General features: G+C 42.2%; 4 protein-coding genes across 7 annotated transcripts in view; 3 read left to right on the plus strand and 1 right to left on the minus strand.

Annotated features, from left to right (window-relative positions):
- CSNK1D (casein kinase 1 delta) overlaps positions 1–4641 on the plus strand; it is an 18894-nt gene extending 14253 nt beyond the window's left edge. Inside the window, exons 9-10 of one of the 2 annotated variants that reach the window (XM_063456186.1) lie at positions 1–44; positions 2876–4641. The exon at positions 1–44 is cut by the window's left edge and continues 29 nt beyond it. In XM_063456186.1, coding sequence (XP_063312256.1) covers positions 1–9 — 9 coding nt within the window. In that variant the 3' untranslated portion in view covers positions 10–44; positions 2876–4641. The remainder of the gene's footprint in view (positions 45–2875) is intronic. The other variant, XM_063456185.1, reaches the window with a different exon arrangement.
- An 8812-nt stretch (positions 4642–13453) lies between these two features.
- On the minus strand, positions 13454–38494 carry SLC16A3 (solute carrier family 16 member 3). Of its 3 annotated transcripts, none has more exons than XM_063456193.1 (5): positions 38396–38494; positions 24050–24291; positions 18361–18504; positions 15088–15855; positions 13454–14236 (listed from the first exon to the last, which is right to left on the minus strand). In XM_063456193.1, the coding sequence occupies exons 2-5, from the start codon at positions 24270–24272 to the stop codon at positions 13953–13955; spliced, it is 1419 nt and encodes a 472-aa protein (XP_063312263.1). In that variant the 5' UTR covers positions 24273–24291; positions 38396–38494; the 3' UTR covers positions 13454–13952. The 3 variants fall into 3 exon arrangements, with proteins under 3 accessions (XP_063312263.1, XP_063312262.1, XP_063312264.1); XM_063456192.1 differs by having other exon boundaries at positions 38387–38494; XM_063456194.1 differs by lacking the exon at positions 38396–38494 and adding an exon at positions 38368–38389.
- Positions 38495–107357: 68863 nt separating this feature from the next.
- CCDC57 (coiled-coil domain containing 57) lies at positions 107358–170098 on the plus strand. Its single transcript, XM_063456195.1, has 20 exons — positions 107358–107521; positions 109644–110056; positions 111667–111775; positions 116512–116613; positions 117261–117418; positions 130200–130274; positions 130380–130580; positions 131632–131790; positions 134001–134163; positions 135007–135141; positions 137498–137699; positions 139685–139867; positions 140214–140314; positions 140519–140719; positions 144454–144510; positions 145762–145972; positions 146424–146545; positions 161716–161832; positions 162312–162480; positions 168404–170098. Exons 2-20 carry the CDS (start codon positions 109656–109658, stop codon positions 168586–168588), a joined length of 3051 nt encoding a protein of 1016 aa, XP_063312265.1. The 5' UTR covers positions 107358–107521; positions 109644–109655; the 3' UTR covers positions 168589–170098.
- A 15179-nt stretch (positions 170099–185277) lies between these two features.
- FASN (fatty acid synthase) lies at positions 185278–242988 on the plus strand. Its single transcript, XM_063456196.1, has 43 exons — positions 185278–185774; positions 197194–197329; positions 197854–198006; positions 205400–205573; positions 206141–206341; positions 207346–207468; positions 208623–208738; positions 208886–209020; positions 209630–210086; positions 210566–210753; positions 211598–211787; positions 212420–212514; positions 216008–216142; positions 216688–216891; positions 219125–219240; positions 219787–219962; positions 220113–220304; positions 220531–220611; positions 220702–220890; positions 221058–221237; positions 221646–221849; positions 222506–222828; positions 223064–223453; positions 223886–224050; positions 224137–224255; positions 224535–224683; positions 226657–226860; positions 228109–228259; positions 229318–229496; positions 229889–230008; positions 230096–230218; positions 230347–230570; positions 231214–231409; positions 231742–231893; positions 232607–232698; positions 233268–233419; positions 234522–234767; positions 235220–235408; positions 236640–236864; positions 237511–237731; positions 239534–239632; positions 239714–239965; positions 240879–242988. The coding sequence occupies exons 2-43, from the start codon at positions 197203–197205 to the stop codon at positions 241014–241016; spliced, it is 7545 nt and encodes a 2514-aa protein (XP_063312266.1). The 5' UTR covers positions 185278–185774; positions 197194–197202; the 3' UTR covers positions 241017–242988.
- The last annotated feature ends 805 nt before the right edge of the window (positions 242989–243793 follow it).

Raw genomic sequence — 243793 nt, forward strand, 5'->3', positions numbered from 1 at the left:
GGCAAGTAGCTGCTCTCCTCGTGCTCGGTTGAAGGCAGTGCCGGGTGAGTGTTGTTTAGTAATCCTCCCTATCTTTATTTCAGCCGTTCCTTTAAGCTTCTTAAGGCTAGCCAGTTCTGTTAGCATAACGTCTAGTTGTGCATGCAGAGACCTGGTTTACTGCTTGTTAATTCTGTAACCCTGCCTGGGCTAAAGGGATCATCTTGCACTGTGTGTGTGTGCGCTTGTGTGTGTTTCCTAAATTAATGATTGCAAAGACATATGGCACAATGTTCGTGTCCCTTTTCTGTTATCCGTAAAGAAAAGCGTGAGCTGAAATAACTGATCTCTTACATCCCAAGAATCCTTATCTCCGCTCCTATTTTGGACCCAAACTGTCTCTTTTCTTGGACCTCCATATTTTTGTACAACTGAGCATCACAGCAATGAAACTCGCTGCAGTGTGAATTTAAATCCTAACAGATGTGTTCAGAAAAATGTCGTCTTTAAGCTTACTAATTCCTATTTAACTAAACTGTAATCTGTAAATCACGAATTTGTATAAAATATTCAACCCTTCCAATCCCACTCTCTTTAACGAAAATTACCTGCTTTGGCTTGTTTGAAATGTGTGGCGTCATTAATTCATTATGCAGATACGTGTTTTTAATCCTTAGTAACGTTTCCTGATTCTTGGACCAGTCAGAGGTTTTAACTCCTTAAATTGTAGCACCACTGTAGATCAACCTAACCTACCATCACCTTCACTGTTATCAAATTAATATGATTGCAGGCAATAATTTCAGGTGTTTCCTGTGACATCATGTATGTAAATGCGAACTGCGTTAACAATTTTCATGTTTACAACCATGGCACATGAAACCTTAGTCTTTCTACCTTTACCTTGTTTGGTGACCATTATACAGAGAATCAGAACCTGTACAAGATGCCCGCCTCTGCATGTGGGATATCTCCTGTACTTGTATACCTTTTTAAAGGACAGTTGTGTCTTGGTGTCTTCACAATCTGTTGTTTGGACCTTGACATGTCCTGATCACTAGGCATCAGCTGCTCTATACAGCGGTCAAGGCATTAAACGGGAGAACATTCTATTTTGGAATAGACCAGATTGTAACTGCATCATTTGCAATTTCTCTTCAGGGGTTAATGGTGTAAACTGGTAGATACCAGGCTGAGAAATTGGTTCAAAGCACAAAAAACAGGATACATTGACACAAATGCATTGTTAAAAACAACTCTCTCTATTTCAAGAGGATTAAAAAAAAAGGGCTTTTGGCTGCTTGTGGGATATAAATATTTACTTTGGTGATCATTCTACAAGATTGAAGGTGATTGGGCTTAAAGTGTAATTTATTTTGCAGATCCGGTTGAGTGTTTAGGTATCCTTTACACCTTCCTCATCTCTGCTTTCCACCCTGGTCTAAATGTGAAATTAATTTTAAAGTGCGAGGTGTCAGAATTTAAAAGTAAATTGTCAAATGTTACCAGTTCTGGACCCCCACTTTTTTTTTTTTTTGGCAAGGACCAGCTTATAGACACAAGGACAACTACATTAAGCTGTAGTTGTTCTGGTGAGCAATAGTGTCCCTTTAAGTGTAATTTGGCCAAACATAAATTGGCTAAGTCTCTATCTAGATGTTTTATGACCGTGCTACGTTGTGCAGAACTTCGATCCAGTTAATTTATGGCAGTACCTAGAATTTCTGCTGAATATGGATGTGTTTTCTCCTGTCGTTTAGCTGCTTCCTGTAGAGATAACCGTGCTACAGGAACCAGCCAGCCTGTTCAACTCCATATTTCAAGCAAATTTTTTTTTTATTCAAAGAGCGTGGTTAGGATACGGAAGAATTGACGTATACGTAGCATTTCATGTGTTCTTTACAGAAATACAGTAGATCTGCACACCTGCTAGTTTATTTTAGAAAATATTCCAAAATTAAACTGCATCTGATATTCAGAGTTGGATGAAAAACGAATTACGATTCTTAGTATTAAGTAAGAATTGTAAAAAAATGAAGTGAGAAGTATGCTTAGAGTAAATAAGTACTATCTGCCTTCCCCCTGGTTACCTGTCAGTTTGGCATTTGGTAAACCTGTAGATTGTTTGAGCTCAGAATGTGTTACTGTGCGACACGGTGTGTTGAACCAGCTGTCACACCAATAAATCATTTTCTCTGTGGAATGCTATTTTCCTCCCTAATTTTTGCTCTCTCACTGATCCCCTGATGAATGGTTTAGCTGTCCTGACAATGAATAGAATGGGTGGTTGTTTCATGTTCCAGGCCTCTCCCACTGTAACTGTATACAGATGCTTATTAAGTTGCATTATGCCTTAAGTAAGCTAGACTGGTTTCTGGTAGAATCATGGGAAATGAAGTTCTTTCTTTTACCCTGTCCAGGAATGGAGTTTGTGTTCAAACCTACCTTATTTATTTATTAGAAAAGTGGAAAATTTATTTTTAATTTGCCCCCGCTCCCTCCCCCATGCCCCTTTATTTTTACAGCTTTTATTTCATATTCGTACAAACTTCATGACCAGAATATCCAGGTAAAATCGGCAAAGCATCCATGGGTCACAATATGAGGTTAGGCCTGTCTGTTCAATCCCTGCTCGCACCAGGGACAAACAAGAATTAATCGATACCTGAGGCTTTTCTCTGTGAGCTGAGACCATAGTTAGTGGTACCAGACTTGACCCGTGATCTGTATGCCGCCAGTGTTCTTAGTTTGACACTGAGTGTGTAAGTATGTGTGCGTGCATAGATCTTTATGTGTACATGCAATAGGGTACAACATGGCTATTTTATTTTTTCCCAATTCGCTCTCTCAATCGGTTGTGTTATCTAATGGTGACGCTTTCTCTCTCGTTCCACAGATTCCCAGTCGGGTGGCCTCCAGTGGTCTTCCATCAACAGTACACCGATGAACACATTCCCGTGGAGAAGAGAGCGCATGGCTGGGCTTTGGATGGTTTCCAAAGCAAAAACAAAAAAAATGTAAAAAAAAATAAATCTTTCTAAAAGCAACCAAATCCAAACAAAGCTTTAGATGCTTTTACCAGGCCGATCTCGTGACAGGGTTACATTACTAGCTGCTGAAATGGGACTCCGTGGAGGCAGGGTCAGCAGGTGTAGTGTGGAGCCCTCTAGTGACACTTTCAGCAGAAATGGCAGAGTTGACTATTTTTCTTTTTTTCTTTCTTGTAACTTTTTTTTTATTTTTAATTTTTTTATAACGTCAATTTAAGGATTGCCATTTTATTTTATCTTTCAAGGGCCCTTTTTATTCTACTGTATCTATATGTTTTTTATATCTGTTTGCTAAAACCACTTCTATTTGTGCCAGGTTTGTCCGTCTCTCTTTCGTGAAAACGATCTGGAATTGAGGTTCTGTTGCGGCAACAACTGTGGGCATAAAAGATATAGGAGCATGAGTGGGCTTTAAAATTACTTTGTTTTGTTTTCTTAAATTGTATCTAGCTTGTGTTCTTTAAACTAATTTAATGTTTTGTACATTTTTGTTCTCTTTATTTTTCTTTTCTCTTGGAGTGCAACAAGGGATGATCGTTTCTTGAGATTAAATACAAGCTGAAGATTGCGATGGGTGGTTTTTAGGAGAATTTCTGACTTGTGCGTCTTTTGTGCGAAAGGTTTTAACTGTACAGTTACAGAGTTCTGGAGCAAAGCTGTGCATTTATCACCAACCAACCCTTAATGGAATACATTTATAAGGAAAACACTTTGTGTAAAGTATTTTGTTTTCTATGTATGCTAGCCGAGGCTGTTAGAAAGTACACACAGTGACATTTTTCCTCCGTTTAAAAAAAAACCTCATTCAAAAATGATGGCCACGTTTTGTTGTTGTTTTTTGTCCTCCCTCCCTCCCTCCTATTGTAAAAATAACAATGATATCTTCTTGAAAATGTTTTTGTTTCCTTAATCAGCAGTTCTCGCCCCCTCCTCTCGAGGGATGCAAACTCACCTAGCCTTTTCGAGAGCCAAATGTGGGGTAGCACTTGCACCCTCTAGCACTAAAAGCTAAACAACTGCTCACTGTGCAATATTGTCTACGGTGTGGGGAGGTATCCAGCTGTTTGTTTTTCGGATGTCATTTTAAAAAGCGAAATTGATGCTCTTTATTCCGCAGGCAGCATACAATTCTTTTTGACCTTTTTATGGTACAGGGCGGCGTCCTGTTTGCTAGATGGATATATACACATTAGGTGGGCGTTTGTGTTCTTGTTGTAAGAGCGTTAGTTCCAAGTATTTCTACATATTTGAGGATTGTAACGGAAAGACTTGTAAGTGTATGCTAGTCAACATGTAATATTTTTCTGCATGTCACCACGTTATTTGTACAATTCTTCACGCGTGTGTTTTATGTAAATATCTGTGAATGTCATGTTTCTGAAACTTTTTTCTAACCACTGTACACAAATTCTTTGCGTATTTGAAAACATTAAATTTCAGTGGGGGGGAGAAAGGGGGAACGCTTCAACCCTCACTTGCCATAATTACAGAATGTTTTCATGGGATCTGATAAAATCCTGTCTATCGATACTTATTGTTCACAAACCAATTTGTATCACTACTGTATTTGTGTACTTTACAAAGTGTGTAAATAATAAATCCGTAACTTCTACTTTCTATGTGATTTTTTTTTTTTTTTTTTTCTTCTTAATCCCCATCAGTTTCATCTTTTTGTTTGCCCATATCATATTGCATGCTATATGGTGTTTGTTTTTTACTTGGCTATGGAAGTTCCTGTATCTGTTGCCAATTACTAGTTCTTGAAAGTTCCAGAATTGAGATCTGACCAAATTAGGAAGGAGTGCACAGCCAATCCTAGCTTTTCTATTATCCGTCACTGTTAATCATATTTCATAGGTAGCTCCGCATTTAACTTCTGAGTGAAACTAATGCTTAAAGGGACGGGACACTGTAAGCACAGTGATTGCTTCATTTAATATTATTTATAAAGCGCCAACAAATTCCGTAACATTGTACAATAGGTGGACGAATAGAAAAGTATTTGCAATAAGACAAGTTGGACACACAGGAACCGAGGGTGTTGAGAACCCTGCTCAAATAAGCTTACATTCTAGTGCTTCATCTCATTGAAGTGATTATAGTGCCTGGAGTCCCTAGACACTATCCTTTCATTTAGAATGCAAAACAAGTATTGCCAGCCATTACCTCCATGCTTGGATTCATGAGGAAGCATTAGCCTTGGCAGCAATGATAGGCTGTGATAGGTTGGTTGAGAATGTCAGCTGACTGCATGCAGCTTATCACAGCTGACTGCAGGTATGAATCAGTATGGCTAGAAGCAAATAGACTTGGGCGCCTCCAATGAACAGGAAAACAGCCCCACTTGCGGCGCCCAATGACACACTATTAAAATAAACGAGGGACCTAGAGTCCCCATCCAGTGGGGGCTATTAAAATGAATGGGCCGTTATAGTGTCCCACCAGCCCCCACCCATTGTCGGTGGGGGACCCTAAATAATAAGGGGGGGTGGACCTATTGTCCTTCGCATAAAAATGATTCCACTCCATAAGGCCCCTAGTCGTGCCCCCCATCCCCACAATAAAAAAACCAAATACCCTACCCCCCTAATAATAATAAGAGGTGAAATCAATTAAATACCTGTAAAATAGAAAAATAATACCGTTAGATGTCTAATTTCTTCTGCCAGCACCAGCTTCCTTGTTCTTCAGACGAAAGAAGGGCAAATTAAAACCCATAAAGTCCCATCTCAACTATTAAAATATAAAAAGGACCCGCTCGAAAACAAACAAAAATCTCGAAGAACCAATGGCTGGAAAAAGACGACGCTAGACCTAACCGGCGCCACACTGTAAGATCCACAACACTGTAGCAGTACATAGTACACGGCTGCTTTCTGGTCACTGGTCCCTTTTTGGATCTAAATATTTGGGCATCTGCTGCTTCGGTGACTGAGGGGAAAAAAATGCTGATGGTTAAATGATGGGAGCTCTATGTTTGAGGTCAATCTAACGAAGGATAGATTAGTAAATAAACCTTGGTGTTTATCGGAGTTAAACAGTAAATTAAAAACTGAATGTGAGCCAAAATAGCCAATTTCTTAGATTTCAGTTAGTGACTACTTTTGGTTTCCAGCAACCTCAATATTTCCCTGTAATCTATTAGCCGGCATGCAAGTGATATCAAAGATGGAATTTACTCACCAACCGTGAATATCTTACCTTCAAAACAAGTTTTTGGAATATACAGTTGTGCGCAAAGGTTTGCATACCGTGGTAGAAATGGTGAAATTTTGGCATTGATTTTGAAAATGTGAAGGATCACGCAAAATAATGTCTTTTATTGAAGGATAGTGATCATATGAAGCCATTTATTATCACAGTTGTTTTGGCTCTTTTTGAAATCATAACAATAGAAGTCACCGAAATGGCCCTGATCAAACGTTTACATACCCTTGAATGTTTGGCCTTGTTACAGACACACAAGGTGACACACAGGTTAAAATGACAAAGGTTAAGTTCCCACACCTGTGGCTTTTTAAATTGCAATTACACAATTCCCACCTATCCATCAAAACAATTTCAAATGGCACACTGACCGCAGTCCACTCTTTAAAATACTTGGGTATGATGTTAGACCCCAATCTATCTTTTGGCCTGCACATAGAAAAGCTTGCATCTAAACTTTATCCAAAACTAGGTGCCCTGTACAGAAACAAATCCTGCCTAAGCCCTTCAGTAAAGGAAAAGATTGTACAGCAAATGCTGATGCCAATCATTGATTATGGGGATGTAGTATATGCATGTGTATCGCAATCCCACATTAATAAACTCAACACATTGTATAACTCGTTCTGCCGATTTGTGCTACAATGTAATTAAAGGACCCACCATTGTGACATGCTAAAAGAACTAAACTGGCTGTCGCTGGAATCCAGACGCACCCTTCATTTTTCCAGCCTTGTGTTTAAGAGCTTTTCTGGGAAACTTCCACCCTACCTGAACGCAATGCTTTCCCCGGCTGTTCCCACTTCCTATAACCTCCGATCCAGTACCAACACTTTACTTAGTCTACCTCAATACAAAAAGAAAGCAGCCTGATCCTCCTTCTCCTACAGAGCGCCGGATTTGTGGAACGACCTCCCGTACAATTTAAAATCTTCCCTAAGCTTAAAGTCCTTTAAGAGATCCCTCTCTACATACCTCAAAACAGAATGCACCTGTCATGGTTGATCATATATTTCCTACCTGTTCTATGTTAAATTTTGTATATATTGTATATTAATATTGTTTTTGTATTTTATTGTACACTAACTGGAACAATGCAATGATTTGTGGACCCAGGACATACTTGAAAACGAGAGAAATCTCAATGTATCTTTCCTGGTAAAATATTTTATAAATCAATAAATTGGTGTCTGCGTATAGATAGTCAATGAGTTTGTTAGCTCTCATGTGGATGCACTGAGCAGGCTAGATACATGGGAAGCAGAAAAGAACTGTCAAAAAACCTGCGTAACAAGGTTATGGAACTTTATAAAGATGGAAAAGGATATAAAAAGCTATCAAAAGTCTTTAAAATGTACAGTACTGTTCAATCACTTAAGAAGTGGAAAATTCTGGTATCTCTTGATGCCAAGCCAAGGTCAGGTAGACCAAGAAAGATTTCAGTCACAACTGCCAGAAGAATTGTTCGAGATAAAAGAAAAACACACAGGTAACCTCAGGAGAAATACAGACTCCTCTGGAAAGAGATGGTGTGGAGCACAATACTTTATCAGAAATGAGCTGCATGGTCGAGTTGCCAGAAAGAACCCTTTACTGTGCCAATGCCACAAAAAAGCCCGGTTACAATATGCCCAACACCACCTTGACACGCCTCACAGCTTCTGGCACTCTGTAATTTGAAGTGACGAGACTAAAATAGAGCTTTATTGTCACAACCATAAGCGCTATGTTTGGAGAGAGGTCAAGGCCTATAGTGAAAAGAATACCATCTTCACGGTGAAGCAGGGTGGTGGCTTACTGATATTTTTTTTGGGGGGGGGGAGCTCTAAAGGCACGAGGAATCTTGTGAAAATAAATGGCAAAATTAATGCAGCATGTTATCAGAAAATGCTGGCAGACAATTTGCATTCTTCTGCACGAAGGCTGCACATGAGAGCCTCTTGGACTTTCCGGCATGACAATGACCCTGAGCACAAGGCCTAGTTGACTCTCCAGTGGTTACAGCAGAAAAAGGTGAAGGTTCTGGAGTGGCCATCACAGTCTCCTGACCTTAATATCATCGAACCACTCTGGGGAGATCACAAACGTGAGGTTCACGCAAGACGATTTAACGTCTTTGCATGACCTGGAGGCTTTTGCCAAGACAAATTTCCCTACCTCATTTTTGACGGCGAGTTGGTGCACCCAGGAAGTGAACCTACAGCGCCTGATTCACAGAGCATTATTCTGGTCCCGGACTCTATAGACTTCCGCAAGTAGCTCCAGTGGCTCTGCAGAACAGGCATTGGCTGAGCACAAGCTGTACTGAGGGCTCCTACGGTCTGCCACATGTTGGGGATGGTTCCGGTTTTTCCTCACCATGGCTATTGAGCTAATCACTTAGTCTTTTTATGCTACTGGTAGTTTCATTTAAGCTGAGCACATAGGTTATGCTTGTCGTGGTTTATGACAAACCTCACGTTTTCTTAAGTTTACAGTGGCCTAGTCTGTATCCTCATGTAATTATCTCCCTTCGTGTCACTATCTCATCGTGCTTAGATATGGTTTTCTAGTGTCTATAATTTTACTTTATTCGACATCTCGTGTATTTGCCATGTATTAACGTATATTCTTAATGAAATGTTTATACGAAACATGTCATTTTTGCTTTCCACTGAAAAATAAAGAATGTGAAAAAACCCACTAAGGGTATGCAGACGTTTGAACAGGGGTCATTTAATTTTTTTCTTTGTTGCCATGTTTTGTTTTATGATTGTGCCATTCTGTTATAACCTACGGTTGAATATGAATCCCATAAGAAATAAAAGAAATGTGTTTTGCCCGCTCACTCATGTTTTCTTTAAAAATGGTCCATATATTACCAATTCTCCAAGGGTATGCATACTTTTCAGCACATCCATTGTACCCATCCATTGCAGCTGCAGTCACAACTTGGCTATCATTGCCTGACTTTTACAAATCGGGACATACTAACGGTGGTGAATTAAAGGTTTGCATTTTGATGTTCAGAAAAAGCCCATATATTGTAGAGGCTATGGTTGCAAGATGTAGATTTGTTTTCAAGTACAATCATAAGCATTCGTTAATGCAGGGACTACACTATATAATGTGGGCTAATTATAGGAGACGGGTCACAGTTGGATGCTTTGGCTCAAGGCAAACTTGGGGCAGATGCCATCTTCAAGGGTTTAAAATAAGAGCAGGTTTCCATGAAAACGTAGATGGCTCGTTAAAATACATAGGCGTGCGCACAGGGTGTGCCGGGTGTGCCTGGGCACACCCTAATCCCCGCGGCACGCCTATGGATTGAGTCCTGCAGGAACTTTTTTTGTGCAGGAACGCCGTTCCTGCAGGCACTCAGCACCCCCCTTCCTCCCCCCATGTCCCCCCTGTCATGGATGGGAGGGGGGGGCAAGAGGTTATGGACTCCCCCCCTCCCCCCGGTCGGCGCTCTCAATATCAGCCGCGGCGAGGGAGCTGTGATCTTTCTGCTCCCTCTCGCTGTTTGCTGATGCTGTGAGCCGGACTATGACGTCATATTCCGGCTCCCAGCTACAGCAGACAGCCCACGCGGCGAGAGGGAGCAGAAAGCTCACAGCTCCCTCGCCGCGGCTGATATTGAGAGAGCCACTGGACCCCAGGGACAAGTCCACGCCAGCACTCCAGGTAGGGAGGCTGGGTGGACATTTTTTTAATTAAAAAAATAATCATTTGTGTGTGTGTGTGTGTCTGTTTGTGTGTGTGTGTGTGTTTGTCTTTGACTGTGTATGTGTGTGTGTCTGTGTGTGTATGTGAATGTGTGTGTGTGTGTGTGAATATGTGTGTGTCTGTGAATGTGTATGTGTGTCAGTGTATGTGAATATGTGTGTCTGTGAATGTGTGTGTCTGTGAATGTGTGTGTCTATGAATGTATGAGTGTGTGTGTGTCTGTGAGTGTATGTGTGTGTGTTTGAGTATGCGTGTCAGTGTGTGTGTGTATATATATATATATATATATATATATATATATACACACACACACACACATATACATACACACACTGGAGTGTATATAATTTTTTTGGGGGGGTGGGAATCTTGGTTCCCACATTTTATTCCCCAGGACTTTATTCTCCCCTGTCGGCTCACGCAGAACCGGCGCTGAGTGTCGGCTCTGCTCTAAGCCTCCATGGGCCGGCGGGGAGATCAAAGATCTACCTCACCGGCCCACAGCAGCATGAAGGGAGGCAGGAGAGGACCCGGGGAGCTCTAGACAGCAGCTCCGCCAGGTTCCTCTGGCGAGATCTGAGCGTTGCTGCGGCAACGCTCAGATCTCACGAGAGTTAACTCTAGCCCCGCAGGCTAGAGTTCACTCTCCACTGGACCACCAGGGATGGCACATGGCAGCAAGGATCCCCCCTCCCTACATAAGGTAAGAAGGGAGGGGGGATATTTACTAATCTGCCCCCACCTCCACAATCTGTCCAAACATACAGCACACACACACAAAAAGCACCTACAGACATACAGCACTCTCACACAAACAGCACACACACAGCACCCTCACACACACAGCACCCAAACAGCACCCACACACATACAGTACACATACAGCACCCTCACACACACAGTACACTAACCGCACCCTCACAAACACACACAGCACCTTTACAAACACACAACACCCTCACACACAGCACACTAACAACACCCTCGCAAACACAAACACACAAACAGCACCCTCAGAAATACACGACACCCACACACATCACACAAACAGCACCCTCACACACACAGCACCATCACACACACATCACACAAACAGCACCCTCACACACACAGCACCCTCACACAGCACCCTAACAGGACCCTAACACACACACACACAAACACCCTCACACACAAACAGCACCCTCACACACACACACACACACATACAAACACCCTCACCCACATAGCACACTACCAGCACCCTCACACATACACACACACAGCAGCACCCTTACACACACCACCCTCACACAGCACACTAACAGCGCACACACACACACACACACACACAGCAGCACCCTTACACACACCACCCTCACACAGCACACTATATATATACATATACATGCTGCGTGTGTTTGTGCTTTAGGGTGCACACCCTAATGCAATAGGCTGCGCACGCCTATGTTAAAATACATGATCTGCGGGGAGGGTGGGTAGACTAGGGACTGATCTTTGATCTACTGACTGTATGTAATAATATGATATACCAGGCTGAAGCATAATGCCACATTGTGAATCACTTCGAATGGTTCAGACTAATGTTTGATGCATTGTACGTTGATAAATGACAATGTTTCCATAATACCCTTCCCTTCTTCTCTTCTGTATCCCTATTGCTGTTTAACGGAAAATAAAGATTGAATTGTCAAATTAAAAAAAAATATATATATGATCTGTTCATACATGATACAAGGACAACCCAGCATGTTAACCTTTACAGCACACGAATGATGCATTTCATCTTCATGACCTCAAGTGTAGGTGGATTTTATGGAAAATAGCTGGGGCATTATTCCGATCCTTAGGCTAAGGCTCCACCTTAGGTGGCTTCTTTATTTCCCTAATCCTAGCCCATCAATGTAATGTGCATATTCTCTACCTTAAAGGAACACTATAGTCACCTAAATTACTTTAGCTAAATAAAGCAGTTTTAGTGTATAGCTCATTCCCCTGCAATTTCACTGCTCAATTCACTGTCATTTAGGAGTTAAATCACTTTGTTTCTGTTTATGCAGCCCTAGCCACACCTCCCCTGGCTATGATTGACAGAGCCTGCATGAAAAAAAAACTGGTTTCCCTTTCAAACAGATGTAATTTACCTTAAATAATTGTATCTCAATCTCTAAATTGAAATTTAATCACATACAGGAGGCTCTTGCAGGGTCTAGCAAGCTATTAACATAGCAGGGGATAAGAAAATCTTAATTAAAAAGAACTTGCAATAAAGAAAGCCTAAATAGGGCTCTCTTTACAGGAAGTGTTTATGGAAGGCTGTGCAAGTCACATGCAGGGAGGTGTGACTAGGGTTCATAAACAAAGGGATTTAACTCCTAAATGGCAGAGGATTGAGCAGTGAGGCTGCAGGGGCATGTTCTATACACCAAAACTGCTTCATTAAGCTAAAGTTGTTCAGGTGACTATAGTGTCCCTTTAATCTTCCCAGCCTGATATTTCTCCTTGATCCCACCCACCCCAGGGGTAACTACCTAATCATCTCGGTTCTCAATCCCTTTAATTAGGGAACAATTTACCCAGCCTGTGTGTGATCCATTCCTCCACACACTGAATAGGCTAATCCCCAAATTTCTTGCAAAAACACCCACCATTCCAATCCTAACATAATCCCCTTCTAAATAATTAAAGGGTTACTCTAACCCTTTTAAAAACCAGATATTTTTTCATTTACAAAGCACTATAGAACATTACTAACTGGTCCCCAGCCCTCCAAACCCTGTTAAAAGCTTTAAAACTTACGTGATGTCTGATCACTGATTGGACCGTTTTGCTGGCTCAGAGGGCATGTGCGCAATCTGAGCAAGAGGAAAAAACTATTCATGTAGTGGCAGGAGGGTGACGCTATCTTTCATCATGCAATCACTTTCCCTGCAATGAACATGTTTATGTCTGTTGTAGTGCACTGACAGCAGAGGTAATATATGCACAGAACTGACACGAGGTAGTCTGCAACAGAGTTCTTGGCTGCCTACGTCATGTGTGCTGGGGGTGCAACTAGCCCCCGGCAGACAATTAAAAATAACTCTGAATGTGCTGCGTTTCAAACAGAAACCGTGCCCCTCTTACCAGACTCCTACCACCATGACCACTTCAAATCACTTTAGTGGTCAGAGTAACCCTTTAACGATCTCCAGACAGTTAATTACCTCTCCAGGTAACTAGATGCAGTCTTTGATAAGCAGCTGCCATTAGGGAAAATAAAAATAAGTGTTTAACAACATGACACTTTCATAACTCTCTCCTGTAGTGTCCAACCCAAGTGGTCATGATCTCGTTCCTTGAGTGGCATCCTTCAGACATAGACCAATATTGTTTGCGAATTTTGGCTCGACTTTCAGATAAGTATGGAAGTTGGAGTTTCCCCATCACAAAAAGCAGTTGAGAGACAATATGTTTGACGGTAACTACATAACCATAGATAAAAGTCTGGACAAACACACGTACCCAAATTTTAAAAAAATTATAGGACTATGTATTTATATTTTTACTCACTTTTCAGTACAATACCAAATAAAACTCTGAAAGATATCACAAAAAAAGTGTATAAAGTACTGTCAAATAAATATCACATAATCACACGTCATCTTTAGGACTGAAACATTAAAAGTTAAAATACTAAAAAGAAAAATGAACAAGAAAGAAATATATATAAAAAATACACACAGTCACACAATAAAAATAAAAATAAAAAGTCATTTTTTGGGGGCCTTGACCAAACCACCCCAAGAAAGTAATGATGGGCAATTTAGGTTTAAAATAAATATTTGACCACAGTAGCTTTCACGCTGTTTGCAGAAAAAAATACCTTAAATTAAAAAAAATTCAAATTAAAAAAAGTGACGCATAAGATTGTGGTTTTTGGTTTACACATTCAGTTTCTGAATACATTGCAGACAATTGGCACGGCCCTAATACTCTCTAAAATCTATTAGAACATCCTAGAAATGTTCAGACACACGTCTCTGGGTTTGTAACTACTTCGCCATTTTTCGCTTTTTCATCTTTAAGAAACTCTTCCACTTCTGCGGGTTCCACTGCGCCACTTTCCACGGCTTGATCTTCCACTTTATGCAGCTCATTAATTTCCGTAACATCCTCTTTATGCTCCAGTTCCTTGGTTTTTCTGATGCAGAAGAAGTTTCCAAATGTGAGCACCAGGGCTGACAAGACAACTTCAACGCCAGCGATGATAAACACATACATGTATTTTCCTGTTGCATCCAGAATTTTCCCTGCACATTGAACAGAAAAATAAAGTTATATGTACTGCAACAAGATCATAAAATCAAATTGTAGAAAAAATCTCCCCCAATCCCAATCAAACTGGACACCATTCATCAAGAGCAAGTATTGACCATAAAGTTCCAGGTTGTCCAACTTCACTTGGGATGGATGGCGTTTTTGATGAGCACGGTAGGAACTCATGAACACTTTTTAGTTACTAAAAAACAAATTGTAGTGGCCTGAAACCTTATCTGCAACATTCCTGAAAAGGTAGTCGATCAGTGACTATACTGATTTGAAAAAATCTCTAACATTTTTGCAAAGTTCAATTAACCTCTTTAGTCTTCACCAACAAGAAATATCAATGATTCTTCAACTGGTCGAAAGCTCAAATGGGCCATATCTAATAAATGTCCCCATTAATTTCTTGCAATTCAGACGTTACCCTGGGCTGAAATGTGTAGTGAGGGAGAAAATAAATAAATATATAAATTAGAATATATACCCTAACCTACCGTAGTGGTTTTGGTGCCAGGAGACCCTGCATTGTCTCAATATTAAAATGACAACCGTTGAATGGTTTTCTCTAACTTGCATCCCTTGGGTGCCTGTGGTCTGCCCCCAACATCAGGCTGCTTAAATTGCACCTTTATATGTACTGCAAGGATTAAATGCATCGCGATTCGCTAGCATGAAAGCCATAACATTGTGGAGACTGGACTAAGCCCTGCTCAGCCAGAGTCAGTAATGGTTATTTTAAGCAAAGTCTGAGCTGGACATCATTTTAAATATGTACAGTGCATGTACTCATGACAACATGCAAAACTCATACACAATTTGTCATTCAAAATCAGTTTACCTGCTGACGGAGGGCCAATGAGAACAGCACAAGCTTCCGCCAAGAGCACGAGTCCAATGGCACTGGAAAATTTCTGTGTACCAACAATAGCCATCAGTACTTCGAACTGCAGTGCACCCACCATCCCATATGAAATCCCAAAGAAAAGGACAAAGACAACCAGTCCACCATAAGTATCTGCCATGGAGCCACCCAGATCGGTAATTCCATTGAAAATCATGGCAAAGCCAAAAAGGTAGATGCACCGTGGCCGAACCCACTTCAGTCCTGCAATAACCCCACACGTGGGTCGTGCAAATATATCTATAAATCCAAGAATTGTAAGCAGTGCTGCTGCCTTGGTGTCTTGCGTGCCCAGATCTTTGGCATAGCTTACAACAAAGACAGGTGGCACAAAGAGTCCCAGCACCATAATCGAAGCAGCCACAGTGTAAATCAAAAACCCACGGTCCTTAAACACAGAGAAATCAAGAAGCTTTTTTGGTTTCTTGTCTTTGATTTCTTTAACTTCTTCATTTGCCTTCTTCGCTGGTTCCAGTGGCCTCATCAGAGCCCCACACACGCAGCAGTTAAGAAGAAGTCCACCCAATATCAGGAACCCGCCTCTCCAGCCAAACATATCCTGCAGGATCTGTCCCAATGGAGACAAAGCGCAGAGGAATACTGGGCTTCCGGCGGCAGCCAGTCCATTCGCCAGTGGCCGGCGTTTATCAAAGTAACGATTTAACATGATAAGGGAGGGCTGAAAGTTCAGTGCTAGGCCCAAACCTGTAACAAGACAAAACAAATTAACTTTGTTAGCACAGGAAATAGGAACTGTTAAATGTGAGAACATGACATCAAAAAACATTTCCAGAATGCTGGAATTGGGGGGTGATTTAGGTTTTAATGCATATGCATCAGAAAATATGAGTTATAAATTCCAGGTACATTAATGCCTTTGTGCCCAATGGGAGCCTTGAAGTAGGTATGGTGGACGTGAAGCATGTAAATACAGCCTAAGCACAAGGACTTGTTCGAAATGCAGTGGGGTCAGTGGGGAATCCTGCATTGGTTTCAGTAACAGGTATCTAGGAAGGTATGCTCTGCTGTGCTACAAAAAGCATACCCACCACTCTGTTCGGCGACTCAGACAAGTAAAATAGTCACGACTATTTAAAGATGAGAACAGATGAGATGCTACTGTGGTTTAAGAAATTATGGATTTTTAAAATGTAATAACTTGGAAAAAGGACGGACAGAGCCTAACAGCTGAGCTGACAGGTGTTCTATCAGATAAGAATACTTATCAGATTTCTATACGGACGTTACTTCCGGTGCACCCGCGTCACTGGAAGTGACGTGAGATCAGCTGCGCGCATGCTGATATCGGGGTATAGAATTCTGACGGAGGTGGCGCGCATCTCCAATGACGCAGGATCAGCTGCTCCTCTAATCTGAAGGTGTACAGCGTATGCGTGTGGCACACCCTCCAGATAACCCCCATTCCCGAGTATATAACCCCCATTAACCTCCCCATCACTAGTGTATCTCATATATTAACCCCCCCCCATCCCTGTGTTTTACAACATTATCCCCCCCATCCCCAGTATATAACCCCCACTAACCATTCTATATCTGAAGGATGGGCCGTGTGCATGCGCAGTACACCCTTCAGGTTAGTGGCCCAGCTGATTGCACAGCGCCCCAGTCCGAATTCTATCAGAATTCTATACCCCACACACAGGGATGGGGGGTTAATGATCCCCTATCCCCAGTAAGTAACACCCTATCCCCTGTGTGTCACACCATTTACCCCCCACCCCCAGTGTATAACCCTCGCCAACCCCTATGTGTCACAAAATTACCCCCCCCATTCCCAGTAGATAACCCCCAATAACCTCCCCATCCCTAATGTGTCACCTCCATAATCCTGCATCTCAGCTATTTCCACTGTGTTAGTGCACAGTGAAAGCTGTAGTATAGAAATCTGTTTTATGTAACGCGCGCATACGCAAATTAGAAGAGCAGCTGATCCCGGATCATTGGTGGGGGCGCGCATGCATGCAGTGACCCCCAGGATAAGCTAGTGCGCATGCGGTGACATGGGTGCACGGGAAGTGACGTATAGAAATCTGATAAGTATACTTATCTGATATAACACCGGCATTAATAACTCGCGCTGTAGTGCCCGGAGGCATATTTTATCGATTAAGCCATGGGACGGGTGCCTTGTTTAATATGACAGATACCAACTTCCTCCTAGACAACACAGACCAGCAGTCTCACGTTCTGACCAGGCTTGACCAGCTATTTGCAGATTTCTGGGCTAAGCTTCATCATCGACAACATACCCTCGTACCATGATAGCAGATACATACCCCTCCTGTGACACCAGTGCTTTCTGAGAACATTACAAGGGTATCCATGCAAGGGCGGGAAAGCCTGCTTCTACGCGATCCTGTTAGCAGCAAAAGGTGTAGGTCCTGCTGAAGCCGAGAGCTAAACCATAACTCCACGACTACCTGGGCCTACCATGGGCAAGCAGAACCTTGTGGTTCCAGCAGCTGCCACAACGACAAGTCCCTTTGTGACTGGACAGTCAACTACATATGGGCTTATGATTATTTGGCTTCTCACTATTGAGTGGGACTGTGCTCCACCATTGATGGGCATAGGTTAGCAGGAGATCCGTGCCCAGGTCTGAATCACAGACACCCCACCGCTGGAATCCATCTCCACTAGGCCATACATCTTTAGCCTAGTCCTCCAGATTTGCTAACTATAACTCTTGTTGAATGTTGTGCAAATGCCTCTAGACTGTAAACATGTTTGAGCAGGGTCCTCGTCTACCTATTGTTCCTGTGTCATATTGTCTCATTCACTGTTAAACTTCCCCCCTTTCATAAAATTGTAAAGGGTTGCGGAATAAGTTGGCGCTATATAAATGCCAATAATAATACTAATAATAACATGCTATTCTCTATTTTCTTTAGGTATAGTCTCTACGCATTGTGTTATTCTGTTTTATAACTGTGCGGTCTATCGTACATTTATTAGGTATGTATATAAGCATAATGTATATTATGCTGTATATCTCTCTATTTAGCATTTATTCTCTTGCAAGTTTGCAATACCCATGCTGTCTCTATGCACGTCAAAAATAGAAAATTATTATAAAAAAAAAAAAATTGAAAAAAGAAGCTGACACATCAATGTGATACAAAATATTTTTGCATCTGTTTACTAACACAAGGATGCAGATCATTTAATGGACACATGGAGGTAACCTACCTGTGATGACTCCGGCAGTGAGGTATATTGTAAGAATACTTGTGCAAAAAGATGCGGAAACCATCCCGAGAGAAGCAAACAGACCCCCAACCATCATTACTGGCCGGCATCCAAAACGATTTACACAGATACTGCATAGGGGACCTTCCAACAGAAAAACAAAATTAGGGTTAAACAGGGAGTGACGTGGAATCCTAGCCAGAAGCAATCTGTGTCCAGTCTGATTACAAGCTGACAAGGGTTACATCTTATGGCTGGCCACGTAGAATGAGAGTTCCATGGCACAGGATCCAGGAGCTATACAAGTGATATGCATTGAACATGCTGATTCAGCAGTAGGAACTAACAGCATTGGTGATGTGATGTCAATGCTGACATTGGTTAAGTATTTTAGGTACCACTAAATATTTGGCAATCCCAGGTTATCTGTCTCTGGTGTAGCGAGTTGGATTTAATGGCTATATTGAACTGCATTACCTGATTGACGCAGTAGGGGTCAGTGCAGAACTGCAACTGTGCAACTGAACTACATTAGCTTCCATATGAGATGTCCCAAATATTTATTGATTTGACCAGTTTTGGTGCATCAGGATGACTGTATACATCAGGTTACTATAGGTAAACAATGCATTATATCATAAATGATTTATAAGCCTGAATGCAATAAATTGCCTCCGACGATCTTAACACAAAACCCCACACCACCTTCCTATAAAAGGGATCTTTTTTTTCGTTACCAAACTGCTAGAAAACACTTTTTTAAACCTAAAAAAATCACCCCCCCCCCACCCCAAAATAATGTAACTGGTGAGTTGTGCGATGACATCTCTAAAAACAAGATGACTGTGGTGTTACACAAACACAGGATATTTATATCTTATTATCTGATGTGCGGCTAATCTCTTAATCCCCAGACACAGCACACACTTTTACCTCTAGCAATTCTATAAGTGCTTAGAAGAAACACGGGGCTTATTGTGTAAATTCAATGAATATATGCAATGCAGAGGAACCATGATTTACAAAATATATTGATCTTTAATATCATGAGCTGAACGTTACGGCTACACGACCTACAGAAAAATCGAGTTCTGCTTTCCGTTTTACAACAACATGGGCTACTAATCTCTTCTATTGGCTAAAACAAACAAACAAACCACGAAGCATTGTTTCTTATCTCCCTCTCTGCTTACCGCTAAGGCGCAAATGGCAAAGCTTATACCGGTCACATTGGTGACAGTTTATAAAATATTTATCAGCACTTTTATAATTGCGGTCAGAAACAGGAAGGTTATCCACTGCTTCCATTAGCACCATAGAGCTTACTGAATTGGCAGGATCGCTGTGCTAGCACGGATTTGCCTTCCCCCTTCTCAATGAGCTGTACTGAGAAGCATTGGATTGAGAAGCACTATGTTGGGAAGCATAGAAAAGCCTCGATCATACAGCGCTCGTGGCTTAACCACAGACTTCTAAATGAGAAGCCTCTGATTGGAAATATTTCCCGGCACATAATCAAAGTGGTTGTCAGGGAAAGAAGTGAACAATTGCAAAGACTGCAGACAAGATAGCTGCAGCTTTTGCAGGCTGTTTTACATATACCCCCAATGGATTCATTTTCTAATTGTGGTATATCTACTAAATAATGTATTTAAAAATAAATTTGGGGGCAATGGCAATGTTCCTTTAAGCAGACGTTTTCATCCGACCGGATTCTTTCTCAGTTCCCCTTTAGAAGTACAATATGTATATAATGTACACCGCATTAACACATGAAGGACAAATAAGGATTTTATTTACGTCAATCTGTTTTCTTTTGATGAAATTGAAGCTTACATCAAAATGGTTAATTTATTTTTGAGCAATTTCCTTGAAGCATCAAAGAACATGTTGAAATGCTGAATTTTATATCGTAACTCCTGCTTTTACAAAAACAGAAGTGACTCAATATCGGGTTTCTGTGCGAAGACCAGCACAAGGAATGATGTTGCCTTTGTTTAGTAATAACCGGTTAGGCTTAGAAAAGGATGTGTTCAAAAAGCAGCAATCGGGTGTTAGAGCCCTCTTTTGGTTTGGTTACAGAAATGAAAGATGATGTGAATTCATTTTTTAAAACAAAAGCTGTCAAATTTACTGAAACTCGTTTGAAATATCTTCTTTGCAGTTTAGCAGTGTTTTGTAGCCCATGGATCAGCGCAGCTAGGGGAGTGGGCCTTGACAGAGCCAGGAGGTAGGCATAACAGCCAAGGGAAGTTGAGTGACAGCTAGATAGCTGGGTGGGCCGTAGCTACGATGGGAGTATTTATACCGGTAAAGTGGCCATCTTAACCTAAACGTACCTGTCAGTTGTCCCTCCCACCCTCCCTGACTTTGGTTAGGTTATAAAAATGTTCCAGTTTTTCACAGCGGCAGGGTAGGCCAGGTTAAACCGGGGGATAGATGGAGGAGGGAGTGGGCTACCGGAGGTTTAGTGTGGCTCCGAGCCGGTCGGTGGCTCCGAACATGGGGGTGTAGCGGTGTCTTGTACACCCCTACAATTTAATCTGGTGGAAATGTGGCCATATAGGACGACGAGTTTCTGTGTAAATATGTTAATTAGATTGTTATTTATTGTTATTATTGTGGGGTCATTGCCAGGGGTATGTTATGTATATGGGGGGATGTTGGCTTTAATAATATTTGTTGGCAATGACCCTATTTGTTATTCCTTAATTAATTAATTAATTAATAATTAATAAAGCTGTGGACTAATATTTCCAATAGTATAACCTGTGTCCATGTCTTAATGGGGTTCGGGGTACGGTTAGTGCATATGCCGGTAAATCCGACTGTGCGCCTGTCAAGAACTTTATTACTTTCCTAAACACGGCAGAGTCGTGCTGTGGCTTCCCTTCTGCTGGGGATATAATCAGTTTATCATACAGCATGAAACTGATATATATATTTATTAATGATTTTTTTTTTAAAGTCAAGGTTTTATTTTTATTTTTTTTTATTTTTATAGTGTACATGATAATATACACGCCTGCAATACCACGGCAGTAATAGCAGGTGAGGGGAAACAGTTAGAATAAACAGTGTCATGATATCAGATACATTTGCATAATTTTGTAAACACTCTAACACGATAATAAAGATGATTGTTGGCAAGAAAGGGTTAATATATGAAAACATGCTAGTGTCAGAAGCCTAGGACAGTGAGCGAGACCACACACTTTAAACTTCAAGATACACTAGATTATGTGGATGTGTCTACTAAAAGTAGAGAATGCTTGGGCAAACGTGTTGAATACAGGTCTAGAACGTTATTTAGGCAGTTAGGTTGGGCGAGATATTTCTATATGTGTGCCTGAGAGTGTGTCTATCGTGTGTGGTTATGCAGAACATGTCGGGCTATGCTAAACATTGCTTTCCACTGTAGTCTGGAACTCTAGGAAAAGGTCACATTAAGCTTTAAGTGTAGTTGCCAGGAGTACGTGAGTCCACATGTCTGTGAGGTGCACATGAATACGGTGAAGAGAGGACTGGAGACGTGGGGTAATATGCGTGTGACTGTCTCTGTCATCCGACTCCCTATGCTGGAAAACCGCTGGAGCCCAGTGGTGGGCTTTGGAGGGCCGCTGCTGCACGGGTGCGGGTGTCCCTCCAGCCCCAGGCTGGTGTAGAGGTCTGCATCTCATCTCCACAAACTCGGTGACTTCCAGAGTCCAAGTTTCCTCCACCTATGGGAGTATCGTAGGGCCTGGTTGTCTGCTGCCGCTTACAGCGCAGGTGCCTCCGCAGGTGTGGGTGATGCTTCCGGGTCCTAGGTCTTGTGGCCTCCAGCCCACCCGGTGGTGGGCCATGAAGAGTAAGGGTGGTTCGGTAAACGGGTGCTGCGCCCGAGGGTGACCCCTTCGCTCCCCGCTGCATGCGACCTCGCTCACCCCTGTCTGGCTTGACTTGTGGCTTGTTCCTTGCAGCCTGTTCGCGCTTCCGGAGTCTCTCCTAGAAGCTGATAAATATTGCCTCTAAGCACTGCAGGGAGTCTGTAGCAGCACCCTGTTGGGGCCTTTGGCTTGGAAGCAGGCTGTGAGCATAAGGTGAATGAGCAGCCGTCATCTTGGGTGTGCCGCGAGAGGGCTTCGCCATGTGTGCAGTGTTCGAGGTTTAATACTCGATCCAAGCAGATTGCTCCAGACACCCAGTGCAGATCGGGATATCCCCCACCGATCCAATGGGGGCGTAGGAGACAGGAGAGCAGAGGGAAACCTGTGCAAGTTCGCGAGCGAGGAAAGCGGCTGCCTCACCCCAGCTCGAACCTCGGTAGGCCTCAGTAGATTATTCCAAGTGATAGAGACGAGTCAGGTAGCAATGAGTTCCCCTTCTTGCTGGCATAGTTTTACCAGGAGCTCAGTCTTGGCATGTCTGCTCAGCCTGGACGCTAGGCTCCGCCCCCATGAGGTTTTATTTTAAGGAGAACATACGTTACCAAAAGTTCCACATTCAATTAAGCCATAACAGTCTCAAAATTGTATCGCCTTTTTTTTTTGAACAGCTAAAACTCTTCAGTATTTTGTGCAAAAATGGATCCACTTGTGTTGAATTTAAGGATCCAAAGGATTGGTTGAATAAGAATGGGATTAAACAGCCGCTTTGTTTAGTGACCCAACAGGCAGACGTGACAATTCACACAGTCGATGCCACGACTATAACCGGAATTAGCGGTTAATTATAGCAGTTACAGTTACTATTAAAGGAAACGTTTATACAGGACAAAACACATTGACAATTACAGTATCACAGTGCTTTAACTGCAGAGAGGAAGTGAGGCTGAATTATCTTTCCTCCAGCCCTCTCAGTTACCCACCAGACCAGGCTGAGTCACATTAAGCTATAGTCATACTGGGACAGACTATATCTTGTTTAAAATGTCATCAAGTCAGTTCCTGAAAGAGAGACAAATAATGGAAGGCTCAGGAGTGTCTTAATGTATCTTAGAGTAACTTTCACAACAGGATCGCCCTAATTATACACGAAAGCAGGAACTGGAGGGAAGTTTTATTTTTGTAGCGCTACTGGTAATTAGTTTACTGGGTGGACAATTGATTATCAGCTAATTTGTAAACCCCAAAGCCTCTAGGATAAAGCCAGGATGATCCCGAGTGCGGTTATGGGAGGCTGTTTAGGTGACTTACTAATAATTTAGGTCAATGTGTCTTATTTACACAGATTGATTTCTAAACACCAGCAGCAAAGCTGGGGGAGCATGTGCACTGGGAGCCGGATGAAGGGGGGTGACTCTCTCCCGTTCTGCAGGCAAACAGCCGCGTAATGAGGAGAAGCAGGTTAGTTGGGGTTAGAGGGAGGGATGGAGTCATCTATAAAAACAATGGCAGTTGGCAACTTACAGCAAAGGAATAAACTAAAAAATGTAAGTGGGGCATTGATTGTTTCCGAGCAGTTTGGTGAGCCAAAAAGACGGACAACACAGCAAGCGCATAAAAGGAACAAATAAAGGATATAAAACAAAAACAAAAAAAGTTCGAACCTTAAAGCTCGTGTAATTGAAGAAAATGAAAAGGAAGAACAGAGAGAAATTAAAGAGAAGAGGAAAAATCCAAACCAGGGGGAGTGAATCCTACTGTGATACCAAAAGATGGTACAAACAGTTATTAAGAAGGCACAATGAGTTTCCCCTTTGACCTACCTGTTCCGTACAGCATTGCTAAGAGGATTGAAGAGATCCATGCCGTATCACTGTATCCAATTCCAAACTCCCGGATCAGCTCCTTAAAGAACACGCTGACCGCTTTGGGGAAAGCATAGGAGAATCCGGTGATAACAAAACAGCCAAACAGGACAGCCCATCCCCATCCTCCGTCAGGGGCCTTAACGCTGGACGGATTATCATCTACCACGACTGCCCCCATGGTGCATGAATCTAACCTCCTGGAAACAAATCACAAACATTAGGTCATTGCAGGGGTCAAACAAAATCAATTTCAGAGCTCAATACAAGGAGCCGTGCTGGGGGGGTATACTGCCGGTCTCCTGAGAGTAAAAGGGGTTTGATTACAAAGACGTTAAAACGGAACTGGTGCAAAGAGAACGATGTACAACAAGATATCCAAGATGTACCAGAGACAGCTCTATTTCATTAACCAAGCTTTCTGCCCCGATGAGGATATGAACTGATTGTTTTTTATAAATGGGCCAGTTTTCTCTGTTGCCTCTTTTTTAACCAACATATAAACCTCCATTTGAGGAAGTTACGGTTCCTAGATTTTATTAATTATTTGCCCTCCTCTGCTTATTTCTACTTGGCATAAAGTGACTTGCAGTAACCTTTGGATCCTAAAACAATGGTTTAGTGCTCATCACATCTGCGGAGGTTTTACACAAAGAGGACATTGAGGGGAACATTGGTTGCCCAGTGCTTTATAAACTACATTACGCTCTGCCAGTCTATGGTTAGCGATTAACGACTAATTCGTGTTTCCTAATAATATTTCTGTGTATGTCGCTAAGTAACTGCTCATTCAGCGAAGAATCAGTAGACAGGCTGCTACAGATAAATAATAAGACGGATGGCCATGCCGTGGATAAGATACCCAGGAGACGGTCGAGCATCATGGGATTAGTAGTTTGCAGAAGGTGGAGTGCTGCCAGTTCTCAGGGATAAAATTTCTACGTGGACCCTTTAAATGCCATTTGGCATCCGAGACCCCTGATCTTTCCTATTTTTAGACAGGGCACAGCCCCTCCTTTAGTGTTTTGACCTTGACATTATCAGTAGAATCTGTCAACGGTTTCTAAACACCCCAATTAGGGAAGGGCCCCCATACCTCTGAAATACTGACAGGGGAACCCAGCCACCCCTATCAGACCGTGTCTGCCCTCTTCCTGTCTGTGGGCTTAGCATAAAAGTCAGTGCACACATCCACTAAATAGGAATGGATTTCAGCCGCTGCTAGTTTAATAACCTGACAAATTCAGGCTTGTCCTTGTATCAGGACACACCTCAGTACATATTTGGCTTTTGCAAAATTGCCTCACTCTATTGTCTTCAAGAGAAAATTGATTTTAACCAACTGTGACAACCCCAGTCACCATCGTTCTATGTTTGTACAAGATAAATATATAAAGGGAAAAAAATGAATTGAAATCTAAAAACAGAGTGAAAATATCAATAAAGTGTTATTTCTCCATCTATTAGAGTCTGTCCCGTCCCTAACAACAACATGGACGACCATAGCTGGTAAGATATCAATAGTATATTCTCTCTGGTAATGCGATATTTATAGCGCTGAGAGAATTAGTAAGAATGAGGTCGCTGGGAACTGGGCTAGATCTGTATACTGTCTGCAGACATATATAACGTGCACAATGAGAATTTAAAAACCTTAATTGAAGGTACAATTTTCAAGAAGAACTGACTCTTCTATAGGCTGAGCAAAAAAAAAAAAAGGTAAACACAACATGTCATCAATTTTCTTTAATATTAAAGATTTAGCAAATTCAGTTTAAACAAGGCAAAGCCAGAGGTCCCACATTAGTAAATCTCCCCATTTTTCATTAGCAAAGTGTTTTAAATGCAAAGGACAGAACTTATCAAAATGATTGACAGCGAGCCAAGATGGCGCATCCTTTTGCAGGAGCTGTGGCTTTCTCCATTCGGTTATTTTTCTCTCCTAACAAATACATAACTGTGAATAATATGGGGATAAGTAAATAGTAAAAATCCTGGCAAGTAACAATTCTCCTTTAACCTCTTAAGGACACATGACCTGTGTGACATGTCATGATTCCCTTTTATTCGTCCAGTCGCAGACTATAACAAACGGCGTCACCACAAGATGGAGCGCGGTATAAAATGGCAACGCAATTTAGATTCTACTTTCTCCTAAATATCTCACAATAATATTGTGCACTATTTAGTAGGTTTATTTTAGCTGATTTTTGTGTCTTTAAACACATTTTCTGTTGATTATCCTCCTATATCTTTGCGCTCGTTGTTTTTACAGGAGAAGGTTTTTCTATGAACACTTCCATCTTGTGAGGGGTTTGAGAGATTGTATTTTATTAATAATGCATGCTGTTTTGTCCTTTGTGGTTCCAGAACTCCCCAGGCTCAATCACGTGTTATGTCATTCAATGAATGTTCCATATTCCAGAGTCGCCATGGATGTTCTAGCTGAAAAATTTGATTGTTTATCCGGACACCACATTTATAGAGTCCAGATCTGTACCGAGGAGCCTTTTTTTTTTCTCACTGCAGAATAGCACAAACATTTGAGAAATATGTTTTTTTTTAAACCACATCATTAACGCCTTACTGTCTCAAGCAATGGTCTAATGAGCTTCTACGTGGGAAATTTTATAGGAAGGAAACAAATAAAATAAATAGAATGTGGCTGAACCCACTACTTCAAAAAAGTAGCCCCATTTTGGAAGGTGCTCTGACAATTTTCTTCCCTTTGGTGGACATTTATATATTTTTAGTAGTTATCAGTAGCTTTATTAAGAAAAATAACAAATTGGGATATTGTGAATGAAGCTTCTCGGCCAGCTGTAATCCGAGGCAACGCATGTTAGCAATTGGTATAGAAAACAATGGGAACCTGCACTAATTGCTGCCTAATAACACCTCTAGTGGCAGTCACTCAGTCGGCAACTAGAGGTGCTTTCTGTAAACTGTGCAGCACTGACGATCAACGTCTCCACCCTCTGCATGGAGGTGCTGAACGTTCCTTACAGAGTTGCACTGATTCAATGCATCTTTATAAAGAGATGCTAATTGGTGCAGCTAATTTTTTTGCTGCGCATGCACAATAGCTTTGCAATCCTTTCCTATGGGAAACCATTGGCTGAGATGATCAGGTTTGATGAAGTGGTCTGGGTGCCAGGTCCCCCAGGTTTCAACCCTTCAGATGTAAACATAGCAGTTTCAGAGAATGCTGTGTTTACATTGAGGGTTAATCCAACCTCTAGTGACTGTCTTCCTGACAGCCGCTAGAGGTGCTTCTGCGACGCTGGATGCGAAAATCGCATCCAGCTTGCAGAACGTCCATAGGAAAACATTGAGAAATGCTTTCCTATGGACTGCTTGAATGTGCGTGCGGCTCTTGCCGCGCATGCGCATTCCGCTCCACTCGGGAACTGACGTCAGCGGGGAAGGAGAGTTCACCAGCGCCGAGGGAGCCCGGCGCTGGATTACGGTAAGTAACTGAATGGGGTTTTAACCTCTTCAGCGCCAAGGGAGGGGGACCCTGAGGGTGGGGGCTCCTAGGGATGATATAGTGTCAGGAAAATGAGTTTGTCGTTTTAGTATATAGATCTTGCCCTGAAGTCTAACAGCTCAATCGTCTGCCAGTTAGAAGTTAAATCACTTTTATTTCTGTTTATGCAGCCCTTGTCACACCTCCACTAGCTGCATAAAAAAAGTTTCATTTTAAATCAGATGTTAACTTGCTTAATAAGTTATCTCCTGCTCTGTAAATTGAACATTAATCACACACAGGAGGATCATGCACAGTCTAACAAGCTATTAACAAAGGAGATATACAAAATTCTAAATGAAACAGAATGTGCAATAAAGGACGTTTAATCATTAGAGCTCTCTGTACAGGAAGATGCACAAGATACATACAGGGAGGTGTGACTAGGGCTGTATAAACAAATTGATTTAACTCCTAAATGACAGATAATTGAGCGGTGAGACTGCAGAAGCATCATCTATACACCAAAACCTACAGTGCCTATAGCAGGGGTGCTCAAAAGGTAGATCCCCATATGTTGGAGAACTACAACTCCCATAATGCATTGCATGCCTTTAGAATGACAAAGCATCATGGAAGCTGTAGTTTTAAAACATCTGGGGATCTACCTTTTGGGCACCCCTGGCCTATAGCATTCATTTAAAGGAGCACTATAGTGTCAGGAAAACAAACCCATTTTCCTGGCACTATAGGGTTATTGGGTCCCCCCCTCCCTCATTGCCCCCTCCCGCTGGGCTGAAGGGGTTAAAACCCCTTCAGCCACTTACCTTAATCCAGCACTGGGCTCCCTCGGCGCTGGTGACTTCTCCTCCCCCTGTCAACTTCAGCTCCCGAGTGGAGCCGAATGCGCATGCGCGGTCAGAGCCGTGCGCACTTTCAAACCGCCCATAGGAAAGCATTACTCAATGATTTCCTATGGGGATCTGAACTCACAATGCGTGAGTTCAATGCGATTTTCACACTGAGAATCGCAGAAACGCATCAAGTGGCTGTCAGGGAGATAGCCACTAGGGCTGGATTAACCCTCCATGTAAACATAGCAGTTTCTCTAAAACTGCTATGTTTACAGCTGCAGGGTTAAAACTAGGGGGACCTGGCACCCAGACCACTTCATTGAGCTGAAGTGGTCTGGGTGCCTATAGTGGTCCCTTAATCTACAGGGAGTGCAGAATTATTAGGCAAGTTGTATTTTTGAGGATTAATTTTATTACTGAACAACAACCATGTTCTCAATGAACCCAAAAAACTCATTAATATCAAAGCTGAATATTTTTGGAAGTAGTTTTTAGTTTGTTTTTAGTTTTAGCTATTTTAGGGGGATATCTGTGTGTGCAGGTGACTATTACTGTGCATAATTATTAGGCAACTTAACAAAAAACAAATATATACCCATTTCAATTATTTATTTTTACCAGTGAAACCAATATAACATCTCAACATTCACAAATATACATTTCTGACATTCAAAAACAAAACAAAAACAAATCAGTGACCAATATAGCCACCTTTCTTTGCAAGTACAGTCTAATCCATGGATTCTGTCAGTGTTTTGATCTGTTCACCATCAACATTGCGTGCAGAAGTAACCACAGCCTCCCAGACACTGTTCAGAGAGGTGTACTGTTTTCCCTCCTTGTAAATCTCACATTTGATGATGGACCACAGGTTCTCAATGGGGTTCAGATCAGGTGAACAAGGAGGCCATGTCATTAGATTTTCTTCTTTTATACCCTTTCTTGCCAGCCACGCTGTGGAGTACTTGGACGCGTGTGATGGAGCATTGTCCTGCATGAAAATCATGTTTTTCTTGAAGGATGCAGACTTCTTCCTGTACCACTGCTTGAAGAAGGTGTCTTCCAGAAACTGGCAGTAGGACTGGGAGTTGAGATTGACTCCATCCTCAAGCCGAAAAGGCCCCACAAGCTCATCTTTGATGATACCAGCCCAAACCAGTACTCCACCTCCACCTTGCTGGCGTCTGAGTCGGACTGGAGCTCTCTGCCCTTTACCAATCCAGCCACGGGCCCATCCATCTGGCCCATCAAGACTCACTCTCATTTCATCAGTCCATAAAACCTTAGAAAAATCAGTCTTGAGATATTTCTTGGCCCAGTCTTGACGTTTCAGCTTGTGTGTCTTGTTCAGTGGTGGTCGTCTTTCAGCCTTTCTTACCTTGGCCATGTCTATTGCACACCTTGTGCTTTTGGGCACTCCAGTGATGTTGCAGCTCTGAAATATGGCCAAACTGGTGGCAAGTGGCATCTTGGCAGCTGCACGCTTGACTTTTCTCAGTTCATGGGCAGTTATTTTGCGCCTTGGTTTTTCCACACGCTTCTTGCGACCCTGTTGACTATTTTGAATGAAATGCTTGATTGTTCGATGATCACGCTTCAGAAGCTTTGCAATTTTAAGAGTGCTGCATCCCTCTGCAAGATATCTCACTATTTTTGACTTTTCTGAGCCTGTCAAGTCCTTCTTTTGACATTTTGCCAAAGGAAAGGAAGTTGCCTAATAATTATGCACACCTGATATAGGGTGTTGATGTCATTAGACCACACCCCTTCTCATTACAGAGATGCACATCACCTAATATGCTTAATTGGTAGTAGGCTTTCGAGCCTATACAGCTTGGAGTAAGACAACATGCATAAAGAGGATGATGTGGTCAAAATACTCATTTGCCTAATAATTCTGCACTCCCTGTAGATCTAAAAATGTGGACACATCTGTATGTTTTCAGAAAATGGGGAAAAAAAAACACGGACAGGTAGTCTAAGATGCAGATTGCTTCTGTTCTTTTACATGTTACATCACCTATAACCACAGCATGGTGAATCTGAGGTCAAACCGCTCCCTTCCATTGCCTAAAGCAAGGGGAACAGCTAAATAGAACAGGGTGTGAACGCAAGGCGATTCTGGCGTAACATTCAGCTTCTTTTCTTAGAAACCCCATGTCGACACCACAAATAAAAATAATTAATACATTAAAAAAAATAACCACAAATGATCCTTCATGTCTGCTAGAATGAAAATATAAAATATATAACTTTTGCAGTTTCTACAGCGAGGCCTTTTAAAAGAGGGAGATGCAATATTTACAGGTGACGGTGCTTGGAGTGTCCCTTTAAGTATATACTGCCCTGGAATCTCCTTGTTAACGGATTATAAATTGTATAAAAATGGCGTAATCACAAGGTTTATTTTAGTGTGCTGCACTGTATGTGTTGCCAGCAGTCTACTCAGTGTGCCCCAGGACTGTCAGCACAATCCCTACACTTCAGATCCAGATACACGCATTGATTCAGAGACAGGCAGATAAATGCCTCTGGCTGGAGGGGAAGGCACGTGATGTATGACAATAAATCATAAACAGAGCTCATTGCCAGGCCTACATGCCAGGAGAACGCTATACAGCTGCCAAGGAGACACCGGCACAGTGCAGTCCAGGAATGGCTAGCAGGCTGTTGCTATGAGACAATACAAGAATAGTGCGTACCTTTCTCACACAGTATTGTGAATGGGAAGCTAGTGTTTGGCTGAGAGTACCATCTGATGCTCTAAATCCATCATCAGCGCCCAGTCCGATGATTCATAACTGAAACCGAGGACTCGGCCAGAAGACGAGGTGCTAAGTAGACGGACAACGTCTACACAACTTTAAGGTTAAAAAATGTTAAATTCGGTTTCAATTCTTAAGGAAAGACAGCTCCCAGGACGGTCAGACACCATAACAACATCATTGAATATGTTTCTCAAAGAAGCATTGGATTCAATGCTTCTCTGAGAAACACATTCTACCAGCGGACCGCTGTAGTTGCCGCGAATGCTAAGCATGTCCCATTGTGTGCTATGGGAAGCATTGTATTGGAACTGAGACCAGCATTGGGCAACTTTTTAATTTATTTTTTTAAACAAAAAATCTAAATTAGAAAGCGCAACAGGTAATATAGCTACAATATACCATAATAAAATTAGCAATAAGAAAATAAGAAGCTATACATATTATGAACTGACACAATGTATAAAAAAATGTAAGCGCTTAGAAGATGAACCACCAATACTTTGGAGTAATATTATTTTGATAATACGGATTATTTAAGTCCTTGTACCTTTGTCCACTTTCTCGAAGATGGGTTTAAGTAGAATCAGGTATTTAGTATCCACTTCCTGATCGTATACAGTGTAAAATGCATACTCAATACCCGATTCTACTTGAACCCATCTTTGAGAAAGGGGACTAAGGAATAAGGATCACTAACATGTATCCCTGACCTTATAGTGTTAACACCACCATTTAACCCCCCTGGGCCCCTAATGCCTCCATAAATATAGCAAAATCTTACTGTATTCAAGCCTGAAGCTGTAACTCTGCATGCTGTTAGACTCAGAAAAACAAGCAGTCTGCTGACATCATCAGAAGTGGTAGTCTGATCCAATCACAGTGCTTCCCCATAGGATTGGCTGAGACTGACTAGGGGCAGATCAGGGGCAGAGCCAGCATGATTCAAACACAGCCCTGGCCAATCAGCATCTCCTCATAGAGATGAATTGAATCAATGTATCTATGAGGAAAGTTCAGTGTCTGCATGCAGAGGGAGGAGATACTGAATGTTTGGATGCATTTTAGGCAGCCATGAACCAGGAAGGATCTTTAACAGCTATCTGAGGAGTGGCCAGTGAAGTTATCACTAGGCTGTAATGTAAACACTGCATTTTCTCTGAAAAGACAGTGTTTACAGCAAAAAGTCTGAAGGAAATGATTCTACTCACCAGAACAAATTCAATAAGCTGTAGTTGTTCTGGTGACTATAGTGTCCCTTTAAATAATACGTATTATCAAAATAATATTACCCAATGGTATTTGAGGATCATCTTCTAAGCGCTTACATTTTGTTTTTTTAAATTGGCGTTTGAATGAGGGCCTTAGTGATATAAACCATATAGGAACACTCCAACCTTAGTAACAAAACACATTGCAGAGAATTAACCCACGCAGGAAACCCACCCACAACCCAAACACCCCTAGCAAACACAGAGCCCCCCCAAACCATACACCCATAGCAAACACAGAGCCCCACAAACCACACACCCCTAGCAAACAGAGAACCCCCCCAAACGACACACCCCTAGCAAACACAGAGCCCCCCCAAACCACACACCCCTAGCAAACACAGAGCCCCACAAACCACACACCCCTTGCAAACAGAGAACCCCACAAACGAGACACCCCTTGCAAACACAGAGCCCCCCAAAACATCTTCTCATCACACACTGAGCCCCCCAAAACACCTTCCCATCACACACATAGAGCCCTCCAACCCACACCCCCAGCACACACAGAGCCTCCCAACCCACACCCCCCCCCCCCCCGCACCAGGGCCGGATTAACATAGGGGCTGATGGAGCTGCAGCTCCAGGCCCAGACCCATGGAAGAGGCCCATTGATTTAAAAAAAATATATATCTTTTTTTTTTTTTTTTTTTTAAACACACACACTACTCTTAGGGTTGCCAGATATTTCTCATGTATTTCTTATGGGTGCCTGGTATTTCTCAGGTATTTGAGGCTGCCTATCGGGTGCCGGTGTTGCAGTAATACCGACAATACAAATGTCTGTCTCAGTATAAACAGAGATTATTCTGCAATACCAGCACCGGCCAGTAGGGGTCGCTGTTTGTGTGGAGAGAGGCAGGGATAAGAAGCTACAGAATCTCCCTCCCTGCCTCTCTCTACACACTGATCCGCGGAGGAGCAGCTCTGCACAGAGAGTCCAGACAGCAGCTTTGAGCCTGCTAGACATGGGGACGGTGAGAGACATGGGGACGCTGAGACATTGGGACACTGGGAGACATAGGGACACTGAGGAACATGGGGACCCTGAGACACTAGGGACACAGTGGCCCCATGTCTCCCAGTGGCCCCTATTCTCTCAGTGTCCCCATGTCTCTCAGTGTCCCTGGTGTCTGTGTCCCTAGTCTCCCAGAGTCTCCTAGTCTCCCAGAGTCCCCGAGTCTCTCCCAGTGTCTCAATGTCTCTAAGTGTCCCCTAGTGTCCTAGTGACATCAGAACACTTTGAGACATGGGGACACAGACTCTAAGGGACACTGGGAGACATGGGGAAACAAACACTAGGGGACACTGGGCGACATGGGGACACTGAGACACTAGGGGACACAGAAACATGGGGACACTGAGAGACACAGGGAGACATGGGGCGCTCCCAGTGTCCCCATGTCTCCCAGCCAGTGTCCCTAGTATCTCAGTATCCCAATGTCTCCCAGTGTCCCTGGTGTCTCTCAATGTCCATTGTGTGCCAGTGTCCCTAGTGTCTCAGTGTTTTCTTGTCTCCCGAAGTCCCCTAGTCTCCCAGTGTCTTCGTGTCCCCTAGTATAAAATAAAAAAATCTCAGGCACTCACTGTGATAAATTTAAGCAAGTTTATTGGACACCGCAATGTTTTGACCTGTACCCAGGTCTTTATCAAGTCTCCAATGTGCCCTATGTATCACAGTATCCCCTGTGTATCAGAGTGTCTCAGTGCTCCATGTATCCCAGTGTCCCTGGTGTCTCTCAGTGTCTCAGTGTCCCCTAGTCTCTCAGAATACCTTAGTCTCTCAGTGTCCCCATGTCTCACAGTGCCCCCAAGTGTCTCAGTGTCCCCTAGTATAAAATAAATAAATCTCAGGCACTCACTGTGATAGATTTAAGCAGGTTTATTGGACACCGCAAAATTCTGACCTGTACCCAGGTCTTTATCAAGTCTACAGCGTCCCCTATGTATCACAGTGTCTCAGTGCCCCATGTCTTCCATTGTCCCCTCATGTCTCAAAGTCAACCCAGTGTCCCCATGTCTCCCAGTATCCCCAGGTCTCCCAGTGTTCCCTAGTATCTCAGTGTCCCCATGCCTCCCAATGTCCCAATGTCTCGCAATGTCCCCTAGTGTCCTAGTGACATGGGGACACTGGGATACACGGGGACACAGATATGCCCCCATTTTTGTGTATGTTCGCCCTTTTCAGCAGTTCTGGTTATGTGATTTGTGTCAGTGGCCCACCCTTTTACCCCACCCATAGACTTCCTGATTTACTGGACACTGCTGTTAGGGGGTACGGGTTTACTTGAAAGATGGAAGCGTGAGATTAGCATAGGGTATGTGTGTTCTCATAGCTGCATCATATGAGTTTCCCTCCAGCACCATCTCCATCAGATACATGATGCTTAGGAGGTAGGACTGTTTTAGTGTTTTTGGTCAATACGATTTTGTAATTAGGCCCATCCTGGTCAGCACCAGGCCCACTGGGCTCTTAATCTGGCCCAGCCCAGCACACATAGAGCCCTCTAACCCACACAACCCCTGCACACACAGAGTCCCCCAACCCACACCCCTAGCACACACAGAACCCCCCAACCCACACCCCTAGCACACACAGAACCCCCCAACCCACACACCCCTAGCACACACAGAACCCCACAAAACACACATACAAAGCCTGCCAAAACATACAGAGCCCCCCAACCCACACACTCCCAGCACACACAGAGCCCCCCCAAACAGGACACACAGGACACTCCAACCTTAGTAAGAAAACACAGTTTTAATGCTGCTGTGACAAAATCTGGGTGACAGGACTTTAATGCCAATATGGGAACACTTAATGGAGCATATCAATATAACTTGTCAGATAACTTTATATCAATCAACTTTATTTATCTGATTTATTAGCTGCACATCAATATTATCTATAATAACTATATGTTTGCAGCCAGTACATCATTGAAAAGTTAGGGTATTTATTTTTTTCCCCTTTAATTCCGTGTCCCTGCTGATGACCTGACTGACCCCGGTGACCGACCACAAACTAAAACTGTTCTATTATTATCCCTCCCCGAAGCCCTCTCGTCCCATGTCAGGAAAGCTTCTTGTTCAGGGACAGGGAACGCGTTCTCTCGCTGACATTTACACCTCTAGGTCGAAATCATTTCTAAAAGCAAGGACCATAAATAACCTGAGCCGAATAATGCCAAGAGCTACCCTATTTTTGGACAGTTGCCCTTTAGAGTAAAAGCTTGCCTGAGTTTTCTTACAAATCCCATTTTGTATGTATGCGCCATCGTTATATTGAATGATTTATACAGAAAACAATTATCTCAACAGCAGGATCCATCCCACCTGTACTGGAGGGTTAGTCCATGCACCCACCACCCTTTCTGCAGGGCAATAATTATCCTGTCGTACATATACTACTATACAAGTATATATACTACTATACAAGTAGAGTTTTAGGGGCAACACATAGGTAGCAAGAAACCCTATTAAAAGGATGAAGATGTTTAGAATTCAATTCTCTCCCCGCCCCCCCTACTTCCCCCCCCCCATTCCTTCTATTTATAAAAATCCCTAAAATATATCATTGCCAATAGGCTGAAGAGCAAGAAACCCTATTAAAAGGATGAAGATATTTAGAATTCAATTCCCCCCCCCCCCCCTCCCCATTCCTTCTATTTATAAAAATCCCTAAAATCTATCATTGCCAATAGGCTGAAAAAAAGCTACATTCTCGTACTCTGCCATCTGACATAACACATGCCAACTACCTTGTATATTCTTAACACTTCCCAGTTTATTGGACTACTTTTGTTAAATCTCCCTAAATATTACTAGACAGCCAGTCTTCTCTGGGCCGCAAGTCTTTCAGGCTTTCAAATTTGACCAATCTTAATCTGTCAAAATTACCTGCTTCTTAATAAATCATAACCACCTGGACTAGGAGTCTATAGACCTTGTGACGGCATCGAACATACTGCACATTTACAGTCAGCAGCTCTAAAGAGCTTGGGCTGTGCCAAATGAGGCAGACATTCCGTGACTCCGGAATTCTAAGAACTATTTTATAGAATGTTATGATCTACAGCATAGAACACACTGTCATAATGACATGTTCGTTGTCTATGGCCAACATATTTTTACGTTATTCCTTAAAAGTGCATATTACGCTTCTGTAGTAATCTCAATTAAACCCGTTAAGTCTGATCAGTAAATGGTGGAGTTAATGAAAATAAAATAAAATTAAAATAAAATAAAACACAAACGATAATACAAAGGTAAGACAAACAATCCAGCCAGGATAACAGATGTCTGTACTACGCTAGCCAGCATTAGAAGGCCAGATATTAACCCTGCTACCACCTGTTTTGTGGGGGAGGGTTTGGGCAGGGCAGGAAGGCACAACAGGAGCAATAAGATGGCAATTTAGAGATTGATTTCCCCTTAAAATTCTATTCAGAATGTTATGCCTGGTGACCCTGTTGAATGATCTAATAATTGGCACTGGTGGTACCAGTAGGTTTCCCATTTCCAAGCATGTCCAGGGGATATTATTACATTTTTATAATTGATTTCAAAGAGGACAGAATCTACAACCAGAAAGAAATGGACTAGCATATAAATGGGTGCCTTAACCAACAGTTTCCAGGGGAAATAGGATTTATTTTGATGAGCAAAAGAGATAGACCACAGAAAATATCATGCTCTATAAAAAATTACTGAAAGATATAAACCAGAAAAAAGTATGTTGCTATCATAAATTGATATCACTGAACATTCGGGAATAAAGATACAAAGTTTTAAAATAGAACGTACAAACCCCCAGCCATAGATAAAGCATCACAGCTATCAATATACACTGTACAGCTTACTATGAATGAGAGACATTGCAGATAATTAACCCAAGCAGGAAACCCATAACCCACACAACCCAAGCAAACACAGAGCCCCCCCTCAAACCACACACCCCTGGCAAACACAGAGCCCCCCAAACCAGACACCCCTAGCAAACATAGAGCCCCCCAAACCAGACACCTCTAGCAAACACAGAGCCCCCCCAAAACATCTTCTCATCACACACACAGAGCCCCCCAACCCACGCACCCCTAGCACACACAGAGCCCCCCAACCCACACACCCCCAGCCCACACACCCCTAGCAAACACATAGCCCCCAAACCAGAAACCCCTAGCAAACACAGAGCCCCCCAAACCAGACACCTCTATCAAACACAGAGCCCCCCCTCAAACCACACACCCCTAGCAAACACAGAGCTCCCCAAACCAGACACCCCTAGCAAACACAGAGCCCCCCAAACCAGACACCTCTAGCAAACACAGAGCCCCCCCCAAAACATCTTCTCATCACACACACAGAGCCCCCCAACCCACACACCCCTAGCACACACAGAGCCCCCCAACCCACACACCCCCAGCACACACAGAGCCCCCCAACCCACACACCCCCAACACACACAGAGCCCCCCAACCCACACACCACCAGCACACACAGAGCCCCCCCAAAAACACACACACAGAACAGAACATGTACATGGGAAAGAGCAGTGTCAGATACCCTCCAACCCCAGTACCCCAATAACATGGTCCGGTATCCCCAATAACTGAGCCAGGTACCCTAATTAACATAGCACGGTACCCCCAATAACTGAGCCAGGAACCCCTATTACCATAGCCCGGTACCCCAATAACTGAGCCCGGTACCCCAATAACTGAGCCCGGTACCCTAATTAACATAACACGGTACCCCAATAACTGAGCCCGGTACCCCAATAACTGAGCCAGGTACCCCTATTAACATAGCCCGGTACCCCAATAACTGAGCCCGGTACCCCTATTAACATAGCCCGGTACCCAATAACTGAGCCCGGTACCCCAATAACTGAGCCCGGTACCCGCTGCTGTACCTCTCCCAGAGCCCGGTACCTGCTGCACCTATAGCCGCTCTCAGCCTCCTCTCTCTCTCTCTCTCTCTCTCTCTGTCTCTCTGTCACTGTGTAAAGGCTGCGGCTCGGGATCTCTGCACGTCCTCCAGTGACGCAGCAATCAGAGGGGAAACTGAAGGTCATGGAGTGACAGCATCTTCACACACACACACACACACACACACACACACACACACACACACACACACACACACACACACACACACACACACACACACACACACACACACACACACACACACACACACACACACACACACACACACACACACACACACACACACACACCATGTACACACAACACACACACACCCACCATACACACACACACACACAGTATGTACACACAACATATATACACACACACACAGCATGTACACACAACATATATATATACACACACACACACACACAGCATGTACACACAACATATACACACACACACACAGCATGTACACACAACATATATATACACACACACAGCATGTACACACAACATATATATATATACACACACACACACACACACACACACACACACAGTAGGTACACCCAATATATATATATATACACACACACACACACACACAGCATGTACACACAACATATACACACACACACAGTATGTACACCCAATATATATACACACACACAGCATGTACACACAACATATATACACACACACACACAGCATGTACACACAACATACACACACAGCATGTACACACAACATATATACATACACAGTATATACACACAACATATATACACACACAGCATGTGCACACCACATATATACACACACACACAGCATGTACACACAAAATACACACACAGCATGTACACACAACATATATACACACACACAGCATGTACACACAACGTATATACACACACACAGCATGTACACACAACATATATACACACACTATGTACACACAACATATATACACACACAGTATGTACACACAACATTTACACACACACACAGTATGTACACACAACATATATACACACACACACAGCATGTACTGTACTGTGTACGTGATGTACACACAACATATATACACACACACACAGTATGTACACACAACATACACACACACACACACAGCATGTATACACAACATATATACACACAGTATGTACACACAACATATACACACACACAGCATGTACACACAACATATATATATACACACACACACAGCATGTACACACAACATATATACACACACACAGCATGTACACACAACATATATACACACACACACACAGCATGTGCACACAACATATTTATATATATATATATACACACACACAGCATGTACATACAACATATACACACACACAGTATGTACACACAACATATATATATATACACACACACACAGCATGTACACACAACATATATACACACACACACACACAGCATGTACATACAACATATTTATATATATATATATATACACACACAGCATCTTCACACGCACAAAGTATCTACACATAACATCTATACACACACAGCATCTTCACACACACACACACACACACACAGTATCTATACACAACATATACACACACACAGCATCTACACACACACACACACAGAAACATACACACAGTACCTACACACAACATCTATACACACACAGCATCTTCACACACACACACATGGTATCTACACATATCATCTATACACACACAGCATCTTCACACATACAGTATCTATACATAACATCTTTACACGGACACACAGTATGTACACACAACATATATACACACACAGCATCTTCACACACACACACACACACACACACACACACACACACACACACACACACAGCATCTACACACAAACACACACAGTATCTATACACAACATATATACACACACACAGCATCTATACGCAACATATACACACACACACACACATCATCTATACACACACACACACACACACACAGCATCTTCACACACACACACACACACACACACACACACACACACACAGCATCTACACACAAACACACACAGTATCTATACACAACATATATACACACACACAGCATCTATACGCAACATATACACACACACACACACACACACATCATCTATACACACACACACACACACACACACACACAGCATCTTCACACAACATATATATGCACACACAGCATCTTCACAGGCACACACACACACAGCATCTTCACACAACATACATACACACACAGCATCTTCACAGGCACGCACACACACAGCATCTTCACACAACATATATACACATCATCTACACACAGCATCTTCACACAAACACACACACATACACATAATCTACACACAACATCTATACAGACAGCATCTTTACACACATATAGTATCTATACACAACATCTATACACAAACAGCATCTTTACACACACACAGTATCTTTACCCAGCATCTACACACACACAAACGCACGCACACACAAACACAAACACAAACAGACAGAATATCTATAAACAGCATCTACACACAGTATCGTCACACACACAAGCACAGCATATTCACACACACATCTATTCACAGCGTCTATACACATCATTACATACACCATCTTCACATACAACCAACATCTACACACATCTTTACTTACACATATGACATGCGCATAGTCGACCTTATGGGCATATGTTCCAAAACTTTACCTTACACCCCCCCAATAAGACACGGACACAGATTTAAAGTGGAGAAAACTTTGCCACGGCTTTATTAAATATAATAAATATATAAATAATAATTTGGGTCATTGCCAAACATTCCCAAGATCACATAATCTGTACTTTACCCCAATTATTAACAGTACTAGACCCACCGGCAATGACCCCTAACATATAATACAATAACACATAACCATACATAATTGACATAACCAACATGGCCACAAAATGCCTCATACCAATTGATTTTCGTAGTAGGGGCATACCGAGACACCCCTACCCCACCAGGTTGAGAACCACCTCCGCGTTCCAACCTCCAAATTTAGATAGTAGGGGCATACCGCTGACACCCCTACCCCACCAGGCTGAGAACCACCTACGGGTTCCAACCTACCAATTTTGCTTGCAGGGGCATACCGAGACACCCCCTACCCCACCAGGCTGAGAACCACCTACGGGCTCCAACCTACCAAATACCAAATTCAACCATGTAAACATTGTTAACCAACCAAGCTTCCAGATAGCAAAACTACCTAGCCTCCAATATCTTCCGCCACAGCTCAGGGCTTGACCCCTCAAGCCATCTGAGCACCCCCCCCCCCCCCCCCCCCCCGGCAGAAACAAAGCACGCTGCAGGCCTTCTTGAACCAAAGTTAAGAAACTCATTACCAACATTGGAAAGGTGCACCCCATCATACCTATAATAACCATAGAGTCTAGCTTCCAGCTCTATATGTCGCACAACCACTCCCCCTAAACGTCTCACGAAAATGGACAACCGCTTATTAACTTGTCCCCTGCTCCCAGACACTGCCATCAGATCCCTAGCGTGACGCCCAAGGAACCGGGGCACCCATTCCGACCAAATCGAGATTACACCTGGCACCCGAGCCCTCAATCCGTCTAAATCCTGTTACCTACGGTGCACTAGCTCCGTCTGGGGTACCCTGTGGGGATATTTATGTGATAATAATAGTAAACAGTTGAAAATTGCCCACTATTTCAATTCTCAGATCCCAAAGATCGTTATTGTGTAAGTGAAATGTATTTCATATAAATAAAATCACAATTTGTTATAAAAATAGATACAATTTGGGGGGGCGGGGCCTAACTGTCATGGAGGACAGACGTGTTCCACAGGAGCTCCTCCATCATCCTGGCAACAAAAGCGATAAACAGCCCCATTAAGCCTGATTTCAGGACCACCTGGAGCCCACTCCGACGCCTGACATTACTGGGCTTGGTTGTAGGGGTCGGTGACCCGTTGAAAGCCAAGCAACCACACGTATGACCACATGCGGCCTTGTGTGCACTGGGCGGGGGAGGCGGCCGCTCTCCCGCTCAGGGGCCACCCAGCGACTGCTCTGGTGGGGCAGGCACCCCGTTACTCCCCCCCTGGGACCGTTGGGGGTTATCACGGTCCAACCCGGGAGAGCTACACTCCACAGGGGAGAGGGAGACGTGAGGGCCTGCAGACAAACGACTAACTCAACTGCCGACCCACTCCTAATGGCGGACACGTCTTGCCTCCCTCGCAACCAAGATCTCAGCACTGAGACCACGCTACAGACCAAGCTAGAGGCTGTCCTTGCAGCATTTTGGTTAAAGCTGGAAAGGCGGGCACTGCAATCTGCCACACCGCAGCCAAGTAACCACTTACCTAAACGGCACCCCCCACGCACACAGAAAGTACCCGCGGCTCCCGCAGGGAAGAGGTACACATGGAGAAAGAGGATCACATGGAGAAAGAGCAAAGCCTGACACACTTGAGACCTACTTCTGCACATCGCCGCAGACCCCCGGTACTCCCAGCAACAACTACCCTTGGGACTGACCGGCCCCACATGCCAAGACTGGAGTCCGCAGGGTTGAAATACCTCACCGACCTGCACAACCGCGGGATATGCCGACACATGCCGGATGCCTGGCACTTAGCCAAACACAAGCTCCTGACACGCCAGACGACAAGAGCTCTCGAAGTCCGTGCTTGGCACCCACAAGGGATCGGATGAGCGCAGGCTGTACATCGGAGTCTGTCAGGCACATCTCGTTATAGCTGGACTTCCCCACCATGCCTCCTTACACATGAACTGCTCCCTGCATACCTACTAAACTTAGTGAACCAACCTTTAAGCTGCCACCATTTCATCCCTTGAAGAGTTACTACCGTTGTTGCTTACATCAAACGCTCATGCATCATTTTACTAGCTAACCCTATCTAAAGTGGCATCCTAGGCTTGTTTAACACTTGCGGTAAAATGGTTGACTTAATCCTACACTTAAAAACGCACAACCAGTGCCTTAAGCATAAAAGCTCCCCTCCTCAACAATGCACCGCAACACACCTATAATCTTAAGCGCAAATAGCATTGTTATATGTATACCTAGCCTAGCATGTTATACTATAAAATACTGATGTCTACTAGCCAGTTATCTTCATGTTATCTTTTATATATAGGTGGCTAGTTTAGCGACATTCAAACTTGAGAGCAGCCATGTAGACAGCTACACTTATAACGCACATATAGTTGTTAACTGTTAAGTTAAATAGAGTACTAATCATTATTTTATGCAGGTCACGTCTATTCCCTCTTTTCTTTGTGAAACGTTAAATGCTAAAACTTATCGAGACCTGCAGCAAACGTGTTATATCAGATTGTTTATCTTTATATTTTAAAAAAATGTGCAGAGACCAAACTGTCATACCAATGATGCTTGCATGTGCCGTTGTGGCAGTGTAAGATGTATTGTTATTGCTTGCACAACAAAAATAAAGAATTTAAAAAAAAAAAATAAAAAAAAAAAAAAAATAGATACAATTTATTTTTATATTCAAATAATAATAATAATAAGTAACATGCGTGACAATAATCAATGGAAATTCAGTATAACATGAGTATGCAATACAATATGGTAATATAAAAACAGATCCCAATGGCTAAGACAAGATTTATGACTGTCTTTCACAGAGACAAAGAAAGTTTCCCACATAGAACAGAATTCCTCAGAGTGCAGCTTAAGGTCGTAAAAGTTTTGCTGACAGTTAAAATAACCCTATCAATGCCGGCTAGAAATCCCAAGTAATTAAGACCTATTCTCATGTAATTTTAAATAAAATAACATTTAAACCAGCTCATTAGTCATTTCCTGGAACCATCCAATAAAAGAAATCTACCATGTTTTATAAGCAGAATTTTAACTTGCCTAAACAGATATTTTATCTTATTTTATAGCAAATCAATACATGATTTAGTTAACTAAATATCGAAATCTGATCGTGATTTATCCAGTCATATATCATGCTATTAGAACATTTTAATTAAATTAGATTAATTAAATGAAACCAGTATATTTACCAGTTAAAGAGATGTTCTCACCAGATGTTCTCAGGTAGCTAAGTGTCAAGGAATGTTTCTTTCTTGCCTACTTTGTCTTGCTTTGCATCCTTCTGCCTCCTTTTGCTTTCTCTGCATTTCCCTGCATTCATCTGCATACCTCCCTTGCTTTGCATCCTCTCTCTTCCCTTTGTCTTAACTTTTAAAGGGAAAATTTCTCTGTTCGTCACTAGGTAATAGACCAATAGAAAATTGGGGTGTGTGGTTGCCTTCCAGATAATAATTTATGTATTTGGTCTGTAGAGGGCAGTCTCGTCCCACTAAGCATACCTATCCAGGAAAGAGTTAACTTTTCCTGGTGGCTATTTTGACGTCATTTAGTTTGTTTATACTATGCATTCCTTTAGCTCTGGCAAAGTGGTTAGTTTTACAGAAAGGATAGAAATTTCGTGTCTCTTTGTTAACTTTGAAAATAACAAAATGGAGTCTACTCTGTTCAGAGTGACTGACAATGTACATTTTAATTTCTATCACAGCACAAAATGTCTGCCGATATAAATACCCTGACAACCCCCCCAAAATTATTACCACCTGCATAAAGCAGCAGAAAATCTTGTAACTGCCCTGCACCTAAACGCCTCCAAAGTTCTGAGCAGACTTCCGTCCAACAAAAAATCCCTATAGCCAAACCACAATAACTTGACCACGCGCTGTGGAAAGCCCAGCTGTCCTCCTTGGGGTCGAACTGCAGCTCTCTTGTGCGCCCAATGGATGAATGAGTTGCCCACCAACCAGGCGACCCAACCTACGGAGGAAAAGAAACAGGTTAACCACATGTAACCACAACCCGTAAGCGTAACTGTACCATTTAAATGCAACATTGTTTTTTCATTTCATTTTTTTTTTTTTTTTTAATACGGTCTAACCTTACATATGACCGGAACCTGACGGACTCCCACCATCCAATCCGCTTAACCAACTCGTCACCAAGGCCCAACCTGGCTGCTTCTGCAGCAGCCCCAATTCTGAGTGAATGTGTACCAAACTGCCGAGGACCCAACCCCTACCGAAAACCCTGAAAACTGGTACTCCGATAATGACGACCCATCCTCATGAGTTAGAAGGGAGCCCGTCCCCCTTGGGCGGGCCCGCACATATGCAGTTGCACAGGCAACCGGACACACTAACGACCCCGGAAACTCATAAAGTGTGACCAAGCACCCCAAATAAAACATGTTTTTTTTTTGTTTTTTTTTGAGCGCCTCAAACTCGCGACAAATGCGATCCTGCCGCACGTCAACATCCTCCACCTGGATTCTTCCGCTACCTGCTTGACAACCACTCACTAAATCACTTACCCGCAACGCCCCAAAGAAGAAGAACGCTAAAGCAAACGCAAGCGAGATTAAAAGTACTTCATGGCGAGAGTAACAGGGACCCTGGAGCACCCCTACCAACTGCCTCAGAATCCCCATCGACACCGGCCTCCTGGGATCAGGCGTCCTCCGACAGCTTGGCGGATAAGGAAACTCTTATTAATATCCTGCCTGCCACTCAACTTAAACAGAAACGCCAAGGCAGCCATGTGCCTATCCACCATGAGATGAGAGGCCCCAGCAGCAAACAACCTGTGCAAATACAACAATAGTGTATCCGCCCGTACCTCAGCAGAATGGTGGCCACCCGCGCATCCGCACACCTCCTCCCACTCCCTCGTGACCTTAACATACGCCTTCCAAGTACTCAGGGCTAACGATTCCTTGATTAGGCGTCCAAACAGGAGGTCCCTAGCTGCCACATGTCGTCTGGACAGACCAGACCCTCCAACTGAGCCCCCGGCGCGTCAGCGACAACATTCAAGAAACCGGGCCCATGATGTGCCCTAAAAACTCTGTTAAAAGTGCATGCAAAAACAACCCAAAATGCCGCAACAAGCGAATAACCGGAGTAGACGAGGCCAACAAATGAGTAACCGCGGACACGACCGCCATGTCGTCTGAAAGAAAGCTCACTTTAGTATCCCGTAACCTAGGACCCCATAGTGCCAACGCAACTACCAAGGGAGACGATTCCAAAATTCCAGATTACGAATTATAGCGTCCGCCTTCCACTCCTCCAGCCACGGTTCCGCACCCAATTGTCCCGCAAAATACGCTCCAAACCCCACACACCCCGAGGCATCTGTAAAAAGTTCCAATTCCTTAGCTTGACCCGTGGGCTCCCGGAAGAGACTCTGCCAATAAAGTCCCTAAGGAACACATCCCGCACTGCCAAATCCTCCCACATCGGGATTGTAACTCAAATAAATGACGAGAGGAACTAACCCCACATGTCGCCTTTGCTAACAACCTATTGAAAAACCCGCCCCACTGGCACAATGCTACAAGCAAAGTTCTAACACCCGAGCGATGATTGCAACGATATCGACGTCACCTTACTTGCTGCCCCAGCCTCCCGGACAGCCTGACATAATGCCACCAATTTGTCTACCGGCAATTGACATTCCCCTGCAATCCAATCTATTTCCAAACCCAAGAAACAGAGACATGAGGTCGGTCCCACTGTTTTGTCAGCCGCCAAAGGGACCCAAACACTTGGGCGACCCATTCCAGAGTTCGCAACCATAAACGGCAATCCTCCGAACCGGCGGGACCGACACGGAGGAAGTCATCCAGATAATGAACTATAAACTTGCTACCCGACTCCACCTTAACTATCCTTACCAAGAAAGTACTAAACTTCTCAAAATACACACATGAGATGGAACGTCCCATGGGCAAACAAAGGTCAATGCAGAGCTCCCCGTCAACCCAACAACCCAAAAGGTAACAGACAGACAGCCAATTCCCCATCAGTTTTTGCCACTACCGCCCCCTGCCCTGCATGCCACAGCCGTGTCGAATAATGTAGAAGACACCGAGCATAAACCCTCGTCAATGTCGTCGTTGACTGACGACCCTTTTGGGTACGAAGGTGATGTATGAGCCGGAACTTCCCCGGCTCCTTCTTCGGCACTACCCCCAAAGGGGGGGAACCCGAAGACCCACCAAGGGAGGGACAGTGAAGGGGAGTCCCGCCATCCTACCCATTTGGACCTCCTTAGCAAGTTTTACTCGCACTACCTCTGGAAATTCCGCCACCGATTTCTATTTATGCAACTGACATTCCGGACGGCGATCCAGAAAAAGAAGGGAACAAAACCGTGTGGGAAACCCTCCCGCAGCTGCTCGTCGTAGCGCCCCCAGGCTAGACCCCCATACTTGCTATGAGCCTCCCAATTGCCGTCTAAATAACAAAGGAGCTGTGAGCACTTCTCCGGACACTTCTTGCCAATTACGCCGGCCCAAATGCAGAACGCTCGCAACCAATTGCCAAAGGACTTCAGGATCATCCTATACCTTTCCCTCCCCCTCCTTCTTAGCGTCCTTGTCCTTCAAATCAAATGCACTTCCCCTGAGGAGAGCTAGAGCTATCTGGTTAGATTCCGTATTAGGACTCCTTTGAGACAATTACATTGCCTGAAACATATAAAACCCTCGATGGGAGACAAATAATTCAGATGTATTGCAAAAGGGTTTCAGGAGTGTTTTGTAACGTATTCTGCATGATATTGTAATACCAATGTTGGCTTCTGCACAAACATAACGTTATTCTGTATACTTTGTTGCTCCTGTCAAGTCGAAAAATAAAGAATTAAAAAAAAAAACCAAATGCACTTCCCCAATGGGAGAAGCACAACATTTCAAGGAACTCACCCTTCCAAATCCTTCCCTTCAAGTCCAATGTTTTAATTGGCAACCAAGTGGCCCCGCGAAGGATATGTGCACATCCTGCCGTGCAGCATCAGGGTTGCTACCCGCCAGTTCGGCACGTTAATTTCCGCCCTCCGTACACATCGATGTTGATGCCCCAGCCGTGACTACCAACTTTCCTGCTTCTGACTGCGCTAACTTAAACCCCTAAACCCCCGGGCTTGGTTCCCAGACAAGCCCCCCCCAAAAAAACCTTGGCTGATCCTGCCCAGAGCCCCAACTATCTAAAAATGACCACAAACCCTGTAAAATTGCCAGACCTATCTGTATTAGCAGATCACCAGTCGCTCCTTTGGTCGAGAGCATGGGGGGATCCGTTGAGATTCCGCCGTCCAAGGACCCAGGAGTTCTTGCCAACCATCCGGTCCCTGTGTCCTGGGCCCGCTCACGGCCCGTGGAAGGATGCTCCAGTGATCTGTAAGGAGGAGAAGAAGAGCTGGGTAGGGCGTCTCGTGTGTCACCATAACCCTCCGGTCCAGTCGCTGTCCTTCTAGCCCCCCGCCTACCAACTGCCCCCCCGCCGTCACCAGCCTGACCCAGTACCGGGACCAACCACCGGGGCTACCCTTGGCATGGCAACTGGAGGGGCAATGGTGTCAGAGGTCGACTCACCCGGGTGATGAACTCCCGCTGTCCTAACTCCGCCACTGCCAACAGCACTTCCAGCGTTTCCAGGTCCTGCTGCCAAGCCTGCCGTACCGATCCTCCCTTCCTTGTAGATCCCCTTATGTACTGGCCGTTTGCCCGAACTCCTGTCTCCATCCGCCACCTCTCCTGCTGTACCTGCAACAGAGGAAGCAAAAAACCGAACGTTCGGCAGATTTTCCTGATTCCCCGTTCGGCAGCCGAATGTTCGGCAGTATGGCTACCTCCGCGTTCAACTACCGAACGGTTGGCAGTTTTCTTACCTCCCCGTTCGGCAAACAAACGGTCGGCAGTATGGCTACCTCCACGTTCAACTACCGAACGTTCGGCAGTTTTCTTACCTCCCCGTTCGGCAAACGAACGGTCGGCAGTATGGCTACCTCCACGTTCAACTACCGAACATTCGGCAGTTTTCTTACCTCCCCATTCGGCAAACGAATGGTCGGCGGTATGGCTACCTCCATGTTCACCTTCCGAACGTTCGGCAGTTTCAGCCCCTTCGCTACTTCCCCAACCTCCACATTCACTTCCCGAATGTTCGCCAGTTTCAGATCTGTTCCCGAACCAGCAGCCTGCAACTCCTACCTCACTCGACGCCGTGTTCGTACGGCCGCCCTGCGACACCTCCCGCCGCCTCCAGAAGGGTTCTGAAAGCATCTTCAAATACACACACACAGCTTTTTCACATACACAGCATCTATACATACACACATACAGCGTCTTCACATACACGCACATTATCTATACACAGCATACAGGGAGTGCAGAATTATTAGGCAAATGAGTATTTTGACCACATCATCCTCTTTCTGCATGTTGTCTTACTCCAAGCTGTATAGGCTCGAAAGCCTACTACCAATTAAGCATATTAGATGATGTGCATCTCTGTAATGAGAAGGTGTGTGGTCTAATGACATCAACACCCTATATCAGGTGTGCATAATTATTAGGCAACTTCCTTTCCTTTGGCAAAATGGGTCAAAAGAAGGACTTGACAGGCTCAGAAAAGTCAAAAATAGTGAGATATCTTGCAGAGGGATGCAGCACTCTTAAAATTGCAAAGCTTCTGAAGCGTGATCATCGAACAATCAAGCGTTTCATTCAAAATAGTCAACAGGGTCGCAAGAAGCGTGTGGAGAAACCAAGGCGCAAAATAACTGCCCATGAACTGAGAAAAGTCAAGCGTGCAGCTGCCAAGATGCCACTTGCCACCAGTTTGGCCATATTTCAGAGCTGCAACATCACTGGAGTGCCCAAAAGCACAAGGTGTGCAATACTCAGAGACATGGCCAAGGTAAGAAAGGCTGAAAGACGACCACCACTGAACAAGACACACAAGCTGAAACGTCAAGACTGGGCCAAGAAATATCTCAAGACTGATTTTTCTAAGGTTTTATGGACTGATGAAATGAGAGTGAGTCTTGATGGGCCAGATGGATGGGCCGTGGCTGGGTAAAGGGCAGAGAGCTCCAGTCCGACTCAGACGCCAGCAAGGTGGAGGTGGAGTACTGGTTTGGGCTGGTATCATCAAAGATGAGCTTGTGGGGCCTTTTCGGGTTGAGGATGGAGTCAAGCTCAACTCCCAGTCCTACTGCCAGTTTCTGGAAGACACCTTCTTCAAGCAGTGGTACAGGAAGAAGTCTGCATCCTTCAAGAAAAACATGATTTTCATGCAGGACAATGCTCCATCACACGCGTCCAAGTACTCCACAGCGTGGCTGGCAAGAAAGGGTATAAAAGAAGAAAATCTAATGACATGGCCTCCTTGTTCACCTGATCTGAACCCCATTGAGAACCTGTGGTCCATCATCAAATGTGGGATTTACAAGGAGGGAAAACAGTACACCTCTCTGAACAGTGTCTGGGAGGCTGTGGTTGCTTCTGCACGCAATGTTGATGGTGAACAGATCAAAACACTGACAGAATCCATGGATGGCAGGCTTTTGAGTGTCCTTGCAAAGAAAGGTGGCTATATTGGTCACTGATTTGTTTTTGTTTTGTTTTTGAATGTCAGAAATGTATATTTGTGAATGTTGAGATGTTATATTGGTTTCACTGGTAAAAATAAATAATTGAAATGGGTATACATTTGTTTTTTGTTAAGTTGCCTAATAATTATGCACAGTAATAGTCACCTGCAAACACAGATATCCCCCTAAAATAGCTAAAACTAAAAACAAACTAAAAACTACTTCCAAAAATATTCAGCTTTGATATTAATGAGTTTTTTGGGTTCATTGAGAACATGGTTGTTGTTCAATAATAAAATTAATCCTCAAAAATACAACTTGCCTAATAATTCTGCACTCCCTGTATAATACCCATACTGCCTTCTCAGAGCTGGAGAGGGGGTATGTAAGAGATGATATATACATATAATACCCACACTGCATTCTCAGGACTTGGGGGGTGGGGCGTTGTAAGAGATAATATATACATATAATACCCACTCTGCATTCTCAGGACTTGGGGGGGGGGGGGGGATTGTAAGAGATAATATATACATATAATACCCACACTGCATTCTCAGGACTTGGGGGGGGGGGGGTTGTAAGAGATAATATATACATATAATACCCACACTGCATTCTCAGAGCTGGGTGGTATGTACGAGATGGGGTAGGACACGCACAGTGTGCTCTTAGCTGGCAGGAATATGGCAGAAGCAGTAACGATTGCTTTTTGGAATGGCTGCATTGGCAGGTTTGGTAGAATTGTACCAACTCTCTAGTGAGAAGAGAGGGACATACACACAGTGCCTAGTCTTCTATATAATAACCTATTGTCAGGGGTCAAAGCATCACAATAGACGGGGCTATTTAACAGCTGTAGAGCTACCTGCTGGCCATATCCTATAAAACAGATATGGTCCTTTTAAATATTAATTCTATTGCAGTCCCGTCATTAACATTTTCCAGGAACAGCCCTCAAAAGGGACATGTTGTGACACTATAATATATGGCATGACCTGGGCTCACTGGGTACAGGATCCCCAAATAGAATGTCACTCCGTAGCTGGGAATAGTCACATAATGTACTCCGAGGATTGGACTTGGACCATTCCACTGTGGACTGGACTCTTATTGGAGATGAAATGTCTTATTAATTGAATCTTTTCTCTTGCAGACAGCACTATCATGGTCCTTTCACGCTTCTCTCAATTATAAAATCTGTAAACTTCCATAGTACCTCTGCCCTTCAACAACAGACAGTGGAGAGGCACTTATCACGACAGTTGATCTTTGATAGGTGTGTAGTAGTGTTTGTGTGCAAACTGAACACCCATATTGTGATCTCCACATTGCCTGAGGGCAATGCTTAAACATGTTTTGGCCAAATAAATGACTCCCTCCACATACACACCAGGGTGCTCATCTTTGTTCAGACTGTATGAGCATGATAGGAATTAGAGTTTGGTGTGAAGGTATTGAAGGAAGACAAATGCTCAACAGCAGAAAAGGATAAGCTGATGCAGGTTTATTCTCAACACAATTTAATCAGAAGATAATGGAAGTAGTTTGCCAGAAAGGGGTAGATGCCAATATACCTGTTAGTTACAGTTTATCATTGTTCAGGTGATCGGGCCTCGGCGGGCATCTGAAACTGGGGGATTGTTCCAGTTGGTATCTTCTACTCTGGAAGTGGGCATCACCAGAGGGTACACTAAAACAGGAACTAAGTAAATGAGGTTGTATTCTGCCCGTGCTCCATTACATGTCCATGACGGCTATTTAATAATTCAGGTACTAGCATAAAGGCACTGCGTTGGGCCCACTGGTTTCATGGGAGATACCGGATGCCGGGAGATACTGTTGTAGGTGCAATGCCAATTTAGCCACAGTAATTTGGACACATTCATCTGCTGTATTTAGGTCCCCCAAGCAGGGTTAGTGGGTGGTCTCCAATACCTTACATGGGATGGTTATCAATGTGACAGGTGAACTGAAAGTAATCCTATAGGTTCAGTTTGTAAGGAGTTGAATGTCTAACGACCCCCTCAGATCATTCAGAAAAAGGAGACTTAACCAAGAGGCCAGGATTCTGTGTATATTAAAGGTTTCAGCAGGTGTGTTTCAAATAACCTAGCGACATGAAAGGCAGGGCTCAGTTTAAGTCTAAGGTGTATCTTGTGGTTTTGGATAACTATCAGGATTTCGTTGGACAAGCCAGACCAACAATAGAACAAACGTTGAATACCATGACAGGACTGAATGTGGGACCCCAGCTTTCACTCGTTAAATTACACGCAAGCTTTAGCATGTAATTTGATCACCTGTAGGATACTGCTATTCCCTCACTAAATCACTTGCAGAGCTGCTGACAGCTTGTTCCAAGGCCTGCCAGGAGCCCCAGCATCCAAAGATCCCATAATCTAGTTAAATAAGAGAACATTTGCAAGTAATAACCGAAACACCCCTATGCCAAGTTCTTATATTTATTTATTTATTACTGGGATTTATGAAGCACCAACATATTCCGCAGAACTGTACAATCGGAAAATACAACACAATAAGAACGGACAGATACAACAGGTAGAGGGTTCTGCCAATGAACTTGCAATCTAAAGGTCATCATCAGTCTATTCCAAATAGCCTAGTGTTAGACCTAGCTTCTAAATAACTAAAACCCACATGATTCTATGCCAGCCCAGATTTACATGGCACTATACACAATGACCACTACAGCTCATTGCTGTAGTTATGGTGCAAATAGTATCCAAGGTCAAGCCTTTCGAAAATACTTTTTTTTAGAAATGCCAGATATGGCTTCCGGGGGGAGAGCCGACAGGTGCAGAAGCAGAGTCGGGGAGTTTGGCATTGAGCCATTCGGAAAACAGCTCTTGGCCAGCTACCCAAGCCCCTCACCACTACTGGGGCAAGCTTGGAATGATGGCCGTATACGGCCACCACCGCATTCGTCGCGCAAGAGGGGAAGAAGAACCCCGGAGGTCCCAGGCTGGTGTAGGAAAGGAAAGAGAAGATAGGTGGAAGTAAAGAAGAAAAAATGAAGAGAAAGAAAAGAAAGGAGGAAAATGAGAAAAAGGAAAAGGGAAATTAACAAACCTGGCTGACTTCGCCCCATAATACTCCAATTTTAAATATGTTAGGACTGAATTTATTGTCTATCTTGTTTTATTATGAATGATGGGTGAAAGAGGGCATGTTTTATTTAGTTTCTTTCTTATTTTTTTGTACTTTTCTTGTCATATTCATCTAAACAAAAAATGACATTTATGCTGATAAGGTATCATCTTCTTTTTGGCTAACGTAATATGTATTGTATTGTATTGTTTATGACTCATATTTGCCGAATCTCATTGAGTCACGATAATAAAAAAGTATGAACCTTGAAATGCCAATTATCTCACACGCTTATAACATACATTGGCAAAAATTAGTGCAAACAGGTCATCGCTGAAATGCAAGGTTCACTTAGACGAACCACGAAGCAGAGGGACTAGGCTTTAGATGCTGGAGGCCCTGATGCCAAACCTCTTTAAAATGGCTTAGTGATGAGTGTCTTTAAACTGGCAGAGCATCACGGGGAGTCATTTAAACCTTCCCGGGAAAGATTTTAATTCTGATAACCGAAGACCACCACTTCTAAAAATAAATGACTCAGTTATTGTTTGTGGAAGATACACACACCTTAACCTTCCTGCGCAACTAGCCGAGCCTTAAAACTAACTCCTCATTTGCAAGCCTGGGGGGCCAATGACATTTTGACCTCTGTTATGTGTGCACACACATACAGTTAGTTAAACATAATGATACCGGAGAAACTGACGGAAGCCAAGCACAGAGAGTTGGACACAGGTTTCTTCAGGAAGGAAGAGATTCTTTATTGGATCACCGATCGGGACTCAGAGGGACTAGCGTCACCAAAATACAGCAAAGTCTGAGTACTGAATACATAGAGTACATTCCTTATATAGCACTGTAGCTCCTCCCACAATTAACTACACCCACACATACCCTTAACCTATTTAATAAATAGAGTCTAAACTCATCCATCCGGTCTAACCACGTGGCTCATCTGATACAAAGGAGAGGGACGCGTAATTCCAGTTCTTACATTTCTGCACCTGGTCAGTACAGTGATAACAGTATCTTAGCTACGTGTAATTAACTAACTGATACTACAAACACATATACATACATATGCCTTGTGGCAATCTTAGCCTGCTAAACTTGTATTTTACTGGAATTACATCACATTCCCCCCTTTGATGCCTCTGATATTTCACAATTACTTGAGGCATCACTTAACCTTGGTTTGCATATACCTCAGGTTACCATGAACCAGACCAGACTTATCTTATGATGTGAATCTTTTAACACTCATCTTCCTGCATTGGTTCTCCTTGATCTAGAGCCTTATACTTATATATCGCCATTATCTGTGCAGCAGCCTTCCTCTCTGCTATACTTCCTATCAGGCTTTGCACAGACCTAACTACTAAGGGTATAAGACACGGTAGGAGTAGACACAACAGTAAAATCAGTAGGACTCCACCTACCACTGCCTTAAGCCCTCCAAACCACTCATACCAGCTACCAAACCAACTACTTGGATTGTACCCTTTCCATACCTGAGTAGGCACATGCACTAGTTTAACCATATGGCTAGTAAGCTCAGCTATTGCTTGCCCTTCGTCATCTATTTGAAGACAGCAATTGCTCAGGTTAAACTTCCCACATACACCTCCCTCTACTGCCAAAAGGTAATCCAAGGCTAATCTATTTTGGTACACTGCTGTCCTCATCCTGGTATTATGCTTCGCTAGAAGATTGAGTGCTTGTGAGGTCTCATTAGTAATAATCTCAACCACCGCCTGTAATCTTATAATACGGTTGAGCATATAAATTGGGGTTCTATAACCAAAGGTACCATCTTCTGCCCACGTGGCTGGCCCATAATAATCTATGATACGCTGGGGAGGCCATTCATTATCTTCCCAGGTGCCTATCTCTAAGGGTCCCCTTTTCTTCCTATGATTCACATCATACACTTTAACACCTAAAGTCTCACCTGTTTCAATCGGTAACAAGAAGAAGGATGGTTTGAGCATACCCAACACACATGCCCCTTCCCAGTCCTGTGGCAACTCCGAATAGGCTTTCTTACCACAGATCCAGTACAAATTTGCTGGGGCTCTCCAGGTAGATGTGATGGATAAATCAAACCACACATCCTTTAAACTGGCATATCTAGCAAACGGGTTAGATGGTTCTGAGACATTTGAAGCCGACCACCAAGTTGTATTTTTAGTATCATCATCATAAGCTTTTTGCCCTAGACAAGTTAATTCTCCTACAGAAGTATTATACATTATTCCTTTCCTTGCTATGCAAACATAACCTATGATGGAGGTCTTTAATCTCCACTCAGATTTACCTCTAACACTCAAATGATAATCGGCTTGTGTAGATATTAGTTGGTCAACTGCCTCAGAACCGGACATTACCTCCTTTGCTTCCCAAGGCCATTGGTCTCCCATGTTAGTACCTCCACACACATAGCAGTTGGTAACATTAAGACTACCGGCAATACTTTCAGCTAGGTCAATGAACAGGTTTTTAGCGTTATGGGGGATCTTATTATCTATACTCATCTCTTCATAAAAGGAATGGTATACTTGATGAGTCTGGGAGGATACCGTATCAGTCTCTATTCCTATAAACAATAATGTCCCAGGATCTAAACCCGTCCCGTATATCTGAAACCCAAATAAATTTCCATACTTATCTAGGAACTTGTCGGGGTTATTAATAAGTATATGGACTGGGTTGCATTCCATAGACTTACAATAAGGGCTAGTCGGCAACTTAGTCACTATCATGTCTTTATCTACTGTCTGTCCCCAAGTCGCCCACCCCACACAAGACCAATATGGACAAAAGTTATAGTCTTTATTTGGGCATCTAGGACTCACATATTTATTTTTACTACTGGGACAAATATATTTATCATTAGACCCATACGTCCTCTCCCATCTAAGATCCCCACATACATTCCACGGTTTTCTACCACTTGATATCGCCTTACATGCATCAAATAGCAGAACACCCGAAGAATGTACGGATTCTAACACCGTCTTATTAATTAGGGTCCCCTGAGGATCTCCATTCCTGAGAGTCAACCAAATTGTACGAGGTTGATACTCTGGACTGAAGCACTTAGGTTCTCCTACTCCTAAATGGCACACACTATAGTCTATATTTAGGTATCTACATCTTGATACCTCTCCTTTACATTCGTATTGTGAATGCCAAATTAGGGTTTGGGAAATATGGTTACCTGTTCTCGTAGTCTTAATGCATACCTCACAGCTAGGAGTGTCGGTACCTCTACCTTCCTGAATATAAAAACACATATAAATAAACACAATCAAAAGCACATCTTTCGCCGTCATCCTCAGTCTTCGTCCGTGCGATGGAACCTCAGCTTCCAGGATGTGAGGGCTGCAGGGAATGGAGTTCTGCTCGTCTTCACAGGTGTCCCTTCGAGACTTTCCTGGCTTATACACTATGTGTTGGTAAGCGGACAGGCTTTATTATGGCCTTCTCACTCACACCTATAACAATAAAATTTGTAATCCACAATAATTCCTCGTTACTCCGACTGAGTAGTGCGTTTCAACCGGATCTTGCAGGGATTCTCTGGATCTGCTGTAATTTGCCAAGAATCGACTGCTGCTGGTTTAACCCTGGAGTGATGTATCCACGGAGTTACTTCGGCTACTTTTATCGCTGTAGGGGTAGACAAAAGAACAACATAAGGACCTCTCCACTTGGGCCCTAACGGTACATTATTCCACTCTTTAATCCACACTTGGTCTCCTGGATGATAACTATGAACAGGGGGATAAATATTCACAGGTAATCTATCTTGTACCCATTTCTGTACCTCCTCCATAGTCTTACCCAACTCTACAACCTGCTGCCGGGTAATTCCTTCTCCCAACTGACTCAAGTCCCCCCTTAAGTTACCAAGTATGGGAGGTGGTCGCCCATACATGATTTCAAAAGGAAAGAGGCCCATCCTTCTGGTAGGGGTACTGCGGATTCGCAATAAAGCTATGGGTAAGAGAACGTTCCACTTAAGTTGGGTTTCCTGACACATTTTAGCCAACTGGTTCTTTATAGTTCTATTCATTCTCTCTACCTTACCAGAACTCTGGGGTCTATATGCAGTATGAAGCCTCCACTTTATACCAAGCATATGAGTCAGTTGTTGTAGGCACTGATGAACAAAAGCTGGACCATTGTCCGATCCTATAGAACAGGGTAGTCCATATCGGGGTATTATTTCTCGTAGCAGGAATCTTACAACTTCTCCTGCTTTCTCTGTACGAGTAGGACATGCTTCTACCCAGCCTGAATAGGTGCACACAATTACCAACAGGTAACGATGTCCACCCGATTTAGGCATTACTGTAAAGTCTATTTGTAGATCGGACATGGGGAGTCCCCCCATAAACTGGACTCCTGGTGGCTTTACTGGTCCTTGTCTTGCATTATTCTTAGCACACGTTACACATCTGCGTACAATGGCCTGAGTCAAGTTGGACAATCTTGGTATGTAGAAATGTTTCCTGAGAGATTCTTCAGTACTGTCTCTCCCAGAATGTGTCCCGTTGTGATAATTTTGGACAATTTCTACCGCTAGTGATGCTGGTATGACTATTCTTCCATCTTCTAGCTGATACCACTTGTTCTCCAAATACTTTCCCGGTTCAGTCTTTAACCACTCCTCTTCTTGAGCTGTATAAACTGGAGTCCATTGGGACAGTGGAGTTGGTATAAGAGCAGCTATATGCCCCACATACTCCTGTCTTCCTGATTCAGCAGCACGCTTAGCTGCACTATCTGCCATCCGATTTCCCTTGGTTACATCACCATCTCCTCTCAGATGCGCTCGACAATGTATGATACCGACTTCTTTCGGCTCCCACACTGCTTCCAATAGTTGTAGGATTTCAGCTGCGTACTTGATTTCTTTGCCTTCTGAATTCAGTAGTCCTCTTTCTTTATACAAAGCTCCGTGGGCATGAGTGGTTAAAAACGCATACTTAGAGTCCGTATAGATATTTACTCTTAAACCTTCAGCCAATTGTAACGCTCGTGTTAGTGCTATTAATTCTGCCTTTTGTGCTGATGTTCCTTTCGCCAGTGGCCGAGCTTCTATCACCTTGTCTATTGTTGTCACTGCATATCCTGCATAGCGGATCCCTTCTTTCACATAACTACTGCCGTCGGTGTAATATTGAACATCGGGGTTCTGGATGGGAAAATCACGAAGATCTGGTCTACTTGAAAATACTTCATCCATTACTTCCAAACAATCATGTTGACTTTCAGTAGGTTGCGGCAAAAGGGTAGCTGGATTTAAGGTGTTTACAGTCTCTAAATGCACTCTTGGGTTTTCACACAACATTGCTTGATACTTGGTCATACGGCTGTTACTAAACCAATGATTTCCTTTGTAATCCAACAACGTCTGTACTGCATGTGGGATTCGTACATAAAGTTCTTGACCCAGAGTGAGTTTATCGGCTTCAGCTACTAGCAGGGCGGCTGCAGCTACGGCTCTTAGACAAGGTGGAAGTCCGCTGGCCACTGCATCCAGTTGCTTAGACATGTAGGCAACAGGTCTTTGCCATGATCCCAAGTACTGTGTCAATACTCCCACAGCCATTCTTCTTTGCTCGTGTACATATAAGTAGAATGGTCGTGTGTGATCAGGTAGACCTAATGCTGGGGCACTCATCAAAGCCTTCTTCACATCTTCAAATGCCGTTTGCTGTTCTTGGGTCCATAAGAAGGGGTCGTGCTCTGTACCTTTGATGGCTGCGTACAGAGGTTTTGCCAGTATCGCATAGCTGGGAATCCATATCCTACAGAAGCCTGCTGCCCCCAAGAATTCTCGCACTTGTCTTCTATTCTTGGGTATTGGTATTTGGCAGACAGCTTCTTTTCTCTCTGGCCCCATAATCCTTTGACCTTCAGAGATATGGAATCCCAGATACTTGACAGTTGGCAAACACAACTGAGCCTTCTTCCTGGACACCTTGTATCCTGCCTTCCAGAGAATATGTAGTAGATCGTGCGTTGCTTGCTGACATTTTTCTTTTGTAACTGCTGCTATCAACAAGTCATCTACATATTGTAACAATACACATTCTCCTGGGATAGACTCGAAATCCAGTAGATCTTGACTTAGAGCTGAACCAAATAGGGTAGGTGAATTTTTAAACCCTTGGGGCAGTCTTGTCCAAGTCATTTGGCGTTTTGAGCCCGTTACAGCGTTCTCCCATTGGAAAGCGAAAATACATTGGCTTTCTGCGGCAATTCGGAGGCAAAAGAAGGCATCTTTGAGATCTAAGACTGTGAAGTAAGTAGCCCCGCCCGGAATTAAAGCAAGCAGGTTATATGGATTGGGCACAACTGGATGTATGCTAACAACCGCATCATTGACTGCTCTTAAGTCCTGTACAGGTCGATACTCATCTGTACCGGGCTTTTGAACAGGCAGCAATGGGGTGTTCCAGGGGGAAGTACAGAATTTTAGGATACCATACCGTATGAACTTATCCAGATAGGATTGGATGTTCTTCTTAGCCTTCTGCGGAATGTGATATTGTCTTAGGCTCACTGGATAAACCCCATGTTTCAGTTCAATTTTTATTGGTGGAATATTGCGGGCCAGTCCTGGTGGGTTGTTCTCTGCCCAAACTCCTGGTATGTTAAACAATGTCTCATCACTCCTAGGGTTTTGGCTAGTCAACACTGTATAAAGTCGCCACTCTTCTTCCTTTGGTACGGATAAAGTCATAATACCTGAAGGTCCATTAAACTTTAAGGATGTTGTTCCATTTGGTAGGAACGTAATCTGCGCTTGTAATTTTGATAGCATATCACGTCCCAGCAATTGGACTGGACATTCAGGCATATAAAGGAATTGGTGTTTTACTACGTGGCCTCCCAATGTACAGAGTCGACTTTTAAGAACCGGTTTTTCAGCACTTCTTCCAGTTGCTCCTATCACAGTAATAGTCCTTCCAGATGGAGGAGCAACTAGATTAGTCACCACTGAATGTTCAGCACCAGTGTCGATCATGAACGCACTCCTTTTCCCCCCTATTGATACATCGACCATAGGCTCCGCTCGACCAAGGGGGATGGAGCCCGGTCGGTATCAATAGTCCTCCATGACAGTGTCAGCCAATCCTACAAAGTCCCTACCTTCTCTATCGCGGGACCTTTGCGCTGCTGGAATATACCTGTCTTCCCTAACACTTCCTCTGTTCCCATTACTCCCTCTATAACCATTACTCCCTCCGGGGCCTCCTCTACCTCTCGCTCTACCTCTAAAGTTTCCGTAGCCTGCCCTGGGTTGGTCTCTCTCGTACTGCTCTCTTTGCGGACATTCGTTCCTCCAATGCCCTTCTTCCTTGCAATACGCGCATTGATCCCTACTCAAAGGCTCCCTACTCCATCTATTATTGCCTCTATCTGGGCCCCGTTTATCTACGCCTGCGATCGCTACCGCTAGCATATCAGCCTTTTTACGCATCTTGCGCTCTTCCTCTTTCTTACTTTCTGTATCCCTGTTCATATAGACCTTATTTGCTACCTCCATTAGTTGGGTGATGGACATACCTGCAAACCCTTCTAACTTTTGTAGCTTGCGCTTAATATCTCCGTATGCTTGGCTGACAAAGGCGGAGTTAACCATTCGGGAATTGTCTGCGTCTTCCGGATTAAAGGGGGTATACAAGCGGTATGCCTCCAATAATCGGTCATAAAAGACACTGGGCGCTTCATCGCTTTTCTGGATCACCTCAACTGTCTTCGACATGTTAATGGCTTTCTTTCCTCCGGCTTTCATGCCAGCAATTATAGCGTCTCTATAGGCTCTGAGTTGAACCATATCAGCACCATTTACGTTCCAATCGGGATCGGTGTTGGGATAGTGTGTCGCGGCCCATGCTGCTGGATTGGCTTGGTTCAAAGCACGGGCTCTATCCTCTAATGCTTTAATGGCTGCTTGATTTATTCTTGTCCTTTCCTCATTGTTAAATAAAGTCATTAGTAACTGCTGGCAATCAGCCCATGTCGGATTATGCGTCTGTACTATTGAGGTGAACAGATCAGTCATAGCTTGTGGTTTCTCAGTATACGAGGAATTATGGGTCTTCCAGTTTAAAAGATCGGTTGTGGTAAATGGGACATATACGAAGACTGGGTCAGCGTGTGCCATTTGACCTGCGGCATCGATATAAGCTGACCCGGGATTCAGACGAAGAGGCATCTGATAGTGCTTTAATTGTTGGGCACCAGTCAACTGTCGGGTTTGGATGGGGCTACGTAGAGAGGCGTCAGTCATGGGTTCCGGTCGGGGAGAGATAGGGTATGGGGATGTGGGAGGTCGGTTTTGGGAAAAGGTCGTAAATAAAACACTTCGAGCCGAGCTAGATGAAGCTTGACCGGAAGTCTGAAGTGGCGCCAAATCAGGATATTCGTTTCTAATGGGGGTGGATTCTGGTTCCGGAAGGGGAGATTTAGTACGAGGGGGGGTGGATCCTGTACTGGAGGAGGAAGCGGAAGTGGATGAGGGTAATGAGGGGAGGGGTGCAGGACTTCCTGCGTTTGCGTCACTTCTTCTTAACGGAAAGTAAGGGGGCGGCAAAGGGATCTCGGACTCAGGGGGCGTGTCCAAAATGGGCCTAACACCAGTCCTAGTGGACGAGCAAGTCCTAGCTACCATGAGGCGACACTGCTCCTCGTGGCATGTCTGGAGCCATTTTGGCGAGTCATTTACGGCCTGTCTCCAACAGTCAATATAAGGAAACTGGCCGTAAAGTTCAGGCCTACCCGATACAGCCACGTGTAAGCGCTGTACCAGAGTTGGATCCAAACTGCCACGTGGCGGCCATGCCGCAACCAAAGTAGGCCACTCCCTAGTACACAAAGTGACCAAACGTACAGGAGACATCTTTACCCCAAAATCACAAACTTTGAATCCCTTTTTAAAATTCTTAACCATACATCCTAAGGGATCCGGAATCGTTGACTGCGACGCACCCATACTTAACAATGGAACGTCGTCGACAACGAATACTATACACGCGTACTATTCAACAGTCACACCCGTTTCCTCTGGCAACAGCACCACGTGGTACGGTTACCAAGTGAAACGTACACAATAACAATAAACACTCAGGGAATTCCCGTACACACACAGCTGTTACACCAGTCACTATATAATCAATATTATGCCCTTTGGCGTAACTATACAGTCACCCACGCTATAATTCTCTATATACGAATTACCCGTCTATAACACACCCCAGTAACATCGTCTTTTACAAATAGCGGTTACAGTACGGTTAGCATAGGTCAAAGCACAAGTTAAGGTCACAATACAATTATTAGTGGTTATGGTGTTAAACATGCAATGGACGACAATGATTAGTACTTATTATATAATGTCAGTAAATATACAGGGTTATGGTACCGTGCACTATAATACAGCAACACACTATTAACACTCTCGCTAGACGGCTGAGCTCGCGCTATCTAACAAGATATACACTTTACTAAAACAATCGTTAACACATTTACAATTCCCAACTAAACTATTGGCCAGTACCTTGAATGGACTACCTAAAACTATATACACCCGTTTTGGTTAGCCACACTGCCCAATCACCACATATATAGCGAGCTAGAGAACCGAATTTACACAGGCGCCTCTTAGTCGCACTATCAAAAGTCTAGTGGGTTCCAAATTTACACGCCTTCCCACTTAGCCCAGATAGGATGAGAACTAGCGAACCGAATTTACACAGGCGCCGCTTAGTCTCCCGGTCCCTCCGACCTAGCGAACGTAATATACACCCTAGAACGCTAGTCTAGACAAGACACCGGTGTCCGGCTAGGGCTATTTACACCAGGACCCCGCCTGACTAACCAAATCAAACGGTCTGACTAAAGAGCGTTCGATCGAGCGGTGCGCCTTCGCTCCTTCCCTCCGACAGAGGGGGCAGATACACAGATTCAAAACCCCTTTGGGCCTACCGCACAATCGGTATACCCCTAGTGGGTCCTGCCGTCTAAAACAGCAGTTGTCTTACCTCCTCGTTCCTGAACCTGAGTTCACACTCATCGACGGGGACACCCCAGCACTTCTCACGTAGAGGCCGATGATCTCCTGGACAACAGACCAGTGGCGCCGAGACGAAGGGAGGTCCACGCAGAAGTTCAGGGGTGCAGCCGTAGAGAACGTGGGCAAAGATAGACCGTCTCACGCCTCTGCCTCTCAGCTACCGTTGAACGATGAGCTTCCCGGCCAATGCACCAAATGATACCGGAGAAACTGACGGAAGCCAAGCACAGAGAGTTGGACACAGGTTTCTTCAGGAAGGAAGAGATTCTTTATTGGATCACCGATCGGGACTCAGAGGGACTAGCGTCACCAAAATACAGCAAAGTCTGAGTACTGAATACATAGAGTACATTCCTTATATAGCACTGTAGCTCCTCCCACAATTAACTACACCCACACATACCCTTAACCTATTTAATAAATAGAGTCTAAACTCATCCATCCGGTCTAACCACGTGGCTCATCTGATACAAAGGAGAGGGACGCGTAATTCCAGTTCTTACATTTCTGCACCTGGTCAGTACAGTGATAACAGTATCTTAGCTACGTGTAATTAACTAACTGATACTACAAACACATATACATACATATGCCTTGTGGCAATCTTAGCCTGCTAAACTTGTATTTTACTGGAATTACATCACAATAACATTCCCATAACAACTAATTAGTGAGGTTTAATAGCAATCAGATTGTTGTGGCACTATACACAATGACCACTACAGCTCATTGCAGTAAACATCACTTTAGATGTTTACTGATATGATTCTTCAATGATAAAGAATGGGAGGAAGCTGGAGGCAGTCATTTTGTCCCCGTCTCTTTCCACCCACAAAAGGTTAACGGCCTGTAGATACTTACCTGCTGATTAAATTACATTTAGAGGGATGGTATCCGCTGTGTACTCATGTCTGACAATACTACATCTCCAGCCTTTAAACAGATCCCTACTCATGTTCGGATGAACAGATGTCAGCATTAATGGTGGGGGATTATTCAATAAGCACACTGTGCCTTCTATATCCCTTATAAGCATCGCTATTTACTGGGGCTGTCTGGAGCTATATGAATCATTAACCATTTATTCTCCGGGCGAGCAGTGCTTAAAGGGAAAATGCCACCTAAATCCGATCTAATCACCAATGTCTTCTTCCACTCTTTATTGATTACCCCACCCATGTTCTGGCTTACAGCAGCCATTTTTCTAAGACTGTAATGGTTAATCTTGGCACTCCATACATTGTGAACCACATTTATCAAGACGCACAACCAGTCTTTTGGTTAGAAGAGCATTATGGGAAACCCAGTTGCATTATCTGGGGTTCCAAGGTTTTCCAATACGGTTCTTATAGAACTGTGCAACTTCATGGCTCAAAGACATGAATATTCACTGTATCTGTTTATAATATTTCTCTATGGCTGCAGACATTTTCTACATATAGAACCATTTCCTCCAGCTGTGGAAGTACATCTCCCTAAGTTCCAGCCAACTTTCCATAATGCCACCAAGGCCCAGTCAGATAGTCCGATCTTACCTCCCAGTCATATCCACTCACCCGTCACATTCATACACTTAGCCACATAAAATGTCACCTACCCCCACCCAACTTGCACTTATTGACATCCAACCACCCAACTACCTAGTCATATTCACCATACAGTCATTCCCCAAACTAGCCACATTCATCCATCCAATACATACCCTAAACTAGTCCCACTCATCCATCCAACCACATACTCCAAACTAGTCATATTCACCATACAGTCATTCCCCAAACTAGTCACATTCATCTATCCAATCACATATATAATCAAAATTATTAAATTCATTTTTGATAATTTTTACGAAAATATTTATTTTTTTCATTTTTATCACCCCATAAATATCCTCACACTAGTTACATTCATCCATCCAATCACATACGCCAAACTAGTCATATCCATCCAATCACATACCCCCAATGAGTCACATTCATCTACCCAATCACATACACCAAACTAGTCATATCCATCCAATCACATACCCCCAACGAGTCACATTTATCCATCCAATCACATACCCTGAAATATTCACATTCATCCATCCAATCACATACCCCAAATTAGTCACATTCATCCATCCAATCATAGACATAGAATACATAGACGTCACACGTCTATGGCATTGTGTGCTGAGCGGCGAGAAATGCGGGCGCCATCTTGGACCGGGCGCCGCTCTACTCAAGCTATTGAAGAACACTTGGAAAGTCCATCTCACAAAAGGTAAGTGAAGGACTTGGGGCACTTATAGTCCTTAATACCCCTACCCCTGCACACACTGTTAATACCCCTATCCCTGCACACATAGTGTTAATACCCCTACCCCTGCACACTATGTTTGCAGGGGTAGGGGTATTAAGGACTATAAGTGCCCCAAGTCCTTCACTTACCTTTTGTGAGATGGACTTTTTAAGTGTTCTTCAATAACTAGAGTAGAGCGGCGACCGGTCCAAGATGGCACCCGCATTTCTCGCTGCTCAGCACGCAATGCGGCGTCTACATATTCTATGTCTATGCATCCAATCACATACCCCAAACTAGTCACATTCATCCATCCAATCGCATACCCCAAACTAGTCACATTCATCCATCCAATCACATACCCCAAACTACTCACATTCATCCATCCAATCACATACCCCAAACTAGTCACATTCATCCATCCAATCACATACCCCAAATTACTCACATTCATCCATCCATCCAATCACATACCCCAAACTACTCACATTCATCCATCTAATCACATACCCGAAACTAGTCACATTCATCCATCCAATGACATACCCCAAACGAGTCACATTCATCCACCCAATTACATACCCTGAATAAGTCAAATGTATCCATCAAATAACACACATACCAGGCTTTGTATCTATATACATGACAGGCTGGGGTAAGGAAACGGGCCTTGGGGCACTATAGAGGGTAAATCCAGCACTGGCTCCAACCATCACCTCATTGGCTAGGGCTCATAGGAGTAGTAGAACCATGACAGCTGGGAGGCAGATTTTATCCTTGGAATGATTTTTAATCCCATGTCTGGCAGGAGAGATTCACACACTGCAGTGACACTGCACCTCGGAAAGACATTCTGTCTAAAGAAATAGATACGTTCTAATGATATTATTTCTTTAGACAGAATACCGTAGCCCCTTGTTAAATCCATGGAGTCCGTCAGCATGTAGCTGAATGTCTAAACAGTCGGGTTTCCCTCGTTATTTTTGGTGTTTAGAACAGGAAACACGCATTGTATCCATAACGACTAAGCCTTCTGGACAGGATTGTCTTAAGGAAGCAATTACGTAAAATAATTATTTGGAAACTAGACCTTTACTTCCAGTCTTTGGGATTTCTTCCAAATTAGACCCACAGCCTTTTGTTAATTATTTTACAATTAGTAAACAAGTTGCATTAGTTGTATAGGTGCCTAATGATCTCCTGCGTATAATAACATACAATTAGATCTTAATTCCCTAGAGACTTTTCCATATAATGTTCTCCATATTTCCCTGTGAATTTAAAATGTGTGAATTTAAAAACATTGTACAAAGGACAATCAAAGCATCACAACCAATGCTTCTTGCAGCTTACTGTGAAGATGCTCACTTTAAAAAAAACTAAAAAACGCATAAAATAACCCAACTGAAAAACACAGGTGACTTGCCAAATTTTCCAATTTTGCTAGTTTGACCTAAAATACAAATACATTTTTTATTCAGTTTGAATTCCAAACAAGTCACAATTTAGACAGCCCTGACTTCTATTAAAGGGTCAAATGCTAGACTACATGTCCCATAAATCCCTGTTGATCAATGTTTTAAGGGATATGCTCAGCACAACCTATGTCAGTTTGTCATAGACCTGCAGTGGAGTTCGAAATTAATTAGCCTCCTGCGGGGCCTCTGGTTGGTGGCCAGTTCCTTTGGTAGCAAGACCTACGCGGCAGTGCTCCATATCCCTGTTCACACTCCACACTGCGCATGGCGAGACATTTCTGTGTGTGTGGGAAAGGGCAGGGATACGACTTAAAGCAACATTGTTTTGTTTAGAATACAAACCAGTTTTCCGACGCTATAGTACCCTGTCCCTAGTTCTGCACAGGTCCACCTTTCAGTTTTACGCCATCATGGCCAAATCCTAAATTCTCCCATTCGGCAGCTTTTCAGCTTCACAAGCTTAGCCAAAAAGAGTCAGTTTCATTCATTTTCCTAAGCAATTTCCATTCTGGCGAATAATTTAATCTAGAACAACGGCTCATCACGTTATATGCATGTAATCTGATGCTGCTATATTAGGCACAATGCCAGCGAAGGGCGAGACACAGCATCAAGTGGAAGATTTCAAAGCTTGCATTTATTAAAATGTGTTTCATGAGTAGAGATGTCGCAAACATAAAATTTTCCTTCTGCAAATGTTTGCGAACGGGCGAACCGGACGAACCGCCATAGACTTCAATAGGCAGGCAAATTTTAAAACCCACAGGGACTCTTTCTGGCCACAATAGTGATGAAAAAGTTGTTAGCCCGCAGTGCAGATATGAGTTGCACTGGTGTGACACTGTGCCCTGGCAGGCCCTGAAACGCACACGTGTGAAGGAAACTGACTGCTATTATTTCACAGTCAAAACAGTGTTGTTTTTTTTAAATGTACACTACTGTTACACCAGATATGAGTTGCACTGGTGTGACACTTTGCCCTGGCAGGTCCTGAAACGCACACGCGTGAAGGAAACTGACTGCTATTATTTCACAGTCAAAAAAGTTTTTTGTTTTTTTTAAATGTACACTACTGTTACACCAGATATGAGTTGCACTGGTGTGCCACTGTGCCCTGAAATGCACACGTGTGAAGGAAACTGACTGCTATTATATTACAGTCAAAAAAGTTGTTTTTTTTTTAAAATGCAAGCTATTGTGACACCAGATATGAGTGGTGGCACTGGGCAAGTGGGCCCAGTATACGCTGTGAGCCTGACACACACGCTGGCAGGCAGGCAACTGCAATTAGATTATACAGGGAAAAAAAGGGCTTTTTGGGGTGCTGTCCTTACAGCAGAGATCAGATGAGTCCTTCAGGACTGTAGTGGACACTGAATACACTAGCCTAGCTATCGATTTCCCTATTAAATCAGCAGCAGCACACTGTCCCTCCTCTCACTAAGAATGCAGCTTCCGAATGAATCTAAAATGGATGCTGTCCAGGAGGTGGCAGGGTCTGGGAGGGAGGGTCTGCTGCTGATTGGCTGGAATGTGTCTGCTAACTGTGAGGTACAGGGTCAAAGTTTACTCAATGATGACGAATAGGGGGCGGACCGAACATTGTATATGTATATGTGGCGAACGCGAACAAGCTATGTTCGCCAGGAACTATTCGCCAGCGAACTATTCGGAACATCTCTATTCATGAGGTCTACCGTTAGTATTTGCAAGTCTTCAGCTGACAGATGGTGAGGGGGAGTTGTAGTCCCATTGACAAAGGGATACATCCATGAAGAAAAAAAATAGTAGTATTAACCTCCTAATCATAAGGGATAAAGCTAAACCCATTATATGAAACTTGATATGTCACAACAGGGTTAATAAACACTGAATAACTTTAGTATTCTTGCAATACACAGGGGTAAGACTTCAAAGGCACTCAAACACCCCTGCAGACCACAAACTCTCCCCCATTTAAAAGGTGGCCAAGACAAAGAATGATACCACAGGGTACCTACTTAGCTTCTATTTTAGGTGTAATAACTTATCCCATCAACCAAACCAAAACAAAATCCAGAAAATACCACACTCTGTTCTGTAAATAAGGGGAGCAGTAACACAAAAAAAATGCAAATGATACAATTTAGATGATTTTTTTTCTACACACTGTCTTTGTGGAGAGAAAAACAGTTCAGAATTTACAAAAGAAAGCAGAAACCCCTACGTCAGTTATCCTAATTGCAGTAAACAAACCGTGAAGATGTATGAAAGCGTCATATTGGCACAGGTGGTGCAATTAATCTCTGAGAACCACCTCGAATTAAATCAAATGTAAACATGCTTAGGAAAGACACTGATAGCGGCCCAGCACATCATTAAACACTGAACTGTACACGGTTATTCACTTAACCCCTTAAGGACACATGACATGTGTGACATGGCATGATTCCCTTTTATTCCAGAAGTTTGGTCCTTAAAGGGTTAAACTCTGATTTTGTTTGTGTTTTTAGTGAATTAATATTTTATTTATTTCTCAAGATAAAGTGCATTACACATGACATTCATGTGTTCAATGATTCTCTATGGCAAAATCTTCGGCGTGTTATGGTACTTTTTGAAAGTAAACCAAAATGTTCAAAGTCTATCTGTTCCTGTCCAAATCAATAAAATTAAATTGCGTATATACGCTGAAGTAATTAAGTCTGACACACGAGGTTCAGGTTAAAATAACTTCGAGAAAGTTTATTGGCAAGTGAAGTAAAAGCGGGCGCGCAGGCCCTTTTAAGAGGCATTTTGCGTCATCATTGATTATTAGAATATCAGCAAATAAACATCATCAATTGGATTAATTGTTAAGTGACGGAGTTAGTGTCTTACCTATTGGTTAGTAAAATTAAGAGGTTAGTCCCGTGCCCACCCATCAGAGGTGGGATTATTCTGGACACGGGTGGGGGACAAGGGGGTCCTAAGCGTCATTTTACACGGTCAATGATATCAGGCTTTATGTCCAGGTGCAAGGTCTCTTATGAATAGAACATTTCATTACTACTGTGTTCTGTGGCCTTCAAACTGTACTATCTTACAAGCTCTTAAGGAGTAGCCAGCAAGTCTTAAGGAGTAGCCAGCACCTCCTGGTACTTGTCCTTGAAGGAAACACGGTCTTTGTCTACTGTATTAATTGGGTTGAGAAGTTCAGTCACGTAATGTAGTTTTAAAATGAACAAGTTAAGTCATGAGGACAAAATGGAGGATTGAAGAAGTCAGGTTAGGAGGACAAAATGGAGGACGAAGTCACAGTATAAAGTTAAAATGGAGTTAGTACAATAATTCAATACAAGTACAATAAAGATTTTTAATAATTCCACATCAGTCCCCCCTATGAAATGTTAGATTCTAAGAGATAAAACTTTATTATGTTAGTATCAGAAGACGTGTTAACCCAAAGGCACAGAAACCCCGTGGCTGCTAGCTAGATGTTAATGCAAAGTGCAAGGCTGTCCCTAGATCTGACCCTAATAGGCTAACCATCCGTCAGTATGGCTCTCGAACGCTTCACACCCAAGGGTATCCCATGGCAGCTAACCCACCACTTCTCCACATGGGGCCTTTACCATTCACTGACAGATGCTGTCCCTGAGCTAGTCCCTTCCTAGAATTCCTGCACTTTATCAACAAAAGGGAATGTTTGCAGCGGCAGACAGGGTGAGTTGATGTCTTGGAATTCTTGGTCATCAACTTCGAGATGGGTCAAAGTGGGTGCTGCTTGGTCAACAGTCTTCATGAGGGATTTTCTCAGACATGGGAGGACACAACAAAAGAGAAGAGCAAAAATAAAAAGAAAAATTAGTATAGCCATACCAATCTGCATTAAAGCCTTTTGCCATCCTGTCATCCAACCAAACCATCTTTCCCAGGGATCCTTTATCCCAGAATTCCTTTTTAACTCTTCAGACAAGTCATTTAATTTTTCTATAGCTAGTGTGACTTTACCATTAGGGCCTGTGTTTTCTGGGATGTAGGTACAACATGTCATAGTGTCGGGCAAAATCTTACAAACCCCTCCTTTTTCGGCTAAGATCATATCTAGGGCCATCCTATTCTGAAAAGTCATTTGGGATGTGGCCTGTAACTGTTCGGCCAATCCCTGGAGGGCGTCTCTGGTGTAATTGACAAAACGCTGTTGATTATAATAAATGTAATTTATCCAATTTAGATTCTTGTTTGCGGTAACTATGGTAAAAATTGATTCAAATCCTGCAGCAACTTCATCCCTAGCTTTAAACTCGTTGGGCACCCCCCTGGGCACTCCAATGGCATCAATATATACATGAGGATCAAAACTTCCTTTCACTGGGGCGTCACGTTTAACCTTAGTGTGGCTGAACTCATGGGTGTTGAGGTGTGTGTCAGAAATAATATGTATAGGCATAATGGCCTTAGTCAAAGTACACTCTCCCCACCATTCTGTGTCCATTCTGGATCTTAGCTGTAAATCCCCACACAACCAATAAATGTCCCCTAGTGACCTAGTGTGATGTTGCAGCAAACGTACAGGGACAGTTCTGTATGTAGCACAATAGCCTTTGGAAAAGTTACCTACAAATTTACCAATACCATCGTACATGGCATAGCAAGTGTAATTACCTTTATATACGGTAATACCATCAGGGGGTTTGACGTCTTTGGCTAGAAGAGGATACTCCTTTGTCCATGCAATACATATGGACCTGTTAAAATTATAGTGATAGGCAAAAAGGCTTAAAACACATTCTTCTATATCTACGGGTAGGATTAAAGGTACGGTACCCAGGTGAGGCCGGGCACCTCCACACACATAACATGCGGTTCTATTATGTTTATTAGCATTATATTTCATCCATTCTAACCATAAATTTACATCATTAAAACCTGTTTCAGCGGCCATGGTATCTTCAAAAGTGGGGTTAGCAATGGCCATCATGTCCTGAAAGGTCTGGATATGGGGTTTTAATGGGTTAGGGACCATATGGGTGGCCCCTTGCCACTCAGAAGAGTTGCACATATCTTTGAGGTAGAAATGCCCTAATTTCTGGTAGGAACCCCTTTTCCAGTACATTCCCATCACATACTGGTCTGCATCTGTTGGGCTTGGGTGCTCAATGTTAAGAATTAATTTCATTGGTGTGCTCCCCCCAGGCTTTCTCAAAGTCATTCTCTGGAGAAGCGATCTACCACGATCATCTACTTTAGCTATGGCACTTTTTGGTTTGTAACCCCAGGCAGGCCCGGCATTCCATCCCGCCGCCCCCCAATGGTCACAATTGTGCCCCCATTGTTTGTCAACTACACAAACATATGGGTCTTTCGAATGAGGGATATCTCTATAGATGCTCTGGATTTGTGGTGTGGGAAATGGGCATTCTACAATATCACAATAGTCAAAGGTATAAGTAGCCACCTGGGTGCATGATGAATTATACCAGAAGGTGTACCCACTAATGTCTTTGGTAATGGCTACTTGCTGGGCCTTCATAAGGCTAATTAAGGAGAAGATGTACCAGAGATACATGTTTGTGCGATATTCGCTTCCTCTGGGGCAGGAGATTTCTTGCAGTGGGAAGCGTGGACCCAATTTGGCCTACCGGCCAATTTGACGGAGGTTGCGGTAATCAGGAGGACTTGGAATGGACCGTCAAATCTTGGTTCTAGGGTATTTTTCCGCACAAACTTCTTAACCAGGACCCAATCTCCGGGGAGTAGGTTATGGGAACCTGTATCCAATTCGGGATCTGGAATTGAAGAGAAAACTTGGGCATGTATTTTGTTTAGGACATTTGCAAGTTCAGTTACATAGTCTACTAAAACATCTGATTGGAGCTGTAACTGCTGTGGATAATAACAACCTAGTCTGGGTGCTGTCCCAAATAGAACCTCATATGGGGACAGTGAATGCTTCCCTCTAGGTGTGTGCCTAACACTGAATAGAGCTATTGGTAGGCTTTCTGGCCAGGGCATCTTTGTTTCTTGTGACATTTTTAACATTCTGGTTTTTAGAGTGCCATTCATGCGCTCCACTTTACCACTACTTTGTGGGTGGTAAGGGGTATGGAAGGCCAGAGTCACCCCTAGAGCAGTCCAAATTTCTTTAGTCACAGTTGCTGTAAAGGCTGGGCCTTGATCACTCTCAATGACTTCTGGGAGTCCGAATCTGCATACAATATCTGTAATTAGGCGCTTTGCGGTTGTTTTTGCAGTGATATTGGCCACTGGGTAGGCTTCTGGCCAGCCTGAGAACATGTCCACTATTACTAGCGCATATTCATGGGGCCCACTCTTGGGCATTTGGATGTGGTCAATTTGAATTCGTTGGAAGGGGTACATGGGCTTTGCCAGGTTCTTTGCAGGCACCTTGACTGGTCTTCCTGGATTGCATTTTGCACAAATGACACAGGCCTTACAGAAGCTGCTGATCAATGTTGTGATTCCGGGTGCTTCATAATACTTCTGTATGAGGGCGGCCATCAGTTCTTTTGACAGGTGTGCAGGCCCATGTGCCCATTGGACCACTGCTGGGTATAAATTTCTGGGAAGACAAAATTTGAAGTTGTTGTAATATATTCCGTCCTTTTGGACAGCTCCTTTCTTTTTCCATTTCTGGATTTCCTCAGGAGTGACTGCAGCTTGTTGTTCTTGTAAAATTCGCAAATCAGTAGGAAGAGTTTGCAAAGCAAAAATAGGGACTTCTTCTTCTTCTTCTTCTTCTTGTCCGGACACTTCTTCATCCACTTCCTGCAGATCCCTGGCCGCTAACTTAGCAGCTTGATCAGCCAAATGGTTGCCCTTTGCTTCATCTGTATCCAATTTCCCATGGGCCTTAACTTTCAAAACGGCCACTTCTTTGGGGAGTAGGAGGGCATCCATTAGCTCCTTGATTGCAGTGCTGTGTTTGACTGGTGTACCGGCGGTGGTAAGAAATCCTCTAGTCTTCCAAATTAGGCCGAAGTCATGTGCCACACCCAGGGCATATCTTGAATCTGTATAGATGTTGGCACGTTTTCCTTCGGAAATTTTGCATGCTGAAGTCAGAGCCTGTAATTCAGCTTCTTGCGCAGACATTGCTGGCGGTAAGGATGATGATTTAATGACTTCATCTGTTGTGGTTACGGCATATCCTGTGTGATATGTTCCACCTTCATCGGCATATCTCGATCCGTCCACAAACAGGGTAAAATCCGGATCTGGTAGTGGGTTCTCATGCACAGTTGGTAAGTGCACTGTTTCCATTTTCATCTGTTCAAAACAGTCATGAGGTGTTTCTGGGTCATAATCATTCTTTATGACCAGATCTTGGAATTCCTTTTCCAGGAAATGGCGTGGCCATGCTTCTAGAAGGTCAGTTGTTGGGTATTTGACAATACCATTTTCCTGTAGCTGTTCTTCGTTCATGGTGGCCCATAGTTTTGCCATGGGCCCAAGGTCATTCCATGACTTTGTCTTCAACTTGGTAACAGGAATATGTGGGATAGCGGTATCCCAATGGCGGTAGAGGTAGTTAAGTTGTTGAGGTAGTTGGACCAAGACCATGCTATTACCTTCAGAGTCGCAATAAAAGTCTTGTGCAGTGAGCTTTACATCGGTCCAGTGGTAAAGCTCATCTTCATAGCAAGGTTCGGGAGTAATATTTGGCTTGTACCACATGGTACAGAAGGCGTAATCCGGGCCTTCACAAAGAGGTGTCTCATCTTCATGAAATGACAAATGTGGATGCATGACTTTCTTGATACATCCACAGAGCAGGTAGATGTAGGTTTCATCTGTGATAAATCCATAATAGATACCCCCCTCAGGGAGTGGAAGAAGAGTGGACGGATTAAGCACTTGACATCTTTGGATGGAAATGTTGTCAGGCAAAAGAAGATGACACTGTAGGCGCAGGTGTCTGGCTGGAGACACGTGCTTGAGCTGGACTTGGTTGACGATGGCAGAGATGTCATGAGGGGCCAAAACAACCAGAGGGTGGCCAAGGACCAGGTCTGAGGTCCTCTCTATGAGTTCTCTTGCAGCAAAAACAGCCCTGAGACAGGAAGGAGTCCCTCTGGCCACAATGTCCAGTTGACATGAGAAATATCCAATAGGCCTCTGGCGGCCTCTTAGGTCATTAGTTTGGGTGAGTACTCCTGTTGCGTGGCCTTGTCTTTCAGAGACAAACAATTTAAAGGGTTTGGAGTAGTCAGGTAGGCCCTGTGGAGTATGGATCATTATTTAATGTGCAGTTTGCAATATATATGTATATATATTTAATACTAATGTACAATAGGTGTATGAAATATTGCAGGCCCTTTTGCTTAGATTTGAAAAACGTTACACTTTCAATGACATTTCCACAAGGTTAAAGTTAAATTAGAACAAACACATGTGCTGTCAGTTAAATGTATACAAAAACACTTCGTAAGCTAATTACAGGCAAGAGCCATTTAGGGAATATCCCAAACTTAGATATGCAATACATTACATCATGTAACAAGTTAGAAAACCTTTTTGGGAAAATCACACAGGTGGGGGCTGCTTTTATAGAGGACAAAATGCCTATTTAACTGAAGGAGAAAGGATAGGACGTTGTCATTCCTTAACATTCATTCACTCAGGCATACATTCAAATTCTCACTTGCACACGGACATCATACATGCTGTAAGCCACTAAACTTTGGTAAGATTAATTATTTACTGACTATTTTTGCATTCTGTTACATTCATCCAATACACTTTTATCTTATATTTATTTGAGTCATTGTTTCATTTATTACAATATTATTACAGTGCCTTCTGGGTCTGCAGACACTGAACTATTTTTAGTGATAAATCAAAAATATCATCTAGAATGGTTAAAGAAAACAGTATTTATAAGTAATTTGGAAACGGAAAGGTCTACTCCGTATATAGCTATAGATTGCATAAAGACACGCTAAGCTTAGAATGACCCGGAGTGACCTTTTGTCGGTAAAGGTCCACATCATACCTGAAGCGAGCCATAACTATCAAAATTGAAGTATCACCGAAACCGACATTCTGGGGGCCTCGTCCTTGGGAGGTTTAGTCGTGTCTTTTGCAGTGGAGAACACGGTGTACTCAGTTGCCGGGAGGATTCTCGTTTTGTAAGTATGTCTTTCTTTAAGTTTCCAAATAGGATAGGTAATCTTGAAACTAGTTCAAGTGACCCTATTGATTTAAATGCTGAACACAGATCCGTTGATTCCCCTGTTTTGTTTTCTTTCCCTTCTGTGTTTCAAGAATTTATAAAATGTTGGATTAAAAAATATGGAGGTCCATTTAAGTTGGGCGAAAATATAAGTGATGCACTGTTTCTAGAGGACATTTTTCAAGTATTACCCTCATTAATGCAGCTTAAAGATGACAAAGTAAAAAAGGGTAGAAGTTTGCAAGCTTTACTAGATATGCTATTAATGTCCCTTCAAATGATTGAACAGTTGCAAGTTAGTTTTAATCTGCAAGCTTCTCTTATTAATACGCTGCATGTACAAATAGAAGATTACCGCACCCAGGCACAAAATGCAGCTCACACTGCTGGATTCTTACAAGATAAAGTTCATAAGTTAGAATCCAAAAATATAATTCTTGATCAAGCTGTAGACACCTTACAATGCCTGCGTACTAAGCACTCTCCTTCTTTAAAACTAGGAGGTAAAGCACGGGGAAGTGCTATATTTAAAAAATCCCCTGTTGCTCATGAAAACAAATGGTATCAGATTGCCACCTTGTCAGTCGATCTTCCTTCTGCTTTAATTAATGAAGACGACAATGCAATATGGATGGAGCATAAAAATGAAAATATTGAGTTTCCTTCACAAGTAACTTCTGTCCCCACTGCTCCTCCCACGTATACACATTTGTATCCAGAATTGCCAATTGAACATTCTAAAACTGATCTTGTTCCTTGTAATCCTATAACACGTGGTCCTCAATTAGAGGCTAACGAAGTGTTATCAGATGACAAATTGAAGGAAATTTCTGCACATCATGCTAGAATAGAAAAAGAATATAATGATATGGAAATGACTTTACATAATGTAAAACAATCGTTTTCGCAAGAAAACCAGCAGAGACGAAACTTAGAAGCAGAGTTGTCTGAGGCTGCACGACTATTAACTGAGACTAAAACTAACCTTGAACGTTTTAGGCTTGACAATGACGAGTTACAACGTGTAAATGACAAACTTAAGTTTACTACTAGAAAACAGGAAAAAACTGCTAGCATATTGCATGATACTACGCAAGACCTTAAGTCTACTAACAAACAGCTGCAAAGTGACCTTAACGAGGCTAAATCTAAACGACATGTTGTGATTTCTGATCCCGTTAACGTACACATGTCCCCTACTACATCTATTAAAGCTACGGAAGCCAGAGCTGTTTTATCTGAGATCGGTCAGGCTCCAGTGAATAAGGGTACTGTTGAGGATTTCAATAGATTTACACATTGGATCGGAAAACTCCTTCGCTGGGGTTCTTCGGATTCACAATTAATAGAGATTTTTCTAAAAGGTCTGGGATCCTGTTCAGCTGTTATAGAAGGTTTTGCACAAACTTTTCCTCAGCTGTTAGAACGGTGTTGCCATAAGCTATTTCATTTGTCTAGTCCGTTCCAGATTAACAAAGCTTTTATCTCACTTCCTAATGAGTCAATCACAGAAACTGCTAACAGAGTAATTGTTTTCCTGGCTGCTCTTACTAATGGGGCTACTTCTTCAGAAAAACGTTCTGAAATACAAGCTGACCTTAAATTGGATCCAGCAGTGCGGGAGTTAATTTTCACTCTTGTACCAAGTAACATTTCTCATGTTATGACCATCTGTTACGGTGACATGAGGAATGTGGACTTTAATTCATGGCTTGACCGTTTGCAAATTGAAATGGATAGATATTTTAAACCCTCTCCGATTTCTGAAATAACATATCAGGCTCAAAGATCTTGGAGAGATGGACAGCAATTAAATAATGCCTCTAATACTTGGCAGACTGAAGGTCCACAGTACCGTGGACGGGGTGGTTTTAGAGGTAGATTTAATACTACAAGACGTGGCATAGGAAAAGATGGTGAGTGGATTCCCTTGAGGGATATTATTGCCTCTCAGAAAGCGTTACAACATTCTGTTGAGCTACTTAGAAAACAAGTAGAGCAAGCTAATTTAACGCCTGTTGCAGCTCTAACACCTTCCCTTCCCCCCCTGTCCTCCTGCTAGGGATGTGTTTTCTCCTCTCCTCTTTGTCTCGACTGGCCTCTGAATCTAGATAAATGGGGACGACCAATGTGTACTATGTTGGTAGATGGGGAGAAAATTAACACTCTAATCGATACAGGGGCAGCTGCTACACTAATATCTGGTACACCTAAAACTGACAAATTTACTACTGCTTGCATTGTGGGGGTTACTGGAATGCCAAAAACAGTGTATGTTGAACCTAGGACATTGACGATTGGCTCTAAGACTATACGTTCTGATGTGTTTTTGGAAAAAGATGCGTTATCTCTGTTGGGAGCTCCGGATATTGTAAAGTTTGGGTTTATCATTGATTTAATAAATCACATGCTTTGGAATATTGTGGAGAGTCCTAGCCCTTCTGAGCATGCTCTGATCGGTTTAGACTCCGATTTGCCTCCTGTGCATGTTGTCTATCCACATGAGGATGTTGGGGCCGTAAAGGGTATTAAAATCAAACACCCTCCTGCTCCTCCTGTGGATACAGAATCTTGGTGGCATGAATATGCCGATGTATGGGCTAAAGATAGTCTGGATTGTGGTAAATCACAATTAATGGTTTCTTTGGATGGTTCACACCACCCATATGTTAAACAGTATCCAATTCCACGTGAGGCAGAAAAAGATTTAGAGGTTATCATTGACCAATTGCTACTGAGAGGGTTAATTCGACCATGCCAAACTGCAGGATCGAGTCCTGTGTGGCCTATTCGTAAAAAAGACAACACTTGGCGTTTAACCATTGACTACAGACGACTAAATGAGACAGTTTTTAGAACAGCACCTGTTGTGGCCTCTTACCCTGAACTGATTGCTAAATTAACTCCTGAAATGCAGTATTATACCGTGTTGGATCTTGCAAATGGGTTTTATAGTGTACAAGTCACTCCTGAAACTCAGTATCGTACTGCATTTTCTTTTCAATCTAAACAGTATTGCTGGACAGTTCTTCCTCAAGGTTACTGTGATAGCCCTGCAATTTTTCACAGCATGTTAGCACAAGCTCTAAAGTCTCATAATTTGCATAACAAAGTTGTTCAGTATGTTGATGACTTGTTAATCGCAAATGATACCCGAGAAAGCAACATTCATCTGTTAAAAAAGGTTTTGGACTGCCTTAGAAAGCATGGCTTGAAACTTAACCCTGACAAGTGTCAGCTGGTCCAACAGAAGGTTAATTACCTTGGATTGGAACTTAGTCCAACAGGCAGAAGTATTCTTGAGGATAGGGTTAAACATATTCTCTCCCTACCAAGACCAGTAGATGTGAAATCTTTACAGCAGTTTCTTGGGCTTACCGGATTCTGCAGAGAATTTGTTGCTAATTATGCTTTGCTTGCAGAACCATTATATGACCTACTGAAACAAAACAAATTTGAATGGAATGATTCTCACACACAGACATTTTCGTCTCTCAAATCTGCATTAGCTAGTGCACCCGTTTTGGGCACTCCAGCATCAGACAAACCATTTTATTTATACTCTAGTGTGTCTGATACAACACTTGGTGCAGTAGTGGCCCAATACCATGGTGATATACTAGCCCCTATTGCATACTTGAGTCGCAAAATGACACCACCTGAATTGAAATTTGGTCCTTGTGAGAAAATTGCCCTAGCTACATACTGGACCATACAAAGACTGAGATATCTCCTCAGCGGTCAGCACATTGTGATTCGTTCACATCATAATCCCCTGCTTTTGCTGAAAAAACATAATTTGGCTTTAAGTGACATTCGGAATGAACGTGTGGTGAGATGGATGACTACGCTGCTCACTGAACACATTACAGTGGAACCATTAAAGGAACCTTCTGTACATGTGTTGGGTGTGCTTATTCAAGGTCAGGATCATGTATGTCATCCTATGCTTGCTCCTAAAGCACATTCTGTTTTTAAAGAAGGCAGCCCTGCTGATGTGGGAAATAACCCTGTTTGGTACATTGATGCTAGTTCATCAGTCATCGATGGTAAGCGCATGACAGGTTTTGCAGGTGTACTTCTTGAAGGTAGAACAATTCTTGATATGTTTCAGTATGCTTGTAAAAGGGCAGGAGCACAGTTTGCTGAATTAGCTGCACTACTGACTTTGATCAGAGACAAAATTGGGAAAGGTGGTACACACTTTGTAGTCACTGACTCTATGTATGTTTTCAGAGGTGCTTTGATTCTTCTTACATTTTGGGTCAACAATAAATGGCAGTCCACTGATGGCAGTATAGTACAGCACAAAGGCTTATGGGAACGCATACAGGATTTGTCTAAAGATCATATAGGCTTTATCAAACTCATCAAGGTAAAGGCACATAGATCTAAGGGCCCATTGGCATACGGGAATAGTCTTGCAGATAAATTTGCAAAAGAGGCTGCATGTCTTCCTGATATTCCACTATGGGAAGAGGAAGATGCATTGTATCATACACCACTTGCACCAGTACAGTTGTATGCCCCTGACGATGATAGCACACAATGGTCTGTACTTCGAGAACATCAAGAGTACGATTTGGTACTCGCTCCTCTTTTTGATGACCCTGCACCTAAGTTAGGTAAAGAAAAATTGTACATTCTGCATGACATTTTAGTCAAAGACACTGAACATGGTCCTGTCTGGGTTATTCCCTCTCATTTGGTAAAATGTTTGCTAGCATGGGTACATGGTTCCATTGCAGGGGGACATCCCAAATTACAAGAATGTATGGATAGGATGTCTAAACTGGGATGGTGGCCTACTATGAGAAGAGATATTCAAGATCACATTGACAGATGTATTGTTTGTGCACACCAAGACCCAGCAAGACAACTAACACGTGGAGCACTAATGCGACATGCTCCTACTGGACCTTGGGACAGACTGCAGGTTGACTATGTAGGTACACTGCCATTGACAGCCCGTAAAAATCGTTACATATTGGTTGTCATTGACTCGTTTAGTCGATGGATTGAAGCTTTTGCTACCCCTAACAAAACAGCTGGCACAACTGCCAAAATCCTAGTGCAAAATGTTTTCTGTCACTTTGGGATTCCAAAACAAATGGATTCAGATAATGGCGGTGAATTTGTCAATACTATCCTGAAAGAGATCACAAGTTGGTTAGATCTCCCTTGGGATTTCCATATTGCTTATCACCCTCAAAGCGGAGGCATGGTTGAAAGAATGAATGGCCAGATAAAAAAGGAACTTAGCAAAATCTGTAATGCCAATGGTAAAAATTGGGATATTTTACTGCCTTTTGTCCTTGCTCGAATGAGATCTAGAGTTAACAGGCATATTCAGATGTCTCCTTATGAAGTTCTTTTTGGACGCAGTATGCCTTCCTGGGAACGCCTTTTGCTTCCTATGGATTTATCTACCTCGGTAGCACTATGCAATGAAGAATGGGCCAAAGAACATTCTCTATGGCTCACCACTGTACAAGGACAGGCGCTGCACACAGATGCGGTGTCTGCCTTAAAAAGTAAAAGTGATTTTGATAAAAAATCTGACCTCACTGAATACCAAGTGGGAGATTCTGTGTGCATGCTTAAACAAGGACAGAAAAACCCTAGGAAATTTCCTAAAGATTGCTGGGAAGGTCCATATCTTATTGTGGACAAAGTGGGACCCTCAGTTTATCTTATTCAAAAATCAGATGGTTTAAATGTCTACAAGCATGCAATGCAGCTTAAATTGTTTAAGGGCTCTTAAAGCCCTGTGTTTGTTATTCTATATTTACTTTGTTTTTCAGAAAGTGTACAAAGGGACTGAGACTCTAGAACGGCTGTTCCAGACTCTACTGTTCATTATGAATGATCGGCGCCTTTACATCTAATCTTCATATGGACAAAGAAAAATAAAAACAGTCCTACCGGATGTACAAAACTAGCTTTGGCTAGACTACTTTCTGCATGTGTTGCATGTTTTCCTAGCATAGTGTGATACTTTTATGTATTTACTAATAATAAATAGTAACGTTGTGTAATAATCTCCTTATCCACATTTTTCATGTTATATTTGAAGTTTGGTGTCCGTAACTTACAGTTTGATCATAACTAATTATTTTATTGGTTTTCATAACCTACAAATTAGACTATGGCATCTTGGACATGTTGCTTGATGGGATGCGTTACAGTGATATGTTTGCTCTATACCTTTACTAACATTTGGCATCCAGATAATCATAATCTGCAGAAGCGTCTTGTCACTTCTTCTGAAGTACTTGCTCCTTTTAAACCTATATATTTAGTCTCACACCCTACTACCAGCATTGACCTTATCTTTTCCTTATTGTCTAACTTTCAGCGTAATAGTGTTAAATCTAACCGTCCCATATATCATATTTCTCATAGTTCTGCATCCCCACAATTTGTTGCACTTTTTATTGCAAGTGTTCCAAAATTTGACTATGCTCAGCTATGGTTTATTAATAAAACACATCTTCTGATTCCAGAATATGGTGCACTTCCGCATCTTGATAAAAATATTTGTTTGATATGCAGTATTGATTTGCAATCCACTACTTCTGGCATTTTTCATAATTCTAACCGCCGCCCTATGGCTAACATGGATAATATTAATACCTGTGGAAGTCCAGAAGTCCAGTACTCTACTTCGGTTGCAATGCCTGTGACTATTTTGGTTGATACTTCCAACCCCTCTGATTCTGTAGGTGAATGGCAATGTACAGACAATGGTATTCCACAGTTTATAGTTAGAATTGATGAAATAGCTCAACCTTCTACTCCTATAGCTTCTGTATCTCCCTCTACTCCTATACCAGAATCTACCACACCTCCATTTAAGGAAGGTGACCCTATTCAAGTTCGTTTAGACTCTGCTACACAAGTAGCATATGATGTTTCATATCGTTTGGTTACCTGGCACTTACAATTAAATAAATGGTTGGTTTCCACACAATATTCCAATTGTACGCCATTCGTATCAGTACAGGAAAGAGCTTTTCAGTGGTGGTTTCATGAAAGCATGTTATATAATGTATCACTTCGATCACACCATCGCCCTAGACGAGATATTTTAGCTACTGGGTTAGGTACATATGGTAGTGTCATGGGATCAGCTGCACAAATTAATTCAGAAATTCTAAGATATAAACTTGCTTCTTTAGCCTCTCATACTTCTACAGGTCTGGATACCCAATATGGTATTAATACTAATATTGTTAAGCTTCAACGGCATCAAACTCATGTTATGGTAGATACAACTGAGATTATTTCTGATAAGTTTCACACTCTGGTCGACTCAGTTTACAATGTTACGCATGATACTGCATGGGCAATGCTATGTTCACAGGTTCAGGCTGATCTGTCTGCCGATCTTAAACTTCAGTTGCAAAGTTTATGGTCAGGTAGATGGCCTGCTTCGTTGAGTCTTGCTGCTTCAAAATCTGTGACTGATTTTGCGATGACTCATCTTTTGTGGTGGGAAGTTCTTCTATCTGACTGCTCACTTGAAAGATGTGCCATTCAAACATTAATACCATGGGCAGGCAAAGATGCTATTATTTATCGTTTAGCTACAATTGGCCTACCATCTAATGGTTTATTATTGTTGCCTGAACTTTCACATCAATGGGTAGCCCAGGGTACGGATAGTTCCAACTGGACCCTTGTAGACATTTCTTTGTGTCACTCGAATGCTAATTCTTATATATGTTCTCCATCCCAATATACAACTACTACTGAAACATGTTGGGTTAATCAGGATGAATGTAGTTTTCATGGTCAATTTAATGTTACAAATCCTGTCTACTACTTGGGGTTAGATCGTGTTTGTTTTCACTTATTTCAGCCTGATCAAATTATTTTTAAAACAATGGACGAATCCCTTCTCAGCACTCACTTATTGCCTGGCACGTGGTGTAATTCCATTCCTGTGTCTTACATTGCTTCTTCAGTATGGAACTTCACTATGCCTCAACTTACTAACATAAGTTTGGATTTATCATGGGAACGTATTGTTGATTTTTCCATGTCAGATTTGCCCTTGGGTATGGGTTCTGAGATGAAAAAATGGTTAACTGACTCAACATCAATTACGACATTGCTTAATTCATTAAAGAGTGTTTCGCACCAAGCTCAAATTACTGTCACACATAAACAAGGGATTCTTCAACAGGTCTCTGCTGCTGTTAAACAAGATGGTCAGACCTCATGGTGGGAATCTGTTTTGGGATACAGTAATACTGCTACACATTTTTTTAATATAATGTTGCATCCTGTTGTAGTTATTTCTCTCTTACAACTGATTTTATTTTTATTCATCTGTATCAGTGGTTGCTATTTCAAACGTTTACATCGTAATCTGTGTAAAAAGGTGGCTGTATTGGAGGACTTAGAGTCTAAGCATAAACGTCTTCTCCCATTATATACACTAAATGGTTATTCTGTATCTTTGGATCCCTCTCAGCTTCCCACTCCTCGTTAATTTTGGATTGTATTCTGTGTCCATGATCTTACATTATTTTTGTTTTCTTTTAGATCTCCATTTTGCTTTTCTTCTATGTCATGACTGGTTCCTTACTTTATTTTTAAACAGCACTTGGGCGTTTCTGTATCTTTAAGTTAAATACTAAGTGGTACATTCTGATGACAGGTTTACCAGCTACACTCTATTATCAGTAACTTTCTCTGTCAACGTACATCCAGCTGCTTTTATTACACTTATCTGTGAAGAATTTCTATTTCTAAGAAGAATTCCTACTGACTGCTCTACTGTCTATGGGTACGATCGGTACTAGGATGAAGACTTTGCATACTACCTCTGACGAAGATTTCCTAAACTTTGCATATACCTAAGGAGTTGAGGAGCTATCATGGTTATCCTACTTCTCAAACTTCCTGTTTGGTTGCTGTGAATGTCTATTGTTGCTATTTTATGGGTGAATCTCATGCTGCAAATTGCTATTTCATTCTGCGACCTGGACTCTAATTCTGAACTCTCCATGAACTATATTTCTTGCTATGTTACTGATATTCCTTCTTTTGGACTTCCAAATTTGATACTGGTATTTGACTTCTTCAATCAAAATCTCTAAAGAACTTTAATGTAGCTTTAACACAGTTTACTACGTCACTCTGTGTTATATTTCTTATTCCTGTGTTTCTGCTGGTACCACTTGTATGCAATTTATTTTTCTCTCTTTCTCTCTTTTTCTTCTCTTTGGCACAAGTGTTGTTTTGTTTTAGATTTTTCACAGTTTTTCTCTTGTTTTTTCTTTTTGGTTTTGTCATAGAAGAAAAACAAGTGGGGGAGTGTGGAGTATGGATCATTATTTAATGTGCAGTTTGCAATATATATGTATATATATTTAATACTAATGTACAATAGGTGTATGAAATATTGCAGGCCCTTTTGCTTAGATTTGAAAAACGTTACACTTTCAATGACATTTCCACAAGGTTAAAGTTAAATTAGAACAAACACATGTGCTGTCAGTTAAATGTATACAAAAACACTTCGTAAGCTAATTACAGGCAAGAGCCATTTAGGGAATATCCCAAACTTAGATATGCAATACATTACATCATGTAACAAGTTAGAAAACCTTTTTGGGAAAATCACACAGGTGGGGGCTGCTTTTATAGAGGACAAAATGCCTATTTAACTGAAGGAGAAAGGATAGGACGTTGTCATTCCTTAACATTCATTCACTCAGGCATACATTCAAATTCTCACTTGCACACGGACATCATACATGCTGTAAGCCACTAAACTTTGGTAAGATTAATTATTTACTGACTATTTTTGCATTCTGTTACATTCATCCAATACACTTTTATCTTATATTTATTTGAGTCATTGTTTCATTTATTACAATATTATTACAGTGCCTTCTGGGTCTGCAGACACTGAACTATTTTTAGTGATAAATCAAAAATATCATCTAGAATGGTTAAAGAAAACAGTATTTATAAGTAATTTGGAAACGGAAAGGTCTACTCCGTATATAGCTATAGATTGCATAAAGACACGCTAAGCTTAGAATGACCCGGAGTGACCTTTTGTCGGTAAAGGTCCACATCATACCTGAAGCGAGCCATAACTATCAAAATTGAAGTATCACCGAAACCGACAGGCCCAAGGCAGGAGCAGAAGCAATGGCCCGTTTTAAAGCATCGAAATTGGCCAGGGCTTCATTGGTCAGACAGAACGGGTCAGACTTAAGAGCATCATAGAGAGGTTGCATAAGCAGAGAGGCTTCTGGGATCCATGCTCTGCAGTAGGAAATGAGGCCTAGGAAGGCATGAAGAGACTTTGAAGTCCTTGGAGGTGGAATGTCTAAAACAGCTCTTACCCGGTCCCGAGTAAGATGTCTGGTACCTTGAGATAGGCAATGTCCAAGGAAGATCACTGAAGATTGACAGAATTGTAGCTTGATGAGTGAAGCTTTGCATCCTTGTTCTGCCAAATAGCACAGGAGACTAAGTGAACACCTTTCAGTAGTGGGTACATCATCTCCACATAGCAATAGATCATCCACATACTGAAGCAGGACAACTTCTGGGTGCTCCGCTTGCCATGGGTCAAGGATGGTGCCCATGGCCTTAGCAAATTGACTTGGAGAATTTTGTGCCCCTTGGGGCATGACAGTCCAGGTATACTGTTGCATTTCATGAGTGAAAGCAAACAGGTATTGACAGGATGGGTCCAGTGGGACACTGAAAAAGGCATTGGCCAGGTCAATAACTGTAAAGAATTTTGCAGATGGTGGGACTCCAGAGAGCAGAGTATGAGGATTTGGTACAAGAGGGGTGTCCAGGACGGTAGCTTCATTAACAGCACGGAGGTCCTGGACCATCCTGTACTTCTCTGGTTCAACCTTTGGAGTTTTCTTTTTCACAGGAAATAACGGGGTATTGCATTCAGATTTACATTTTACCAGGGCACCCTTCTCCAAGAGTGCCTTGATGTGGACAGAAATTGCAGCGGACTGTGCTGGTTTTAATGGATATTGTGGTTTTCTTGGTAACTTAGCTCCTGGAATAAGCTTTACCACCACAGGGGGAACATTTAGGTGACCTATGTCCTCTGGGCCTGAGGACCATAACTTAGCGGGCACCTGTGTTTTTAATTCCTCTGGGAAATTGGACCTTAATTCTGCTGCCCCCTCACGGGGCTTTTCTAAATGCAGCATCAGAGGCAAAGAGCATAGGGCTGAAGTGTCTGATACAGACAGAGGCGTAAACATTTCTACCTGCCCATCCGGGGTAAAAGTGATGGATGCTTGCAGGCGTGAGAGGACATCAGCACCTAACAGGTTAATGGGGCATGTGGAGGATACTACAAAGCGAGCGAGCAGGCTAGAACCAACTCGCAGCGGAGTTGTTAAAGGGCTACGTCTTGGCTGGCCATCCACTCCAACACAAGAGACATCAATACTGGACAGGAAGGATGGGTCTGGCAGGTCTTGTTCTCGCAGAACACTACGGGCTGCACCTGTGTCAACTAGAAATGTGGTGGGGTGGCCTTCAATGGGTAAAGTCACTGTGGCAAGTGGCCCCCCTTTGTCCCCTGTAGACACTGCCATGACAGGGGTCACAGACACAGGCTTGCCAATTTCCTAATCATCTGGTTCTTCAATAATTGGAATCTTTTTCTCGGTCTTGGGGCCTGGGGCAGATTTAGAGAATTTTCTGGGTGCCCCAGGTTCCTTTTTAGGTTCCGGACAATCACTTCTGTAGTGTCCCTGAGCCCCACAATTAAAACAAGTTACATCCTCTAGCTTGGCACCCTTGGTGCCAGAGGTGATGGGGGTAGCGCGGGCCACCATGAGTGGAGCTGGATTGGGTCTTCTTGGGGTCTGAACAGATTCCAGACCTCTAGCAACTAAATGCAGGGTATCCAAAGGGACAACCTTGTATTCAGGACGTGCAGCAATGATTCCCTTGCGTATAGAGTCTTTAACACCTTGGACAAACGCACCTGACAGCATTTGTGAATGAATCTTATCTGTAAGATCAAACCCCAAATCTGTGAACATTTGATACAGTCTTGCATGAAACCTTTCCACTGATTCTCCTTTATCTTGAATAACATCAGTAAGGCCAGCAGCCTGATCCGCAAGTTTGTCCTTAGCCCATTCTCTTAATTGGGTGCAAAAAGTTACTCCAGAGGGGTAATCAACATCACTGCTGAGCAGATTTGTACTGAGGTGTCGGGCCATGCTTGGCCAATATGCATCCCCTGCTTTTATAGCACAAATGCTCAGTAGATCACGCCATGCTGCGGAATAAGTCTTTTGAATTTGAACTATCCCTCGGTAGAAGGGCATAGGCTGTTTTTCTGGGTCAGGGAGTGATTTCATTAGAGCACTAGCTTGAGTGGGATTGAAAGCAACATATTTAGGAGGGGCCTGTTCTCCCCGACCCTTGTGGCCAAAGGGGTCATCGATAGAACGATGAGTTGGGGCTCCCGCGGCAAGCTCCGATGAGACATGGGACACCCTGTCCATCTCGTCATCATCGAATTCTATGATATTGGCTCTTTTGCGTGGTGCAGGGCCTGAATGAGGTGAAAGGATCGGTGGTTGGGAACGAGCCCCAGATGCAGGGGTGGCTAGCGAGTCATAACCTGGGGATAGGTAGTCACCGGGAATTACCGGCATCAGGGCCGAACTGGGGGCCGCCATATTGGTGGCCGGAGAAGGTACTACATTAGGGTTAAGGGAAGAAGTGGCGGCCATGTTGGAAGAGGGCACATCCGGGGCAGACTGTGCCGGACTGGGCATGACCGGAACCTGGGGCGTGGCTTGGGGAGTGGAGAGTGGATATCCGGGATAGGGCAGGGCCATGGGATATGGGAAGGGGTAGGGCCAGGCTGGGGAGGGGAAGGAGGTGGGGTATTGAGCTGGGGTGGAGATGGGAGGGAACGGAGAGGGATTGGTAGGGGTGGGTGTAGAGGGAGGAGCCGGGGCAAGGGCGGAGGAGGTGGTTAGTTGGGTGGAAGAAGAGAGGAGGGGGTCATGAACAGAGAGAGAGTGTAGGGCAGGAATGGCAGATGAAATGTTAGGGGAAGGTATAGCAGGTAGCGTAGGGATGGATGAGGATGATGGGAATGTTAAAGATGGGGCAGGGGAAAAGAAAGATCCATCAGAATTCAAGACCGGGCAGACAGGGGAGGTGATGGGATGGGTATTGGGAGTGGGGAACATAGTCAGCTGGCTATCACTAATTGCTGACTGAACCTTGGGGATAGACATTCCCTGGGCGCCGGTTTTGGGCGCTGGCTGAGGATAGACCCCAGCAACACAATTATTATGATACACAAACAATTTCACACCTTTGTGATTTATCTCTTCCTCAACCCAACCTTCTAGCTGAATAGCCTTCGCTACTCTATACCATGCTTCAGCAGTCTTTAATAAACCATTATCTGTAAGTTTGCCTTTCTTTTCTGTCAGTAACCTACGCCAACTTTCTGGTTGCAATCTTCCACATGTCGGTACAGCAATTCTACATACTTTTGCAATCTTTTCAACACCTTTAACCATTTCCTCACCCTCTCTGTCTTCGACTAAATCACATGCTAACCAGCCCTTACTGGGCTTGCTTAAATCCTGTCCCATAATCCCTTTACCCCTATACCAGCGTCCTAGATATAGGGAGAGAGAAGGAAAACTGAACAAGAACGTCTACAATGCTCGACTGCCACCCGAGAATCGTGGGACTTTCTCAGGTGCGTCTTCCCAAAACGTAGACTAGTCACTGAATCCGCCTACCCGGGGTGGTAGACACGGATTGGAGCGAGGTGAGAAGTGTGTGACCAATCACTTCTCTTTCAAGAGAAATGGGAGTGGATAGTATAATAATATAGGAAGTTTAGAAAAGATGAAAGGCAAGGAAAAATCCTTAGAGACAGACACAGGAGTTCATGAGACTCCTAATAAAACAGACAAGACAACAATACAATTGAAATACAGTGCATGCATTACAGTTCAAATAAAATCAACAATAATCCCTTTCCTTCTACATGTGCTTACTCCAAAGTCACCTTTCTCAACCTCGTAGTGTCCCCGCTCGGAGAACGACTTTCATAAGTCTCACTACCAGCGGCCAAGGATAACAGCTAACACCGGTCCGAAATCCTTTCCAGCCTCCCTCTACTCTGCAGTCCACAAGAATGTGGCCACGTCTATCCTCACTCCCGTAGTGCCCCTATAAAACCCACTTATAAGTCTCACTACCACGTGATGCGAAAAACAAGCAATACCTGCCTGAATTCCCCCAGGAAACAAAGTCCCCTGCCACAAGGCTAAGTCTCCTACCACGATTAAATAATCAGTGGACCTTCAGCTCAACTAGAGCCGACAGGTCCGGGTCAGGACGTCCCCAACTCAACTAGAGCTGGATGGTCCGGGTCAGGACGTCCCCAACTCAACTAGAGCTGGATAGTCCGAACGCGCACAGTGAAGCTAGCTAGGCTATCAAAGTGTCACAAACTTGGATCACAGGAAACTATGATTCTACACAGATCCCACAGTTCCACAAACTTCTTTTTCCTTACAGCCACAGCCACGAGGCTCCTAAAAGAAGTAAACAGGCAAAGAAGACCCCCCAGGAACACATCCACGGGTCAACCCCTCTTTTTCCTTACAACCACAGCACCGTGGTTCCTAAAAGAGGTAAAACAGGCAACAGAAGACCCCCCAGGAACACATCCACGGGTCAACCCCCCTTTATCCCAAAAGGGGTAAAATACAAACAGATAGACAGACACACAGAAGACCCAGGCAAGTCCCCTCAGGTCCACCCCCCTTTATCCCAAAAAGGGGAAAACAAGCAAGACAGAACCCCAGGCAAATCCCCTGCAGGTCCACCCCCCCTTTATCTCAAAATGGGGAAACAGGCAAACAATTCAAACACACCCAGGCAACAGATAGACTAAAATGCAGGTAAACAAGTGAGTAACGAGGCACCGGGCAAGATATTACCTGTCTTTGATGTCCTCCCGGGAAGCAGTCACAGACACGTGGACGGGTCAATCAAAGGGGCCGGAACGTACCGGTGGCTCTGCAGAAGTCTCTACCGTGTATCTGGAGGTGATCAGTCTCCCTTCCTTCCCCCTGGATTCCTCCGTCCACCCTTGTCTTCCTTAGGACGGCTCACCGGCCAGACATAGCCCGATGCCCCACGTTGGGCGCCAAGTTGTTATGGTACTTTTTGAAAGTAAACCAAAATGTTCAAAGTCTATCTGTTCCTGTCCAAATCAATAAAATTAAATTGCGTATATACGCTGAAGTAATTAAGTCTGACACACGAGGTTCAGGTTAAAATAACTTCGAGAAAGTTTATTGGCAAGTGAAGTAAAAGCGGGCGCGCAGGCCCTTTTAAGAGGCATTTTGCGTCATCATTGATTATTAGAATATCAGCAAATAAACATCATCAATTGGATTAATTGTTAAGTGACGGAGTTAGTGTCTTACCTATTGGTTAGTAAAATTAAGAGGTTAGTCCCGTGCCCACCCATCAGAGGTGGGATTATTCTGGACACGGGTGGGGGACAAGGGGGTCCTAAGCGTCATTTTACACGGTCAATGATATCAGGCTTTATGTCCAGGTGCAAGGTCTCTTATGAATAGAACATTTCATTACTACTGTGTTCTGTGGCCTTCAAACTGTACTATCTTACAAGCTCTTAAGGAGTAGCCAGCAAGTCTTAAGGAGTAGCCAGCACCTCCTGGTACTTGTCCTTGAAGGAAACACGGTCTTTGTCTACTGTATTAATTGGGTTGAGAAGTTCAGTCACGTAATGTAGTTTTAAAATGAACAAGTTAAGTCATGAGGACAAAATGGAGGATTGAAGAAGTCAGGTTAGGAGGACAAAATGGAGGACGAAGTCACAGTATAAAGTTAAAATGGAGTTAGTACAATAATTCAATACAAGTACAATAAAGATTTTTAATAATTCCACATCAGGCGCATCACGGCGAGCACTGCGCATGTACCTAAGATCCCCAATACTCTTCTATGAAGAGCTTTGGATTGGCCCCCGTCATCCTGGAGGATGCCACAACCTGAGAGGAGGTTGTGGCCGCGCCGAGGGAGACTCGCCACTGGAGAAAAGGTGAGTAATTTGTTTTATTTTAATTTATTTTTTATTTTACTTAATTGATTATGGACATCAGGACTGTAGTGTTAGGAATACAGATATGTATTCCTAATGCTAAACTGTTCCTTTAATTTGAAACATTACTTACATAGCTCGGCTAGCTTAGCCTCAGTTTTAAAATTCAGTTTTAATGAGCTGAAAATCAGACTTTAGTAAATAACCCTAGCAGTCCATTAGTCTACTTAATCTGAACAGCACAATTTACACTAAATTAAGCTGGAGTTGGGGGTTTATTTCCATATTGACTAATTTGTCCTAAATTTAGCAATTTGCTTTTCAATTAACTACAGTGAATACAACTTTAGAGTGTGTACATTATTATTTAATTAATGCAATTTTATTAACTAAAATACTTTATTACACTACTTTGGATAAAATTAAGGCGGCAGACTGCTACTTAACCAAAACTTGCACGTATATTCCCTAAATCACTCAATTGTAAATTCGCCAGGAAATCCAAAACTTTAGACCAAAACAATTCAACTGGAAAATTGTTAATGAATAACCCAGCTTGTTAGGGCTGCCAGGTCCATCGTGTGTTTCCCCGGACCTGTCACTTATAGTTATTGATGGGCAGCACGTGAAAAGTGTGGAACTGTGGTGTGTAGAATTCACATGCTGCAATAGTTAATTCCAGACGTTAATCCATGGAGAATCTTTCGGCATCTGAATTCTGCATAATACAGGGTAGCACTTTTCATGTATAACCCATTAACATGAAGAAGTGATATGTGACCTGGAAAATGACATTTTGGCAGCCGTACCGGTGCCCATTTGTTAACATTGTAATGCAGAATGAAGAATGGATAATGTACAATAGAATAATACATCTCCTTGTCTGAATTTGACTGTCAAATCTCAGTTGCCATGGGTTGTGTTTGGTTTTAAGAGGAATTTACAATTGCTCTGGAAAAAGGAACTGACTTTTAGCAGAATGCAATAACTGCAAGGGCCTGTTAAAGGGACACTATAGTCACCTGAACAACTTTAGCTTAATGAAGCAGTTTTGGTGTATAGAACATGCCCCTGCAGCCTCACTGCTCAATCCTCTGCCATTTAGGAGTTAAATTCCTTTGTTTATGAACCCTAGTCACACCTCCCTGCATGTGACTTGCACGGCCTTCCATAAACACTTCCTGTAAAGAGAGCCCTATTTAGGCTTTCTTTATTGCAAGTTCTATTTAATTAAGATTTTCTTATCCCCTGCTATGTTAATAGCTTGCTAGACCCTGCAAGAGCCTCCTGTATGTGATTAAAGTTCAATTTAGAGATTGAGATACAATTATTTAAGGTAAATTACATCTGTTTGAAAGTGAAACCAGTTGGTTTTTTTTTCATGCAGGCTCTGTCAATCATAGCCAGGGGAGGTGTGGCTAGGGCTGCATAAACAGAAACAAAGTGATTTAACTCCTAAATGGCAGTGAATTGAGCAGTGAAATTGCAGGGGAATGATCTATACGCTAAAACTGCTTTATTTAGCTAAAGTAATTTAGCTGACTATAGTGTTCCTTTAAAATAGCTACTCAGTCCCCAATCTATTTTCAAATACGACCTCAAATAGAAGCAAGGGCAGACTAGAAAATCTGTACTTAGATTACATCATCTCTTATAAATCATTCTGAGCATATATGACTTTGTAGACAATAAGTGACATTTCCCTAAGGACGAGCAGTCTAATATCTAATGTCTTTATTTATAAAATGTTTTACCACGAAAGGTTTACTGTAAAGTCATGGTCTAAGAATCCATGATGTGTGTATATGACTGGAGGGATCTGTGAAGAGTGGGGTTGTTAGATCTGGCATGCGTTCATGGGCACACATAATTTCTTCAAGTTGATGGGCAGCACAAGAAAATTGTTGCCCGCAGTACGTAGGAATCATATGCTGCATGATTCCTAATTGCTTTCTTACCAGCCACCTTTAAATGTAATATTTGTCCAGGAAAACCCCACCAGCAACTGATGGAATTTTTGGGTGTGCCATCTGCCATTATTTTTTTATTTTTTTTTGTAAACATGGTTTTTACTAGTATTATCAGTGGATATCAACAACATTGGGACTCGCAGGTCCCCTTCAGCATATCATATACTATGGTATATGCACAACAGGTGCAGGAATAAGGTTTAGCAATGGTGAGTAAGCTGTTGGGCTTATTGGCCCTTATATTTGTCAAGAATTTAGGATTCTTTTTGCCTTTAAAAGTACTCTATGTATAGGTAGGTAGCGTGTCCCTTATTATTTTAAGTAATCAACCTTGTGACTCATTTGTCACTTGAACCATAATATCTCACTCATCACTTATACCACCTGTGCGGTACTAAATTTCAACAAGTGTGAGCAATTATTTGGGCTCGCATGCCTGTATAGTTGTCGGACTCGCAGGTCCCTCGTGATATTTATTTACTGTTATGATAGTATATTTCTCTGATGTCGTGTGTGTGTCAGTATCCGTCTGTAGTGTTAGCAGTCCGACCCATCTCAGGTATTCTTCAGGGCGTCGGAGATCTTGTGTATTGTTTCCCCGACTCGTCTTGTAGCGACCCTATAGTCTGTATAATAGTGTTTTCTTTTTCAGTAGTATTATCGTTAATCAGAGCGAATTTTGTTAGTACCTCATACTGTCTGTGGGTTGTTAAGCGAGGTTGTTGTCCGCTGCGTCTATGTTTTACCTTAGGGCTGGTCTTTCGTATGTGTCCGTGGGGGGGGGGAAACCTATCTCGTCCGATGTGTAGTGTGCAGTTCGAGATTGTGTGATGCCGGTTAGCGTGTTCGGGTTGTTGTCGTCTTATCGCTTGTGGGTCATTGTGATGTGTCTCGTGTCTATTTTGTCCCTTGTCTCCCTTCTTGCATGTCATGTGGTTCTAGGTGTGTCGTCTGCGCGTTCGTTCTGTGTCGAGTCATGTGTATTTGTGGGTGGGCGTGTGTTGTCGCTGACAGGCGAGGTGGGTCTCTTTTGAGTTTTTAGTCAGTCCTACCTTTCTCAACCTTCATTTCGTGGATTGCATATCTTTGCGTGTGTGCGTCTTGCCCCTTCCGTGAGAGTGTTGTTAGTGTCTGTGCTGCTTGCCTGTCTGCGGGCATCTGTCCGATATCTCTCCTACTCTGCACCCCCCTTTGGCAGTGTCTTGGTATGTAGGCTTCCGTGTTTGTTCCTCTAACGGTGCTTCCGCAGTGTTTGGGTGTTGTGTTCATGTCACAGTTACATGACACTATTCACTGATCACGGATCCTCACGATTTCAACCATCACGGACACTTGTTTTAGTACTAAGTGTGGAGACCCCCGAGAATGTTACCATATTAGAGAGGGTATTGGAGGGTGGAGGGGGGGGGGGGGAATGTCGGGATTGGGGGGATGAAATGCGTATCAGGGTGCGCCTGGGCCCCTGTGGGTTACAAGGATTCGCATTGTCTATCGCATTGACTATCTACGTTCCGTTTTGTGAGATATAAACGTACCATGGTCTCCATAGTTCTGCATGTTTTGTGCTTCTCCCCAACAGTTCCGCGTATCTCGCCTCTGCCGTGTGTATCTCTTCTACTCTTTGAAGCCAGTCTGCTTTGGTGGGTGGTTGTGTTTGTTGAAATCTGGTTGGTATTAGTGCCTTTGCTGCATTAAGTAGGTGTCCTAGTATCGATTTTTTATACTGGGATATCGAGCCTTCAGTGTAGTGTAGGAGCGTTGCCTCTATGGTAAGGTCGGGTATGTCGTCCATGATCGTCGTTATTTCCGTTTTTATTTCCTCCCAGAACGTCTGGATCAGCGAGCAATCCCACCAAATATGACGCAGTGTGCCTGTTTGTGTCTCACATCTCCAGCAGATATCTGGGGTCCTCTGGAATATTCTGTGTAGCATAGCAGGGGTTCTGTACCAGTGGGACAACAGCTTAAAGTTGACCTCCTGGTATCTGGTGCTTATGCAGCTCTTGTGTTGGAGGAAAAGTATCTGTTCCCATTGGGCATCAGTGTAGGTTCTGTCGGTGAGTTCCTCCCATTGTCTTTTAAAGGCGATTTTCCTAGTGTGATCCCCCGTGATCAGTCGCTGTTAAATGTTTGAGACTCTGCCGTCTGCATTGGATTCCGTCATGCACAGGTGTTCAAACCAGGTTGTTTCTCTGTGCACTGCCTCCTTGTTGGGCATGTTGTGGTAATAGTGCGTTAGTTGTGCGTAATGGAACCTGTGCATCAATGTCTGTTGTTCTTGGGTCGACCACTCCCGTAAGCTTTGTAGACCTGCGTTGTTCAAGACCGCTTTCAGGGGTATGTAATCTCCGTCCCCTTCCATAGGCCATGCGGATTGGGGTGGTCCCCCTCCAATCGCTTCGTTGTATGTTAGTGGGATCAAGGGGCTCGGTGTAGGTGATATATGTTGATTCCTCCTCGGGATAGTCCAAGTTTTTAGTGTCTGTACTATGGGTGATTCAGTATTCAGAAGTTGAGTGGCGCCAGTCGCACCCTGCCAGATGTACGTGTGGTGGGCTTGATCCGTGACTTCCCTGTCTAAGATCACCCAGAGTTTAGTTGCTGGTGCTGTTTGCCATTCCCGGATCCTCTGCAGTACCGTCACTTGGTAGTATTTACGGAGGTCCGCTTTGGGGAGGCATAACTTGTCGTGACTGAGGCGTGCTCTCTCCCCTCTCCAAACGTATTTAATCACTGTTGTTTTGAATGTTGTGAAGAATTCTGGGGGTATGTGCCCTGAAGCAATAGAGTAGTCGCGGCAGGATGTTCATCTTGACCACTGCGATGCGTCCTTGCCATGATATGTGGTTATAGTTCCAGGTCTTCAGGTCTGCTTGGATCGTGCGTAGAAGAGGAATGTAGTTTCTGGTGTATATCTCTTTCGGGTTGATTGGGATCCATATTCCCAGGTAGCGCATTTGATCTTTGCACCAATGGAAGGGGTATTCGTTATTGATGTGTTCACTCACGTGCCGCGGGGATGCTACGTTCAATATTTCGCATTTCATGAGGTTCAATTTCAGTCCCGAAATTTGTCCGTATGTTCCGAATTCCTCCATCAGTGCTGGCAGGGGGCGTAAAGGGCTGTCTACAAAAAAGAGCATGTCGTCCGCGTACGCGGCCACCTTATGTTCCTGAGTTTTATGTCTGTACCCCTTGATTGCTGGTGTTTGCCGTATTCTGTCTAGAAATGGTTCTAGTGTCAGGGCGAACAGGAGTGGCGACAATGGGCAGCCTTGCCTGGTGCCATTGTGTATGGGGAAGCTGTCGGTAAGTGCTCCGTTGATCCTTATTCTGGCACTTGGTTTAGTGTATAGCGCTTTGATCCATGCGAGCATGCCTCTCCCCAGGCCCACCTTGTGCAGAGTTGCCTGCATGAAGTTCCATGTCACCCTATCGAACGCTTTTTCCACGTCCGTGGAAAGTAGTAGTGTGTCTGATTTCTCTCTGAGGGCCATACTCTGGATGTTGAACACCCGAAGGGTGCTGTCTCTGGCCTCCCAGCCTGGGATGAATCCTGTTTGATCTGGGTGTATCAGTCGTGGGATGTATATTGTTGCAGTCTTGTCGCTAAGATTTTTGAGAAGATCTTCACATCCGTGTTGAGGAGAGATATGGGCCTATAGTTACTGCAAATTTCGGGATTTTTCCCTGGTTTGGGTATCACCGTGATTGTGGCTGTTAGGGTTTCTTGGTGGAACGCATCCCCTTCCTGGATTCGGTTTAAGGCTACAGTTAAGTGAGGGGTTAATATCTCCCTAAATTCCTTATAGTACCCTGCCGGCAGACCATCTAGGCCTGGTGCTTTCCCCCTTTTTGCTGTTTTAATCGCTGCCTGGATTTCCTCCGTTGTTATTGGGGCTTCAAGCATATTTGACTCCTCTGGTGTCAGAATATCAGGTCTGAAGCCTGCAGGTATCTTGTTGTGGCCTCCGTCGCTTCGTCCCGTTGCGTGTCAGAGTCCAGTGGGGCAATGTTGTATAGTTTTTGGTAGTACGTGCGGAATTCGTTAGCTATGTCCTCTTGAAGTTGCGTTAGGGTGCCCTTGGTCGTTCTCAGTTCCTGTACTTGTGCTCTGGTCTGTTGGCTTCGGATCATGCGTGCCAAAAGTCTCCCCCCTTTGTTAGCGTTTATGTAGAAGAAGGCTTTGGATCTCTGGGTGTCCCTGTGATGCTTTTTGGCTACTAGTTCCATTAATTGTCTCCTGGTTTCTAATAGGGTGCAGTATTGTGTCTCAAGTTGTGTTCGTTTGTGGAGTGTTTCTAGCGTCGCTATTTTATCCGTGAGTTCCTTCATGTGTTGCTGTGCCTCTCTCTTTTTGCGAGATGCTATTCGTATGAAGTGTCCCCGGAGCACACTTTTATGTGCTTCCCATAGTGTCACTTTCGATATGTCTTCCGTGTTGTTCTCGGGGAAGTAGTTGTTCAGATGATCTGTCAGTTGCGTTCGCACTTTGGGATCCGACAGTAGTGATTCGTTCAGTCTCCAAACTGCCCGTGTGGGTCGGAACAAGGGAGAGTACAAGAGTATGGATACTGCACTGTGATCCGACCACGGTGTTGGGAGTATCTCCGCTTTCCGTAGTCTTTGTAGACCTTCTTGTTGGATTAGTAGGTAGTCTATGCGCGAGTATCTCCTGTGAATGGTCGAATAGTGCGTGTAGTCCCATTCGCTGGGATGCAAGGTTCTCCAGGTATCAACCAGTCTCAGGTCCCGTAGAGTCTTCCTTATTGTTCTTATTGCGGTGTGAGGGATACTGCTATGTCCCGTTGATGAGTCTAATAGAGGGTCTAGAGGGGCGTTAAAGTCTCCTCCTATGACGAGGTTACCTTCTGTGAAGCTGGCAAGTTTTGAGATCGACTTGCATAGGAATGTTGCTTGTTTCGTGTTTGGTGCGTAAATTGAGGCAAACGTACATGTCTTCTGTGATACCGTGCCTTTAATTATTATTATTATTATTATTATTGCCATTTATATAGCGCCAACAGATTCCGTAGCACTTTACAATATTTTGAGAGGGGGGATGTAACAATAAATAAGACAATTACAAGAAAACTTACAGGAATAATAGGTTGAAGAGGACCCTGCTCAAATGAGCTTACAGTCTATAGGAGGTGGTGTATTAGAAACATTAGGATAGGAAATATCAAGTAGGAGTGAAGCAGAGCTGGAGGAGAGAGCAAAGCACTATCCCATAGGAGAGCAAGAGACAGGTATGTAAGGGAGAGATTACTCTGGGAGGCCATACGCTTTCCTGAAGAGATGGGATTTAAGGCCCTTCTTAAATGATTGATGACTAGGGGAGAGTCTGATGGCAGTAGGCAAGTTATTCCATAGGAGAGGAGCCGCCCGTGAGAGGTCCTGCAAGCGTGAGTTGGCCGTACGGGTGCGAGCAGCGGTCAGGAGGTGGTCGCGGGCAGAGCGGAGGGTACGAGGAGGGGCATACCTCTGGATCAGTGAAGAGATATAAGAGGGGCTGGAATTGTTCAGTGCTTTAAATGTATGGGTTAGCACTTTGAATTGACTCCTATAGGATACAGGGAGCCAATGTAAGGACTGGCAGAGGGGCGAGGTGTGAGAGGACTGACTGGATAGGAAAATCAGTCTAGCTGCAGCATTCATTACAGACTGTAGCGGGGCAGTACGGCTTTTGGGGAGACCAATCAGGAGAGGGTTACAGTAATCCATGCGGGAAATTACTAGAGCATTGACAAGCTCCTTGGTAGCATCTTGCGTAAGAAAGGGGCGGATGCGGGCTATGTTTTTGAGTTGGAACCTACAGGACTTGGCAACAAACTGGATGTGAGACTCAAAGGTGAGACCAGAGTCAAGTATGACGCCAAGACAGCGCGCTTGTAGGGATGGACTTATGTGGATATCACTGACTTGAAGGGAGAGTGTGAGAGGAGGATCAGTATTAGGAGGAGGAAAGACAAGGAGTTCAGTTTTAGAGAGGTTAAGTTTGAGAAAGCGTGACGACATCCAGTCAGAGATGGAAGAGAGGCAAGCAGTGACACGTTGCAGGACGGCCGGGGAGAGGTCCGGTGAGGAGAGGTATATCTGAGTGTCATCAGCGTACAGGTGGTAGTTGAATCCAAAAGAGGCAATAAGTTTTCCAAGAGAGGCAGTATAAAGAGAAAATAGAAGGGGACCAAGGACAGAGCCTTGGGGAACTCCAACCGAGACAGGGCGAGGGGAGGAGGTATCCTTGGAAAAGGAGACACTAAATGAGCATTGGGAGAGATAGGAGGAAAACCAAGAGAGGACAGAGTCACAGAGACCGAGTGATTGAAGAGTTTGAAGGAGGAGAGAATGATCAACTGTGTCAAAGGCAGCAGAGAGGTCAAGGAGAATTAATATGGAGTAGTGACCTTTGGATTTAGCGGAGATTAGGTCATTAGTCACTTTGATAAGAGCGGTCTCAGTAGAGTGGAGAGGGCGGAAGCCAGACTGAAGAGGGTCAAGGAGAGAGTTGGAATTAAGGAAGTGCGACACACGGGTAAAGACAAGTCTTTCCAAAAGCTTTGATGAGTAAGGGAGCAGGGATATGGGACGATAGTTAGAGGGGGAGGACGGGTCAAGAGATGTTTTTTTCAGGATAGGTATTACAGTGGCATGTTTAAGGTCAGCAGGAACAGTGCCAGAAGAGAGAGAGCAGTTAAAGATGTGTGTTAGGATAGGCACAAGACAAGGGGAGAGAGATCTGATGAGGTGAGATGGGACAGGATCAAGTGGGCAAGTGGTGGGGCGAGAGGAATGGAGAAGTGCAGCCACCTCTTGTTCAGAAGCTGGGGAGAAAGTCTGAAGGGTAGGGAAAGCATGATTTATGTGTGGTTGAGAAAGAGAACGGCAAGGAGGGGAGAATTGTTTCCTTAGCTGTTCAATCTTGTCAGTAAAGTAATATGCAAAGCTATCAGCTGTAAGGTTAGTTTGGGGGGTGGCCACAGCAGGGCGGAGAAGGGAATTAAAAGTGATGAAGAGATACCTGCCATTCGGGTCAGCGAGTTGTTCTGTTAGCGTGAATTGGAGATTGTCTGCCAGGAGAATCGCTACCCCTACCTTGCGTGCAGTGGGATGGGTGCTGTGATAATTGATTGGAAAGCTTCTGTTCTTCAGCCTGTGTGTTTCTGTTGTCTTGAGATGTGTTTCTTGTAGCATTGCTACAGAGACCCTTCTACGTTTGAGTTCCCGTAAGAGTTGTGAGCGTTTTTCGGGCGCGTCAGGCCTCTGCAGTTCTGCGTTGTGACACAGAGTGGCGTAGCTGTGTATGCCATGTTGGGGAGAAGCGAGTGTTCTCCTAGTTTCCCAAGGGTTGTCCGGCTCTCACGTGTCTTCCCCTTCTGTGCCCAGGCGCACCCCGAATTCGGGTGGGAGGTGGAGGAGGGGGGGTGAAAGTTGAGGGATGTGTGTGTGGGGCTCCGGGCTTGCGGGTTTGTGTTTAGAGCTGTGTCTGGAGCCGGTCTGGCTCGGGGGGATCACCGGTGATCTGGATTCCCTGATGTGTCCCCTGTTGTGTGAAGTCCCTCAATATGAGGGATTCCTGTGTAACTGGGGGGAGTTCAGGTCCGTACCGCTTCCTAGTATTGACTAGTGCAGCCACGGAATTGACACCCCCAGTGGATTGGGTATACACAGGTCTGGTCTGGGGGGAAGTACAATTTGTGTACAATTCGGGTGCCTATTAGAGCGCTGATGTATAGATTCTAGTGTTGGTGTTATTGTGTGTGGCAGTCTCAGTGAGATTCCCATATCCCACTTGTATCTGAGCTAGTCTCTGATGATTGGTAATGTTGAGGTGCTTATCTGTAAGGTCACGGTGTGATCGGGGATGGTTTTGGTCCGTGTGTCTCTCTCAATGAGACAGGTCAATACTAGTCCCTTTACCTGTGCTTCAGTTGTCATTTCAGTTGTGGTGTCTTCGTCAGTTGGGTTATTGCCGTGTATGGCCTTAGCGTCGCGGTAGCTAGTTCGTGAGAGGGGGGGGGGGTGTCGGGGTGGCGCATTGTGCTGTGAGAGGTGCCGGTCAATCGTCTTCTCTCGGGCATGACCGTCTTGGGCGTCACCAACCCTGTCTGCGGTATCATCTCAAGCTGGAGGGTTCTATGTCACGTCGGTTACCGTTGTGTGTGCGTTTCTTTAGTTTGTGTTAAGTCCAGGTTACATGTGTCTGAGTGGCATAAAACAAAGCAAATACACATCACATTTGTAGTGGAGGTCCCTCCCCGTCCTCTGCCCCTGTTCTTGTCAGCTTGGGGCCTCGACTGCTTTCTCATTTTCGTTCCCCTTCTCTGGCCCAAAATTGGTCGTATCCCATCATTATACATGTTCCTCCCCCATGTCTCCCTCCCCCTCCCCCAGGCTTGCGTTCCTCCCAATGATTCTAGTTCGCCTCAACCCGCTCAATTACTTTGGATTTGCCCTGTGTAACAATGCTATGATACTTCGATATCTGGCTCCAGTTTCCCTTCTCTCCCCGACCACTACCCCTCTTTTGATTGCGAGAAAATACCCTGTGTGGTATATCTTGTATGCCCTAAGAGCATCCTCCCCTAGTGTCTTAGACCCCAGAAGTCCAGAGTAATTCCTGTGCATCCATTTAGTGCTGATGTATAGCGGTGTGCTGCTAATAGGTTTTTAGCGTCCTCGTGTGGAGTACTGCTCGTGTATATTGGGGTTAGTCCTCTGGGTTTCTTTAGGCTTGTTCATTGGTGCCCTTTGCCCCCCACGTGGCCCCCCTCCCAAATTAAGTAAGGCCCTATGAGCCTTATTGCTGTGTCACGTGGTGGCCCTTTGGTCATGTGTGGGCACCCAAGTCAGTGTCCCCTCTTGTGAGTGTGCTCAGTACAATACTTATCTGATTATTTCCGCAATCCTGGAAAACCGGGTCTCCCCTCAGGATCGGTGTCTGCAGGTCTCAACAGGGTAGCATTGTCAGGCAGGGGGAAGTGCTGGTGTCTCCTGTCTCCTGTCCGGGATGTTGGGCGTCGTGGCGTGTCTTCTGTGCGCCTCCTGTATTGACCTGGTGTCTGTGGTCCTTGTCTGGGGTCAGTCGGGCCCAAAATCCAGTTGGTGACCTCCGTTGGTGGTAGGCTGAGGCGCTGTAGGAATCTGGTCACCTCGTCCGGCCAGCGTAAGGATGTCCATTCGTTGTGTTGTCTGGCCAAGAGCATAAAGGGAAAGCCCCACTTGTATGGGATTCCTCTTTCCCTGAGGAGCGATGTGATGGGTCGCAGAGCCCTACGTGCTTCCAGTGTTAGGGGGGATAAATCTTGGTAAAGTGCTACTTCCATGTCATGATAATGCCATGTCGGTCTCGAGCGTGCTTTATTCATAATTCTTTCTTTCGATTTGTAATTGGGCAAGCAGCAAATAATGTCCCTAGGGGTGTTATCTATCGCCCGTGCTCTATTGGCTCTGTGTGCCCTGTCAAAATCTATGGAGGTCGTTGCCTCTGTCCACAGTATTTCCCGGAATAGGGTCTGCAACGTGGCCTCCACATTCTCCTCCCCCTCTGGCTCAGGTAGGCCCCGCACTCGTATGTTGGACCTGCTCCCCCTGTTGTCCAGGTCTTCAGTTTGGCGCCTTAGTGCTAATAGCATATTACCTTGCCTGGTTATGGCGAGGTTAGCAGCATCCACTTGCGTTGTCACATTTTGTGCAGCTGTTTCAACCGCCTGGATCCTGGTGGCCTGTAGCGTGATGTCAGCCTTAAGCACTGTCACTTCTGTGCGGATTGCGGCGTGCAGGTTTTCGGAGAGGGCCCTTAGGTCCTCCTTAGTCACCATATTGCTGGCTAGAGCGCGGATGTCGGCGCTGATGTCGGCCAGTGAGGGTCCTCCGACCTCTGAGGAGAGTGAGTGAGTCAGTGAGTGAGTGAGGCGGCCATGTTGGTGCCCGTGGCCTCGAGGTGCGGTCCCGCCGACGAGGTGAGGAAACCGTCCATGGGTCCGGATTGAGCGCTGCAGGAGTTGCCCCTGGGAGTCTGGGAGCCTTTAGGGCGTTTTGTGCACCCCATTTTCGTGCATTGCTGTGAGTATGTCTGCTAATATAGCTTCGTGGGTCGGAGCTCCTCTCCTAAGCTGCCATCTTCGTCCGTGTCTAGGCCACGCCCCCTATTTTCATTATTATTATTATTATTGTGATACCTTAACGGAGGGGTCAGCCACTTACAGTCTTCAGTGTCCTGAAAAATGAATGGCCAGCGCGAGCCTGTTTAAGCCACCTTAGGGTGAAAAAACTGCCCCATGCTTGAGGGTTTACTTGTTAGAGAAGGCACCTGCCTACCTGCATGGCAGATTCCTACTCAGCCCAAATATACTAGGATGGGGGTACAGGTGTTGAGTAAGCTGTGCCCCTACTGGTCTCTTCCTGCACAGCCAAGTCATAGTCCCACGAAAGCAGATTCATTTTTATTTTATATGTTCCTTGCATCCTTTTAACCTAAAGTTCCCTCCTTTTACATTTTAAAATTTCAGTATAATAACCCATTTTTCACTGCGATTCCAGAAAAGAGACACAGATCTTCCAGCAATATGATCCATCTTCTTTTTCGTCATCATGGTTGCTAATTTCTTGTCCAATCAAATGCTTCTCGTAAAGGAGAACCTGATGAAGAACCATTGATGAAAAGCGCAGTTATAGAGAAGCACTTAATCCAGCGCTTCTCTATGACAGCCACTGGAAGTGTGATTAGCTTCCCCCAATGTAAACTTTGGTTTAACTCCAAAACAGCAATGTATAATGAGACCATAGCCATGATGCTCTTGGGGCTTAGCGTGACCCTTACTAATATAGATCCCTAATTTGGTATCCTTAAATATGGCAATCACACCAAGGGATACCAAATTATGGAGTTATCCACTACACTGCTAAATTATAAAAATTAAGAAAATGGCTTTTCTTAATTTTACCCTTTTAGCTTTTTAGTAGATAGCTCCCTAATTTGGTATCCTTAATTATGCCAATCCCACACATGGATACCAAATTTCTTAGCTATAGAGATGAAGGCGGCACTCCATCCATTAATGGACATGGAATCCGGCCTTCCTGCGGAAAAAGGTTATGTCTACAAATAGATATAACCTCTGGTGACATTTGTTATCCTTTCCTCACCGCATCTCTTTTTACGTTCTGTACTATGGTATTCTTTGTGGACCCAGTAGCTCAAAAGGTTAAGCCTTTCCTCCCTTACAGTAACTTCATATTCCCAATATTTACAGAAAACAACTCCTCTAAACACCTAATGCCATTTAAACACACACATTTAGTCGGAACCAATAAATAATTACTTTATGAATTAGCTTTGCTGGCCTAGTCTAGCAACCATGACCCTCTCCCTAAACGTTTCCACTGTAATCGTTTACAAACTATCAGAGCGATTCGCAAAAGAGAGAATTCAAGGTAAATACAAAGTGAATTTCAAATTTAAGGTCAAAAGAGCTGGATTGACAAAAATCATCTAAGTCAGCTATGGTTTCAGTTCGGCTACTCTGGCATTAAATGTGAAATTCTCTTGACTTCACTTTGAATTCTGACTTAAGTGAATAACTCGGTATGTACTAACATGTCATGTGAAAGTCCTGTAGGCAAACCAGACCTAGTAGCGTGACAGCTTTAGGGCCATTATGTAACTTGGACAAAGTGACTATGTAAAGCCACAAGCCTGGCCATCGTGGGATGTGACAAGAGCCTCGGCAGGAGAAATACTGTCAAGATTTAACTACTTATAATTATCACTGAGTGACCTTTTTAAAGTGAGAACATTCACTATGGTTTAAAAGGAAATCCAACAATTGTCAGGTTAATCAACTATGACTGTTTCCAGACTGAGGCCATGACAGTCTGCCCAGTCACCTTGGGATTACAGTTGCCCTTTATTTTATTTTTATAAACTATTACAATTACAGCCATTTTGACAAACTGGCTACTTTTCCATCACAAATGACTTCCTTATTATGTTGGACAGCTCCTCACGGTACTGACTAGCAATGTCCTATGGCTGGCATAAACTCTGGTAACCAATGAATTACTACATTATTGTTACATTATAAAATTATATGACATGTTATTGGAGCTAGCTTTATATATATATTGTCTTCCTCCATAAACGAATTTAGAGGTTTACAATTAGGAGTAGGGAAAGAAAAATCCCCGGAACGGATGTGGCGTGCGTGTGATCCTGGGGGATGCTGTTTCACACACACACACCCAGAGAACGGCTCGCTGCTGTTACTATGGCTATGAGGCCAGCGTGTGACAGGGCAGGTTGGCCGTAGGTGCCGTTGCCATGGTTACGAGGCCTGCATGTCCCCCCGGAAGCCTGGGAACTAGAGTAGAACCGTACCGGCGGGAAGTCAGAGAGCTGGCAAAGTGAAATTACAGGTGAGAGGTAGCAGCCGTGACTCTAACATGGGGAGATATGTTGGAAATACCCTATTTCACAATGTTTCAGTAAAGTTTAAACATGTATTGTCCTCGTGATCGGTTTTATTATATATATATATATATATATATATATATATATATATTTATTATTTTTAATTTGTGTATAATTTTACTATAGTTTTACTTCCTTCAGTGTATTATGTGTGTGACAGGGACAGACTCTGTACACCCCCCCCCCGCCCCCCCCCAAAAAATCACATTGTTTGAATAAATTATATTCAATAATATAATATAATATAGCTATATATTTTCTAATACTATATTTTGATATTGGACATTTATAAGACTATTGTTCCTGCATCAGTTATCTACTTTAAGGTAACATTTCACAGCCACCCCTAGATTGGCTCCTAATTTTTGATGGTACCTACTTCACATTTTAGGGTATTGAATAGATAACTCCTTATGGATGCATTCATTTCTATCTCCTACATTTAAATGCCTTTGTATCTAGGTAAGATACATTTTGCCATGTCTCTGTCACACACTGTTAGTTAGTAGCCATGAACTTGGACGACACTATCAAATCGTGTGATTGGATCAGTGTGGCTTGAATGTGGGTTGTCAGATCCACACGGTTCGTGGACACATCTTCATGGTGTTGGGCAATGCATAAAAAGTGTGCCCTCTAGTCTTGGCATTTTTTTATTTTGAGAAAAAGCTGTAAATTGTATTTGGCTTTAGAACTTCTTTTTTAAGCAGAAAGCATAGCTAAAGAAATTACCTGATAGAACAGAATGTGAATAGAATGTACCTTACACCCATTTACTACTCCTTCCATATCCAATTATTTGATGCCTGGTCAGTCATTGAAACATGGCTAATTCTGTATAGCAAGTAAACAGACATCAGATGTATCAGTTTTTGGGCTTTTAATTTGATGATACTGATCAAAACCAGACATGTATTATACATTAATAAACTCTATATTACTAAAATACGTTGAATAAGTAGAGGTATCAGGATATGTAGTAATAATTAACATGGTTCCCCTTATGTTGGTTACAAGAATGGTCTGTTGTGTTGATTGGAAGCCACAATCCCATAGGAAATGACCTTTGAGAAGTTTCCCAATGGACTGTTATTCTTTTCAGTGGAGTCTAAATGTAGCTGGGTGCTCAGAGATAAGCTTACCATAAGGATCACAAGAAGCTGCACCTACAAGAGATATATTTCTCTAAGTTCCGATCTTTGTTTGCTTGCTATAACAAATACATGTTGTCAGGATCAGTCAATGCGCATTATGATTATTTCATCTCTTTGAATTTATTATTGGGCCTAGAGTCCCCTGGCACTGTCCCTCTATTCAGTGGTAAACCATTTTAGAGCAGTTTAACACTAAATACGCAACCTGGCCACTCACAGTCCGGTCCCTTCTGGAGGTGTGGCACACTTCCTTTAAGCCATACCAATTCATACCATCAGTTGGAGCTCTGATAAGCTATAAGCAGTCAGCTGACACTCCCAGGCAATCACAGTTGCTCGTTGTTGCTCCGGTTAATGTTTCCTCATTAGCAAAAGCAGCACAGAGGGGATGGGCTGCTGGGGTCTCTCATTTAGCATTAAAACATAACAACATTAAAACTATTTAATGCTGAATGAAATGATGGCACCAGGGGATTCCACTCACTACAACCAGTTTAATGAGAAGAAGCAGATACTGTGCCTACAGAGTCCCTTAACTTTTGATTATCTGTGCAGTTTGTGGCTGTGTAAGCTGTGCTAGAGGACTTAATGATAGCCACCATCATAAACCCAGGAGATGCAATGCATAGACTATAATAAATGTCATAATTTGTTTAGAATAAAAAGTAATTGCTGTATTCCTTCTTTTACTTTAAGAGTTTGATATCAATTATGTGTTGTGATAATCTAATTATATATCATAGGTCTTTTTTTCCAAAATGGGAGTCATGAAATGTTAAACCAGACAACATCTTCTTGGTTCTGGTAATGTTAGATGTCAAACAATCCATTATTTTTGTGTATCTTTAATTGTTCGTTAATTTTATTCATGTAATTATTTTATTACTGATATTTTGTTTAATCCATCTGACAGACGGAAGCCATCATGTTACCAGAGGAAGCAGAGTTTGCAGAACTGCTCACTAGGAAGGAACAAGAATGGAAAGAATTACAGCAAAGACAGGTCCTTTACCTGGAGAACTCCCTGAGCGAGTCAAAGAAACTTGTACAGGAACAAAACGAAAAATTCAACTGTTTAAAAAGAGATTTTACCCACAACCTCAGAGTACTGGGGGAAAGAGACAGGGAATTGGAACACTATGAAGTCATGTTCAGTCGGTTAAAAGTTGCTGAAAATGCAAAACAGTCCGAAATCAGTGATCTGAAGGTGCAGATAGAGAAGTTGCAACAAGAGCTCCAGCGAGAGAAGAGGCATTATGATGAATTACAGGGACACTATCAGCGAAAACTGAAAGAGCACCAGATTGAGATGGACAGAGTGCACAGGTACCTATCTATAAAGAAATGGCTTATAGTTAAACACTGTACAAATAGTTTATATATAAAGTATGGCACAATGACTTGCTCTGTGTAAGAACAAAAACATACATATATTGCAAAGAGTATTCACAGTTTGTCAGACCCGTACTATCATATCTTGTGGATGGCACTCACATATCCCAGAGCCCCTTCTGCCCAGCTCTCGAATGAACAGATTGGAATTAAGAGGGGACAGTCTCCGCAGAACACTGAATACTGCAGCAACCAAATGGAGAAAAGGAGGCCCCAATAACCTATACTTTCAATATATTATTCATACAAAGCGCAATAAAAGCTCATACTTAAACTCCATGTAAGTTCACTTTGAATGAAATCCAATAAAACCCTTATTTAGAACCTCCAGACTCCCTCTGTTTACTCCTCTGTGTTCCCTACTTTTCCCGGACTTGTGAGAGTACTGGGCCTGCCTGCAATCCCATACCTGGTGACACGTTTCACACCGATCATGTGGGCTTCATCAGACATCTTTCTCCTTCCATCTCTCTTGTTTTATAGTTTTGCTATTCCCCAGGACTCCTCCATAGTTTTTTCCATTGGTGAATATCTCTGCTAAAGCATCACAAACAGCCCTCAGTCCTCCACTTAATTTTGTTCGATCTTTTACCAGAACGCAAAGTGCCACATATATTCTTTACATCTTTACTTTACTTTTTTAATCCACAATCCATTATGGCTCCACTACATACATAAATATATTCCCAAATTCATTGTAATAAAAAATGTTTACAGAATACACCTACAACAAGAGATGAGATGCTTGTTTAAATTAAAACCACTTCTTCTGATGGGCTAAATGTTGAATTTAAGGTTTTAATTTCTTAGGAATTGTATTAAAATAGTTTCAATCTTGTTTTCCTTTTCTAAACTGACATTTTGGGTTGAAAAATAAAATGCTACATATGAGCAAAATCTATAATACAATGATATGCCTTTGGAAGTAGTTGTTTAAGTAATTTTTTTAACCCTTTTTAATAGAAACAAGGTTGTTTGAAATTAATAAGGGAAATGGAATAAGAAGTATATGAAGTGCTTATTTCTATTTAAAGGGGTATTAAAATAATTTTGATTAGAATATTTACTGCAATAGTAAAATACTGAAGTATGATATCCCTTTAAGAAATTGTTTATGATGGACTTATTGAATATATATTTTGGATAATGGCTTTATGGCGTATAATGTAAAGGGTTAGTCTAATCACTGGTCTAACCACTGGATCTGGTTTTAGAAGTGGTCATGGTGGTAGGAGCCTGTATGTGATGCTTAGTTTCTGCTTAAAACACAGTACATACAGAGTAATCTGCACTTTTGTGCTGGGTGCTATTACTACCCCCAGCACACATGACGTAGGCAGCCAGGAACTTCTGTTCCAGGGTGTCTAATATCAATTCTGTGCAAAATTAAGTTTGTTGACAGCATGCACTTTGCAGATGTAATGAGCTTCTCCCATGTAGGTATCGCTCCCTTCTCTCCCTGCCTATGTCTGTTTTCAACATTGATAATGTTAAATAAATTTCCAATGATAATTCAGTTCTTCACTAATGTCTTCAAAAAACAGCTCCAAAAACGGTGAACTTGATCGGCATCGGGAAGAATATGAGAAAGTTAAACGTCAGCTAGAGAGAAAAATTGAGGAGGTACAGGGAGACCTGAAGTTACAAAAGCAGGTAAGCAGGATGTAAATGTGCATATGCATCATCTTAAAACATACATCAAATGCAATAAAGCACTAATACTTGTTCTGTATTTTGTTTTTCTGTCTGCCTTTTTAATGTTATTTCAATTTTTATTAAAAACAAGTGTGTCCAGGTGCAATCTGGCTTTCATTCCAAATGAGTGAAGGCCTATGATTTAATGCATGTTCCAGGATTAATAAGACAAAGATGTCTAGGCCTCATTGCATCATGGGTTGTTTGTGTTCCCTCACATCTGAAAATGCAGCAAGAGTAAGTGTGCTTGTACTTATCTCAACTGGACATTGTTTCTCAGTAATAGCTTAAAGGGACACTATAGTCACCAGAACAACTACAGCTTATTGTATTCGTTCTGGTGAATGTAATCATTCCCTGCAGGCCTTTTCTTGTAAACACGGTCTTTTCAGAGAACAGCTTAGGGATAACTCCACTGGCCACTCCTCAGATGGCTTCTAGAGGTGATTCCTGGGGCAGTACTGCAGAGTAAGCAGCCACTCAGTGTCTCCACCCTCTGCATGCAGACACTGAACTTTCCTCATAGAAATGCATTGATTCAATTCATTTCTACGAGGAGATGCTGATTGGCCAGGGCTGTGTTTGACTTGTGCTGGCTCTACCCCCAATCTATCTCATTGACAGTCTCAACCAATCCTATGGGGGAAGCATTGTGATTGGCTCAGACCACAACTTCTGATGATGTCAGCAGGCTGCAGCAGCTGCATACATGAATACAAGTAAGATTTTACTATATTTAGGGAAGCAAGGGGGGAGCGAGGAGGCTAGATTAGAGGGCACTATAGGGTCAGGAAAACATGCTTGGTTTCCTGATCCTATAGTGTTCCTTTAATGCTCTGTTGTTTAAGAATTATACCAGAAAGAGAACATTGTTGTTTTCACTAAACTTTATAGTGCAAAACAGTTGCAACTGGGGTAACAAACAATTCTATTAAAGATATCAGCTGTACTCCCCCCCTCCCCCTTTAAAGGCATATTAGTGTCCCACCATTGGAATGTTCCTGCTGATTGAACCACATAACCTCTGAAGTGCTCTTTATAGATTATTCCTACATTTATTTAAAGGGACAGAATATTTACCAGAACAACTACAGCTTAATGTAAAGTTGTTCTGGTGAGTATAGTCAGTCCCTGCAATCTTTTTAATGTAAACACTGCCTCTTCTCTGTTTACATTACAGCCTAGGTAACCTCTAGTGGCCGCTCCTCAAACGGCAACTAGAGGTGCTTCCTGGGGCAGTTTTGAACAGAGTGCAGCACTGACGTCCAGTGTCTAATTTCTCTTGATTCAATGCATCTCTATGAGGAAATGATGATTGGCCAGGGCGGCCCTTTCCTATGGGAAAACATTGTGATTGGCTGATATAATCAATTCTGATGATCTGAGCCATGGAGACGGATAGGGGGCGGTGCCAGATGCAAAGAGCACTGTGCTGCTCTGGAAAAAGACAAGCTTTAACTATTTTACTTTCATGACAGGGGGGCTGAGGGCCTAAATAGTCATATTATTGCCCCTTTAATATCTCTGTAGAGTTTGGAGAGTACTGGTGTCCCACCAGTCCCTAAGAGTACACACATAGACTGTATGTTTTTTAGCACAATTGTTAATTTCTTGCAATGTGTTTTTATTTTTGCATATATCTGTATCTTTTTTTCTATTGGTTCAGCATAATGCCACCATCTCGGCTTCATTTTAATTAACAACCGCAGCTACAGCTTTTCAGTAACTGGATTCTCATTAGGTTTTTTTTCTTCTTAACAGCTGTGTGTTATTAATTTATCCCTGCAAAATATTGATCTCAGTACCCCCCTCCTCCTCCACCTCCTCCTTTTTCTAGCTGCTGGTGTAGAAGCTCAATCGATCACAAATTCTCTGAAAGAGAGTGCGGTGCAGCTGCCTGTGATTATCTTGCCAATCTGGTAACCTGTCTGCAGGGACATGGTTGCAGTTGTGTGTACGGCAAGTGCAAATGTGTAAAAATGTAGACGAAATGGGACAGGTCCAAGAATAATGAACCTTTTCTTAACCCAGAGGTTTGTTTGAAAGGTCAGCTGTGTCAGTGTTAAATTTGGCACCGAGAGCTAGGTGACCTTTTTTCTCTCTCTCTACGTCTGTTGGTGTTTGTGGCCTCTAAAATTGTACCGAGACAACTAAGAGTTCAACTGAAACAAGAGATGACCGAGAATCTAGTTTAAAAGGGTTACAGGTCAAGGTAACAAGGCTGCAATATAGCGGATTATTCCCTAAAAAGAGAACTATCCCATCCCAGGTTTTTTAACATTATGTTTTATTAATCCCTGTGTTCAACATATATGTATTTGTGAGGTGTGAAAAATAAAATTACATGTAGAAATTCAGACCTCTCTCTCCTGCAGCTGGGCGCCTCCATCTTAGCTCTCTGTCAATCATTATTATTAGCTCTGTCTTTGTATGAGAGAAGAGGAGACATGAAACAATGTTCTATCCTCGACATTTGCAATACGTGCATTGACTGTGATATCGTTTACTATTTTTTTTTCCTTTCATTTAATACATTTTATTCACAAGTTTCAGAGATTACATAGGTTCAATGAAACAAAGCATTATTTATAATATAATATTCGTACTGTAGTAAATGCAGGTTAACAGTAATAAATAACCAATTATAGGGTTTGGGGAATAGAAAAGGAGAGGGTACATGAAATTAGGTTACCCCACATGTTTTGCAATGGGATGAGGGGCTATTTTATGAGTTATCAGAGCATAACCCAGAATTTGCCAGCCTCTCCTGTTTCCTGATTTAACACCCTTAATCCTTCTGAGGAAGGTAAAACTAGTACCATTAAATTGGGTAATAGTAACATCCCCTGGATGTTGGGCAAAAGTAACCAGAGTAATCTGAACGTACCTTTCCTGGTTAAATACTGTGTTATTATTATTATTATTATTATTATATACGACTCCTACAAAACCTTATATAACCACACAGTAATATCATATTACCGATCTCTGTTATATTAGAAAGACATTCAACAATTGAGCCAATTGCTATATATTCCTTGACCTGTTGTGATATTTGTATTATTGTTGTTTATTCCTTTTATTTTTATGTTACTTTCATCATGTGCATGATTGTTCTTGCACTTATTATTATTACTGGTGTTTATATAGCGCCAACAGATTCCGTAGAGCTTTACAATATTATTAGAGGTGGGGGGATTTAACTATAAATAGGACAATTCCAAAAATAACTTACAGGAACGATAGGTTGAAGAGGACCCTGCTCAAATGAGCTTACAGTCTAGAGCAGGCATAGGCAACCTTCGGCACTCCAGATGTTTTTGACTACAGCTCCCATGATGCTTTGTCAGCATTATGGGTGTAAGAGCATTATGGGGGATGTAGTCCACAACATCTGGAGTGCCGAAGGTTGCCTATCCCTGGTCTAGAGGATACACCTATGTCCAATGATATGGAATGTTATAATATCCATAAATAAAGAATTTAAAAGTAACATATTAACACAAGTATCTGAGGTAACTGAATCTGTCTCTCTGTTATTTTGTCTTTAACTATTCTAGTTTATATATGCCTCCCTCTCTGCCTCCATTGTTGTACTAGTGGCTTATTTTATTAGCCCCCTCCCAAAAAGACTACTTTGAAGCTTTATATATAGAATGTGATGGCAGTTTGCTTTTTTCATTTATTTTAGTGACGCCCTGTAGTGTGTATTTATTATAAGAGTCGCTGGTTAAAGAGGGAACGAATACGTCTGATCTATACTGCACCTTGTAAATCACGTCACACTAATCTCCCTGGCCACACAAAGGACAAACAATTAAATCAGTTAATTTCATTAATTGATCCACAATCAGGGCATGAATGAAAAAGTGAAAAACGCCCAAAGCTGGCTAGAAAAACGAGCTCATGAATTGAGATATCAACTTTTTTGTTTTATAGTTTTGTTTTTTTGAGCAATCTAATTAATTTTCTTGTTTTGTTTACTATATATGTGATGCCTCTACTTGGGTCTTAAATCTGGACATATTTTTTTTGTAAATAACATGCAGATCAAGCTTTGTACATTTATAGTAAGAGGATACACATTAGTAAAATGATTTATTAATTCTTTCTCTTTCTTAATTATATTTTTTAACCTTTAATATATATAGTTGCTGTTTGTTTAGTCAACATTACCGATGTGATCTGCAAAATACTCCAATTCTAGTTCTCTCAATTTATTTCTACTTGTTTCATGTCTGTTTGTCTATTCTATTTATTCATATATAAAAGATAACACTTTTTTTTACATAAATCACTGTGTGTTTTTAGCCTTTCTTTGCATTTTTTTGCAATGCATTCTTTTCACTGTATGTCCTGTCTAATTCTCCCTTCGCGAGAGCTGCCATCTTTAAACTTTGAGTCCTCGACTTTGAAGCAAACCCTGTGCCGATAATAGTGAGCTAGTGTGTGATCCCAAATCCTGCCATTATGTGTAATGCCAGGCGTCTGAAACCACACTTCAGTGGGATACACAGTGCTCCCAGCAATGGTACCCTGTGTAAGCAAGCCAGAATATGAACTGAAAACAAAAAGAAATATATATTTTTTTTGTATCCATTAAAAAAATAATACAACAGTAGGCTCTGATAGCATTCTCTTTTGACTCATTACTTTTAACTTTGGTTAAATAACTAATTTATATGTTAATACAGGAACTGTTGCTGGACTTTGATTCCGAAATGAAGAAACGGGAACATGAGTTCCGCCTGCAGTTAGATGAAATGAGCACACTGGTTTTATCTCATGAACTTAAGGTACACTGTATCTACACAGACTTGTGATTTGTTGACTTGTGTTTACTTGTGTATGTTGGCCAAAATCAATTAAACACAGACGACTGCACTATTGCTGTAGACATTTATTTCATAGTTAGAACGCCTCACTTACTTTTGATATTAGAACTATGTCTTCATCAAGTGATGACCGCAGCCAAGATAAGACCTCAAATTTCCACAGCCTTTGCCAGTTCCAGGGCCTCCTGCATTGATAACCAAGCCACATTTATCAGCCATAAGCTGTCATCAGTGACACTTGCGAGTTACCCTGTGCTTAGTTCTGTTTTTATCCTTTGTTAAAATGAATTGTCATTCATTCCCTAGAGAACTGCACAATTTAGGCCCAAATAGGTCTGTTTAATTTATTTCCAAGCCAGCTATGTTCTCCCTATTATATTTTGGAATGCAATGGACACTGCAGGAGTCATAGTGAAACAAATCCAGATCTAATCCATGATATGTGTATGTTACACTGAAAACATTCCAGAGTAGAGTTTTTATTTTTGAAAGTTTTTGATGATTTCAATGGTACAGAGTATATAGAGTTACATGTTATTTAAAAAAAAAAAAAATGAGAATAACATTTGTGTACATTTTCTATTTTATTTAAAAAAAATCTTTTAAAGGTAAAGCTTCTGACAAAAGAGTTAGCCGTCCTTAGGGAAATGGAGCTGAAAGCCAACGAAATGCTCCAAGGAGTGGAGTCAAGCAATCAGGCTTTGCAGGAGACTCTCAAGCAAAAAGACTTTGAAATCAAAGATATATCTTCTGTAAAGGATGCAAGGTTTGTGTAACACCGTGCCGGGACCTGCTATTTATTATTAGTGTTCCCCTATGTATAATTAAAAAGAGCCATAAAATGGACCCTCTGGATCATCTCTGTGATAATCTTGAATCTGGTACAGGGAGCATAGTACACCTTTAGAAAGTCTAGGTGCAGGTTCAGTAAGCATTCTGGATAAAGAGCCATTCCAGGGCAAACCAGTGAACTGGTGTCAGGGCACGGAGCTTAATCTTCATTGATGTACGTGGGGAGTGAAGGCAAGCCCATCTGATCCGATCACACAGAAGAGCTACTTTAACTCAAACTGCTGAAAAACTTTGTGGCCCTGATAGAAAGATGACAGAACACTAAGTAACCTGTACTTCCGATGCTTCTATATAACAGATGTGAAATGAAAAAAGAAATTCTAATAGTGAGCACTGATTAGACCAGTGGTAGTCAACCTTTTTCTACCTACCGCCCACTAATGCATCTTTTTGGTTGAAAAAATGTCCTTACGGCCCACCAGTTTTCGCGCAAATGCAGAATATTTTTAAGAAAGGGGGGTGTTTTTAAAAAAAATAAATGTACGTACATTTATCTTTTTATTTCTACTTAATGCAGGTTTATAAGGTTTTTAACTTTATAACGTTTAATGAGAAAACAATAAAGTAAATTGAAATTACCTTTACTAGTGATTAATGAGATCCTTGAGGTTGATGCTGCGAGACTAAATATTTGATATCTGGTTCGATTTTCGTAAGGAACAAACAAAGGTCTCTTTCAGTGATATTCAGACGACTTCTCTGTTTGCGCATAATATGATTTCTCATTTGTGCGTCAGCTCATCTCCTCTCCCTCCTCAATTCCCCTCCCCACCTTTTATTCCCCTTTTTTTCTATTTTTTAACCGTCCTTATAGCAATGCCCAGTAGGAAGGCTGAGCTAGGTAGCCCACTTACTATAGTCCACTATAACATACAGACACACACACAGGACACACACACAAAGACACAGACAGGCACACATACAAAGACACAGACAGGCACACATACACACACACACGTATGTGTGCCTGTCTATGTCTTTGTATGTGTGTCCTGTGTGTGTGTGTCCTGTGTGTGTGTGTCCTGTGTGTGTGTGTCTTGTGTGTGTGTGTCTTGTGTGTGTGTGTCCTGTGTGTGTGTGTGTCCTGTGTGTGTGTGTCCTGTGTGTGTGTGTCTGTATGTGTGTGTCTGTATGTTATAGTGGACTATAGTAAGTGGGCTACCTAGCTCAGCCTTCCTACTGGGCATTGCTATAAGGATGGTTAAAAAATAGAAAAAAGGGGAAAAAAAGGTGGGGAGGGGAATTGAGGAGGGAGAGGAGATGAGCTGACGCACAAATGAGAAATCATATTATGCGCAAACAGAGAAGTCGTCTGAATATCACTGAAAGAGACCTTCGTTTGTTCCTTACGAAAATCGAACCAGATATCAAATATTTAGTCTCGCAGCATATACATACAAACTAACAGACACACATACAAACAGACATGCACACACACATAAGACATACATAGACACACACACATGCAGACACACAAACAATGACACATACATACAAAGACAAGACACACATACATACAGACAGACACATACACACACACAAGACACATACAGACACACATACGACACACACAAGACATACATACAGACACAGACAGGCACATATACAGACACACAAGACACACATACATACACACACAAAGACACAGACAGGCACACATACACACAAGACACATACATACAAACAGACACACAGACATGCACACACACATGCAGACACAAGACACACATACAATGACACATACATACAAAGACAAGACACACATACATACAGACACACACACAAATATATACACAGACAGACACAGACACACACACAAGACATACATACAAAGACACATACAGACACACACACACATATATATACACAGACAGACACACACACAAGACATACATACATACAAAGACAAGACACACATACATACAGAGACACACACACACACATATATACACAGACAGACACATACATACATACAAAGACACATACAGACACACACACACACACATATACACAGACAGACACATACACACACAAGACATACATACAAAGACACATACATACAGACAGACAGACACACACAAGACATACCTACAAAGACACACACACACATTATATTTAAGTCACCCTCCTGTTTCCTACCTTTAAGGTGCAGGAGGGTGACTTTCCCTGGGGTCTAGTGGTGGCTCAGGTGGATGGGAGTCAGAGTTCCCACTCTGACTCCCTGGTGTTCCTCCCGCGCGGCTCTCAGTTTTAGCTGGGAGGAGTGACCGGGGAATCACTTCCTCCCAGCTCTGTGATGTCATCACAGGGGGCCCGGTCGCGCTGTTAAAGCGCCCAGCGCTGACCGGGCCCCCTTACAATCCGCATCCATCGGGTGGCCCTGACAGCATGGGCCACCCGATGGACACTTTGGAAGGCGGCCCCGGCGGTTTACCGGGCGGGCCGGAGCCGCAAATGGTCACGGCGGTACCCAGTCGCACGGGTACCGCCGGCTCACACCCGCCCGCCCGATCAACCTGGAAATCCCTACCGCCCACCTGGAATCCTGAAACGCCCACTAGTGGGCGGTAGGGACCAGGTTGACGAACCATGGATTAGACCTTTAAAGTATACCTTTTACTTTTTAAAAATATAATATTGTAACATTTAAACAATGACTCCGTTTAATGTGTAGTGATTGCATGTTACACTTAATTGTAGCCAGCGGTGATAATTTCTTTGAAGTTATCAGAGTTTTAAAAGACCACTTCTAGCAAACCTGAACAGTGCTCAGATCACCTACAGCTGGAAGGAAAAGGCCTTATGCATGTCTGAGTTTCTGCAAGGTAGACTATGGAGGAAACTATCTACCCTTAATACTGGACACTATAATTGTATAGAATTTTAACCACTTGCATATGTTTAAACTAATGTATCTCTAACCACCATTTCTTTATCATTGTATCTTAACTGGGTGTGCTTGTTCTTTAATATATGTATGTATGTATGTATGTATGTGTGTGTGTGTGTGTGTGTGTGTGTGTGTGTGTGTGTGTGTATGTGTATATATATGTTGCACTCACCTGAACATGCTTAAATGGGGTGCTGCTGGGGGCATATTATACAATAAACAATACACAAGATCCAGCGCACTCTCCTATCCACTAAACAGCAACTTCAATGTTGACAGATTTTATTAGTTTTTAAAAGTTTTTTTTAAAAACACCTAATCTAGCAAAAAAAATAATGGGGATTTAGTTACATTATATGATCATACATTGCATAAGCCTGCCACAACGTCGATGTACCCCATCTTTGGCAGACTGTGAGAGTAGGACCTGCCAAAGATGGGGTACTTTGACGTTGTGGCAGGCTTATGCAATGTATGATCATGTAACTAAATCAAAAATGACCTACCAAGCACTCAATAAACCCTTCTCTAACAAACTATTTAATTCCCCTACTTTAACCCTTTGTGTCACTATACCCCACTCCCTCTAGCATGTAAGCTCATCGAGCAGGGCCCTCAACCCCCTTTGTTCCTGTATGTCCAGTGGTCTGATCTCAATTATGTGTCTGTTAGTCCACCCATTGTACAGCGCTACGGAATTTTTTTATTTTTTTTGTAAATCTGTTTATTGTAATATAACGAGTACGATAAGTCGGCTCGCAGGCCAGAAACAAAGGAGTACATTGTTTTATAGGTTAACAGGATAAACATTAAAGTATGCGTTTCATCAAAGTACAAGTATGCATATCATGACTAGTCGCATTCCAAAGCTCTGAGTGCATGGTTGGATACAGAACCTATGGCACCAAACCTCAGGGAAGAGGTGCGACATGTTTCTCTCGTCCATGATTGGTATATTCGCATAAACGGTCCCAACCGTGACTGTGGGCCCAATAGGCTGCAATATACTTATGGTCGCTTTGGGTGATAACGTTACACCTAATGTGGGTGTACAAGAGAAAGGATAATTTAACAAACTGCGGATAGGTTCAACAATTGTATGTAGGCATAGGTGCACCCAGCGCACTGACATTGTTATGTCGGAAACTATTTGTGTTCGTGTTTGTTGTAGGTTAGGTTAATACAATTTAGTTATAGTCATCTTCAACTAAGCAAAGTCATTCATACCCTGTCATGTTGGAGGGAAGGGGGGGGTCGGGTGGCCCGTCAAGAGGGGTATGCCATTTCAGGTCAGGAGTGACAGGGCAGAATCGAACCTAGAAGGGGCAAGGGTCGGGGACCAACTGAGTCATATCGGGCACATGCGGTAGGGCATCAAAGTTATTGCCTCTTCTGCGTCTTGGTCATGTATCAATTATGCTTTTATGTGGTTAATGGCGCCTATGTATCTTTTTCTGCTGGGTTGATCATCCCGTTCCCCGTCCCTCCCCAGCCCCAAACACCCAGTCTACATCCTATATTTGAGAGTATCATCCCCTAGGGCACGTGACTAAGGGGGGGACTCATCCGATCCCCACGACCGCCACCTGTAGCAGAGCTCGAGACTCAGTTGTTGGGCTATGTCGGCCCCAGTCCATTGTATCCATGTCAGGGTCAAGTCTTATGCGAGTCATGGCCGGATTTACCAAGTCCGTCACTCATGTATTGGTAGGCACTGTTTAGTCAAGGCATCGAGGTTTAGAGTTCGTCTCGGTCAGTGCGGTACTTATCCCTGGTGATGGGGTGAGTAACCCGCGTCTGCAACCCTTTCTCAGATTATAGTCCAAGAGTCACTATCCATAGATGTCATTGTCTGTCACGAGTCGTATATTGAAACTTCCGTCCTGTGTATGACCTTACCAGTCCCGGCCCGTGTACACCTGGCCATTATGGGTCCAGAGCATAGTGGAGAGAGAGGGGAGTCAGAGGGGGGTGGGCATTGCACTGTCAGCACCGCTACCACGAGCAACCTCCTCCTGTCGATATCCGGCAATATATAAGAACCACGGGGTCCACATTTCGACGTGTTTGGTCCCCCGGCCAGTGATGGTGGCCCGAGCCTCCTCTGCCCCTTGAATCTCCTCCACCCTGCGTATCCATTCTTGCTTGGTCGGCACCACATCCGTCTTCCAGTGGGCTGGGATGTTTGCTTTGGCGGCGTTGAGTAAGTGTCGTAGGATTGACTTCTTGTATACTGAGATGGACTGAGTGGAGATGTGTAATAGGGCCAGTTCTGCTGTCCAATCAGGTATATCCCCCAAGATGAGTTCCAGCGAGGTTTTTATCAAGTCCCAGTAGGGGGTTATTATTCTGCACTCCCACCAGATATGGGATACCGTCCCTCGTTCGTCTTGGCATCTCCAGCACACCGAGGGGTGAGACGGATTAATGCGGTGCAAAAATACTGGTGTCCTGTACCATAGGGATATGAGTTTGTAATTCATCTCTTGGTAGTAAGAGCTCGTAGTACTCTTATGTTGCCAAAGTAACGCTAATTCCCACTGTTGAGTAGTGAATGCTCTTCCCAGCTGACCCTCCCATTGTCGTTTGAATGCCATCTGGGTGGAAGCGCCACCTGCTAGCAGATGTTGATATAACTGCGAGATAGCATGCTCAAGGGGGGCTCCCTGGTCACATAGTTCTTCGAACCACGTGAGGTCTCTACTTAAACGTTCATTGTGCGGTATTGAGGCATGGAAGTGTTTCAGCTGTAGGTACCGAAGACGTAGGAGAGGTGTCCGTGGTCTGTCCGCTAGCAGTGATGGGAAATCTCATACCTTTCCAGCAGAGAGGACCGTGTAAATGGGTATATAGTCACGCGTGCTCTCACTGGTCCACACTCCCGCTGGGAGGCCTCCGCCCAGGTCCTCGTTATGCGTGATCGGTAGCATAGGGCTGGGTAGTGGAGATATGTGTTCCTGTCCCCTCAGTGTTTGCCAGCTCCGCAGGGTCTGTAGGGTCAATCCCTCCTCGGTCGCTGGGGCGGGCCGTCCCGCAGGCTTCCCCCAGACTTTTGCCTCCATCGCCCGGCCCATAAGGCCCCTATCCAAGGTCACCCATTGTTTGGTCGTAGGTGTTATATGCCAATCCAGTATGCGTTGGAGTACTGCTGCCTGATAATACCTCCGGAAGTCCGGCAGTGCGAGCCCACCTTGTGTCCTAGGGCGACATAGAATGTCATGACGTAGCCGGGATCGGCTCCCGTTCCAGACGTATTTGATCACACCTGTTTTTAGGGCAGAGAAGAAAGTTGCTGGCATGGCAAGGGGTATGGTCTGCATGAGGTATAAAACCCTCGGGAGGATATTCATCTTAATCACAGCCACCCTGCCATGCCACGAGATGTGTGGGTGGGACCATCTAGCCAGGTCCGTTAAGATCTTCTTCAGAAGGGGTGTAAAGTTATGATCGTACATATCCGTAGGTTCAGTGGTCACCCACACACCTAGGTACTTCATCTTGCCATAGCACCAATGGAACGCGAATTGTGACTCCAGGGAATGGTAATCCTCCGCAGGGAGCGAGATGTTCAGCGTCTCACATTTGGAAATGTTAAGTTTGAAGCCGGATATCCGTCCGAATCTGTTGAGTTCTGTGAGGAGGCAAGGTAGAGTGACTCGTGGGTTGTGTACGAAGAAGAGGAGATCGTCCGCATAGGCAGCTACCTTGTGTTGTATACCCTGCCACTCGTAGCCCATGACGTCTGGGTTTCGCCTGATCGCTTGGAGAAGGGGTTCCAGGTGAAGCGCGAACAGCAGAGGCGAGAGTGGGCAGCCTTGTCTAGTGCCGTTGCGGATCGGAAACTCGGCAGTTGTGGCGCCATTAATCCGTACCGTTGCTCTGGGGTCTGTGTATAGAGCCGAGATCCACGTTAAGAGCCTCTCTCCAAAGCCCAGCCACTTCAACGTTTCCAACAGGTATATCCAGTTGACCCGATCGAATGCCTTCTCCGCATCCGTCGACAGTAGCATTAGTCGGGTCCCCCGTTTTCGAGCATGGTGTTGGATAGCGAATAGTCTCAGCGTGCTGTCTCTGGCTTCCCTACCTGGAATAAATCCAGTTTGGTCCGCGTGTACTAGGTCAGGCAGGAGGTGTTTCATGCGGGATGCCAGCACCTTTGTGAACAATTTGGAATCTACATTTAGGAGCGAGATCGGGCGGTAGCTACCGCACTGTAGGGGGTCTTTCCCCGGTTTGAGGAGAACAGTGATGGTAGCCGCCACCGACTCCCTGCCCAGGGTCCCCCCTTCTCCCGCTTTGTTCAATGCATCGGTAAGTCGTGACAAGAGCAGACCTGAGAAGCCTTTGTAATATCCCAGGGAGAAGCCATCTGGACCCGGTGCTTTGCCAGTCTTGGATGATTTGAGAGCAGTTGCCAATTCCTCTACGCTGATCGGCGCGTCCATCATCGCCGCTGAATCCCTATCCAACGTGCTCGAGACCGTTTCAGAGAGATAGTCATGTATCGTCGAACGTTTCCGTGCAGTCTCGGCACTAGCGGCAGTTGGGTGTAGATTGTAAAGTTTCTCGTAGAAGATCCTGAATTCCTCTGCGATCTTTTCAGGAAAAGGGGAAGTTTCCCCAGTTGACAAGCGTATCTGACGGATTTGTCTATGGGGGGCGGGACCTCTCAACAATCTAGCTAAATATTTGCCGCCTTTATTAGCGTGGGCGTAATAAAAGCCCTTGGTACGCTGCACCGTCCGGAGATGTCTTTTCAAGAGGAGCGCTTTGAGTTTCCTCCTGTGTTCCATCAGTTCGCCATACACCGCGGTCAATTGTGATCGCTTGTGGCGGCATTCCAGTGCTGCGATTGTTTGATGTAATTCGGTGAGTTCGGTCATAAACGATTTCCGTTTCTGCGAAGCAAGGCGTATAAGCGTACCCCGGATCACACTCTTGTGTGCTTCCCAAAGAGATATCGGGGAGATATCCGGGGTATCGTTTTCCTGGAAGTATCGTTCTAACTCCTGTTGAATCTGTTCCTTGATGTTTGGGTCCAGTAGCAGGGCTTCGTTCAATCTCCAGTTCCATCCCGCCGGTTTATATAGGGGGGCAGCGAGTTTCATCTCGACCGAACCGTGATCCGACCAGGTTGCCGGGGTGATGTCAGCTCCCTGTAAGTGTGTCAGGCCCTCACGTGTGATGAAGAGATAATCTATGCGAGAGTAGCGGTTGTGGAATGCCGAATAATAGGTATAATCCTTCACCGAGGGATGAAGCACTCTCCAGCAATCTACTAGCCTTAGGTCTTCCATCGTTTGTCTGATGAATTTGATAGTACGCTGCGGTATGCAGCTATGTCCCGTCGAGGAGTCTAAGATCGGGTCCAGCGGGACGTTGAAGTCACCTCCCGCAATCAAGATTCCATCCGAGAAGTCTTCCAATTGCTGTAAAGTGTTGCGGAGGAAGGGGGGCCTGCCTCTTGTTTGGTGTATAGATGGAGGCTATTGTGTAGATCTTACCGGCTATAACTCCCTTAAGGAAGAGATATCTCCCTAGTGAATCCTGCTGTCGGTCCAGTTCCTCAAAACCGAGTTCAGCCGCCAGGAGAATGGCCACTCCCGTTTTGTGCGACATAGGGTGGTTACTGAAGTAGTTATTGGGGTAATGTCGGTTCCGCAACCTGGGCTGTGAGCCCTCTTTAAAGTGAGTCTCCTGTAGTAAGGCAATCGACACATGGTTTTTCCTCAGTTCCCTCAGTAGGTGAGTCCTACGCTCCGGTATATTAAGGCCCCTACAGTTCTGTGTGACAATCTTCAGCGGGGTGTTGCAATAGGCCATGGTTACTGGGCCAGTCGACTATGAAGGTACCGTATTGCCCCAGGGAAGGTGCTCAGCCGATAGTGCGACTAGTGCAGTGCCCGAGCGGAGGAAGGAAGGGGGGGGGGGGTAGTAATGGGGGGGGAGGTAGAAAGGGTCAGAGAGAGAGCGGGTACGTTAAGCAGGAGAATAAGTCAGGAGCCGGTGGTCCAGGCGCGGGACTGGTGATCCTGTTGTTAGTTAAAAGGAGGTATGTATCCCTATCGTCGATACCCTCTCAGATTTTGGACTAGGTCCAAATCTATGCCCCCCTTCCTGAGTGGGGGGGGGTTGTCTCGTGCAGCGACCGACACTAGCGGGACCTCGGACCGGAACCAGCCCAGGTAACCGAAGCACTCCCTGTGTGGCCGCGCTACGGTCAGCACGAGCGTGTGGGTGTGAGGGTGTGTCTCGAGCTCCGACCAGATGAGGTTCACTGAAGAACGGTATGCTCCCGCCCCCGTTCGCCCCCACAGTGCTGAATTAGCAAAGTAAAGCGATCCCCGTAATAGGGCGTCAGCAGTAAGAAGATACATAAGCGTCAGGAGCTAGGTTTTCGGTGATTATTCTAAGAGTTACTTATGATCTGGCTGTTTTCCAGAGGAACCCAACTTTCCCCAGGTATATCCCTCCCACATGGAGCTCCCGTGGGATAGTTTTTCTGCTTAATCTCGGTGTATCCCAGCAACCTATGGGTGAGAAGTGGCCGTAACGGCAGTTTGGTGACATACGTCTGGTTCCCCAAACTAACGGTATGTACAAGGGTCCGTCGCTAGGGGGCCTCAGTCCCCTCCAGAGCGGCCCTCTGTATCAACTACCCCCTATCCACCCGCCGCAGTTTTGTGTTACGTCCGCCTTGAGTGTCGCAATGTCCCTGGCGAGGGGGGGCAGGTGGAGGGGTGAAGGGGAGGAGGGCCGGGTGAGAGAGAGGGGGGTCACGTTTGTGTATCAGTTGTTAGGTGGCCGCGGTAGGCGGGCCTGACGTGAGGTGTACACGCGAAGGCGGGTGTCTGGGGCGTGAGTAGTAAACATTATGTGGACGTGAGGAGTGGTAGGCTTGGGGGTATACATAAGTGTGAACAGTCGTAGTAAACATATTCATTCAACGGTTTGCACATAGCAGTAAAAAGGCAACACAGTAATACATGTTTCGACATAGAACATAACCTGATCTCCCTCCATGATCCTCCCCCTAAGGCGTAAAGGTGAGTTGTCATGTGAGTGTATCCTATGGGACGCTTAGGTAAATCTGGAAGATCAAACAGTCGCAAGATACACAAGAATGTAACAGTTTGTGCATATCGGGAAAAGGTAACATATCAATACATGCATTAGAAATAAAACACAACACTGCTAGGTCTTCTTCCACGAGTCCCCTCACCCACCAACATACCACCCAACTTCTTCCATACCCATCTCTCCCCCCAGATCCCCCCACCCAAGAATCCGCCAACCCGCTCCACTTAAGGCGTTGTCACTGGTCTAGAAGCTGTGAGTCTCGCTGAGAGAGTGGAGTGGAGTGCGGGAGGTATAGGCGTATGTTCAGGTGTGAATGTAAGTATGCCAGGACCAGATATGCGCCCCCCCTCCCCAGTGCCCCCCACCCCAAACCTTGAATACAGTGTCCCAGGGTACCTGAAAGCACACTACTCGTGAATCTCGGACTCTGTGGATCGGTGGAGGTAAATGCGAGACCCTGTTCCCGGTCAAGAGGAGGAGCTCAAGTCGTGGTATCAGCATTGTCCTGAGACAGGAACCCTCTAGTGGAGAGTATCCTGCGGTTACCCTAAGTGGGTGGGTGGAGCTGCAACTATTCTTCCGGTGATGTCGGACTCCCATATCGCCCGGGATGGGGGGCAGCCTGGGCGCCCGCGGTCCGTTGTCTCGGCTCCCTCCGCGGCCTCGGGGGGGGGGGGCCCAATGAGCTGAGGATCCAGTTGGGGACTGTCTGAGAGGGGAGGCCTAGTTCCTCCAGGAATCTCGGTACCTCCTCAGGCCATCTCAGGGTAATCCAGCGGTTTTGGTGTCTTGCCATTAAAGCAAAGGGGAAGCCCCATTTGTAGGTTACGTTATGCTCCCTCAGGGCCGCTGTTACAGGGCGAAGAGCTCGCCTGGCATCGAGAGTGATAGGCGATAAGTCATTATACAGCGAGACCTGGGTTCCCCGAAAGGGCCAAGTGGGCCTTTCCCGGGCTTTTGTCATGATGTTACTTTTCACCGGGAAGGAGCTTAGGCAACAGACAAGGTCCCTCGGGCCATCTTCTGCATTCCTGGGTCGCAGGGCCCTATGAGCTCTGTCGAAATCAATTTGTGGCAGGGGGGTAGGCAGCATAATGAGTTGAAAGAGTTCCCTAAGGGTGGTTGTCGCATCCTCCACCCCTTCTACTTCGGGTACACCCCGCACGCGGATGTTGCATCGCCTACCTCTATTGTCCACATCTTCAAGGTGGCGACGCATGTTCAGCAGCATCTCCCCCTGTCTGGCCACCGCTGTGTCTGTGGACCCTGCACGTGCCGCCAGGGCTGTATCCGCCTCTTCCAGCGCGGTAATACGGCCCGCATGTGTGGTTAGTTCTGCGCGGAGCCCTGCGACCTCCGCCCTCATGGACTCCTGAAGTGTGGCTGTGGCGGTCTGTAAGTCAGCCTTCGTGGCCATAGCTGTTGTTAGGTCTCGGAGGGTGCCCTCAATCCGCTCCAGTGCGGCATCTGTTGCGGTGTGGTTAGGCCCAGCTGCCATCTTGGGGCTCGTGGGATCACCGCTCGCTCCGGGCTGCGGGTGAAAGAATCCGTCTAAGGGGCCCTGTTGGGAGTTCCCTGGGGTCTGGGGGTGCTCTGGGCGTTTTGTGCGCCCCATGGGTGCTTACTTGCGGCTTAAAAGAACTTCAACGGGGGTTCGGCGGAGCGGAGCTCACTCCTCACGCGGCCATCTTGGTCGGCGCCGAAACCACGCCCGCTACGGAATTTGTTGGCGCTATATAAATAATAAAATAATAATAATTTAAAATATGGTATCATTTTGGAGAATACTGATATCTTGGCGCCATCTGCTGGCATGACACAGTCTGTAATCTATCTGCTAGTAATTTCTGCTATGACACCAAGGCTCTGTTAAGGGAGAGTGTTAAAATGTCCATATCAGCATATCCAAGAGTTCTGGACAACTTGATCTTTGAAATAGCCTCAAAGGAATCCCCGCACTGCCAGAAGTAACCCACACGTAGAGCATAAGTGGGACATAATCTTGTGCTAGTAACTAGATATTTAAAAGATTCAATGTCTTGTTTAAAGGGCTCTACATTTAAATAGCAAAAAAGTAAAATAAGAAACTATCTATACTAGAAATATCTCCCCAACCGAAATCATTGAATATACACACATCATAGCCACCTTACCTATCCACATTGAAGAACTCCTGCAGAATTGGCCTTTACTGGCAGCATTAATGTCTGCACCTGCAGAGCTTGGAGGATGTGGTCTGGTTAGGGAGGTAGACATATCTTCCCAACTGCACTGCGTTGTAAATCTCTAGTACAGCAGGCCCCATACCCGACTGCATAGACGTTCTCCCGATGAGCAGGCACCTTACTGGACCATATTAAAGACCTCCCACAGAGGTTGCTGCTTACTGAACTACGTTGCAAGCTCCCCTTGTACTCTGCTCTAGTACTTCTAGAGCTCACAAAGTTGTAATGGTATATAGACTGCCTATCTGGCCGTTATCTCTTTTGATTATGTATGTGTATGAATTTGTCTGTGTACATGTATCTGAGAGTAAATGTCTTGGGGTGATGGTTTGGACAGTAGATTTGTAAGGGGCCCTGGAAGTTCTGATTTCAGACCTGTAAGTGGTGCCAAATTCAATGCTAAATTGTTTAAACTCATCAATGCAGGCATCCCAATGTGATTCTAACTAAGTAACACAGTGTAATACCTTCATTCAGTTTGGATGTGTTTTCTGTTTCAGAATAAAGGAACTAGAGGATAAAGTGCAATCATTAGAGCGGAAATTAAAAAGAGAAGAGGAGACCTTTCAAAGAAAGTCAGTAACAGTTTTTATTAACCAAAAAAGTTCTAATTTTTTAATAAACATTCCTTATTTTTACAGTATGACTGGAGTCTATTCTCTGTTTCCATACATTTTTAGACATGAACAGCTAGATCGCTGCTCCCGTGAGAAGGAAAGTGCTCTGATGTCGATGAAGGACGCACACTCTGAGCAGGTACAGAGATTGGAGGCACAGATCAAGGAGTTGCAGATGTGCATTGAAACCCAGGAGATGGAGCAGCGCAGTTTGCATGGCCGCCAGCAGGGTTTACTAGCAGAAAAAGATGCCACGATTGAAAAGTGAGAAAAGTTATCTATGGTCTCACTCCGTAAACTATAATATAAGATAAAACCATTAAACCCACATGTACTGAGTGTCAGAGACATGACAGCCAATCCAGATACCGTGACATACCTACATACTGTTTGTATGTGTGACGTGAGCCTTTAATGGAGGCCGGAATTGATGCTTGGGATTGTCACAGACAGCATCTTGTGCCATCAGCTCTCTTTTCTTAAATATCTAGTGCGATGTTCTAGATGAGTGTGTACACCAACTAAATCTCAGAGAATACCTTGATGTCACAGTGATAAAAAACTGAACCTTATATGTTATTTATTATTTTTTATAAATGGACTGATGGATGGATGTGTAGATGGATACAGATAGGAGATGGATTTTTTGGAAGAAGGAGATCTATGGACGGATAGATAAAAAGGAAGGTATAAAAATACATTCATATGTAGAGCATACAAAGGAGCAGATACATAGAGGGGGCAGATTAATAAGCCGGCACACAGAGGAGCAAATAAATATAGGTGGCAGATATACAGACAGTAATAGATAAGCAGGAAGTTAGAGGAACAGATATGTGTCTAAATGGACCGGTAGGTAAATGGTTGGATGTGTGTATATCTGACAGACATCCAAAAAGCAACTTTTTGAGGGCTGTCTGATTAAAGCTTGCTGTTTAAGTCACCTTATTAAAGCTTCACTTAACACACGTAGACCGTCATAGGGTTTGTTAACCAAACCAGAACTGTGGAGAATTGTCATCAGAAAAGTTCAACTCTAATATTCCTTTCTAAAACGTCTGTCTCCCTGTAATCCCACAATTACTAGTTTATATGTTGTGGAGTAGCACGACAAACGGACTCCTGTATCTACGTTATGTTCATCTAAATGATTTTATTAAATTCCCTGCATTGCATACATGGCTTGTAAATGCACCTTTTTCAGAACCTTCTAATTATTTAAGGATAAAGTGGTTTTGGAATGTTTGCACCTGTGTCTTAGTGCGTCACTGCTATTTCTCATTTCTAAACATATTTACTTTATTACCTAATAAAGGTTAAAAGGAGACATTGAAACACTCAAGACTGGTTGGGATAAGTACATCTCTCAAACATCGAAAGAGTCCGTTAGCAAAGATCTCCATGTGCAGTCAATGCAAGAAGAGGAAGAAAAGCTAAAAGCACAGGTTGCCAAGTACCAGAAGGACATTGAGAGGTGAGCGTAAGCTTACTGTCTGTTAAATAAACACCGTGTTCTGTGATTACCAATTGAATTTGCTATTGATGCACTGTGCGTGATCCGTCTCCTGCGAAAGGTGACACAGATTCCGAGACTGAACTAGGGCATTCTGGGATTGTCCCAGAGGCATTGTGGGTTGTGTGCTAATCTATTTATTTTTAGTCAGTATAAAGACTGTAAATAATATATTATATTGTGTCTACAATAATACATATATTGTGTCTAGCTCACTGTATAGATGAAATTACAAAGCCCCAGGACTTTTCATATAATGTTTACTGGTCCCTATCGATGTTTTATGGGAAGTCTGAAAGATGAAATGTAAAAGCAGAAAGCCTTATCCTTACCACTGCAATTACCTCTGTCCTGTAACTGAGTGCCTCCATCTTGGCTCAATGTCTTTCTTAGAAGCTCTACCCCTTTTTTGATATTGAGCATTGTATTTGTAGTATGAGAAACAGAATAGTTTCTCCCTAAATTAGAGTCAGCGTACAACAAGAAGGGTTCACTGCCCCTAATCTTAAGGAAGGAGAAATTTATGGTAAGTAAAAATGTGGTCTTTCGGTTTCTCCTCTTCCATCGCAGTTTGTGCCATGACTGTGCCAGGACTGAACTGGATTATGATGTCATTTGTTAATGCTTTTATACAAATGTAAAAAAAATGGTGCATCACATATAGAATAGGTTAACACTAGGTATAAGTGATATTATTGTATTCAGTGGTGTAATATGCAGAGACATGGCTGTTTCCCTTAAGTGGAAACCTATACCAAAGTGCGTGTAGGATTATGCAAATCTTTTATACCATGCCTGTAAACTACCTGCAGCAAGAGGCTTAAAGCCGCACCTGTCATATCCTTTGTTTGGTAGTTTAGTACTAAGGCACTATTTATTTTTCTTTTTATTTCTCCTGTTAATTATTACTAAATCCAAGTGTGCAACCCTGTATTGTGCAGCATTCTTCTTCCTTTCATTGGAAAATGTTCTAAATCACTTTCATTATGGTTTAAAATTAAAAAGGTCCTGTATGCGCGTATTGTCCATTCTGCCAGTAATGTCAGGCCGTTTGTTCTTGCCTTATTTATTTTTTTGAACACTAATACATTTTTAGTTTTAAAATAAGTGAAAAGTCACGTTGCAGATATTGGTGCCTAAGCCAGGCTCACTAAAGGCAACGGTTTATGTTGGTTAAAACATGACATCTGCTCCAAATTCAATACCTGGTTCTCTGAGTAATTTGCCACAACCTGTATAAATACAACAGAGTGGACCAGGCCTCATACTAGAATGGCAGCTTGCTTGAGCAGGGCCCTCAACACCCTCTGTTCCTGTGCGTCCAACTTGTCTTGTTGCAAATACATGTCTGTCAGTCCTCCTATTGTACAACGCTGCGGAATTTGTTGGCGCTTTATAAATATGAATAATACCAGGCTACTGTATAGCTAGTGTTCTGTATGACCACTAGGTGTCAGTGTTGCCGTTTCCTTCCTATTTCTCATCGTAAAAGGCGTTTCAGTTCCCTAAATAATTTATTGTGACAGCTGATTCAGTTATTGAGCTGATTTGTATTCCGCATACGCAATATGCCCCTCACCCAACTCTTTATGCATGTATAAATAGAAGCAGCGTATCAATCAAAGGGAATATGGAACCTGTAGAAGAACCAGTCAGAATATAGCCGTCAATGTCAATGGGATGTATTGCAGGCCTTGCCAACAGCACTAGAAATATCATAAAAGGCCTATCTGAAACATACCATACATGTGGGGCATTCTGGAAGATAAAACATCAAATATTCTAATGACTCTGTACAATTTTAATGAACTTTTTTTTTTAATCTCCTCTGTTTTGTATTGTTCTCTTTGTATCTCACTACAATAACACGTGTCCCTGATGAACATTCTGTGCTTGTTATATTGTTATCGGTTTAAAACTAATTGGAAAGAATAGTTACATAAAAGAGTTAATTCACTAAGATGGAATTTGTAGAGAATGGTCTAGAATCCGTAATGCACACGGTCAGATCTGCAGATTAAGGCCTCCATGTATTAAACACTGTTAGTAAAACGAATAAATTATTTATATACAGTTATTCCCAGATACTTTAATAGTGTCTAAATCATTTGTAAGGTTTTTCCAACAGTATTGAATCTTTTGGAGTTAGATAATGGGTTTTATATCAATAGGTATCAGCAGCAGCTCGCCCTATCAGTTGAACGGGAACGGCTTTTGGAGCAGGCCAAGCTGCAGACTGAGCTGGATTGGCAGAAGCGCTGTGAGGGTGTGGAGAAAGCTCAGTATCAGAATTCAGAGAAGCTGATAGAAAGTCTCACTGAAGCCAAGCAACAGGTGAGTGAAGAAGGATTAGCTATACCAGCTGTGAGAGAGAGACTGTAAACTGGGAGTGAGTAATACTCATTGTTATTCATTCAACCTGTAACAGGCTATTGGGATACACCATGGCTTATCTGGGTCATTTCATAATAATATTGTATATCCTTCAGATATGGTAAAATGGAACATGCTATATTTAGTCTATAGAGGCCCGTAATCCCTATACCTGTACGTACATATTATTAATCCAGACCTGGAGGGCAGCTCTACTAACCAAGTTGCAGATCTGGGGATGCCTTCAGAGACTATGGGAGAATATACACTGCGCTACCTGACTGGCGAAATGTGCGTCGGGGTTTGACTCTTTTCTTGACCAGTCACAATAAGATTTGCCTATATTTTATTTGGCCAATCGTTTTAGGTTATTTTTGTATCATGATTTCTCTACCTTGAATTCTTGCTGGGCAAAGAAATAGAGCCTTATGATGTATATACCATAAATTTTACCGGCAGTTAGTCAGTCTTTAACCCGCAGCTTCGGTGCCCTCAAAGGCACAGCTTACATTGCATTATTTGTTGCCAATGAGACCAGGCCATTATTAAATTAAATCGTGGATGATGGACAACTGAAAAATATTTGCACATTTTAGGTCAAAGCTGTTTAGCTGAAAAATGTGTTCACTTTGAAAACTGTTCAATTCCCTTATTAACTCTCCCAAATGCCATGTTTACTGATTAAACCCATAATCCGCATTGTGTCATTGTAGATAAGAAAATTGCCTTCAATATATTTGTTTTATTTTACATTTTGTTCTTTTAAATGTGTGTCTTGTGTAATATGAACTCACATGTCCATAGGCGGAAGCGGAACTGAAGGAGAACGTGCGGCAGCTGAATGAGTTGAAACTTTTGGTATCTGCTCTAACGTTTGAGAGAGATAAAGCCATAGACATGCTCAAAAGGAACAGCGCAAAATGGGAGCGAGGAGAACAGGTTTGAGAATAAAAAAGAACAATTTTTAAAGTATATAGTTTTGTGTGGGATTTTTTGTATTAATTAACAACACAACTCATGCATACAGTGCTTGATAATGCATCATTATTCTGATCAAATGCTCAGTAATAATAACATATTGTCATTCTTGTAAATAGAATTCTTGATTAGTGCGTAACTATGTCTAGACCTACAATGTTTCATTATGTACAATCAGGAAAGCATGCATATCTATTGACAATAAGGTATCATCATGCTCATAAATGTTTGATAATAATGTCTTTAACATAACAATATTGGCATCTTGAGCTTCACATTTCAAGATTACTTCTGAATTAATGGCTAAGGCCCAGTTTCAAGACTATAACATTTTCTAACTTTGCTAGCATTACCAGGAGAAAAACAGTTTGTGAAATATGGATTGCGATTGCTTTGGTAACTGCCGAGTAGTACTGGCCCAAAGTCAACAGGCATCTTTTACCGATGCAAGGTTGTTATGTCATCCACAATTCCATAGTCAATAATCAAGCTGACATTCATTGATAATGGCCCCTCTTCAGCCTTACCACCAATGCTTGTGGCCTAAAATTAATGCAGCATCAGACATTCCTATAATAATTCATAATAAACACCAGTGTTCTGCACTTAAAGGGACACTATAGTCACCAAAACAACTTTTAGCTTAAAGGGACACTCCAGGCACACAGACCACTTCTGCCAACTCCCACTACCCTTAACCCTGCAAGTGTTATTATTGCAGTTTTCATAAACTGCAATATTTACCTTGCAGGGTTAACTCCTCTTCTAGTGGCTGTCTACTAGACAGCCACTAGAGGGCACTTCTGTGTTTATAGCACATGAAAAGTGTGCTATAACGTTGCTGGATGTCCTCACGCTATGTGGGGGGTGGGAGGGAGAGGGGACCCGCAGTGCCAGGAAAACGGTTTGTTTTCCTGGCACTGTAGAGTCCCTTTAATGAAGCTGTTTTGGTGTATAGATTATGCCCCTGAAGTCTCACTACTCAATTATCTGCCATTTAGGAGTTAAATCACTTTTGTTTCTGTTTATGCAGCCACCTGTGACTCGCACAGCCTTCATGAAAACAAAAATGGATTCATTTTTAATCAGATGTTAATTATTATTTTTTTTTTTTTTTATCTCCTGCTCTGTAAATTGAACTTTAATTACATATAGGAAGCTTCTGCAGGGTCTACCTAGCTATTAACAGAGCAGAAGATACAAAATTCTACATTAAACATAATTTGCAATAAAGGAAGTGTAAACATTAGATGACTCTTTACAAGAAGTGTTTAGGAAGGCTGTGCAAGTCACATGCAAGAAGGTGTGACTAAGGCTGAACAAACAAAGTGATTTAACTCCTAAATGACAGAGAATTTAGCAGTGCGACTGCAGGGGAATTATCTATATATCAAAACCGCTTCATTAAACTAAAGTTGTTTGGTGCCCATAGTGTCCCTTTAATGCTCAAGAACAATGACAGGGTTATTCACTGAAATGGGAATTCAAAATGATTTTCAAATTTCTGTTACTTTGGTCTAACATTTGAAATTCACTTTAGTAAATAAGTGGAATACAGTGGGAGAAATACAAACGTGGTATCAAAAGACACAAATATACAATAATTTGTGTACAAGAAATAAATAATCAAACTTAACTTAGTGACAGCTTCCCTTGGCAGCCTTCCCACTTGGGTGCCCGAACAAGACAAATGTATGCCAAAAAATATGGGAAACCGCTGTCATAACCTATAAAGAAATAAACAATACATAGTGTGAAACCATATAAAGCATATATGTAGACACGTTTTTGGAAGCACTCACAGTGTGAGTTACAGCGTTTTTTTGTACTGCTTATTTGATTCTGTAAATTGTATTTTAATTGTGAGGTCCCTGAGGAAGTTCTGTTTGACCAGAACGAAACGCGTAGGACCCCAGAGGCTTTTAAAAAATAAATAATCTTTTTCACCTTGATTCCTGCTTTCGTCTGTTTCCTGAACTAGGAAGGAGCTAAAGGTGGATTGGGATACTAACCCCCCTTTGTAGGGGTGGCACCATCAAAGTGCTTTGATTTACTTCACACTGTGAGTGCTTCCAAAAACGTGTCTACATATATGCTTTATATGGTTTCACACTATGTATTGTTTATTTCTTTATAGGTTATGACAGCGGTTTCCCATATTTTTTTGTATATTTTAGTAAATAAACCTGTGAATAAACTGTTTTTTATAGGTTTCGCTAGCCCTTTGATAAGCGTATACTGTTCTCTTGTTCTTTGTACATTTACATTCTGCTGTTCTGGATCACTTTCAATATATCTTACGATATTATATCCACAGACATTTGCAGCTGTTTCCATGCTGGAGCTGCATGCTAATTTTGCATCTAGTGAAATCCAAAAACTACAGGAACAAAATTCTGAGTTGCGCCATGTAATCGGGCAGATGAGGAAGGAGATGGAGTCCCTCTGTGAACAGATTCCAAATTCTGAACAGACAGGCGGAGTGAATGTGCAACCTCAGGGGAATGTGCAGTCTCCGGGTACATTTTTTTCCTATTTATTATAGCTTGACTATACATTTGCTCAAGTCTCATCTTAAACTGAAGGTTTTTTTGTTGTTTAACTCCCTCTAGTATTATTGGTTAAGTGCAGAGTCTGGAATACCTGTGATGCCCACATTTGATGCGGTTCATTTTTACACTGTTTAGAAGCATGCCTGCATGGCTTTGCGGACCCTTCCAGCCTTCCACTATTAATTCTTGAACAAAGAACTAACTAACACTACATAATGAAACCTTCAAGGATTGCTTTTTTTTGGGTTGTTTGTTACAATTCTTACTCCTGGTTACGTTTTACACTGGCTACTGCTGAATTTAGCCCACATATTTTATCATGTATTTTTTAAACCACGTGTGTGTTGGATTAAAAAAAGGACAAGATAGAAGACCCCCCACTAGCAAAGCCAGTACTGCCTGAGAATTCTATCCTGTGAATTCTTTTTTTAATGGTTGAACACAAGCGTTGGCAATCACTCGGTCATCTCCCCTAATATTATACTATGATTTATTCTCTCTCTCTGTTACGGCTAACTTAACAGAAATATCGAATTTTAGGTGAAAATAAAAAAGTATCTTTCAGAGGTGTGGAATTTTACACAAAAATCTACTTGTCCAAGGGACACAAATAGTAGCCCACTCTACTTGTCTATCAGGACAATCTACTTGTCCTAATACAAAATAATATCAAAGATTAGCGGCCCTTGCCTAGGGCTATGAACATTGACAGGGCTATTTGATAAACTCTAAACTTGTTCCCTTTACTTTTCTTTCCTCCATGCACAGTGTTGGCCGCCGGGATATGACGACATGCTGTATCCCTGGCGGCCATTAGCTCTGTACATCGTGAGGAGCGGTTGACAGTCTGACAATGTACTGCAGCCGCAGCCAGCGGAGATGGACAGTCATTCCACCTCACCAATACTTTCTACTTTGCAGAATAGAAAAACTGCATGCCAGGTGCCCGTAAAAGGGTCAGGTGATATAAATGACTCATTCACGATCTTTATGAATTATACTAAACTAGCTAAAAGATTATTACTACTGACTGTATTTTTTATAATATTTTTATGTAGACATCTACCTCTTTGCTTAAAAACCTGATTGCTCTTAAATTTGCTTTTTCCAATTTTTATTAGTTTTCCAAACAACAAAGCTAAACAACATTATTGAAAAGTACGCAATGGTAATGTGATTTGTATAGCTAGATAAATCAAATCCACCCTGCCTGCAAGTTATTTGAGCAGTATCTGATTAACACTTCTCCTTTTTAAGTGTTCCTGCACATCTACACAGAGGAGCTTAAAGGGATACTATAGGCACCAAAACAACTTTAGCTTAATGAAGCAGTTTTGGTGTATAGATCTCACTGCTCAATTCATTTAGGAGTTAAATTACTTTGATTAAGCAGTCTTAGTCACACCTCACAACATGTGATTTACACAGCCTTCCTAAACACTTCCTGAATAGAGTGATCCGATGTTTAAACTTTCTTCATTGCATGGTCTGTTTAATCTAGAATTTCCTTGCAAGAGTCTCCTGTGTGTGATTTAAGTTCAATTTACAGAGCAGAAGATTAAAAAAAAACTTCTAAAGCAAGTTAACATATGATTGAAAATGAACGTCTTTGTCATGCAGGTTGAGTGAGTCACAGCCGTGGGAGGTGTGAATAGGGCTGCATAAACAGAAACAAAAGTGATTTAACTTCTAAATGGCAGAAAATTGAGCAGTGAGACTGCAGGGGCATAGTCTATACACCAAAACCATTTACTATTACATTATATACTGATCTAACTCCTGCTGTACACCTTGCTGATCATATTTCACATTACGCTGGAGAGGGAATTTGGGTGTTGGGTATTATTTATTGCTTTTAGAAATGAAAAACTTTTTCTTGTGATTAGTCATTTTTGCTGACTACATTCATTTATTTTTGTTTTGTTTTTTGTTATTTTGTTGTTGTGGTTTAGATTATGTTAAATCTCTTGAAGATGAAATCCAAACCTTGAAACAAAATAACAGAGGCATGGAAGAACAGCTTCAAGCAGCGATGGACAAAAAGGACAAGATAGAAGACTCCCCACTAGCAAAGCCAGTACTGCCTGAGAATGCCTACATCCAAAACTATATCAGAGGCTTGAATGAAACAATTAGTAAGTAGACAGATATGTCACATGGCAATATGTAAACAAAGGGTTCAAAGTATAGTGATAGTGGATTTTGCCTCGATAAACAGCTGGTATTGTTTGGCGTTTTTTGTATTTGATATAGAACGTGTGTTGATCTGGATTGGATTAATACGTAACTACAACCACCTTCCACTATAAATCGTGAAGTTATTTTTTCTTTAAATGTTTCTCTAGGCATCCACTTACCCTGCCTTATCCATGACTATTCCGCATGAGATCAGACAGCAATGATAAAGGGATTGTAGCTGATGATTTTTGTGCCGATGGTGGTATGAGGATGTTCCTTATATCCGTATTATCTCTGTTTCAGGTGCTCTAAGAGCTGATAAAGTCACTTCTGCTGCAAATGTCAGGAGACTGGAAGGAAGAGCAGCTCATCTCGACTCTATGGTTACAGAGCTGACGCTGAAGGTATCTCCTTTAATGCCTGTCCATAAAAAGAGGCACAGGGAATTATTTTAATTAATGGCGGAATCCAAATTCTGGCTGGATAGTTAATACATTGTTGGAAATCCTCTTATCTCTGATTGTCTGACAAATGTACTTTTACATGACACAGTTATAATAGTGCTTGCTGCTCTCAGTGTATTATTGTTTTTTTTTCTCATTTATTAGGGCCAGCAGAAGCAAGCAGAAGTTGACCATCTCCAGTTTCAACTGAATAAGGAGACTCGTCACAGCCAAGAGGCCATCTCCAGCCTGCAGCAGAGACAAGCTGCGTTGGAGATGCAGCTGACGGAGGCAAGGAAAGAGGCTGAAGAATATTTCAAAGGAAATCTCCAGCAAAGCGTAGCAGCGGTCGGTCTGGGAAATGAGGTTAGTGTCTGACATTTTGAGGCAGTTACTTAAAGGGTTGCTCCAAATAAAGCTTTTCATAAAACATTGGTTTTGGGTAGAGTAACCATTCCTGACCTAGTCCACCTCCCTGCAAACTTTAGAAAAATGAAAAGAAAAAAAAATGGTAAATATTAACCCTGTTCCATCGCCGAGTTCATGTTATCCTCTCAGCCTAATACTGTGGGGTCAGAGACGACTGACAGCAGTGGGAGGAGGGAGCATTTTTCTGTTGGCTTTCTGGCACCGCATGCTGTGTGTGCTGGTATCAGATGTTAATTTTGCACAGATGCAGGGCTGACTAATGGCGCTGTTGGAAGTGGCAGCTAAGGTTTTAATTTCTGAATGTGCAGCGTCTCAAAGCAAAATGCTGGACATATAGACTTCAGGCACCATGACCACTTTAAATCAATGAAGTGGTTGTGATGCTTGGAGTAACTCTTTAAGTGTGAATGGCAAAATCTCCTTCAGGCAAGCGATGACATTTGGGGGTTCATTCACTAATCACCAAATTGTAATGAAATAAAAACAGATTTGTAATTTCAAAAGGTGCTCAGTTGCATAATTTTACATGTGTAATGAGATTATTTCTTAAAGGTGTGATCCTGTTCCTCTTGCTAATTAATGAGTGCAGATGATTATCATGGGATGCTGATGTTTGTTTAATCAATGTAAAAAAATATATATCTTGGGATTACCACGCAAAAACATATAAATGTGTATTGATCAATGCGTCTTCAACACTGGAGTGGTCTTTGCACCAGAAATCATCTGGTTATATCGAGTTTGCCACTTCCACTAGCGTTTCCTGTCCATAATATCACTTCCTCCTGCTGTCCATTAAAATGGGAACCCTGCAGCATGGGTAATTTTAATTTGCTACTGGAGAGAGTTGATTGATTAATCAATATAGGATAGCAGGGATATATGCTATAAATAAATATATTTCCTTTCTGCAGCTGTAGAAGTGATGTGGACATCACTGTGGATTTGACAACCCTAGTTCACATTCATTGAAGCTTTATTGATATACTAGTTATACAAAACACAGACAGCGAGCCTATAATGAAATGTTTTTGTTGTGTTTTTTTTTTCTTAATACTAGATAATTTATAATATTACAACACAAATTGCGGTGGAGCTACAGTTCTAACAAGTATATAGCATACATACATAACATATGTGTGAAATTCACTGAAACGTTGTTATATATTGAAATAAGTGTTATACACTATGATTGATGTCTGCCTGAAAAATAAAACAGAGGGAAAGCCAACAGTAAAGATAAATAGCGGCAATGTAAATAAAACGGTGATAATACAAAGCAATCACAAAGGTGGATCCAAAAGGATCCACTTGGCTCTGGTGTTTAGCACTTGTGGATCATTCAGGGAGATCCAGCACCCTCTTCTTGTAGATGGATATCAAGAACTCCATCTATGGTCAATTATAATAGTAAAAACTGGAAATAAAACGAAAAAAGCATCATACACATCACCAACTGAAGAAGCCAGGATTGGTGAAACGCGTCTTGGGTCGCAAGTCTCTGTTTCCAATTGGGTTTCTGCTCTTTTTTGTTTTATTTCCAGTTTTAATATTTGACCAAATAAATAATTTATACTTTCCATGTGGAGTTTTTGATATCCACCTACAAGAAGAGGGCGCTGTTGGCTTTCCCTCTATTTAATTTTTTCTGGCAGACATCAGTCATAGTGTATAACACTTGTTTCAATATATAACAACGTTTCAGTGAATTTCACACATACCTATGTATGTTATATACTTGTTAGAATTGTAGCTCCACCCCAATTTGTGTTGTTTGTGTTGCTTTGAAGGTGTGGGTTAAGGGGATCCCCCACGGTAGTGTTAGAGCACATACTACCATTACCACTGTGGACCTTCTGAATTTTCAATTTCTAACACTTATTTTGCTAGCAAACGTGTACATTTTTATATATTAAATGTTAATGACAGAGATTACTAAAACCATTTTCAATGAAAAACAAATTACCGCCATCAGTCTTGTATATTATAATATTGGTAAGTCAGCTATAAAAGAGGGCCTAGCAGATGAATGTATGAATAATGAGCCAGTCAAACAATCTTCGGGTCAGGTTAACTTATTTCTTTAGGAGATAACAAAAATCCATAGACTTTTGGACCCTGAACATTTCGGTGATAACAGAACTGGTAGAATTTGTCCAGTCATGCGTGTTAAAGAAAATGTTGTACATGTTAAATCATGTTGTGGCTTAGTGCCATCTGCAGGGTTGGCAGATCCAGCCTATTTGCCTGGGCACACAGCATTTCTTCATGAAAAGTGCTGCCCTGCAGTATGCAGAATCTAAATGCCGCAGGATTCCTCAATGATTAATGACTTGATGCCCTACTTGCAGCATTTGAATTCTATATACCTCACACAACATGCAACCTCCTCCAGCTTCTGATGGCACCTTAAAAATAACTTTTACTTCTATCGGAGGAGTTTAAGCAGTTGTTAAAAATGTGTGGCTCTTTAATAGAAAAACTGTCCTTCATTTTATTATTGAAAATAAGAGTACATTTAATAAAGCCTAATGGGCATTATTTTTTTGTAATGCATTTATGAAATATCACTTTTGAGTGCCTTTCCTGGTTTACCGTTGCTGCGTGGAGGCAGACATTTTTAAGTCTTCTTTACTCAGAGACTATAATACTTAGAATCTATTATTTGAATTAATTATAAACAACAGTAACAGTTTTCCTTTAGACATCAATATTCTAGTTGAAGCAGTTGTGAACGTTTTGCTTAATCTTGTATAATTGTTGACATGGTTTTGCGTCAGGAAGATTTCAATAACTGAAGAAAAATGAGAGTCTCAATAACAAGAGAGAGATTCTAAGCTGGTTTTAAATACAATTAATAGAACAATAATATATGTAATGACTACACCAAAAAGCACTGAACCATTTAGGACCATACAATAAGTCCACTGATATATAGCATGATATAGGGTATGAATTCAAAATCCACAAAGTGTCTCAATACAAATGAAAGTAACTTTATTAGTAAATTGAAAAAGAGAGAGAACACTTTAAATGGAATATAATTAATAGGACTCAATACAATATATCAATATTCTATAGATACTATATACCACTAGGCAATGAAGGGGTAAACTGCAGCCTTGGAGAGAACCGTAGTGGGTAAATCCCCAGAGATACAAACAGCTCCACTTGCTTACTCCTAAATGGAGAGCCTAAGAAAATAACTCTATGACTCCTATATTGAACACCTTCAAGGGTGTACTAAGCTGTCCTAAATGCTGTATAGTAAGAGAGAGAATCCCCCAATAAAGCAAGACAGCCTGTAGAAAAGGAGAATAAATAAAGAGAGCTTATATCCCTGTAACTCCTAAGAGAAACACCTTCGAGGGTGTTCTATGTAACCTATACCTATGTACCTATATTATTGTTCTATTAATTGTATTTAAAACCAGCTTAGAATCTCTCTCTTGTTATTGAGACTCTCATTTTTCTTCAATACTTCAAACCGGGTACAAGCCCTTAACTGGTGGATCTGGAACCACCACCCTGACCTCTGTGTGTTTCAAATTTCTCACATTAGTGTGAGCAGTTGACACACTTCTATTGTTTCTCTTTAGATTTCAATAACTACCTGAAATGACTCTTTATTTTAATAAATGTAATAATTTAATAATTTATTGTAATTCCAGGTGTCTGCCCTTAAGTTGGAACTTGCCAGTCAAAGGATTCCTGTAGTGTTGAGCGAGGTATGGATCGAGAACATGACTTTATCTTGTATCTATTGTGTTTAACCAACTATCAAGTGAGAAGTGACCAATAGACGAAAAAGGAGGAGAATATAAAAACGTCCATGTTTAATATATTTAATAAATGTATGATATATTAATATAGATTTCTTTTTTCTCAATTTGCCTCCTTTTTTCCTCTCTATTGGTCACGTCTTTTCACTTGATTTGCGAACCATTCCAAAACGCGGAAAAACACTGCGCCTGTTAGTGTAGTGTAAAATAGTGTATCCAGAGACGACATGGGCGAAATTTGGACCATACGAACTAAAACCATTTAAAAAAAAAAATAATAATTGTTTTTTGCATAAATAAATCCAGCCATGGACAAGGCTAATTTTTATGATATCCAGTTCCAGGAGTCACAGAGCTTGTTCTCCCCTCTAGGTGGCAGACTTTTATCACAGGTCTTGAGATGTTCCTTTTTTTTTGCCAGAGCGGCAAGCATTGCAAATCCAGGGACTAACTCTTTAATACAGTGACACAAGTTTTAGAATCCAATAAAAAGTGAATTTAGTTAAATTGAAAACAGAATTGCAAAATGTAGTCCAAAAGAATATCATTGGAAAAATAAATTTCATTTGTTTTTCTAATGACCGTTCTTTGTACATTTTGCAATTGTGTTTTCAGTTTGGCACAATCCACCGTTTAGTGAATAAACCCTTAAGGCTTACATCCTGGAAACCAACTCCCTGAGCTATGTTGTGGAACACAATCAGATGATTCATTTATATGTTCAATTAGAGCTTAAATAACTGCAGGCCTGGGACTTGTACCATTAACATGTGTTTAATCACAATGTGTATTTTGAATTATGCATTTTATAGTTTCATGTTTGGCATCACATTGAGCGATGTATTTGAAGACAGAATCTGGCTAGCTTACAGGTTTTTAGCTGATCACTAACATACTTGGAAATATCTTTTATATACGAAGAACTAATGAAACCTGAAATATTAACCCTTTAACAGCCTGGGATGGAATTTCTTTGTAGTGACTCAATAGTTTAGAACGAGGACATGGTTTATATGTTGACTCTTAAAGGAAATTTGTCAGGAATTGTACATTAAGGGACTTAATCTTTAACTGCCTCATTTGTACTCTTGCATTTCAGATTCCACTTGCTTATTGGTTTCCATGTTTGGCTTCTGTTTCCCATTTAAACTGCTTAATCGTTATCAGTCCTTTAATTAAGAAATTTCTCTTCTTTAGAATGAGACGGTGAGCCAGCTCCGAGAAGAGATCCTGGCACTCCGGCAGCAGTTAGATTGGGGTAAAACTGCAGGTGGCGGTTCTTCTGACTTGCTACGCAGCAAACTGAAAGAAGCCGCAAAAAAGATTTCCCAACTCAGCCTAGAAAAACAGCAACTGATTGATATGGGGAACCGGCTGCGGGCTGAACGAGCGCTGGCAGAACGACCAGGTCAGTCACTGAGTTCACACAGGAAGCATCAAAAGGTACATTTACAGTGAGCTGACTCTTCAGCATATTATGTGTAATATCTCATTACAAACGTTCTGTGAAGTGACTGGCTAATCCAGGTAACCAGTGGTTCTAATACTGGATCCCACAAAAGCCACATCATGTCAAAACATTGTCCAGGCATTAAGCAGGGTTTCCAAATTGTCACGTCCTATTAACAATGAATGGTCGGGTTCTATGATCACTCAATCTGGATAGATTATATGGTGAGTGTGGCCCTGAAGCTCAAATTACAGTACCATGAACACTAGTACGTGAACTACATACGTCCAAGCGCCACATGAGACCTAATGCCTTAGACATAGGGCCACCGAAGATTAATATCTTAGAAATTGGACCGCCTGGATAATAAAATATTTGACAAACTGATTTCTTTTATTCCCGTTTGTAGCCCAGGACCCTCGGACTCCAGTTCAATCATGCTTTTCAACACCTCCATCCAAGCTACCAACACAGGACCCATCAAACCGCCTTTCTGCTTTAGAGAATCTGCAATACCAACTGACATGTCAGGTATCTGAGGATATATTCCAGTTAACCCTTTAACTGCAAGTGCTCTCTGGTACATTTTACCCTTTCCTTTCATTTCAACCATTGGAAGCATATCTATGGCAAAACTGTAGGGATAATGCCAGTTTCTAGATAGATTGCCTTCCAGCGGTAGCTGTAAATTTTAGCACAATGCAGATAAAGGCAGGGTTATTCCTGCAACAACAAACTGTGCGAAGTAAAATCAAAGTTGCAAAATGGACGCTAGATAGCTCACCTTTGACTATAACAAATTGGAGACTTTTTCCAAATCAGTTATTTTGGCCTTGATTTTTCTACTTAGGTTACAGCTCACTTCAATTTGGAATTTAGTGATAAGCCTGTCAAACTGTATGCAGGCATGACACCCCTGTACAACACATACAGGTAACTAGCTAAAACCAGACATCTGTATCTTCTAGACCCAGGGGAAGGCAACCTATGGCACATGTGCCATGTCTGGCACTCTAGGTGTCTTTGCACGGCACCCAAGGCTGCTAGAGCCAAACAGGCTCTAGCCTATCAGGAGTCCTAGTGAAACTTCAGATATCTGCTAATACGAAGAGGTGGTGAAGGACAATCCTCAATTTATGCATTGCAGCACGTAGAGGAACATCTCAGATCACTTCCTCCCAGCACTTGTAAATGGGAATCCACACTGTAGTAGAGCAGCCTGCAGCTGCTGTTGCATCTCCTGTCCTTGGCCTGTACCTGGCCAGCCTGGTACCCAGGGGAGCCACCCACACTGCTAGATATGCACAGAAATTCAGAATAACCCTCCCATCATACAAATAATACAAACAGCCCACACACAAACATACACACAATACCCACAAACGCAACACCACTAACAATCCACATACATGCACACAACACCACATGCATCCTCTAACATGCAATAACCAAACACACAATGTGACATATCCATTCACACACAATTCCACAAGCAGCCCCCATACACAGCCCAGATTCATATGTATCATACACGATACCATAAACTACTAATGAACATATACAATATAATAGCTCATATACGCACAAATACAACGATACAAAGCAATTACAGTAAAAATAACACAAGCAGAATACGGCAGCATACACACCTCAATTTAAAAAAAATAGGATCGGACATCACAATCCTATATCGGCACAGTACTGCTAAAAGGTTGCCTACCTGACTCTAGAAGATTTTACAAATGAAGCAACTTACAAATGTTTACAGTTTACAGAAGCAACTTTCAAATGGCTAGTAGGAAGTAAAAAACTGTAGGACACTATTTTTAACCCCGTCTAACGGAAAGAGAGAGGATTATACTCTAGAATCTAGGATATAATTCTCTCTCTTTCCGTTAGACGGGGTTAAAAATAGTGTCCTACAGTTTTTTACTTCCTACTAGCCATTTGTAAGTTGCTTCTGGGACAAACACAGGTCTTTGCCCTACATAACATTTCTTCCACGCCGTGACTCAATCCTTTCTATGCAATTCCTTTTGGTGAATGCCAGGTTGGGTTGGACTGGCTGGAGTACATTGAGCTTTATAGCCTAGCCTGTCTGAGACAAACATTCTTTTATGCTATACTGAATTACTGAAAATGTGTGCCTGGATTGCAAGATGCCAGCCAGGTCTTAATGCCAACACTAATCCTTTTTTCATAGAAATTCTTTGTCTTGTATCCCCCTAGCCCGCTAACACCAGACTCAGTAAAATGCCTGCGGAAATCATGGTTTAGTTTACAATGCCTTCAGTATAATGGATAAACGAAACCCGCTAGTGAGCTTTATTCAGGAGACCTGCTAAATAAAACGTTTACTTTCATTTGTTTTCCTTTACACTCAAAATATAAGAAACTGTAAATTGCATGAAATTCTCTGTATAACTTCACATTACACAGCTTTTTTTTTTTTAATTCTTTATTTTTGCACACGATAGGCAGAGCAAGAGCAATACAACTGTGAGGCTTGCGCAGAAGCCAAAATTCAAAAGAACAATCTCGTAAACACAATATTTGACATCAGCCCATATGACAAGCCTCTTTACAAATTCTGTACCACTTGCCTCCCATCGAGGATTTTGTGTTTTACAATCAGGCTATGCATCCTAAAAAGGAGCCCCAACTCTATCCATGTCAGATTTTACTTTAGGCTCCCTCAATTCTCCGTCAGTATGATCATGCCTGAGTGAGGAAAAAAAACAAAAAAACTGAGACATTTAAAATAGAAAAAGGTAAAGAAGAACAATACCCTTGGAAACCAAGGGTTTAGCAACAAGGTGTGAAATGTGAGGAAGCAAGATAGGAAAAGTAGAGGAAAGATTAAGAGAGGAGGAAGGAAAAAAGAAAAAGAAGATGTAAGTAGAGAGGGTAGGAAGGAGGTGTGAGGGGGGCGAACGAGGCTAACGGAGTCCACACCGACACTGGACCTCGCAGTGCCAGTTCCCAACCTATACCATATACCCATCCCATCAGTCACTACTGGAGCCCATTACGCATGGTTCCCAAATCCTCTGGAAAGTTACGGTTGTTCCTCTTAATCTTGTGGTCAGGTCGTCCATGATTCTGCCTTCCCTTATCCTAGAAATCACCCCCCCGGAACTCTGGGCCTCCAGGTGAGAGCCACGCTGTTGCTACCGCTCTGCGTGCGCTTAAAGTTATCGCCCGTACCAGTTTCTGCTCTCTTCTCGTCCATCCCTCAATAGATCTGTTTAACAGGTAGATCCATGGGTCTAAAACTAGGGATTTGCCAAACGTCTGTCTCAAGAGGTCTTCAACGGATTTCCAAAATCCGTGGCTTTTCGGGCATTCCCACCACATATGGAGATGCGTGCCTCGTAATCCGCAGCCCCTCCAGCAATCGTCCGTATCTATCTTGCGCATTTTGTGCAAAGTTACCGGAGTAGTATACCACCTGAGCATGGTTTTCCATGCCTGCTCCTGTTGCGTGACGCATATGGAAAGCGCTCTTGGTTGCTTCCCAAATCTCCTGTCACTCAATTCCTTCCAGTTCCTCCCCCAGGTCTGATTCCCATCTATCAGTGTACTTCAATCTACCCCATTCCTTAGTTTCAGTGCTGAGATGGGCATATAGAAGCGTAATCATTCCTTTGGGGGCAGAACCCTCCCTACATAATCTCTCATAGAAAGTAAACTGTCCCTGGGCTGCTTTAATACAGGGTCTTCTAGCGAAGTCCCTTATCTGGACATATCTGAAAAAATCTGCAGGAGTCAAGTGATTATTTTGTTGGGAGATCTTCAAATGGTATGATTTCCCCGTTTCTATACAGTTGGTAAATACGTTGCAACCCAGTCTGTTCTATGTTTCGGAAGTTCCTAGTGGCCATACCAGGTGGGAACTCTCTGTTTCTAAGTATCGGAGCAATTTGACGCAGTTCGCATCCCATAATCGAAGAGAGTTGAGGATGGCCGGGCATGTCGCCCTTATCATGGGCCTATGTTCTTTTGGTACCCATAACGTGAATTGAGGGACGTCGAGACCCACCATCAAGGATTCAATTTCCACCCACCTCCGTTCCCCAACAGGGGAATGCCACATGGCCACCTGAGACAGTTGGGCCGCTAAGTAGTAATAATACAGGTTTGAAATAATAGAAATAATATGCGCGGGAGGATATTCATTTTCACAGAGTGAATACGTCCTAGCCAAGAGATAGGTTTGTCCGACCATTTTTCCAAGTCACCTATCAGGGTCCGTAGCATGGGGTCGTAGTTGCTAGAGTATAATCGACCTGGATCTGCCGTCAGGTGGACGCCTAAGTATTTTAAGGAGTTCGGTTCCATCCGTATTTGGTACGTTTCCTTTATCAGAGCTTCATCGGCCGCCGTTAAGCCTATAGGCATCGCGCTGGATTTCTGGATATTTGCCTTGTATCCGGACAGACCCCCGTATTCTTGTATGACTCCCTGCAATGCCGATATCGACTCAATCGGGTTCGTTATGGTAAGGAGGACATCGTCCGCATAGGCAGAGACAGTGAATTCTTCCACCCCAACCCTAACCCCACTAATGTTTGGATGCCTGCGTATCGCCTGTAGTAAGGGTTCCATAGCCATTACGAAAAGGAAGGGGGAGAGAGGGCACCCCTATCTGATTCCGTTGTGCAGTCTGAAAGGATTCAGTGGGGCCCCTGTTATCTGTATCTGTGCCCTCACATCGTGAGACATTGCTCTCGTGACTTGCATGAAGTCTTCCGGAAATCCGAGGTGTTTCAATACCGAGAACAAGAATTGCCACCTAACCCTATCGAAGGCCTTCTCCGCGTCGATGGATATCACTAAAGAAGGTGTTCCGGTTGCCACTTGTTTCCAGATGAGGTCGACATTCCGTCTGGTGTTTTCGAATAATTGCCGTCCTTGTATGAACCCGACTTGATCAGCGTGGATAAGTGAAGGCAGAAGCGGGTTCAGTCTAAACGCCTGTATCTTAGCCAAGATCTTTAAGTCATGATTAATCAACTATATGGGCCTGTAGTTTTCAGGGTGGAGCAGGTCCTTCTCTGGTTTGGACAACAGTACGATCGTGGCCAATGCCATCTCTGGGCCCCCCTTGCCTAGGCGTCCCCCTTGCCTTAAGTAGATGAAGAGTGCCACCAGTTGGGGCGTGAGCTCATCTCTAAAGGTCTTGTAGTACGTCCCATCGAATCCGTCCGGGCCCGGTGTTTTGTTACCCTTCAGATTCGATATTGCTCTGTCGACCTCTTCCTCACTGATTTCCGCGGCTAGGCTTTCCGCTGCCTCCCCTGTTAGTTTGTTCATACCCAAACCGTCAAGGTACTTCAAGATGTCGTCTTCCCCTTGCCCCTCCCGGGCTTGCCCGTCCGGTGTGTGATTGTACAGTTGTTTGTAGAAATCCTCAAAGATCTTTGCGATATCTGTCGGCTTCGTTTTCGTTGTGCCATCAGGGTGTCTGATGGCCGTGATGTGGGGCCTGTTTTGCATCGGCCGCAACGTCCTGGCCAGGAGCGTATCCATTTTGTTGGCCTTATCGAAATACGTACGTTTGGACCACGTCATGGCCCGAGCTGTGTCATCCAACAGAAGGGTACGGATGTCCCGTCTAACTGCCTCCAGGCGACCGAGTAGCTCATCGTCCGCGGCAGATTGGTGTTTCTGCTCAAGGTTCCGTAGTTGTTTCAGTAAGGTTTCCAGCTGGTGGTGCTTCAGTTTCTTCTTCCTCGTGGCCAATTTGATCAGGTTCCCCCTTATCACTGCCTTATGCGCAGCCCATACTGTGCTAATGCTCACGTCCGGGGTGATGTTTTCGACAAAGTAATCTGTTATAGCCGTTCGCATGTTTTCCATTAGCTTCGTATCCATTAACAATGACGTATTTAGTCTCCAGGACCAAGGACTCGCCACACATAAGTTACCCAGAACGATAGAGACATCCGCATGGTCAGACCAGGAGATATTTCCAACCTCCGATCCCACAATCCTGGACAAGCCCGTTGCGTTAACTAGGAAGAAGTCTATCCTGGAGTAGGTTCCATGAGGGGCCGAGTAAAACGTATAATCTCGGTCTACCGGATGTTGTGCCCTCCAAACCTCAACCAATCCCGTACCTGCCATAAAGACCATAAGCAGACGGTCTTGCCCCCCCCCTCCCCTGCGATCTCGGGGGCCCCCATCCCTCGAGCTCCTATCCACCGCCGGGCACGGGGCGGCGTTAAAATCTCCTCCCATGAGGATCATGCCACGCGGCAATGCAGCAACCTTTCCTCGTAACATAGTCCAAAATCCAGCATCCGGTTGATTCAGGGCGTATATATTTATCAAATGGATGGTGTGCGAATGCAGGGTTCCCGATACTATAATGTATCGTCACTCCGGGTCAGCATCCTGGGCCGACATCTGGAAGGGGCAAGTACGTTTAATAACGATGGCCACTCCATTCCGTTTACAATGCGATCTAGCTTCAAATAAGCCCGTATATGTATGGTCTTGCAGTCGAAAAGTAGCCTGTTTGGGAAGGTGGGTCTCTTGTAAGTAAGCTATTTCCGAGTTCATCCTTTTTAAGGCCCTAAACATAAGACGTCTCTTCTTAGGAGCGTTAAGGCCCTTAACATTTAGAGTGGTAAGCTTAATCTCCATCATGAAGCATGTTGAACTCTGCTAAAACTGCTTTGCCACCCCATGGAATTAACCACTTGTTCGCCACCTCCTCAGCCCTCGAAAGGAAGGATACAGAAGGAGAAGGTAGAGAGAAAAATAGAGAAAAGAAAGAAAAGAAGAGCAAAAATGGCATCTGGACTCTGCCAGAAAGTAGTGGGTAGCGTGCGCCCACTTCCCCATCACGATCAACGTGCGGAGGGAACTGAGGATCCCTAAAGCCCCGCCTCCCACACACCCTACATACCCTAAGGTGACCCTAGATTTCGCTGCTAATTATCCCCCTTATGCGTCCCGGTGCCTTGCTACGGTGTAAACTACTGCGGTGTCCTTCGTAAGGTGTCCTTCGTAAAGTGTCCTGGGTACTGATACTTGGAGTCCCGTCCCTTCACCCTCCCCCGTCTATCGGCAAGGAGACAAAACCTGTCCCCCGGCCAGACCCTATCCACCCCGCAGGGGTCACCGGAGGATACCCCTGGCTAAATCAAAATCTATGGGGACCGCTGCTAGCACACGGCACCAGACGCCATTTTTCATCTCTCCCGAACCTACAACTTAATCCAGGCAAAATCCGTGAAACGGGCACCCATCCAGCCCCACAACCCACATAATCGGAACCAGCAAGGCAAGAGGCACCGGCAGATGCCTTTTTTGCAGCCCCACAAGCTCCCCAAGCGGAAACGCAAAACCGGGGCCTACACCTCGCCGGTGATCCGGGACCTGGAGGAATTTCTGTTCCGGCCGCGAGCAGAGAGGGTAGGACCTCCACCACCCCCCTCACCCACTGATACACCAGCGCTCATACCTGCAATGGGACGCAGATCCCAAAAACCAGCACCTGATGGAGGGGATATCGGTGCGCTGCTGCAACGCCCGGCGCCACCGCGCCCCCGCTCCCATGCCTGCGGGTGGAGAACAGGAGCCAGCTCACGCTCACCACCAGGAGCGGAGGGGACAGGAGACCCCCCAGGCCACACGGCCAGCGCAGGTACAGCAGCCTGAATCCCCTGAAGATGCAACACCAGCCATTAAGGGGGACCTTAAACTCCTGCTTGCTGACATCCACAAGCTTTTAGCAGCTGACACTGCCCTCCTCAAGACAGAGGTACAACTGGTTACAGATAGGGTAACTACCACAGAGCAACAAGTAGGGGAGGTTAAAACACACCTGACAACACTAGATGAACAAGTCCTCACTATACAGCATCACCAAAAACTTATGGCACTTAAAATGGCGACCATAGAAGACAGGCAAAGGAGAATGCACATCAAAATCAGGGGAATTCCAAACGCAATCACTGCAGAAGAACTGCCTCATTACGTAAGGCGTCTTCTAGCCAGCATACTCCCCCACGCAGCTGCAAAGAAAATCGCCATAGACGGCATCTACCGGCTCCCGACATACACTCACCTGAAAACACCGGCAGCACGAGACGTCATCTTAAGGTGCGTCACGGTTCAGGACAAGCTCCATATTATGGCAGCGCTTAAAGACCGAACGCCACTGCCCTTTGAAGGCACAGAGCTAACCTTCTATCAGGACTTATCTAGGGCCACACTACTGTGGCGCAAATCATACGGCCCAACAGCAACACAGCTACGTGCCGCAGGCATAGCCTACAAGTGGGGAGCAGGAGGGTCTATGGAAGTCACCCGCGCAGGGACAACACACGTCCTCTCATCGCCTGAGGAAGCCTCCAAATTTTTGAAAACCCTCGGCTTGCAGCACCAGACCCCGAAACACCAAGGAGAACGCACGGAACGCATGACCGCCTCTCCTGATACCCCGGGAACAAGTGAACTGGGGGCACTGGGCACATGAACACTAACCGGTTGATAAAACACAAGATTTAATTACGATGGACTTTATGTTTTATTATGTTTATTATGCCTTTTATTTTAAGTTACTATATCGTTACCTGTAGGACGGATTACTCAGCTGACGCTACTTGAGTTATACTACCACTAAGACTGGCTGCCTTAAAAGCACCCAACTGGACACATAGTCCAACAAACACAACCCCTTCCCCCCCCCCATGGTCAGGGGTGTCTTGTCCCCATGCCGAGGCAGAGCGCACCACCACGACACCATCCAAGCCCTAACACGCTAGAACCTATCTCATTTCTTACACTGCTGACAGAAGCTACTGTAGGGCCTGTAACCCACACAGACTGCCCAGCATGCAAGCCGTACCACAAACAGCTAGTCCCATAGTAGACTACAACGTATCACACAGACTACTTAACCGACTACCACACACAGCTAGACCAACCCCACTGTGACTAATTTTCACTGTTACCCATTCCTGTTACGCCTTATCTGAAAATGTGCTTTTAACCTTATGCCATGTTTTATTTCGTTTACCATTATTTGTATACATATGTATAAGCTTGTTACCACTGAAATGGCAGCAAAGTGCTTGTTTGAAACCTAAGCACAACAAAATAAAGAATTTAAAAAAAAAATAAAAATCTATGGGGACCTAACAACAGACGCCCACATTCTGCTCGATCTTCGCCCATAGGGGCGGTGAGTCCACTATGTGTCAACGGTACATATCCCGACCATATTTCCAAAGGGGCAGTGGGCTCAGGGGAAATACGCGAGGGGAGTCTGTCTAAGTTGCACGGTGAAAGGAGGACGTCTGGGGAAGAGGAGGTGTGCAAGAAACCCTATCCCATCCCCCCAACCAGGCCACCAACCGGGCACCACTACCATAACCTTAGGAAATCTCCACACTCCCCCTGCAGGGGCGGGCAGAAGCTACTGAGGCATAGTTAGGTTACGTTCTCGTACATATCCATATGGCGTATACCATTGACCCCCTGCGCTTCGTAAGCTCTGACATATCAATACACCTAGGTAGAAATGTAGAAAAGAATATTAAAAACCAAATCAAACAATCTATATCAACAGAAAAAACTGAAATGGGTAACACACTACACGTAGCCAATATACAATAAAGAAAAATTGTTCATGGCGGGCGTGGGGTATCTTGCCCCACCCGCGAGAATACATCACACATGCGCGTCGCCGGCACCACAGGACCCCATGGAACCCGCCACAATGAGTGCATCAGCATTGTAAATGCTGTAAGTGGGTTCCAATTGGGCCCATAAGCGCATCGGCAACAAAACATAAATGTGGCAGTAAGTGTCCTCGAATACAGGGGCTTCCCTGACCAATTAACCCGCCCAGCTAAGGATAGCTCATAACTCCCGTAGGGTTCAGAAATATAACACCATGATATCGGCTGGATGGTTACACGACTTGGGGTATTGGGTTCCGGGATATCATGAATATTGCGTTGTGATTAACGAAGTAATTAGCAATGCAGGGTTCCCAGTTAAAATAGTCGCCCATTTTCAGCCGTTTGGTAAACATTTTCTTGTATAAATTGTCCGTGTTATGTGTATTATTTTAACAGGTGTAGTTATTCATTTGTGTATTGTTTATTTTTATTTTTTTATTTTTTGTGTGTTTTGTTATGTTATGTATGAATACGAAATATGTTTACCCGCCCCACCCTCAAACCGTAGAGAATAACCACTATATATATATATATATATATATATATATATATATATATATATATATTATTTATTTATTTTTTGGTCCCTTTTTCTATTTTGTGTATTTTCCCCTTCCCTACATTATCGCCCATCTCCATTCCCCCTGGGGACACAGGTATCCCGTGCCACTGCACCACGGAACAAACTCTGCGATAAAATTACCAGGTGGAGAGATGGAGGGGCTAGTAAGGGCCCTCGCGGCCGTGGCAAAGGAGAGAGGTGACCCCCAAGGGGGAGCAGCGACATCTAACTTGAGGAGAACATCAATACAAATTAACCAGCATTCTCATAAAAACCTTCAGATAGTCCCGGAAGAGCACACCAGGCTCCACGCGTGCTTGGGGCCCCTCGTCAAGGGAGTAATGCTCCGTCCAGGTGATCCGCTAAGGGGGAGCAGGCAAGTAAACAAACCCCATCCCCTCCCAATCCAACTAAAACGTGGCCCAGGTTAAGCCCTCGCATCCTGGTTAATGCTCCCCATGATGGAGGCGCAAGACAGGGACCCCCTGCTGCCCTCGTTTAACGGGAGGGGGAAATCGCTTCGAGCCTCAATGGTAGGCACTCCCCAAAGCCCCAAGTGATAGGCATAACGGAGAGTCTAGGAGGGGGATACTTAGAAGTAATGTCCCAGGCCTGTAATGTGGGGCCCAAACCAGTCCTCCCCCTCCCCCCCCCCCCCAAAAAGGAAGGACATACACATCAACCTCTCTCGGGCCCAATGCCATCAGGGCAGAAAAAAGGAAGGGCCGCCAGTGGCAACACGATACAGTTCCATCCGCAGCTATCGGTGTCCTCTCGGTCCCGCTCCTCGCCACTCCGATTGCCGCTGGGGAAGATCCTCCGGATACATCGCCACGCTGGGAAGATCAGAAGGTTGTTGTAAGCCAAGGCCGCTAAGCAGACGGTGAGGATCCCCTCCCGGTGTTAGGATGTGCGCCCGGTCTCCACGGAACACCATCAACTTGAAGGGGAATCCCCACACATATTTAATGCCGGCACCTCGCAGGGCTTCCGTGATGGGTCGCCAGTCCCTTCTCCGTTGCAATGTGGAGGGAGCTAGGTCATGGTAGAGGGAGATCACCTTTCCGGCGTACCGTATGGGCCCCTCACGGCTCTTTTTCATAAGTGCTTCCTTAGTGCGATAGTATAGGAAGCGGATTATAACGTCTCATGGAGAATTGGCATCGTGCCTTTGACCCCTCAGGGCCCTGTGAACCCTCTCCATGTGCCAGTGTTCCTCCGGTATGTGCGGGAGCAGTGGCTTCAGGATGGTGAGTATAAGCCCCTGTAGGTCCTCATCGGTACCCTCTGGCAGGCCTCTCATGCGGAGATTATTTCTCCTGGACCGGTTAGCCATATCTTCAAGGGCAAGGTTCATTTCCACCATTTGTGCTGATACTCGGTTCACCCGCTCGACCACGGCATTATGGGCGTGCGTCGAGGCCTCTACGCGGTCTTCAAGTTTTGCGGTACGTTCTCCCAGGGCCCCGATCTCGGCCTGGAGAACCGCAGTAGATTTTGCTATTTCACCCGCGAGGAAGGCCCTCACTTCAGCTAACTTTGCTAGGACAGTGTCCCGGTCATCAGGGGATGCCTCCCTGTCCGCACGAGGCGAAGCTTGCAGGGATATACCAGCGCCATCTTGGGTCCCCAGATGGCCCTGCTTCTGTGCCGACATGAGGTCGAGAACAGTGCCTCCGGAGTCGGTGCCCCACTTCGGCTGTTTCTTGGGGAGTCTCTTCTCCATTTCAGGGACCTCCTTGGGGTATATTTCAATAAAAAGGTCGCTTTTGGAAGCTTTTTGGGCGCGTTCGCCGGGAGCTCTAGTGAAACACGTCTAGTCTCATCGACGGTCAGACCACGCCCCCCCATTACACAGCTTTTAACATGACTGCTGTGTTTACTTAGAAAAATGCAGCTGAGTGGTTTCTGAAAGGTTTGTTCTGGATAAAAGATGTTACACTGTTTAAGATGAATGGTCTAGAAAACAAAGCGGCGCTATGGAGAACATGTCTGCGCACAGTTGTAAAATATCAGTTACATTCTTGAGCATCTGCGAGTGGGTGATACCCATTAATTTTTTTAGTGAGGCTGCAGTGTTTCTCAGACCGTATTCCACATGCTAACGTCGGGCTTATTTAAAGTGGAAGTGTCACTTCTTCTGAAGTGACAGTTTCTTGTTCCCTCACCCTAGTAAATGCTGTTGAAGTGTTTGTTGGAGTGAGTTTTGCTGCAGCAGTAATAGTGTATGATCGCAAGTGTGCTCATACATTCAGTAATGTTGTACACGAACATGCGTACATGCTTCTGTATGGGTTAATATTATTTACATGGCATGCCCCGGAAATCTAAAATAGAGATTAGGGAACAACGCAGACAAAAATACAGTTTTACATTTTACAAGGCTACATGTATATCACTTATCTCGGCAAACAAATATGGAGATTCAGTTCCACCATATTGTGTTAAGCCCACCACTACTTCACAGTACCCCAATATCAATGGGTCCTTCACTAAATTTTAACATGGGGAAACAAGTTAACAGTAAAACTAATAGGAAAGCAATAAATAAAATGCTTTACTATGTAAAGCATTTGCATCTGCCCGCAGATAGAAACATAGAATGTGACGGCAGATAAGAACCATTTGGCCCATCTAGCCCAATACATATTCATTTCCAATACTTTCCTATGATGAGCATTAGATTGGCCAGTAGCTTGAAAGACGGATGACATCGCGGGAGGCGGAGCGGCTGGCAGTGCAGAGGGAGTCTTGGCACTGGGGTAAAGGTAAGTAATGACCTTTTAAAATTATTTTTATGGCAAATAGGTGGAATACCTAAAGCAAACTTGCAAACAACAGAGCATTAAAGGGACACTATAGTGCCAGGAACACAAACGTGATTTACTAACCTTATCCAGAGCTGCCCTCGTGTCGGGCCCTGCCTCCTTGTTTGAAATCATCCCATAGGATAGCAGAGCATGGAGACACTGCACACTGTGCAGCCAGTGGTGTAGCCTGGTTTTGTGCTGCCCTAGGCATGACAAAACTCAGGTGCCCTCCCACCCCCCCCACCCAACCTTTCCCCCCGCCCCGCATTCAAAATACACACACACACACACATTCACTGACAGATACGCATACACTAGCTAACAGAAACACACACTCGCTAACAGAAACACACACACACACTAACAGACACACTCACTAACATACACACACACACTAACAGACACACACACTAACAGACACACACACTAACAGACACAGACACACACTAACAGATACAGACACACACACTAACAGACACTAACAGACACACACACTCACCCACCCACATTAACACATTTTTTAAAATGTATTTAAACACCCACCCCCCAGCCTCCTTACCTTTGGAATGCTGGGGGGGTGTCTCTTCCTCCCTGGTGGTCCAGTGGCTGCTGCGCGAGCGGCACTGGCTGGCGGGCGGGCGGCTGGCGAGGGAGCACTTCCTCTGAGCTGTCTGCTCAGCTCCCTCGCGCGCTGCAGAGTGAGGCTGGAAACCGGAAGATGACGTCATATTCCGGCTCCCAGCCTCACTCTGCGGCGCGCGAGGGAGCTGAGCAGACAGCTCAGAGGAAGTGCTCCCTCGCCAGCCGCCCACCAGCGCCCCCCGACCGCCCAGCAGCATGTCTGTTAGCCGCAAGGCTAACAAGACATTTGCCTTGGGCATTTGGGGGCGGCTTTTTTTGGCGTCCCTTGGAAAATGCCGCCCAAAGCAAATGCCTTGTTTGCCTCGCGGCTAATACGCCCCTGTGTGCAGCACTGTCCCAGGAAGCATCTCTAGTGGCAGTCTGAGGAGTGGCCACTGGAGGTGTTCCTAGGCTGTAGTTTAAACATTGCCTTTTCTCTGAAAAGACAGTGATTACATTAAAACGCCTGAAGGGATTCACTATACACACCAGAACAACTACAGTAAGCTGTAGTTGTTCTGGTGAATATAGTGTTCCTTTAAAGGATTTGTAATGTGACACTTATTGAAGCTCCTTATCTTATGAACACACCAGCTGTTAACAGTGGAGATGCCACAATAACTCTACTATTAAGCTTACACAGAACACCGGTTAGAGTATCTGTCTTCTTGCCCAGGTCTTCGACCTGCGTTGAACCCCTTGTTTTGTTTTGTTCTGTCTTGGTTTATTATGACACTCATGTAGCCCTGATTAGATGCTAGAGGTATTTTTTAACTTATATGAAGTGGCAGTCTTATACCAGTCAAAAGTGACTGAGCGTCGTACACCCTACTGACTTAGCTAGGATAGACCTGAAGTAGGCAAAGTGCCCAAAACTCCCCACCAGATGAACTCCCACGACTGCATTTGCTTCCAGACTGGTCAGACACAGTGAGCTGTTTTTATGCAAACCGGCACTGGCAGTAAACTGGGGTATTCTTGTACTCATCTGTTTAACTATTATTTTTATCACAGTTTTCTCTTATCTTATTTTAATTTTTTATTATGGGACTCATACCTGTGTATTGCGAACCTCCTTTGGGGCCTCTCATAAGTCCGCACAGTCTTTGCTCACAATTCAGTGCTAACATAATTATCCACTATAAGCTACCTAAAAGTTAAAGCGTGTTATAATTACTCTTGTTTGCCTATCTTAAACTAGAATGATCTTTATTAATAGCATATAGTTGTTTCTGGTAACAATATATGACCAACAAAATAATATGGTCACTGTCTGATTAGCATGCTCCACAAAAGTATAACAACACCTAGATAACCAGTTGATATAGGCATTGTGTTTGATATAAGTATTGTGTTAGATGCGAGCACGGAGTTAGAAGTAAGCACTGAGCTCGATGAAAACATAGAGTTTGACACAAGCATAACCCCTGAAACCAGCATTGTGACCCATACAAAGCGTATGATATAAGCATTGTGACTAATATATAAGCATCGCGTTTGAAATAAGCATTAAGTTTGATAAAAGCATAGAGTTTGCTATAAGCATAACCCCTGAAACCAGCATTGTGACATATACAAAGCGTTTGGTATAAACAATATGACTGATATATAAACGTCGCGTTTGAAATAAGCATTAAGTTTGATAAAAGCATAGAGTTTGATATAAGCACAACCCATGTAACCAGCATTGTGATTGTTAGAAGTACATAAGCATCAGGTGTGACAGAAGCATTGAACCTGTTATATATTTTTTTTATTATTATTATTTTTATCTTTTGGTTACATTTTTACGTACATGACCTGTGCAAAGATTTCTATAAGCATGTGTATTACATAAATTATGCAGTGTTAACTCATTGTTCTGCCCAGAGCTGCTGGTATCTGCCGTTGTGGCAATACCGGTAAGTATGTACCATCTATGCATATCAAAAATAAAGAATTTATAAACAGTGGAGATGCATATGGAAGGTAAATGTTTTACGTTAACTCCAGTATCTTGCATTGTAGGAACTTCAATTTGCCCAGTACCAGAAGCTGCCCGGACACCCTGCCAAACATCAGGCCAGTGTTAGGGCCAAGAATCAAGGACACAGTGAAGATTCTGGAGGATTTGCTGCAATGCAGGTAAATCACTGCTTGTAAAGCAATTCTCTTTCATCCTTAATTAATTATATATTTTAAAGGGAATAGATGTTTACACTGCATGTGTGAGACAATGCCTGAAGGCTAGCTGAGCATAATGGGAATCATAGTTCCAGTCAGTGGTAGCCATCATTGACCTGGGATGATTAGATGAATTTACAATCCGCCTGCAAACAAAGATAAAAGACAAATCTCTAAAATGGGTAAACATCTCTAACATGCCCAGATAAGAGATTTTCTCCTGATTGGTTAGTTTCACTTAGTAAAAGTTCCCACAGTTGGGATTATTTTGTCAGCTTTGCAACCTATCCCAATACACAGTGTATTCCATGTACATGTATTCCATGTATCAGACACAATATTGCATATATGTCATTTGCAGAACACTTACATGTTAATGTGCTGGTTATTTATGAAATGACTTCACTGTCAGAGATTGACAGAATGATCTGGTATTCCAGCAGAAAGAAAACACCCATCCTTCACCCCCTGTGCAGGGAAAAGCTTCCGCGTCTCCGCGTCCATCAGGTTCCTGGTTTGAAGCAGACACATCTCTGCAGGATGTTTGGAAAATCCTGGATATGGGATCAAGTCCATCACTACTCAGCTCTGTAGAAAGCAGTCAGCGAGGTAAGGTATTTTTCCCAAATATCTCAGTCAAGCAATGTGACATAAAAACGACCTTCGCAAGTCTGATACCAGAGTATATTACCTGTGTACTTGTCATTAAAACAAGTAACAGGTCCACTTTGCAACTGATTGTGCTTTTTTTATGATCCCACATACACCGTTTTTGTGCTATGAATACAATAGTGGCCATATTTCTCAATATGCACCACATCTAATCCTGATTGGCTGCTTATCCTGTATCTTTTAAAATCTTTCTAACTGAAATGGAAATCATTTGGTTGCTGATGTTAGACTGCATTACAGATGCCCTATTATAACTGTATGCAAATAGACCGGGTATTTCTTTCATTGACTCTCCAGCTTTTTTACACTACATTTCCCACAAATCTCTGCCAGCCTTTGGAGAGAGAATTCTGGGAATGGTAGTAATAACTTAATGGTCACAGATGGAAACACTTTATGTAGACGGATTATTTTTTTGACTAATATACAAATGTTTCACTTTTTTTTTTACCCACTCGCTGGCCTTGGCTAAAGGCTTGAGAACCTGATGACTTGCAGTAAATTGGAACAGTATGAGACCTTGGGCTTCTATTGCTTTACCTTTAGTCCCTGAGCTGTGTTTGTTGTTGGGCTCACGCTGCTTGCATTGCCAAACAAGCACTATAAATGCCTTACGACATCTGTGTGCAAGAGCCCTAGAGCATCAGTCACTTACTCCCCAGCTGGGTGGCTGCCAGGGCCAGTTTTCTAAAACATACGATGCAGTCTAGCTCTGCTTTCCCAACCATTCCTAAAATAACCTTTGTTTAACACCTTAGAAGGTCTGGCCTAGGTTAGGTGTTTAGATATAGACAAAATAAAGCAAGAACCCCACTCATATAAACACACAACAAAATGCACAAATTTAGGGGAGCAGGGGTGTTATTGGAGAGGTCAGAGGTTGTGCGCTCTGAGCCCACTACCACCATGCTATGCCACCAACACCACTGTGTGAGGGAGGGCAGTCTACAAGTACGTACCTGATGTAAAGGAACCGCCAGACATTAGTATTCATATAGCATCTATTTATACTGCAGCTCTTTACCTTAATAAAGTGATGATATAAACAGCAAGTAATTGACAGACAAAATAAATGTTGATAAATACAAGATGTAAAGATAGGCTGAACTGATTTCCTCATCCAATCCACAAAAATAGGAAAAGGTAACAGTCACGGCTGCTGGATATTAGATGCCATCTTCTCAATAACAAAGCCCGAACCACTATTTTTGTACTATACTCTCTCCGATTTATTGGATATTAGCAGTCAGCTGACAACCAGAGAGACACAGCACAGCAACGTCTGAGAGAGAACGACGTTTGGGCCCGTTTGAACCCCGACACCCTGGCACATGCACATGTCCTGGTCGTGTTCACCTCTACCTCTGAAATTATGCTTAACATAATGATAGTAAAGTAATAACGGTAAGGGATTAACTTAACATAATACAACCATAACACTTCTCCCCCCAGCAGATTGGGGTGGTCTTGAGCAGACCCAACAATTCTGTCCAAATGTATAACATTTCTAAAATGTAATCAGCGTGGCCCTGTCTGTGTTGCACAATAACATTATAAGGCTGTAAGGTAAGGCCCAGGACAGTGGGTTATGATCCTTGACAACTATAAAGTGTCGTCCATAAAGATAGGGTTGGAACTTTTTGAGGGCCCATACAAGAGTTTGACATTCTTTTTCCATGACTGCATATTCAACCTCCTGGTCCAGTAATTGGCAGCTAAGGTAAGCTACGGGATGTTTTTCACCTCAAGAGTCTGTAAAAGGAACCTTAGCTTGTAGTCTGGAGCAGTCAGTGCGAGACTGTTGTCCAAAGCCTGTTTAAGGGCGTGGAATGCCTGGTTGCTCTGTAGCATCCACGTCACAGAACAGTGTCGTACCTTCTTGATTAGGTTGGTTAGAGGTTTGGCCAGGAAGCTGTAAGAAGGGAAACATTTTCTATAATACCCAGGCTCAGCTGTTCCAAAAAAGGCAACCATCTGTTTTTAGTCTGAGGAACTGGCCAGTTAACAGTAGTACTACTTTCGCAGGCTCTGGTCATAGGTGGCCACTTCCTACCCGGTGTTCTAAGTACTACACCTGAGCCATGCCTATCTCACATTTGTCATGTCGAATGGTCAGTCCAGCGGCCTGAATCCTGCCTAGCACATCATCGAAATGATATTGATGCTCATCCCAGGTATGACTGTAGATGGCTATGTCATCAAGGTAAGCGTAAGCAACATCCCAGCGGCAGGTGATCCACCAGCCGATGGGATGTTGCCAGAGCATTCTTCATTCCAAAAGGCATGACTGTAAAATGGTACAAGTCAAAAGGGGTAATAAATGCTGACTTTTCTTGGCCATCCAGGGATATAAGTATCTGCCAATAGCACCTACTAAGGTCAAAAAGATGGTCAAAAAGCGAGATCCAAACAATCTGTCTAAGAGGTCATCTACATGGGGAAAGCATCTGTGATGTCATTGAGCCTCTGATCATTTACATAATTTGATCATTTGATTTTGTTGATTTTGGTGCCATTGATGTTTTAAGAGGCAGGGGGAGAACATAGCCTCCCTAACCCTCAAAATGTGTTGTACCTGCTGTCTAGAAATAGTGCCTAACTGAGGATTGATTTTCTAACTGGGAGTTGATAACTCTGTGAGTGTCTGCTAGGAGATTGGGTGGAGCCTTGTGTTCTCGATCTCCTGTATGAGGGCTACAGATAGCAGCCACAGCTTCCGGACGCTCATCATATGCCGAGCATGTTAATATGGTACCTACGATATATGCGATTAGTGGATCCTGTGCAATTAGGTAGGTAGCATTATTCAGACTTTGGACCATAGTCCAAGAACCTGACCATGCAGCCTGGAGTCTGTTCTTGGTAACAGGCACCAAAGCAAGCACACTTTCCTACTTGGAATTCTATATATCTAGCCTTCCTATTATACCAGACGTTTTGCTTGCTCTGGGCCACTCAAAGGTTCTCTCCTGCCAAATTCATAAGGGTTTCTAACTTTTTGCCAAGTTCTAGCACATAGGAAGCTATCGGTGTCTCCTCAGAAGAGCACTGTCCTTTACAATACTGCCACAATATATCTAATGGTCCACGTACCTTACACCCATATAACATTTCAAATGGTGAAAAAACAGTGGATCCTGCTGTACCTCTTTATACACAAAAAGCAAGAGCGTACAGAAACGTTCCCAGTCTGGGTCAGTGTCTGATTGCTTTAATTAATGTTCTTGAGTGTCCCATTAAAGTGTTTGCAGAGAGTCCATTAGTCTGGGTATGGCAGGGGGCTACCCATATTGCTCAAACGCCACAGAGTTCCCACATTTGCTGCAGCAGTTCTGACACAAAGTGAGTGCCACTGACGGACAGGATCTCACTTGGGAATCCTACTCGAGTAGAAATGTTTACTAGTGTATCCGCAACCTTTTTGAATATATAGTGTATAATGTCACTGCCTCAGTGTATCGGGTAGCATAGTCTGCCACAGTTAGTATGTACCTTTTCCCTGGGCAATTAGGTTTGGCAAGTGGGCCTTTAATATCTACAGCCACCTGCTGAAAGGGTTCCCTAATGACCAGTAGGGGCTGAAGAGGAATTCGGCAATGATCACCACATTTTCCAAACCTGTTGAACACACAGGATCGGCAAAAGTCACCCACGTCTAATTACAGTTACCTAAAATAGATTCGTATGCCTTACTTACTGAAACAATCACTGGGCTCTGCAGGTGAAATTCTACAAAAATAATAACCTTGCATCTCCTCTATATATGCATCACCAACCAATCCCATGTTCTATGAGGGCAGAGGATCCTTTTCATAGAACATCCTTCTTTAGGTTTGTTATTGAAATCACTGCATAAATGATCCGTCAGCACTAGGCTTTATCTTCTACCAACATGCTATCATTAATATTCATACAATGTTGCTTAGGAAAGGTTAAAGCAATTTTGGTTCCTTGGGGAGAAAAGTGGAAAATAATTCAAATTCTCATAATAAAATCATTTTTATATCTGTTAATGCTAAGGGAAGCGGGTCCTAGGATTTTATTTTTTTTGGGACGTTAGGTTTTGCAATTAGGCAGAATTGCAGGAACTCTGAGTGTGGTTGTACTTGGCATTGAAATGCAGCGATTGCCTCAGCAGAGTTTAAAATTGTCAAAGGGTTATCTGCCTTCCTTTTTCATGAGACAAAATGTAAACAGTATTCACATCAGGCTATTGGGCTATTATGTGCTATCCGTCTGGGTAAAATGTCACCCCAGGGGCTGTGTGCTGGTAAATTATTAACAAGATGGACTATCTCCAGCTTGCAGTCTATATGTACGGTCATAGTATGGAAGTAACTAGGTTGGTAATTACATAAATAAGGCATTCAAGAGAAGGGTTACTAAGGGTTAGATCCCCAGCTGTTGCAACACTACAATCCTCATGATGCTTTGCCAATGTCAAAGCTGGGGATCTACCTTTCAACTTATTACAGAGGTTTATTTAACATTGTCTCTGAAGTGAATAGAATAGAATTTGTATTAGATCATACTATGAAATAAGTTAAAGTAACCAAACAAGGACAAATGTGTGTGCTTACTAAGTGAAGGAACACCTAATGTGTTACAATGTGTTATATTTTTTTTTATCAAGGTTCTGAATATTAAATCTATGTCTAAAAAGCACAGTCTCTATTCTTATAGTAATTTTACTGTCTCCAGACAATTGTGCAGAAAAGAAAAGGTCAGGGCACACCAGGTACTCAGTCTCCTAGTTCAGCAGCCTTTATTATAAGAGCATGATGCAGCAATGTTTTGGCCCCTGTGATGAGCCTTCATCAACCCTGGTTTCTGTTCTTCTACTAGTGTACTTTGTAGATTCGCCTTCCCTGCCTGGTGCACTCTCGTGGGATTCAACTCTATTTACGTGTGCATTCTCCTGTGGGTTTCCAATTGTGTGCCATGCTGGCCATTTAAGGGCTCTTTCAAGTATTAACTCTGCCTGCTCTACTGCAACCAAAACAAAACAACACTATGGAAAGTGTTAGATAATATATAAATTACTTAGCTTCCAATAAATCTGTAGCCTCCCAAGATCGTAATCCACCCAAAACGATCGTTATATATGTATAGAACCACAAGCAGAGAATGGGATACGGCTATACAGTCTATAGAGGGAACATACAAAGAAAAAAACAATAGTGTGATACAGTATATACAGTGAATTGTGCGCTTAATTGGATGCACTCACGAGATAATAGCGCTTAATTGGATGCACTCACGAGAGTGGCTGTTGGTGGCAAATATAACCATTCTGTAAAACAGAAACTCCCCTATCTATTACTCCCTTCAACCATAACCCCTTCTTGGCCTAACTACCTACATGTTTCCCAATTTACTCCGCGCCATCTGTCATCTTTTGCCATAGCTAAATGTTACCTCTTCTTCCACCTAGCACCCCTTGTCTTGACTATCTACATTTCCACTTTATCCCACCCTCTCAACCCCACTGCCGTACCCAGCTACGTAACCGCTTGCTCTCTTTCACTCCAGTCTTGTCTTGCTCTATTATCTGAATGTTATCTCTGGTAACATTAGATATGTACATTTCACTCTTTAAATCCCCTCCACCCACCCCCCAAGAGTTTTATCCATTTCGGTGTTATCAAAGCTCCGATTGATGCGATTTATTTTAGTCATGCTTCCATCCCTCCAAGGTCGATTAAAATAAGTACCATTAAATATCGTAATCATAGTATCCTAGGACATGCTTGAAAACTACCATGGGCTAAAAAATGTGTTCTCTTTAAGTTATTTGTTTGTTAAAGTGTGGTCATCTTATTTGATTTAATTACCAGTTATCAACTTATTTCATATACAGTTATTCCTGGAAGAATCAAACCTCAGTCCACAAGTCAACCTACTGCAAATATGTCAATAAACATTGCTTCATCTCGGCACCCCAATCTACAAGACAGATCCAAAACTTCTTCTGTTGTCAAACAGGTGAAAACCAAGAGTATTCACAGTACCCCTAAAATTCGAAATTATAATGTGAAAGATTGAGTCACAAGATTGTTGTCCAGTACACAAATTGGAGATGGATATTGACCCTTATGATGACTTGAGGAAGACTCCACTGCTTTCATCCAATGGATTGATCTGGTACCAGACACACTGAATGAAACCCATCGAGATTCTTCACAAAATAAAAATCACATTTTCCCCGAGTTATTTTTCCTCTTTACAACTGTAACATAACCGTTTTGTGTTCTAAATGTAATAATTTGTTTTAGCAAACATGTGGGGAGAACACTAATAGTAAATCTATACAGCGATTGGTACATTTTATTAGCTGTAGATATTAAATTCCACCAACATGCTCACTAATATGAGAATTTCTAGTAAAGTTGCAGGTGCAGAGTGAGTGACGTAACTGGGAAACAAAGTGCAGGAATTCTAAAGGCTCTCAAATACAGCATTAAGGTACATTTTGTTTGCACTGCAAGTCATTGGGTGAGATCCCCACCAATATATTACAGCCATAATCACCACAACTACTTCATGTCTTCTGGAGCAGTTGACCAGGAACACCTTGTAAATGAGGAGTTATGACTTCCAATATTGGTTACTATGGAGCTAATGGACTATCACATCTTTAATCTTTCCACATCTAGAACACTGTCCAGGAGAATCGGCATATTGAGACGTTACCATAAATAATATGGATTATATAAATTTGTATCTGGGTATCTCTGAGTACAAGTAGTGCTATCTCACTCTTTAGGTTATATTCAGCAAAGACCTAATTGTAATGAAACTGAATTGCAGCATTGGGGCTAAAATAGAGCCCTGATTTGTAAATATTTTGTTTGTTTTGTCTACATTTTAAAAATCAGTTTAAGATCCCTACAATTTTGTGTTTTGTTAATTTGTTAAACCCCTGTCTGCAGTAAAGTACATCACTTATATAATATGTATAAGTTCAGCAAGGAAAGCAGTGAGTGACTTTTAAGCCGTGTCTTAGATGTTTTACAAATAGAAAACAAGATTGTAAGCTCTTGAGAGCAGGACTTTCTCTACAGTTAATCACACTGTCATAATAGTGTTTTTTTGTTAGTTTTTTGCCAAACTCTGAATTGTGGCAGATTGAAAATCAAACGTCAAGTGTGCTTATAGCAAAGCAGACATTGATTCCAGATCAGCTTTTTGCTATTCAATCTAGATTTTTTGTGTTTTTTTTTTTTCTTTCAGTTCACTACAATTTGGATCTTAGTAGTTAGGACTACTAAATGCATCCAGACCAGGCCATCTCAATGAAGTGTTCTAGATGAAGTGACCCTTTAGTTTTAAAACATTGCTGTTCAGCAGATACGGCAATGCTATGCTTGGAGGGTTCACTAGTGACCATCGACCTGACACCCACTGGAGGCGCTTCACCTGTGAGAACCAAGCCAAAGTCTGTTCTCAATCAAATGCTGCTTCTAATCTAAATCGGCGGCAGGAGACTATAGCATTACAAATACATGTTTTAGAGTGTTCTTTTAATAATGAATAAACCCCTGGTGTCTTTCTGTCTACATGTAATCTATCTGAGTAAATTCAGACTGCAGAATCTTTACCCATGATTACACAGACTCTGGGCCTCTGCTGTTTTGAATAAAGTTAATTCTGGCACTGCAGATGTGTATGGGCTACATTTCCCACAATGCTTTGCCAGTGCCAAGGTTAGCTGTCTCTGTGCTTGGTAGAACCTTATTCATCAAAAATGTAACCTTCCCTTCATCAATTTTCTTTTGTTAATGTAAGCTGTGATGCTTTCAATTTGAAAACTGGTAAAAAAAAAAAAAAAAAAAAAGAGAGAGAGGAGAGATCAAATACATGCCTTTTTTTGTTTTTTTGCTTTGTTTACGTATATTTATTTGGCCCGCTTCGTTAACATCTTCACTACAGAATCATTTTTGTTGAACGAAAACAAAAATAATTATTTGAAATATAGGATGCATAGATAGCACACAAACCTACAATTTTATATTTTATGTAAAATCTTGTGTAGATTACCGAGCAGTGTTCCAAAATGCCAGTACAATGCAAGCAATGCGTTGCCTGATCCCCAAATACAGTAAATATAGTTCCTTGGTTAAAACCAGACATCTATGTTTACAAAGGCAATACAGCTAGTCAATCATGCATGTATGCTGTAACAGAGCAAGGTGTTCCCTGTCAATGCAGTCCAGGTATACAATCCACGCGGAATCATGCAGGTTCCTGTGGGAAGATGATTAAAATGAATGGCAGTGGGACTAGCTAGAGTTCTAGTTAAGAAATTGGTGAGTACCACTTCTGGAGCAGAGGCAAAGGTAAGCTGCATTTATTGTAATATTAGTTTTTTTGTTTTTTTTTACAGTTCAAGGCTAAACACAAACAATGACGTGCAAATGATCAGCAATGACCACTGCTTTCCTGTTTGTTTATTAGTTAGGCTATTTTACTTACCAGGTAACAACCCATTGTGCTTAAACTGTGATGCAGCTGGCCTGCTGCCTGGAAACCAAACAGAGGAACTAACTGATATTGTATAACACTTAGCTCTTCTATCTGATGGATGTATTTCTCCCAGGCACTTATAATTTATTGTGTTAAAGGAACAGGTGACCTATTTTTTTCTGCATAGCAAGCAAAATAAATAAAACGTATATTCTCAAGCCCCTCGTAGTTCAGCGTAATGAACTCTCCTTGAAAAACTAGATGTCTGGGAAAATGCGCAGAATTATATATTTTGATTCTATAATGTTCTGCTGATCTCCTAGCTTGCATCTAAATCCACCCTTTAAGGCCAGAAGTGGATGGTCACATACCCCAGATGTTATTGAACCACAACTCACTGGAAGTGGCGCTTGTAGTTAAACTGTCAACTAGAGTTCTGTCACGACAAGTGACCCAAACACGCAGAATGTAACCCAAATAGAAAACGTAATACCGGACCTTAGAATGGCTGGGTTTAACGTAGATAGAAAAGTCAAGGAAAACCAGAGATCAGGATAACGATAAGGAATAGCCAAGTCAGGAAACCAGAAAACAGGATAAACGAGAAAATGAGCCGAGTCAGGGTACCAGAACAAATAATAGTCAATATAACACAAGCCAAGTCGAAATACCAGAATACACGGACAGATAACAGTATAGCACTAGAGGGAACAACCAGTGATCCACAATAGGAACTGAATAAAAGCAAAAGGTGCTCTTTAATAATGGAGCGACTTTTGCTTTAAATCCATGCGCCCGAAATGTCAGGGAGTGTGGAATATTTAGAATTTTCGCGGCAAAGCTTCTATGATGGCGCGCATGCACTACGTCATCAAAGGGGGCATTCGTGGAGCGTCCAGTGTCCGACATGCCATCGCTGGGTCCGCGGGATAAAGGTAAAGTATCGTGACAAGTTCAATAATTTCCCTTTTACAATAGATATTTTTATATAGCAATAACAAAATCTTTGTATACATCTACATAGGAGTGTTTTGATATAGCTTGTGTCTGGCTCACAGAGCTAACAATCTTATTTGACTAGGACCCAAATAATAAGTGTGTGGCCTTTGAATAGCAAGGCATTCTTCAAAATGTAAAGTTTTTACTAAAAACTATTTTGACCTGGGGGGCGGGGAGGACCGCCATGGCAGACAATTGCACTACACTGCTGTTCCTTGGATACTTCGATATAGCTGACCTTCAGAACCCTGAATCTGGATTGCCAGGGTGTCACTTGCCAAAGACAGACAGTTTAAGCCGGAGATTGAGCTCATATGGAAGATTCTCCTGAGGAGTGCGGAAGTGGCCATTCCCTTATCCTAAAGCCACAGCACAACGCAAGTCTAAGCAACTCTGCTTCCTCAAGAGTTACGCATAGTCTTTAGATTGCATGTTTATTTTCTTTTTTACTATTTTGTTTTACAAACAAGTGCATATATTGTATGCCTCATTATAAAAAAACGAGAATCTGCCAAATGTTCGAGAACGGATCGGTAGTACCAATTGAAAATCTGAGACAAGGAGCCCATCTCACACCTTCAGACTTCTTTAGGTATCTACAACTCGAAGATTACGTGAAACACCTACGCATACAAAAAGCAGCAAAGGGATCATTGCCTGGGAGGTGCCCGACCCGCCAACTTCAACTCACCACCAATTGGTCCCATGAGGGGTTGAGTCTGCACCAGTGACTGCTGCAACCTTGAAGGAAATGCTAGAAGCCCTGCAGAAAACCATCCAGGCAGATGTGGCCCTGCTCCGAGCTGATCTCACAGGCCCGGTGGTAAGGCTAGGTGCAGTGGAGGCCTCCCCCGAGACACAAGCTGGGAAAATAGTATCCCTTGATCCAAAACTACTGAGCTAAAGCGGCAGTATAGGCAACTCAACAAGGGACATCACCCTACAAATTTTTAAACATGGAACTGTCCTTTTACGCAGACCTGTCCAGCGGAGCATTTCAGTGGTTGAGATCCATGAGGCCTTTCACCTCTCTCCTCCAGGAAAGTGGCATCCAGTACTGTTGGCGCTCCTACCAAACCCTACAGGTCCTTCATGCGGACAGATATGTGTATATGCTGATCAGAGAATGTGAGGCACTGTGAATGACCAGCATATACAGTACAAGAAAACTTTAGGTAACAGAATTTTTTAATCCATTTACTAGAATTTCCTATATGTTTTATTGACTACCTGAAAAGGGATTTTGTGATCTACACATTTGTCGGACAGTGTGAGAGCATAAGGAACCCACCCCTGATTTACTACAAAAATGTAGATCAGGGGTTTCCAAAAGGTAGATCCCCAGATGTTTTAGAACTACATCATCCATTATGCTTTGCCATTTTAAAGGCATGCAAGGCATCATGGGAGGTGTAGTTCTACAACATCTGGGGATCTATCTTTTGGGCACCCCTGACGTAGATGATCAGCTGTGACAGTTATCCCAGGAATTTGCTGGCTGGATGACAGGTGTATAAATGGGGGTTCCTGCCACTGTATACCAGGTGCAAGTTAAAGGTTTACTCCAACCAAAACACAGTGCCTTCATAAAACAGTGTGCCTTCATAAAGCAGTCTCACTGCTCTGTTCTCTGCCATTTAGGAGTGCCGCCATTGGCTATGCATTCTGACAACAGATGCCAAATATGCACAGAGTTGCTTTTAGGCAGTAGGACCTCTTGTTTTGGGCTGGTAATGATGCTGCCAGCGGTGGAGATCCATTTCCGAAAAGCTAAGTGCTTTAACTCTGTATGTGCAGCATTTCAAACTGAAAAAATGTACATACAGCTTCCAAGCACCACAACCACTTTAAATCACTGAGGTTGTCATAGTGCTTTGAATAACCCTTTTAATCTCAATGTGCTGAAAATGTGTCCCTCCCCATATAGCTACCCCCCCCCCCCTTCCCGGGGAATAAGGGGTTAATACCCTATCTTTCATTTACCTGATTCCACTAAACTCCTCCAGCGATGTTCCGCCGATGTGGGGACCTTATGTACATGCGCAGTCAATGCCACGCATTAGTGCTTCAATCCTTTCCTATGGGGATTTTGAAGACGCTGGACGTCCTCATGCAATCATGCAAAAGGTGAGGATGTCCAAAGTGGTTTCATGGAGTTAAACTCTGTGAGAATCCAGGAAGTGCCTCTAGCGGCTGTCTGGTAATGAGGTGTCCCTGCATTGGAATCATGACAGTTTCTCTAAAACGTGTTTGGCATTGCTGGGTAAAGGGGGACAGGGACACAATGATGAAGTGGTCTGGGTGCCTATAGTGTCCCTTTAACCCCTTAATACTCTGCTACATGCCATGCTTGTAAAGATATAGTGAAATTTGTAATGTCAAGAATGGGTTAACTAGGGAATACATATATAGAAAAAATAATCACCTTTTAAGGAACTCTAAAATTTCAAACAGGTCACTGCCACAGCCGTACTCTGTAAAGATGTCTGTCCACTTAATTAAATAGGCAAAACATGTCCTTTTATTTCCAGGTGTTTCTTCACAATTCTGCTCCCATAATTCCTTCTAATTAACCAGGATCTGTTTTATAATTTAATGAACGTGGTAGACCCCCAATGCTGATAATAACCCCCCTTATTAGAGCAAACCAAATCTTTTTAACAAATCTGCAAATAAATTAGGTTGATGCCCCATCCTAGAATCATTTATTAAATCAGTGTCTTACGGTGCAATGAACTTTCAGTTTTACATTTTTTATTTGGATATGAACTCTAATAACCCCTGAAAAGTCTCGCAGTAACAAGGTGAATGTCCTGAAATAAGACTGTATTCAGAGAGGCTCTGATTGCATCACTGGGTCCATCCCACTGTATCGAGTCACCACATCACCCTATCTCCTAGCAACACCCACACATCTCTCCTCATTGGTAGGAAACACCCACTGTAGCACACCTTCTGTCTGAATGGACAGCTCCTTCATTAAGAAAATGCTCAACGGTAGAAATGTAACATTGCTAGACTGAAAAAAATGAAACATTTTTAAAAAAAAATATATTGAAATAAAAATGCATCTTGTTATTAACAGGATCGGGTTTATCCACTAAACAGTGAATTGAAAAGTTGATGGTAAATGTTCGACGAATACAGCTGCACCAGAAAAAAATAAAAATCACTAATTCTGTTGTTTTTCCAGTTTGACTTCTTTAACCCCTTAAGGACCAAACTTCTGGAATAAAATTGAATCATGACATGTCACACCTGCCATGTGTCTTTAAGGGGTTAAGGCTAATATTTTAGGGTGTTATTCACTAAACAGGGAATGTGGAGGACAGACGTGGGAATTGCACAAACTACACCAAAGCAATCGTATGCAGAAACATGTTTTCCACCGATTATTGTAGTCTGAAATGTGCAATTTCCTCCACGACTCTCCGCAAATCCAGATTTAGGGAAAAATCGCCTTCGGGTGCAAAGGGGGTTAAGCAATGCATGTCTTGCAGTCGGCTAGTTCCTGAAAAGGTTTATTGTCATGTAGCAAGTGTATTCATTTTTTGTGTGTCTGTAACCCAGAGCGTCAGCTTCTATTGGAATTCCTGGACATCCGTATATAACCCGTGTCGTAGATCAGCACATTTGGGGGGAAGTCAAGAGGTTCTTAAGTTCGCTTGTCAGTACTTATCTAGATAAGGTTTAAAATACTACTTTGGCTGATACCGTAAAAAAACAACAACTTTATATGTAAAGTATAGAAACTTGGATTTGGGGTTTCTTAGCTTTGAACATATTAAATCATATTAAATCTTCAGTACAGTATAACAATGCCGCATTCAGAGCAGCTATTATATTCTATTTGCAGGAGGGAAACACAAACACCTTACAAGGATACATTGAATTTAATGCAACTCTGCGTTATATATTAAACAATAATTATATAGTTAAGTGTAAGTCATGAATTTTATTGATTCATGAGATATTCATTCTAAACGTAACTGTTCTGCAGCGCTGTAGTGGGCTCCAACATACCAGGTTGTTGGTAGGTAAATCCCACCCCAAGTTACTCCTGTCTCCTTTGTACCTCATTGACTTTAACTGGGAAGGATATTAACCCTTCTTGACGCAGGGCCCACTGTACCTATGATATCGATACACTGACTTCATTTCCAGCGCATGGCGTGTGGATGGATTGATATCTGCCATCTCAGTTTCCATATCGCTCGGGCAAAGTGCTGTGACTGGCGTGAAGGAGAACAGGAGAACCCCTGGTAGGAGGGTTCTCCAGCTGTCGCCTACCAATCAATTCTCTGCATACATACTCTTCCGTTATAGAGCTATTAAGCCAAAAAATTGATTGACAGGAGAGGGGAAGAACCGCTTTTTATTTGTTTTAGTTTATTTTGATTTCTTTACAGATTTATGCATTTGCTAATAATTCTACATACAGTGTGTGCAGATGAAATATTATACTATTTCATTAAAATATGTACCCACGGTGTACCCATTCCACATTTTTATTCTATATTGAATATAGATGTCTACAGTATTTAAATATAAAACTTTATTCCAGCATTGTTAAAATTACTATTTCAGAGACTGATAACAAAGATAGCGGAGGTGAACTGGGTTATCACAACCCAGTAAAACTCAGTACAAAGAGCAGAGTGGAATGTAGGACAGTCTGAAGCCGCACGATAGGTGTTAAACAGACTAGATAGGTGTTACACAGACAGACAATAGGTGTTACACAGACTAGATAGGTACACAGACAGACGATAGGTGTTACACAGACTAGACAGGTACACAGACAGACGATAGGTGTTACACAGACTAGATAGGTACACAGACAGACGATAGGTGTTACACAGACTAGATAGGTACACAGACAGACGATTTGGTGTTACACAGACTAGATAGGTACACAGACACGATAGGTGTTACACAGACTAGATAGGTACACAGATAGACGATAGGTGTTACACAGACTAGATAGGTACACAGACAGACGTACACAGACTAGATGGGTACACAGACAGACGATAGGTGTTACACAGACTAGATAGGTACACAGACAGACAATAGGAGGTACACAGACAGACGATAGGTGTTACACAGACAGACGATAGGTACACAGACAGACGATAGGTGTTACACAGACTAGATAGGTACACAGACAGACGATAGGTGTTACACAGACTAGATAGGTACACAGACAGATGATAGATAGGTACACAGACAGACGATAGGTGTTGCACAGACTAGATAGAAAGCAGACAGGTTTATATTCTGCTTCGCTTAATCAAAACTTTAGTGGAAGCAATTAAGCCTAACTATGATCTAGAAAGGGTAGTAGATACATGGAACGGCCTTCCAGTGAGAGGAGTAACAGCGATATAGAAAGGGTAGTAGATTCATGGAACAGCCTTCCAGTGGGAGCAGTAACAGTGATATACAAAGGGTAGTAAATACCGGGAATAGCCTTCCTGTGGGAGCAGTAACAGTGATATAGAAAGGGTAGCAGATACCTGTAATAGCCTTCCAGTGGAAGCAGTAACTGTTATATAGAAAGGGTAGTAGATACCTGAAATAGCCTACCAGTGGAAACAGTGACAGTGATATAGAAGATGTAGTAGATACCTGGAATAGCCTTCCAGTGGAGGCAGTAAAATCAAACACGAATTAAGCAATTGAATATCTGTGATATATACAACCATTAATGAATAAAACCAGCCTGATGTTTTAGAACGGGTGGAATAAACGGTTGTGTGAATCTAATCTGACACTACAAATGATTTTTCTTTCATTACCGACACTTGGGTGTCATTTCTGTTACAGTATAATCGGTGAGTTTAAAGTCTCTCCCATGAGTATATTACATTGATGTTTATCTCTAATGCCAACTTACCCTGTGATTTGACCACCTGGCTACAAGCTAATGACAATATAGAGCTCACATCAAACATCATACATTGTGGCTTCACTTTATGATAACCTCCAACATTTCAAATGGAAGGAGAGGGACACTTTAATTTATTAGAAATAATAGGGGGAGGGGGGCTATTCTGAGAAATGTTAGGTGGCTTACTGATAACAAGTTATGCAACTACAATGTAATTTCTAACAAGAACAATGTATCTTATTTACACAGACTGATTGCAAAACACATTGATTGTAGTTTAAATACACATTACTGGGAGTATTATTGCTGTGGAGCTCTGTTATACACTCAGACACATTACTGGGAGTATTATTGCTGTGGAGCTCTGTTATACACTCAGACACATTACTGGGAGTATTATTGCTGTGGAGCTCTGTTATACACTCAGACAAATTACTGGGAGTATTATTGCTGTGGAGCTCTGTTACACACTCAGACACATTACCGGGAGTATTATTGCTGTGGAGCTCTGTTATACACTCAGACACATTACTGGGAGTATTATTGCTGTGGAGCTCTGTTATACACTCAGACAAATTACTGGGAGTATTATTGCTGTGGAGCTCTGTTACACACTCAGACACATTACCGGGAGTATTATTGCTGTGGAGCTCTGTTATACACTCAGACACATTACTGGGAGTATTATTGCTGTGGAGCTCTGTTATACACTCATACACATTACAGGGAGTATTATTACCGTGGAGCTCTGTTATAAAACACAGACACATTACTGGGAGTATTATTGCTGTGGAGCTCTGTTATATACTCAGACACATTACTGGGAGTATTATTGCTGTGGAGCTCTGTTATACACTCAGACACATTACTGGGAGTATTATTGCTGTGGAGCTCTGTTATACACTCAGACACATTACTGGGAGTATTATTGCTGTGGAGCTCTGTTATACACTCAGACACATTACTGGGAGTATTATTGCTGTGGAGCTCTGTTATACACTCATACACATTACAGGGAGTATTATTACCGTGGAGCTCTGTTATAAAACACAGACACATTACTGGGAGTATTATTGCTGTGGAGCTCTGTTATATACTCAGACACATTACTGGGAGTATTATTGCTGTGGAGCTCTGTTATACACTCAGACACATTACTGGGAGTATTATTGCTGTGGAGCTCTGTTATACATTCAAACACATTACTGGGAGTATTATTGCTGTGGAGCTCTGTTATACACTCAGACACATTACTGGGAGTATTATTGCTGTGGAGCTCTGTTATACACTCAGACACATTACTGGGAGTATTATTACTGTGGAGCTCTGTTATACACTCAGACACATTACTGGGAGTATTATTGCTGTGGAGCTCTGTTATACATTCAAACACATTACTGGGAGTATTATTGCTGTGGAGCTCTGTTATACACTCATACACATTACTGGGAGTATTATTGCTGTGGAGCTCAGTTATACACTCAAACACATTACTGGGAGTATTATTGCTGTGGAGCTCTGTTATACACTCATACACATTACTGGGAGTATTATTGCTGTGGAGCTCAGTTATACACTCAGACACATTACTGGGAGTATTATTACTGTGGAGCTCTGTTATACACTCAGACACATTACTGGGAGTATTATTGCTGTGGAGCTCTGTTATACACTCAGACACGTTACTGGGAGTATTATTGCTGTGGAGCTCTGTTATACACTCAGTCACATTACTGGGAGTATTATTGCTGTGGAGCTCTGTTATACACTCAGACACATTACTGGGAGTATTATTGCTGTGGAGCTCTGTTATACACTCAGACACATTACTGGGAGTATTATTGCTGTGGAGCTCTGTTATACACTCAGTCACATTACTGGGAGTATTATTGCTGTGGAGCTCTGTTATACACTCAGACACATTACTGGGAGTATTATTGCTGTGGAGATCTGTTATACATTCAAACACATTACTGGGAGTATTATTGCTGTGGAGCTCTGTTATACACTCAGACACATTACTGGGAGTATTATTGCTGTGGAGCTCTGTTATACACTCAGACACATTACTGGGAGTATTATTGCTGTGGAGCTCTGTTATACACTCAGTCACATTACTGGGAGTATTATTGCTGTGGAGCTCTGTTATACACTCAGACACATTACTTGGAGTATTATAGCTGTGGAGATCTGTTATACATTCAAACACATTACTGGGAGTATTATTGCTGTGGAGATCTGTTATACACTCAGACACATTACTGGGAGTATTATTGCTGTGGAGATCTGTTATACACTCAGACACATTACTGGGAGTATTATTGCTGTGGAGCTCTGTTATATACTCAGATACATTACTGGGAGTATTATTGCTGTGGAGCTCTGTTATACACTCAGACACATTACTGGGAGTATTATTGCTGTGGAGCTCTGTTATACACTCAGACACATTACTTGGAGTATTATAGCTGTGGAGATCTGTTATACATTCAAACACATTACTGGGAGTATTATTGCTGTGGAGATCTGTTATACACTTAGACACACCAACAACATGGAGCTCCTAGAAAAGAGGGTCATAGGATAGTAAAGAGAGACAGAGGGAAATGGACCCAAAATAGGGTTTGTCCTTCCTAAACTCTACAGAGCATGTCACCTTGACGGGCGGCCTATTGGTTGTAGTATTGAAATGATTAAAAAGTGAATTTTACATTTTAGCATGAAATAATTGAAGTGAAAACATATCTGACTTTAATGTTTCCAATTTGGTTCTTTTGGTATAAAATTTGATATTCCCTTAGAATTCCTAACAACTGCCAGCACATCAGTCAGTGAGTCCCATAATAGGCCAAACACCTGCTGGAGAAGTTCCAGTGTGACAAGGAGACAGAGAATCGAGTATAGGAGGGTTCTCCTGCTCTCCCTGTCACTCAATCCTCCTTATTGAATACTTAACCCTCTGCTTACATCTTTACAGCGTTTAATGGGTTTATTGTAAGCTAATAAATTTAAAAAACAGGTAGTATCACAGCAGCTCATGAAACACTGGATTCTATGAATATTTGTTTCTGCGAACAAAGTACTAAAAGTGGTGCAGTCACCATGGAAACCAATGGATTGTTCCTGCTTATTGCTGCACCCTGCCCAGGATATGTTCTCTATAAATAATACCCACTGTTATTAAATGGCACATTGTAGAATCCGATGTCCCTGTTTCTTTAGACACGAATCAGTGTGATTTGTTGAATCCCTTTCTGTCACATGACATTAGGAGCTCGGTTTTATTACCTGAGATTAATTATATCACTGCTTTTATCTGATATCTCTTTATTGCAGTGTATTAGAACATTGGTAGTCAGTTACTAGACTAGAGATAAGTTTATCTCTGGTGATAGAATCCATTCCATAGAACGCTGAGGTCTAGAAAGTGTTGACAAACCCAAAAACCATATTGATATTTTTTTTCCTAGCTCCAATATTTGTAGCTAAACATCTTATGGCTCTGTGACTTCTAAATATAATATTTATGAAATACTCATGTTGACTGTATTGGAATGTCATTGGAATTCTAATTCAGTCCAAAGATACCAATAGACAAAATAGGGACTTACTTTGTCTTATGTGCAATTTTGAGGTTAACAAAAATTGACAAAAGGCGACGTTTCACCATCAACTTTTGTCCAATCTCATCAGCCGCCACAGGTCACAGCTGTGAAACATCTTTTTCAAATGCTTATAAAATCCATATTTTAGGGCTATTAGAGAGATCCTTTATACCCGAGAAAATTTATATTATTTAAGAATCTTCAGAAAATGTGAATGTCTTTGCCCATCTTGGGGGAACATGGCCTCTTTGACGTGGTATACAGTTTCTGCTCTTGGTATCTTTATGGATGAGGCTGACTTCACCCCAAAAAGCCACTTACCTCGGAAATTCTAGGAAAGTTCTAAAATGACCAATGAGTAAGCGCTGTTGTTAATGCGAAATCTGTTTGTTTGTCTGTCTCACTTCGTTATATTAGTTCTTACCCCATTTTGATACTCAAAGTTTCTTGAAACCTCCCAGATCTCTGTCGAATCCAGTATTTATACTTGGCAGTTGAAGCTGTCTCCTTGTTTAAAAACAACCAACCACACCACACACGTTTCAGCGCCTCGTAGGCTTCATCAGTGAGGTACTGCGGATATCCCACAAGGAGCGGTGAACACATGGTCTGCCTGCTTAGAGAGATCATTATTAAAATGATACACCTTTTATTCGGTAATGTTAGTTTAAGGTTAATTGACCGATAAGCTATAATTTAAAGCCCAGTTTTGCGTGTTAAAAATATTCATCAACTTAAAGGAAAAAAAAAAAGGACAAACAACATTTCGAAACTAGAAATTCAATCAGATTTTGTCAAGGGCCAAAGCACTACTCATAGATTCTAAAAATCAGCTGTAGAGAGATGTATGTTTAAGTTTGCAGCTAACATATTGTCAAGCCACTGCAGCCTGCGTATTCAGGGCCGGCGCTACCTGTAAGGCGACCTAGGCAGCCGCCTAGGGCGCAACTTAGCAGGGGGCGCCGGATCCCTGTGCCCGGTGTCGCTCCTCATGCTGCGCCGCCTGAGCGCTTTTACAAGCCTCAGGCGGCGCAGCACTGTTGCATGGAGGGCGGCCGGGTTTGAGTGACCGGCAGGAGGGAAGCACAGAGCGCTCCCTCCTGCCGGTCTCTCTATGTAGCGTGGCCGGGCGGCGCGGAATGCGGGACAGGAACCTCTGTTTCCTGTACCCGGCCGCCGGCGGAATGACTGGAAGTGCTCACTCAGTAAGCGCTTCCCTTCAGTCCGCCGGCGGCTGGGTAGAGGAAACAGAGGTTCCTGTTCCGCGCCGCCCGGCCACGCTACATAGGCAGGAGGGGAGGGTAAGGACCACTAGGGGAGGGGGGGGGATAAGGACCACTAGGGGAGGAGGAGGGGGGGATAAGTCCCACTAGGGGGAAGAGGCGGGGTATAAGGACTACTAGGGGAGGGGGGTATAAGGACCACTAGGGGAGGGGGGGGGATAAGGACCACTAGGGGGGAGAGGGGGGGTATAAGGACCACTAGGGGAGGAGGGGGGATAAGGACCACTAGGGGGTAGGGGGTAAGGACCACGAGGGGGGGTATGGACCACTAGGGGAGGGTAGGGTAAGGACCACTAGGGGAGGGGGGAGGAAGGACCACTAGGGGAGGGGGGAGGAAGGACCACTAGGGGAGGGGAAGGTAAGGACCACTAGGGGAGGGGGGAGTAAGGACCACTAGGGGAGGGGGGTGAAGGAACACAGGGGGAACAGGGGTGGGGAGGTCCACTAGGGGTTTGGGAGGGGGAGGACCACTAAGGGGGGGAAGGACCACCAAAGGAGTGTAAGGAGGGAGGACCACTAAGGAGAGGGGAGGAGGGTAAGGACCACTAAGGGGGGGGAGGATAATGACCACTGAGGGGGGGATTACCACTAAGGGGGTGGGGGAGTAGGGGAAGGTCTACTAAGGGGTTTGGGAGAGGGAGGGCCACTAAGGGGGGGGGGAGTGGGAGTGAGAAGACCACCAAGGGGGGAGTGCAGAGGGACAGGGGGCCAAGGGAGAGCACTAAGGGACAGAAGGGGAGAACATGGAGGGACAGAAGGAAAGGGGAAATCAATAATTGACCGGAGGGGAGAGCACTATGATTTTTTTTTTTTTTAAATAAAGAGCTGCTCCCCTCTCAGTCCCTATCCTACCCAACAAACCCTCTCTTTTACACTACACACATACACAATGCATCCCCCCCCCACACACAGAAACATACAATGCATTCCTACTCACACACAGACACACCCGAAACACACAATGCATCCCTTACGTTCACACAAACACTCATTCTCTTACACACAGAAACTACATTACATACACAGAAACAAACCTTGCACACACACACACACAGAAACATACAATGCATTCCTTATACGCAAACACACACTGCATCCCCTATAAACACACTACATCCCTTACACAAATTGCACACATAAAACATCCCCAACTCATGGATGGGCCATGTAGGTGGATTTATGGGTGGGCATTGTCGACGTATGCCCCCTGGGGGCCCAGACCTTGAGCTGTGTAAGGGGCCCTAAAAAATGGAGCTGCTTCCTGTTCGTTAATTGTTGTGAGCACTGTTAAAAACAGTCTCCAGAGAGCCTCTACTACACCAGACCTGTGGAGCCAGACTGAGCCCATCATCAGCCTCTTGTCCTCATCTGGTGGTAAGTAGGCAATCCAATATATTATTAGTGGCACTAATCTCTAATTTACCTCACATTAAATGGATACTATAGTCACCAGAAGCACTACAGCATAATGTAGTGGTTCTGGTGTCTATAGCCTGTGCCTGTAGGCTTTTTAATGTAAACACACTGTCTTTTCAGATAAAAGACACTTTGTGAAGACTGGCGTTGGCCCATATGGCAGAGCATATGGGCGGGGCATTGTGATGTCACATGGTGGGCAGGACAAATGGGGGGGGGGGGGGGACGGCAAAAATCTTTTTGCCTAGGGCGGCAAAAATCCTTGCACCGGCCCTGTGCGTATTCCATCATTGTCTGATTAAATAAAGACCCCAACCTTTCTCAACAGAACTTTGATCATTTGGATTTTCAGCAGACGCAAAGTGTTATTGTGCTTTAGTAAATCCATAAAAGTTTCAAAAATCAGCTCTCAGTGGTTATGCCTGCTGAGCAACTTCAGCCAATTCAGAAATAGATATTGTACACTTTATTTGGTAAATGTCTCCTAATGTACTCTAGATCTATTAGACAGCGGCTCCTATCATTCCATTGCACTGCCTGGGGGGGCAAGTGCAAGTAAAGTAACATTAGAGTGCAAGCTCTTCAGCTCAATGTCTCATAAGGTGTTCTGAATTCTGAGCACCTCTGGGCCATTGCCTACCACCATCCAATTAGGCTGAAATTATTTTAGAACAAGTACCTCATATTATTAGATTGAAAGCTTTTTACATGAGCATATGCCACAGTTAGTAGATTGCAAGCTCTTTGGGACAGTGTAACCTCAGTTTAATATAGAAGTGACATTATGATATATGGCAGATTATTAATACTTTATCTATAGATCATGACATTAATATTGATTCTTTAAACTTGTCTTGCAAAGTGTCTGGTTTCAACTCAGACTAACTCAAACCTTGTTAACCCCCTTCTTCTCCCCCTCCCTCTGCTCTTCTCACATTTGGGGTTGGTGTAGTGATGATGGGGAGGGGGGAGCTGGGATCACCCCACGCCCGAGCCCCGAAGCCCAGCCTCCCATCTCATTGGATGCCGGCAGGGGGAAGCTCTCAGCCCATGTGGCGTGGCCGAACCAGAATGTGTGTCATTTAAACAGTCTGAGATCAGTCAGAGACAGGGAGAGACAGTCTGAGACAGCAGGGACTGGGGAGAGACAGGTGAGGGACGGGGAGACATCAGACAGGCAGGTAAAGGAGACAACAAGGATATCCTGAGACAGCAGGGAGAGGAGAGACATCCTGGATCAAAGTGAAGAGACAGACACCAGACAGGTACAGGGGACAGCAGGGAGAGGAGAGACATCCTGGGACATAGTGACGAGAGAGACATTGGACGGAAAAAAAAAGAGAGAGAGACATCCTGAAACGAAATCAGAAGGCAGAGAGGAGAGGCATCCATAGATACATCAGGGAGGGGAGAGAGAGAAGAGACAGCCTGTGAGATAAGGGAGGGGGAGAGAGGAGGGGACAAGAAGGAACAGATCCACTGCATCAAAGGGACCCAGTCTCACCTGCATATTAGACACCCTCCCCATCCAAGAGACATCCACCACTGGACTGAGACATCCTTGAGAAGGTACTGTTTGCTATGTATCAATGTATTTCTTTAGAATGTATCATTGATGCTGCAGAATGTAGAGATACATGGTACATCCATGGTGCAGTAAGAGAGGGGTGGATATGGACCATCTGTCCCTCTGTCTGACAGGTACAGGAATCCTGCCTTGTCATCTGCCCAGAGAATTACCCCTTCATTTCTGCCAGGGGTAGGTCCCTATTTATTGATTTTACCTTGTCAGTTGGTGACTAATCCTTCAGTCCACAGATTACTGGGTTAACCCATAACGTGCTGAAGAAAGCACTTTAACCCTTTCATTCAGCTCTATGGTATTTCAGTGTTTAGGAAATTAAGATGTTTCATGGTTTGATGTAAGGAGAGATAAAATGATGATCTGTAAATTAAAACTGCCCCCTGGATACATTGTAGATAATTAAAGATCCAGGGATTACAGCTTTCTGTAGATAAGGGTGTGTGGTGGGATTGTGGCTATTCCGATTTGTGGTTAATATATTTATGTATTTGTGTGCGTTATTGTGTTAATCTGAGATGGCTGCCCTGGGAGATACAGGAATGGCGTACATAGATTCTAGGCTGATGTGGGTACATGATGACATTCTGATCCTCACATGGCTGGGAAGGAGCCAACGTAAAATCTTGAAACAGTTAAACATGGACATCTACTGGGTTTTTTACCTTTACAAATCCTTTGAATATTTGTAAAAAAATCTGTCCCTCCCCAAACGTGGGCAAAAGGTGATTTATGACGCCTCACATTCGTCAAATCTGGTGACATTATCACCGACACAGCACCTGTCTTAAATAAACACATGAATATATTGTAAATCCATTGTTCAGTTCCATATTATCGTCCCTTAATACCGTTTATCTATATATGTATATATTTGTGGTGATTTCATTGGATCCTGATCTACTGAAGATCTCTTTGTAATCAAACCAGGCTCGCTAGGCCCGACTGCAAATAATCCCTTAAGCCAAATGCCTCATATGCCCCATTTTAAACCAGGGACAATTTGTATCTCTTCTCTAGCAAACCTTGAAAATCTGTCAACTGGAAGATGTTCTGTCTCATCAGGAGTTAAAACCCCAAATATTTCCATTGGATGAGAGCCAGTCACCCCCTCCTAACCCACTTGCCCCCTCCTTAACACTTGGTGCAATGGCACACATATTATCTACCGGAAAGCCTGGGGCCCAGTCAAGGTACATTGTGTGGCTTTCTATCGCTCATTCATCAGCCTCTCGTTTTCCGAAGAGAATGAGAAAAGAGTACCCCCCCCCAAAAGCCCCCCTCTTTCCCACCTCCAGTGGCAGACCCTGCTTGTTACCATGCATTTCAGTGTACACAAAGAAGCTTTGAGTTTTTAAAAACTGCAACGCCATCACAATCTCCATCTAGGGTATCCTGATGCTCCTTCAATGCGTCACGCAAATGTCGACTTTGCTAAATCGACACATAAAGGGATAAATTGTTTGTCCGTGTCTATTTGTTTTACAGGGAAATTTATTGAGCAGTTTGAGTCAACCGAGGGGTAAAATTTCACCCTTTTCCTTTTTTTCCCCCATTGTATCACATTCTGCAATTTCAATATTGAAAGTTCGTATTATAGATTGCAAGCTCCTCAGGCTAGCATATTTGTTAATCTGATTGTAGGACTTACAGAGTTGGGTCTATTGTTATACTACTAAAGTACAAGTTCCATTGGTAAGAATCGATCATTATCTAATTAAATCTTAGGTTTCTTGAGGCAAATTTTTATATCATACTAATAGTTTGTACTTTTTGGGGTAGAATCTCATGATGTTTACCCGATTCTTGTCTCAATTTTGTTACAATATACTTTTACATCACTTGGCATGAAGAAAGAACTTCTCATAACATGACATAACAATGACTCATAACAATGTTAGGCATTTAATGTTACAAAATATTTTACATGCACTAGACTGCAAACTCTTCGGAATAATATGACCACCAGATTGTATTTTCCAAATTACAGTGTATCACCTATATACGTTACTGTTCAGTAGGGGGCCTTTCATATTGTTGGGATGAAAGAAAATTTTATTGAAGGAAAACTTAAAATTAAGTATATATTGGGCCTAGAGAACCCTAACTTTAAGACATTCCACATGGCTTGTGTACAGCAGATATTTTATGACATATGTTACACACGTGAAAAAACATTTATGGTCCTTGAGATGTCTGAGACAATTCACGTCCTCTGAAGATCAAGATAGTTTTGGGGAATACTAGCATTCAGCATGAGATTAGTTGAGAAGAGCTTGTTGAGTTGGTGGTGATGAAGCTAAGGAGATCCCTTTGGGTACCACTGGGAGATGCGTATTTGCTTTGGAATACTGGTGGGGAAAATTTTCTTCAGTTGTGTCTCCCTTGAAAAGAAGACATTCTTTCTGGTCACATTTGAGACCGAACACTTGGACATTTGTAGACTATGTAAAATAAGTGGTGAACGGTGTTGATGCATTTTCCAAATATCCAAATGTTGGGCTGCCAAATAGAAGCATTTTATTTTTTTTACTGGGAATTTTGATGAACAAAAGTCCCCATACATTTGACTGACTCCAGAAGGTAAGTATTTGCAATATCACCACAACGTTACTGCCAGGAGTAAAAAGTCTCTTGTTCAGACACCCAAGTGCAGAACATTTCATTACCTTGGAATACTGTAGCAGAGAAACATCTGTGTTTTTTTTCAATGGGGAAGTGTCATCAAAATTAGCGAAACTTTTGGTTTCACTGTTTGGTGCCGAGATGATACATGGCTCAAACATACATCTTTATTGCACTTTCCTAAATGTCCCTCAGATTTAATGTGTTGTCATTGACTGTGTGGGTCTTGGTGACATCATTGATTTTGAAGGAAAGACGTAAATGTATGGCTGCTCAAATAATGTGGACCTCCCCACTAGACAAAGTGCCACAGCTTTTCATACAAATCCACAGAGGTGATTTAGGGTTACCTGGTTCTCTTCCAATTGGGTCAGGGGTAATACCTAGATCTTTGCTGGTCTTTGAAGACTGGGTTTGAGACAAACTGAAAGTAGACCATGGGGAAGATGGAGTCTGTGGGCCTAATATTTTTTAACATATGCCTAGGAGTGAAGTGATGCTCTCCCTTTAACAAATTACTTTTTTTTAATACAACTAACTTTAAACATACAATGAGATCAGCTAGTTCAACCTTTACCAAATTATTATTTAGTTTACTTTAGCAAGCCAGCATGAGGAACGGACAGAAGAGTTTATTGAAATGAAATGACCTGTGGACAGACCTGTGGACAGCAATAAATCGTACGGTGACCGCACATGGCTTTCGTACATAATCTTTAGTAAGACCATTGCTACTCCAATAATTAAGGCAAAGACATCTAATTTAATGATACAATTTCCCCCCAACATTAAAACGGTTTGCGATGACTCGTTTAACGTTAAATCATTGCGTACAGTTGAAAGCACATTGCTGTTGTCCACAAGGGCTAAATTTGCGCACTCACCTATTCTGCTGTTGGTGGTGTGATATTTCTCTGCTTTTATTACTACCAATCAAAATGGTTTGTTTAGTCATTTAATTGAACACATAACCGTAGACATCTGATTACTCTTGTAAGTCAGGAGGGTGAACTGGAATTTTAAGTAAATAGGAGATCAAATAGTCAAATGGCTGAAAAAATAACCTCACCTGATTTAAGTTTGCTTGAGTAATTAGTAAGTCAGCTGGAAAAAAGTAATATTTCAAATAATGGTTAAATGAACACTATAGGCATCATAACTTTAGCTTAATGAAACAGTTTTGGTGTATAGATCATACCTTGCAGTCTCACGTCTCAAGTCTCAAGTCTTTTGTTTCTGTTTATGCATTCCTATCCACACCTCCCTGCATGTGACTTTCACAGCCTGCATGAAAGAAAATGGGTTCATTTTCAATCAGATGTTAACTATCTTTAGACGATTTTGCCTCCTGTTCTGTTAAGTCAACTTTAATCACACACAGGAGGCTCCTGCAAGGTCTAGCAGGCTATTAACAGAGCAGGAGACAAAAAATTCTAAATTAAACAGGACATGCAATACAGGAAGTTTAAACATTAGATTTCACTTTACAGGAAGTGTTTAGGAAGGCTGTGTAAGTTACATGCAGGGAGGTGTGTCTAGGGCTGTATAAACAAATTGATTTAACTCCTAAATGGCAGAGAATTGAGCAGGGAGACTGCAGGGGCACGATCTATAGACCAAAACAGCTTCATTAAGCTAAACTTGTTTTATTGCCTATCGTGTCCTTTAACTGAAAGAAATTAGTCTTTTTGCATTATATATAAAACAAATATATTATGTGCAATTACTAAGTTATAAGCAATTAAAGGGACACTGTAGTCACCAGAACAACTACAGCTTATCGAATTTGTTCCGGTGAGTAGAATCATTACCTTCAAGCTTTTTGCTGTAAACACTGTCTTTTCAGAGAAAATGCAGTGTTTACATTACAGCATAGTGATAACTCCACTGGCCACGCCTCAGATAGCTGTTAGAGATCCTTCCTGAGTCATGGCTGTCTAAAATGCATCAAAATATTCAGTATCTCCTCCCTCTGCATGCAGACACTGAACTTTCCTCATAGAGATTCATTGATTCATTTAATCTCTATGAGGAGATGCTGATTGGCCAGGGCTGTGTTTGAATCATGCTGGCTCTGCCCCTGATCTACCTCCTTATCAATCTCAGCCAATCCTATGGGGAAGCACTGTGATTGGATCAGGCTACCACTTCTGATGATGTCAGCTGACTGCTTGTTTTTCTGAGACAAACAGCATGCAGAGTTACAGCTTCAGGCTTCAATACAGTAAGATTTTTACTATATTTATGGAGGCATGAGGGGCCAAGGAGGGCTAGATGGTGGTTTTAACACTACAGGGTCAGGAATACACGTTTGTGTTCCTGACCCTATAGTGAACCTTTAAGCTTAGCCACACTGAACTGTATTTTCTGACCTGTGTATAAAAGATCAAATACAATTTAAGGTAGGCAGTCCTGTGTATAAAGTAACTAAAGAATCTCCAGCATTTTGTTTATTAAATGACACCATAACCACCGTACATCCTTGTAATGGTGCCAAGCAGTTTTGGTTGCTGTCGCCTCTTTGTTACCCCTAAAACCATTTGCAAGTGATTTAAAAATGGGTCTCTCCTGCCTAAAAATGATAGGGCAAAATACCATTTTCTTAATTGTGAGCTACAGTGTGTATAATACACGTCTCTCGTGTAATGCTGAAATGCTGAAATTTCCCTGCCTTCGTGATCCAACCTTGGACAGCCATAAAAGGCTGGGAGTGATAGGAAAGTGATAGAGCCTATATACCTACCATTCAGAGTAAGGCTTCACAGGCCCTGGAGACCCCCAGGGTCTCTTGAAAACTATTTTGACAAACTCATAAGGGACTGCACCCATAGCCAGCTTACACCATAACCACTGCAATAAGCAATAGTTGTTATAATGCTGGGAGTGGCCCTTTAACTGCTCCAAATAAAGCACGTCAGAATTACTTATCTCGACTGAGCTAGTTCCTGTGTATCACGTGGCTTCAGAATAAATCCCCATTGACTCAAAACTAAACTTTGCTTCAATCACAGATTCCTCCCAATTGGCTTCTTAAAATCTAAGAATATTAATATTGCTCTATTCCAACAATTCAGCCATGTTTGCAGTTTGACTATTTTGATTAGAATCCTGATAATTCACATGCCCATATAACGTGACAGGGGTGATTAGTCATTTAACCAGCAATTATTTAAAACTGACCAGGCATTACAGATATTGGCTACATAGCCGAACTGAGAAATTCTCAATTTTTTGCAGCCTGCATATTTTGACCTGGCACAAATTGGTAATAGGTACGCTGAGTCAGCAACTAGTAGTAGATACCTGCGATAGCTTCACAGTGGAAGCCGTACAAACTAACAATGTTACATAAAGGGTAGTAGATACCTGCAGTAGCCTTCCAGTGGAAGCAGTAAAGTCTATCTTAGTAAAGAAATTAAGGAATACTTGAGATTGTCCATCATTTTCACAAAATAATATTTGTAATATTTCTCCCCACAATTTTCCCTACAAGGTGTGCACGAGATGTGTTCTTCTGATGACTATGAGTGATGTCAGTGTGTTGTTGTCACGAGACGTTTGTAACACTGTGGCACGCTGCGCGCCTTGTCGCATCCAATCAGTGTCAGGCCGCTGCGTACTGAGATTTATCCTGCCATGTTTAAACTTCGCAGCTCATATTGTCTGGCGTTAACCATGCAGGGGACTTTGTGTCTGGTCAGCGAGTTGGAAACGATTGGTTTGTTAACAGTTGTAATGATAGGAAGGGGAACACACGGCACCATGGGAAGACCTAGCAATGGCGCATCTTATTAAAGGCATGTTTGCCTCCCAGAATCCTCTGCTCCTTTATTGTTAATAAGTACACGTTACAGAGACCCATGATGATGACATACTTCAAAAAAATAATATTGGCTTTGTTTCTGTTTAACCCATAGATTGCTGGATGATTATGTCATCTTTTGATTACAATGTCCTTTCATTCTCGTTAAATCCCTGTCTTTGATGTGTCTGTAAAGTGTGTATTTAGTTAGTAGTGGGGATTTTGTGCACTCTCTTTAGAAGACGAAATTCGTCATTGTCTAATTGTGTTGTTTTTGTACATTTAACCCCTTAAGGACCAAACTTCTGGAATAAAAGGGAATCATGACATGTCACACATGTCATGTGTCCTTAAGGGGTTAAAGGGACACTATAGTCACCTGAACAACTTTAGCTTAATGAAGCAGTTTTGGTGCATAGAACATGCCCCTGCAGCCTCACTGCTCAATCCTCTGCCATTTAGGAGTTAAATCCCTTTGTTTATGAACCCTAGTCACACCTCCCTGCATGTGACTTGCACAGCCTTCCATAAACACTTTCTGTAAAGAGAGCCCTATTTAGGCTTTCTTTATTGCAAGTTCTATTTAATTAAGATTGTCTTATCCCCTGCTATGTTAATAGCTTGCTAGACCCTGCAAGAGCCCCCTGTATGTGATTAAAGTTCAATTTAGAGATTGAGATACAATTATTTAAGGTAAATTACATCTGTTTGAAAGTGAAACCAGTATTTTTTTTTTCATGCAGGCTCTGTCAATCATAGCCAGGGGGGGTGTGGCTAGGGCTGCATAAACAGAAACAAAGTGATTTAACCCCTTAACGACGAGTGACGGACGAGGTCCGTCACTCAGGGGAATGCGTTAATGACGAGTGACGGACCTCGTCCGTCACCCGTTAAAATTAACCCCAGATCGCCGCAATCGCGGCGATCGCGGGGTTAATGGTGCTCCGGTCTGCCTCTGCATTAGAGGCAGACCGGGAGCACCGGATCGGGCTGTCAGAGTACATGTGCCCGCTCTGACAGCATGCCAGAGCGGGCACATGTGCTCTCTATACTCACCTCCGCCTCCCTGCACTTCCTGGTTCTGTGTGAAGTGCAGGGAGCCGGATCTTCAGTGATCCTGCCCCCTGGTGGAAAGAAAATATAGTCAAATTAAAATCCCCCCCCCCCTTTACCCCCCCTTTACCCATTTTAATAAAAAATTAACCCCTTCCCTGCCAATTGATCACTGACTACAGTGATCAATTGGCAGGGATTACATTTTACTAAGATCTGATTTTTTTTTTTAACCCCTGAGGGTTAATTCTTTTTTTTTTTAACCCTCAGGGGTTCAATTTATTTAATTAATTAATTTAAATATTTTAAAATTATAAATTTAGCTAGCTGGGGAGGGTGGAAGTTAGTGGGGAATTGGGGGATTTAGTATTACGCTAACTAGGGGTTAACGTTAAAAAAAGTTTAAAAATACGCTTTAAAAAGTTAAAAAATTAAGTTAAAAAAAAGTTTTAATAACATTTAAGTAAAAAATGTAAAAAAATAAACCCTTTACCCAGTCCAAATAAAAATTAACCCCTTCCCTGCCAGTCGATCACTGCCTACAGTGATCAAAATACAGATCACAGTATTATACTGTTCTAATTTTTTTTTAACCCCTGACGATTAACTTTTATTTATTTTTTAACCCTCAGGGGTTAAATTTATTTAATTAACTAATTTAAATATTGTATAATTAAATATTTTGCTAGCTGGGGTGGGTGGGAGTTATGGGAAAATGGGGAATTTACTGTTAGTGCTGCTTACTGCTAGTTAGGGGTTAACGTAAAAAAAAAGCTTAGAAAAATGTTAAATCTGTAAAAAAAAGTTTTACGAAAGTTTAGGAAACTTTAAAAAAATGAATAATCAAAACAAAAGTTTAAAAAATAGTTTTAAAAAGTAAAAAAAGTTTTAAAAAGTAAAAAAATACATTTAATAACGCTCATTACCACTACACCTGGTACAAGCTAGCGGAAAAATGATCCCACGCTAAGGTTCAAAATATGCCTTTTGAAATACCCTGGGATGTCTTCTTTAAGAAATGGTATGGCTTTATGGGGTATTTGGATTATATAGCCTGGTAAAATACTCTAAAATGGGACATGGGCACAGCGTAAAAATTCAAAATTTGAAAAAAAATGGAATGGCTCTGTCCCAAATGTGCCCCTCCGATGTCCACATATACCTGGCAAAGGTACATACGGGGGTATTTTTGTACTCAGCAGACATAGCTGAGCAACATATGAAGTATTATACAGTGGTAGTACACATAAGGTTTGCAAAATATACTGTGCAAACTCACTTTGTGTGTCAAAAAGGCAGAAAAAACGCTTATTACCACTACACCTGGTACACGCTAGCGGAAAAATGATCCCACGCTAAGGTTCAAAATATGCCTTTTGAAATACCCTGGGGTGTCTACTTTAAGAAATGGTAGGCCTTTGTGGGGTAGTTTGAATTTAAAACCTGCAAAGATGCTTGGAAATTGCACATAGGCCCGGCGTCAAAATTCAAAGTTCGGTCAAAACTGATATGGCTTGGTCTCCTATATGGCACTGTAGCTTCACAAAATAGTGCCATAGACATACAATGGGGGTGTCCTTTTACTCAGAAGACTTAGCTGAGCATAATTTGGGGGGTTTGAACTTAGTGGCACACATGAAATATACAAAATGCCCAGCAAAAATGCAATCCGTATGTAAAAAATGCACAAAATTATTTTTTACCACATACTTTGGCATGTAATGGTAAAAAAATGGGGGCATGTTAAGGCACAATATGCACCTTATGAGATACCCTGGAGTGTCTTCTTTTACAAATGGTAGGCCTTTGTGGGGTGTTTTGAACAGTAAAACTGTTATAATACCCCAAATGGAAGCATAGGCTCATTAAATCCGTCTCTCAAAATTCTACTGTGAATACTGAAAAGGACAGGTCTCCTGTATGGCACTGTAGCTTCACGAAATAGTGCCATAGACATACAATGGGGGTGTCCTTTTACTCAGAAGACTTAGCTGAGCATAATTTGGGGGGTTTGAACTTAGTGGCACACATGAAATATACAAAATGCCCAGCAAAAATGCAATCCGTATGTAAAATATGCACAAAATTATTTTTTACCACATACTTTGGCATGTAATGGTAAAAAAAATGGGGGCATGTTAAGGCACAATATGCACCTTACGAGATACCCTGGAGTGTCTACTTTTACAAATGGTAGGCCTTTGTGGGGTTTTTTTGAACAGTCAAACTACTATAATACCCCAAATGGAAGCATAGGCTCATTAAATCCGTCTCTCAAAATTCTACTGTGAATACTGAAAAGGACAGGTCTCCTATATGGCACTGTAGCTTCACGAAATAGTGCCAAAGACATACAATGGGGGTACCGTTGTACTCAGCAGAAGTAACTGAACACATAATAAAACTTTGTACAGGAATAGCACACACCAAATTTACAAAATACACATGAGAAGTTCTTTGTTATAAGTTTGTGTGCGAAAACCCCCAAAAAACACAATTTTACTCCAATATTTAGCAGAGGTTGGCGGTAAAATGGCTACGTAGAAAGTGTCAAAACAACCTTAGGTAAATAGCCTGTGGTGTCTACTTTATATAAATATATACTTTTGTGTGGCAATTTTGTTTTCTTTTATGGCTATTAGGCTTACAAGACAAACATACCAAATTCTAAAATCGCTCCACATAAAAAGTTTATTTTACTCCTTGTGCTTTGTGACCTGTAACTACCAAAAAAAACTGAAAATCCCAGACACATTATATATTCTGTAATTCAGAACAACTAAATGAATTTATTTTTAATTACTTTCCTTAACCTGCACTAATTATGTACACATTATTATTGCAAAAACTGTAAAAAAAACACACAAAAATTCATTTTTTTGCATATTTCTGTATTTTTTTTATAATAAATAAGCATTTATATATACATGTGTTACATCAAATTAAAGCCCTTTCTGTCCTTTAAAAAACGGTATATAATATGTGTCGGTGCAATAAATTAGTAAAATGCAAATTGCAGTTGAACGCAAATAGCAAAAAATGCAAAAAATGCCGTTGTCATTAAGTGAAAGACAAGCTTCTGAAGCTCTGTCCTTAAGGGGTTAACTCCTAAATGACAGTGAATTGAGCAGTGAAATTGCAGGGGAATGCTCTATGCACTAAAACGGCTTTATTTAGCTAAAGTAATTTAGGTGACTATAGTGTTCCTTTAACATAATTAGACACATTTTATTACCCTTTAAATCTGAATTAAAGGGACCTCATCAGGTATAATAAAATCTCATTGTTTTACTCAGCTCGATTGCCAGTAATAGAGGAATAAATTCTATATCAAACTGCCCAGTAATTTACAAGATTTTCTTCCATAAAGTACAATAAATTTGCACTTTGGTAGCCTTGAGTCTGTTCAAGTTATGGTGTCATGCAGCAGGTGTAAAAGGTCAAATCTTTGTCAAAACGTCAAAAACTTTCTCTCGCTTACTACTGAGGTTGTTAACAAAGATGAAGGATGAAGAAGTGTTTGTCTGTCTGTCTGCCTGTCTGTCTCCAGCAGAGACAGTAATGCTTAAGTGGCCAATCTTGGCTTGGAGATTCATACAATTAATAACCTGCATCTTTAAAGGTCCCATATTAGTTGTCCGATCTATCGTACAGTGTCCCACCAAGGAGATATTTTGTAAAGTTAAAATGAAGCACGCTGCTTGCTGGACAGAATAACTGTTGACTGTGCCCAAATGTGCAGAGTTAAATGAATAATGGGGGAATAGTTATCTCTGTAACATGGGCAGTGTTGTGGCCTGATTCTATTGTCGCAAAATACCAGCAGGCAGCCATTTTAAAGGTATCAGTGATGTTAAGCATGTGTAGTACCTGATCATAGTGTCCTTAAAGGCTGTAAATGATTAATGCCCTTTTAATGCCCGCAGGCTTTAAAGATGGAGGACATTGTCATAGCAGGGATAGCAGGAAGACTGCCAGAGTCAGACAATCTACAGGAATTTTGGGAGAATTTAATCGGTGGGGTGGACATGGTCACAGAAGATGACAGGAGGTGGAGACCAGGTATGTGAAAAATGAAAGAATAATATATTAAGGTTTTCTCAAAAATCAAACAAGGTGTAAATGATGAAACAAAAGGTACCCAGTTATGTTTATAAAAAAATAATGTGTTAATCAAGCGATATTCTTAAGGCACAACTGTGGCTTGTCGCTGAGTAGAGGCAAAGTTCCAGGAGGTATAGGAAGATGGGGCTCCCTAATTTGCCGTTTAAGGCCTGCTTGGAGATATTAAGAGGATAACGGGATCCATATACTGCTCTCTGGTTACCTGCTAAACCTTGATTTTACCTTAAAGGACCTGGAAAGTGATACTATTCAAATAGCTAATGTACAATGTTATCTATCTAAAACTAAGTATTAAAGAGCTTTATATAGTGTCAAACTATAAGTACAGTTAGTTATGTTGAAGTCAAGTCATTATACTATTTTATAGATATATATATATTTTTAGGATGGCGGGGTGTCATTTAAAATATGATGAAAATGAAACTGAACTGTTAATTTTGGTTGCAATATTTGATTTCCAGGTCTCTACGGTTTACCATCAAGGAACGGAAAACTGAAAGACATTAGCAAATTTGATGCCTCGTTTTTTGGTGTACATCCCAAACAAGCGCACACGATGGATCCACAGTTACGTTTGCTTTTAGAGGTTTGCTACGAGGCCGTAGTAGATGGAGGTAAGAGCAGATGCCGTTAAATGGACTCAGTGGTATAAAAAAAAAAATCCCTGTTTTATTAATGCTTTAAATAAAAAAATGAAATACCTTCAAAGATTATGAAGCTGTGCATCTGAGAGAAACTGACGGCAGATTCAGGCAGACCATGTCCCCACCAGGAAGACCCTCTTTCCATCAGAAGTGTCTCAGTCTGATATGATCTAATTTTACCCGCAAACCTCATCCTAGCAAATAAATTAATGAGATAAGTAGTTTTTCCCACAGCCATCATCACATAGGGTGCACTACTCACCACGATATTTGCAAAGTTGTTGCAGTGCTTAGACAGACCGTTTTAAAGGAAACTTCAAAGTACCATAATGACTGCATGTTTATGTAGTAGTTATGGTGCTGATAGACTGCGGTGCCTTCTCCGTGTTATGAGTCCAAACATTTCCTGCATGTTGCTAATATGAAAGTTCCACTTCCTCTAGTAGCATGAATTATTTCATATTTGGAGGTCAAAAAGTCCCTACTGTTTCTCATTAAAACTGCCATGTAATTACCGGTGAGCGCCCGAATAATTTTTGCTTTCTTATTTATGTACTAGGGCAGGGGTAGGCAACCTTTTAGCAGCACTGTGCCGAAATATGATTGTAATGTCCCGTAGCGTGTCGGTCCTATTTCTTTAAATTGAGGTGTGCATGTTATACTGCATTTGCTTTGTATCGTTGTATTTGTGCGTATATGAGCTATTATATTGTATATGTCCATTAATAGTGTATCATGTATAATACCTATGAATTTGGGCTGTGTATGGGGGCTGCTTGTGGAATTGTGTGTGTAGATGGATATGTCACATTGTGTATTTTATAGTGTGTGTATGTGTGGGGCTGTTTGGGGTATTGCATGTGAGAGGCTGCATGTGGGGTTGTGTGCATGTATGTGGATTGTTGGTGGTGTTGTGTTTGTGCGGACTGTGTGTGTGTTTGTATTATTTGTATGAGGGGAGGGTTATTCTGCAGCTCTGAGGCTTCCCTGGGTTTTAGTGGGGACCAGGCTGGCCAGGTACAGCTCAAGGACAGAAGCTGCAACAGGAAGCTGTGGGCTGCTCTACTCCTGTGTGGATTCCCATTCACAAGTGCTGGGAGGAAGTGATCTGAGATCACTTGCTCTATGTGCTGCAATGCATAAATGGAGGATTGTCCTTCACCACCTTTTCGTATTAGCAGATATCTGAAGTTTCATTGGGACTCCTGACAGGCCAGAGCCTCTTTGGCTCTTGCAGCCTTGAGTGCCGTGCAAAGGCACCTCGAGTGCCATGCATGGCACTAGTGCCGTAGGTTGCCTACCCCTGTACTAGGGTTTGCCAGCCTGGTATGGTATTTGAGAAGAGTGCGGGTTACTCCTATTTTTTTTTTTTTTGTAAGTCTTTATTTTTGCAGTGCTTATAGTAGTTACATGCGTACATATGGTACCCCAACGGCATTCCATACGTAGGTTTCAAAACATTTGTTACATAGGATAATGGATGAACAGAGCACATTTTTGATTAGTTAATACAAACGAATATCAGTCGATTAAGAACATTAATTGAACATTTACGTTGAGTGTCCTCGCTTTAAAGTGTAAACGTTGGTCTGGGTCTGCTATGTGGGAGTGATGGGTGTACATGCGTTACTACGATTGCTGTTGTAGGTAATGATGTCACACTATGGGTAATACAGTAAAAGGTATATTAGGGCACATAAGAGTCTGCGGTGTCAGCTACTGGAAAACACGGAATTTTATGCAGGTTCCGGCTAGACTACGTGATAAATTGCAGTTATCGGGTAATGAACCCCCTGATCTGTCGTCATGTCAGAGCTATATATGCCTGGTAGTGGGAGACAGGGTAAAACTACACCATAGGTTACATGCAGATTAAAGACACGTTTATATGGGAGATCACGTTAAGCTAGCTGGCAAAAGCATCTCTGCAGCCCAGATAACATTATACCATGCGGTAAGCAGGGAGACAAGAGTGGTAGCAGGCTTCTTTATGGTAGCCCATCCAGAATCGGGGGGGGGGGGGGGGGGTGGCAGAAACTGGGTATCCAAAGCGTGAGTTGGTGAGAGTTCCTGCAGGGGGACGTAGAGAGAACAGGTACTACTAGTCCACAGAACAGTCCCATTTGGCCCATGCCGGTTCCTGGCTTGTAGGTCTAAGGTGTCAGTCCGCTGATGTGCGCCCCGGGTCCGTTGGCGGTCGCTGTGGGCTGGTGTCGCTGCGCCACAATCCCTTTGGTGGCTGCCCTGCTGTCTAGGGCCGCTGGTCGTCGGCCTGAGGCCTGTGTAGGTGCTCTTGCCTTTTGCCATTGGGCCCATCACCAGGTCCGTGGGCCCAGGGTTCCGCCGGGTCGTTACAGTAGTCGGTCAGTTGTTCGGCTAAAGGTATCAGTGCCGAAACAGCAGGAGCGTCCCAGGCTTCTCCCTGGGTGTATGAAGAAGCGCCCGGTTCAGAAGAAGAGTGAGCGGGCCTCTAAACGGTGGCATACATAGGTGTGGTAGTTGGAGGGTGACATATGCCAGGGGCATCTCTGGGTGTGAGGGACCCCGTGTGGCACCACCCCGCATGCAGGAATACAGGAAGGCTGTTGGTCGGTCTGTGCTCGAGGTAGCTTGCTGTGCTCGCATGGCCTCCGCCATCTTGTGTGCTGGTCGCGGGTTACCCGTTATCTGTGTCTCCGAGGGTAGTGGAGTCTGGCTTGGTTTGGACCGGGATCACCCCCCCGGTCCGGTGGGGGGGAAGCAGGACCGGGTCCACCGGCTCTTCACGCGGGTCGGGCTCCGTCGGGCGGGATAGTGTTGCGGTGGCCGTCCGCTTCACTCACCGCCAGTATAGGTCTCGCCTGGTGCAGCGGGCCCCATCCTCCGAGGGACTAGAACTGCGGGAGCAAGCCTCTCCTCGTCTCGGCAGCCCGGTTACATCGAGGGTCGCAGGTAATTGCCGGGATTTCCCCTTAAAAGTGCACTTTGTTGGCTATTTGTGGGCTATTTGTGGCCCTATGTGCAGGAGCTGAGCTGTCCTGCGACCGCTCAGCTTGGCGGCCCGGCCCCGCCCCCCGGTTACTCCTATTTTTAACATATTTGGATGACATTGATCAGCTGACCCACTTCGCCTGATATTGCAAAAAAAACATCAATTTATGAAATTAAACTAATTTATAGAAAAATGTTTTTAGGCGACAAAGTGAAATATATAAGGTCGTAGTGCCTATGTGCATATAGGTCCGCGACGTCTTTGCTGTAATGTAAAGAATACCGTTTAGAAGCTACTCAATTTCTGATTCTTTTTGAAATTCATAATGCAAGTCCAGATTTGCTATTCAAATATAAATTCCTGCAGGCAGTCGTTACCAGAGGCAATAACAAGCAAACAAAAAAAATGTCTTTTATAATATATGTAGGGTTTTTGCAAAACATATAAATATCTATTATTTGTATGTTGATTGGTTGTGTAGTATTTTTATATAGTTTGTTCTATATCCATCTCTATATTTTATATCATATTTCCACTTTAAGGAACACATTTAAATACCTAGTATGATATAGAACGTGTTTTTCATGTGTGATTTTTTACATTTTGTTTTTAAGGGTGTATTCTTTTGTTTTTGATGAGTACCATTAAATTGGGTGATAGTAACAACCCCTGGATGTTGGGCTAAGGTAACATCCCCAGGACATACTTGGAAACCAGAGTAATCTGAATGTACCTTTCCTGGTTAAATACTTTGTTATTATTTTGTTTGTATCCTTGTGTGAGGGTATTTGTTCTATCAATATATCCAATCAATGGCCACTTTACTGTGTAAACCTTTCTAATACTGGGTAGGACGCTCCTTTGTCCCCCCCCCCCCCCCCCTCCCACCCCATTCTTTATGGTATGGGTTCTACAAGGTGCTAGAAAGAGCGCATTGTAATCCAAGGGCCGTGGTGACATGATAGCATCACTTAGTTTATGCAGATTTGTTGGCTGACTAATCATGCTGTAATCTCCAGTTCCAACACATCTCAAACTTACTTTCTTAGATTGAGATATGGTGACTGTGGAGGCCTGAGATATGGTGACTGTGATGGCCTGTGATATGGTGGTAGTGTAGGCCTGACAAATGGTGACTTTGGAGGCCTGGGTGGGATATGGTGATTGTGGAGGCCTGAGATATGGTGACTGTGGAGGCCTGGGATATGGTGATTGTGGAGGCCTGGGATATGGTGGTAGTGTAGGCCTGTGATATGGTGACTTTGGAGGCCTGGGTGGGATATGGTGATAGTGTAGGCCTGGGATATGGTGGTAGTGTAAGCCTGATATATGGTGACTTTGGAGGCCTGGGTGGGATATGGTGATAGTGTAGGCCTGGGATATGGTGATTGTGGAGGCCTGTGATATGGTGGTAGTGTAGGCCTGATATATGGTGACTTTGGAGGCCTGGGTGGGATATGGTGATAGTGTAGGCCTGGGTGGGATATGGTGATAGTGTAGGCCTGTGATATGGTGGTAGTGTAAGCCTGATATATGGTGACTTTGGAGGCCTGGTTAGGATATGGTGATAGTGTAGGCCTGGGATATGGTGATTGTGGAGGCCTGTGATATGGTGGTAGTGTAGGCCTGATATATGGTGACTTTGGAGGCCTGGGTGGGATATGGTGATAGTGTAGGCCTGGGATATGGTGATAGTGTAGGCCTGTGAAATGGTGGTAGTGTAGGCCTGATATATGGTGGCTTTGGAGGCCTGGGTGGGATATGGTGATAGTGTAGGCCTGGGATATGGTGATAGTGTAGGCCTGTGATATGGTGATTGTGAAGGCATTTGAAATGATGATTGTGGAGGCCTGAGTGTGGCAGACCACTGGCACCTCGACTGGGTACCTCTGCCAATCACGCTTCCTACAGAGTACAGAAAGCACTGCACCGGACACCATAACCACTGTAGCCTCGTTAGCTGCCGCAGCTTGGCTCAGGTCTCACTGTTCCTTCCCACCCTGAACCAACACCTAGATCCAGCTCCCAGTGGGAAGACCTCTCCTCCAAGAGAGTATAGCAGGTATATTAATCCAAAGAGCAGGATAGCAATCCCCCCACACATGAGCCAAGGCTTAATGCTGGGAAGTAGTCTGTTTAATAGCAGCACAGTTACAGAATTTATACAAGTCACAAACTCCTTCCCTGTGCCTGAGAGATAAGTGAGTGAGGAACTGTACAAACTCAATTATCTCCAGGTACAGAAAAACATACAATTTACAAACACCCCAAAAGTACCCCTAAAACACATAAAACCTCACATCCCCTGACAGCCCTGATTTGGGTGACCAACATATTGAAAAATCACCCAGATCGGTTTAGGGGTTCGGGTTTTCATGGAAGTCATAATTTGACCGATCGCACACATGGTCCTATGCCCAAAAAACAGTTCCAGGGAAAAAGTGGTTGCGGTCGGTCAAGTTCGGTAGTTTAAAAACAAACCTAGTCAATCGTCATACCGTGGAGCTTGTTCCCCTCATCCAGATGAACGATTCTACTGAACAGTACCCTTCCAGGTGGTGTAGCAACGAACGCAGGCGATGATGGAAGTCCAGCGGTGTTCGGAAGTTTCAGTGTCCGATTTCAGTTCCATGAACTCGACACCCAAACACCGCTGCCTGCGTTCGCGGGAACAAGATGGAACCCAGACCAACAATTAGAAAACTGCGGTTAAAATCGTTAAGAAGTGATGATAGGGCTTAACAAGCCCCCGGGTGGTCCATAGTTCATGTGTCAGTTCAGCTCCCGAACAGCAAAGTAAAATGGCACGAACTAAGTCGTTTCCCATGGTTTTTACAGGGCCCATAGTCCTGGGGCAAGAGGCTGGCAAGCAGGCTCCTCCAGCAGCCCGTGGTGAGGTTACTTTCGCCACACTGAGATATTGTGACTGTGGAGGCCTGAACTATGGGGATTGAGGAGGCCTAAGATATGGTGATCGGCGAGGCCTGTAATATGGTGATTGAGGAAACTAAAACAAACTAAAACGCTGCACAGGCAGACTGCTTGCACCATTACCACTTCAAGACACTAAAGCGAAATCGTTTAAAGGACCTATTGTGCGCCACCCACGACTGACTGACCAGATATTTGCATTAATGAGCAGATGTACAGGTGTGTGTAAGAGTAAAAAAATATGACTTTTAAACAGGATTCCAGTTCATAATTATAATGTGTAAGTGATGCTTAGGATCAGACCTACAAGAATGGACACCCCGTCTTTTGGGAGATATACAGTCTAAATTTCAAAACCTGCATGTCATTGTGACAATCAATTTCTTGTTAAAAGACTGCGGAGAAGCGTATATGTGTGTATTGCCTGTCTACACATACCCCTTGGATTAGGGGTCATACACCCGAGTTGAGCTACCTATTCGTAGGCATTGGTGTCCTATAAAATTAGTTTATTTTACTTACACACCTAAATACTAATGCCATGTTACTTGGATCATAATACAGAAGCTCCCTGCCACACTAGACCTGCTTTGTGTTTTATTTTAATTCATTAATTCTTAATAGTCTTGTGCATTCTCTGATCCAATTTTTCCTTTTTGGTTATTTGAAAGATGCACTTGAGATTCATTAGGTCATCATTTGAACTGAAAAGAGGCCTGCGTAATAGCTATGTGACTATGCGTGCAATGTTGTCTAGCACTATTCAAGCGTTTGTTTTTTTTAAATGTTTGCTTGAATACTAGTTTTGATAAATGTATAATTGGTTCTACCATACCTTTATCTTTTCTACCCACAGCAGTATGATGATGTCACTATTACAAAAATGCAATCTGTAGAATGTGAGCCTAAATAAAAATCGATTGACAAAAAAAAAAGAAGAAAAAGACTGTGAAGATCTTATTGTTGGCAATTACTGGTTATAAAGTGTGGTGTCAATCAAAGTGATGAGGTGGACCTTAATAGAGAATAATACTCCCATCTAAAAATTGTATAGGCCAGACTGATAGCAAATGCATAGACATATAGGGACGCTGTAAGCAAAATAAGAGCCTATTGGTGCTCCATGTGATAAACCATTTCTCTTTGTTTGCTTGCTGGCTCATTTAGTATCATTGGTTTAATGAAATAAATATGTTTCTGTATATGGACCGTTGCCCTTCTTCTGTTAAGATAGACATAATGAGTACAAATATGTCCTCAGCAGTCAGATATCAGATGTGCATTAGCCTCATCCCCCAATGACACTCATGGCATTGGACAATATCTAGTTTGTTCTGGTACGGTGGCTTCCTCAAGGACCAGCAGTTTTTGGTCGATGTGGATGTGTTGCGGATGTGTTGTGATTCCCTTGTACATTATTATTAAAAACAAAACACACGTTTATTTTATTATTGTCCTTAGGTATCAACCCATCTGAACTTAGAGGAACCAACACCGGAGTCTGGGTGGGTGTTAGTGGATCAGAAGCAGGAGAAGCTTTCAGTCGAGATCCAGAAGAGTTGCTTGGTTACAGCATGACCGGGTGTCAACGTGCCATGTTCGCCAATCGTATCTCTTACTTCTTCGACTTAAAAGGTATCATCAAAAAGCAATGACTGACACAGACATTCAGTGCTTAGAAAATGCAGTTTTAATTTTTTTTTGACGATCTTTATTTACGTTTTGTGTCATTGTTTTACATTTTATTCGTTTCATCATAGTGTATCAGTATGGTAAAAGTATAGCAGCGTTGAGATTGCATTTAGACCTCGGATAACATAGACACATTGCCACAACCTTGGGCTTGTCTTTCAATTCAATACAAAACTGCTTTCTGCCTCATGGGCGTTTGTGACCTTCGTTCGCTGTCTCGCGTCTAGTATATGTTTTGTGTGCGTGGTTGTCTGTGGTTGTCTACTGGTGACCGTGGTATCATTTGTTACGTTAAGACCTGTATTTGCGGTCATGGTTCGTATCCCTGACAGGGGGTTGGGTCATCAGCCCTTTATTTCGTCTGAACTCGTAGCTGCAAGTTTAGTCGTTGACTAGTTAACCATCCCGATAGGTCGTTGTGCCAGTGTTGTGTATCACGTCTGTAGTGGTATACAGGTCGACAGTTTTAACTTTTATTCTTCACTTTTTGGAAATTGCTCTCCTTTCCAGGTCCTAGTCTGGCCATCGACACTGCTTGTTCCTCCAGCTTGTTGGCTTTAGAGAATGCTTACAGGGCCATCCACCACGGTCAGTGCAATGCAGCCATCGTAGGAGGTGTCAATGTGCTGCTGAAGCCCAATACCTCTGTACAGTTCATGAAACTTGGAATGTTGAGTCCTGATGGAACCTGCAAATCATTTGATGCATCCGGTAAGAGAACATTAAAAAAAAAATAGAACATATAGAATGCAAAATAATGGCTTATATATAGAAAAAGCAGAATGATGGCTCACATCAACAAATGGTAGTATGATGGCTTGTGTATGTATAAACTAAAATAATGACTCACATGTATAAAGAGCAGACTTTTTGCTCACATGTATAAAGAGCAGAATAATCGCTCACGTGTTTAGAGAAGAATAATGGCTTACATAAAAAGAGCAAAGTTGTAAATATGAAGCAATCAACTGTAGACTTCACTTGGTTTTCCGTATGCTCTCAGCCCCACTTATGTGTGCACATGTAGCCTTGTTTGTGTGTGTGCTGACGTTATGTGAATGAATGTTACATCTGATGACATTGCCTCTTCCTGGATACTAAAGTTTAAATTATCCCTGTTTGGCAATAAATGTGTTAAAGTCACAGGAGCTTTAGCTTACAGTCTGTGTGTGGCTGATTGGCTGCCCAGGGTTCCAATTTAGAACTTTGACATGTATACACATGTAAGTACTTCCAAATATCTGTGCAAACTGCAGGTGGCTCTGTAACGTATTGCTGTGCGCTAATTTGGGGTGAAAATCACAGGTCGAGGATCAATTATAATAAATTAGTTCAAAGTAGCATGAATAATTCTTTAAGTTCACATATGTACAATCCCTCTAATTATAGTGGTTAACAAGGTGGATTCAATGTCCTTACAGCGGAATTCTAGGACCATGTCCTCTGGTTTCCCACTAACAGGGTTAGTAAGCAAACTGGAACATTTCATTAAGTCAGCTTCTCTGTCCTCAAATTCGAAATTCACTTTATATTCTTACTTTAGTAAATAAAGCTGTAACAGAGAAAGTTAGGTAGGACATTTAAACATTAGCTGTTACGGAAGTCCATACATAAATTGCTTTTAATATTTTCTTGTTAAGACTTGCTGGATGATAAGTAGTTTGCTTACGAAATCAACAGCTGTCGCTCACGTTTTGCTTTTTATCCTTTACAAGGAAACGGGTACTGTCGCTCCGAAGCCGCTGTCGCAGTATTAGTCACCAAGAAGTCTTTGGCAAAACGAGTTTACGCAACTATTGTAAACGCGGGAAGCAATACTGATGGATATAAAGAGCAAGGTGTGTTGTATAGAATAATATATTCTCATTATCTAACCAGGTTTACCCTTATAAATACTTTAAAAAGATATATATGTTACAATACTTATATCACATACAACAGTAACATCAATGTTTAACCCCTTAAGCACACATGACATGTGTGACATGTCATGATTCCTTTTATTCCAGAAGTTTGGTCCTTAAGGGGTTAAAGGATCACTATAGTGTCAGGAAAACAAACTTGTTTTCCTGGCACTATATAGTCCTAGGGTCCCCCCCACCCTCAAGGCCCCCCCTTACCTTAATACAGCACCGTGCTCCCTCGGCGCTGGTGACCTCTCCTCCCCCTCCGACATCAACTCCCGAGGGGAGCCGAATGCGCATTCTAACCGCCCATAGGAAAACATTACTCAATGCTATCCTAAGGGCGTTCTGCATGCTCAATGCGATTTTTACATTAAGCGTTGCTGAAGCAACTGTAGCGCCTGTCAGGAAGACAGCCACTAGAGGCTGGATTAACCCCAAATGTAAACACAGCAGTTTCTCTGAAAACTGCTATGTTTACAGCTGCAGGGTTAAAACCTGGGGGACCTGGCACCCAGACCACTTCATTGAGCTGAAGTGGTCTGGGTGACTATAGTGGTCCTTTAAGTTCAGTTGCAGTAATAAACTAAGCGCAGACACATATATGTCAGTTATTTGAAATGAAGATATTTGTGAATATAAATAAATATCATTATAAATTAAAATGTCAACAAAAACTTGGTGCTTAGTATAAAAATCATCAGGTATCAGTCAAATGCAAGCATGTTATCTGCTGCATATTTACACAAAAATGTGTGCATGGACACATAGTGCTCCCCCTAGTACAATAAGATATTTATGTCCGGTCACTGGGAGTAAATGTTAACACATATATCTCTGAATTGTTTGAAACAGTCATTTTGAACTTAATCCCAGTTATACCACCTTACCAGTAAATGTCTTTGGAATAATGATATATATCTGCCTACATCAAATCTTCATAGATTATAAAATTGTTCTATAATTGTAAATCGCTGCAGAATATGTTGTCGCTATATAAATTCTAATAATAATAATAATTTGAGGGTCGTCGTTATTCTAACAAAACCCAGGGAGCTGTCCATCGTTTACTTTTTATTTGTCAACAGGTGTGACGTTCCCATCTGGAGAGATCCAACAGCAACTGCTGACCTCTCTTTACAGAGACGCGGGGATCCCGACCAGTGAGGTTGAATATGTGGAAGCCCATGGCACAGGCACAAAGGTAATAGAAAAAGTCTCCTAAGATCATATTGTCATGATTTGCTCTCCATAGGTGGTACATTTACTTGGGATCCCATCCATTTTAGTGCCACATGCCTTCAGCTGAACCTCATATGACTCGGTGTGTTCTTCTTGTTGTCCTCTGCAGGTTGGGGATCCTCAGGAAGTCAACGGCATTGTCGGTGTATTTTGCACATCAGATCGGGAACCTCTGTTAATCGGATCCACCAAGTCTAATATGGGACACCCAGAGCCGGCCTCTGGTCTTGCTGCTTTGGCCAAGGTAATAAGGCTGTTGACTAGAATACAGATGACTCATTAGGACATTGATTGTCCTAATGTGTGTAGAATTGGGGATGGAATTGGGTGAAATGTAGACAGAACTAACTGCCACTCCCATCTGCCCTAAGTTCAATACAACGCCCTGGAGATCCAGTAATCAGCTGCAAACAAGTGCGGATTCAGCAAATTCCTATAGCACACCTTGTTCGTTAGAATCACCAAACATACAATATACACCAAACCAAAAAAACAAAATTGCTACATGTGTTGTTTTTTCTTTTGTCAATCTTTATGCCAAATGGAACTACAGATAAAAGAAAAATGAAGGAAAATCCTTGAAGTGTCTGTAATATATACTTACTACATGTCACACTTTCCTGGATTGGTAAACCGGAATTAATGAGAAATGGAATATTTTTTTTAGTGATGTCTTATCTTGCACTGGCTTCCCAACATTTTAATTAGAACCTTGCCGTGCACAGGGTATATATAGATATACATCTTGGTTTCTGTAGTATTTTGCTATGAAAAGTCAGTATTGTATGGATCAATGACATGCAACTAATATTGTGTAATTTTGTCTCGTTTTATCGTCTCTTCTGAAACCTAGGTAATTCTTTCCCTGGAGCATGGAGTCTGGGCTCCAAACATTCACTACAAAAACCCAAACCCTGACATCCCTGCCCTGCAGGATGGACGTATCAAAGTTGTGTCTGAACCCACCCCAGTTAAAGGCGGAATTGTTGGTATCAACTCTTTTGGTTTTGGTGGATCAAACGTGCATGTCATTCTCAAACACAATGAGAAGAAGTCCTCCGATCAGGTAACCCTTGCACTCCCTCGACTGGTCCAAATCTGTGGAAGGACACAAGAATCAGTGGAGAGCCTGTTACAGCAAAGTAGAGACCTGGCTACTGACAATTTCATACACTTATTGAATGATATATCTGGGGTTTCACCGCCAGCCATGCCATATCGAGGTTACACAATTGTGGGAACAGACAGTGACATTAAGGAGGTCCAACAGGCGCAGTCCTCTGGAAGACCCCTCTGGTACATCTGCTCAGGTAAATAAAAATGCTTGTCAAATATATTTGCTCTACATTCCCTTCTATGTTAAAAACAAATGCAGTGTGATAAATATAGACCTACTAACTAATGGCTTATCTGGAAAAATATGCCAGTCGCATGCTAGGAAAAATAATTTGGTGAAAATGCTGATCAAGTCCGGTTTGGTAGCAAAATACTTAAGCAGACTTTCTAATTCCGAACTGGCAAGGGGCATCCACTCAATAAAAAAAACAGACTGCTCTGAATTGCTTTATCATGTTAACAAAATGTTATTGCGGTCACCACCAAGATAGGTAGATTGTTTGCACTTGTAAGTTTCTTTAAAGAATAGGTCATCCTTTAAATAATAATAAAAACTGGAGATAATATTGATCAAACTAGGCTTAACAATATTTACTGCACCTGGAGGTGAAGACTGATGTATGATGAGAATGTCATTGACTCGCATAAACTATCACATTTATAAACTTTGTAGGAATGGGAACACAGTGGAAGGGAATGGGCCATAGCCTTATGAACCTTCCCGCATTTCGAGAATCTATCCTGCGCTCTGATGAGGCACTTAAGGGAACAGGGTTAAAAGTGTCTGAGCTTCTCCTGAATGCAGATGACAGCACCTTTGAAGACACAGTCCATGCTTTTGTGGGTCTTGCTGCTATCCAGGTAGGAAAATTATATTTTAGTTCTATGTAGACTCTCGAGTTGGTCACCAAAATAAAATTCCACACACTGATCAGCCACAACATTAAAACCACTGACAGGTAAAGTGAATAGCATTGATTATATCATTACAATGGCACCTGTCATAGTGTGGGGTATATGAGGCAGCAGGTGAACAGTCAGTTCTTGGATTTATTGTGTTGCAAGAAGGAAAGATGGGCAAGTGAAAAAATCTGAGTGACTTTGACAAGGTCCAAATAGTGATGGACAGACAACTGGGTCAGAGCATCACCAAAACAGCAAGACTTGTGAGATATTCCCAGTACGCAGTGGTTGGAGCTACCAAAAGTTGTGCAAGGAAGGACAACCAGTGAACCGGCACCAGGGTCATGAGCGCCCCAAGGCTCATTGATGCATGTGGGGAGCAAATGCTAACCCGACTGGTGCAATCACACACAAGAGCTACTATAGCCCAAATTGATGAAAAACATAGCGCTTGACATTAGAAAATTGGAACTAAGTTGTTATGGTGGCAGTAGGTCCCTGGCTCTTGCTTACCTTCAAGGGTTAAACTATTAACAAAAGGTTTAACTCCAGTCTTCCAGCGTTGGTCAACTCTGCCTCTGAACGTCCGTTACAGTCTAAGGAGTCAAACAGGAAGCCTTGATCAGGGGTGCTCAGCCTATCAGGAGCTCCTAATTCACAAAACCAAGAGAGAAAATGTGTGTATTTTTCTCACTACGATTTGTGAATGGGGAGCTCCTGATAAGCTGAAAGAAATTATTATGGTGCCAGAAGTGCCTGTTGGTTGAAAAAGACAGACACCAGAGTTTCCTTTAATCTGCAGATTGCCCAGATTGATTTGCTTAAATCAATGAAACTAGAACCAGATGGAATAGTTGGCCACTCAGTTGGAGAATTAGCTTGTGGATACGCCGATAACTCCCTCAGCCATAACGAGGCCATTCTCGCTGCTTATTGGAGAGGTCGATGCATCAAGGAGGCCAAACTTCCTGCTGGAGGAATGGCTGCTGTCGGTATGTAAAATACACAACAAACGTCTCCTGAAATTGAAATGTAAAGTTAAATATCACAGTCTTTTTTTTTTATATAGTATAAGGTGTTTTTTTTTTCCTGAAAAGACAAAGAATTTGTCTTAGATAGACGTATCTCAGTTCAAAGAAACATTGTGTATAATCAGATTGTGAGACCCAATACAGATTTTTTTTTTTAAAGGGGCAGCATATTTCTTTCCTTGATTACTTTCAAATAATGTAAACCAAAATTAATGAGCTGATAATTAAATCTCAAAAGTGTTGTCCATTTGTTCAGAATTATTAAATTGTTCTTCTACTTAGATTAGTATTAGCCATCTTGTTTTGAATAATTTGGGAGGCCATTGTTATAATTTTATATAGTAAAGCTGTAATCTGTGACTGTAAAAAGGAAAACAAAATGGCTGCTCCCAATAGTGTTAGTGTGTTAGGTTTGCCCAAATATAGATTTTAACTCTACCCCACATATGCAGGTCAGGTAATAAATCCCATGTGTCTGTTAGTTTTTAGAATTTCTTGAGCTCTGTAAAGTTATGGAGCATTGTTCCTCACAAGTTATTGATTAGAAGGTGGCCGTTTCCATAGGTTTGCATAATATTTCTGAATCCTTTTAGGTTTGACTTGGGAGGAATGTAAAATTCAGTGCCCACAGGGAGTGGTGCCAGCCTGCCATAATTCCGAGGACACTGTCACCATATCGGGTCCCCAGGTGAGATTTTCTCTGTCATATTTTAGGTACCGAGGATGAAAAAGTCCATAAATGCAAAGTACGGTAGACTTGTTATCCACAAATATGTGAATTATAATATCTGCTTTATATTATTATTCACATCTAATCTTTATATTTTGTTTGACAAGTCTTGAGAAAGTACATACCACGCTTAACTAATTCCTTCAGCTCTATTAATATGACCTCCATGGTACGACACATTTAGTGACTGCTTACCGTTTCCCAGACGTTCTATAGAATCCTTAGTTTAGTTACTGTTTCCAGACGTTCTATAGAATCCTTAGTTTAGTTACTGTTTCCAGACATTTTATAGAATCCTTAGTTTAGTTACTGTTTCTAGACATTCTATAGAATCCTTCGTTTAGTTACTGTTTCCAGACATTCTATAGAATCCTTAGTTTAGTTACTGTTTCCAAACATTCTATAGAATCCTTAGTTTAGTTACTGTTTCCAGACATTTTATAGAATCCTTAGTTTAGTTACTGTTTCCAGACATTCTATAGAATCCTTAGTTTAGTTACTGTTTCCAGACATTCTATAGAATCCTTAGTTTAGTTACTGTTTCCTAGACATTCTATAGAATCCTTAGTTTAATTACTGTTTCCAAACATTCTATAGAATCCTTAGTTTAGTTACTGTTTCCAGACATTTTATAGAATCCTTAGTTTAGTTACTGTTTCCAGACATTCTATAGAATCCTTAGTTTAGTTACTGTTTCTAGACATTCTATAGAATCCTTAGTTTAGTTACTGTTTCCAAACATTCTATAGAATCCTTAGCTTAGTTACTGTTTCCAAACATTCTATAGAATCCTTAGTTTAGTTACTGTTTCCAGACGTTCTATAGAATCCTTAGTTTAGTTACTGTTTCCAGACATTCTATAGAATCCTTAGCTTAGTTACTGTTTCCAAACATTCTATTGAATCCTTAGTTTAGTTACTGTTTCCAAACATTCTATAGAATCCTTAGCTTAGTTACTGTTTCCAAACATTCTATAGAATCCTTAGTTTAGTTACTGTTTCCAGACATTCTATAGAATCCTTAGTTTAGTTACTGTTTCCAGACATTCTATAGAATCCTTAGTTTAGTTACTGTTTCCAGACATTCTATAGAATCCTTAGTTTAGTTACTGTTTCTAGACATTCTATAGAATCCTTAGTTTAGTTACTGTTTCTAGACATTCTATAGAATCATTAGTTTAGTTACTGTTTCCAGACATTCTATAGAATCCTTAGTTTAGTTACTGTTTCCAGACATTCTATAGAATCCTTAGTTTAGTTACTGTTTCCAGACATTCTATAGAATCCTTAGCTTAGTTACTGTTTCTAGACATTCTATAGAATCCTTAGTTTAGTTACTGTTTCCAGACATTCTATAGAATCCTTAGTTTAGTTACTGTTTCCAGACATTCTATAGAATCCTTAGCTTAGTTACTGTTTCTAGACATTCTATAGAATCCTTAGTTTAGTTACTGTTTCCAGACATTCTATAGAATCCTTAGTTTAGCTACTGTTTCTAGACATTCTATAGAATCCTTAGTTTAGTTACTGTTTCCAGACATTCTATAGAATCCTTAGTTTAGTTACTGTTTCCAGACATTCTATAGAATCCTTAGTTTAGCTACTGTTTCTAGACATTCTATAGAATCATTAGTTTAGTTACTGTTTCCAGACATTCTATAGAATCCTTAGTTTAGTTACTGTTTCCAGACATTCTATAGAATCCTTAGTTTAGTTACTGTTTCCAGACATTCTATAGAATCCTTAGTTTAGTTACTGTTTCCAGACATTCTATAGAATCCTTAGTTTAGTTACTGTTTCTAGACATTCTATAGAATCCTTTGTTTAGTTACTGTTTCCAGACATTCTATAGAATCCTTAGTTTAGTTACTGTTTCCAGACATTCTATAGAATCATTAGTTTAGTTACTGTTTCCAGACATTCTATAGAATCCTTAGTTTAGTTACTGTTTCCAGACATTCTATAGAATCATTAGTTTAGTTACTGTTTCCAGACGTTCTAAAGAATCCTTAGTTTAGTTACTGTTTCCAGACATTCTATAGAATCCTTAGTTTAGTTACTGTTTCCAGACATTCTATAGAATCCTTAGCTTAGTTACTGTTTCTAGACATTCTATAGAATCCTTAGTTTAGTTACTGTTTCCAGACATTCTATAGAATCCTTAGTTTAGCTACTGTTTCTAGACATTCTATAGAATCCTTAGTTTAGTTACTGTTTCCAGACATTCTATAGAATCCTTAGTTTAGTTACTGTTTCCAGACATTCTATAGAATCCTTAGTTTAGCTACTGTTTCTAGACATTCTATAGAATCATTAGTTTAGTTACTGTTTCCAGACATTCTATAGAATCCTTAGTTTAGTTACTGTTTCCAGACATTCTATAGAATCCTTAGTTTAGTTACTGTTTCCAGACATTCTATAGAATCCTTAGTTTAGTTACTGTTTCCAGACATTCTATAGAATCCTTAGTTTAGTTACTGTTTCTAGACATTCTATAGAATCCTTTGTTTAGTTACTGTTTCCAGACATTCTATAGAATCCTTAGTTTAGTTACTGTTTCCAGACATTCTATAGAATCATTAGTTTAGTTACTGTTTCCAGACATTCTATAGAATCCTTAGTTTAGTTACTGTTTCCAGACATTCTATAGAATCATTAGTTTAGTTACTGTTTCCAGACGTTCTAAAGAATCCTTAGTTTAGTTACTGTTTCCAGACGTTCTAAAGAATCCTTAGTTTAGTTACTGTTTCCAGACGTTCTATAGATTCATTAGTTTAGTTACTGTTTCCAGACATTCTATAGAATCCTTAGTTTAGTTACTGTTTCCAGACATTCTATAGAATCCTTAGTTTAGTTACTGTTTCCAGACGTTCTATAGAATCCTTAGTTTAGTTACTGTTTCCAGACGTTCTATAGAATCCTTAGTTTAGTTACTCAGACATTCTATAGAATCCTTCATTTACTTCTTCAGACATTCTAAAGAATCCTTCATTTAGTTCTTCAGACATTCTATAGAATCATTAGTTTAGTTCTTCAGACATTCTATAGAATCCTTCGTTTAGTTCATCAGACATTCTATAGAATCCTTCATTTTGTTCTTCAGACATTCTATAGAATCCTTCATTTAGGTCTTCAGACATTCTATAGAATCCTTCATTTAGGTCTTCAGACATTCTATAGAATCCTTCATTTAGTTCATCAGACATTCTATAGAATCCTTCATTTAGTTCATCAGACATTCTATAGAATCCTTCATTTTGTTCTTCAGACATTCTATAGAATCCTTCGTTTAGTTCATCAGACATTCTATAGAATGCTTGTCTTACAGACTGTTCTCAAGAGTTCTATAAAACACACAGTTACACAGTTTGGTATATAATTGTTCTAATTATTCTCTTTTCTTGTTTCAGAGTGTAATACAGAACTAACTTTGTCTCTTTGTTATGTAATAGGATTCTGTACGGGAATTTGTTGCAAAACTGAAGAAGGATGGGGTGTTTGCCAAAGAGGTTCAGAGTGCAGGGGTGGCCTTTCACTCATATTACATGGAATCTATTGCTCCAGCATTGCTAAACGCATTGAAAAAAGTAAGTTAATAGACTTGGGTTCTACTGGCACCCAGTAGCACCTTAAGTGGGAGAGACCCCACCTATTTAGCCCCAATGTGGGCCTTGTGAGTAATGAATTATTATAACTCAGGTCCATTCCCTGCTTTCCGAGAATAAATCCATACATTGTAGGCCAGCATTGTCCACGTTATTATGGTTTGATCTTTAAGATAATGTAGGGCTCTCGACACTAATATGATAATGCAAGAAACTCCAAGGATTCTGGGATATCGCTAGGAAATATGAGCATGTACTCCAACTGGGTAAACTCATTATCATGCCTAGCCAGGAGTGGACTTCTACTGATTGGAGTTGCAGAGCCTCCATTCGACCTGTTTATAGCCAGGTTTAATATTTAATTCAGAAGTCTGAGAGTCTTTTGTGGACAGTAGAACCACCTGCCTAATAATGAATATTTAATAGAAGGGTAGTCAGTTTATTTGAATAGAAGAAAAATACTAATAATTGTACAATAAAGTGGTTCTACTTTGGTTATAATAAGTCTCATCAATGTATCATCTTAGGTCATCTCTACCCCGAAGAAACGCTCGTTCCGTTGGATCAGCACATCCATCCCAGAGTCCCAATGGCAGAGTGATCTTGCACAGTTCTCGTCTGCGGAGTATCATGTTAATAACTTAGTGAGCCCTGTGCTATTTCAAGAAGGCCTGCAGAGCATCCCTTCAAATGCCGTAGTTGTGGAAATCGCCCCCCACGCCCTTCTTCAGGTTTGTATATCAGAAAGAGCCATACGGTTCTGCAGAATATGATGTTGACATATAGTAATAATATTATTAAGGTGTTTTCTTGACTAGAAGTTTTGTACTTTTAGATGCATGTTAGTATCATGTAGTCAAAGGGGACAGCTGTTCTAGATTTGAATTTCCCATTATTCTTTGCTAGTGTCAGTGTCATTGAATTATTTAATGTGGTGACATTCAATTAGCGTTAGACAATGGATCTCTTAGCGGGATATTCATCGGTCACTGAGTGCATGACCCAAAGTGGTTTTATTTTTTTTAAATATCACATATCAAAACAAATTGTAGACAATTTCAATACTGAAAACGTCCAATACACGGTGGGTCGAAAGGTAGATCCCATCTTTTGTAAAGCTACACCTCCCAGAATACTTTGCAGGTCTTGAGTAGTTCTATAGCAGCTGAGAAATCAACCGTCCGCTCTGTAGTTACTGCAATGGCGAGACCGGTTTGAGTTCCTTTTCTTGCGTTTGTGCGCCAATAGTTCGACATGTTTTGCAATGCTCAGTGTCAGTGACTACCTGAAGAACGAGTGAATATAAAGATGTCTCTCACCTTTATGGAAGCTTTGTGACCGATTTACCTAGCCAGAATCATGATCCAGCTACGGTCACAGCTGGTTTACATCATCGTCAAACATTTTCCTCCTTTTTTTGCCAAAGCATTTTGATTGCATCAGCAGTTCAATAAAGTGCATTGATCCTTTCCATTAGGAAATCAGTATACTGCCCGTCGATGCAATAAATGTTTTTTTTTTTTTGCATAAAGAAGTTCACAGTGCCCATGGAAAGGCTGCTTTAACCCCTTAAGGACACATGTCATGATTCCCTTTTATTCCCGAAGTTTGGTCCTTAAGGGGTTAAAGTGGAACTATCATGAAAAAAATTTACATTATGAGAGTTATTCACTAAAATGAGAATTCAAAGTACATTTAAAGTAACACTAAAATGTCAGGAATACAAACATGTATTCCTGAAACTAAGTTTACATCCCTGACCCTGCTCTGATTGAGCGGAGAAGGTGATTTTAGTCTCCCATACCAGGCTGGTCTCGTTGCAGCTGGTCCCATGTCGCTCGGCTTCTTATGGTTTAGATCAGAAAACTTGATGAACTCAGCCAATCCTATGTATTCCCACAGTAAAGCATTGGGAGGCTATTGTGCATGTGCGGCAAAACGCTGTGCCAATTAGCATCTCCTCACATAGATGCATTGAATTAATGCAGAGCGTGGAGACACTGAATGCCAGTGCTACACACTAGGAAGCACCTCTAGTGGCCATCTGAGTGACTGCTACTAGAGGCGTTACTAGCCAGGAATGTAAATACTTCTGCAAGGACAGGCGATAGACACCAAGCTGTAGTGGTTCTGGTGACAAAAGCGTCCCTTTAAGGCCAAAATATCAGAACTGGAAAAATTCTCTAAGTCAGCTACACGTTCACTTCGGCTACTTTGACCCAAAATGTGAAATGCACTTTGACTTCAAACTTTTGTGAATAATGTTGTATATTTTGTAGCTTACCTTCCTATATACTAGTTTGGAAAGGTTTAATGACCATATCCTTATAGTTTAAAGGATATTGTCAGTTTTGGTTAATCGCCCTCTCTCCAGTGTGAGCTGCTGTGCTCACTGTGTATTCTACACACAGCAATAAGCAGGTCTAACTGCTTGGATCAGTGGCAGCAACCGAATACGCACTGCTTAGAGAAGGGATACCGACGCTCGCTCAGTAGAGAGACAGGAAAGCGTAATATTAACCCCAGTATCTTTTAAAATAAAGTTCTATGGCCATTACACTATAGCAGAGTGGTACATATCAATATACTTTACTGAGAGGGTAGTGGATGCATGGAATAGCCTTCCAGCTGAAGTGGTAGAGGTTAACACAGTGAATGAATTTAGGCATGCGTGGGATAGGAACAAGGCTATCCTAACTATAAGATAAGGCCAGGGACTAATGAAAGTATTTAGAAAATTGGGCAGATGGTTCCAAATGGTTCTTATCTGCCGTCACATTCTATATTTTCACATGATAGTTTCTCCTTTGATTTCGAATGTAACTGGGGGAGGACCAAAGTGGCCAGATTTTGAAACCTTTGTCTTTTTAATATATGAGTTGTGAAAGGTACTGTGACCATCTCATTTTCTTCTCCAATTTCGATTCTTCTGTTTATGTCTTTCAACGTCTTTTATTTTAACAGGCCATTTTAAGGAGAAGTTTAAATTCAACCAACACAATTCTTCCTCTAATGAAAAAAGGTCACAGCAACAATCTTGAGTTCTTCCTGACAAACATCGGGAAAATATACCTCAGCGGGTAAACAAGTCTTTCTCTCTTTTTTTAATTTTTTTTTTAATTTTTATATCAAAGTATTCTTATTTTTCAAAGTGTGACAAATGATTTGAATCTATGTTAATTTTAAATAATTGATCCATAAAACAGACTGGAATTTAGATGAATAATCTATAATAATCCGAAATAGCTTCTGTATATTTAGCTGTTTCTAATATATGTATGTTAATTATGTATACTGTTTTTTGTTTTTGTTTTGTCTTTATTTTCAAGTCAATATTAACAATAACAAAAAAAACACCAAAAAAAGAGATCAAATAAAAACAGGGGTTAACAAAGCATACAATGTCTAAAATATACTTAAAACCAGTTAAAATATATTAGACAAACAAATACCTGTGCGTCAATGTTTTACGTAACATAACATTTCCAACCCTTAAAAGTAGGCTGTTTTTTTTTTTAATTTTTAAATATATGCTTTCTAAATACAAATTTCTGATATTAAATGAAATGATTTACATGATTTCACAGAATGGGTATTATTAATCGCACGTTGTTCTCTTTTTGCAGAATTAACGTCCAGTGTAATAATATTTTCCCCAATGTGGAGTTTCCGGTTCCCGCTGGCACACCGCTCATTTCTCCTCTCATTCAGTGGGATCACAGCCAGACGTGGGATGTACCAAAACCAGAAGATTTCTCTGCCGGCTCAGGGGGATCTACATCAGCCACAGTCTACAACATTGGTAAGTAATGGCAGTTTTCCTTAAAAAATAACGGTTTCAGTAAAGGTAACAATTTTTTTTTTTTTTAAAGTGAAGTGAAAAAATGACAGTTGCCCTTAAAGGTTTTTTCTACATTCTTATTAAAGAGCTCTCACTGTTATGCCTTGTTAGATATGAACCCTGAATCTCCTGATGCCTACATAAATGGTCACTGCATCGATGGTCGCGTCTTGTACCCTGCCACTGGATACCTGGTTTTGGCATGGAAAACATTCACAAGGTCTTTGGGTGTCGTTATGGAGCAAACCCCTGTTATCTTTGAAGATGTTACAATCCACCGGGCTACAATTCTTCCTAAAACAGGTAACATTTGTATAGCAAACAACATGCCAACATTCTGTTTCTAACTCTTAGGGATAATTCTAAAATTATCCAAGAAGAAAAATTTCACAAACTCTTACGAAAAATTACTACATTTAGACATTAATTTAGTAAAATCACATTAAAAAATGCATCTTTGTTGTTAAGGCAGCACAGTTTTAGGAAAACCCCCAAAAAGATAATGAATTTAATTGTCACACCTGTCTAGGTTCTGTCCAATTGGAAGTCCGTCTCATGCCCGCATCTAAACGGTTTGAGGTTTCAGAAAGTGGGAACCTGTCCGTCAGTGGTAAGTTAAAACCTGACTTGAACAAAACATAATCTGTTACTGAAATTCGGAAAAAAATAAAAATAAATGAATGCATTTCAACCTCTGCAGGCAAGATATCCATTCTGGAAGAAAACACCTTGAATGATTTCCGAAATCAGCTCATCGATTCACTCGACAAAAAACAAGATAATGAGCAGGCCTTCAGCTTAACCGACAAAGATGTTTACAAAGAACTAAGACTCAGAGGTTATGATTATGGTCCCAGTTTCCAAGGGATCATTGAGTCCAGCAGTTCAGGTGAGTAACAGGGTAGGTGGTAGTAGAGTCTTATTGTATTTAAAGACAGATGGATGTTATTGACTTAAGTCTGAAAGCTATGTTAGTTGCTATGGACTCTAATAAAGGCGACGTACTAATGATGCTTCGTACACACAATCTAATTATTAAATTTAACTTTTCTTTAGGAGACAATGGAAAGCTGCTGTGGACTGGGAACTGGATAACTTTCCTGGACACAATGTTGCAAATGATGGTGCTGGGATTTAATGGACGCAGCCTCCGTCTACCTACAAGAATTTCTTCTGTTTGTATCGACCCCAAGACACATGAGGAACATGTACATGTACATCAAGAAGACACAAAAGGTGCAATATTCATTGGTGGTGTTTTATCTAGGAAGGCAGAGGTGGCCAAAGGGTAGGGTCTCCCCATCTTTGAAGAACTACAAATCACATGAAGCTTTGCCATTCTGGAGCTGGGGCTACAATAGCGGGGAAACCTGTATTTAATCCATCTCTATATTAAGGGTTCTAGATGCAGCCACAAAGAGTCCATTTTAAATGTAAATGTCATTTGAGGTAGTTGATGGTCTAGCTCCCCTATTTGATGTGCACATGCTTGTTTTGTTAATGTGGTATCTAACGTGGCACATCGCACTTACCATCTTAGTGGTCCTTGAAGTGGAGGCATGTGGCATGACAGATTTTCACTATATCTATTTTGCTGGCTTGCTGCTCAATCTGTTCTTCTTTGTTTCTGTTCTTTCGTTGCAGCGGTCCAAGTGACAATTAACAGATGCTTGGAGCGGATTGTTTCTGGAGGCGTTTTGATATCAGGGCTGCATGCCACCACTGCCCCGCGTCGCCAGCAGCAGCAAACGCCGCCAACTCTAGAAAAATATACCTTCACCCCTTACATCGAAGATGGCTGTCTACAAGGAGATATTCATCTGTGTTCCCTGCTTGCACAATGCACAGGTACTAGTACAATACAAAGTATCAGTACTCTGCACAGCACCTAGAACAATATAGAGTATCAGTACTCTGCACACCACCTAGTAGAATACACAGTCTCAGTACTTTGTATAGCACCACGTACAATACACAGAATCTGTACTCTGCACACCACCTAGTAGAATACACAGTCTCAGTACTTTGTATAGCACCACGTACAATACACAGAATCTGTACTCTGCACACCACCTAGTAGAATACACGGTATCAGTACTTTGTATAGCACCACGTACAATACACAGAATCTGTACTCTGCACACCACCTAGTAGAATACACAGTCTCAGTACTTTGTATAGCACCACGTACAATACACAGAATCTGTACTCTGCACACCACCTAGTAGAATACACAGTCTCAGTACTTTGTATAGCACCACGTACAATACACAGAATCTGTACTCTGCACACCACCTAGTAGAATACACAGTATCAGTACTTTGTATAGCTCCATGTACAATACACAGAATCTGTACTCTGCACAGGTACTAGCACAATGGACAGTATTAGAACCATATACAAGTATTAGCACAGTATCGGTAACCTGCACAGATTTGAAAGGAATGCTGTTTTTGTTATACTCGTATACTCGTAGCAAGTAGATTTGTTGCTTTATCTTGTAGATAAAATCAAAGAGCTGGCCCATAAAGTAGCCCAACATGGGCTGAAACTTGAAATCCCTGGAGTTCAGTCTCAAGGTAAAAGGCAGCATAAAGCTCTCAACGGCAGTTCCTCAGGCAAGGGTCTTCTACATGTCCTCACCGAGATCTGTAACTTGGAACTAAATGGCAACCTCCATTCCGAACTGGAGGCTACTCTGACTAAAGAGAACGAGCAGCTCCGAGATGATCTCCTTCTGAATGGTCTCCTTACTTCCTCTTACCTCAAAACATGCCTGGATACAGTTCTGGAGAACAGCAATCCACGCAAAATGAAGATTGTTGAGGTACATATATCCAAGATTCCTCCCAAAGATGTGTTTTTAGTTCATAACACATCACACATCCTCTCCCATCCATTGATGAACAAATTCTCCCATGTACTGTGCTAATGGTTTGAAGACCAAGAGAGAGTTCTAACACAGTTTCACTCTTTTTCCCTTCCTTATCTAAACTATCTATTTCTGAATATGGAAAAGTGAGACTTTATTAAGCTTCTTTCCTTTGTTTTCTTTCTCTTAGGCATTGGCTGGAAATGGTCATTTGTCTTCTTATGTATTCAATTTGCTAAATACTCAACCAATGCTTCAACTGGACTACATTGCAACGGATCCAGCCGCTGAGACCCTCTCTGATGTCGAGGAGAAGCTTAAAGAGTTTGGAGGTTCTGTTGAGCCGTGGGACCCACTGGGACCTGCACCCAATAGTCTAGCCAATGCAGACTTGGTGGTCTGTAACTGCTCTGCCCACCTTATGAAAAACCCCAAACAAGTCCTCTCGAACATGACGACTGCCGTAAAAGAAGAAGGATTTATTTTGGTACACACATTCCTCAAGGGAGACACACTTGGAGAAGCCATTGCTTTTCTAAGAACGCAAAACCTGGAGCAGAAAGATGGCCTGCTCTCTCAGGTATAATTATCAAACACTCCATTAAGACCACTAATAATATTACCGCTCTGTTTAAGAATTTATTTAATTTCTACTCTGAAATGTGTTCTTCATAGCTCTTCATCTTAACGATATTTTAACAAACATCAACACAACCTCCCTAAAGTATCAAAACCGTATTCCTGTATCCCATTTACTTTCTGGGATACATTCAATGTTGTATCCTCACAGCATTTTTAAAGCTTCTTGCATCATTTCTGCTATTGTAATCTAGCTGGCTTTTGCTGCAGCTATCTGACACAGGGCACTGCTGTGACGTCAGTGGAGACAGAATTCTAGGCTTGTGTGTAGTACTAGCGTGTAAAAAAAAATAAAACACTGCTTGAGCCGACATACAATCTTGACATGTACTTTTAAATCACATTTAAATGACAGAATTTCTTCCTGTGACAGGCAGAGTGGGAGGAGTTGTTTGAAAGCTGTTCTCTGAACGTGGTCGCGATAAAGAGATCCTTCTACAACTCTGTCATTTTCCTATGCCGCCAACGTGCTGAGAAGAAGACCCCGGTGTCTCTATCGGTTGAAGATATGGAATGCCCTTGGGTAGAATCCTTGAAGGTTCGACACATTATTTTGACAGTAGAATGACATGGAATTTTCAGATTCAGCGCAGGTGGATTCACAAAATGTCTTGTTTCCTACAGGATGTTATGGCAGATCCATTGGAACAACCGATATGGCTCACATCCATGAACCAAACTTACTCTGGAATTTTAGGGATGGTTAATTGTCTGCGTCAGGAGCCTGGAGGACACAGGATCAGGTACCCACCAAGCCATGTTAAATCGCAACATACATTAGCCTCACCCAAACATTTATAGTGAATTATAACAAATAAAAAGATGTAAGCTGACAATCTTAAACTAATATACCGGGGAAACCACAGTTTATGGTGAAACAACAAAATTTAATAAAAAAGCATGGATTGCTCAAAGCCATTCATAGTTAAGTCTTTGGTCAAAGCCCGCTTTTCTTCCATTTTAGCCCCCTAGGTCTACTTTTCAATTTGAGTTTAATCTCTTTTTTGTTTGTTTTTTGCCAGATGCATCTTTTATGCGGATGGGGATATAAACGTGCAATCTAGTGGTGTTCCACAAAAGGAATTGCCGCAGCTTGAGCGCAATGACCTGGTGATGAATATATATCAAGACGGCAAGTGGGGAGCATACCGCCATGTTCCATTACAAAATGGTGAGACAGCCACATGGCGTAGAGTTTTACTGTGATGTTATGTTACTATGATGGCATACCGCCATGTTCCGTTACAAAATGGTGAGACAGCCACATGACGTAGAGTTTTACTGTGATGTTATGTTACTCTGATGGCATACCGCCATGTTCCGTTACAAAATGGTAAGACAGCCACATGACGTAGAGTTTTACTGTGATGTTATGTTACTCTGATGGCATACCGCCATATTCCGTTACAAAATGGTAAGACAGCCACATGACGTAGAGTTTTACTGTGATGTTATGTTACTATGATGGCATACCGCCATATTCCGTTACAAAATGATGAGACAGCCACATGACGTAGAGTTTTACTGTGATGTTATGTTACTATGATGGCATACCGCCATATTCCGTTACAAAATGGTGAGACAGCCACATGACGTAGAGTCTTACTGTGATGTTATGTTACTATGATGGCATACCGCCATATTCCGTTACAAAATGGTAAGACAGCCACATGACGTAGAGTTTTACTGTGATGTTATGTTACTATGATGGCATACCGCCATATTCCGTTACAAAATGGTAAGACAGCCACATGACGTAGAGTTTTACTGTGATGTTATGTTACTCTGATGGCATACCGCCATGTTCCGTTACAAAATGGTGAGACAGCCACATGACGTAGAGTTTTACTGTGATGTTATGTTACTACGATGGCATACCGCCATATTCCGTTACAAAATGGTAAGACAGCCACATGACGTAGAGTTTTACTGTGATGTTATGTTACTATGATGGCATACCGCCATATTCCGTTACAAAATGGTAAGACAGCCACATGACGTAGAGTTTTACTGTGATGTTATGTTACTATGATGGCATACCGCCATATTCCGTTACAAAATGGTAAGACAGCCACATGACGTAGAGTTTTACTGTGATGTTATGTTACTATGATGGCATACTGCCATATTCCGTTACAAAATGGTAAGACAGCCACATGACGTAGAGTTTTACTGTGATGTTATGTTACTATGATGGCATACCGCCATATTCCGTTACAAAATGGTAAGACAGCCACATGACGTAGAGTTTTACTGTGATGTTATGTTACTATGATGGCATACCGCCATATTCCGTTACAAAATGGTGAGACAGCCACATGACGTAGAGTTTTACTGTGATGTTATGTTACTATGATGGCATACCGCCATATTCCGTTACAAAATGGTAAGACAGCCACATGACGTAGAGTTTTACTGTGATGTTATGTTACTCTGATGGCATACCGCCATATTCCGTTACAAAATGGTAAGACAGCCACATGACGTAGAGTTTTACTGTGATGTTATGTTACTCTGATGGCATACCGCCATGTTCCTTTACAAAATGGTGACGTAGAGTTTTACTGTGATGTTAAAATGAAAATAAAGAAATATACAGCCCGCTGTAGTGGGTATGATGCCAAGAGTATGCTGGTCTGTTTCCCCCGTAATAGGGGCAAACTGTTTAGCAACGATTTGCCCTCTTACCTGGGTCCCCATTTGGCTCCAAGGCTCTACGCTGCTCTGTTGATGCACGTCCAGCAAAAGATACAGTGAACAGTTTTAATAATATGTGCATATTTCCAAAGTAGTATTTTTGAATCCTTTCATGTTATGGGGCTTTTTCTTCACGTGTCTTGTATTTAAAGCAGATCTGTCATCAGACTAAAAATGTTGAGTATTTCATAAAAATAGAATCCTTCTGAATTACTCACTTTAACTGTGTTGGAATTTTATTAAACTTCCAACACAACCCAGAGAAATCATAAACCCCCAGGTTGACAAAGCTTCACAAAGGGTGAAGATTCCACCATTAATTTTTGTCATTTCCCTGGCTGTCGATAGAGACACATAGCAGATATCAAGACACATAACTACCCTATTAGATTTAGACATACATGTTCAGTAACTCATGCCCGGTTACCTGTCCTCTTATTTCTGCAGAACAAGCTCATGACGAAACAGCTTTTGCTTTTGTGAATGTCCTGACACGTGGGGACCTCTCAACTCTCCGTTGGATTGCTTCTCCTCTGCGTCATTTCCAGTCAACAAATCCTAACGTGAAACTCTGCAAAGTCTATTTCGCCTCCCTCAACTTCAGAGACATCATGCTGGCAACTGGGAAACTGCCCCCTGATGCTATTCCTGGTAAGGGGCAAAGAGAGCCTACCAGAGCTTTAAATCATTAGAGTGCTGTTTGGTCAGTATGATGGGGTTTGTATCACTTACAGGGTCACTCCACTTCCTAAATTACTATTAAGTAATTATATACCGCTCCACTCAGCTAAACTACCAGGAAGTAATTGGACCTTTTTTTCTGACTGACAAAATTGTAACAAGCTTCATTTATAAAAGTGCCAATTTCTATTGAAATCTATACTTTTTGTAAAATAAAAAAAGAGGAAACACTCTTCACACACACAAGCTAAAGTGGTTTAGGTGTTTAGAGTGTCCTTTTAAGTCAGCCCTCTCTGTCTGATACCATTTTATTGCTCAAATCAAGGCCTGTAGAAGTCTTAGTAAAAATAGTCTTTGTTCAGTGAGTACAGTCATCAGTCCCTTGATCAAGTCATATATGATGTCACAACTGTGCCATGCGCATTTTACAGATCACACTCTTGTGGTTGGCTTATTAGAAGGGTTTTCTGGTCACTATAGTATTTATTAAGAAGGAAAAAAAAAACCTGACCCAAAACATAAATAGTGATGCTTCTGAACAGACCTTCGTTTACACAAGATAAAATATACAGTTTTACACTTTTCAAAACTTCCTGTCTCAAATGAACATGTTTTTCACATTGGACGTGGGTTGTAACCTTGAAAGATTTTTTTATTTTTTTTTAAAAAAAAGGCCAGAACTTAAAAAAAAAAATTATATGAAAAAAAAAGTATTTACCAAAAATACCCAAACTGTATTTATACTTTACTGACTTGTAGAATTTTTCCAATTAGAATATTTTAACCCAGAACCTACAGATTCCCACCGAATTCCAATGAAATCACAGTTTAATGAATAATCTGGTTAATTGTGAATTGTCAGGAATTAAAAAGTAATTCAAATTTAATATCAAATTTAAGGTAAAAAATTGCTGAATTTGAAAAGTTCAATTGTTCTGCTCCAAATATTGAAGCCAAATTAGCTATTTTTGCTTAAATTTTACAAAATGGATGTCAATTCTCTACAATGAATTAACCAATGGGAGTGTTTTGTATATTTACTTTGTTGGTTATAACAGTTTGCAGATGAACTTGCTGAAAATCTTCTATAGGTTAAATAGAATATATATTGCTAATATTATACGAATGATTATCTTCGCTAGTGGAGAATACGATCAGCTAGATAGTAAATCCTGATTAGGAAAGGCTTTGCACAAGTTAATTCTGTCATTGCTGTAGGTGACGCGGCGTTGCAGCAGTGCATGCTGGGAATGGAGTTTTCAGGTCGTGACTCCGATGGAAGAAGGGTTATGGGATTACTCCCAGCTAAAGGCCTCGCTACAATGGTAGACGCTGATCAGCGCTTCCTGTGGGATGTCCCTGAAAGCTGGTGAGTGCTTCCTTCTTGGGTACCAAAATACAAACTATTACAACTTTATTGGACTGTGTGTGATTTCTGTATGCAAAAAAAAAAAATTCAAAATTCAATAATTTATTGCAAAATGAATTACCGGTATGCCTTAGAGCGGACTTTAGTTAAACAGAAATGTTGATCAAAAATACCTTTTAATATATATATATATATATATATATATATATATATATATATTTTTCCAACTGACCTTTCCGTTGCACAGTCACGAACTGAGAAATGTATTTATTATATTTTGAAGTTTTGATCGTGAATTTATAACATTTTAGTAAATATATATCATCCATATATATATCACCATCCAGTCACTGTAGTATCACTTTACTGTGATTCAGCCGGTTTGTAATCATTAACGCAGATATATCATCCATTAATACGTACATCTCATACAGTAGTATAGCTTTATTGTTCGGACGAGTCAATGGTGGTTTGCAGTTTTAAGACGGACAGGATAAACTGAAAGGTAAATCTGAGAAAATGCACAAAATTGCTGCTTTGTAGAAACTACACCTGGTTAGCAACTATCTAAATGACTTTTTTTCAAATAATTCTGTTCAATTTCAATAAACGTAAAGAATATCACAATTACCTTGAGCTCTGTTTTTTATCTGTTGGTGCAGTGAGTTGGATTTGTTGAGCACTGTTTGTAATTATACATCTTTATAATATAAATATAATATAATAAAATTGTACATAAAAATGGCTTACTTACTTAAACTGTATGTTTATTCTCTCTCTGCCTGTGATTATGATTTGTGACGTGTAAGTCAATTTTGATATATTTTCTGATCGGCAAGATGTATAATTGCAAACTGTGAGAAAATACTACTTTACACAAAGTGTAGTAGTTATATGGAACAGCCTTCCAGTGGAAATAGTAAAGCCTAAAAAAAGTAGGGGGAAAAAAAACTAACAAAGAATGCTTGGGATGTGCATAAGTGGTTTATCCATAGCAAATGGACAAAAATCAGTCTGAAAAACTAGATCTCTGTGAATATGCTTTTTTCCCATTGTAGGTCTCTGGCAGATGCAGCCTCTGTCCCCGTGGTCTACGCTACGGCTTACTATGCCATGATTGTTAGAGGACGTTTAAGAAAAGGAGAGAGCGTTCTCATTCACTCGGGTTCAGGAGGTGTTGGCCAAGCGGCTATTGCAATAGCTCTAAGCATGGGATGCCGAGTGTTCACCACTGTAGGTAGGTATCTGCTTGGTCCCAAAGATAACTAGACTTGACTTTAAATTTCCTATACCAAAATTAGTCAGTGGGCAGCACTTTGGCTGTGGTGAATGTCCGTAATGCTCAGGTATACTTCAGCTCCTCAAAACATCTTTTTATTTTACTACTGGGTCAGTTGGTGGTGGTTTGAGGACCTGTCTCACTCATCGTGCTGGAAATTCTGCTCTCAAATGATGAAATTATATAAAATTTCAGGGTCCAAGTTTGGTAGTAGTGTAGGAGGTATCAGCTGAGGTTTTTCTTCTTGCACGGGTCTCCACTCTGGCTTAGCTGTAGGTCCAAAACCTGAGAAGATTTATGTTGTACATCCCCACCTTAGACTAATTGTTTGTCTTTCTCTGCCTCTCCAGGTTCTTCCCAAAAGCAAGAATACCTTCAAAGTAGGTTCCCACAGCTAGATAACAGCTGTTTTGCAAATTCCAGAAACACATCTTTTAAACAACACATTCTAAATATTACCCAAGGCAGAGGTAAGTTGTAATTGTATTATTTTCTTTTAATGCCAGTTGGCGAAGTTATGACCATCACTACATGAAACCCTTTTAATTTTCACTCAGGGGTCGATTTAATTTTGAACTCGTTAGCTGAAGAGAAGCTGCAGGCCAGTCTTCATTGCCTTGCCCGCCACGGTCGATTCTTGGAGATCGGAAAATATGATCTGTCCAACAACACTCCTCTGGGTAAATCAATATGTTTCTTTGACTTGCAAGAACATTTTGTAAGTCGGACAATGTTTCTTTCCTGAGTTATCCCGTTTCAGTCCTTTATTGCTCATATAATATAATAACTTGTTTACATCATCGTTTAGGGATGGCTTTGTTCCTGAAGAATGTGGCCTTTCATGGAATTCTGCTGGATGCCCTCTTTGAAGAAGGGAATAAAGAGTGGGAAGAGGTGTCTGATCTCCTAAATGCTGGAATAAGAGAGGGTGTGGTAAAACCATTAAAAAGTACGATTTTCAGCCGAGATGAAGTAGAACCAGCATTTAGATTCATGGCTCAAGGAAAACACATTGGGAAAGTGCTTATTAAGGTACAGCAAACCAATGGACTCTTCATAACTGCATATTCTTCAAAATAACCTGTCAACCTGTATGTTCCATGTCATGGAAGAATATGAATTTTCAAACACATTTAGGGAATAAGTAAAGATGAAGAAGGGAGCTTTTTCGGTAGAAAAACATAGATTAGAAGAGTAATTTGAAACTGGACGATAAAATACAAAAAAAACATATAAGCTGATTTTTTTTTTACAGGAAGAGTTGTAAATATGTGGAAGTGTGCCAGTGGAAATGATAAAGGCAGTTAGACTAAAAGGGAAGTAGATACCTTGAATAGTGTTACAGTGGAAGTCGTAGAGACTAATGGTGATATAGAAAGGGTAGGAGATACAAGGAATAGGCTTCCAGTGGAAGTAGGTTAGCAATAATAATAATAATAATAACAAAGTATTTAACCAGGAAAGGTACATTCAGATTACTCTGGTTTCCAAGTAACAATGATATCGCCAAGCCTGCCAGTGGTAGCAGTGATTAACCCTGAGTACGGATTAACTAATTAAAATCAATGTGAAGTTTGCTAACGGGCAGACAGGATATTTTTCTAACCTGTTAGCACTATCTATGTCTCTTTGTTGTATAACTGCCGTTATCTTAGCTGGTTTATTTTATTGGAAGGTCCGAGATGAAGAAGTGGAATCTCTAGGTGATACAGATGTCCTTCTTCCAGCCATGCCTAGGACATCATTCCCTCCAGCAAAGTCTTATATCATTACAGGAGGCCTTGGGGGCTTTGGCCTGGAGTTGGCACAATGGCTGATTGAGAGAGGTGCTCAAAAGCTCGTCCTGACATCCCGCTCCGGGATACGAAATGGTAAATACCATGACGTACATCAAAACGCATCCCTTACTGTAAATGTTGTTTACACTAATTAGTAGAACATACAAATCTGTCTGTTCAGTTATTTTACAGTCCAGCAATCTTTACGATAATTTTAGATTTCATATATTAAAGTCTAGTTTCCATAGAACTCAGATAGAGAAACAAACAGACAGACAGTCAAGGATATTCTCAAGTGCAGAACTGACTTGGCTATATACAAAAATGAATGCACCTATGTTGTCCTAAACATTGATTTTTTTTATTTTTCAGATTGTTTGATATTATAGTTACAGTCATTTTTTTTTTTCTTTTTTTGCTGATAGGTTACCAAGCAAAACAAATCCAAAGCTGGAAAGAAATGGGCATTAAGGTTTTGGTATCCACTAAGGATGTTGGATCTATTAAGGGGACTCAGCAGCTCATAGAAGAAGCATCCCAGCTTGGACCAGTGGGTGGAATATTCAATCTGGCCATGGTACGCTTCAGCCCAATCTGTGCCAACCCTTGGGGATGTTTATAGTTCTGTCCTTGCTTCAACATATTAGGAAAATACATTGGTATCAGCTTAGAAGAAGATCAGAACCCTTCAGAAATTCTCATCTCCTTAGGGGCATCCTTTCTGATCAGACTCGTGTGATTATTCCACCTGACAGATTCAGAGGAAGGAATTTGAAGCAAGAGGAGTAAGCTCAGATCAAGATTAAGGGAGAAGTGAATGCAGGTTATGAAAAAAAGGCGTGGTGATATCTAGTCCAGAAGAAAAGTAAGGTGAATACATGTCTAGAAAAATGGAGAGGTGGATTCAGGTCCAGAAAGAGAATGAACTCATGTCTGGAAGGAAAGGGTGGTGAACTCAAATTCAGAAGGGGAAGAGTTTTAGAGTTACGGTCTAGAAGAACAAGGTAACCTCGGGCTTAAGTCCAGAAGAAAGGAAAGTATTAGATCTAGAGGAAAGGAGGGGTAAGCCAGGGTCTAGTAGAAGAATGTTCATGTCAGGTCCCTATAGGGTATGAGGGTGCTTGATTTGCTACCCAAGATACAGCAAAACAGACTCTCTACGTAGGACAAATGTCACTAATGACAAACTTTGACATTTTGCAGACATCGTATAACATCATATGAACTACCCGGTAATATTAATACCAAGATTTACAATTACTGTTGACTAAATATCTTTTTTTCACACAGGTTCTGAAAGATGCCATGATTGAAAACTTGTCTCCAAATCTCTTTCAAGAAGTAAACAAGCCAAAGTACAATGGCACACTAAATCTGGACAGGTAAAGGCAACACACAATTGGCAAAACTCCCCAAAATAAGCATTATAGAGATTACTTATTCGCAAAGCAACCTTTGTGCACTCACTCACAAAGGTCAGGATATTGTCAATATCCCAACTAGAACATAATTAAGAAATAATTAACAATATATGCATACCAATTATTTAAGTTGTGAATAGGGTCGGTAGGTTTTAATTTCTTCTTTGTGTTCATTTTTTAAACAAAATACAGATTAAGGAACAGTGCACACATGAACAAAAAAAATCTATTTTTTACAAGGGTACATAAAATCACCTTTCTTAGCAAACAAATAAACATATTTAATTACAGCATACGGCCATATTGTGTTAAGCCCACAACTATGTCACAGTACACCAATATCGGTGGGTCCTTTGCTAGTTTCACATGCTAACAGCAATATTTACTGCTTGAACTGCTTCCAGAAACTCTCCTCAAATGTATGTTTTCACCTAAGGGGTGCCTGGAGTAGAGGGGTGGTCCACCCAACCTAAAAGGAATCGGGTCTGGTTTCCATTTATACCCTTTTTTCTGTTTTTTGTTTTTACCAGAATTAGCCGTGAGAAGTGCACAGAGCTGGATCACTTTGTGGCATTCTCTTCGGTGAGTTGTGGAAGAGGAAATGCTGGGCAGAGTAACTACGGTTTTGCCAACTCAACCATGGAGCGGATTTGTGAAAAGCGGCGCCAAGATGGTCTGCCAGGTAAAATAAAATAGGAGACAGTGCAGTTGTTGATGTTATGAAGAGGAAGGATGTATTTGAGCTGATGGGCTGAAGGACAGATTAAAAATAAATAATATCTTAATATTAATTGTAAATTTGTTTACATATAAAAAAGTGTAGTCACCTGACACCTTCTCTACAATCCATAATATCTACTGGCAGAAAGGAAAACAGGACCTGCTGTGTATTATGTTGGTTGCACCGTCAAGTTGCATCACACTAAAGATAGTAGAGGTAACACAACTCCATCTAGTGGTGAGAATACATGAGTGCTGGACAGCTGAGGTCATACAACTCTTAGTTGCAAGAGAGACCACCAACAAGGATCACGGAGTACTGATTAGGGAATACTACAGGGCAAAGTTCAACCATAGTATGAAACCTGACAGCTGTCACACTGTTCATGGCCTAGAAACAGTGTGGGTATCGTTTCAGAGGAATTAATCATGCCTGGTTCTCACAATTTGCTGAATCATCAACTAAACTAACTGGCCCCCAAGCTGAAGAGAAACATTGTTCCAGTGCGATTATATGGAAGATAATGTGCCATGGAGTTGACTTGTTTTTCCCAGGCAACCAGATATCAAGGAGAACATTGTGGCAGGGAAGAAGCCTGAATGGATGCCTGGCATGGGAATTAACCTTGTATCTCCTGTACGCACAAATATCAAGTGATACACTGTTGCAAAGGAAGTGCCTGGAAGGGAATGGGGTGGGATGGTCAACGCGCTTTCTATCCCAGGCAACGGGTTTCAAAGGACCCATTGTGCGCATCTGCATGGGAATGCACTTGTGGCCTGACCAGTTAACTCTAACCGAGCTCTCATGAGCTATACTACTAAAGTGGAGGGAAAGGGCAGGAGTACTAGCAGTCCATTGAAGTAATGTCACTCCATACAATGGCTGTTTGGGATGTTTAGGCCTGTATACTCAACTCAAGTGTTAACATAGAAATAATTAGGAGGTAGTTGCATTACAGAGAGAATGTGAATTTCAATAATGATGTTCTCCCAAGAACTGAAATAGTTCCGTTGACTCAGCAGCGGATACATAGTGACCATGAGTGTCTCTTTCTCCCCAGGTTTGGCTGTGCAGTGGGGTGCCATTGGTGACGTGGGAGTTGTTCTGGAGACCATGGGTAGTAATGACACAGTGATTGGTGGAACATTACCACAGAGAATCAGCTCTTGTCTGGAAGTGCTGGACCAATTCCTGAATCAATCACACCCAGTCATGTCCAGCTTCGTTCTGGCCGAGAAAACCATATTCACAAAAACCAAAGGTGGCAGCCAGCAGGATCTGGTGCAAGCTGTGGCTCACATTTTGGGTAAGATTTTATTATCATTACAGAATACAAACTTTTTGTATGATCTTTGCATTATTAAAACCCATTCAAAACAAGAATCTGATATTACTATTGATTCCCCCAGAATTCCATGCAGCAATATGCAAATCAGCATGCGCCATGTGTCATTTTAGATTCTAGCTCACATGTCTAAGTGTTCCTTTAGGCTCCTGGTATATACATAGATTCTCGATCCAAGATATGGAATGTAAGATATGGGAAACTCTTCTAGAAATTCCAAAGGATTATAATATATGCCTTAAATTACGAGCCTTTTCTTCTTATTGTCATTATTGAATTTTTGGAATTCTAAGCTCTGGAATGAAATACATTTCATGGCATTAAAATGTCTGTTGGTTTAGTGCTTATAGTACGGGGTATATGTTTGCTTCACATGCTGGCTACCAGGGCTGAATTTAAACGCTGTGTTTTAGGGGTCCGAGATGTGAGTAGTTTAAATCCAGAGACATCACTGGCAGACTTGGGACTGGATTCTCTGATGGGCGTTGAGGTTCGACAGACGTTAGAAAGGGATTATGATATAGTGATGGCAATGAGGGACGTTCGACAACTTACAATCAACAAGCTGCGAGAACTCTCCTGCAAACCTCCAACGACCGAAGGTGAGACTATGTCTGTGATGGTTAACCTGTGGTACGCCAATTAATGTTGACCATGTTTACCGTGATGCTTAGCCAACTGTATGACCAGACCTCCACATCTAACATGTAAACACTTGCATCCATATTTATATTTTAAAACAATATGTATATTAAGTAAATTGGCAACTAGTACAAAATATATATTTGTCATTTCTTCTGTTATTTTAAAGTATAGCAGTTAGTTTAGGGGACACAACAATATGGGTAACGTAACCTAAGGAATCGCGAGGCACATTACTGGTCCTTAAGGTGAGCCAGATTTAAATAAACTATAACAGGTCGTCATACAAAGCCAGATCCGAACACCAACAGTAAACTTGTACATAGAAATGTTTTACTGGGCTGCTAAAACTGCCAGTAGGATCAGGAGAGGAGTGGGAATACGGCCAGCATAACCCATCATTTAGCTGACATTCAGTCAAAATTCAGTTGTGTCTAAAGACTTAAAGGGACACTCCACTGCCTAAATAAAAAAAATCACTGTTTCGTAGATGAAACCATGCATGCATTTAATTATGTATTTTTTCATTGGTATATCTAAAAACAGCTTACAAAAGATCTATCTTGCCTGCTGCCTTTGCAAGCCCTCCCCTTCTAACCCTGCCCAAACGTTCTGTGTCTGACCAATCAAAGGCTTCCCAATGCAGCTCAATGAGAAGTCTTTGTAAGGCAAGTGCTCTGGGCAATTACTGCCTCTTGAGTTTAGCTCCATTGAGTTAACCAAACCACCAGGAAGTAACAGAATCAGTTATCTGATTGACAGCCAGGAGGATGTAATTAGGTTCATTTACAAATGTGCTGTTTCCATTGAAATCTGCACTTATTATAAAAAAAAAAAAAAAAAAATTAAAAAAAGAGAGAACACACTCTTCACACACAAGGCATCTGGAGTAATAATGTGTTTGGGATAAAACAAGCGATTTCAAAAAAACAAGCAAATATCTATGGACGTATTGTGTTGCTCACAGTACATGAAAAATCAAAGGCAACTGCAGTTTGTACCTAGAATTTATTCTTTATACAATATACAAATTCCCCATGCAGATAAGGGGTTTGGGAAAGAGAAGAGTCTCAGCCTTGGGCGTTCCACGTTAGCTGTGTTTCCAATTTATTGTGTTGCTATGTATGTGTATAACCTAAAGCTTTCTCTGCCAGTTCGTGTTCTAAAGGATTCTCTTTGTTTGTTGTTTAGAGTCGAAGCCTTCCCAGAAGATATCTGCTCTGCCAGAACTCAATATCTTGGATCTCAATAACCTCTTGGTGAATCCTCACGCATCCACTGTTACTAAACTTAATGACGTGCAGAGCAGCGAGCGCCCTCTATTTTTAGTTCACCCTATAGAGGGATCCACGGCCGCCTTTCACAGCTTGGCTTCCAGGCTCAGCATACCCTGCTATGGTCTGCAATGTACTAAGGGTAAGGAAGGGGTTATTACTCTGTGGGTTTGGAAAGCAAAGCTTAGGTTCTTAGTGTTAAAAAAAGAAAATATGGCTTAACATTGACAGCAAAATCTGAATATAATTTTAGGGCTAAATAGGAGTATATCTCAGCATTTCAAATGGCCAAAGAGGGACACTTTAATCTTAGGTGTGTGGCTATTTGGGACAGTCCTTAGCTCCACTGATTAGCTAATCCATAAATCAGAGTAGGCAACCGTTGGCACTCCTGATGTAATGGACCACATAATGTTCTTGCAGCCATAATATTGGCAAAGCATCATGGGAGATGTAGTCCACAACATCTGGAGAGCTGAAGGTTGCCTACCCATGCACTGGATGGTACCCAGATGTGTCGACATTAAGAGCTGATCTGTAGACGTGTATAGGGGCAGAAAAGAGCTTATACAAGCTAGGAGCAGAGAGATAAAATACACAATATTGGTTAAAGAGCAGAGATAGGGATGTTCGCTAAATCAGGGAACAATAAACATTATAAATTCTATGGTTAGCGAAATAACACTTTGCCCGAAGAGCTTACAATCTACTTCAGCAACACATAGCCATGTGTATATATTGGTAGCTGTGACATGTCGGCTAATGTCATTAAAATGTTTGCTTTGCAGCTGCCCCTCTGGATAGTATTCATAGCCTGGCATCTTACTACACGCAGTGCATAAAGCAGGTGCAGCCTGAAGGACCCTACCTCATCGCTGGCTACTCTTTTGGGGCATGCGTGGCGTTCGAAATGTGCTCCCAGCTGCAGGCTCAGCGGGGTTGCTCTCAGCCGCCAGACAGCATGTACCTCTTTGATGGGTCCCACTCATACGTGGCAGCATATACTCAGGTATTAGCAACATCACTTGATATTGACCGTGTTATATAATCATGGGCAAAGAAATTATACAAATTATATCTGTATATATGTTTTTATATCTCTAGTGTACCGTCTGTGCTGTCTGCATGTTAGTGAAGTCAGTTTCTGACAGAGAGAATTGTAGGACACGTAAAACTGACCTTTCTTCTAAGAGAGGCAGTCTATGCACCATAACCACTACAGCTCAGTGTGTTATTACAGCTCAGTGTATTATTACAGCTCATTGTGTTATTACAGCTCAGTGTATTATTACAGCTCAGTGTGTTATTACAGCTCAGTGTGTTTTTGCAGCTCAGTGTGTTATTACAGCTCAGTGTGTTATTACAGCTCAGTGTATTATTACAGCTCAGTGTGTTATTACAGCTCAGTGTGTTATTACAGCTCATTGTATTATTAAAACTCAGTATATTATTACAGCTCATTGTATTATTACAGCTGAGTGTATTATCACAGGTCATTGTATTATTACAGCTCATTATATTATTACAGCTCAGTGTATTATTACAGCTCATTATATTATTACAGCTCATTTTATTATCACAGGTCATTGTACTATTATAGCTCGGTGTGTTATTGCATCTCAGTGTGTTATAACAGCTCATTGTATTATTACAGCCCATTGTATTATTACAGCTCAGTGTGTTATTACAGTTCAGTGTATTATTACAGCTCATTGTATTATCACAGGTCATTGTATTATTACAGCTCATTATATTGTTACAGCTCAGTGTGTTATTACAGCTTAATGTGTTATTACAGCTCAGTGTGTTTTTGCAGCTCAGTTTGTTATTACAGCTCATTGTATTATTACAGCCCATTGTATTATTACAGCTCAGTGTGTTACTACAGCTCATTGTATTATTACAGCTCATTGTATTATTACAGCTCAGTGTGTTATTACAGCTGTGTGTTATTACAGCTCATTATATTATTACAGCTCAGTGTGTTATTACAGCTGTGTGTTATTACAGCTCAATGTGTTATTACAGCCCATTGTATTATTACAGCTCATTGTATTATTACAGCCCATTGTATTATTACAGCTCAGTGTGTTACTACAACTCATTGTATTATTACAGCTCATTGTATTATTACAGCCCATTGTATTATTACAGCTCAGTGTGTTATTACAGCTCATTGTATTATTACAGCTCATTGTATTATTACAGCCCATTGTATTATTACAGCCCATTGTATTATTACAGCTCAGTGTGTTACTACAACTCATTGTATTATTACAGCCCATTGTATTATTACAGCCCATTGTATTATTACAGCTCAGTGTGTTATTACAGCTCATTGTATTATTACAGCTCATTGTATTATTACAGCTCATTGTATTATTACAGCTCATTGTATTATTACAGCCCATTGTATTATTACAGCTCAGTGTGTTACTACAACTCATTGTATTATTACAGCCCATTGTATTATTACAGCTCAGTGTGTTATTACAGATCATTGTATTATTACAGCTCATTATATTATTACAGCTCAGTGTGTTATTACAGCTTAATGTGTTATTACAGCCCATTGTATTATTACAGCTCATTGTATTATTACAGCTCACTGTGTTACTACAGCCCGTTGTATTATTACAGCTCATTATATTATTACAGCTCAGTGTATTATTACTAATAATACAGTGAGCAGTACTAACACAATAAGCTGAAATAATACAATGAGCTGTAATAAACCACTGAGCTTTATTGGTTATGTTGCTTAGGCATTGATCTCTAGTTCACAACTGACAAGGCTGTCTCCATTTCCAGAGTTACCGTGCCAAATTAACGCCAGGCAGTGACGCCGAAGCTGAAACTGAAGCGCTGTGCGCTTTTATCCAGCAATTTACTGGCATGGAGTACAATAAGGTAAAAATAATTCTGAACTCTCCCAAACCTTGATATTTTAGCCTAGGCTGTCTGGTAAAATTAACCATGAACTCTCTGCAGCTTTTGGAAGCTCTTCTACCCCAGAAGGACTTGGAGGCCAGGGTCAATGCTGCCGTGGAACTAATAAGAAACACCCACAAGAACATCGATCCAGAGGCTCTCCATTTTGCAGCCTCTTCGTTCTACTACAAACTTAAAGCAGCAGACATGTATGTCCCTGTTGACAAGTACCACGGAAACATTACGCTATTGAGGGCTAAAACACGGAACGAATATGGCAAGGGGCTCGGAGCAGACTACAAGCTATCAGAGGTTAGTTCCTAACGAGATATTATATATTAGTTAATGATAGCAGTATAGTTAAAGGTGAGAGGGAGATAAAGATTGGATGAAAAAAAATGGCATATTGAGAGAGAAGAGATATACAGTACATACACAAGTGGAAAACTGAACTATGTGAACGAGAGTGAAAAGTCGAGATTGAGATCCTTCGGCAGAAGAGCTAGACATTTTTGAAACTATACCTAGAGAAGGATAGAACACAATCACAAATAGTTATAGACTGACCAAGAGACATTGGGAGGGGATGATGTAGCACAATGGGACAAGACTAGAACAGAAACAAATTGTAAGAGAGCTGGTGGACAATGAAAGGGGTACACGAATTTGTAGTTGGACAGAAGATTGGAAGAAACAAACAAAAGATGAGCTGGGATGGGAGCGGACAGGGTGACAGGTAAAATAAATGAAAAGCTACAGAGTAACTGGATTGAGAACGATTTAAGAGATAACGGAGAGATTGGGAGGAGGGAACCACGGTATGGTAAGAAAAGGAGAATGACAGGATGATGGCCATAATTAAATTCATACATGACAGCTCCTGTCATGATAAAACACTCTTACATTTTAAAGGCTATCTGGGCTGGTCCTTGTCACACAGACGCTGACTCTGGAACAGCCGTTTTTCATCCGTGGCTGATTGATAGAAAGCCCAAACACTTTTACGCAAATCGCAGCGGGAATAAATATGTCAATAAATAAAGCCTTTTTGGGGAGACTGATCATATTTCTTCAGAGGATTTAACAATATATCCCAAATGTTCTATAAAATCATTGTAACCAACCCATGTAATGCCGATGAATTTAAAAAATGTATGTCATGCAGGACAAATAATACTTTTTGGATTTACCTATTTCTAATCATTGCCTCTGTTTTGTTCCACAGGTGTGTGATGGGAAAGTCTCTGTTCATGTAATAGAAGGGGATCACCGCACCTTTTTAGAAGGAACCGGTGTTGATACAATCACCGGCATCATTCACAGCTCATTAGCCGAACCTCGCACCAGTGTCAGGGAGGGCTAAATAAACTCTATGGACTCAGTATTAGGGTAGGCAGTGAGGCCGTCGTCTCCATTTCAAGTACAACGAGTCTTCACGGCACACTGGATAAGAATTGAGTAAAACATTCCCACAGACAGGCTGGTAGGCATGTATCCCATGGCATCACCCAATATCGTGTGGGTATCTCCAGAAACCAACCTGCCTGGAGCCACCAGTCTCATTCTGCACCTACATCCCCTTCCCTGCTCTATGTTGTACCGAACACCGCACAAGATCCCATGCCTTCTACTAAGTAGATTTCATTTTGTAGCATGTTGGTAAATATCAGTATTCCAAAGGCGAGACTTTAGCACTTAGTAAACATGCACCCTTGTATAGTGATAACATGAGGCCTGTCTTCCGAGGCGTTGTATAAAGCCTTTGACGAATTCGGATTCTGATGACGCAGGTCCCTGTGTACAGGAATCGGTGTCAAACAAACTATCACGGGTGTGGATTTTTTGTAATATCTTTTTTTTTTTTTATTATCTGAATGTTAAGTATTTATTGTAGTTTTCATTTATAGATTGAAAACAATATTTCATTGGTTCACTCTCTTAATCAGAATGTACATTGTCCTACATTACCCAGATGCCGATGGATCTGTTCCCCATTGGTGAAACAATGTAATTATTTAATTATTGGTAACATAACAGTCCCTACTTACCCCCACCAATATATGGCAGATAATTCTGGGGAATGTAGTCCTAAAACATTTGGAAAGAATAGTTGGCTTGCCCCTGTGTGGGGTAGATCTCCCAATCTCGTTACCAATTTAGAAGGAATGTTGAAAAAGAAAATGACTGCTCCTATAAGGTTTGACACAAAGAAAATGATCGTTGCTGGTTATTATGGTATTTTTAGTTGGTATAAAAATATAAAACCATAATATATATAAATCATCTGGCAGAATACAAGCTGTATATCATCAATTCTTAGCATTTGAGAAAGTAAAAAATTTTTTTTTAAATGGAGACATAATAAAAAAAATTAAATATAGAAGAAAGTGTGAAGAAATGTAGTAATGGTCGTAGATACCTGGCACGGCATTTCAGCAGAAGTAGTAATGTCTCTCAGGGATATAGAAGGGGTAGTAGATACCTGGAATGGGCTTTAAGTTGACGATTTAAAGGCTAATGGTGATATAGAAAGGGAAGTAGATACACGGAGTAACCTTCCAGTGGATGTAGTAAAGACAAACACAAAAAAATGGAAACGACAATGTCTTGTCAGTGTTTTTTCCCTTAATTAATATTTCTAATCAGTAATTGGAAAAACATTTCATAGCAATAATTTATCGGTGGGATTTTCACTTAAGAGGCTAAATTACATGATTAAAAAATTGAAATTAAAAGTATAATAAAGGGTGGCCTTGGGGGGGAGTAAGGGGACACTAAAATCAAGGAACATAGTATCGTTTCCAAAGATAGGCTGATTAGATTGATAAACATTATCTTATTCCTTTAAATTAGGATCATAAAAACATTGAAATTAAAATCCAACCCTACTGGTCGCATGTGGTACTGCAGAAATGGAGCATTTGCCTGTGACAGGTAAGGGCATTGTGCGTCTTCTGATTAACTGAGTGATCGATGTGCTTGCATTCCCTGCAAGTGCATTAACACTGGAGGTTTCCTTGATGGAAGCATATGCTTTCTGCTGCACTTATGACACAGAGAGGCCGGGTAGAGTCTGCAGGTCTATGGCAGTCCTTGTCTAGATCATTACCTGTGCTCTTAACATTTTAAAGAAGGGTACCTGCCACTACTTTCTCTCTGTTGACAGCAGCAGACTAGGTTTCACGTAGCACTAGATTTTAGTAAAATAAATAATGTTGAAGTTATTTTTCGTGCATTCTTTCCCTGCTCTTCGTAAATATTGCTGCTTTCCCAGATAGCATAGTGAACGTTGCACTCTCGTATAATAAAAATTAAATAAAAACAATTTTAAACTGGTGTCTGGTATTATTGATTTTTTTTTTTATATATCATTACAGACATGACACAATTAACCCCTTAAGGACCAAACTTCTGGAATAAAAGGGAATCATGACGTGTCACACACGTCATGTGTCCTTAAGGGGTTAAACCCAAATATTTCAATAAATTTATTTTTGGCAACTAAAAGCAAACCATAGGAAAAGATGTGTATTCTGCAAAACAACGATATAAGGGGGCCAGTTTATGGTCATGGATCAGAAAAACAGTTGGTAAAAAAGAGAAAAAGGTTAGACCCTCACATGATTCGGCATGATTCGGCCAGGTTTCGGGCTACAAAACTAATATGTACAAGTCTAGCGCCCTCCCGATAGGAATGTCCGCGGAGGACAGGCACTCATACACAGGGAATACGAACTTAGGATAGCGGAACGATCAATCACATATTTGGGTATACAACTGACGGCAGACCCCTTTAAACTTTATGACTGTAATTACCCCCCTTTAACTAAAACACTCATCAGGGACATGGAACATTGGACAGATAAGCCTATCTCATGGATGGGAAGAATACACGCCATCAAAATGAACATACTCCCGAGAATACTCTTCCTGTTCCAAGCCCTACCGATGACAGTAACAAAAGCAAGCCTAGTACACCTTCAAAAGGCGATAGATACGTTCATATGGCAAAATAAAAGACACAAGGTGTCACGCAACATACTATACAGCCCAAAAAGAATGGGAGGCTTAGGCTTACCCAACCTACACCACTACTATTTGGCAGCGCAACTTGCCCAAGTAGCCATGTGGCATGCCCCA

This window comes from Pelobates fuscus, chromosome 5, assembly GCF_036172605.1.
Source record: "Pelobates fuscus isolate aPelFus1 chromosome 5, aPelFus1.pri, whole genome shotgun sequence".
Lineage (NCBI taxonomy): Eukaryota > Metazoa > Chordata > Amphibia > Anura > Pelobatidae > Pelobates > Pelobates fuscus.

What these genes read in the sequence shown, in the direction of transcription:
- SLC16A3 (XM_063456193.1), bottom strand. Translation starts at nt 24,272, where the DNA reads ATGGGGGCAGTCGTGGTAGATGATAATCCGTCCAGCGTTAAGGCCCCT. An exon ending in AGCAATGCTGTACGGAACAG is followed by an intron (nt 18,505 to 24,049) that starts GTAGGTCAAAGG and finishes TTCTGTTGGAAG; the next exon opens with GTCCCCTATGCAGTATCTGT. An exon ending in CATTGGCCCTCCGTCAGCAG is followed by an intron (nt 14,237 to 15,087) that starts GTAAACTGATTT and finishes TTCAATGTGCAG; the next exon opens with GGAAAATTCTGGATGCAACA.
- CCDC57 (XM_063456195.1), top strand. Translation starts at nt 109,656, where the DNA reads ATGTTACCAGAGGAAGCAGAGTTTGCAGAACTGCTCACTAGGAAGGAA. An exon ending in TTTTATCTCATGAACTTAAG is followed by an intron (nt 116,614 to 117,260) that starts GTACACTGTATC and finishes AATCTTTTAAAG; the next exon opens with GTAAAGCTTCTGACAAAAGA. An exon ending in GGGGAATGTGCAGTCTCCGG is followed by an intron (nt 137,700 to 139,684) that starts GTACATTTTTTT and finishes GTTGTGGTTTAG; the next exon opens with ATTATGTTAAATCTCTTGAA.
- FASN (XM_063456196.1), top strand. Translation starts at nt 197,203, where the DNA reads ATGGAGGACATTGTCATAGCAGGGATAGCAGGAAGACTGCCAGAGTCA. An exon ending in TTACTTCTTCGACTTAAAAG is followed by an intron (nt 205,574 to 206,140) that starts GTATCATCAAAA and finishes TCTCCTTTCCAG; the next exon opens with GTCCTAGTCTGGCCATCGAC. An exon ending in CCGCTCCGGGATACGAAATG is followed by an intron (nt 231,410 to 231,741) that starts GTAAATACCATG and finishes TTTTGCTGATAG; the next exon opens with GTTACCAAGCAAAACAAATC.